This window comes from Lithobates pipiens, unplaced genomic scaffold (genome assembly GCF_037356315.1).
Source record: "Lithobates pipiens isolate NorthernLeopardFrog02 unplaced genomic scaffold, aLitPip1_a1.2 Scaffold_8, whole genome shotgun sequence".
NCBI lineage: Eukaryota > Metazoa > Chordata > Amphibia > Anura > Ranidae > Lithobates > Lithobates pipiens.
In genome coordinates, this window is record NW_027507903.1 from 71,912,418 (window position 1) to 72,200,775 (window position 288,358).

At 43.4% G+C, this 288,358-nt stretch overlaps 2 protein-coding genes across 2 annotated transcripts; one reads left to right on the forward strand and one right to left on the reverse strand.

Annotated features, from left to right (window-relative positions):
- The first annotated feature begins 56,000 nt into the window (after positions 1–56,000).
- On the forward strand, positions 56,001–192,041 carry CYP19A1 (cytochrome P450 family 19 subfamily A member 1). The gene is made up of 10 exons (XM_077468397.1): positions 56,001–56,097; positions 73,689–73,863; positions 81,645–81,795; positions 114,596–114,750; positions 151,825–152,001; positions 158,750–158,864; positions 158,968–159,082; positions 167,188–167,350; positions 177,924–178,165; positions 188,313–192,041. The coding sequence occupies exons 2-10, from the start codon at positions 73,743–73,745 to the stop codon at positions 188,556–188,558; spliced, it is 1,485 nt and encodes a 494-aa protein (XP_077324523.1). The 5' UTR covers positions 56,001–56,097; positions 73,689–73,742; the 3' UTR covers positions 188,559–192,041.
- LOC143960108 (uncharacterized) lies at positions 140,945–149,004 on the reverse strand. Its single transcript, XM_077468396.1, has 2 exons — positions 148,351–149,004; positions 140,945–143,400 (listed from the first exon to the last, which is right to left on the reverse strand). The coding sequence occupies exons 1-2, from the start codon at positions 148,479–148,481 to the stop codon at positions 141,477–141,479; spliced, it is 2,055 nt and encodes a 684-aa protein (XP_077324522.1). The 5' UTR covers positions 148,482–149,004; the 3' UTR covers positions 140,945–141,476.
- Positions 192,042–288,358: the final 96,317 nt, after the last annotated feature.

The following is a 288,358-nucleotide window of genomic DNA, read 5'->3' on the forward strand; positions in this document are numbered from 1 at the left end:
TACAAACTGTACCCTGAGCACCTTTAAATATTGGCTAATGCATGTAGATGGTTAATCTTACTTTTTGACATGGTTTTCCCTGCAGGTGTGTCACTTCCCGGTTTCTAGGGCAAATATACAGGGTAACCAACCTTGTGGAATGGTGTGCGGTGCTGAAGTTGCATAGTGAAAAACAATGTACCATGTGACCTGCAATATCCCTCCAATGGGGCTTGTTTTTTAGGGCATCCACATGATAGAACTTCATTGCATGGACTTCTTTGTGCTAAAGGTATGGGCTGTGTGACAGACTCAACTGGGACAGGGGCTTTTGGAGGAGTCTGCAGGGTAGCCTCTTGTCTACTGACTATGGGCCCTGGTATTTGAGGGCACTATGAGCATTCAGGAAGATGACCTGTTATATAATACAAAAATGACGTGTTATCACCACATTTAACAGTCAAGGAAGCTACGATGGTCTCTGCCAACTTGAAATTCAGTAAGAAAATGGAAGTGAAAAGAAAGCTGGTTAATGGATTTTGGACAGACTTGGGACTTCTTGAAGGGTGGAGAACTGTTGCCGGACAGTTTGGAGTGGGGACCCCTGACTAATCAAAGCTGTCTGGGTGCCTGGCTGTTGATTAGCATACTGTTAACTAGATCATTGTTTAGGTAGGTTACTGTTAGCTGCTAGCTGTTCATTAAATGTACTATTAGATGTACTGATGATAATACTGTTTACAGTTTGCATTGTTTAGGATAATGTGATCAACCTCTTATGTGATTGTGTGTGGTATAAATTCTGTGTGAATTTTCAATTCAAGAGATTTCCAGTTTGCACCTAAGCTAGTGTTCTAGTGTGCTAGTGTATAGTACTTGGGCACAATTCTCAGCTATAATACCTGATTTCTGGTTCCAGAGTGGTGGAAGCTATATCTTGGTGGAGACACCCAAGTGGGGTGCCAGGAGGTGCATCGCAGGTAGCACCACTAGGGACAGCACAGCTGATCTATGGGTCATTAAGTTTATGCACAGCCAATTAAATGAATTATACAGCCATAAATGTAAAAATGATGTTATGCACTACAATGTTCTATTTTGAGAATAAATTGCATTTCATTCTGAAGAGAAGTTGTTTTTGTCCTTCACTGAGGAAGTGAAGAACTATGGTTTAATAAGGTCTATTACCCTTAACTATGAACTATGGTGTACAACCAAGAACTAGGAATGAAACTACTTTCGATACTTCAGATTATGAAGAAGAATGGATCTTTCAGTAACCAGTGTATACTAAACAACTAAAAGGTTATGTAAAAATGTGTGCGAAGAATATCAGAGGGAGAACAGTCAGCTGACAGAGGAAGCGGTAATGATGACAGGTGATGTGGGTCCTGGTAGTGAGGGAGCAGCTTAGTACTTCATATTCCCCACTTAGTGGCAGGGCATCCATATTGGAGCCTGTTTGGTACAGGCCCTGCCTAGGATTGCAAGGATTTGCAAAGTGAAGTATGGTGGCTTCCCTGTGTGCCCAAGGGCAGAAAATAATTACAGGTGCAGACTTAAAATGTGAGACAAGCTGGTGGAGTTAAGGATTAGCTCAGTAATACTTTCTCAAAATGCTTTGGAGTCAATTGGTGGAGCAGACCATGTCACCGACTGGGAAGATTGAGAAGAAGACATGGTTCTTTTGTAAGGATGTGCTACTATAACCGAATTATGGCTTTCGGTCTGAAAGTGTTAATGCCACCTAAAGTAAGTGTCCACTAGGAACTGTTATAGAGTGAAGTGTTTCTCAGGTGTCCCTGTGAGGGGTTGTTCCCATTGTACATACAGTACATTCACTCAATTTAGCCTCCACATATACTCCATATAGATGTTAGGTGGTTTGCCCCATAATTTCTTGCACATGAGAGGGGTGTATGTCACTGGGCACTATAGAAAAGCATAGCTAATGACATTAATCACCATTTTCTTAATTCTGTGCAGTCAGCATAAATGTCACAGAGTTGAATATTGCTGCACTGAACAACATTTACCGAGCTTATCAGGTGTTTGACAACATGATCCTCAGCAGAGTGTTTACAACTTGGCAGCTTTCATTTTTTTCTAATTTGTTAGTACTTGCACAGGCTTGCTGAACTGATTGATGCTACACTGAGGGTTAACATTGTGGTATGTCTGTGTAAAATAAAATAAAAATATGGACATCTCTGCAATACATGCATGTTGCATGTCTACCATTGTTTTGCCTTTTAAAATGCTTTAAGTACAGAAAGATAACTGCTGATCCTGCCAGAATTCCATGAGCTTTTATATTTTCTTCTGTTTGAGCTGACAAATCTGCCTGCACTGCATCTAAGCCCAAGCTGTGTTATTATCCCGTATTTCAAAAACTACACTTCTACATTAAGGAACAGATTTAGATGGTAATGTAAAAATGATAACGGACCCAGTTTTGCCCAGTGCCGTGCAAAGCAGTTCAGTAATAGGTGGTCCTATCGAAATGCCTTCTGCTATGCACATCCCTGTTATTTATTTTTCAGCAGTTTTATTTTATGCTTAGAAAATGTTAACAGAAATATGATTTATTAAAATCCTCAAAATCAAGAAAGAAGAGTTTTAGTGGAAAGTTGCAATTTTAAATCCAGCGTGAAGTTCAGAGACCATTAATTTGCCTCATATGGTTAGTCAGTCGCACTGCCACCAAATACAAGAATTTTCCTTACCTTCTCTTTCTTCCTCTTTGCAAAATAATAATGTAAAGTGTGTACACTTTCTAATGCCGGGTACACACTATTCGTTTTTTGTTCGTTCAACCCAGTGGGCTAAACGAAAAAAAAAACTGCAGCGCTCAGGAGGAGCCACCGTTCTAACAATTCGATGTTAGTACAGCGATCGCTGAGAAAGCTGACTGGGTGGCAATTGGCGCTCTGATCGGGTGCCGATCGGCAGACCGTTTTCAGTTATGTCCCTTAGACAGAAACCGGCTGGATGACTGGCTTCTGTCAATCCAGTTGCCATATACAGGGGCCAAATGTCTGCTGGTTTCTATTGAACCAGCCAATGCCACCCAATATTCAGCTTTGCAAGACTTCATTGACAACTACTAAGCAACTATAACTATTTGTTTGCATTTTTAACAAAGTGATAGCCATCGATGATTACTAAACATCTGCAGGTCTTCTTAGAAATATTATCAAATCTATGTGTGTGCTATGATAAGAGACAGATGGGCACACAGATGTTTGACTTTAGTGCACTATTCTGTGAACAGCTGGGAAGAAGCTTTTCTCTTCCATCCTTGACGAGATAATAGAAGATTGTTCTCTAGCTGGTCTTTAAGGCGTCTTTCTGCTGAAGAGGATGGTGTAGGGGTAAATAGTCAAAATGTCAAAATACTTCAGCTGAGGAACAATAACTATGGCAATAGATCATCTAAAAGATGCGTTTGTCCCCCTCAATGTGACGTTAGCCGAGTTGAGGGAAGACATGACTTAGCATTTACTGGAATAAAGATAAACGAGGTCTTTGCAACCATTTATCTCATGACTATTAACATAGAGAGAAAACGCAAGGAAATGTATCTACTTTATGTAATAAAAAAACATCATACACTGGGGGTTATTTACTAAAGGCAAATCCACTTTGCACTACAAGAGCAAACTACAGGTGCAAAGTACACTTGAAATTACACTTAAAATGCACTTGGAAGTAAAGTCGCTGTAAATCTGAGGGGGACATGCAAGGAAAAAAAACAACAACATTTTAGTTTGCACATGATTGGATAATAAAATCAGCAGAGCTTCCCTTAATTTCAGAACTACCCCTCAGATTTACAGCGACTGCACTTCCAAGTGCACTTTCAATAGGCCCAGAGATGTAATATGTAGGTTACATCACTATGTGCATAAGGACAGCATCATAAGGAAATCTTGGGAGACAGGAGATCTGGAATTATACGGTGTGACTACCTGATCTTTCATGCGCCACCTTGCAGAGACGGGCAATATTGAAGCCACTTCTTGATCTGGCCCATTGCAATGGTGCTACATACCGCTGGGGTTATCCATTATCCCTTACATTTCGGAAAGATCAATGATCCTTCATCTTCCGAAAGCCAGATTCCCTTCCGGGCCTCTTCTCCTTTTTAGGAGTGGAACCCATTGATGTGCCAAATTGGCCAGCGCTCCTCCCCCAAGCTCAGAGTTGTGGCGATCTGCAGGAGCAAAGAAGGGACTTACCACCCAGGCAGCAGAGGAATCGCCGGTGCCCTAGGGCACCTTCGCAAGAAGACGCACGTCCTGAGGTGTATCATACAGATATATATATCCTCCACTTTAACTACTACTGTTAGATATGCTACATATATACCTGATTCGTCTGCTAAATTGGTTACCTGTCCTCCCCTTCTCGCCTCCCAGGTAACAATGTTTGAGATCACTGACTGCCTCCTTTGGTAAATGCTTAGGCGCAGGCTGTTGTTACTGAAAGCGCTTTTATTCCCCGTACAAGGAGTCATCAGTGTTGAATAGGGAGGATGAGTTGCTATCCACTCCAGAGCCTGCAGCCTACTCGGATCCAGATTGTCTTAAGCAATGGGTTTCGATCACCTACCCTGACCAGTGAGTCAGGATATGTTTACATGGAATGTGTACCTATGCCCTGAAGATCAATTCTGTAGTCTTTGGATGCTCTGTCAAGTTAAGGTTGAACCCTTGCGACGAGGAATGACATTTTTGCCCGGAAGAGACATAGTCACCACTGACACTCTCGTGTACATTGAGACAGCATGGATTCCAGCTGCTCTGGGGAGTCTGCTAACCAGACTTTAGAGAGTATCACACCTACAGGTGGTCACACCACAAGCTGCGGTAAAGTGAAAGTATCTGCACAGCGACCATTCAGTGGGCAAGGTTATCTACACTCCTTAAATGAAGTCGGAGGAACCAGATGCCAGGTCATGGAAAAGACATTAGAGGTATCTCTGGGCTGTAAGGTTGGAGTTTGACTAATGACTACCTCAGGAAACATGGCACATATAGTAGGTAACTAAACAAAAATAAAAGAGGAACTGTACCGTTGAACCCTAATAGTGTATCAAACTACCGGCCACACTTCAAGGACACCAGAAAACCCCACATTTAGCTGGGCAGTGGCTGGTCAGTTAGAAAGCAGAGACTTAAACGAAAGGGGATGGGGGGTGAACGGGGGACCCTGTGATGGAGGTCGGCAGATATAGGTATATATGAGTTACTTTTGTTTTCTTTTTGGTTATGTCCTTCACTTTCTCATTGAACAAACTAAGAGGTGTATAGTGCTACAGAAACTTATTAAGGTGGGGGGAAAAGATTAGGAGCTCAACCTCTTCTGCCTTGTCCTACCCGTTTCCTACATAGGGTTGCATATCCTGCTGAAGGTCCTGTTTTCTGCATTTATTTTCTTACTCAATAGTTTCTTTCTTACTTCTTTTGCTCACTGACTGTCTCCCCTCTGTACCTTCCCCCTTCCCATCCTCGTTAACTCTATCCCGTCCTCCCTCCCCAACCCCCTCCCCTTCCCCCCTTTTTACCCTTACAAAATGGCGTTAAAAAACATCAAAGTGATGTCGCTAAACGCGAAAGGCCTCAATAAGCCAGAAAAAAGACGCATCTTGCTAAATGACCTTAAAAGGACACACATGAGGGGTATGGCTTGACGATGAAGCTGTGAGGCCGCACATCCTCAGAGCTCCGTGACTCGGTTGGGCAGGGTGAGCTATACAGTGCACGGACCGACATTCCGATCTATGTCCGCAACAGGCCAGCATCCCAGCACACTGCCCGCACAAAAACCGCGGACATTTCGGCATAATTCCTGCGCAGTCTCCCTTCACAGCCAAGGGCCGCTGGATCCAATATGGCGCCACCGTGCACACACGCGGCAGCCACAGCTCAGGCCAGGAAAACATTGAAGGGCCTTCTTCCTGCGCTACAGGAACCGCGTTCCTCGGAACACAAAGCGGACTCACCGATCCCTTCCCCAGACATCCCACCAGCGGAGGACATTCAGAGGACCCTGGACCCTGACCCACCTGGCTGCCCGCCTATGGAGTCATGGCGGGAGATACTGGTACTGCTCCCTACCAAGCAGGACATCGCCGAATCCACCGCCACTATTGTGAGTACTCTCTCCAAGGAGATTAACCAACTTAACAATCGCATAGACTCAGTGGACTCCCGGGTGACAGCAGTGGAGGCGGTGACGGACACCTTAGAAACCAGGGTGTTAGCATTAGAGGGTGCCCAACAAGGTTACAGATGCCATCTTAGCATGCTGCAGCTCTCCGTCGATGACGGAGAAAACCGTAGCCGCAGAAACAATGTACGGTTACATGGTCTCCCCGAAGCCACATCTGGGGGAGACCTTAGAGCTACCGTCACAGCTATCTTTAACAAAATGCTGGACAAACCTCCAACAGCGGAGCTTGAACTGGACCGGGTTCACAGGGTGCAGGGCCCCAGGGGTAGAGACGCCTCCGCACCTAGAGACGTCTTGGCCAGGGTCCATTTTTACTCCATTAAAGAGAAAATCATGCAGCGTGCTTGGTCTGCGGGCCCGATAGACTTTGACGGGGCCACGGTGCAGGTGTTCCCGGACGTTTCCCGCCTCACGCTATGAATGAGGGGTATGTTGCGTACCCTGTTGGAAGTGGTAAGAGACGCTGGGGCCACTTATCGCTGGGGTCACCCATTCCACCTTATTGTCCTCAAGGGTGGCGACACCTTCACCTTACAATGGCCGGACCAGCTGCCGGACCTGTTTGCTTTCCTCAGGGTGCCGGAGATCCCCACGACGGACTTCACAAGACCCCCTCCGCCCAGACCCCAGGAAAACACACCCGGCCGGGGCCGGGGGACTCAGAGACAGGGTACTGGTCTCGGGGATATGGGGGTTTGCTGACCAGATTGGGTTTGCATCTCACTTGCAATCAAGGGCACAGTTAGCTGGTTTGCAGACAGTGACATAGGTTATGCACAGTTGTGGTTTTTTCTTTTTTCTTTTTTTTTTGTTGATGTACAACTGTCAGTGGGGATGGGGACAGGTATTAGCCTCACATAAGTTTTTCGGTCATAGTTTAAAGTGCTTTACTGGTTTAATGGGCTCCCTTGTTCGACCACACGGCTCCTATTGCTCTGACTACATTAGTCTTCCACGTACCATCCATAGGCTGCACTAGTGTGCGCGTTGTTTAATTCGTAGTTTAGGGCACCCTCGCAGTTGCCCCTGCAACTGTACTTCCTTTGGTGCCACCTTTTCTCTCCTCTATACCTCCGTTTCCTTCTACCCTGCTCCTTTCTTTCTCTCTCCACTCTACACCTCTGTAACCCCTGACCCGATTCTCTCTCTACTCCTTTACTGATATCGTGGCGGGGTCTCTCCTATTCCTCTCTCCCATCCACCCCCCCTTTTTTTTGTCCCCTCCCACAAGACCATGCCACCCACGGGAGACAGTGTATCCGACCTTCCCTCGGGGGAAATTAAATTTACGTCCCTCAACACCAGGGGCCTCTCCACTCCAGAAAAGCGGTCCAGGCTCCTCTCCGACCTTAAAAAATCCCGCACTCAAATAGCGTTCCTACAGGAAACACATTTTAAACAGCTGGCAGTGCCCAAGCTGAGTAACAGGTATTTTCCCACGGTGTATCATGCTCCCTCTACTATTTCGAAATCCAAAGGGGTCAGTATACTGATCGCGAAATAGCTCCCATGGACCTTAATAGAGTAAAGGGCTGACCCTTTGGGCCGGTTCCTTCTACTGAAGGGCAAAATTGGAAATACCATTGTGACCTTACTGAATGTATACTTCCCCAACTCAGGACATCTCCATTTCCTTAGGACACTAGACCCCATCATCCTTGAAGCTAGGGAGGGGGTGTTCCTCATGGGTGGGGACTTTAACTATGCTCAGGAGCCACTGATGGATGTGTCAAGGGGGGCTTCGCACCTCTCTTTTTCCCTCCTCAAGAATTTGAAAGCGTAACTGCTGGGTTTGAATTTGGTCGATCCCTGGCGGGTTGCACACCCGGACAGTAGAGACTACACATACTTTTCCATGGTACACCATACATACTCCAAGATTGATTACTTCCAAATCCAGCATAAGGATCTTCCTTTGGTCACCTCCACACTGATTGATCATATCTCCTTCTCAGACCATGCTCCGATACATATCAGTTTGAACTGGGATCTGGACGCCCGTGCACCATCCACCTGGAAATCTAATTAGTCCCTTTTGCAACCCCCCCGCGATCCGCAAGGAAGTGGGGGAAGCGATTGTACAATATTATAGGGACAATGTTACTCCGTCTATGAAGCCATTGTGTATTTGGGAGGCTCACAAGTATGTGGTGCGGGGCGTACTGATCTGGATCGGGGCACAGAAAAAACGGGAAAAGAATAAGTTGATTGAGTCTCTGATCTGTAAGGTGTGCTCTCTTGAACTCCGTCATAAACGGTCCTTAGCGGCAGCCCTCCTGGACGACCTTACCCAGGCCAGAAAAGAGCTGAGAGATCTTCTATTTCAGAAGACAATCCAAAGTCTGACATGGGCGAGACATTCTTTGAGTACTCCAACAAGCCAAGTGCTATGCTTGCGAGGTCCCTGAGGGGTCAGAGACAGCGCACATTCATTCCGCACGTCACTACCGCACTGGGAACCAGAGTCCATACCTCTAGGGACATTGCCCACGTATTCCATGACTACTACCAGAAACTTTACAATCTTCGGGAGTGAGAATCGGGGGCGGGGACCAGTGCCAAACTGACTGCAGCAGGTGAATACATCCGTGCATCCGGCATGCCTACTCTTCCCACTGATATCCATACCTCATTGGAGTCGGATATCACTGCCGACGAATTTCGGGCGGCAGTGGCTCAAACAAAACCTCATATGGCGCCGGGGCTGGATGGCTTCACCCTGACCTATTACACAACCTAAATGGCCTCTTTGATCCAGCATTTTGTGAAGGCCTACAACCACCTGAAAGGGACCATGGCCATTCCGACAGACTCCCTGCAGACATTTATATCATTGATCCCCAAGGAGGGGAAGGATCTGTCCCAATGCAGAAATTACCGCCCCATAACGCTTCTCAATGTCAACTTAAAGCTCTTTGTGAAAATACTCTCAAACAGGTTGATACCATATATACCAAATTTAATCCATTTTGACCAGGTGGAGTCCGTTCCACAATGGGAAGCTAGAGACAATACGGTCCGAGCTCAATTTAATCCATGCGGCGCGTGTACAGGGAGGGCCCTTGCTTATGTTGTCAATGGACGCGGAGAAGGCCTTTGACGGGTGAACGAGGTACGGGTGAACGAGTGGTGCTCGGACTCTTTCCCCATCACTAATTGCCCACTGTCTCCCCTAATTTTTATTCTGACATTGGAACCACTCATGTGTCACGTTCGGAATGACCCAAATATTACTGGCATATCCAAACCTTCGTGCATTACAAAATTGCTGCGTATGCTGACGATCTAATTTTTTTCGTTTCCAATCCACACATTTCGCTTCCCAATATACTATACTATCCAAATATACTAGCAGTATATATAATTTTTGTCCCTCTCTTGAATAGACTGAAATCTGATTTGGGAAACTGGCATGCTTTAACCCTGACCTGGTTCGGGCACTGTAATGCATTCAAAACGACGGCCCTGCCGCGGATCTTATACTTGTTCCAGACATTACCGATCCGGATACCCCCAATTTTTTTCAGACAACTGCAGCTGCTCCGGGACTTCATGTGGGCGCGCAAACTGCCCAGAGCCCGTTTGCAATTGCTTGCCAGACCGAAGGACAGGGGGGGTCTGGGTCTCCCCGATCTGTGACAATACTACAGAGCGACTCTGCTAACAAGAGTCATTGATTGGCACTGTAATGGCCCACACAAACAGTGGGTGGAGATGGAGATTGAGGATGAATCCATTCCCTTATTGACCTCCCCGTGGCTCCTGTCCTCCCCACCAAAAGACCTCAGAGATCACCCCGTGGTGGGAGCTACGTTGGCTGTTGTGCGGAGGTTGTTCCGCTGCACATGCATTGCTTCCCTGCCTTCACCAATGACTCCGGTTATAGGTAATCCAGACTTCCCACCAGGATTTACCAATAAGAAACTACGACAGTTGACTGTGTTGGGGAAACAGCGCCTGGGAGAGGTGTGGCCCTCGGGAGGGCTCCCAACCACGTAAACTGTCACCAAGCTTTCTGACCCTCCGCTTGACTTGTTCAGTGCTTATCAACTTCATCACTTTCTTCTGGCCATACAAAGGGGCCCTTACACTCCTAGAGACCTGACGCCCTATGAATCCATCTGTCACAAAAGGGAACCTGTGCGACACACCCTCTCCCTCCTGTACAACCTATTGAGTGGTCAGGAGGAGGAATCAACCCCACCATTTATCCACCAATGGGAGAGGGACTTAGGCACTGCATTTACCCCACAACAGATAGGGAAGATCCTGACCTTAGTACATAAAGCTTCCATCGCAAACCAATATCAAGAATCGGGATACAAAATAGTCTCACACTGGTATAGAGTCCCATACATTCTGAATAAAATAAATAGATCGATCCCGGATATTTGTTGGAGGTGCAATTCGCATACGGCGACCATGGGCCACATCTTCTGGGCATGCCCTGCATTGAGGAACTTTTGGGTGGAGGTAACTGGGACGATAAAGGCCCTCACAAATGATGATACCGCAGATAACCCAGCGGCGTGCCTTCTACACTTGACCAAACGGCCTGTTCGAAAATACAAAAAAACCCTTACGATGCAACTCTTAAATGCCGCCCGGGCCTGCATTCCCGCACTGTGGAGGCAGCCCCCATCCAAGGTGCTGTGGTATTCCAAAGTCAATCATATTCTCCGGATGGAAGAATTGACCGCCACCCTTCACAACACTGAAGAGGCATTTAGTGATAAGTGGAGGCCCTGGAGGTATTTTACTGGTACTCGAGACTACATTCGGGAGGTGAGCAGTGCCCCTGTCCCAGAAAACAATTGAACATCTAATGTTTACCTACGTAGGCCATGTCTGCCCTGGGTGGCATTCCCCCCCCCCCCCCTCCCTTTTTGTCTTTATTTTTCTTTCTTCTCCGCCTGCCATTCCCCCCCCCCCCCCCCTGTCTCTGTCCTTTCACTCTCTTTTCTCCCTATCCTCCCTCTTGACTATGCCTCGTCTCCCTGCTAGCCTTCGGGACCCAGAAAAACCCTAGGGTTCTGTACACGACTGGCTCATATTTTACTCTGGTTCACATAGGTCATGATAAGCTGGCTCGCTGGGGTCCCAGTTGTTCTCCATGATTACACTTGTTCGATCAGAGCTGCACTAGTTATACCTTTCTACATGTCGGAGGTGAGGTTTCTCTCTTTTCTGCATAAAACTGTAGGGCTCCCCCCTGGGAACCCAGAGTTACTTGGTTGTCTGTTTTTGTTACCATGTAATTGTGACCCTGGGTCATGCTGTGCAGTTGACTGTTATATTTATGTTGTTCTACTTATACTTAAAGTGGGAGTCCGCCGGGAGTCCGCGTTTTTTTTTTTTTAAAAGCCAGCAGCTACAAATACTGCAGCTGCTGACTTTTAAAATAGTGACACTTACCTGTCCAGCGTGCCCGCGATGTCGGGACCCGAAACAGATCTCTCGATCGTCTCTCGGGTGCTGCCGCCGCCATCTTGGGTATGGGAATCAGGAAGTGGAGCCTTTCGGCTTCATTTCCCGGTTCCCTACTGCGCATGCGCGAGTCGCGCTGCGCAATAAGGATGGACCCGCTGCCTCTGGGATCTGTGTGTTTCCCAGCAGGCAGCGGGGGACTTTTGGAAAGGGGCGTAATCTACGCCCCTTTCTGCAGAGAGCTATCCCGGAAGTGGGTGCAGATACCTGTACTGTACAGGTACCTGCACCCCCCTCCCCCCTGAAAGGTGCCAATTGTGGCGCCGGAGGGGGGGGAGGAATCCAATGAGCGGAAGGTCCACTTTAGGGTGGACCTCCGCTTTAACCACTTGCTTACTGGGCACTTAAACCCCCCTCCTGCCCAGACCAATTTTCAGCTTTCAGCGCTGATGCACTTTGAATGACAATTGCACAATACAACACTGTACCCAAATGAAATTTTTATCCTTTTTTCCCACAAATAGAGCTTTCTTTTGGTGGTATTTAATTACAACTGGGAGTTTTATTTTTTGCTAAACAAACAAAAAAAGATGCAAAAAAAAAAAAAAAAAATCATGTTTAATAGTTTGTTATAAAATTTTGCAAACAGGTCATTTTTCTCCTTCATTGAAATGCGCTGATGAGGCGGCACTGGTGGGCACTGATAGGCTGCACTGGTGGGCACTGATAGGCATGGATAAGGTGGCACCGATAGGCACAGATAAGGCGGTACTGATAGGCACAGATAAGGCAGCACTGATGGGCACAGATAAGGTGGCACTGATGGGCAAAGATGGGCACAGAAAAGATGGCACGGATGGGTGGCACGGATGGGCACGGATAGGTACCACTGATAGATGGGACTGATGGGCACTGATAGGTGGCACTGATAGGTGGCTCTGATAGGTGGCACTGCTGGGCACTGATGGGTGGCACTGATGGGCACTGATGGGCACTGGTAGATGACACTGATGGGCACGGATATGTGGCATATGAGGTGCAGCACTGTTGTTGAGGCAGATTGTGGGCACTGATAGGTGGCACTGTGGGCACTGATAGGTGGCACTGTGGGCACTGATGGGTGGCACTATGGGCACTGATGGGTGGCACTATGGGCACTAATGGGTGGCACTATGGGCACTAAGGGGTGGTACTGATGGGTGTCACTTTTACTTTATTTAGGTGGCACTGGTGGGGGCAGGTGGGCACTAATGACTTGGCTGTGATGGGGACTGAAGTCCCTCTCACAGCCGCCGGTGATCGGCTTTCTTTTTTTCCTCGCGCTGTCAGCGCGAGGAGGAAAAATAGCCGATTACCGGCTGTTGTGATCACATGATCAGCTGTCATTGGCTGACAGCTGATCACGTGGTAAGGGGTCGGGATCGACCCCTTGCTCGGATCCGTGATCAGGCGAGTCTCATAGACTCGCTGATCACAGAGCGCGCTGCGCGTGTCCCTCAGGGGGCGCGCAGGCCGCTCGTGCACGGGACGACGTCAATAGACGTAGTCCCGGCAAAGGAGGTCCGCGCTGTAGCCGTCATTCGGCTATAGCGCGGATCTCAAGCGGTTAATAAAATAATAAAAAAAAAAAAGGACACACATAGATATTGCTTTTATCCAAGAAATACATATTAAAAATAATAAACTACCTTATCTGAAAAATAAGCACTGCCCCTTGGCTTACCAATACACTAACCCACTAGCTAAATCCAAGGGAGCCTCTATACTGATATCTAATAAGATCCCATGGCAGCAGCCAGCACCAGAGTGCACTGATAGACCCTTCAGGATGTTACGTCTTCATAAAAGGACTGATAGGAGAGGTACAGATAATGTTAGCCACAATGTATGTGCCAAACGAGCTACATGCCGTCTTTCTAGAGGATGCGATGGAGAAACAGTTTAGGAGTGGTCAACTGATCATGGGAGGAAGATTTCAACGAACCAATGAACCGATCAATAGATACCACGACGGGTAAAACATCAATCAAAACAAACTAACTCAAGCGAATGACAAAGACGCAACACAAAGCACAACTAATTGACATTTGGCGCCTGCAGCATTCGGGAGAACGTGATTACACGTTGTATTCACATATGCACCGAATGTACACCAGAATAGACTACTTCCTGATCACACATGCCCAACTACACGCAGTAGAGACTACATCAATAAGGACTAGGATGTGGTCAGACCATATATTTGACCTACAACCTTTCCAACGGGTCCACGCACAGACAGGTTTTGGCGACTTAATGAAGGCCTATTGCAGACCCCTGAGGTTCTGACAGAGGTATCCAGGGCAGTGACTCTTTATTTTCAGGAAAACGCTCAACCAGATTGTGATCCCAGGATCCTGTGGGAAGCCCACAAATCGGTTATTAGGGGATCCTCATCAAACATGGAGCCTGTATTAAGCGGAAACGCAATGAACAGCTAGACCAATTATTACAAAAACGAACCGCTACCGAAGCTAGACATAAACATGCCCCGTCACAACCTTTAGAAGCGGACCTCGTGTTACTTAGGAAAACAGATCACTGATCTTTTACACTAGAGAGCGAAAGCGGCCCTGCTGTTTTGTCGAAAGACGTTTGAGTCAGGAGACAAATGTGGTAAACTACTAGTGAGAACGGTTATAGAACACAAACTTCCCATACATCCCCCACATTAATGCACCAGGAGGTCACAAAGTAGCCTTACTCACACAAATAACCCAAGAATTTAAAGACTTTTACTCCTGCTTATACAACTTACCACCAATGGCATCACCCCCATAAGACATAGAAGAATATATTACATCTACCCAATTACCATCACTACCCTCAGAGGCCTAAACAGAGTTAGACTCCCCCATAACCTTACCAGAGCTACAACAAGCAATGAAGACAATGAAACCAGGGAAAGCTCTGGGTCCCGATGGATTAACGATACAATATTATAAAACACTACTCCCGATCCTAGGACCACACATGATCACACTATTTAACGTGATAGGAGAGGGTGGTGGGTTTGCCAGAGACACTCTAGGAGCCCATATCTCAGTGATACACAAGGAGGGTAAGGACCCGGCGGCCTGCGGTAGTTACAGACCCATATCACTACTGATTGTCGACCTCAAGTTATACACCAAGATCCTGGCTGCCTAGCTGGCGCAGCACCTCCAGCAACTCGTGCACCTTGACCAGGTGAGCTTCATCCCCTCTAGGGAAGCTGAGGAAAGCACCACTAAAGTGCTAAACCTGCTACATGTTGCACAGTCCACAAATACCCCATGCGTGTTTTTAAACACTGATGCTGAGAAAGCATTCGACCATGTAAACTGGTCATTCATGTTTGCAGTACTCAGACATGTAGGTCTGGGGGAGGTGATGCTCCGCCCTATAGCCGGTATATACGCGAACCCGAGTGCCCGAGTGAAGGCAAACGGGGTCTTGTCAGATCCTTTTCCAATAACAAATGGGACACGACAGGGCTGCCCTCTATCCCCCCTATTGTATGCCCTCTCCCTAGAACCTTTTTTATGCAAGATTAGATTGAACCCTAACATACAAGGTGTTACAATTGGACAACACACAACACAAGATATCAGCTTATGTGGATGACCTACTTTTCTCACTGACCAACCCGGGAATATCCCTACCGAGAATTTGAGATATACAGGAGGTTATCTAACTTAAAGATACATTTCTCTGAATCAGAGGCCATGGGAATTTCGATTCCACATCATGGACTTCACTCTATACAATCAAACTTCCAGTTTAAGTGGACGTCTTCTGCCCTGACGTACCTTGGTACAAAAATTCCACACACATTTACGAGTAATTTCCTAACTAAAATAAAGACATTACTGGACACTTGGCACAAAGGTCTCCATTCCTGGTTTGGGAGATGTAACTTATTGAGTATATTACCAAAATTTTTATACCTCTTCCAGGCACTACCGATTAGGATTCCCCCCAACATACTTCAAACAAGTTCAGGCTATCTTCCCCCGCTTTATCTGGGCACATAAAAAAACACGCACCCCCAGATCACAACTCTCTTTACCAAAGCAGTGTGGAGGCCTTGCGTTGCCTAATATTAGGAAATATTACCAAGCAACACATCTGGGTAGGGTAATAGATTGGATTCGTCATCAATATTGTATTTTAAACTATAGGTACAAATTGAACAACAACAGACTATTTTTCCCCTAAGGAATGCATTATGGTGCAGCGACTCCCTACCCCAGTAGACTCCCTACCCCAGGAGACAAAATCTCACCCTCTGGTAGGAAATACGGTAAGACAAGCTTATCAAGCTGCATTAAGGACATCCCTGATGACTAAAACGTTGCCCTTAACCCAGAACGGGTTAATCCCAGATTCCCTCCCAGGATCTCATCAATGCAATTTCAAACGCTCATAAATTCTAATTGCACAACGGCCTCGCAATTTGTATTACAGGATAGGTGGCCGTCCATTTTGGAGCTGATGGACCCTATGGGCTTATTCCGCCTTTTATTTTGGAATGCAGCACAGATCCATAATTTCTTTCATACTATATCAAACCACCAAAACTACTGTAGACCCCTGACTATGCTTGAGGAGTACTGCTCAGAGGCCGAACCACTCCACTTCCACGAGCCCTTTCCAAAATGTATACACTCTTAAATACACCCCTCCAGCAACCCACCCTGTCATGTATTGCAAAGTGGGAGAAGGACCTTTGCCGCACTTTCACTATAACACAGAAGCAGAGCATGGTTAACTTCTCCCTTAAATCCTAGATATGTACTAAAATCCAGGAAACCAATTATAAAATATTGACGAGGTGGTATTTAACACCCAGTCGCTTACACATCATCTTTCCAGACACACCAGAGCATTGCTGGCGTTGTGGGGAGGATAGGGGGACTATGTTGCATATGTAGAAAATTGGAATCTTTCTGGACAATCCGCACCATTTCTCAAAAGTTTACGGACTTCCAGATTCCAAATGACCCGGCCTTCTTTCTACTTTACATATCATCTATATCTCTCAGAATCTATAAAAAGTCCATACTTCCAAAACTTTGACCCTTTGGTACATGTTCATACACTCAGAAGAGGATAAATCCCTTCTGCGGGGAGACATATCGTGACAAATTACACTATCCTTCCTTGGTACATAGAAGAACATAATTAAACGCCGCTCACCCCATCCCTCACTCCCCTTTCCCTCATTCTACCACCCCCCACCCCCCTACTCCCTTCCTTTTTCTCTCTTTCTTCCAACCTTCCTTCTATTCATATCTATCCCTCTTTTTTCTTGTCGTGTAGGTCGTTGCCCCTGACTCATCCACCCAACTCCCAAAGTGAATGCGCATGGGGAGACCGGAGATGTAAATTACCTGCTGCCTTAGACAACTAGAAGGGTGCAACAGCACTTGAATATGACAGCAGGGGGATATCTGTATATGTTATATATGAAACTCCCAAACAAGTATGATTTGGTTAGATAGATGTTACCTCTTGTTATGTTTTGTTGTTGGGAGGCTGCGACCTTCACTTTTCTTTGTTACTACTGTACCTTTTAGGGGCTTGCCCCATGTTAAAAATCCAATAAATAATATATTTGAAAAAAAAAAAAAGTGAGGAAGTGCATTTTGGTTTTATTATTATTATTATTATTATACAGGATTTATATAGTGCCAGCTTGCACGGTGCTTTACAACATGGGGACAGACAGTACAGTTACAATACATTTCAATACAGGGGGAATCTGGAGGCCCTGCTCATTAGAGCTTACAATCAAAGAGTTTTATGAACTAATTTTTCCATTGCTGATGTATGCTGAAATTATAGTGTATTCTGAGAGAACCAGAGGATCCAGCATAGTAAAACAAGATCTAGTTCCCCCTAGAACAATAGACCACATGACATATTTAATGAGGATCATAACAAAAAGTGGGCCATCTGCTTTTGCATATATTAACATAAAGCCACAATAGCAAATACTAAAAAATAAACTAAAACCCAACCCTTAACCAAAAACAAAACAAAACAAAACTCAAACTCAACCCAAAACCACCCTAATCTATCTCTATTCTAACCGTAGTCCTAACTCTACCCAAAAAATAACCACAACTAAGGCTACCCACAGACCTGAGACAGACTTGTGAAATATCTCCTCATAACCTGGTATGTACAGGACCAGTCACCAGGACAGAATCATAAGCTAAATCAACCATATAGGGATACAAAAAGCAATCAGTACCTGGTACACTCAGGTATCCAAAAATCTGACTATCCAAAATATAAACAAAAAGCTTTGGTTGGGACTTAAAGAAGTACAGCCAAAGATCGTTTGGCTGTATTTATCCTGTGGACCAGTTTTCAGCAGACAGTGGTCTGAAGTTCGTGGTCTGTTGATGTCACAGAGCTGGTCCAGGCTGGAGAAGGATAGCGGGCATATAGTCAGGATCTGCTCAGATTCCTGAAACGGCATCTGGCTCACAAACAGATGGAGAGTATTGTACGGAGACATTGGCCCTTGCTGCTTCAGGATGAGTATCTCCTTCCCGTTGTTCCTAATAGGCCAAAGTTTGTGTACGGAAAAGCACCTAATATTAACAGCAAGGTGGTACCAAGTAAACTTAAAGTGGTTGTAAACCCTTACAAACCACTTTGACCTACAGGTAAGCCTAGATTAAGGCTTACCTGTAGGTCCAAGTAATATAGATATTTGCCGAAAGACAGGCACCGCTGTCTACGGCGCATTCGCCGTAGACAGCGGCGTGCAGGCGCACTGAGCGCGCCGCTGTCAACGGCGATATGCCATGAGTGGCGGCTCCCATGCGCATGCGCGGGAGTGATGTCATCGCAGCTTCGCCAAATGACAGTGGCGGAGCAGCGAGACCCACCGAGAAGATGGATGTTGCGGACTACAGGGGACAGCGGTGACTTCGCTGGCTCCTGTGTCAGGTAAGTGACACATAATGGACTACTATGCGATGCATAGTAGTCCATTATGCTTTACCTTTGCAGGGAATCAAAGAGGAAGTAAACCCATCAGGGTTTACTTCCTCTTTAAAGAGAAACCTCCTCCCCCTGGTTGCTCTATTCCCACTTTTCTAGCTATCTCGGGTATGTACCAATGCCGCAAACCATTATGCAAAACCTGTCAGTTTGTGAGACATGGCCAGAAGGATTTTGTTGTAAAAGGAAAAGCATACCCTATCAAGGGTTTTCACACATGCTCCACTGACCATGTGGTATACTGTCTAACATGTCACTGCGGCCTGTTTTATGTAGGGAGAACCATTAGGCCACTTCTCAAGCGTTTCGGCGAGCATCGCCATTTCATCTGCGGTGGATTAGATAATCACAGTATTCCTTTGTCATTTCCTCAAGTACCATCAAAAATCTACAGATGGTTTAAGGGTCTGGGTCATCGAGACAATGCCAAAGAACCTCCCATCAGCCAAACGTTTCAGAAAACTCTGTCATAGAGAAATGTTTTGGATTTTTACTTTAAATGTTCTTGCCCTTGGAGGGTTGAACGAGGACTATGAAACTAGTGCCATTCTCTAGACTCCTCCTTTCCTAATATATTTGTGCAGGATTTTTTTGTTAGTATATAATTTTCTATTAGTATATTATTTTAAATATGGTAAATATTTTTAAATAATTTTAACCATTTTGTTATATATATATATATATATATATATATATATATATATATATATATATAAAATATATTTAGCCAATATATTTATACATATTTTTTTGCCTTAGATATATATTTTTTTAAATATTTTTTCCCTAGATATTTTTCTAAATATTTTCTCTTTGCCCCTTTATTCCCTTTCTTCTTTCCCCCTCCCTTTTTTCCCCCACCCCGTCCCCTTCAGTCTTATACATATGCCTAGTCTTAAGAATTATTGAAGACTGTGTAAAAATATTGATTCTCATTTTCATTTTATATTTATTTTTATTTTTAAATGTCGCTCATTGATTGTTGTTCTGTAAGAAATCTTATAATTTTTTTGTTTGGATAGGGATTTTGTTTCTGTTTCTCCTCCTGTCCTATACCTTTATATTGTGATAACACTCTATTTACATATTCCCCACCCTTAAGGTCTGCCCTGGTAGTATAAATTAGTCCCATACACATATAGTCATCAGGTTGATAAAGGAACCAATGAGATGTTCCGAAACACGGCCCTCTTTGATGACTGCTTCCTGTTTTGCTTCCTGTTTGTGGTCCACGCTGGTTGCTGGCTATTGTCTCCTGCCGCTGACGTCACTTCCGGGATCCTAGTGTTTTGAGACTGTGATTGCGGGCTGGCCTGTCAGTTCTCTTGGAGCTCCCTGCTGGTTTTCCCGTTGGCATCCCTTGGACCCAACCGCTACTGGACACACACAGCCTAAAGAACTTGTATATGCCAGTGACCACTGCCTTCATGCCGGACCACCTACATGATTATTAATGATATGCTCTGCCAGTCTACATATTTGTAAGTGTTTTTATCCCTTTTTGGGGAAATTAAACAGCTTTTAATTCTACACTTAAAGGTGCCTTTTCTTTGTTTTTCTATTTAAACTGTGTAAAAGGGGTCTACACACTATGGTATATATGAAATGTATCAATCCTGATGTTCTGACTGCCTCTCATATCTTGAGGCCCTAAAATGCCAGGACAGTACAAACCCCCAAGATGCCCCTTTTTTAGAAAACAGACACTCTAATGCCGCATAAAGATGATTGGACATTCCGACAACCAAACCGTGGCTCAAACTTGTCTTGCATACACTCAGTCGCACAAATGTTGTCGGAAATTCTGATTGCCAAGAATGCAGTGATGTACAACACGTATGATGAGCCGAGAAAAATGAAGTTCAATAGCCAATGTGGCTCTTCTGCTTGATTCCGAGCATGTGTGGGATTTTGTGCGTCGGAATTGTCTACACAAGCTCTGAATTTACGGATTTTGTTGTCGGAAAATTTGAGATCCAGCTCTCAAACATCTGTTGTCGGGAATTCCGACAGCAAATGTCTGATGGAGCATACACATGGTTGGAATTTCCGACAAAAAGCTCACATCGAACATTAGTTGTTCGAAATTACGATCTTGTGTACGTGGCATTAGGCATTTAGAAAGAGGCATAGTGAGTTTTTATTTTATTTTCATTTTGTAACACTTTTTTTGGAAAATGAAGAAGTATAGTGAGGAAATATAGTGAGGAAAGTTTGCCCAAAAGGGATTCACCGTGTTGGACGTGTTTTCTACTTGCAAGTTTTTGCAGCACTTACCTAGGAGTGATATATATCACAAGTTTTATGGGACTGCCACATTCACAATTATATGGACTATATGGAGATGATTCAATAATAGTTTTTTCATTTTTTTCTGATTATTTGATGATTGCTGAAAACACATAGAACATCAGTTCAGACAGTGTTTATTATTTACAGGCAAACTATTAGTGAAAGCATAGCATTCATTTTTTTTATACACATTCACATACATTTTTTCACTTCAATGCTTGCTGTTTTATTTATTCACATGCTTGTGCGTAGATAATCACATACACAATAATTCAAATTATATATTTTTTTCTTCACAAAGTTGCCAATTATAAAAGGCTAATTCACATTATGTGTGGCGACACATGTTTTACTGCATTGTAAATTGTCTATCACCACAAGGACACACAGGATACAATTGTTTCCTAGGTGTCTTATTCACACTGCAATGCATTCTAGAACTGCACTACAGCCTGCTGCAATAAAATGCAAAGACATGCTACATTTTAACACAGTTCACCGTACTGACTTGCATGGAACTGTACAGCAGCACAAGGCATCCTGCTGCCATACAGCACCATGAATGTAATGCACATTTTGTACACTTCAATAAAGTTTGTTTGAAACAAAAAGAAAAAGAAGATGTGTGTGGGGCGCTGAATTGTGCACCACACTGCCCCCTACTGCAGTGCTACAGCAGCTGTCCATTGCAGTGTACACTTAAGCTAAAGATATTTTTAATGCAGAGTATAGGCATACTTAGAATTACATCCCAAAAACACATTCTTCTACTCCTCCCGAATATGGGAAGCCATATTTGTGAGATTTTTTGCTGCCTAGAGTGTCCTAGAGTTTATGAAACTGTAAACAGCAGTGATGCCTGGGATCGCCGCTGATCTCAGGCCATTAACGGTTTATGAAAGAGAGATTATCGGGGGTGAGCATGTTCTCCGCTGATAATCTTCGCACCCAGAGAAGCAGTGATTGACTGACACAGAAAAGGCCAGTTTATGAAGCTGCCATCTCAGCACTTCACTGGCGATCTGTGTCAGAATTCACACTCCCCGATTCACCATCTCAGAGGTGGAGAATCGGGCAGAGAAGAGAGAATCCCGGGGGAAGGAGGAAGATTTTTGACTTCCTTCTTCCTCGATCAAACCCCCCAAGACAGTAGCCATGTCCCCCTGCCATGTCTATTGTGTATACAAATATATATAATGAGAACAAGGAGAGAGGCGCCTCGGGGTGCAGACATTTTAATAAACTTTAATAAATATACAAGTGTCACACCTGTATGTTTATTAAAGTTTATTAAAACGTCTGCACCCGAGGCGCCTCTCTCCTTGTTCTCTCTGCAGCTTTCTAGAACTTGGTTTCTGTTCCAATATGATGGCAGCCCTGTTTGCTTTGGACTTTTAACCCCTTCCCATCACCTTGGACATGGACTTACATAGACTGTGCTTTTAATACAGATTTATTGCCATTGGGTATATATAGTGGGATATATAGTGTGTGTGTTTGTGTGTATATATATATATACAGTATCTCACAAAAGTGAGTAAACCCCTCACATTTTTGTAAATGTTTTATTCTATCTTTTCATGTGACAACACTGAAGAAATAACACTTTGCTAGAATGTAAAGTAGTGAGTGTACAGCTTGTATAACCGTTTACATTTTCTGTCCCCTCAAAATAATTCACCACACAGCCATTAATGTCTAAACCACTGGCAACAAAAGTGAGTACACCCCTAAGTGAAAATGTCCAAATTGGGCCCAAAGTGTCAATATTTTGTGTGGCCACTATTATTTTCCAGCGCTGCCTTAACCTTCTTGGACATGCAGTTCACCAGAGCTTCACAGGTTGCCACTGGAGTCCTCTTTCACTCCTCCATGATGACATCACGGAGCTGGTGAATGTTAGAGGCCTTGCGCTCCCCTGCCTTCTGTTTGAGGATGCCCCACAGATGCTCAATAGGGTTTAGATCTGGAGGCATGCTCGGCCAGTCCATCGCCTTTACCCTCAGCTTCTTTAGCAAGGCAGTGGTCATCTTACAGGTGAAACTGGGGTTGTTATCATGTTGGAATACTGCCGTGTGGCCTTGTCTCCAAAGGAAGGGGATCATGCTCTGCTTCAATATGTCACAGTACATGTTGGCATTCATGGTTCCCTCAATGAACTGTAGCTCCCCAGTGCCGGCAGCACTCATGCAGCCCCAGACCATGACACTCCCACCACCCAGCTTGACTGTAGACAAGACCCACTTGTCTTTGTACTCCTCACCTGTTTACTGCGACACATGCTTGACACCATCTGAACCACATAAATTTGTCTTGGTCTCATCAGACCACAGGACATGGTTCTAGTAATCCATGCCCTTAGTCTTCTTTTCTTCAGCAAACTGTTTGCAGGCTTTATTGTGCATCATCTTTAGAAGAGGCTTCCTTCTGGGACGAGAGCCATGCAGACCAATTTGATGCAGTGTGCGGCATATGGTCTGATCACTGACAGGCTGACACCCCTACCCATTCAACCTCTGCAGCAATGCTGGCAGCACTCATACATCTATTTCCCAAAGACAACCTCTGGATAGGACGCCGAGCACGTGTACTCAACTTCTTTGGTCAACCATGGCGAGGCTGTCAGTACTAGAATCCCTTTAGGACCCAGCACAACTCACCTGACACAGCCTGTGTCTGGGAAACAACAGTGATTGGCCAGCTCACGTTTAAATCACCTGTATCAGCATTCAGTCAGCGCTCGTGTTAGAGTTCACTTGTGTTTGATCCAGCTGATATTTGCTCTGTGACTTTCTTGTTTGACCCGGCTTGTTTGACCTTCCTTGCTTGCTTCTGATTCTGTACCGTTTGGATTCTGATCTACCTGTGTATGACCCAGCTTGCCTAGACTACGCTTTGCCTGATTCTACTAGTACCCACATCTGCAGCAGTGAACCACAAGGTCCAGCAATCATCTATCCTCATCTACAACAGTGAACTACAAGGTCCAGTACTCATCTACCCTCATCTACAGCAGTGAACTACAAGGTCCAGCAATCACCTACCTTCGTCTGCAGCGGTGTACTACAAGTCCCAGCTGACCTGCTCTGCTTAGACCTGCTCATGGTATGTGCTTTGAACTCTTTGTATAATCAGCACACCTGAACTGTTACTTGTTATCTGCACCTAGCCTGACATTAACACGAGCCAATACATAAAGGGAAACCTATCATGAATCCTGAACAGGCTCAGTTGTTTACACAAGAACTTTGCCGTTTATCGCATCAAGTTCAGGAAATGGCCACAGAGCTCACCAAGGTGCAATCTCCTTCTACTACCACCATTACTAAAACTCCATCTGAACCAAAAATTCCTTTGCCCGACCGGTTTTCTGGTGACCGTAAAGCGTTTTGCAACTTTAAAAACAGCTGCAAATTATATTTCAAGTTGAGGCCATCCTCGTCTGGCCCTGAAACTCAGAGGGTTCAAATCATTATCTCTCTACTACAGGGTGACCCCCAGGCTTGGGCCTTTAACCTGGAACCTAACCATCCAGCCTTACTAACAGTAGATGCCTTCTTTGAAGCCCTTGGGTTGCTATATGATGATCCAGATCGTGCTGCTACTGCAGAATCGACCCTGCGTAACTTAAAACAAGGAACTACCACAGCTGAAATGTATTGCTCAGAGTTTCGCAGGTGGGCCCCGGAATCTGGCTGGAATGATGCAGCTCTCCGCAGCCAGTTTAGAATTGGCCTTTCAGATGCGATTAAAGACGCTCTGGTCAACTTCTCCTATCCAGCCTCACTGGAGGAGGCTATGTGTCTAGCTATTAGAATTGACCGCCGCCAGCGAGAGAGGAGGCGAGAACAAACGATGGCTGTGGCAAACTGTATACCTTCCTTACCACCTGATTATTCCATCTCCAGTGCCAAATCTGAGGAAGAACCTATGCAGTTAGGCTCCACCCGGTTATCGGCCCAGGAACACAAACGCAGGCGTAATATGGGACTCTGCTTATACTGTGGCCTCAAGGGTCATATGCTCCGTTCGTGCCCTACACGTCCGGGAAACGCCAGGACCTAGGTGATTGCGGGGAGGTCACCTTAGGTCTACTCTCATCTCCCCAGGGGGACAATCGTATACTTTTACCCGCTGTCATTCACTTTGGGACAGGGGCTCATGAACTGCTGGCCTTGGTGGATTCTGGAGCAGCTGAGAATTTTATTGATAAAACTCTGATCACCTCTTTGTCCCTGGAAACTCATGCTCTAGATTGTCCAGTCCGCCTGATCTCTGTGGATAATCGGCCTCTCTCACAAGACCTAGTGCTCCAATCCACCAACCCTTTCCAGTTACAATTAGGGGCTTTGCATTGGGAGAAGATTTCTTGTCTTGTCATTGACTCTCCATCCACTCCTTTGATCCTAGGCCTTCCTTGGCTTCAGAAGCACAATCCTGTAATTGACTGGCCAACAAGAGATATTCTGGCTTGGTCCAATCAGTGTAAAAAGAGCTGCATCCAGCACCCTGTTCGACTTGATACCTGTCAAGTGGGAATAGAACAGATTCCACTTTGTTATAAGGACTTTCGGGATGTGTTTTCTAAAGGAATTGCTGACACTTTACCTCCTCATCGCAGTTATGATTGTCCCATTGACCTCTTGCCTGACACTACACCTCCTCGAGGGAGAGTCTTTCCACTGTCTGAACCAGAGAATCTTGCTTTGCAAGAATACATCCAGGAAAACCTAGCTAAGGGTTTCATCCGTCCCTCCACTTCTCCCGCAGGAGCAGGATGCTTCTTTGTCCCGAAGAAGGATGGAGGACTGCGACTTTGTGTTGATTACAGAGGCCTAAATAAAATAACCATTCCCAATCGGTATCCTCTCCCTCTCATCACAGAGTTGTTCTCTCAAATCCAGGGAGCCAAAATCTTCTCCAAACTGGATTTAAGGGGAGCCTATAATCTGGTGCGAATCCGTGCAGGCGATGAATGGAAGACGGCCTTTAACACCAAGGATGGTCATTATGAATGTCTTGTCATGCCTTTCGGCCTCAGGAATGCACCAGCCGTCTTTCAGAACTTCATGAATGACATTTTCCGTGACATGATGGGTCGCTTCATGCTTGTTTATTTAGACGATATTTTGATTTACTCTCCCAATCTTGAAACACATCAGAAGCATGTCTGCTCGGTATTAGCCCGACTAAAGACTCACTCCCTTTTTGTAAAGCCTGAAAAATGTCTTTTCCATGTTAAACAAGTACCTTTCCTGGGTTATCTAATTTCTGACACAGGCCTCACCATGGACCCAGCCAAGGTTCAAGCCATTCTAGACTGGGCACCACCTTCAGACCTGAAGGCAGTTCAACGCTTCCTGGGCTTTGCAAATTTCTATCGAAAATTCATTAAGAACTTTGCCACCATTGCACATCCCATCACCTCTCTCACCAGGAAGACTCCTAGTACATTTAAATGGACTACTGAAGCCCAGGCAGCCTTCACCCAGTTAAAGAAAGCCTTTACCTCTGCACCAATTCTACGCCATCCTGTTCCTGAGCTACCTTTTATTGTAGAGGTAGATGCATCTGAAGTAGGAGTGGGGGCGCTTTTGTCACAAAAATATCCTGTAAGTGCTGCCATCCACCCTTGTGCCTTCTTGTCCCGTAAATATTCCCCAGCAGAACGCAATTACGATATAGGCAACAGAGAACTTTTAGCCATAAAGCTAGCTTTAGAGGAATGGAGACATTGGCTGGAGGGAGCTCGCTATCCATTCATAGTTCTGACTGACCACAAAAACCTTGAATATATCCGTTCTGCTAAAAGACTGAACTCGCGTCAAGCCAGGTGGTCATTGTTCTTCTCCAGATTTGACTTTACAATTTCTTATTTACCAGGTCCAAAAAACATTAAGGCCGATGCCTTGTCTCGCAGTTTTTTATCAGAGTCTCCTCCTCCGCTTCCTCCTCAACCCATTATCTCTGAGGATAGGATTTTGGCTTTTACCCAGACTGACATCTCTGAGGCCTTGTTACCAGCACAGGCTGAAGCCCCTCCCTCCACTCCCCCTGGTATGCTCTTTGTGCCCCTGGCTCTTCGTTTGCAGGTATTGCAACAAGTACATGCATCAAAACCTGCAGCACATCCAGGGTTTAGACAAACTTTTGAGATTGTCTCTCGCAACCTCTGGTGGCCATCGCTTAGGCAGGATGTGTTAGCCTTCGTCCAGGCCTGTGAAGTTTGCGCCAGAAGCAAGAGCAGTACCTCTAAGCCCCCCGGTCTCCTTCGTCCTCTACCAATACCTACCTGTCCCTGGACCCATTTATCTATGGACTTTATCACAGACTTGCCTCTGTCCCAGGGATGTTCCACGATCTGGGTGGTGGTAGACAGGTTCAGTAAAATGGCCCACTTTGTTCCGCTTCCGAAGCTTCCATCTGCTAAAGAACTGGCATCTTTATTCATTAAGCACATTTTCAGGCTCCATGGGGCACCAGTTAACATTGTCTCTGACCGTGGCTCTCAGTTTATAGCTCAGTTTTGGAAGGCCCTTTGCTCTCAGCTGGGGATTAAATTATCATATTCTTCAGCATATCATCCTGAGACTAATGGCCAAACAGAAAGGACTAATCAGACTCTAGAGAAGATGGTACGTTGTCTGATGGCCAAAGATGAGGTGGAGTGGGTCAACATCCTTCCATGGGCAGAGTTTGCCTTTAATAATTGTGCCAGCACATCTACAGGGACCTCTCCTTTCTTTTGTGTTTACGGGTTGCATCCTCGTGTGTGCTCCTTTGATCTTCCGCCCTCTGATGTTCCAGATGCCAACACCACGATTGAACATTTCTCCAAAATCTGGTCCGATGTAAATCATGCTATTTCCCGCTCTGTGCAGGCTTTTAAGAAAACTGCTGACAAGAAGCGCTCAAAGGCACCAGAATATAAAGTTGGTGACAAAGTGTGGTTATCATCTCGGAATCTGTCCCTGCATGTTCCATCTAAAAAGCTTGGCCCAAAATTCATCGGGCCTTATGAAATCTCGGAGATTGTTAATCCTGTGTCCTACAGATTAAAACTGCCCCCATCCATGCGCATTCCAAATGTCTTTCATGTTTCATTGTTGAAACCTGTTCATTCCAGCCTCCTAGTAAATGAACCAGAACCTGTGGATGTGTTGGACAGTCAAGAATATGAAGTGGCATTTATTCTTGATTCCAGACGAGTGCGCAATTCCTTACAATATCTTGTTCATTGGAAAGGGTTCGGCCCAGAGGATCGATCTTGGGTACCAGCTCGTGATCTTCATGCTGATCGACTTAAGAAGAAGTTCCATCTCCGTTATCCAAGTAAGCCTGGGGGTGCAGGAGCAACCCCTCGAGAAAGGGGGGGTACTGTCAGTACTAGAATCCCTTTAGGACCCAGCACAACTCACCTGACACAGCCTGTGTCTGGGAAACAACAGTGATTGGCCAGCTCACGTTTAAATCACCTGTATCAGCATTCAGTCAGCGCTCGTGTTAGAGTTCACTTGTGTTTGATCCAGCTGATATTTGCTCTGTGACTTTCTTGTTTGACCCGGCTTGTTTGACCTTCCTTGCTTGCTTCTGATTCTGTACCGTTTGGATTCTGATCTACCTGTGTATGACCCAGCTTGCCTAGACTACGCTTTGCCTGATTCTACTAGTACCCACATCTGCAGCAGTGAACCACAAGGTCCAGCAATCATCTATCCTCATCTACAACAGTGAACTACAAGGTCCAGTACTCATCTACCCTCATCTACAGCAGTGAACTACAAGGTCCAGCAATCACCTACCTTCGTCTGCAGCGGTGTACTACAAGTCCCAGCTGACCTGCTCTGCTTAGACCTGCTCATGGTATGTGCTTTGAACTCTTTGTATAATCAGCACACCTGAACTGTTACTTGTTATCTGCACCTAGCCTGACAGAGGCCTGTTCTGAACGTGACCCATCCTGTTAAACTGCTGTATTGTCTTGGCCACCATGCTGCAGCTAAGTTTCAGGGTCTTGGCAATCATCTTATAGCCTAGGCCATCTTTATGTAGAGCAACAATTCTTTTTTTGAGATCCTCAGAGAGCTTTTAGCCATGAGGTGTCATGTTGAACTTCCATTGACTAGTATGAGAGAGTGAGAGCGATAACACCAAATTTAACACAACTGCTCCCCATTCACACCTGAGACCTTGTAACACTAACAAGTCGCATGACACCGGGGATGGAAAATGGCTAATTGGGCTCAATTTGGACATTTTCACTTAGGAGTGTACTCATTTTTGTTGCCAGCGGTTTAGACATTAATGACTGTGTGTTAAGTTATTTTGAGAGAACAGCAAATTTACACTGTTATACAAGCTGTACACTCACTACTTTACATTGTAGCAAAGTGTAAATTCTTCAGTGTTGTCACATGAAAAGATATAATAAAATATTTACAAAAATGTGAGGGGTGTACTCAATTTTGTGAGATACTGTATATAGAGTAGGGGGACAGATATTTTATTAACTAGGTGAGCAGCCTTGTCCAGGAATGTCTGTGTACTGAGCAGTGATAATATATCACTGCTTATATAAATGGACACCTCAAGTGTTTCAGAGAATTTCTGGTACTGTAATCTTGTTAAGTCTCACAAGATTCCAGAACCAGGGGGTGGCATTCTCTACTGTTTGAAGCATTTGTAGATCACTTCACTCCTCCAAAGGAGAAGCGATCTACACTGCTTCATAAACAGGCACTCAGAGGAGAACGATCTCCTCTATGAATGCCGGAGAATGAAGCAGTGAATATTTTCCCTGCTTCATAAACGGACACCTAGATGAATCTAAAATCCAAGTAACAGCTTCAGGCTTTCAAGGGGCATAAAATTCACATTTGATTTCCTTACTACCTATCATATTTCACAAAGCCCTAAAGTACCAGAACAGGAGAAATACCCACCATATTTGGCAAAGATGACCCATCAAAGTATTTACTAAGAGGAATAGTGAGTCTTTTGAAGATCACATTTTTGGCCACAAGTTTTTAGAAAAAGATAAAAGAAAAAAAATGTTTTTGTTTGCACAAAATTTTTATTTATAAACATACTTCCAATGCACTGCATGGACATACTTAGAATTACAGCCCAAAACACATTCTGCTACTTCTTTTGAGTATGAGGCTATCACATATTTGAGACTTTTTCACAACCTAGCTGCATAGAAGGGCCCAAAATCTAAGGAGTGCCTTCAGTAATCCAAGGAGCACCTTCAGTATCATTTGGAGTATTGGGAATGACACCTGTAAAACTTGGATTTCTGGGAGTAATACCTGAAGTCACTTTGGTGTACTGGAAGTAATACCTGAAATAACTTTGGAGTATTGTGAGTAATATCTAAAGTAGCTTTGAAGTACTGGGGGTAATACCTGAAGTAACTTCTGAATACTGGGAATAATACCTGAAGTAACTTCTGAATACTGTCTGGGAGTAATGCCTGAAGTCATGTCTGAGTATTAGGGTTAATATCTAAAGTAACTTTGGAGTACTAGGAGCAATACCTGTAGTAACCTTGGAGTAATGGGAGTAATATCTGAAGTTTGTGGCTGATTAGGAACACAGTTACTGGCTGCACTCATCTGGTCACACTGGAACTGGTAAGACAAGCAATCAGGAATATTGTTGATGACTTACACTGGTCTGGTGACACCGGGACAGGTGGGGCTAGCAATCAGAGTCTCTGTCATTGGCTTACATTGGCCTTGTGACACTGTGACTAATGAGGCTAGGAATCAGGGACTCTGTGGCTGGCTCCTCAAACTGTATAAAAAAACTGCAACTGATCACTGTGGGAAACCCTCTGTTTTCCCTCACAGCCAATCATGTGTGAGAGGAAACAAAGTGGTGGCTGCAAAAAAACAGCGTATGTTAAGATATGTGATTACTGTGATTGGCCACAGCGATCATGTGGTATATGGCCAATTACATTGTGTCTGTATCCTGTATGTTATATGCTCTGTACAATGGACACAGCAATCACAAAGCAAGCTTGTGTGCACGTTAGAGAGTACACAGGAGCACCACAAAGGGGAAGCCATTTTAAAATGGCCTCCACACTCAGAAGACAGTCATTCAGCCGTTTATGTACATCAGCTGAACAGCAAGTGGTTAAAGTGTATGTGTAGCCCAAGTTTTTTTTAGTTTATGATAGAGAAAAGAAAGGTTAAAACTCCTATCAATTAATTTTTTGCTGTCTGTATCCCATTAGAATGATTTATTCTAACTTCCTGCCTCGAGGAGATAATATGATGTAAGAGAATCATTTTCCAGAGTGAGGGGCATTTCCTTCTAATACAGTTGTCACTGGAACATTTTTCCCTTTGGGTTTATTACCCTCACCTTTTAATCTAACGACAAATCTAAAAGGTAGGATTTCCCCACAATCTTTGTATCAGTGAAAATGGTGAATCTCACCAAGGGGAAGCAGGTAGCAATTAAAACGTGACAGAGGTCTAACCCTTACTAATTTATCCAACATTAAAAAAAAAAAAGTTTTGCCTTTACGTACACTTTAATTAACCAGGCACATAAATTGGAGATACAAAGAAATATATCACGGTTTGTGGTGGTTGTTCTCTATGAAGCCACCTCCTTGTCATAGCAAAAATATGAAATGTGTGAAAAAAGAAACCCATTTTCTGGATTACTCCCTCTAGATGAAAAGCTCTTAATGTCAGCCCTTTCCCATGTAAGCAATTGGCCTCTTCTAAATTACATAAAACAACTGCAACAAAGAAGAATAATGTTGGTTATTGTCTGCTAGAGTCCTCTTGTTCATCTGACATAAATTATTCTAAACATCAGCACACTGGACAAGCCTGCCTTTGACTCATGCCTTTGGTGCTAGGACAAAAGTGGTTAATTATTGAGACACCCTTGTTTTAATAACATTACTTTTTATGCCAGTAGTTCAATGTGTGGGAAATCTCTTCAAATCAAATATTGTCAAGACATGCCACAAGACCAGTCCTCAAGCCTCTTTATGCAAAGAATTTTTGGAACTTTACATACAACAATGAAGATAATTAGTCTTCTTGTTCAGTAGACACAAAATGTAATCTGAAAAATGTTTAACGCCCAAGTAAAAGCACTGTAGTGTAACAAAGTTTCTCTTCATCACTACAAATCAGATAATGCAGAGATGAGTTTAGATTACGTGTATGAATTGTGCTTGAACAATATTTTTTTCATTTATGTAATAACTTTTATGCAAAGCACTACTGTAATGTGACATTGCTTAAAGTCCTTGGAAAAAACTCTGTTGCATTGTTCAGAGTAAGGTCACTATGTGGCAGCATAGAGAGAATACTTCAACTTACTAGTGCTGCAAGCATTGGTAAATTTAACTACAGTATTATTTTTATTTTTAGACAGGATTTATATAGCGCCAGCAGCACTTTACAATATAAAGGGGGAAAGTACTATAACAACACAGATCAATACAGAAGGAATAGGAGAGCCCTGCTCATGGAGCTTAAAGGGAGGGGGAGTTGGAACAAAAGATAACAGCTGCAGGGGATGATATGATGGAGGTGACTCAAGTAGAGTCTTTAGGTGGAGGTGGGTAGGTTTCCCTGAGTAAAGGAGATTTCAAGGATCACCTAAGAGCGGATAAGGTTGTGGTTGAACAGACATACTGGGGTAGGGAGTTCCAGAGGATGGAGGAGGTTTTGGAAAAGTCCTGGAGTCTAGCATGGGAGGAGGTAACAAGGAAGCTAAAGAGCAAGATGTCTTGGGAAGAACGGAGACAACGATTTGGGCAATATCTGCAGAGGAGGTTGGTGATGTACCTGGGGACAGTGTTGTGGATGGCTTTGTACGTTGTGCTTAGTATTTAGAATTTTATATGTTGGGCTAGTGCAAGTCAGTGAAGGGATTAGCAGAAAGGGGCAACAGTCACAGATCAGTTAGTAAGGTGTATCTAAATCTAGCAGCAGCTTTCATAACAGACTGAAAGGAGGATAGCCTGTGTAACGGTAGGCCAGTGAGGAGGGAGTTTCAGTAGTCAAGGCGGAATATAACTAAGGAGTGAATATATTTTTTGTGGTGTCATTTGTCAGGAAGGGGTGAATTCTGCAAATGCTGTGGAGGTTAAGGAGGCGCCTTATGCAATCACAAAAAATTCCATCCTATATGGGACAGCCATAGGTTGAATTTTCGCAGAGCCCGGAGTGCAGGGAGTGGCTTCTCGTAGACCTCTGACTCGAGAGACCCTGGTAGTGATGACAGGGGCTCGGGAGCACAGAGGGGCACAAGTGCCTGACTGGATGGTAGATGTAAGAAGCAGCAGACCGTTGATGGTGGAGGTGTATTGTAGTCCAGTAGCGGAATGCAGGCAAAGGTAAGGTTCAGCAGACAGCAGAGGGATTCCTGTAGTCCGGCAACGGGATGCAAGTGATCGCAGGGTACAGCGAACAACGGGAAGGGTTCTGTAATCCGACAGCGGATGCAGGTGCAAACGGGATACTGCGGGAAGTGGGAAGAGTCCAGTAGTCTGCAGCAAGAGGTAGAAGGCAACAAGCGCATAGGGAGTAACAGCCGGGTATGGTGGAAGACTGGGAGGTGTCCTGTAGTACAGCAGCGGTGAACAGGCAACTTACAGATGACGGATGGTGTAACAGTCCAGGTCAGGCACAGGCGAGCAGATCAGGTACAGAAACGGAATCCAGAAGAGTAGTCGGGTACAAGCCAAAGTCGGAGGGCAGCCAGCAAACAGCAGAGTCGGGAACAGGCCGGGTTCAATACGGATCAGGATACGGATGCAGGTTCAGGTTCAGATACAGGTTACCAGGAAACACGGGAACGCTGTTGATCAGGCAGCAAGGCAGTGAAGCAAGGATTTAGTTTAAATAGCGCTATTGGCGCCAATTGCGTCAAACGGCACGCGCACGCCGCTGATCGCGGTAACGCTCTTGAAACTGCACAGAAGATCTCCTGCGACTTACGCCGCTCGGACGCCTGTGAGAAGGATCTTCCTGACATTGCCCCCCTCCAATGGGCAGCCTCCGGATGCCCAACTGGGACATCTTACCTGGGTGAGATCTTTTGAATGCCAGAACCAACCTCTTGGCGTGGATACCAGTCTCTGGTTCCCAGGAGTTTTCTTCTGGCCCATACCCCTTCCACTTCACCAGATATTGGACCTGGTTGCGTCTCTTTCTGCAATCTAAAATCGCTTCAACTTCAAATTCCTCCTCACCATTAATAAGCACAGGTTCAGGAGGACCCACGTTCCGATCAGTGAAGGGATCCTGGATTGAAGGTTTTAAAAGGGACACATGAAACACTGGCGATTCCGGTAATTTCAGTTCATAAGCCACATTATTAATTTTCCTGGTTACTGGGAAGGGACCCACAAATCTTGGGCCCAGTTTTCTAGATGGACATGTTAATTTCAAATTCAGGGTAGACAGCCAAACTAAATCCCCGGGTTTTAGATCGAGCTCCCCTCTCCTCTTTTTGTCAAAAACCGCCTTGCTGCGTTCTTGGGTCATTGCCATCGTCTCTTGAAGCAACTTGTTATTGGTGCAGAAAAAGTTCAAAGTTTCTTGAGCCGCCGGAACCGTACATTCTGGGATGTTGGCTGATAAGAACTGAGGGTGAAAACCATAGTTCGCGAAAAAGGGAGACTGATTCGTTGCAGAATGGACAGAGTTATTGTACTCGGCAAGTGGTAAAAGGGATACCCAATCGTCTTGCGAAAAAGAAGAATAACAACGCAAATATTGCTCAAGGGTCTGGTTTGTTCGTTCGGTCTGGCCATTGGTCTGGGGATGGTAGGCAGAAGAGAACGAAAGGTAAATTTTCAGGGACTTACACAAAGCTCTCCAAAATTTCGATGTAAATTGCACCCCACGATCGGAAACAATGTTTGCAGGTATACCGTGGAGCCTTACTATCTCCTTAATGAAGATCCTTGCGGTCTCAGGGGCAGAAGGTGTACCCTTCATGGGCAGAAAGTGAGCCATTTTGGAGAATCTGTCAACCACCACAAGGATAGTGGTATAGCCTTCTGACGGTGGTAATTCTACAATAAAGTCTATGGAAATCATTCTCCAAGGTCTTTCCGGAATGGGAAGTGGTTTCAGCAACCCCCAGGCTTTGGTCTTGCTACCCTTGTTCTGGGTACAGGTGATGCATGATTCTACATAAAGCTTACAGTCTCTTAGCAGCTGAGGCCACCAGAAGGTGCGTTGGAGAAGTTCGGCGGTCTTGTGTACCCCAAAGTGGCCGGCCAGTTTGTGGTCGTGGCAAGATTTGAGAACAGCAACCCGTAGTTGTTGGGGCACGTAGATTTTATTTTCATGCCATAACAAATCATTGCTGGAGCGTAGGGTGGTGTTTGATGGGTGCGAAGCCGAAGATGAAGCTTGCTTGAGTTGGGATAAAAGATCTTCCTGGAGCATAAGGAAATTTCTGGGTGCAAGGATGGTATCTGTAGATTGAAGAACTTCGGGTTCGCTGAACATCCGAGACAGCGCGTCGGGTTTGGTGTTTTTCGATCCGGGCCTATAGGTAATGTGGAAGGAAAATCTTGTAAAGAAAAGTGCCCATCTGGCCTGATGCAGCTTCAGCCTCTTAGCAGTCTTCAAATACTCTAAGTTTTTGTGGTCAGTGTATACCAGAATGGGATGAGCTGCTCCCTCCAGGAGATAGCGCCATTCCTCAAGTGCAGCTTTGATAGCGAGTAGCTCCCTGTCCCCGACATCATAATTCCTCTCCGCTTCAGACAACTTACGTGAGAAGAACACCACCGGATGCAATAAGGCCTTGGGGCCCTGTCTCTGAGAGAGGACTGCCCCCACTGTAATTTCGAATGCATCCACCTCAAGGATGTAGGGTAGCGCAGAATTAGGGTGCTTCAGGACAGATGCTGACACAAACTGCTCTTTAAGGGAGGAGAATGCAGCCTGAGCCTCCGGAGTCCACTGGAACTTGATACCCTGTCTGGTTAATCTTGTGATCGGGGCGATGATCGTAGAAAAACCCTTGATGAACTTACGATAAAAATTCGCAAACCCCACAAAACGTTGAATTCCTCTCTTATCAGTAGGGGCTGGCCAGTCCAGGATGGCCGAAACTTTTTGCGGATCCATCTTGATTCCATCCACCGAAATAATCAGCCCCAGGAACTGAATGCTGCGACGTTCGAACTCGCACTTCTCAGGTTTCACGTACAAGCCGTGTTGATGAAGCCGAGTAAGAACGTGTTCCCTGTGAGCGGGCAGAGAGGGGGAGAAAATCAAAATGTCGTCCAGGTACACTATGACAAACAGGTCGAGATAGTCTCTAAAAATATCATTCACAAAATGCTGGAAAGTCGCAGGAGCGTTGCATAGCCCAAAGGGCATTGCGAGATATTCAAAGTGTCCGAAGCGGGTGCGGAAGGCAGTCTTCCATTCATTCCCGCTTCGGATACGGACCAAATTATAGGCTCCGCGAAGATCCAGTTTTGTGAAGATAACGGCTGATCCAAACAGCTGAAATAATTTGGGCACCAAAGGCAATGGGTACCGGTTTTTGACTGTAACCTTATTTAAGTCCCGATAGTCGACACAAGGGTGGAGAGAATGGTCCTTCTTTTCTACAAAAAAGATTCCTGCCCCTGCTGGGGAAGTAGAAGGACGTATGAACCCCTTTTTCAGATTGTCATCAATGTAAGTCCTGAGAGTCTCCAGTTCCACTTCCGTTAAGGGGAATATCCTCCCGAAAGGGATTTCGGCTCCGGGGAGGATCTCAATCGGGCAATCATAGGGTCTATGAGGGGGAAGTGTTTCTGCCCCTTTCTTGCTGAACACGTCCAAGAAGCTATGGTAGGCCTCAGGAACACACTGGCGAGTCTCAACATCGGTCTCCATACACAATAAATGGGGTGAGACCTTAATTGCTTCTTGGAGGCAGTGCTGTCGACAATAGGGAGAGAAAAAGTAAATGTTTCCGGTGGACCAGTCAATTTGCAGGTTGTGTGCCCGAAGCCAGGGCATACCCAGTATGATAGGGAAAAGGGGAGATTCAATAATGTCCAGGCAGAGTTGTTCCTGATGGTTACCGGAAATAGTGGCAGTCAAAGGAAGCGTCTCTTGTGTCACCGGCCCAGATTTGATAGCTGATCCATCGGCAAGGTGTACAGTCAATCCCTTCGCCCTGGGCCGTAAGGGCACTTGGAATTTTCGGGCAAACGACAAGTCCATAAACCCACTGCACGCTCCGGAATCAATTATCACGGCGACTTGAATGTTCCCTCCGGGAAGCTGAAGAGAAACGGGAACAGCCAGGTGAGTAGCATTACTAGGCACAGCAGGTAAAACAGGAGTAGACAAGGAAGAGTGCTTACGGAATTTGGCAGGACAGGATCTCACGTAGTGTCTGGGCTCCCCACAGTAAAGACACAGATTGTTGAGTTGCCGGCGTTGTCGTTCTTCGGTAGTGAGAGTTGGTCTAAGTAAGCCCAGTTGCATGGGTTCAGGAGTGTCAGCAGCGGGATGTGCAGGGGGGTTTGGAACACGGGGTAACATCCAGACTGGTCGGGACGGCCCGGCAGTGCGTTCTGCTCTCCGTTCTCTCAGGCGTCTGTCAATCTGGATGGAGAGATTAATAAGGGCTTCAAGTGTTGCTGGAATACCCACCCGGGCCAGTTCATCTTTTAAAGGTTCATAGAGTCCCATGCGAAACTGGTAAGGTAGAGCGGCATTGTTCCAGGTAGTATCGGAACTCCAGCGCCGGAATTCGGACGCATAGTCCTCTGCTGCTCTACGGCCTTGCTGAAGAGAATATAAGGCTGCTTCCGCAGTGGCCGCTTGTTGAGGATCCTCATAGAGCAAACCCATTGCTTGGAAAAAGGTGTTCAGGTTGTTAAGGCATGTATCCTTTTGCTCCAAAAGGCGGTGGGCCCATGCCTGGGGCTCACCCAGTAGGAGGGAAATTACAAAACCTACCTTAGTGGATTCAAGAGAGAAAGTTCTGGGTTGAAGTGCAAAAAATAGTTCACAGGCATTGCGAAAAGCTCTATACTTGCTGCGATTTCCCGAAAACCTCTCCGGAGTTGGGACCTTGGGCTCAGGGGGCATCATAACCACTGATGGCGCAGAAGAAGTTCCCGGCACGGTAGGGCCCCTGGTAGATAAGACCTGGACATGCTCTTCCAACCGGGAATAGCCTTCTTGTAGAGATTTAACAGCCTGGGTAAGTCCAGCAAGATGACGGCATAAATCATCCATAGCAGAATCTCCCTGCGTGGGCTCAGACATGGCTGCCTGATACTGTCACGTACCTTAAGGCAGAGCCCGGAGTGCAGGGAGTGGCTTCTCGTAGACCTCTGACTCGAGAGACCCTGGTAGTGATGACAGGGGCTCGGGAGCACAGAGGGGCACAAGTGCCTGACTGGATGGTAGATGTAAGAAGCAGCAGACCGTTGATGGTGGAGGTGTATTGTAGTCCAGTAGCGGAATGCAGGCAAAGGTAAGGTTCAGCAGACAGCAGAGGGATTCCTGTAGTCCGGCAACGGGATGCAAGTGATCGCAGGGTACAGCGAACAACGGGAGGGGTTCTGTAGTCCGACAGCGGATGCAGGTGCAAACGGGATACTGCGGGAAGTGGGAAGAGTCCAGTAGTCTGCAGCAAGAGGTAGAAGGCAACAAGCGCAGAGGGAGTAACAGCCGGGTATGGTGGAAGACTGGGAGGTGTCCTGTAGTACAGCAGCGGTGAACAGGCAACTTACAGATGACGGATGGTGTAACAGTCCAGGTCAGGCACAGGCGAGCAGATCAGGTACAGAAACGGAATCCAGAAGAGTAGTCGGGTACTAGTACGGATCAGGACACGGATGCAGGTTCAGGTTCAGATACAGGTTACCAGGAAACACGGGAACGCTGTTGATCAGGCAGCAAGGCAGTGAAGCAAGGATCCAGTTTAAATAGCGTTATTGGCGCCAATTGCGTCAAGCGCACGCGCACGCCGCTGATCGCAGTAACGCTCTTGAAACTGCACAGAAGATCTCCTGCGACTTACGCCGCTCGGACGCCTGTGAGAAGGATCTTCCTGACACTTTGAAACAATCATAACTACACAAATGTTCAGTCAGCAGATGAGAAGCCAAAAAACCGACGGTCTCTCGGCTGCTCACTGCTGCCCAGAACAGCAGCGCTAAAAAGAAAAACAAACAATACACTCCTTATTGAGTAAACATTCGCTGACTCTCAATTACAAGATGCAATTTGATGTGCAAAAATATTACATACACACTCATTTAAAATTAATTCATTAACTCTACATCAAAGGAATTCTCCAGAGTGAATTCTTTCTGTTGGAATTTCTTCACCACCACCGTGTTTGCCACACCACCTTCACACGTGAATTCCACACATAGGAGGCTTGTGCTCAGTGGAGGCCCCCTTTGGTAATATTCTTACCGAAATGCACCGATGAAATCAGCATATCACATATACATTATCCCCATCGGCAGGCACTGTTTTTTTTGCTATTTATCTCCTCCTGTTTAATCTTGTTGTCGCTATTGCTTCAGTACTTCCCAATGTTTGTTTGCATGAAAAGATGGAACCATACATAGCGCAATTCCGTCAAAACACAGTTAATTTTATTGCAATAAACAACAGAATAAAAACTCACAAACACAATCCTTCAATAGGCATAAAATAACAAGACTCAGCGGGTTCATCAAGTTTGTTGCGATTCACCACATTGCTCACCCGTCCCTTGAAATCTGCGCAGTCCACACAAATTACAATCCTCTGGTCTTGTCCACTATCATTCACCATATGTCATACACCGTTACCCTGACGCGTTTCGTCTTTAAAAGACATCATCTGAGGGTCTCGGTGTATGCGTTTCCTTTCCTTATATATGTACCGTTGTATTATTCTAATTAATTAATTTAATACCTGATTGTTGTTATCCGACGGTGATCTGGCTTAGCTAACGCCGTCATTCGTCTGCGACGTAAGATCACCTGACCCGTATCGGGGTCACATGTGCGCTCACACGTCACCAGGTGGAAGCCACAACTCCTTCCGCCCTTTATTGTTAGCTGCTCAACATCCCCATTGGGGATGCGCATAGGCTCCACTCCGCCGCGTCATCACGCACGCATATAGGTAAACACAACTGAAGATCGCTTCAGTATATCCCGGCGCCTGCGTGTGATAGCAAGGGACATCAGCCCTTTTGTATCAACTGCGCATGCGGTCCTTCCCGGCTCTCCGCCGTCTATGCTCATTTATTAAAAGATCAGCTCCGAATCTAACCCTCGGCCATTCACTATGAGAAAAAAATTGTATATATATAATAACCTATTTAAAATCAATTACTCGCGTTACATTCTATATTATTATCAGGGTGGACTAATCCATCAACTATTCATACATTCTACATTCTTATTAAGGTGAATTGCTCTAAAAAAATTTTATTAAAAAAAATGAATCAATTTAAAAAAATTAATTAATTTAAAAAAAGAGAGGGACTGATTATTGCTCTATACATCCCTCCCGTTACCGTATTTATCTCACTCTCTATGCTTCAATAAATATCTCAAAATATATGATGATACACTAAATACCTCTAGGGGTCAAATTATTATGGGCCACATGCCTCTATCTCATCTCCATCCTATTAATCCTCATTGATTTCCCCATATAAAAATATATATTTCATACCCCCTTATGATCTCGGACGGATTAGAAATACATTAAAATTGTATATTAACCCCCATTCGTAGAGTCTATGCATAAAATATGCTTAAATACAAACTTACGCATATATCAAAAATAAAATCTAATATAAAATATAAAAATATGTATACATACATCATCTGAACTTATATAAACCAACAGTGTAAAAAGCAAACTGTTCCACATGCCACTTCTACCATCTACTATCAGCCACCACCTCAAAAGTATGAAATTGGAAAAACAGTACAGCAAGATCAGGGGACTTCATACATATCAATAATCACTAATAAAACAATTAACGTCCAATTCCACATTTAACCCATTCGGTACTAACATATTCATAGAGTATATCCATTGAGATTCTTTTTTTGAAATGTCTCTCACCATATTTGAACCCCTCCAATTGGGTAATACTTTATCAAAACCCCAACATTTCAATAGGGAGGGGTCCTGATTATGGAATTTTTTGAAATGCAAAGAGACACTGTGTTCTTTATACCCTCTCTCTATGTTATACTGATGTTCAGATACCCGCTTTCTTAAGGTACGTTTTGTTCTTCCCACATACATAAGGTTACATGGACATTGCAGAACATATACTACGTGTAAATAAGCGCTTGCGTTTATACATAGTGAGGACAGAGGGCGTTTACGTATAAACTATCTTGTAAATAATCATAACTAATTTTGTCATACACATGAAGCCTTTTTCTAATAACCCCCCACCACCCCTTTATCATCTACTCATCCTCCCTGCTTTGTGAAATTGCCTTGCCACTTTTGAAGCTGGCACTGTGTATAATTAGATAATTTAAAGTGTATTCAGCAGTTGGGAGGTCAGAGAGGAGTTGTATGTCTCACGTCATTTTTTTTATATCAATTTCCCTGGCTTCAGTTTGCATCAGAGCAAGCAGGGATGTTTTTGTCACTTATATGGTGCAATCCAAAAACTTTGCATTGAGTGCCATATTATACCAAAGGGCAATCCTAGGTGCAAGTTGGAATGCCTGGAGTCTAGCATGGGAGGAGGTAACAAGGAAGCTAAAGAGCAAGATGTCTTGGGAAGAACGGGGACAACTATTTGGGCGATATCTGCTGAGGAGGTTGGTGATGTACCTAGGGACAGTGTTGTGGATGGCTTTGTACGTTGTGGTTAGTATTTAGAATTTTATATGTTGGGCTAGTGTAAGTCAGTGAAGGGATTGGCAGAAAGGGGCAACAGTCACAGATCAGTTATTAAGGTGTATCTAAATCTAGCAACAGCTTTCATAACAGCATGAAAGGAGGATAGACTGTGTAACGGTAGGCCAGTGAGGAGGGAGTGGCAGAAGCTGGCACTGTGTATAATTAGATAATTTAAAGTGTATTCAGCAGTTGGGAGGTCAGAGAGGAGTTGTATGTCTCAGGTCATTTTTTTATATCAATTTCCCTGGCATCAGTTTGCATCAGAGCAAGCAGGGATGTTTTTGTCACTTATATGGTGCTATCCAAAAACTTTGCATTGAGTGCCATATTATACCGAAGGGCAATCCTAGGTGCAAGTTGTAATGCCTCTCTATTAAACACTGTAGCTTTGGTCATCCTATAGATTGAGAAGGTTGGTGTCAGGAGGGACTGACCATAATTTAGGACTACAATCACACTGTAACGAATGGCTTCCAGAGTGATGAGAAGCTGAGAACTACCTAGGCTGCTGGAAAACTAGAGACAAATGTGTACATACATGATTTTCCAGAAAAATATACTCCAAAGTGTGCTTGAAACTTTTTGACTTGCACATGTAGTCAGATGAAAGGAAAGTTCAAACAAGCTTAATGGCTCTGGCAAGGCAGGTTCTACTAAGCAAGGCTTCCCCTTGATAGGCAGTTTAAGCCATAAAAATGCAGAAAGGAATGACAGACCAAAACCAGATGAAAGTGTCCAAGATAAGTTTAATTGTTAATAGATAAGTCATAAAATAACAGCCAATGCATTTCAGGGGAACATCACTCTCTCTTCATTAGGGCTCATCAAAAGATAAAACTTGGATGGACTCAGAAAACAGTGACTTCACAGATCTCTATTAGAACCAATATTCTACTTTATACATGGAGTAATAACTTGGCAGCAGTCGGTGAAAGGTATTTTATGTGTGTCCGACCCAGTCTAGAAGCTCCCACTTTGCAGTGCTGTATATTTATTTGAGCCACAAGTAATCAGGACTGTATATTCCCAACCTTTTTTATTCAATAATTTTTTAATAATTTCTCTTTTGAGATTTAGATTTAAGGTTGGACCTTATGGGAATTTGTAATCTTTTTTAGACAGGTTGATACATCCACTCCCGAGGAAGTGTCAGAAACCATCACTCAGACTGAGACAGAAGCACAGTTAAATCACACTTGTTTATTAATAATAATAATAATAATAATAATAATAATAATAATAATAATAATAAAAAAAGGTAAACAGAGTAAACGTAGTAAAATATAGCCAGAGTTCAGGAATCGGAATGGATCGTCAGACAAGCCAAAACGTCGGGGAGCCAGAGAGGAGCATAGTAGAACAGCAAGCAGGATCTGGAGCCAGAAGGAATGTCAGCCAAGCAAGTCTTTAACAGGAACACAGGAGAGATTCTCTAGAGATGTGACCAAGGTGAAGGTAGAGATCACCTGGACTGGATGGCTTAAGTAGGCAGGACTGATGAGCAGGCTATCATCAGCAGGTGAGTCACTGTGGACAGCTGAGCGGCCAGCTTTGAGAAGGAAGGGCTGAGTCCAGCCCTGACAGCAAGTGGTTTTTACCATGAAACACATCAAGCAATGAAGGATGCAACAATGTTTTTTATTTACGCTATGCCCATAACATATACTGGACCCTTGGTTCCAACAATTGATATATTTATAATGGCCTTTTGGTTTTAGCCACAGGGTGTGTATCTAACGGCCCCATTTATAATGAGGCCATCTATGTTCAATCTTTGTTTAAGTTTTACTGGGAGCATGGATTATCTGTTTCATTACCCATGTGTTGACGCTGTGGCGCTACCTCGCTTCCGTTTTAGAGGTGGGAGTGCGTGTACCACGGGGGTGTCCATGCTATGAACAGTAATAGGGGTTTGGTGTAGCAGACATCACATGATTTGCCCGAGTTCCGGAGGTGATGCTGACGCTCGCAGTGTTTTCACAGCAAGGCTTGGAGCACTATTAGCTTCATTTCCTTCAAGGGCCGGAAATGACGTGGTTGTTCCGCTTTCACAGGCTTTCAATAGCAAGGCTTGGAACATTGTGGCTCTGCCCCCCCTCTTCCCCTACCATGCCCCGTCTGACTTCCATGCATGTATTTTTGGTATGGATGGAGATAGATGATACTAGGAGTGGAACTTTGGTTATGTTTTGTTTTTTTAGATGTTCTACAGAATATGGGCATAGATTTTGGGATTTATGCTGAGTGGCCCGTTTCCGGTCCCGTCAGGATGGGGGCAGTCCTATGTTCCATTAAAGATTATTAATACTTCAGCAATGTGGGGGGAAAAGTTGATGCCCCTGTTGAAGACTTCTGTAGTCGAAACGTGTTGGGCTTGCTCAGCTTTTGCCCTCCACATTGCTTTTATCCATTTTATTAAATTTTTGTGATCACTTTTATCAGATCTTTCCTATCAGTGTAAGGCCTCTTTGTATTGCCCAATAAACCAATGTTTGGTTGATCTGCACCATATGGTGCATCGTTTTCTGTATTTTATACTCTGATACTGCGATCATCTTTCCATCTACCCCCTTGGACGGGTTCTGGACTCATCTGGCTGTTGGTTGCTGCCTTTGTTTGGCCCTGGGATGATCGATCGATACCTTGAGAAAGATTACAAGTTTGTTTGACACACTGCCATATGGTAGGTGGGTCCATCATAGCTGGTAAGAGTACCTCACCTCTTTCATGTGTTTGCTCTGCAGTATCTATGGGTACATTTATCAGCCCATCGGGACTCTACACCAATGATTTTATCCTGCAACGGAGTTTAGAACTATTTTTTCTTCTATACACTCCATACATGGACTTGGTCCTATATCATCGAGTTTGATTTGCATTTTTCAGTGTTTACACTTGTGTCATATCACCATCACATTTCACTGTTGTTCACGCAGTGTTATATATTTAGTAATATTTTCTGTTACTTCAATTTTGTCCTCATTTATATGGGCATAACTTTGAGCGCTACACTTATTTTTTTCCACATATTGTTTGGACTTTATGTGTCGGATGCTCACATTTGACTGTTGTTTTATATTTGAGTTTAGCGCAGTATTTTCCCCCTTTATTCTCAAGCATCTGATCAAACCAATCTCAGTTTGATCAGATGCTTTTGAGGGCAGAGGAGAGATCTGGGGTCTATTAGACTCAGTAAAAAGTATCTGTTATTGCTCATTCTGTCACACGGGATGCTGTACATTTCTTGTAATAGCAATAAAGTTTTTTAAAAAAATAAAAAAATTGGAGGTGATGCAAAAAATATAAATGCGAATAAGATAATGACATCAAGTTTAAAGCCCCCCTAATGCTTATGTGCAAATGCAAACAAATACATCAGTCCCGCACAAATATGTAAACGGTGATGGCACCACACGTGTGATTTATGCAACCATGAGTGAGAACAGTAATTCTAGAGCCAGACCTCCTGTTGAACTCTAAATTGATCAAAAAGAAAAATAAATACCGCGCTAAACCTAAATCTACACTAGTACAACTAAAAATCGCTGCAGCTCAGTTTTACAAGATACGTGTAAACACAATAAGATAACAAAAGGAAAAAGCCGCGCACATACATAAATACTATAAATAAAATTAAATATAAACACCTATGAGTGATTCATTAATTGATTGCAAGTGTTAATAATGAAATTCGAAAAATCCCAGTGAAGTGATAAAAAGTCCAATAAATGAAAAATAGTCCAGTGAGAACTTAATAAATACCTACATTTCATAAGAATTCATAAAAAAATAAAAAATATTAGGTTAATAGTAGCAATAAAAATAAAATAAAAATAAAATATATATATATTAGTGATAATAATAAAAAAATGGTGATAATAATGAGTGTAATAATAATGTAAAAATTGTGAAAAAAGTGTTCAATCTTCTGTGCAACCAAAAAACACCAAGGATCGTGACCACCTCCACACAAAATATGCGCTTACCAAAAGGCAAGCGATTTCATGCCCATAGTCAATCTCCACAGCACCTCCTCAGACCATGATCACAGTAAGCTCCCTTATTGAATAAAACAGGCCGGGACCGGCAACAGCAGCACGTGAAGCAGAAAGGCAGTACTCAGGATCCCAGGGAAATGGAAAGAAGACTCGCCATAGCATAATTCAGTATAACAAATTTAATAAAAGTAAAGAAATACACTTACATAGAAAGCAGTAAAAATTCCCATAAAAAATGACGGCCGGCATGCAATCGCCCGTCCAACCTATGCTGTATCGCGATGACGTCAGCACGTCTGCCACCCAACGTACGCTTCGTCGTAAAAAGACTTATTGGTGGGGAACTCTAAATTTTTTAACCTGTAAAGGCTTTTAAAATGTTGCCTATGAATAATTTTAATGTGCAGTAGTTTGTAGCTATTCCATGGGTTTGCGCAATTTGAAAGCCTTAGTAAAGCCTGCTTTGTGAATTTTACCTACAGGTAAGGCTTATCTGTAGGTAAAATGAATATCTCCTAAACATGCACAGTTTCCGAGATATTGACCCTGGATTCAGCTGGTTACGTCACCGGCGTATGCGCTCTGAAGGTCTGGTACACCTTGTCGGAAACCGAGGGTTCCCACATGCATGCGCAGGAGGGCAGTCATCCTGGGTCAAGCACACCGCTCACACGGACTAACCTGGAAGAAATGCCGGGGGAAGATGTCAGCCCTCTCAGCAGTGACAGCGTGCTACTGGAGGGTTTTTTTTTTTAAGGTAAAAATTTCATAATGTGCTAGCATGTGATGCACATTAGCATATTTTGCAATTGCCATTAAGTTTTTTTTTTAACCAGCTGTGGTTTATAACCACTTTAAAGCATGACATGTTTGGTATCTATTTACTCAACATAACATCATGTTTTATATTTTAGCAAGAAATTACTATATTGTGTTTTTTGGGCATTAAAATTCATTTTAAAAAATGGCTGCGCAAATATTGTGCATCCAAAAATTGCAACAAACCCCATTTAATTCTCTGGGGCCTCTACTTTCAAACAATATGTAATGTTTGGGGGTTCTAAGTAATTTTCTAGCAAAAAAATAATAATAAAAGAATGTAATATATGATGTTTTGCACATGATAATTTTATTTAGCGCTGCACTTTTAGGACATACATATTTGATTAGCCTGGTATTTAGGTTTTAGTGCACAGCTTCTGCATTTACTTTTGATAACACACTAGCACGGATTTTCTTCTATATAGTACATGTATATACATGAAATGCTATTTTAATCAAATGTGCTGCTACACTACCTATATTTGAATTATAACATATCCATATCATGTATATATATATATATATATATATATATATATATATATATATATGAAATTGTCCATATGCATCTATTGCTATGTGTTATATTCATTTTATATGTTAATAAACATGTCATGTTATATATTTTTTTCAATTTATTTGTCACTGGCCTCATTTAACCACTTACGGACTGCCCGCCGCAGTTTTACGGCGGCTGTTTGAAGACGAATATCGTTGTTATGGCAGCAGCTAGCTGCCATAACCCCGGTATACCCTTATTCAGCGGGCGGTCCGCTACAAGATAAAAGTGGTCCCTGCGGCGGATTCCTCACGAGATCACTTTTATCGGTGGCGGGAGAGGGCCCCCCTCCCGCCATGATCTGGTGCCTTCTGCCACGAAGCTGAGGCGATCGTGTCCTGCTGCTGTGTTCAAACCACACATGTGAGGTATCGCCATGATCGGTAGACTGAGAGCAATAATTCTAGCCCTAGAACTCCTCTGTAACGCAAAACATGCAACCTGTAGAATTTTTTAAACGTCGCCTATGGAGATTTTTAAGGGTAAACGTTTGTCGCTATGTTGGGTATTAATTTACTTGGCGTAACATTATCTTTCACTATATAAAAAAAATTGGGCTAATTTTACTGCTGTCTTATTTTTTTATTCAAAAAAGTAAATTTTTTTGCAAAAAAAGTGCGCTTGTAAGACCGCTGCGCAAATACGTTGTGAAAAAACGTATTGCAATGACCGCCATTTTATTCTCTAGGGTGTTAGAAAAAAAAAACAATTATGATGTTTGGGGGTTCTAAGTAATTTTCTAGCAAATAAAATGTTTTAAACACATAAACACCTAAATCTCAAAACAAGGCTGATCCTTAACCACTTGCCGCCCGCCCTATAACAAATTGACGGTGGCAAAGTGGTTTCATAATCCTGACCGGACGTCATATGACGTCCTCAGGATTATGAGCCGCTGCGCGCCCCCGGGGGCGCGCATCGCGGCGATCGTTGTTGCGGGGTGTCAGTCTGACACCCGGCAACTACGATCTCGGTAAAGACGGAGACAGAGACTCTTTACCACGTGATCAGCCGTGTCCAATCACGGCTGATCACAGTGTAAATGGGAAGAGCCGGTGATCGGCTTTTCCTCACTCGCGAGTAGAGGAGAGCCGATCGGCTGCTCCTCTGACAGGGGGGGTCTGTGCTGATCGATTATCAGCACAGCCCCCCCGAGGATGCCCACACTGGACCACCAGGGTAATCCTCCCTAGACCACCAGGGATGCCAGTCAGCACAATGGATGCCAATCAGTGCCCATAATGGATACCAATCAGTGCCCACAATGGGCATCACTGATTGGCATGCATTATTGTTTGGCACTGATTGGCATCCATTAGTACAGTATAACACCAATGCCGCCTATGAGTGCCCACCTGTGCCGCCTATGAGTGCCCACCTGTGCCGCCTATGAGTGCCCACCTGTGCCGCCTCTCAGTGCACATCCATGCCCATCTGTGCCGCCTATACATGCCCATCTGTGCCGCCTATCCATGCCAATCCGTGCCACCTATCAGTGCCAATTTGTGCCACCTATCAGTGTCCATCCGTGTCGCCCATCCGTGTCGCCCATCCGTGTTGCCTATCAGTGCCGCCTATCAGTGACGCCTATCAGTGTCCATCAATGTCACCTCATCAGTGCCACTTCATTGGTGCCCATCAGTGCCACCTTATCAGTGCCCATCAGTGTAGCCCCATCAGTGCCCATCAGTGCAGGAGAAAACGTACTTATTTACAAAGTTTTGAAACTGAAACAAAAAAAAAAAACATTTTTTTTTTTCAAAATTTTCGGTATTTTTTTATTTGTAGCGCAAAAAATAAAAACCGTAGAGGTGATTAAATGCCACCAAAAGAAAGCTCTATTTGTGGGAAAAAAATTATAAAAATTTAATTTGGGTACAGTGTAGCATGATCGCGCAATTGTCATTCAAAGTGCGACAGCGCTGAAAGCTCAAAATTGATCTGGGCAGGAAGGTGTTTAAGTGCCCTGTATTGAAGTGGTTAAGTGGTTAAAGTCCTTTAACAACATTAGAATGCTAGCCAGTATTAGTGTGCAAAGATGTATTTGCTTTGGAAAAATAAATCGCCTCTAATAATGGGTGTCTTATGAACTATTAGTTCAGTTTTTACATATTAGAATGGGGTGCCTCAAGACTTTTAACCACTGCAATACAGGGCACTTTCACCCTCTTCCTGCCTAGGCCAATTTTCAGCACTGTCACATTTTGAATGACAATTACGCAGTCATGTAGCACTGTATCCAAACAACATTTGTATCATTTGTTTCCCGCAAATAGAGCTTTATTATGGTATTTGATCACCACTGGGTTTTTTTTTTGCTAAACAAATAAAAAAAGACCGCAAATTTTGGAAAAAACGTTTTTTCTTTGTTTCTGTTATAAAGGTTTGTAAATAAGGAAGTTTTATCTTTCACTTATGGGCACTGATGAGGCTGCACTGATGGGCACTGATAAGGTGGCACTGATTGACACTGATGATGAGGCACTAATATGCAGCACTGATGGGCACTGGTAGGTGGACCGATATGCAGCACTGATGGGCACTGATAGGTGGCACTGATATGCGGCACTGATGAGCAATGATATTGGGCACTGATGGGCACTGATAGGCCACACTGATGGGCACTCATAGGTGGCACTGATAAGCCACACTGATGGGTAATGATGGGCACGGATTGGCATCTCTAATGAACACTGATTGCCATTCTTGATGGGCACTGATTTGCATCCCTGGTGGGTCTACACTGATAATTAATGTGCTGATTATCAGCGTAGACCCCCCTCCATCAAGAGAGCAACTATCAGCTGTCCGCTACCCACTTTCCCCCAACTATAGCTGGTTATCACCATAGGCAGCATTGGAAGGCTACCTAGGGTAAAAAACAAGGCCAGGGATAAATTCATGGGAAAAAACAAAAGCTAAACTTACCAACCAGCTCTCAGACAACTGATTAAACTTGGCCAACAGTATGCATTGAAAACAGGAGTTTAGTCTGCACACATTTGCAAATGCATGCATAAGCCACAGAGCCTCCTCAAGGCACCCTGATATCTGTGGTACCTAACACTAACTTCTGAATGTCCCCACAGTAGAGACACATGCATTCTAATGGATAGGTGAGGGCAGGTGGACTGAAGGGGAGCCCACCCCTTAAAGGTACAGGGTCACACTGAACACCCAGCAAATAGCACAACAGAACGAGCCAGCTTGCCTACACACAATCACACCAAAGTCTGTTCATTTGGAATGCGATGACATACGACGGGACTAGAAAAGGAAGTTCAATAGCCAGTAGCCAATAGCTGCCCTTTCGTTGTATTTCGTCTATCGGACCAGCATACAGACGAACGGTTTTCCAGACAAGATTTGATTCCGTCTGAAAGATTTAAAACATGTTCTATTTCTAGGTCCGTCAGACTTTTTGAAAATAAAAGTCAGCTGAAGCCCACACACAATCGGAATATCCGATGAAATTATTCCGTCTGACCTTTTCCATCTGACCTTGACAGAAAGTTCGGTATCGTGTACGCAGCATAAGTGCTCCCAGTATTCCCACCTTAGTAAGTAACCAAATACACTTTTGATTATATAAAGAAATCATCCTCCATCAATGTTAGTCCAGTTGTAGTCCTTTTCAGTTGATTTGGATAGCCTGTGGTGGTGGTCCCTCAAATGCCGCATACACACGTAGCGGACTATCCGGCCGGATTGTCTGCCGGACTTTCCGAACGAGCTACTTGCCCACACACGGCACTTTTTCAGCGGACTAATATGGCGTACTAAGTCCGCCGAACTATCCGCCGTACTTTTGAAATGAACGGACTCGCCCACACGCGCGGAGGAAAGTCCGCTCATTTTGAGTGCGTCTCCAGGTAGCCGGGGCCAGCGAAGGAGGCGTCGCTGGCCCCGTCACCTGGTATGGACTTAAAGGGGAACCCCAATGCTGAAAAAAATCGACATGGGGGTCCCCCCCAGGTCCACATCAGACCCTTGTCCGAGCATGCTACCCGGCCGGCCAGGAAAGGGGGGGACGAGTGAGCGCCCCCCCTCCTGAGCCGTACCAGGCTGCGTGCCCTCAACATGGGGGGTGCCTTGGGGAAGGGGGGGGCGCGTGGCCCCCATCCCAAAGCATCTTGTCCCCATGTTGATGAGGACAAGGGCCTCTTCCCCGACAACCCTGGCCGTTGGTTGTCGGGGTCTGCGGGCGGGGGGCTTATCAGAATCCGGGAGCCCCCTTTAATAAGGGGGCCCCCGGATACCGGCCCCCCACCCTATGTGAATGAGTATGGGGTACAATGTACCCCTACCCATTCACCTGTAAAAAAAAGTAAAAAAAAAAACAACAAACAAAGGTTAAAATAGTTTATTGCACAGCTCCGGTGGTCTTCCGTCTTCGGGGGTCTTCTCGCCGGACTCCTCCGCTATCTTCTTCTAGCTCTTTTGCTAGCGGAGGAGCCCGGCTTTCTTCTTTGCCGCAGCCCTCTTCTTCTGACTTTGGGGGTCTTGTCCCCCTCTTCGGTTCTTCTTGCCTGGCCACCGCGCCTTCTTCTAGCTCTTTTACAGGCGGTGGCCCGGTAAGAGTACAACCTTCTTCTGAAGCTGGGCCACTTTTTCCACCTTCAAAAATATTATATATATATATTCAAAATTACAAAAACACTGCGCTATCTCTAGCAAGCCAGCCGCTGACACACTAAAAGTGGAAATCTTAGTAAGATCAATTGTAAAAGAAAGTGCCACGCTAAATAAAATAATATAATGAAAAATCTCTACACAAAATTTACAAACTAGTATACAAATATTAGGTGACCCCTATATCAATTGAATATGTGTATATACGTTATACGTGCAAAAACAACACAAAAAAATGAGTTTGACAGAGTCCTTCTAATAAAGATTAGTGCAATGTCTATACAATGGATGAACAGCAGTCCCCCACTTTCACGTGAAAAGTAAATGCCGAAAGTCTTTCGGAAAATCCAAAAAGTGCACAGTACACCCTTGTGTGAATGCCATCACCTAGAACAAATTCAAGGCTTACCAGATGCCTTTGACCCAAACGGACATATGCCCGAAGGATCAAACAGCTTTGATATAAATCGATTAGATGGTCTCTGAGGAACCGTGAGGTATGGAACTAGTTGGTATAGAAACTCCTCCAAAGCCAAACTCGATGCAAAATATCCTCCAATTAGAGAAACAGATCGTACTCCACCAAAACGATAATACAGGAAAGAAGAATGGAACTGACATAGCGCAATTCCGTAAAATTTAGAAGTTTATTAAAACAGTATCACACTTACATTTCTGTAGTTGACATAGCGCTTTTTCAAAATAGTCACAGCAGTGAGGTTCTTCAGACGCGTTTCGTCTCCTCAGACGTCGTCGTCGTCTTTTTCCACCTTCCACCAAGTACCAATTCTAATTTAGGGTGCAGGTCTCATTCACATGAGGCCAGTAGATGTGAGTGGAAGGCCCCAGTATACTATAAAAAATTATCTGTTTTCAGAAAGTAAACTCAGAATTTCTTGCCTGATGTGTGCTCAGGTTATCATCAGGCATGGTTACACCTCCCAACAATCCTGTGACCTGCTTGCAGGCTACCTGTTGCTTGCACAAGCCTGAGGGCATCAATCTACCAAAACACTCTTCTCAGCCACAATTTGAGAGACTTTGCCTGCGCTCAGCACTCCTGGGCTCTTTCTCTCTTCTCCTTCACTCTCTTCTTTCCTCCCTCTCTTTAACAGATCTTCACCCTCAGAATAAAAGAAACAAACACTGCTCTAAGCCATCGACATAAATGCACAAGAGATGCTGCTTGGCAATAATGAACTTGCATGCAAGAAATGTATCTGATATGAGATCAACAACAGTAAGTATATAGCTTCACATTTCTATTCTGCTCTATGTTAAATGTATCGTTGGATCATTCAATATGTTTGCGAATGACCTGGTTAATATACAGGTAGGAAACATTTATTTTTTAATATACAGAGTTTATTTAAAATGCATTCAGAGCTGCATGTATTACATTCTGCTATCAAAAATTGTAACCCTAGCAGTAACAATAATATCCAAAGTGCCTCAGGGCCCAGAAGCATATGAGTGCAGAACTGTTTGGTCAAGTATCATTTTAGCACTATGTAGGAGTTCATTATTGCTTCAGAATGTCACAGGTATCAGAAGGGAGACCGACTTTTTGATGGAGGTGGGAGAACCAGGAGGCATTCTAATTATTATGCTATGGGGCCCTAAACATTTGGGGCCAGGCTAGGCTGAGACCAATACTATCTATTGCCCAAAACTACATGGAGGATTGGGAGTCCCCAATCCCTCTCTTTACTATAGAGTGGCAAACATATTGCCCCTAGCTCTCCTACAAGTTACCGTGTCTCCCCAAAAATAAGACCAACCCCGATTTTCTGGGACGACTGCAATATATGCTCTACCCCGAAAATAAGCCCTAATTAAATTCCTTAACTGCTTTCCGTCTGCCTCACGCACATTTACATTGGCAGAATGGCACGGGCAGGCAAAGCAACTTATATATATTTTGTTTTGATCCTGCCCCCTAGCGGGCACGTGCGCACCCACCGCGGTCTCCGTGGACCCTGCCCGCGGGACCCGCGGACTTGATGTCCCGGGGTCCCGCGATCAGGTCTCAGAACGGCAGAACAGGGGGATGCCTTTGTAAACAAGGCATCTCCCTGTTCTGCCTAGTGACACAACACTGATCGTCTGCTCCCTCTCAAAATAAGGTATTTTCTCCAATTTTACATATAGATACACACTGGACTTTATACAAGTCATTTAAAGAGCGGACTAAATGATTTTACAAGGACTTTAACTAGGGTTTATTTTGGGGATTACAGAGATGCTGACTCCTGAGGTGACGGGATGGGGGCAGGGGATAGATAAGACATCCTCTGAAAATAAGCCCTAAAGCATTTTTTGTAGCCAAAATTTATATAAGACCCGGTCTTATTTTTTAGATAAAAAAAATACCCTTAAAGGCAAGAGAATGTACATTCGATCATGTGTGCTCGATCAGCTGAATAAAGAGAGAGTGGGTAATTAGAAGTCTCTTTCACATTGAATTCATGTAGAGGTGTACATTTGTGGCACAAGGACAGTTGAAGTGTTCTTTTATAAGCTGACTGTGGATGGCTGCCAGCTCCTGACAGGCTACAATTAACTTTGTGGAAGGCAAAGACAGAAGGAGAGCAGCGCCATCTAAGCATTAAGACACTTTATTCCATAAAAGACAATTGGTAACTCACAAGATGTATGAGATGTCTGTATGGGATTAATAATGTGGTTCATCCGCTCGTGGGGAAGACGATCTTATCACTGGTGAAGAGGCAGATAAAGGAGCATGCATGCAAAAAAATAAAAATGTGTGTTTTTTTAAAAGGTTCACACACCATAGCAGTAGATGCAAGGCGTCATGACAACTCCACCTCGGGGGGTTGGGTTTAGATGACAATGGTTACAACACCTATAAATATAGTTAGACATTATTTGTCTTGGTCAACAAACATCTATTCAGCAGGGAGTAAAAAAGCTTAATAACGCAGTGTAGACTGCTGGAACTGGTAAAGGGCTATATCTGGATGGTCCAGTAAAAAGAGCTATGTGGAAGAGAAATGGTCATGGTGAAATCCCTAACATTTTGAAGGCTAGTAGTTAACCTACACATATATCTCAAAATACCTTAAGACTTTACCTGCGGGTCCACATACCTGGTCACGTCACGGGTAAGATCGCCAAATATTATACTGTTTTTCTACATGTGTGAATATTATAATTGTCTTATTTCTTCTTCTTGTTTATAGAAATAAAGCTGATGCTTGCTCTGTAATATACAATAAGCTCCCGAAAAAGCGGAAGTTCATCCGCAAAACATGTGGAGCGATAGATATACAAGTGGCAACTTGAAAGTGCTAGCCCTTTAGTGTCACTGCATCTGTTTTGACTTTATAGAGGAATTAAGTATCCCATAGTGCCCCACTGTCTTCTATCTGTATGTCTTTTTAAACAAATTATTTTTGTAATAACTTCAATAGTGAAAAATATATTTGTAAAAACTACCTCTAAAAAAAATGCATACACTTGGACTTATTTGCAACCTTTCCAAGCCAGATGATTTGTTCTTTGCTAAAATGAGCTACGTGTCTTTTTTTTTGCAGACATTTTATTCAGCCCACTGGCTACTAAACGCACCAAGAAAGCTGGTGTCCTTGCCTAGAGCTTCTTACCTGCTTGTTGCAGGTGGCAACAAAAAAAAAAAAAATTCAATATTTCATGTAGACCTAATTAAAAATACATTTTACAAAAACGAACATTTTAGTTTTAGTGCTGACTATAACAAATAAAAAAAAATATATAAATATATAATAATTACATGTGGGGCATGACACTTTGATCTTCTTCTTATTTGTTCCTTACTATTCCATTTTAGTATTAATTTCATAGATATATATTTACTCCAATCCAATGCAGCCATGCTTTTTTTTTACAAAACAAACAAAGGAAACCAAGAGAAAACAAATATATTTTTATATACATGTATGTGTTTTGCAGATATATAGGTCTTGAATGAAATTTAGGAAGGGATTCAGGAACACGGTCAGGTTACAAAGTTCTGCTGGTTGTAGTAATGGCACTTATGAAATAAGTCATCTGTATCCAAGCAACTGATCTCATAGCAACTTGAAGCACCTTTTTCACAATCAGTACTGGTCAGAAATGTTTTTTCCCCATTCACGGTTCTTGTATTAAAGGGTTAGAACTTCAAAGGTTCCTCAGAGGATGCAGATGTGCACAGAAGACACAGGTATGAGTTGGATTCTTGTTGTTCATAACTGGAATATGAAACAGTAGTGTATTAAGGAATTAATGTTTAATGAAATGACATTAGGTTAGGTTAGCTAAATGGGGCATTTACATAGGTATTAAGCTGATGCTAATTAAGAGCATTTTCCAATATATGGACTTAATGAAATTTTCGTTTCTACTTGGTTATGTTTTCTTTGGGTTGTTACTTCACATTGTTGCTTGAAGTTAGAAAAATTGTAAGTTACTGGAAAATTCTGTTTTGAAATCCACAAAACTAAGTGGTAGCTTGTCACAAAAGGAATTGTGTTCTTATAAGATACTGTCAAAGCTCCATCGAGAAACAGACCAGTATATGACAACTGACACATTTGGTTTGTAAAGCTTTTACCAAATTCATTAAACTCTACTGAGATAGGCAAGAACACCAATTACATTATTTATTCATATGTCATTTTGTATTGTAAAACCTTGCAGCTGAAAAATAAAAAAAAAGTGAACATGCCCCTGATATCAGAATAAAAATGGGATGGGTGGATGGATAATGATTCATATTGTCTGCTATAATTGCATTATTCCCATAGCTACAAAATGTAATGAAAGTCATTGCAGATTGTGTACGACCTTCCTACTTTATTAGAATTTATATTATCTTGTTCGTTTTAAAGCTAAATACAACCAGGGTGAGGCATATCTTTCATTTCACAAATTATATAATTTACCTTTCTCTTCCAAATTCCTGCTTTTATTAGGTTAAACCAAGTAATTGAGCTTGACGCACTCACTCACACTTATTATTTTATAAGGATAGTGATGACAGTTTCATAAAAAAAATTTTTTTCACGGAATTCAACATGAGAGAAATTTCTAAGCATCAGATTATGTTACAAAAAGTGCTTTTATGCAATTTATTTTACTTTTATGCATTTCATTTAAATAATTTTTTTTCCTTTGGACAATATACTAATTAGTGAGTTTGTGAAAAAAAAAATTGCACCAAATTTCCTATGACAGTGCCACAGTGATGGAGGGAGTAAATAGGGAGTACACCAAAGGCTTGCAGAAAGCTGATATTGTTTTTCACTTGATTGTGTATTTTGTAAATACATAAGTCCAGGTGCAGGAGAGGCTTCCCAAAATTCCCAAACGCTCTCTATAGAACACGAAAATAAAAAAACAAAAACAAAAAAACATAGCTTCTAAAACCTAATATAAGATGATAAACAATCATTATAGAAAGTAAAAACACTTGATATTTCTACTTTTTTCCAGGATAAATGTTTACAGTTTGGGTAACCACGCACTGCTATATCATTGTTGTGGATGACTTTGAATTGGCCTCCCCCCCTAATTTCTACCCCCTTCTCCCTGCCAAGTATAGAATGATCATGCAGTTTGAGGAGTGAGACATTCTTTTCTGACACAATACTTGTCTTTTGTTTGTCACTCATTTCTTAAACACAAATCACAGCAGGCAGGCTTATGACCCGTACACAGGAGCGGACTTTCCGAAAAACAAATGTTGGATGTGAGCTTGTTGGCAGAAAGTCCGACCGTGTGTATGCTCCATCGAACATTCGTTGTCAGACTTTCCGCCAACAAATGTTGGCTAGCAGGTTCTCAAATTTTCCACCAACAAATGTTTGTTGTCGGACTTTCCGATTGTGGGTACGCAAGTCCATTGGACAAAAACCCACGCATGCTCGGAATCAAGTAAGTTGCGGAAGCACTCAGTCTTGTAAAACTAGTGTTCGCAATGGAGATATCACATACGTCTTGTATGTCACTACGTTTGTAATTGTTGGGCAACATTTGTGTGACTGTGTGTATGCAAGGCAAGTTGGAGTCAACATCCTTCGAAACAAAAATCCACGATTTTGTTGTCGGTTGTTGGTTTTGTTGTCGGAAAGTCCGATCTTGTGTACAGGTCATAAGGCTTCTTCCCCATGCTAGATGAAAAAAAAGTAGTTAAGGCCATGTAAATTATTTGAGATACTAATAAAAAACCCAGCTTACACGTAGCAATCTACTTGATAATATTTTCATGTTCTGGCAAAAAAAAAATCTGGTTTATCAAAGGCTTCATTTTTAAATGAAAACTCCAGCTGGATTTTCTGCACATCTTCTGGCATTGCTCACCCATTCAGCAGTTTTGGGCACAGGTTGTGGACTGTGTTAAGTTGGTCACGATGATTACCATCAGACCGTCTATTTTTTGGGCTTGGTAGACCCATTGGCATCTAAAAAGGTGATCCATACTCTCCTTACCCTGCTCCTGTATTATGCATGCAAAGTAATCATTTTGTCATAGAAGAAACCGGTGGCCCCTACCATTATGGCCTGGAAGGCATTAATAAATAATACCTTATCACTGTATAAAGCTACGTATCCTAATAGAGGGGTACCAGCTAAATTTAAAAAGGTGTGGGGAGGTTGGATGAGCATTAATTCTACCGCTTCGTACTCTCTGTTGGTTAAAGCTTCAGATAGTGGGCAGGATGCCAAATATATGTCTTGATGAGCACCTGGCTCAATAACTGTGGTCATCCTTGGGGTGATGCGATTCGACTCTGTAAATGTATATTTGGTTTTCCTTTCCTTCTTTTTACAAGAAACTGGTCACGGGTATGGGCTGGAGCTGCATTGTTCACTGGTGCTAGTATATTGTAGTGCTGACTGTTGTTTTTTTTTTTTATGTTTGTAACTTTATTATGAAAAATTCAATAAAAATGATTTTCAAACATAAATAAAAAATAATTAAAACTCCAGCTAAAGCATTTTGTTACTTTTAAATGGCGAAGGATTAAACAGAAACTCTTGTATGTTTTTTTTTTCTATTGTCATCTATGTTACCTCCAAGGAGATTAACCCTAAAGTTCTATCCTTGTGGAAGTGAGAAAATGTCATCATCTGGGACACATACATAGCACAAAGTTACACTGATCATTACTGCAACAGGGGAGCCCTCCCCTCAACTATTTAATCTTTTTTTGTGCATTTTCGGGCTTCTTTGAGCTTTTTTGTGTGTTTTCAGGCACTTAGGTGTCTTTTCTGCTCGAAAGCGCCTCTGAAAAACTCCTGAAAAAGACATAGGGGGTTATTTACTAAAGGCAAATCCACTTTGCACTACAAGTGAATGAGAGCTCAAAAAAGATCAATGAGCCCTAAGGATCCATGCACTCCAACTTAACCACTTGCTGAGCAGCCGTTGTCATTATACTGTGGCAGGTCGGCACGTTCCCGCAAATCACGATGTGCGTGACCGGAGGCCACAAAGTCTTCTGGCCACTCGCGATTTCGGGCACGAGAGCAAAAACGGGGATGTGTGTGTGTAAACACACACAAATCCCCATTGCGTCAGGAGAGGAGAGACAGATAGTCTGTTCCTACTAAGTAGGAACAGCGATCTGGCTCCTCCTCTAGTGAGTTACATCCCCATACTGTTAGAACACATTTAACCCCTTGATTGCCCCCTAGTGTTAACCCCTTCCCTACCAGTGACATTTACACGGTAATCAGTGCATTTTTGGCATCTGGTCATTAAGGGGGAAATTCTTCCGGTCCTCAAGTGGTTAAAGAACATTGCTTCTACAGGAGTTGTGTATTCCTGTAGAAGTAGCTTAATGCTATCCTATGTGTCCATGCACATTAGGACGTTTAGAGGCATATTTTAAGCTCAGCTTTTAGTCATCAGTGTCATGATTATAAAATGTTGCCTTGAGGTGCTTTTCCAGGATAAATGTTTACAGTTTGGGTAACCACGCACTGCTATATCAATGTTGTGGATAACTTTGAATTGGCCTCCCCCCCCTAATTGCTACCCCCTTCTCAAAATCATGCATTTGCCTTAGCTGTATTATATCATTCTGCTCTATAGTACTGCCAAGTATAGAATGATCATGCAGTTTGAGGAGTGAGACATTCTTTTCTGGCACAATACTTGTCTTTTTTTTGTCACTCATTTCTTAACCACTTTCAGACCGGACCAATTTGCTGGTCAAAGACCAGACCACTTTTTGCGATTCGGCACTGCGTCGCTTTAACTGACAATTGCGCGGTCGTGCGACGTGGCTCCCAAACAAAATTGACGTCCTTTTTTTCCCACAAATAGAGCTTTCTTTTGGTGGTATTTGATCACCCCTGCGGTTTTTATTTTTTGCGCTATAAACAAAAATAGAGCGACAATTTTGAAAAAAACGCATTATTTTTTACTTTTTGTTATAATAAATATCCCCCAAAAATATATAAAAAAAATATTTTTCCCTCAGTTTAGGCCGATACGTATTCTTCTATATATTTTTGGTAAAAAAAAAAATCGCAATAAGCGATTATTGATTGGTTTCCGCAAAAGTTATAGCGTTTACAAAATAGGGATAGTTTTATAGCATTTTTATTAATAATTTTTTATTCTTTTTTTTTTACTAGTAATGGCGGCGATCAGCGATTTTTATTGTGACTGCGGCATTGTGGGGGACCCATCGGACATTTTTGACACATTTTTGGGACCATTGTCATTTATACAGTAATCACTGCTATATAAATGCAGTGATTCCTGTGTAAATGACACTGGCAGTGAAAGGGTTAACCAGTGGGTGGCAGTGTAGGGGTTAAGTGTTCCTAGGGGAGTGTTACTAACTGTGGGGGGGTTGGGCTTTCATTTAGTGTACACTGATCTCTGCTCCAATCACATGGAGCAGAGATCAGCGTCACTAGTTGCTAGGCAGAATAGACAAATGTTTACACAGCATTTGCTCTATTCGGCCGCTCCGTGAGACGATCGCGGGGATGCCCGCGGCGATCGAGTCCGTGGGTCCCGCGACCGGACTCACGGGGGTCCCGACCAGCGCGGGAGCATGCCGCCGGCGGCGCACTCCCGATGGCAGGGCGGCATCGAATATTGGACGTACCTGCACGCCAATATGCCTGCCCGTGCCATTCTGTCGACGTACATCGTCGTGCGCTGGTCGGGAAGTGGTTAAACACAAATCACAGCAGGCAGGCTTATGCCCCGTACACACGAGCAGACTTTCTGACAACAAATGTTGGATGTGAGCTTGTTGGCAGAAAGTTACCAACAGTTACCATATGTAACTGTGTAAAAACAGTAATTAATATATTCCAATGAAAAAAGATCCATATGAACTGTGATCACAGTGTGTGCAGTTGTGCTATAAAGCAAAATAATTCTTATCCGTGATGATATAAAAATATAACTGTTTAAAAACAATAATTAATATATTCACATAAACAGAAAAAATAAAAAAAATGCAACCCAAATCGTCCGCTGTGAATAATGATCACACCATGGAACCTGTGATCAATTGTACTATAAAGCAAAAGGCCATATACGTGATGATGTGAGTATAAACAGACTTCTCAATATTTGTAAGACATGAAATATCTTTGCAGCCAAAAAACCTATGACATTAATGCCGCTTACCGGATAAGTTGGACCTCAAGTTATAGAGATCATAAGAGCCTGATGCATCACCCTGCCAGCAACAGTAGCCTTCACCTGTCCTTCAATCCAGGGAATGTGCTCTCATCCGATCCCAACAACCAAAGGTAAGTGCTCTCTCCTTTCAGACTTGAATCCCAAGATCCAGGAATAAACCACCCTGGGCGGAATCTTTTTTCACAAAAATAGTCCTGGAGGTTTATCACTCAGGAAATAAAAAAGGAAGGCTTCATAGTGCAGATAAACTTAAAAAAAGGGTTTATTTCACTAAAAAGTCACAGCAAACATCCACAGCAAGCATTAGAATCATAAAAAACAGGAACAAAAAAAAAACTGATTAAAAAATGCAAAGACAGCCAAGGATCAAACCAATTAGCATAAAAAATGTGATGACGTCAGAATCAGTTACTCCATCCGACGCGTTTCTCCATAGAAGGCATCAACTGGGAATGGAGGCATGATTCGATACTAGCACATCACACTTAAATACTCAGGAGGTAGGAGAGACACCGTAAGTTATTTTTTCATCTTTCTTCTGTTGTCATCCAATATATTGGGCATCTCTTTGGTTAAATTACCACAAAAATAGCCCGAAAAATTATCCACTACCTCAAAAAGTCTTCAAGTAAATGAAGTACAAATTTAAACTTATAATAGTTATGTTAAAGGGGAAGTTAAAATATTTTTCCACTAATTTAAGAAAAACTCTTATTTTTATATTTGCCAAAAAAAAAATATATATATATATATATATATATATATATATATATATATATATATATATATATATATATATATATATATATATATATATATAGACTGTGCAGCATCCCCATCAAAAATCCATACATAGAAAAATCTATTTCATTCACATATATAAAAATTCCCTTCTGTCTAGTATATATAAAAATCTAAATATAATAGAAGGGATAAATATAACTAAACAGACAGAGAATATAACTCTAAAATAAGGATGTGGGGTTCATTGCTATCACCTTAAGGCTGGGTTCACACTATTGCGATGCGGGAACGCCGCGAATCCGCGGCGTTTTCCCGCATCGCATACCTCCCGCCGGCAGTTCACACTGCCCTATGCGGACGGCTGGGGGTGTCAATGTTATGTTAATGACACCCCCAGATCCGTCGGCATATCGCAGTGCGATCTGCCGACTCGCACAGGAATCGGATCGCATGGTGTGAACCCCCATGCGATCCGATTCCGTTGCGGACCCAAAAAAGGGTCCTGTGCGAGTTTGCTGCGGGACAGCTGCGAGTTCAGCCATACTATCTGTATACTATCTGTATAGCTGAACTCGCAGTGCTACGGAGATCGGATGTGATTTGCTGTGCGAATCACATCCGGATCTCCCCCCGCAGCAGTGTGAACCCAGCCTAAGGAGAGTAGTATTCCTATTGTGATGCAATCAAAAGTGTTTGGACACGCTATGTCCAATAAAACCTCTCCTAATATTACCTAAATGCTCCCCTATCCTAATATTTAGAGCACGTGTTGTCCTCCCAACGTACTGTAACCCGCAGGGTCAAATAAGCAAGTAAACAACCCCTACAGTTCCACGGGCAATAAAATCTTTGATGTTATATGACTTTGATGTAACCTGGGAAGTGAAGGAAGAAGTTCTAATAGTTTGAGATGTCATACTTACCTTACATTTCTTACAGGGAATAAAACTTTTAAACCCCCAAACATACTAATTTTGGGAGGCAAGTCTATTGCACTTGGTGCCAATTTATCCTTCAAAGTTTGATTCCTTCTGTACACAATGTTGGGTTTACTAGGAAGCAGAGGACCCAAATCCCATCCCCTTTCAGAATCTTTCAATGTTTCTTCATTATCCTATTCACCCACCAATGTTGTGAAGAAAACGTAGTGATAAATGCCGATTCAAAACCTTTCTTATTGTGACCATTCACATTTTTAACCTTATATTTTAGGAATTGTTCTCTCTCTGTATTAGCAATCTTCAAAAGATCTCCTTCCAACAATCTAGGGTTATACCCCTTATCCAAAAAACTGTTTTGAGAACATTAGCTTGAATTTGGAAGTCCTCCAACCGTGAGCAATTCCTTTGAATGCACTGATAATATTTATCATCATAATAAAAGTCTTTATTTATAAATCTTTAGCTGCTTGAAAACCCAATTCATGGGGGATATTAGTGTAGAAGGAGGAAACGTCCACTGTCACCAGTAGTACATCGTCCTCAATATGTAATTCTGATATTTCATTTATAATCTGCATAGAATCCTTGAGGAAGGCAGGGGTCTTAGTTACTGCCGGTTGCAGAAAAAAATCTACATATTTGCCCACCTTTCAAGTGAGTGAGTCGCAGTGGGTTCTTATGTATGTTTGGTAGGTAGTAAATAATCAGCATTTTTGGTGCCAAAGTAATCAAATATTCCATTTTCTTTTTATTAAAAATTCCTCTTCTAAAGCCATCTTGGACTAATTCATTAAGTTGTTTTTTTATATCTGTGAGTGGGGTCACTGTTGAGACTGGTGTAGGCATCCCTATCTGCCAATAGGCAATTAATTTCTTCCAAATAGTCCTGTTTTCTTAGGAGAACAATGCCTCCTCCTTTGTCCGTGGGACGTATTATCAATTCCTTCTTTTCACACAGGGTTTCCACCCCCTTTTCAATACCTGTTTGGTTTTTGTTTTTAAAAACAGTGATACTGGGAGTGGGTTTCCCCGGGGGATTAAATAGGGAAGCATTTCTTAACCCTGTCCCTTTATATGTCCTAATAGTATTATCTATCTGGGACTCAGAATTTCTAACAATAGGGTTAGATAGAACATTTTCTCATATATTTCTGTAGGTCTATAAACATTTGAAATGTATTTAGTCCTTGTTTAGGTGAAAATTTTAGACATTGACTTAAAGTAGTTTGTTCTGTTTCTGTTAAAGGTATCCCACTTAAATTAAAAATCCCTTCATTCTTTATCTCTTTCTTTTTTGGGGGGTTGTTCCTTTTCCCTCCCCTACATCCTCTTTTAATCTTCCTTTTTTGCTTTGACCTTTCCCTAAAAAAAAACTGTCAGACTTATTTCTAAGTGGAGCTGCACTAGGTGGTCCTTCATATGGCCTGGAAACATAATCCCGCTGGGGTTCATAATTATTAACAGAATACTCCCCCTCATAATCAGTATCATAATATTCTTGAAGGGAATTAAAGCAATTTTCCACGAGAACATCATATCTCCAGGGAGGAATAGGGGAATTTTGGGGGCCCTCATGCCACTCATTCCAATATGGTCTCCTTTGAAAAGGCTCATCATATCTCCCTGTGTAATCCATTTGGGATGGTTTTCCCTGGGGGTATGCATGTTGATTACCATAATTATGCAGGGTATATGGTGGTCTGTTTCCTCTATTTTCTTTATTCTGGCCTGAATATTGTGACCTAACCAGATTTCTAGGGTAATTATTGGTTGTGAAGTATTGATTTTTTGGGGGGATAGAAACTATTTTTATTATTATATGGGACATTGGTAACTTTTTTCTTCACCTGATGTGAAGGACGTCCCCATCCTCCCTTCGGTGGTCCCAGATCCCAATGTTGTGGGATCTGCAAATCCATTTCCCTTTTATTAATTTCAAGGGGAGAATGTAATTGAGTTCCCCCACTTGCTTCCATACTTTCAACACCCCCATTGTCCACATTAGGTACTTGAGTGTCTCTATATAGTTCCTGTCATTTTAAAGACATTATTAGTCTTGTAATCTTCAATGTCCCTGAGATATTTTCTTCTTTTTTTAATCCGCTGTTCCTCTTCTCCCTCTATCATAATCTCTCTGATTTCTTTAGTATAAACTTGGTACAAACCTTCTTTATTAAATGGTATAAGTTTATCCTTAATTTCATGAATTTCTTGTTGTAATTTGGCAACCTTATTTTGTTTGTTTGGATACCAGAAAATCCTAAAAAGGCAAGACCTACACCATTGAAATATAGGAACCATTCTTGGGGTTCCAGGCCCCCCTTATCTGGATATACATGCCACACAGGCTCCTGGGAATCATCTTCTCCTTTAACCATTTAAGGACCGCCACGTGGCAATGTACGTCGGCGCAATGGCACCGATAGGCACAAGCACGTACATGATGAGGGGATGGCCGTTGGTTTCTGGCTATCCCCTCTTGATCGCTCCTGGTGAATGAGAAGCTTCCCCCACTGTGTATTGTAAACACAGGCAGGGAGGAAGTGATGTCATTCTCCTCGGGGCGGTCTTTTTGACCGGACTGCGAGGAGAACAGAAAAAGTAAGTGCACCAAACACTACACTGACATGTAGGTACACATAGGCACACAAATCCCCCCCGATCACTCCCCCGATCACCCCCCGCCCCCCCCTCCCAGTCACAGTGTCACTGATTGCAGTGGTCATTTATTTACTGATCACTGCATTTAGTGTCAGTTGTGACAGTAAAAACTGTCAGGGCAGTTAGTGTTGGGTCCAGGGTAGCCCCTACCCCCCAATAAAGGTTTAACCCCCTGATTGCCCCTAGAGTTAACCCTTTCACCCCATTTTGCCAGTGTCACTAAGCGCTAATTTTTCTGATTGCTGCATTAGTGTCACTAGTGCCGCTAGGTAGCTAGTTATTTTTTTAGGTTCACTGTCCGGTTTTTGTAGCGCGAGGTACCCCGATATACTAGCCATTAATGGTTTTAACACCCTGATTGCCCCTAGTTAACACTTTCACCCCCTTTTGCCAGTGTCACTAAGCGATCGTTTTTCTGATCGCTGCATTAGTGTCACTGGTGCCGCTAGGTAGCTAGTTATTTTTTTAGGTTCACCGCCAGGTTTTTATAGCGCTAGGTACCCCCATATACTACCCAATAATGGTTTTAACCCCCTGATTGCCCCTAGTTAACCCTTTCATCCCCTTTTGCCAGTGTCACTAAGCGATAATTTTTCTGATCGCTGCATTAGTGTCACTGGTGCCGCTAGGTAGCTAGTTATTTTTCTAGGTTCACCGCCAGGTTTTCTATAGCGCTAAATACCCCCATATACTACCCAATAATGGTTTTAACCCCCTGATTGCCCCTAGTTAACCCTTTCACCAGCGATCACCGTATAAGTGCCACTGGTGACGCTGGTTAGCCAGTTAGTTATTTAGGTTCCCCATCAGGTTTTTATATAGCGCCAGGGACCCCCATATACTACCTAATAAAGATTTTAACCCCCTGATTGCCCCTAGTTAACCCTTTCACCAGTGATCACTGTATAAGTGTTACGGGTGACTCTGGTTAGTTAGTTTGCTTTTTATAGCATCAGGGCACCCACCATTTATTACCCAATAAAGGTTTAACCCCCTGATCACCCGGCGGGTGATATCAATTAGGTTTTAGGGTCAGGGTCTGCGTCACCCCAGGCAGCGCTAGGTTAGTGCCAGTACCGCTAACACCCACGCGCAAAGCATAAACCTCCCGTAGTGGTATAGAATCTGAACAGATCAATATCTGATCTGATCAGATCTATACTAGCGTCCCCAGCAGTTTAGGGTTCCAAAAAAATGCATTGTTAGCGGGATCAGCCCAGATACCTGCTGGCACCTGCGTTTTGCCCCTCCGCCCAGCCCACCCAAGTGCAGTATCGATCGATCACTGTCACTTACAAAACACTAAACACATAACTGCAGCGTTCGCAGAGTCAGGCCTGATCCCTGCAATCGCTAACAGTTTTTTTTGGTAGTGTTTTATATTTAAATCCTGAAGGCAGTTCTTGGATTTCGGGGGCCCGTACGTGGCTAGGCTCCCAAAGAGTCCCCCACATGTGGTATCCCCGTACTCGGGAAAAGCAGCAGAATTTATTTTGGCATGTAATTTCACTTATGCCCATAGCATGTGTGAGCAATATATCATTTACTGACAACTTTGTACAAAAAAAAAAAATTGTAATATTCCTGCAACTTGTGGCAAAATATAAAATATTTCATGGACTCAACATGCCTCTCAGTAAATAGCTTGGGGTGTCTACTTTCCAAAATTGGGTCATTTGGGGGGTTTTGTGCTATTTTTGCATTTTATGGCCTTCAAAACTGATAGGTAGTGAGGAGTAAAATGAAAAATTTGCACCCTTAGAAATCCTAAAGGCACTGATTAGTTTTCGGGGTCCCGTACGTGGCTAGACTCCCAAAAAGTCCCACATATGTGGTACCCCCGTACTCAGGAGAAGCAGCAGAATATATTTTGGGGTGCAATTCCACATATAACTATGGCATGTGTGAGCAATATATCATTTAGTGACAACTTTTTGTAAACTTTTTTTTTTGTGTGTCATTATTCAATCACTTGGGACAAAAAAAAAATATTCAATGGGCTCAACATGCCCCTCAGCAATTTCCTTGGGGTGTCTACTTTCCAAAATGGGGTAATTTGGGGGGGTTTTGTGTTATTTTGGCATTTTATGGCCTTCGAAACTGTGATAGGTAGTGAGGAGTGAAATCAAAAATTTGCACCCTTAGAAATCCTGAAGGCAGTAATTGGTTTTCGGGGTGCCGTACGCGGCTAGACTCCCAAAAAGTCCCACATATGTGGTATCCCCGTACTCAGGAGAAGCAGCAGAATATATTTTGGGGTGCAATTCCACATATAACTATGGCGTGTGTGAGCAATATATCATTTAGTGACAACTTTTTGTAAACTTTTTTTTGTGTGTCATTATTTAATCACTTGGGACAAAAAAAAAAATATTCAATGGGCTCAATATGCCCCTCAGCAATTTCCTTGGGGTGTCTACTTTCCAAAATGGGGTCATTTGGGGGGGGGGTTTGTACTGCCCTGCCATTTTAGCACCTCAAGAAATGAGATAGGCAGTCATAAATTAAAAGCTGTGTAAATTCCAGAAAATGTACTCTAGTTTGTAGACGCTATAACTTTTGCGCAAACCAATAAATATACGCTTATTGACATTTTTTTTACTAAAGACATGTGGCTGAATACATTTTGCCCTAAATGTATGACTAAAATTGAGTCTATTCGATTTTTCTTATAACAAAAATTAGAAAATATATTTTTTTCTCGAAATTTTCGGTCTTTTTCCATTTGTATCGCAAAAAATTAAAATCGCAGAGGCAATCAAATACCATCAAAAGAAAGCTCTATTTGTGGGAAGAAAAGGACGCAAATTTTGTTTGGGTATAACATTGCATGACTGCGCAATTACCAGTTAAAGCAGTGCAGTGCGAAATTGTAAAAAGACCTCTGGTCCTTAGGCTGACAATTGGTCCGGGGATGAAGTGGTTAAATATCTTTCTAAGAAGACTATGTCCCAGGTGGCATGTAATTTATTTCCTACCAAGTGGTAAATCTCCAGGACTATTTTTGTAAAAAAGATTCCGCCCAGGGTGGTTTATTCCAGGATCTTGGGATTCAAGTTTGAAAGGAGAGAGGGCTTGCCTTTGGTCATTGGGACCAGATGAGAGCACATTCCCTGTATTGAAGGACAGGTGAAGGCTAGTGTTGGCGGCAGGCTGATGCATCAGGCTCTTATGATCTCTGTAGCTTGAGGTCCAACTTATCCGGTAAGTGGCATTCATGTCATACATTTTTTAGCTGCAAAGATATTTCATGTCTTCCAAGTATTGAGAAGTCTGTTCATACATCATCATGTATATGGACTTTTTCTTTATAGTACAATTGATCACAGGTGACATGGTGTGATCATTGTTCACATGGACAATTTGGGCTGCAGGTTTTTTTATTTTTTCTGTTTATGTGAATATATTAATTATTGTTTTTAGACAGTTATATTTTTATATCATCACGGATAAGAATTATTTTGCTTTATAGCACAATTGAACACAGACCCCCATGATGTGATCACAGTTCATATGGATGTTTTTTCATTTGCAGGTTTTTTCACTGGAATATATTAATTACTGTTTTTTACACAGTTACATATGGTAACACATAGATACTTAGGTGGTTTATGGTTACATTTGTTAAAATATATGTTCACTGTTTGAGAATCAGTGAATATTAGTGGATGAGCGCTTGTTTCTTTAGGATTAGTTATTATATTATAATTTATGATTTTGTGTTTCAAACTTTATCATAAACCAGGATGTCTACTGGACTCTTTTTTGGACAGATTTAAGTGTGTTATTCCTAATGCCCTGTACACACGTTCAGATTTTCTGACAGCAAATGTTGGATGTGAGCTTATTGGCGGAAAGTCTGACCATGTGTATGCTCCATCGAACATTTGCTGTCTGACTTTCTGCCAACAAATGTTGGCTAGCGTGTTCTCAAATTTTCCGCCAAGAAATTTATGTTGTCGCGCATTGCTCAGAATCAAGCAAGTAATGTACAAGCCGGAAGTGCTCAATCTTGTAAAACGAGTGTTCATAATAGAGATGTCACATGACTACTGAACTTCCTTTTTATCGGTTTGCCGTACGTCTTGTACATCACTACATTCCTAATTGTTGGCCAACATTTGTGTGACCATGTGTATGCAAGGCAAGTAGGAGCCAACAACCTTTGAACAAAATTCCACGGTTTTGTTGTGAGAAAGTCCGATCATGTGTACGGGGCATAAGAATTACAGGCCTACAATATAAAACTCCAAATTTCCATGCAAAACATTGTAGCACTTTGAGCATCAAAAATCTGACATAATCATACCGCCAGGGAGGTTCGGCTCAGGGTGTAATTTCAGAACCAAAAGCGGTAACCCCAAGACTCGGGATCGCATCGCAGGATCCAGGAAGAGTGTGCTTAACTTATCCCCTGGATCCAGCGATGTCTCCCCACAGTGTGAGCGGCTCGTCCTCCGCTCGATTCATCACAGAGCCGAACTCCGTTCCCTGCGAGCGCTGCAACGCATGGGGACGGAGTACGGCACCAAATTCAAAAAGTGAAACACACACATTACATACAGTATAATGTAATCTTACAGAATACATTCCTGTATGTAATTATTTCACATCCCTTTTGTCCCTAGTGGTCTGCCTAGTGCCCTGCATGTAGTTTTATATTATAAAAAACTGTTCTTTCTGCCTGGAAACTGGAGATTGTCCATAGCAACCAAAACCGTCCCTTTACATCAGAAGTGGTTTTAGACCAGCTAGAAAACAGCGATAATAAATTAGAATCACTCACAGAAATGAGCGATAGCGATTTGTGGGGAGATCTGTCATCAAACACTAAAAAGTAATGATAGTGACAATTCTGCAACTGAGCAAATGTCAGTGCTTTCGATTTGATTACATTATTGAATATTTTTTATTATTATATTATTATTTGGTATAATTATTTATAGTTATTTGTTATATTTTAATTTATGATTTTGTTTTTCAAATTTTATCATACCCGGGATGTCTACTAGACTCTGGTTTGGACAGATTTAAGTGAGTTATTCCTAAAGCCCCGTACACACGGGCGGACTGTATGGCCTACTTAGTCCGTCATACAATCCGACGGACAGTCCGTCATACTTTCGAATGAACGGACTTGACCACACACGGCACTTTGAGCGGACTAATACGGCGTACTAAGTCCGCCGTACTATCCGCCCTACTTTTGAAATGAACGGACTCGCCCACACACGCGGAGGAAAGTCCGCTCATTTCAAGCGCGTCTCCAGGTAGGCGGGGCCCGCGAAGGAGACATCGCTTGCCCCGCCGCCTGGTATGGACTTAAAGGGGAACCCCAACACCGAAAAAAATCAGCGTGGGGGTCCCCCCAAGTCCACAACAGACCCTTGTCCGAGCACGCTACCCGGCCGGCCAGGAAAGGGGGGCGAGCGAGCGCCCCCCCTCCTGAGCCGTACCAGGCCGCGTGCCCTCAACATGGGGGGTGCCTTGGGGAAGGGGGGGTCGCACGCCCCCCCCCACCCCAAAGCACCTTGTCCCCATGTTGAAGAGGACAAGGGCCTCTTCCCGACAACCCTGGCCGTTGGTTGTTGGGGTCTGCGGGCTTATCGGAATCCGGGAGCCCCCTTTAATAAGGGGGCCCCCGGATACCGGCCCCCCGCCCTATGTGAATGAGTATGGGGTACAATGTACCCCTACCCATTCACCTGTAAAATAAAAGTACAAAAAAAAACACAACACACGAGATAAAATACTTTATTGCACAGCTCCGGGGGTCTTCCGGGGTCTTCTCGCCGGACTCCTCCGCTATCTTCTTGTAGCTCTTTTGCTAGCGGAGGAGTCCGGCTTTCTTCCTCGCCGCCGGCCTCTTCTCCCGACTTCGGGGGTCTTGTCCCCCTCTTCGGTTCTTCTGCCGGGCCACCGCGCCTTCTTATAGCTCTTTTACAGGCGGTGGCCCGGTCTTCTTTCGCCGCCGCCGCCGCCTTCCGTTCTTCTTCTTCTTCTTCTCCTTCTTCTCCAGGAGATGTTGACTCAACGCTCTCTCCGGCCACAATGCCAGGACCCCGCCCCCTTACGATGTTATAGTCCCCATGTGACATCAACCCATGTGACCAACCCATGTGACATAAAGCCATGTGACACCGCCCCTTGTCCCTATATAAGTGGCCGCGCAGCGTGGCCCTGGCATTGTGGCCGGAGAGATCGTCGAGTCAACATCTCCTGGAGAAGAAGGAGAAGAAGAAGAAGAAGAAGAACGGAAGGCGGCGGCGGCGACAGAAGACCGGGCCACCGCCTGTAAAAGAGCTATAAGAAGGCGCGGTGGCCCGGCAGAAGAACCGAAGAGGGGGACAAGACCCCCGAAGTCGGGAGAAGAGGCCGGCGGCGAGGAAGAAAGCCGGACTCCTCCGCTAGCAAAAGAGCTACAAGAAGATAGCGGAGGAGTCCGGCGAGAAGACCCCCGAAGACGGAAGACCCCCGGAGCTGTGCAATAAAGTATTTTATCTCGTGTGTTGTGTTTTTTTTTTTTTTGTACTTTTATTTTACAGGTGAATGTACTCATTCACATAGGGTGGGGGGCCGGTATCCGGGGGCCCCCTTATTAAAGGGGGCTCCCGGATTCCGATAAGCCCCCCGCCCGCAGACCCCGACAACCAACGGCCAGGGTTGTCGGGAAGAGGCCCTTGTCCTCATCAACATGGGGACAAGGTGCTTTGGGGTGGGGGGGCCGCGCGGCCCCCCCTTCCCCAAGGCACCCCCCATGTTGAGGGCACGCGGCCTGGTACGGCTCAGGAGGGGGGGCGCTCACTCGCCCCTCTTTCCTGGCCGGCCGGGTAGCGTGCTCGGACAAGGGTCTGTTGTGGACTTGGGGGGGACCCCCACGCCGATTTTTTTCGGCGTTGGGGTTCCCCTTTAAGTCCATACCAGGCGGCGGGGCCAGCGACGTCTCCTTCGCGGGCCCCGCCTACCTGGATACCCGCTCGAAATGAGCGGACTTTTCTCCGGGCGGGAAAAGTCCGCTCATTTTAAAAGTACGGCGGACTGGCATACACACGGGTGGATTGTCCGCCGAAATGCGAGTACGACGGACAGCATTTCGAAAAATCCGAAATACTTAGTACGCCGGACTGCACGCTGAAAAAGTCCGCTGAAGCCCACACACGAGCGGACTGTCCGCTGAAGTGTGTTTCGGCGGACTAAGTAGGCCATACAGTCCGCCCCTGTGTACGCGGCTTAAGAATTACAGGCCTACAATATAAAACGCCAAATTTCCATGCAAAATAATTATACCGCTTTCAGCCCCTAAAATCCAACATAATCATACCGCCAGGGAGGTTAAAGAAGCCATGCAGTATATTACAGCTCAGAAAAGGCAGAAAATAAAAGCAAATGAATTTAAATGAATATAAAAAGCCACCAATCAATACAGTTAATGTAGTTGGTCAAAAAGCATTTAAATGAATCATCAATCGAACTCTGTCAACATTATACAGTGTGTATATTACATAGAAATTATAGCAATAAAATGCTAAATATCGTAATAAGTAAATGTCAAGCTACATAAGCTGCCCTGTCAAGGGCATTCCTTCTAAACAGCTGGCATTTGCTCTATCAAAGCGAAGTGAGCAGCACAAAGTTGATGAATTACTGTTATCTTTCTGTTTTGACTAATTGTTTACCCTATCTAACTGATTCCCAAAACATGAAATGGATAAATGCCAACAAAGTGGCCCTTGATGTCGCATATGCATGTCTAATATCACCTGGGTTTTAAAGGTCTTCCTTTCTGCACAGATACCTAGAAGAGGAGACCGCTGAGCAGAGTTGATTCGGGGAGCTCTGAACACCATGCAGTACAACATCACTGAGGTTATGCCCAGCCTGGCCCCAGCTACAGCTGCTTCTGTAGTGGCCTTCGTATTTCTGCTTATCATCATCTGGAGTTATGAAGAGACATCTTCAATACCCGGTAAGTCAATAATAATTACAAGTCCTTTTTTCGTGTTTAGTAAATTGAAATACAATTCAATATCTAATATTCAAAAACATTTTACCATCTGACAATTAGTTATGTAAAACTTGAAATATAAATACTGTTTAATGTCAAACTGAATACAGTTTGTTGATAATTCTCTCTCTTAACTTTGTGTTTGATGGAGAAAGAATATATAGGACTGAGAGCTTGCTATTAATTATAAAATATGTAATGAGACACTTAATAAAAGGCACTATGTTAAATAAAAATGAAATCAGCTTTTCACATAATATTTATTGTGACGTGTAATGGGCTGATTTAGCCCCTGGATTTTTACAAGTCTCGGATACTCTAAACAAGAGAGCTCATGCTACATTATACAGTAAAACCTTGAGAGTAACTTGGTTTGAGAGCGTTTTGCAAGACAAGCTACATTTTTTAATACATTTTAACTTGATATACAAGCGATGTCTTGATATACAAGTAGCGTCATGTCACAACTGAGTATAAAAGAGAAGAGAGGCGCCTCTAAGTGTAGCAATATGGTTGCATTTAATGAAAGTACAACATTTAGCAGCATATTGCTACACTTAGAGGCACCTCTCTTCTCTTTTATACTGAATTTTGCTTCTAATCCCCTTGTGGAGGCTTCCGTTTGTGGATGGACATTTTAAGGTTACACAACCTATCATATTGCTATAAATAATATTTTTATATGGACTATAAACTGAAGGACTTATGAATAAATGGTTGTGGAACAAATCATCTGAGTTTCCATTATTTCTTATGGGAAAATTTGCTTTGATATACAAGTGCTTTGGATTACAAGCATGTTTCAGGAACGAATTATGCTCGCAATCCAAGGTTTTACTGTACATTATTTTGCACCCATGATAAAGGTGGTCCTACACTACTGAACAATGCTGATTTACTGAAAGATTGTAAATATTTGCTCAATACTTCAGTTATCACTTCAGTACTTGCTTTGATTATCCAATCATGTTAAAAGCAAATTTCTCTTTCCTTTTTTAAAATGTATTAACCCCTGACTTGATTGGGTATTTAAATTGAACATAGGTATATTCTTCAAGTAAAGATTTTTAATACCTTTAGTAAATCAACCTGATTGATCGGATAAAGAAACAGGAATAATATTTCTAAATGTCCTCTCCGACTTCCATGGAAACAACCACAAGTAGTGATAAAATTCTCAGTTATTGTTACACAACTGGTCAGTTTGAGTTTTCAGTATCGGACTAAGTTTTCAATTATGAATTTTTTTATTATTTGAAAGTTTTAGAGGCACATTATACCTGTGCGTGTGTCGACACTTGCAGTAATAAAGTCCACATTTAGTAGACTGGCAGAGCATCTCAATGCACATTGTGGTACAGTTTAGAATGGACGCATTGAAAGCTAGCGTAGGTATACATTGGGGTTCAATTCTTAATGCATTACTGTGAATTGCGGAAGCATGCAGGAAAAGTGTGTCACCAGCCTTATTGTATTTGTGAATACCTACAATAAGATGAGGCCAGACAAAAGCTTTTTGTTTTTTATGTGATCCAAATTAATAAATTAAACCACAACCATAATAATGATCGAAGTTACAATGCTTTAAACTAATTATCAGTCAATCTTTTTTTCTTTTTTTTTCTACATTTGAAAGAACTATATAAAAAAATGATTTATTCCATATGCTATGACTGCATTGAAAACAACTAAGCAATTTATCTCTTGTCCAATCACTTTGTTTCTGATTAAAATAAACCTTGCAATATTTAAACGTCTAGATCCAAATGTGTAGGCACCACGTTTTTTGGAGAAGATTAATGTTTTGAACTGGGTGTTGATTTATTAAGTTACATTTTTACTTCAGTGCCACAGACCTGTATTCTCTTAAAATACCAAATCATATGCAGGAGAATTAAAAAAAAAAATTATTGCATGTGATTGGATGACTGACATTAACATGTCTTTACTGGTAAGTAAACCTTCTTCTCAACCTTTCAGTAGGTTGATCAATGGTTGCAACACACATAGGTTTTGTTTCAAGGGGGTTATAATGTTTGACGCTCATTACCTTTTGCACCATGCTTCAGAAAAATATCTATGCAAGATTGTTTGAGAAACTCCACAATATCAATAATAACTATGATTGTTAAGCTTGCCACATGCATTACAACCTAAATTATATAATCTCGTTTAGATTTAAAAATAGCTATGTGTTTAATATATCTGATCAGGTAAGCATTCACACGTCTAAGTTGTCTGTATATCCAAAGTAGAATGTAGAGTATGTACAGTCTTGCACAGTAGTTTAGTAGTTAGCGCTCCTGCTTTGCAGAACTGGGGTTTTTGGTTTGAATCCCAACCAATACACCACCAGCATGGAGTTTGCATATATTTTCTGTGTGGGTTTCTTCCAGTTTCCGCCCACACTCCAAAGACATCCTAATTGGCTCCTGTCTAAGGCTGGATTCACACCTATGCAGTTTTAGTGCTTTTTGCGATTTGCACTACAGAATGTGTTCCATAGGAAACCATGTTAAATGGACTGTAGTGCAAATCTGCAAAATGCAAAAAGCACTAAAACTGCATAGGTGTGAATCCAGCCTAACTTGGTGTTATTGTACACACTTTGAGAGCAGTAAACCTAGAGTATGTAAAGTTGGTGCTATATAAGGCCGTATTCACACCTATGCAGGTTGCAGTTTGCATATTGCAGGTGCATTTTGCGTTTTTCAATACACATTTTTGATCTATTTAAGTCTATGGAGCTAAAAAAACGAAAAAAGTCCCTGGACCTTTCCATAAAATGCACAGATGTGAACTAAATTCATAGGAAACCATGTTAAATGGACTGTAGTGTGTTTCTCAAAAACTAGAAATGCTCTAAAAGATGCATAGGAGTGAACCTGGCCTAAATACCTGTAGTAAATGAATATTATGTGTAAAAGATTAAAGTGTAACTAAACTTTTTTTTTTCCTTTTGAATGGAGTGGAGAGGAATTAGAAGACCTGCCAGTTTTTATTGCTGCATGTGCCACCATTAGGGGATTCACCCTCTCTACTCAATCTGTTTATTATTCCTGCCGAGAGTGAAAGTGAAAAATCCCACATTTTGGGTTGTCCCCAGAGCAGACATTGAGGGGAAATCATCCAATTGAGACACTAGTTTAGGAAACTGGTGAAAACCAGGGATTCTCTCACTTTGAGAGATTTCTTTCTTTCTACTTCCATACTTTTGCTATAGGACAGGAAGTTAAGGGAAATGTTCCCAAATGGGACAATGGCAAAAAAAAAAGCGTTATTTGTTCTCTACGATAGACCAAATGTGAAAACAAAACAGCAACCATGGGGAAAATGAAAGCAAATTCTTGATATTCCAATCTAAAATAAATTATGTAGATCTGGGGTCTCAAACTACATGTCCCATCATGCCTCTGCCTGTGAGAGTCATGCTTGTAACTGTCAACCTTGCAATGCCTCATGGGACTTGTAGTTTTGCACCAGCTAGAGGGCCACCAGTTTGAGACCCCTGATGTAGATGTATGTGTAGCTGGGTCTAGAAGAATATTTTTAAATCACTAAAGGATTTTTTAAGCTACCAAAATAAAACAGGAGAGCAAAAGCATAATAATAAAGATCCAAAGCCAATAACAACTGATCTCCATACATCTTAACTGCCATATGAACACATTTGAATGTACTAATAGGAAAAACGGGACTTAAACCCCAGCTCCATGTCTTACATAATACTGAATAGTTTTCCTGATATCACAGAAAGCTACAGCTGGATCATGTCCAGCCTTTGTTAGCAGTGCTTGTGCTCTGGGTAACCACAAACCCAAACAGATAGCTGTGGTTTGAAAATGTTATTCACCCAAACTTCATTGGTAAAGGCAAACTACTGCCAACATTTTTTTTTCTTTACTTTTGGGAAAGTGAGGGAAAGTAAGAGCCTTGTTTCGTTTTTTAATACTGTCTAGGGGACTTTCTGTCTGTTCAAAGGGGACAGCAAATAATAATTTTTAGTAGAAGATTTTGATTGCCATCAAGATAGTTGTTAAGTGATTGGAAATTATAGCAATGGAGGTCCTAACTCTTCCCAATTGTATATAAAACAAATAAAGTTTTGCACTTTAACCTCTTTCTGTCACCTCACTGTAAATCCAAGCCCCCTTGACGCAATTCCCCATTTACTATTAGCATGCCAGCGCATGGGAGGCCGCGATCTGGGCCGCTATAGACCTAGCGCACGGCATCTTCAACTCAGAATTAAAAGAAGCTGGAAGTGCCAATATTATGGGGGTGATGTGGGGTGATGTGAGGAAGTATAGATATGACTGTCCAAGTAAAACTATGTCCGAAATAGAACGGAAAATTAACTTTAAGCTTGCTGCGCCTGCAAATACACTCGGAACTGCGTTAGGTCAATTTAATTTATGCACTGCACATGTACAAGCGGCATTTGTGCCCGTTCAAGTGCTCTGGATAACTGTAAATGTCAAAGCCACGTAGGTTAATTTGCATAAATTGAACAGGAGCACCTCTCAACTTGACTTTTTTTTTGCGCTGGTTCACTTCTATGGGTTTTTTTTAATGCTATTTGCACACAGGTCATGTTAACATTAAGAAAAAAAAAATGAAGAAAAAAAAAAAATGTGCGGGGGTCCCCCGAAATTCCATACCAGGCCCTTCAGGTCTGGTATGGATATTAAGGGGAACCCCGCGGCAAAAAAAAAAGGGGTGGGGGACCAGACCCCTATCCGAGCACGCAACCTGGCAGGCCGGAGGAAAAGAACTGTACCAGGCCACATGCCCTCAACATTGGGATAAGGGTTGTGGGGATGAGGCCCTTGTCCTCATCAACATGGGGACAAGGTGCTTTGGGGGGACCCCAAAGCATCCTCCCAATGTTGAGGGCATGTGGCCTGGTACAGTTCAGGAGGGGGGTGCTCTCTTGTCCCCCTTCTTTTCCTGCAGCCTGCCAGGTTGCGTGCTTGGATAAGGGTCTGGTATGGATTTTGAGGGGGACCCCCACCCCATTTTTTTGGCGCGGTGTTCCCCTTAATATCCATACCAGACCTGAAGGGCCTGGTATGCTCTTGGAGGGGAACACATGCCTTTTTTCTTTAATTAAAGTCGCCTGGCCTGGGGGCAACTTGAAGTCGTGTTGTAAGTCGCCCCAAGTCACGCTGTGATTCACACTCAAGTCGTGTCTAAGTTGCCTCCCAAAGTAGTGCTGGAAGTCGTGTTGCCCCTGTGTGAATGGACTGTTAATGATACGCCGTGTGCTATTATGAATTGTGCCGGCATATCATGTGTTGCACTTATGCATGCGCCAGTTCACTTGATAACTTATCTGGCGCACAAATGGAGGTATGAACCGGCGCAGTGCATTCATTTTAGTAAATCAGCCCCAATAGCTCCATTTTCCTCCCTCACAGAATGGAGGTCTGCCATTCTGTCTCTCCAGAGAATGATCGCAGGTGGCCAGCGGCCATCACGGCTGCCGGACCCACTGATTGGCTCCTGCTGTGTCCAATCACAGTAGAAGCGGACCACCAGCGGCACGTGTGTGCACCCAAGACCTTGTGCACGAAATCACCTACAGGTACGTGATTTCACACAGCAGAGCCACCCTGCCACAGTATGGTAGGCAGTCCAGAAGTGGTTAAAGTGGTTGTAAACATGCTCATATGCCCAGTGAAGTGAATAGCCTCAGGCGATACAAAGATGAAAAAAATTCTCCTACATAGGTATTACTCATTTAACTTCCCTACACCCCTTCAAAAGGGCAGAATCATGTTAAAAATCCTTCTTCATCTGTTAGTATCATGGGGGGCAGGGCCGTCTTTTCGCATGGGCACACTGGGAAGTTGCCCGGGGGCCCCACTTGCCTGGGGGGCACCACCTGCCCAGTGACCTCAGCCAGGGCCGGACTGGTCTACCGAGATACTGGGAAATTTCCCAGTAGGCTGCCTGCCCTGGGGCTGCTTTGAGCTGCAGCAGCAACACTCGGCTCTTTCCCTCTCTCCTCCTCCTGTGTATCACGGAGCTGGTTGGGTCTGTGTTCGGCAGCCGCAATGTAACAAGGTCCAGCCCCCTGTGTAATAGTAGATTGCATCAGTGTTCCGCCTATCACACGAGCCAGTCTAGGGGGGTGGGACCTTGTTACAATGCGGCCGTCGAACACAGACACAGCCAGCTCCGTGATACACAGGAGGAGATGCCTGCTGTGTGTGTTACCAGGCAATGGTATTAATTAGCACAGTGATGCTGCATTCATGGGTACAGTGAGGGCACAATTGTGGGCACAGTGAGACTGCATTCATGGGCACAGTGAGGCTGTAATGGTGGGCACAGTGAGGGTGCAATGGTGGGCACAGTGAAGTTGCAATGGTGGGCACAGTGAGGCTGCATTTACGGACACAGAGAGGCTGCAATGGTGGGCACAGTGAGGCTGCATTCATGGGCACAGTGAGGCTGCAATGGTGGGCACAGTAAGGCTGCATTTATGGGCACAGGGAGGCTGCAATGTTGGGCACAGTGAGGCTGCATTCATGAGCACAGTGATGCTGCATTTGTGGGTACAGTGAGGCTGCATTCAAGGGCACAGTGAGGCTGCAATGGTGGGCACAGTGAGGCTGCCTTCATGGGCACAGTGAGGCTGCATTTGATGGGCACAGTGAGGCTGCATTCAGGGGCACAGTAAAACTGCAGTTGATGGGAAATCGTGCGTGAATGTGTAGACAGGGCCCCAGTTCACTATATTGCCTGGGGCCTATAATGCTCTTAAGATGACACTGGGGGGGGGGGGGCGGAGAGCTGCAGTTTCAATGTGTGAGAGCTGATTGGAGGTAAGGCACATACACCCCCCCCCCCTTCCCACAGCACACATGGGCAAAGTAAGGATACAGAGCTGTGTTCTGAGCTCCCTCCTGGTCACAAATGTATCTTATGTGTCAGGAAAACTTCTCAAAAGTAACACTTATGATTAACAGAGGAATGAAGCAGCAGAGAGAAATGACACTTTGAGCTTTGGAGAGAGATAAGTAAACACTACAGATATACTGTATGTGCTTAGTTCAGATTTCATGACTGAGGTTTACAACCACTTTAAGTCCCTATATTTCCATCTGCAGTACCCCCTTGAAATCATTCTAATCTGATCTCCAGGGGGATACTTCAGAATTGTTGTGGGGGAAGGGGGTGGAATATTTGACTAGTAACAATTATGAGTGGTTATCGAGCAAATGAAGGGCATAGTTAACTTTCACTGTCTGTGACTGTTTTAGGGCTCGTTTACAGTCGCGGTTGGGGTGGGTGAGTTAAACACGTGGTTGAACCACACTTTTACGTCTCCCCAACCACTTCCCCTTAAAGGAAGAGGACAGGGGCATACAAATGCCACAGATGCAAGGTTATGCATCACAAAGCAGCAAAAATGATCCCTCCTGTTGCGCTCTCCAGGACCTGTTCACTTGAATAAGCCTGAGCTGTAATCCTCCTACTACTGCATGCAATGGACATAGATGTGGTACAGGTTTTTAGGAGTAAAACAGGCAGCGGGGAGGTGACATAACAGATATAACAGCTCCTCAATGCAAATAACCCCCAAAGAGTGATCTACCGCAGATTAATTTTAAGAGGGCAATTGCTTATTTAAAGTGAGGGCATTGAAAGGATAAAAATTATAGGTGAAAACAAATCTACAGTTGATATTGTTGTCATGAGGATTTATGTAAACATTGTCTGTATATTTCCAGGTCCTTCCTACTGTCTTGGGTTGGGACCTCTGATTACCTATGGAAGATTCCTATGGACAGGAATTGGAAGTGCCTCAAATTACTACAATAGCATGTATGGGGAATTTGTAAGAGTCTGGATTAATGGCAAGGAAACACTAATAATCAGCAGGTAAGGGGATTCTCTCAATAATTTTACAAGCAATCACTGTTAAAGATATGCGTAGTTAAAATTAAAAATGAAGCCTTGAAAATGATGCGCAGATAACACAGCCACACTGTTCATTATTTTACATTTTTCACAGAGGCTTTGTTGTAGTCCATCCATCCACCGCCTTCCCTTTTGTCCATAATCTGAAGGTCTGAGAACCCCTGCTTGGAATGCAGGAAATCTATTCCCAGACACACCCACTATAGCCTCCATGTCATCCATCACATCAGCAAACCCGATTCAGTATTCAGTACACAGAATCTGCTCAGACTCATTATTGAGATTAAAACCTGTATTGAATATGATTAGTGAAGGATAATACAGCGTACTTGATAAAGCATGTGCTATGGGATTGAACATAGCAATCCCACTTCTTGTGTTCCAGTGAAGTTCCCTCTGGATTCTATGCAGCTAATTATAGAGGTGTAAAGCTTGCGTTCTTGGCGCTCGGAATTTGGTGTGACCGTGTGAACAAGACAGCTTGGGCGCAATTTCATCGGAATTCCGTCTGGAAAACCATCAGACCTTTTTCCGACCATAATTCCGATCGTGCGTAAGCGGCATAATGGTGGTTTATCGCTTAACCCAAATATAATGACAAAAAGGTGTGATTCTTATATGTTGTGCTTTTCACCACGAGAGACGGATCACTATATCTTTTGATTACATAGCCACTTTTCATGGTAGCTATATACGTCTGGGGGGGGGGGGCATTCCATGGTTGGCAGACCTGCTGACAGCCATGGTTAGGTACATTAGTTGGTTTGGGGTGATCATGGTAAGGAGGGTGGTGGGATGTGTCCCTGTTTGGGGAATTCACTCTCTCTATTTGTTCTGATGACCTTTATTGCCAAGAGAAAAATGACAATGAAAGAAAATTACAAGTTATAAGAAGTCACCAGAACAAGAATAGAGCAGAAGTCCTTCTAGTGGAAACTGGGGGTTTCCTTCACTTTTGAAGGATTTCCTCTTACTACTTGCTGTGGCTATGGGACTAAAAGGGGTTATAAAAATTCCTTACACTACCCAAAAAAAAGTTTTGGCTTAAGTTCTACGTTAAATTTCCAATCACTTTCTGTCCTAGTGGTAATGGGGACTTAGACAAAGAGAGAGGCTGAATATTTACAGTGGGGCACAAACTGCAAAAATCCTCGAAAGTTTATGGTATACACATTAACATAAAAAATCGATGCATTTAACTTCCTAGCAATTTGAACTTAGACATCAGCACAATAGCTATGGGTAAAGCCTGTCATACAGTAATGAAAACGTAACCGCCTCATCCCTTAACCCCTTGGCGCTGAGTGTAAGCAAATATGCAGCCCCACTGGACTGGGATTTTTTCCTTGGTACCACATACTGTATTTGCTTATCTGTTTTTTGTGCTAGGAGCACACTGCATTGTGCACTTCGAGCACAGAGACTGGTGTCTCACCGAGAGCCCCGGCCCCGTACTAACGATTAGGACCCAGAACTCCCGATTCTGGGTCACCTAAGCACTGTGATTTCTGATTGGCTATCATAGTGAAGCCCATCCCTCTGAATCACTGTAAAGCCCACCCCCGTGTTTTCTCTCTGCATGGAGGAGAGAGATACATTGTATCTCTCTCTCTCTCCATGCAGAGAGAAAAAAAACTGTGTAAAAATAAAATAAAAAATACAAAAAAATACCTGGATCAAGCTTTGATCTAGGTCAGTGGCAGGCTAAGCATTTGGGTCAAGGTCAGGGTCAGTATTGTTTTGGGGTAGGATTTTTTTTTAATTATCAGTGTCAGTTAGTGTTAGTGTCGGTGTGTTTTATGTATGATCTAAAAAAAAGCAAAATGCGCACTATTGTTTCTGGGCTGTACTATGGACACAAACAACTAACATACACCTATGTGGTATCACTACGATCATCAGGAGCAGCCCAATTTATTTTGGGTTATTTTTGGCTGAAGGTTATAGTAGTAGCAAGAAATAGACAGCTACATTTTAAAAATATATATTTTTTATACTATTTTGGGCCAGTTTCCTTTGATAATAATAATAATAATAATAACAAAAAACTGCAGATAATCCATTACCATTTACCACCAAATGAAAAGCCAGTTTGTCCTGAAAAAAATGCGATATAATCCAACAGTTTTACTAACACATGTCAAAGTTTCAAAATTGTGCTTAGCCATTAACATTTATTTTACCCTTAGGTACAAAGTGGTTAAAGCCCAACAAGCCCAAGTATACCTAAAATATCACGAGGTGAGGTGACAACACTTGCTGCAGAAGTCATAAAAGGGACTTTCTGGTCAGAGAAGAACTTCAGATTCAGAGCACGCTAGAATTCGGTCAGAATTCTGCCAAAATTTATTGGCAGTCTCAAATTGGTGAACTTAATGGGGTGTTCGCTGGCCCATGGAGTTGAACCTCCAGATACAGTTTGTATTACTTCAATCTGGTTGTTAGAAAGCCAGCAGTGGTGGCCTCCAAGCAACCAGTGATGCATTTCCACCCAGTCCATTTAGCTGTCAGATGATATTCCTGGCTAACAGGTGAATGTAGACAAAGAAGCGGAGATGGTGGCTGACATCACTGATCAAATATAGCAATGGCCCTATTTGGTCAAATACATAATCCACCATTCCTGCCCCTTTCTTCTGTCATTTACTGGATAACATGACAATGGATTTATATATATATATATATATATATATATATATATATATATATATATATATATATATATATATATATATATATATATATATATATATATATATATATATATATATATATATAAAGAATGTCACTAGTAAATTACGTAGAACCCCCAAACATAAGCCCTAGAAAAGAAAATCATGAGAATGAAAATCTTTTTGTTACACGGTATTTGTGCAGCAGTTTTTCAAACACAATTTTTTTGAAAAAATACACTTTAATAAGTTTTATTGCACACAAACACAATATAATACTAAATTTTTGGCAAAATAGAAAAGATGATATTATGTTGAGTAAATAGATATCCAAGATGTCATGTCTAAAATTGAGTAGGCCTGTGGAACGGCGTCAAACTACAGTACCTAAAAATCTCCACAAAAGCCTTTACAGGTTACCAATTTAGAGTTACACAGGTGGTCTGGAGCTAAAATTATTGCTCTCGCTCTGATGTTCATGACGATACCTCACACATGTGGTGCGATCACTGCACTGTCTCTTTATTTTTCTCCTTTTTATCAACTTTATTACTATCGCAAGAGATGAACAACATCCCTTGTTGTCACAAGGGAACAACAACCCTTGTGACAGCATGTGCCATGACAGGTCCCCTTCATAGAGAAATCTAGGGTCTACTAGACCCCAAATCTCTCCACTGGCTTCTAGTGCAGTTGATCGGACACAGATTGGTCTGATCAGCTGCGTTCTGGCCCGGAAGTAATGAAATCCTTGTTGCTTCTTTTTCCTGGGGTCACAGAGAAGGAGGAACAATGACAGTTCTCCTCTCTCTGTGTAGTGCAACTGTTGTCATGGGTCACAGCAGTCCTGGGCTCTCCAATTGGACAGGAGAGTCCAAGAAAGGTGACAGTGGTGGTGCGGGGGAACCTCCTTCCACCACCCGCAAAAACGATGAAGTGGCTGTTTAGCCACTGAAATTAGTTCTGGCTAAAAGAGAATAGCTGGCTGTAAATGTTGATACCAGGATGTCCAGGAATGACCAGGCATCATCCCAGTATAGCCATTTCCCTCCCAGATTGTCATATGACGTTAATAAAGGACTTATGGAGTGTGTTGTGTTTATTTGCAGTTTTGTAGATGACCTGATATGGTTTGAGGGGAAGGGGGCACATTTTTCTCCACCTTTCCCGGCCAGCCAAAACTGAATGCTCAACTTAGGTTTCAGTATTTCATTTGCTTGTTTGAGTGGAGTACCCATTAAAAACTGTAACAAACCCTCATCAAAGAAAAAGGTATGGTATGCATTTTTAGAGGGAAACCCCACACATTTTATTATTTGGTAATTCTTGCTGTAGGATGTACCACAGCAAAAGTGACATTTTAGAAGGAAAAAAAAAGATTGGCTAGTTATTTACATTTTTCTGCTGGCTTCTTTTTTTTGTCATAGGGACCACCAAAGATCCCCCAAAATCCTCATGTATTTTTACAAAGAAATCAAAGCTGCCAGTGAAATGCCATTTGCTCGCAATTTTAAATAGAAGGAAAGATTAAAATAAACAAAGTTTTTAAGCTTTCCCTTTTTGCTCTCTCCCTCCTCACAGGGTAGATTGATAGCAGTGGGAACCATTGGCTCCTGCTACTGCCAATCCAATTTTCTAATGAGGGAGTGGGGCGGAGCCCGCTCTCTGTGTCTATAGACACAGGCAGCAGGGCTTGGGATCAAGCCCGCATTAGTATCCCCATATGAAGTAGCTTTCTATAATAGTCACTCTCAGAAGAGGAGGAGCGGGAGCACTGGAGGGGGACCCCAAAAGAGGAAGATTGGGGGTTCTCTGTGCAAAACAATTGAACAGAGCAGGTGATTATAACATGTTTATTATTATTTTTTTTTAAATAATTTATAGTTTTAGTTTTGGAATCACTTTAATAAAATTGCTACTCCCTGCCAAACAATTTTTACAAAAAATGATTTAGCACATGCCCCCCCCCCCCCCCCCCCAGTGCAGTGCCCATCCCTTCATTCCATTTTGTGACAATCCCTTGACTATTATGCCATGTACACACGACCAGACTTTGATAGCAAAGGTCCGACGGACGAATCCGCCGGACAATTTGATCGTATGTGGGCTTCATTGGACCTTTGCTGTCTAAAAATCAGACGGACTTTAGATTTAGAACATGTTTCAAATCTTTCCGACGGACTCGAGTCCGGTCGAAAAAAACATTCCTCTGTATGCTAGTCCGACGGACGAAAAGCTATTGGCTACTGGCTATGAACTTCCTTATTCTAGTCCAGTCGTACGTCATCACGTTCATGTTCAAATCCATCTGATTTTGGTGTGATTGTGTATGGCCAAGTCCGTTCATTCGGAAAGTCCGTCAGAACTCAGCTGAAAAGTCAGTCGGGAAGACCGTCGGACCTAGTCTTCTGGAAAGTCTGGTCATCTTTACACGGCATTAGACATAGAAACAGCCAGAACTGATTTTAAAGATTTGGCACTAATTGACTTCAAAAGATTCAGCACAGTTTGACGAACCTCCTACTAACTGAACTCAGACATGATCAGCTCATCCCTACTCCTAGGCATTAGCTGAGAAAAGGTTCTCATGTCCTACAAGAATGTCCCACATAGGCTCTGGAGAGATCACAGAGGACTATGGAGCCTCAAAAGATGAAGAAATCCGTTACAATATTTTATGTTAGGCTGTGGATTTAGTGATTCTTCCCTGCTGTGCCAGACCTCCTTCCCATTAATAACAAAAAAAGATAGGTGTGATACTGCACAGCAACATGAAAACCCTGTTAAGTATGCAATGTCATAGAAATTCTCATCATCCACTGAGTACAGGAAAGCTGTCAGGGCAATCTGAGGCTCTGCTATGCAAGTTGGCCTGCAGCAAGGGTGAAATGGGTAGTAGAGCAATGAGCCTGTCACATGTTAGAGTGTTTGCTGGTAAGATGTTGTTTTGTAGTCCTCTTCTGGGGGGTTATGACAAATAACTCTTCCCAAACAGGATATTGTAGGATATTATGAGATACCAGAACCTTTGTTAAGTGGAAGCATGGGCTTATTAATAACCTTGGCAGTGCCTCTGCAAAGGACAGGACCTCGGTGAACAGAGGAGATACCCTACGTTGAAAATGAACCAGTAATCTAACCAAAGTAAGTGCAACCAGCATATAAACTAACCATATACATTGCTGGGACAAAGTCATATAGAACCCAGGGCAAACCTGCGCTCCAATCCCCCCCCGAAATGTGTGTGAATAAAACTTCTACACTTAACATGTCTCCTCCTAGGACACATCTTCTCCCCAACTTCAAATCCCCCCTCCTAGCACAAATCTTCTTTCACCCATCATCCATCCCAACACAAATCTCCCCCAAATCAGCACTCTTAGCACCCCCCCAAATTTCCTTTCCTAGAACAAGCCTTCCCCCCCTGTCGCCAATAAATTCTCCCTCTCAACACAACCCCCCCAATCTCCTTGTGGCGCCCCCCCCATATGATAATACAGTGCCCAGGGCAGCTGCCCCTCAAGAAAAAATCCTAAATTTTAGAGTTGTCATGAGACTAAAAGGTGAGGAGAAATCTTCCGATGGGGAAAAATGTTCTGGTGACAACTGTCTAACATGGTCTAACATGGGAATTTCCCTCCATTTAATAATATTTCCACTTGCTTCTTGTTGCATTTCCAACAGGGCATTCCAGAGCAGGACACATAACTAGATTTTTTTTATCTTTTTCCTAAAGAAACAAAAATGTGTATATATATATATATATATATATATATATATATATATATATATATATATATATATATATATATATATATATATATATATATATATATATATATATATATATATATATATATATATATACACACATACATACACACACACCTGTATATAGATGCACACCAGTGTGGAAATAATACAAGCTTTGTATACAAACAGGTATCATCAACAAGGAGGCAATAGGAGTCCTGGTGGAAATGTGCACCTATACCCTACTGTATATAATTAATAATAGAGATACCTCCATCCCCTGAGGATGATCATTATACACTGTTCATCTTGGTGAGATCTGAAGACAAGATCTGCAGTGATGGGAAGACTCTCCAGCTGTTGTTCAAGTAGCCTAGAAAGCAGAATTTCACACCAGGGTATGGCACTGGAATTTAAAGTCATCTACTCTGCGTTTAGTCCCTATTAGTTTATAATCTGCCATGCAACTGAACTTCTAAATATCAGAAGTGCCCATTTATTTGCCTAACTTGGCTTTAGCCTTAGCTGGTTATTGAGCTCTGAGCTAAAACTAGCTATAGAAAACCAAATAACAGGGTTAACTAGAATAGCAGGAGCTGCATATAAATTATATTGCAATAAACAGGTTGACCTACTAATATACTGGAATGTGACCACCATACACATACAGTAGCACAGACCTAGGTATCTCGCAACAATATAACACAGAGATACATCTGTCACAAGTAGGGATGAGCCGAACACCCCCGGTTCGGTTCGCACCAGAACTTTCGAACGGACCCCAAATTCGTACGAACGTTAGAACCCCATTGAAGTCTATGGGACTCGAACGTTCGAAATGAAAAGTGCTAATTTTAACGGCTAATATGCAAGATACTGTCCTAAAAAGGGTTTGGGGACCTGCCCCAGGGGACATGGGTCAATGCCTAAAATGTTTTTAAAAATGGCCGTTTTGGCGGGAGCACTGATTTTAATGACGATTAAAGTGAAAAAAAAAGTGAAATATTCCTTTAAATATGGTGCCTGGGGGGTGTCTGTAGTATGCCTGTGAAGTGCCACGTGTTTCCCGTGTTTAGAACAGTCCCTGCACAAAATGACATTAAACGGAAATAACACCATTTAAAACTGCTTGCGGATTTAATGTTATATCTGGTTCCTGCAATATGGTTGAAAATCATTGAGAAAAATGGCATGGGTAGCCCTCCCTGCCCATTACCAGCCCCTTTAGGTCTTGTACGCATATTAAGGGAAACCCTGTACCCATATTAAAAAAAGGAAATGCGTGTGGCCCCCAGGCCCTATATACTCAGAACAGCAGCATACAGGCGGTGCAAACAAGACAGGGACTGTGTAGGTTTGTTGTGTTAAGTTGAATCTGTTTGTAATTTTCAACTGGTACATTTTTAAAGTGTAGCTTAAAAACTATTTTTAAGCTTTTTGGAAAACATAGGGAAGGGTTATCACCCCTGTATAATTTGTTTTGTCGTCCATCTTTTTTCATCTCACTTGCTGTTGTCTCCTTCCGTTTGCAAGTAGGAGATGTTTGTAAATTGGATGTTTGAAAGTAGGGGCCTGCCCTATATGCTCTGCAGAAATGGCGGAACAAGGTGTTGGTTTTGCCACAACATTGTAAGCCCTCAAAGTGACTCTTGGTGGGCACTGGAGCGCCCTGCTGTGAACGATTATATCAAGAATTGTAATTACATGCCATTGTTCAACAGTGGTAGAAAAATTGACCTTTGGTGGTTGTGGTGCTGGTGCCACAACACTATAAGTCCTCACCGTTACTCTGGGAGGGCACAGGAAGGGGCCCTCCTGTGAAATATTATATCAAGAATTGTAATTACATGTCCCTGTTAAACAGGGGCAGAAAAATTGGGCCTTAGGCACTGGTGCTGGTGCCACCACACTGCAACCTCTGCCATATACTCTAGTTTTATTGCAGGAATTAGCCCTGCTGCAAAGCATTGCATCAAAAATTGTACTTAAATGCCCCTGTTAAACAGGGGCAGAAAAATTGGGCTGATGGCATCAACCAGAACCAGAAATGTTCTTCCAACATATCAGCGGAGGAGGAAGAGGATAGACAATCAACATAACAGGACAGTCACTCAGCATCAGCATAGGCAGTCTTGAAGGGATGTGATAGTTCAAAAAAAATTATTCTGTTACATCAGCTTCAGGTGCTTGGTAGCTGTGGGTGATCCAAGACTGATTCATCTTGATGAAGGTCAGTCGATCAACTGATTCGGTGGACAGGCGCACCCTGTGATCGGTAACAAAGCCACCAGCAGCACTGAAGGTGCGTTCCGAAAGAACGCTGGATGCAGGACAGGCCAGTAGCTCAATTGCATACTGTGCAAGCTCTGGCCAGTGATCCATCCTCAAGACCCAGTAAGCCAGAGGATTTTCGGTGGGAAAGGTGTCCAAGTCTGACCTTGCCCCTAGGTATTCCTGCACCATGTAAATCAGACGCTGGCGATGGGTGCTGGAACCGATCATACCTTGGGGCTGCGGACTAAAAAATTGTCTGAAAGCATCAGTCAGACGGCCACCTTCTCCACCGCTCCTTCTGACCGATGCCTCAGCAACACGTTGTCCAGGACCAGGAGTTTGTTACCTCCCAGTCTCTGGGAACGCGTTGCACAGACCTTTCTGCAAGGCCTCCCGGAGATGTCTCATCCTCTGCTCCCTCTGCGATGGCAAGATAAGGTCGGCAACCTTACCCTTGTACCGTGGATCAAGGAGAGTGGCCAGCCAGTAATGGTCCCTCTCCTTGATCCGAAGAATACGAGGATCCTTCCGCAGGCTTTGCAGGATCAGGGAGGCCATGCAGCGTAGGTTAGCTGAGGCATTCGGTCCGGAGTCCTCTGGGTCACTAAGGACAACATGATCCGCAGCTACCTCCTCCCAGCCACGTACAAGTCCACGTGTTTCTTGGGACTGTAAATCATCCCTACAAGACTGCTGCTGCTGATGCTGATGCTGAGTGCCAGCCTCCACCTCCATGCTGACACAATCATCCTCCTCCTCCTCTTCCTCCTCCTCATCCTCTTCCTGTGTGATGGGTGGCACAGCAGGAACACTGTCTGGATAAAGGGGGCCTTGAGAGGCAAGGAAGTCCTCCTCTTCCTGCCTCTGTTCTGCCTCAAGTGCCCTGTCCATTATTCCACGCAGCGTATGCTCCAAGAGGTGGACAAGAGGTACAGTGTCACTGATGCATGCACTGTCACTGCTCACCATCCTTGTGGCCTCCTCAAACGGTGACAGGACAGTGCATGCATCCCTGATCATGCCCCACTGGCGTGGTGAGAAAAAACCAAGCTCCCCTGACCCTGTCCTGGTGCCGTAGTCGCACAGGTACTCATTGATGGCCCTCTGCTGCATGTGCAGCCGCTGCAGCATGGCCAATGTTGAGTTCCATCTGGTGGGCATGTCACATATAAGGCGGTTCTTGGGCAGGTTCAACTCCTTTTGGAGCTCAGCCAGCCGAGCACAGGCATTAAATGATCGGCGGAAATGCACACAGACTTTCCTGGCCTGCTTCAGGACATCCTGTAAGCCGGGGTACCTGCCCAAGAACCGCTGCACCACCAGGTTAAGGACGTGAGCTACACAGGGCACATGGGTCAGTTGTCCCTGTCGGAGGGCGGAGAGGAGGTTGGTGCCATTGTCGCAAACCACCATTCCTGGCTTAAGCTGGCGTGGCGTCAACCACCTCTCGGCCTGCCCCTGCAGAGCTGACAAAACATCCGCCCCAGTGTGGCTCCTGTCCCCCAAACAAACCAGCGCAAGCACGGCATGGCATCGTTTTGCCTGCGTACTTGCATAGCCCCTGGAACGCCTACGGAGCACCGCTGGTTCTGAGGACAGAGCACTGGAAGAGGCCATGGAGGAAGAAGAAGAGGAGGGGGTGGAGGAGAGAGGTGTGTCACAACCAATAGTAGCATTTTGGAGGCGTGGTGGCGGAACAACCTCCAACACTACTGCACCTTGTCCTGCATCCTTCCCAGCTGCCAGAAGAGTGACCCAATGGGCCGTGAAAGACAGGTAACGTCCCTGTCCATGTCTGCTGGACCATGAGTCAGCGGTAATATGCACCTTACCGCTGACCGCCATGTCCAGCGAGGCAAGGACATTGCCTTCCACATGCCGGTAGAGAGCCGGAATCGCCTTCCGTGAGAAAAAGTGGCGTTTGGGGACCTGCCACTGAGGAACCGCACATTGTACAAACTCACGGAAGGGGGCCGAGTCTACCAACTGAAAAGGCAGCAGTTGAAGTGCTAGCAATTTAGCCAAGCTAGCATTCAACCGCTGGGCATGTGGATGGCTGGGAGTGAACTTCTTCCGCCGGTCCAGCAGCTGGGGCAGGGACATTTGCCTGCTATAATCGGACGTGGGTGTACCGCTTAGCAGAGTTCCCGGAAGCACTTGGCTGTGACACACCTAATTCTACACCTTCATTCCTCTCAGAGCAGGTTTCAGAGAGGACTGAAGGTCTAGTGGGGTTGGAGATGCCAGCTGATGAGGAGCAAGGAGAGGTCCGCTTTGTTCTTTGGTGTGGGTCTTTGAGGTACGCTTGCCAACGAGCTGCATGGCAGGTCAACATATGTCTGGTCAAGCATGTGGTACCCAAGCGGCTGATGTTTTGGCCACGTGAGATACGCTTGAGACATATGTTGCAAATAGCAGCGGTGCGATCTGATGCACTCGTCTCAAAAAAGGCCCACACCAAAGAACTTTTAGAATAACGCGCAGAGGCAGCGCTCTGCACAGGCGGAGCTCTGCGGTGTGATTCAGTCGGTGTGCTGCCCCTAAGCTGGCCCCCGGAGGGCACCCTGCCTCGTTGGACATGTGCCTCCTCCTCCTCCTCCTCCTCTCTCCTACCAGGCACCCACGTGGAGTCAGTGCCCTCATCATCCCCTCCCTCTTCATCGCTGTAGCAAACCTGGCAGTATGCTGCAGCTTGTGGAACATGACTGCCAGATTGCTGTCCTTCTTGAGCATCCCCTCTCTCTGCGCTCACGCTACTGCCTTCCTCTAGCTGAGTGTCATCATCAGAGCCCACAAAACACTGGGCATCCTCCTGGACCATGTACCCAACACTGTGCTCAAAGAGTTCAGGAGACTCCTCAGGAGGACGTGGTGGGTCTAGGGAAGGAGTCACTGATGATGACATTGAGAGGAGGGAAAACGATGCGTTGGCAGCTGCTTTGCTACTACCCTGAGACTGGGTGAGAGAGGATGAGGAGGATGAAGAGGGCTTGGTCATCCACTCTACCAAGTCGTTGGCATGTTGTGGTTCAACATGTCCAGCTGCCGAAAAGAAGGACAAGCATGTCCCATGGCCACGTGCTGATGACAATGCACCGCGTCCACGACCAGCACTGTTGTCTCTAGACACAGAGCCTGCTTGCCCTCTTTTATCGGCTCGCGCCTGTCTGCCTCTCCTTGCTGGCCTTCCAGACATGGTAATGGCCTGAAGGGAGTTGGGTAAAACAGCAGTTGGGTAGTGTATATTGTGCTGGAGGCACACAACACCCACTAACTCCTGCAGATGCCTTTATTATAGAACACCAGAGATAAAGGGGTATATACAGATGTATACTGTGCTGTGCTGGAGGCACACACAACTTCCAATAACTCCTGCAGATGGCAAGTGGGCTCAAATAGAGAACAGCTATGTAGGTGGATATAGCGGTATGTACTGGGTACAGAGCACGCAGACAGCACGCACTATCTCCTAACACTACTGACTGCAAGCTCTATTATTAAAGATAGATCACTAGCTATATAGGTGAGGTGAATATAGCGGTGTATACTGCGGTCAGGGCACGCAGACAATAACCACTACACAACAGCAAGATAGAAAATCGGCCGAAAACGATCGGTGTGTACTGTGTTGAAGGTACACAGAACACCCACTGCTTCAGACGCCAACACACTACATGAGGCCGCCGCGATGGCGGCCTTATATAGTGTGGGGCGTGCACTACACAGCCTGAGCTATGATTGGCCACAGGCATCCTGCCTGTGGCCAATCATGGCTCTCCTCGCTGCTGGCGCTGCGATTGGCCAAGCATGCGGGGTCACAGTGCATGCTTGGCCAATCATGAGCCAGCAATGCACTGCGCCATCGCAGTGCATTGTGGGCCGTGAGCGCCACGCGAATTTGACGCGAACGGACCAAAATGTTCGGATTTCGCCGAACGGACGAACAGCCAATGTTCGAGTCGAACGTACGTTCGACTCGAACACGAAGCTCATCCCTAGTCACAAGGACTCAGATAAACACTCAAGAAGCTATGGGCATCTGCAGTAATACTATTAGAACAGAGAAATACTTGCCTACTTGTCTCTGGTTCTGGTCTAGGTAAAAATACAGCATCAGCAGCCGCTGTGTGTATAAGGTCATGTGGCTCAGTCCTCTGTCTCTCTCTCCATATCCTTCATCTGTGGTTTTTGACCCAGACACCCAGACAGGAAGAAAGGAAGTGATGTACATAATCTCTGTGAACATTAAACAGCAGAGTCACTAAGGCCGCGTACACACGCGGAGACTGTTCGCCCAACTTTGTCCGCTGAACAGTGTTTCGGCAAACAGTCCGCTCGTGTGTGGGCTTTCAGCGGACAGTTTCAGCGAACAGTCCGCTGAACAAGGTTTTTCGGAATTTCCGAAAAACTGTCCGCTGAAACCTTGTTTCAGCGAACAGTTCCCTCGTGTGTAGGCTTGTTCGACAAACTAAGTTCCGCGCATGCTCAGAAAGGCTTTACACGCCGAAAGTTATAATGCAGTGTATAGGACGTCGTATTTTTCGTCCCGTCGTACGTGCCGTTCACGTCATCGCGCACGGTTTCAGCAAACTGTTCGTACGTCGTGTGTGGCCATGTCCGTCCATGCTAATTTTGAGCGGACTGTTTGCCGAAACTGTTTGACGGACAAAGTTGGGCGAACAGTCCCCGCGTGTGTACGCGGCCTTACAGAGGGCAGCAGATCCTCTCTCTCTCTCTCTCTCTCTCTATCTATATCTATATATCTATATATCTATATATCTATATATATATTTATAAAACTGAGTGCGTATTAGATAAATCATTTTTTAACATATTCTATACTCCTATTCTTTCTCTTTCTTCATTCCAGTCAACTTTGAACTTATAACTTGAATGTTTTCATCTAGTTGATGCAGCTATTGCTGATCCATAATTGTCAGTAAACCTTATTGTATTAAAGAGTTTGTAAACCCCCCCTAAAAAAAATTAAAATAAAAACTGTAAGAAAAGGGCATAATGGGTTAGTATGCATAGCATGCTAGCTCATTGTGAAATACTTACCTTGGAACGAAGCCTCCGCAGCGGTGTCCGCACAACCCTGAGGCGGCTGACATCTTCCCTGGTGTTTCTTCTGGGTTTGCGGCTCTGGCTCTGTGAGTGCCTGGAGCCACAATATTAAAGTGGTTGTAAATGTCAGAGATGATATATGAACAAAACATATCCCTCTGTAGTGTGTGCTTGTCTCAATCCAGAACAGAGTGTCACTTGTGTCCACTGCCTCGTTTCCCTGCTATAAGTCTACTATGAGTCACTTCTGACAAGTTTTTCTGACACCAAGAGAAAAACGGTGACGGGGAGGGACCTCCAGCTGATTGACAGCCTCAGCTCTGTTAATGTGTCCTGTGTGAAGGGGGGGTTGTCTCTTCCCTCCAATCAGCTCTCAGTGATGTAACTTCAGCTCTCTCCCCCCCCCCCTTGCTTTTGAGAGCTGAGAAATCCTGTGTACATTCTACACTTCGAATGGATGTAGGTAGGGGAAAGATGTCTATAGATAAGCAGGTACCATTAATGTTGGAGGATTTGTTTCATCTCTGTGTATCACCTGAAGCCAGTCACTTCACTGGCTATTTGTAAGGGTTTACAACCACTTTAACTCCCAAAATTTTTGTTAGTGACTAGAGTAATAAACCCCACATAGGTGGTCATTGGCAGTAATAATCAACCCCTTCTCCCTTGCATTGGTTGTCGTTGGCACTGCTGTAAAGCTCCTCCCCCAATACATACACAAGCATTGATGGTCAGTGACAGTTTTAATGAACCAATTTCCCCTGTGTTAATGGTTAGTGACAGTGCTGTTAAGCACACACACATGCACACATACTGGTGGTAAGTGGCAGTGTTAATTAGCCCCCCCTTTCCAAACATTGGTGGACAGTGCAGTACCCCCCACGTGTTAATCTATCTGCTCATCTGCTCCACCTCCATTCTCTATCCCTGGGGATGTCAAACTGGGATTTACTTCTACTCTCGGGTGCAGTTTATTCTAGTTGACAACAGCATCTTCATTCTAGTGTTGGGTGTTTAAATGCAGAAAGCATTCCAGCACTCTGCAAGGTGCCTCATTGTGGGAGGGGGCACATCGCTATCACTCAGATAAGGACTTAAAGCAGAACCAAAGCAAATATTGCATGGAGACAGGGTGGATATAAATCAATGATTTTAAAAAAATAAATAAAATGATTTTTTTTATTTAAATCAGATTTTTTTTATTTTTATCAAATTTATTTGAATAAAACACTTTAGGAGTAAACATCTATCTAAAGATAGTTTCCTATTTAATATATATTAATACTTTAATTTATTCAGCACTAAATGGAGCATAGTTATGTAGCATAAGACTGTATATTCTGCAATATTTACATTTTTGGTAAACTAATTAAATGAATCCAAGTTCTGCAAGCTGAGATAACATGCACTGCATTGATGCATTCATACAATGTCACAGTAACCATGAGATAAAACAAAGTTCAGGAATACTTCTTTATCCCATTGTTTGGCAAATCTAAGTACACTACAATACAATTGAATCAGTTCTGATATCGCTGTTTTACTAACTTGGCAGCTTATTATTCTAAATAGGAAACCTTCATTTTGTCAAGCACCCATGAAGCCACTGACCGCACCGTATATATGCATATACATTCCAAAACTGGTACTGCTGATCATAGGTGTGTGCAGCCCATGCATTAGGGTGTGCACCCCAAAGTTCAAACGCACACGCCTTTCTCTGCAGCCTCAGCTAAACGGGGGCTAGTAAATGAATGGGAAGTGCTCTGTGCTGAGCGGCTTCCTGTTCATTCACAAACTGATGCACAGAAGCATAGTAAACACAGTTTACTATTCTTCAGTTATAAATGGACAAAGTGAGCGAGGGTGGTCCCTGTTTTCATTTAGAAAAGGAATGGACTGATAGATTACATATTTAGTAGCCTCTTCCCCTGCTCTCCATCCTGAAACATCCCCCGCAGCAGCACTGCGGGCCCGTGGGGCCCACATGGGGGGGAAGCCCGGGCAGTAGGGGAAATCTGCACTGCACATAGAGATTAAGGTGTGCCCAGGCACACCCCATGCGCACGCCTATGCTGCTGATTTAAAGAGGTAGAGTAAAGGGCAGCTGCATTGTGCAAATGTGATTATAGTAAAGTTAAACCTCATCGGCTACGATAGAATATTTCACAATATTTACCCTTTTTTTTTTTTTTTTTTTGCATTTTTGGCTTAAAGTAAATCTAAATCCTAACTGGATGATATTTAAAGTGGAAGAAAATGCATCCCCACTAAAAAGCATCAATTCAACATAATCACTATTATTAATAGATCTGCATTCTTCAAATGTTTAAAAAAAATGTCCCTTTGTACCTTATTTCACTGAAAACCTCCGTCTGTCGCATAGACCATTCTTGAATTTGCTTTCACCGTTGTCCCCTGGTAAGTATCTATGTAATTTCCGGAAGTGACGTAGATACCCGGCGGGACGTCACTTCCGGAATATAGGACTTTATGTAGCTAGTAATTTGAGGAAATGGCGCTGCACGCCTGATGTTCGGCGGTGTTATTTTCCATAGCAACAAGATGCCTTTGGCTTCTGTCCCATCCTGACTCTTCTCCAGCGATTGTTGCACCGGCCTCATCTGTGGGCATAGTGAGCTCTTTCATGTGTTTACAAACACATACTGTTTACATATGTGTGTGTGACAGAGCGTGTGTGTTTTTTAGACCCCAGATCTCTCCATAAAGAGTACCTGTCACAAAGGATGTTTACAATCCTTGTGACAGCAATAAAGGTGATTAAATTTTTTTTTTTTTAAAAGGACAGTGTTAAAAATAAAAAAAACATTAAATAAGTGCCCCATCCCTCTGCAGAAGTGAACGAATATGTAAGTTGCACCCGCAAATGTAAACAGTGTTAAAACCACACACAAAGCATTGTCCGCAATCGTTCAAAGCGAGAGCACTAATTCTAGCACTAGAGCTCCTCTAAACTGGTAACCTGTAGAAATTTTTTAATCATCGCTTATGGAGATTTTCAAGTATCGTAGTCTGTCGCCATTCAACAAGTGTGCACAATTTTAAAGCGTGACATGTTTTTTTTTTCTTATTCATGAAAGTGTATTTCTTCCCAAAAAAAAAAATTGCATATCGCTGCGCAAATACAGTGTGACATAAAATATATATATATATATATATATATATATATATATATATATATATATATATATATATATATATATATATAGTGACATTGGGGTGTTTAACTCAAGTGGTTAGAGCATTTTTCAGTCCACATCAGGCAGGCGTTTATGGTTAAGGGCCTGGTAGCCCACGTTTATTAGAAGAAAACAAAATATTAGTCCATCCAGTAATCCCACGCAGGGGTCCAAGCTTAAATTAAATACAGAAAATCCAAATGAAAATGCTAGCCCACCTGGCTACTCTTCAGCAGTAGTGCTGCTATATGTACTTGCCCTTCCAACGAACTGCTTGGACGAACACAGCTTTAAACCCTTCAACACACAGCATTGGGCTTCTTGGACGCACACGGCTTCAACCCTTCCCCCGCACACAGCTTTGGGCTCTTTGGACGCACACAGCTTCAACCCTTCCACGCACACAGCTTTGGGCTCTTTGGACATGCACAGCAGCAAGATACTCCACTCCACCATCCTTCACAAATCCCCTCGTTATATGGGCTGTGTGCAGCTGGGCACACACCCTGCTCGCTAGCCTCAAGACCCGGACACAGGGTTGGAGATCCCGTCCCACCCATAACTCTCAGGGATCTCCAAACTACAGAATCCCATCTGGAGCTAGCAAAACCTGGAGAAAACTGACAGAGCAGTTTTCTCCATTTAAACTCTACACTCTGTAGTCCTGCAGTCCGCAGATATGCAAACTCTGTGTCTCCTTTACCTCTAATTTCATAGGGACAGAGCCTCGCTCTGTCACATATTCCCCCCCCCCCCTTTGTTTCGATCCGGAGGGAGGAACACCAGCACCCATCATGATGGTTGGGACACCTCTGTGCTGGCTGTCAGCCACGTAGGCCCAACCCTTTTTCCGGGTGCGCTTCCAGGAACATTCCCCCCTGGATCTTAACAGGTTCCTATATTGTCCTATACTCAGCCTTCCTCTTCTTTTGGGGTCCCTGGGCTTATTCACTTTTCTTGGGGGAACTCTGCCTTCCTTGAGCCTTCCTTTCAACTTACAAATACCCATTTTACCCTTCACCATCGGTATTTCAGGTTCAAAACAGTTTTTCTTGGTACCCACTGCAACCAAATCATTGTTTACAGAATGAACTCTTAACAGATCACAGCTTTCCATATCATCAGTGCTTTCCAATTCAGTGTTTGTTAGAAGAAGACCTGAGGAGGGACTACGTCCGACGGGACCATAGCACAGCTCCACCTCGCCCGTTGTCAAACACTCCATGGGTACCTGTTCTAACAAACTACCCTGACCTAAGCATAAACCATTTTTTCCAGGTGTACACATTACATTGTTATGGCAACCAATATTAACATTTTCTCCCACAGTGTCTCCGGGCACCTTAACTTGTACCTCTGGGCCAGTGACAGAAAGCATCTCTGCTACTGCTGAGTCCATTCTGGGCCGTTCCTTCTCATGAGGCCTAGTGGGTAAGGCAGTATCTGCGCCCTCTACTGACAACTGCTCCACCGCACCTCGGACCACACCAGCAGAGATTTTTCTAGTCACTGCCCCAGACGGAGAGACCTCTGATATCTCAAGCAGTTCTCTCGCGTGCCTTCCATACCAATCAATAACTAGAAGTACGCTCACAGAGAATCTGGAGATCCTGTGCCAAATGGTTAACCATTGGTCCCACCAATTCCACTGTTGGTCATGGTTTCCCAGCACTGCCTGTACCACCTGGCTCCACCCATTGGTGCTACGCAGCACCACCTGGTCCAACTGCGGTGGAGATACCCAAGTATACAGCAAGTTCATTTTTACCAACTCTAGCATTTCCAGTAAGGTTTCGGTCATCTCTAAACATCCCATGTCTAAACAACAGAACTTTCTAGGGTCTTTTACCCTGTCCAAGACATGGAGGGGCTCAGCAACTGCAGGTTGAGTGGGTGAGACATTTGAAGAGACCTCATCCTCCTTGGAGGTACCCATCATCACAGCTTGTTGCTCCCCTGGAGAGCTGTCAGACACATGTCTCACACTTATCCCTTCTGCACCAGTATTGGTGAGCCTCTGCAGGTCATTACAAGTCACACTATCACTTTGATACTCAATATCATTTAGCTGTGGGGCTGTGGACAACAGATCTGCGATGCCAGTGCCCTGAACTGTTTCTTCAGAGTGGAGGGCAGCAACCTTTGCAGGGACCAGGACGCCCTCAACCACCGACGGCTCTGCGATCCCCCTGTCTGGCATAGCAGTTGTGTCCACACCCTTGTTACTTAAGCTAGCCTTAGCCAGCATGGCTAGCAATTGTTTGGCCCAGCTGTCCCAGTCCATTGTGGTTCCATCATGGGCATTCCACAGTGTTGCATCACCTGCTGTAGAAAGCCGCACAGAAACCTGGGAATCATTAGCTTTAACTGCACATTCCTCACTTCTATATACATCATTTTGTAACACCATACTTTTATCAACGTTGCATTGGGGTGATGCTTCGTCACCTAAAGCTTGGTGCAGCACACCATTCTGAACACCTTTTTCTGGTGGCACTACAGACACATCCAGCTTTGTACACTCAGCTTTTGCAGGCTGAATTAACCCCTTGCCCACTGGGCTACACGTAGGGTTGTGGGGCTGCGCCCACACTCTCTCACTGTGTGGCTCAGTCATAACATTACAGGAAACACATTTTTCAGCATTATAATCACCAATCACATCACATTGGCCAACACTATTGTCAGCAAGACCATCAACATTCTCATTATGTGTAGACATAACTACTGCTTTTGTGGGTTGTCTATGAGTCACCATAACCTCTGAGCAACTCTTCACAGCACCCGCTCTCTGTAAAGGGGCACTTTTGCCTATTTGGGCAGCTCCATAGCTGACCTGGGAAACTCTCTGCTCCAACATTGCAAGCTCCTTGGAAGTTTCCCTGGGCAACCCTGCAGCAGCTGTCACTAGGGAACATGGTACTAGCACTGTTTTGGTCACCCCTAGCTCGTTTTTTCCAGCCATCTGCTGGATCATAGCAGGCATATGCAGAGTCCCCATGTTCTTTTCAGTCTTTAGCCCTGCGTCTAGTTGGGCTTTACGCTGCGCCTCCCCACTGCTCTGGGTAGCACAATGCAGAAAGTCTATGTCCATTTGTACTGCGGATCTCCCCACTGGACATACTCCCACTTCACTGGGTTCAGCATCATAAACTGAAACAGTCTTACCAGTTCCTGCAGCTGATGTCATAGCCTTCACTTGAGTGCGTTGTCTCACTGGTGTGGTGTCTCCATAGGCTGACTCCCCCATGTGGCCATGGAGCAAAACTGCAGCCTTTCTGGACCCACTGACGCCCCCTGTAGGTAACACAAGATCCTTGTTGATAGGGGTAACTGCAGACTTGCGCTCCAAAGCTGGTTGGCTATAACTCATGCCAGATTCAGGCTGATGTACTCTCCTTTCGGGACTGACCCCTTTGCCTAAGCGGCCATGACAGAAAACTTTACGTTTCTCTGGATTTCCAAATCCTAGGTCTTCCAGCGACACTTCTCCCATCCTGGAGCATTGCTGGCGGCCCGTGATACGATGGAACTCTCCTCTAAGAAGGATTTCCTCTTTAAACTTGCTGTAGTCATCCTGGTCCCCATCCATCAAATGGTAAACCGACCGGAACTCTATCCGCAATAAGGTTTGCAGCAGTTTTGGCCACCGGTCCCTAGGCCATTTTCAAATCTTACAAGGATGTCTCCCACCTCCTCTGTAGGCAGCATGGGTCGCACATAGTCAGAGGCCAAGATCTCAGCCCCTTGCAGTGCACCCCACTCTTTGCGATTCGGCTTGAACCATTCATTCACTGTCTCACAAATCACTGGCCCCTTTTGACTGGCCCTACAAGGTGGAGACATCTTCTCAGGCCATGCTGAGCTCACGTCCTCTTTAACTTGATTAAACATGAACTTCTTGCTTTTTGACTGCCTCATCCTTGCAATCACATGCACACAGCAGCTTGTAACAGTTCTCAGCAGAGAAAGAAAAAAAAAAAAAATCTGCTGTTTGATTCTTCCTTCACAGGTACACAACCCGCATGCAACACAGTCCATCAAATAAACGTATACGCAATGCTGTTCGCCTGGCTGCCACACACAGCTAGCAGTAGTTCCTGATGCGACTCACCATGGAGCAAGGACCCGGATTCCACCGTCTCGAGCACCACTTGTGACATTGGGGTGTTTAACTCAAGTGGTTAGAGCATTTTTCAGTCCACATCAGGCAGGCGTTTATGGTTAAGGGCCTGGTAGCCCACGTTTATTAGAAGAAAACAAAATATTAGTCCATCCAGTAATCCCACGCAGGGGTCCAAGCTTAAATTAAATACAGAAAATCCAAATGAAAATGCTAGCCCACCTGGCTACTCTTCAGCAGTAGTGCTGCTATATGTACTTGCCCTTCCAACGAACTGCTTGGACGAACACAGCTTTAAACCCTTCAACACACAGCATTGGGCTTCTTGGACGCACACGGCTTCAACCCTTCCCCCGCACACAGCTTTGGGCTCTTTGGACGCACACAGCTTCAACCCTTCCACGCACACAGCTTTGGGCTCTTTGGACATGCACAGCAGCAAGATACTCCACTCCACCATCCTTCACAAATCCCCTCGTTATATGGGCTGTGTGCAGCTGGGCACACACCCTGCTCGCTAGCCTCAAGACCCGGACACAGGGTTGGAGATCCCGTCCCACCCATAACTCTCAGGGATCTCCAAACTACAGAATCCCATCTGGAGCTAGCAAAACCTGGAGAAAACTGACAGAGCAGTTTTCTCCATTTAAACTCTACACTCTGTAGTCCTGCAGTCCGCAGATATGCAAACTCTGTGTCTCCTTTACCTCTAATTTCATAGGGACAGAGCCTCGCTCTGTCACAATATATATATATATATATATATATATATAATGTTTGGCGGTTCTAAGTAATTTTCTAGCAAAAAATACTGATTTTAACTTGTAAGCAACAAGTGTCAGAAAATAAAGTTACAAGTTACCGAGATAACAAACTTAGAAGCAGAGCTTAGAGCCAGCGCTGGGAGGGGGATTAGTGAGGGACGACTGTCTCTTTCTCAGCAGATAAAAGCTTGCAGGGGGATAGACCAGCTTTCAGCTGTCGTCCATCACTAATCCTCCTCCCTGTGTGGGCCCCCCTGTGTGCTTGGGCCCCCTACAAGAGGACCGGTGGTCCCCGCCTATCTGCGGCCCTGCTTGTCTACAAACACTTTGCTATAATAAAGGCTGCATATTGTTGCTCAGGGTGTGTTTTCTGATGGTGATAGTGGCAGAATATATTAGAACAATACATGTAGGCATTTACTCTCCACTATAATTGTATAAGAAAGAGTTACAATGCAGGAGAGCAAGTCACCCCATATTTGCAGAAATCTCCCGCATAACTGTGGCGGCTGCCGAACACCCACAAGCGCTTCCCGATCTCCCAGGAATGATCAGTGTGTCCGGGAACAGCGTGGTTGGCGGCTTGGGGGGTAGTAGTTGCAGGCGCGAATTTGGAAGTGCCTGAACAAGGATCTTCTAGACAAGGTTGCCAGGGATTGTTTAAATAAAATATGAAGATTTAAACATACTGCAAAATACTTTAGCAATTATATTACCATGTTAAATATTATGTGAAAGTTTTAACTTATCCTGTAAATGTGTTTGTAAAAATAAAACAAAACGCTAGCCACAAAGGCAGGAAAAAATGGAATAGATCTGATGATTCAATAAATACAATATAATAGCTCCCCCTGCAGACAAATATAGGCAGTTACATGTGCAAATAAACCATATCTGATTAATGCCTATATTGGTTGCTTGATTTGCATTGGATCATTTCTTTTTTCACCTTTTTTATTTAATGTCTGCTAAAAAATTCCTTTAGAACTGTTCAGATAGAATTGCAAAAAAGCAGGCAGGAGGATCAAACAAGGGTAACCCCGTGGTCTTCCCTATCAAGTATAAAATATGTTATTCGGGCCTACCAGCAGGTATATTCATAACATAGGTGCAGTATCCATTAGACAAAATGCCTGAAGCCTTCCTTTGTTTAAAATAATAAGAGCTTCCTTCTTGTGAAGCAAAGCATGACAAAGATATATTAAATTAAGAGATTTACATGAGACGATAAGCAGGAACATTGATAATGACAGCTTTGGCCATTTCTGCCCTTCTTCAAGTTCAATCATGATAAGTTCTCCAATCATCCCCCCCCCCCCCCCCCCGCCCCCCACAATGCAGACCTGTGCAAAATGACTACAGTGAATTAATTGACCTTGAAGAAAGGAACACCCTTTAAGAAAAATAAACTTCTCTATTTGCATCTCACTCCCGCCCCTCATTCAGTTTGTCAGACAATTACTGAAGACCGCCAGACCGCTTGATGCGATCCTTATTCGATGCAGCATGCAGCTCCTTGTCTGGACAATATCAAATGATTTACAGTAATATGTTCTGTTTTTGTTGCACTGGAAGGCAACATTGTTGGCAACACAAACCGTTCTAATACAATATGGGAAAGGCCAAACAAATGTTTATGAACGTTCATAAACTCACTGAATCAAGGTTATTATAGTGACCCTTTTCACTTGTATCAAAAATCTCACCCATAAAAGAGGCATTTATGTACTTGCATATGTAATGAAAAACTGCCAATTCTCCAATTCCCAGCTGCTGCAAGCTCTCAACCATCACGAATTCAGCTATCTGATTAGTTGTATGCTTACTGCCCCCTGCTGGTCACTATGGTTCCTCCAATTGGCTTGTACATTCTGAACTAAGGCTCGGTTCACACTGCAGCAATGTGGGAACCTTGCGAATCCACCCGCATTTCCCCCGTCTGCAGTTCACACTGCCCTATGCAAACAGCTGGGAGTGTCAATTAAAAGGCAATAACACCCCCAAATATCGCAGTGCAAACTGCAAATTCGGACATGAATCAGATCGCATGGGTGTTCACACCCATGCAATCCGATTCTGCTGCAGACCAAAAAGAGGGTCCTGTACGAGTAAGGATCTGAATGCGATGCAAATTCAGCCATACTATCACATCGCATGGAGATCGCATGAGATTTGCACTGCAGTGCGGTGCGAATCACATGAGAAGCCAGACATCACACCAGTGGGAACCAGCCCTAAAAGGTAAGTACCACAGGTGGGCTGTGCCTAGGTTCACATTGATGTGTTTTGGCATGCAATTTGACATGTCACGTCTGAATCGGTGCGACGCCAACTTTGCAGCACCACACCGATTCCCAAAAGTAGTTGAACTGAGTAGCTGAACTTGCAAAATTTCAATCCCGCTATCAATGCAAACCTAAGGTGTTCTCTTAGCTAACCCAAACAGATACCTTTGCAGTAAGGTACTGCTGCACTGCAATAATGCTTGTTATTCTTGGGGTAGAGGAAGAGGCTCTAATACTTACCATAGCCTCTGCTCCAACTGGCTCCAGTGCTCTCTTCTTCTTCTCTTGTCAAATTTGTTTATTGAATTCTAACAATTAGTATACATAAGTACATATGGTGGCAGCAAAAGAAAATATCACATATATGGTAATAATTTGTGTTGTAGTTTAAACATAAACTAAAAGTAGTTTAACTAAAACAATTTTAGCATGGATCTAACTACTCAAACGATTGTGTCATGCATTGTATAAGAGAGGATAAAGCCAACTTAGACCAGGTTAATACAAGATGACCTTAGAGTAATCTTAGGTAGGAGAAAAAATAGATAGGGAAGAAAGAAATGAGAGGTAGTAGGGGTCCCCGGGGTGGTACATCGTAATAAACACATACCATGAATGCAGAGAATTAAAGTATAAATGGGGATTACCAAGGTCTTAGTAGGGAAGCGTCAAAATTGTAAGGCAAAAAGTCTCTTCTTCTCAAAGCTCCATCCATTAACCCTGCAATGTGACTGCAGCCATAAGCAGCTTAGATAGGAGGCTGCAGTGACCTGGTCACACAGATAAAGGGAGCTTGCTGGAGTATGGAATAAGGTAAGTATTTCTCCTTATTTCGGCACTCCTGAAGATAAGGAGAATTTAAATCCTAAAGTGTAGGGAAAGTTCACTGCATGGGTATCTGAGTTCAATTTTAAAGAGAATTTCCAGTAAAACAGATGACAGCAATCAAAAAGCTACAATTGTCATAAACACTGCAACTATGCTAAAACCACTTCCCCCCGGGCAGTAGCAACCCCCGACCCCGTCGCTTGATCGTCAGCCCACCAGCCCAGCGCTTCCTCCTCGTCGGCTTCACCTTGCATCGCCTCCTCCTCAGCTTCACTGTGGCTTCCCCTGCATCTTCACCTCCTCCTCGGTAGCCAATACGATCGCTTCTCCTTTTGGCCATTCAGGTCTCAGGACCCGCTTCCTGATAGGAAGACAATAGCCTCTGGCTCTAATCACGTGCTTTTAAAAAAAAGAAAAACCCAGTTGGAATCCATGCGCCTGGCGCCCTGCATGTAGATTAGGGGTCGGAAGCATGGATTGGGGGGGGGGCCGTGCCCCTATGCCCCCATATGGATGGGCCGCCACTAGTAGGAGTCATTCCTCAATAACTTCCACTCTCTCTACTTTCTGTGCCACCAGTCATCATCAGTCTGAGTGTTGGCTGTGGGGGCAAAAAAACACTTGTGATGTGTAACTCTGTGCAGTTCTATAACCATGTAGCCTCTCTTACCTTGTACTGCAGCCTGCTCTGACCCCCAGGACTGGAAGGTATCTCTAAAACATGCACTACTCACCCCCATACCTAAAAAGCCGTTCTTGGACCCTACCAGTCTTAACAACCTACACCCTATCTCCTTGCTCCCTTTTTCCTCTAAACTCCTTGAACGCCTGGTTTACAACCGAGTGACCAACTCATTAAGAATAACCTTCTTGATTCCTTTCAATCTGGATTTCGCCCTCAACACTCCACAGAAACTGCTGTTTTAAAACTCACAAATGACCTATTAATTGGAAAAACCAACAGACACTATTCTGTATTCCTTCTTCTGGACCTTTCAGCTGCCTTTGACATGGTTGACCACCCCCTCCTCCTCGAAAAACTTTACTCCCTTGGTCTCCGTGACTGCTCTTCAGTGGTTCTCATCCTACCCATCCCAACGCACCTTCAGTGGCACTTACAATTCTACTTCCTCCACTCCGATTCCCTTCTCCGTCGGGGTCCCCCAAGGTTCTGTTCTTGGACTTCTTTTATTTTCAATCTACACCTCTTCCCTGGGTCAGCTAATAGCCTCTCACAGCTTTCAATATCATTTCTATGCTGACGACACACAAATCTATCTCTCCACCCCTCAACTCACTTCATCAGTCTTCTTACACATCACTAACTTACTAACACACATATCTGTATGGATGTCACACCACTTCCTCAAACTCAACTTGTCCAAAACCGAACTTATAATATTTCCTCCCCCACGTGCCTCTTCTCCTGACTTCTCTATCAAGAGCAATGGCACAACCATCCACCAATCCCCACATGCCAGGGTGCTAGGTGTTATCCTGGGCTCTGAATTCTCCTTTCGGCCCCACATCCAATCACTTTCCAAAGCTTGCCACCTCAACCTCCGCAACATCTCTAACACCAAACGCTTTATCAGCGCTGCAACACGGGCGCTTTTAATTCTTTCCTCGACTGCTAGCAGGGATCAAAAGCTCCCTGCTAGTGGCATAAAAGCACTGCCATAACAGTGGTAAAGCGCTGCTAAAACTAGCGGCGCTTTACCACTGACCCCGGCACCACTCCAGTGTGAAAGGGATCTTAATGTGGAACTCTACTCTCTCCATCAACATTTAATCTAGATGGTGCTAGCATTAGTAAACACGATAGGAAGCTAAAGGTAAAGATAGGGCATAAACCACTTGCCAACCAGCTGCTGTCATTATACGGCGGCCGGTCGGCATGATTAGGCGAACCACCGTAGCTGTATGTCGACCCCTTTAAGTGGGATAACAGGCTGAACTGCTGGGGTGTCGATGCTCGTGACCGGTGGTTGCGATGACTGCCGGCCATGAGCGATCACGGGAATGAGAGGCAGAACCCCTAGGGACGTGTGTGTGTGTAAACACACAAAATCCCTGTTCTGTGAGCTGAGGAGAGAGAGATTGTGAGTTTCTAATAGCTAGGAACTACAATCTGTCATCTCCTCTAGTCAGTCCCATCCCCCCACAGTTAGAACACACACATAGGGAACACAGTTAACCCCTTGATCTTCCCCTAGTGTTAACCCCTACCCTGCCAGTGACATTTACATAGTCAGAGTATACAGAGCATATTTATAGCACTGATCGCTGTATAAATGCCAATGTTCCCAAAAATGTGTCAAAATCGTCCGATGTGTCCACCATAATGTCGCAGCCCTGATAAAAATCGCAGATCGCCGCCATTACTAGTAATAAATAAATAAATAAATAAAATGCCATAAATCTATCTTATATAATAATAATAAGATAATAATCTATACCTATTTTGTAGATGATATAACTTTTGAGCAAACCAATCAATACACGCTTATTGTAATTTATTTTACCAAAAATATGTAGGAGAATACATATCGGCCTAAACTGAGGAAAAAATGTAAAAAAAAAAAACATTTGGGATATTTATTATACCAAAAAGTAAAAGATTTTTTTTTTCAAAATTTCGCTCTTCTGTTGTTTATAGCGCAAAAAATAAAAACCACAGAGATGATCAAATACCACCAAAAGAAAGCTCTATTTGTGGGAAAAAAAATAAGCCAATTTTGTTTGTGTACAGCGTTGCACGACCAATTTTCAGTTAACCACTTGCCGACCGCCGCACGACGATGTACGTCGACAGAATGGCACGGGCAGGCATAAGGGCTTACATGTACGTTCGGGAGCGATCCCGGACGAGGGGACGGCCATTCATTCATGGCCACCCCCTCGCGATCGCTCCCGACGAATGAAAATGTCCCGTGACATCACTTCCTCTCCTGTAATGTAAACACAGGAGAGGAAGTGATGTATTCTCTCCTCCGTGTCGGTATTTTTCGTTCCGGCACCGAGGAGAGAGCATCGGTGAGTTGCACAAGCACTACACTACACAGTAGAACATGCCAGGCACACTCACACCCCCCCTTTACCCCCCGATCACCCCCCAATTACCCCTGCCCCCCCAGTCACAGTGACACCAATTGCTTTTTTTTTTTTTTGCATTGGTGTCATTTGTGACTGTAATAACTGTTAGGGCAGTTAGGGTTAGCCCCCTTTAGTTCTAATGTGCCCCCCTAACCCCCCCAATAAAGGTTTAACCCCGTGATCACCCCCCCTCGCCAGTGTCACTAAGGCTGGGTTCACATTGCAGCGGTTTATGAGAACGAATGTGATTCGCACCGCACTGCAGTGCAAATCACATCCGATCTCTGTGCGATTCGAGTTCAGCCATACAGATAGTATGGCTGAATTCGTGTCGCACCCGCCGCACCCGCCGCAAATTCGCACGGGACCCTTTTTTTGGCCCGCAGCAGAATCGGATCGCATGGGTGTTCACACCATGCGATCCGAGTTTGCAGATCGCACTGCGATATGCGAACTGATCTGGGGGTGTCATTAACATTTCACTGACACTCCCAGCAGTTCGCATAGGGCAGTGTGAACTGCCGCCGGGAGGCATGCGATGCGGGAACCCGCCGCGGATTCATGGCGTTCCCGCATCGCTCCAGTGTGAACCCAGCCTAATAAGCGATCATTTTTCTGATCGCTGTATTAGTGTCACAGGTGACGCTAGTTAGGCAGGTAGGTATTTAGGTTCGCCGCAGGTTTTTATAGCGTCAGGGACCCCCATATACTACCGCATAAAGCCCCCTGATTTCCCCCTAGTTAACCCTTTCACCAGTGATCACCATATAACTGTTACAGGTGATGCTGGTTGGTTAGTTATTTTTTTATAGTTTCAGGGCACCCGCCATTTATTACCTAATAAAGGTTTAACCCCCTGATCACCCGGCGGGTGTCATTTGTGACTGTAATAACTGTTAGGGCAGTTAGGGTTAGCCCCCTTTAGTTCTAAAGTACCCCCCTAACCCCCCCAATAAAGGTTTAACCCCGTGATCACCCCCCGTCGCCAGTGTCACTAAGGCTGGGTTCACATTGCAGCGGTTTATGAGAACGGATGTGATTCGCACCGCACTGCAGTGCAAATCACATCCGATCTCTGTGCGATTCGAGTTCAGCCATACAGATAGTATGGCTGAATTCGTGTCGCACCCGCCGCACCCGCCACAAACTCGCACGGGACCCTTTTTTGGGTCCGCAGCAGAATCGGATCGCATGGGTGTTCACACCATGCGATCCGAGTTTGCAGATCGCACTGCGATATGCGAACTGATCTGGGGGTGTCATTAACATTTCACTGACACTCCCAGCAGTTCGCATAGGGCAGTGTGAACTGCCGCCGGGAGGCATGTGATGCGGGAACCCGCCGCGCATTCGTGGCGTTCCCACATCGCTCCAGTGTGAACCCAGCCTAATAAGCGATCGTTTTTCTGATCACTGTATTAGTGTCACAGGTGACGCTAGTTAGGCAGGTAGGTATTTAGGTTCGCCGCAGCTTTTTATAGCGCCAGGGACCCCCATATACTACCGCATAAAGCCCCCTGATTGCCCCCTAGTTAACCCTTTCACCAGTGATCACCATATAACTGTTACAGGTGACGCTGGTTGGTTAGTTATTTTTTTTATAGTTTCAGGGCACCCGCCATTTATTACCTAGTCTCACTAGTGTACCCCTAAATTTAGGGGTGTCTACTTTCCAAAATGGGGTCATTTGGGGGGGGTTTGTGCCATCTTGCCATTTTATGGCCTTCAAAACTGTAACGCCCTTAGAAAGCCTGAAGGCGGTGCTTGGTTTTCGGGGCCCCGTACGCGGCTAGGCTCCCAAAAAGTCCCACATATGTGGTATCCCCGTACTCAGGAGAAGCAGCAGAATTTATTTTGGGGTGTCATTTCACATATGCCCATGGCATGCGTGAGCAATATATCATTTAGTGACAACTTTGTGAAAAAAAAAAAAAAAAAAAAGTTTGTAATTTTCCCGCAACTTGTGGCAAAATATAAAATATTCCATGGACTCAACATGCCTCTCAGCAAATAGCTTGGGGTGTCTACTTTCTAAAATGGGGTCATTTGTGGGGGTTTTGTGCCATCTTGGCATTTTATGGCCTTCAAAACTGTAATAGGTAGTGAGGAGTGAAGTCAAATATTTACGCCCTTAGAAAACCTGAAGGCGGTTCTTGGTTTTCGGGGCCCCGTACGCGGCTAGGCTCCCAAAAAGTCCCACATATGTGGTATCCCCGTACTCAGGAGAAGCAGCAGAATTTATTTTGGGGTGTCATTTCACATATGCCCGCAATATATCATTTAGTGACAACTTTGTGAAAAAAAAAAAAAAAAAATTAAAGTTTGTAATTTTCCCGCAACTTGTGGCAAAATATAAAATATTCCATGGACTCAAAATGCCTCTCAGCAAATAGCTTGGGGTGTCTACTTTCTAAAATGGGGTCATTTGTGGGGGTTTTGTGCCATCTTGGCATTTTATGGCCTTCAAAACTGTAATAGGTAGTGAGAAGTGAAATCAAAAATTTACGCCCTTAGAAAGCCTGAAGGCGGTGCTTGGTTTTCGGGGCCCCGTACGCGGCTAGGCTCCCAAAAAGTCCCACATATGTGGTATCCCCGTACTCAGGAGAAGCAGCAGAATTTATTTTGGGGTGTCATTTCACATACGCCCATAGCATGTGTGAGCAATATATCATTTAGTGACAACTTTGTGTAAAAAAAAAAAATTTTTATTTTTTGTCATTATTCAATCGCTTGAGGCAAAAAAATAAAATATTCAATGGGCTCAACATGCCACTTATCAATTTCCTTAGGGTGTCTACTTTCCAAAATGGCGTCATTTGGGGGGGTTTTGTACTGCCCTGCCATTTTAGCACCTCAAGAAATGAGATAGGCAGTCGTAAACTAAAAGCTGCGTAAATTCCAGAAAACGTACCTTAGTTTGTAGATGTGACAACTTTTGCGCAAACCAATAAATATACAATTATTGACTTTTTTTTTACCAAAGACATGTGGCTGAATACATTTTGGCCTAAATGTATGACTAAAATTGAGTTTATTGGATTTTTCTAATAACAAAAAGTAGAAAATATCATTTTTTTTCAAAATTTGCGGTCTTTTTACGTTTATATCGCAAAAAATAAAAATCGCAGAGGCAATCAAATACCATCAAAAGAAAGCTCTATTTGTGGGAAGAAAAGGACGCAAATTTTGTTTGGGTACAACATTGCATGACCGCGCAATTACCAGTTAAAGCAGCACAGTGCCAAATTGTAAAAAGACCTCTGGTCATTTACCAGCAAAATGGTCCGGTCTGAAGGTGGTTAAAGCGCGCAGTGCCGAATCGCTAAAAATGGCCTGGTCATTGAGCAGCCAAATCTTCCGGGGCTGAAGTGGTTAATCAGGTGTGTTTTTTTTTAATTCTTCAGTTACTTCGTGGTTTCCAGGTCTAGGCAAATGATGTCATACATCCCAGGACTCTTCATGAGCAGATGAGGGGTTTCTCCGCTAAGCAAACCCTCCTGCCTGCATGCCTGAGCTAATGGCACATGGATTCCAGGAAGTACATGAATCACTTGCCCTTATTCAAGATGCTTATGGCTAGGGCTAGAAATGCTAGGGGGTGTTTTTCAAAATGATGTTTCAACAAAATAATGCATGGAGACATGGACGAATGGGGGAGTTTGCGTTAAATCTAAAAAAAAAATGAAATAGCTGTTTCGGTTTGTGATGCTTAAATGCAGTGTAGTTCTTCTTTAAGTAAATCAGGTGTTTAAATAGATGTGTAGCTGCCTGCACAACATATGGAATTTGTATGCTTAGATTGCAGGAACTGATAAAGGTGCTTGTCTTTGTTGCAATAACTGCAATCCATGTGTATGGCCATACTTATATTTAGAGAAAATGTGCCCTTACCTACTATGAATGCATATACTATCCTGAAGGGCAGTCACAGAACATAGATATTAAATATCATTTTTTTCAACTATTCGTGATCTTAAGGCCCCTTTCACACTGGGGCGGTGCGGCCGTCGGCGGTAAAACGGCGCTATTTTTAGAGGCGCTTTACCGTCGTTTTAGCGGAAAAGGGTTAAAACCGCCCGCAAAGCGCTGCTGCAGCGGCGCTTTGCCTGCGGTAGTGCCGCGTTGTACCATTGATTTCAATACACCGCTCCTTCACCGCTCCAGAGATGCGGCTAGCAGGACTTTTTTCACTGTCCTGCTAGCGCACCGCTCCAGTGTGAAAGCCCTCTGGCTTTCACACTGGAGTGAAAGGGGCCGGTTTTTTCAGGCGCTACACAGGCGCTATTTTTAGCGCTGTAACGCCTGAAAACCGCCCCAGTGTGAAAGGGGCGTGTGCTACATGTCCTGCGACTTGGGACTGCAAAGTCGCATAACAAGTCCTACCCCATGATTTCCAATGAGTACCATTCATATCTGTGTGACTTCAAGTCGCAACAACTTCAAAGTAGCCCCTGCACTACTTTAGTCCAACTTTGATGCGACTTGGGGTCCATTGACCTCAAGATTACACAGACATTGCTTCAAGTCGCATCAAAATCTCTGCAAAATCATTGGAATTTCCGGTTGCACAAGTGTAAAGGGGACCTAAAATGTTTTTCAATGGAAAATCAGACACCCTATTTTAGGCTAGTATATATGGCTGAATGAAATCACTATAACACCACCAATATTTACATAGATTTTATATCCTTGTCCATAGCTCTTCAGGAACATATCATGTGATGAAGCACAGTCATTATATCTCAAGATTTGGCAGTAAACTGGGATTGCAGTGTATCGGGATGAATGAAAATGGGGTTATATTTAACAGCAATCCATCATTGTGGAAGGTGATTCGGCCCTTCTTTAATAGAGGTATGTTTCTGTTCTGGTTTTAAAAGATTCCTTTTTTTTTTACGTATTTCTCCTTCTATTAAAGCAGAACTCCAGGCAAAGATAACAAGCTAAAAATGAATAGCCCATTAGATAACATAACTAATCCCACTTTTTCTGCAATATTATGCTTGAATCTAGAAATTTCCCAAGCATTATGCCGCATACACACGATTGGAAATTCGGCCAGCAAAAGACTGATGAGAGCTTTTGGTCGGAAAATGCGAGTGTGTGTATGCTCCATCAGACTTTTGCTGGCTGAATTTCGGCCAGCAAAAGATTGAGAGCAGGTTCTCAATTTTTCGGTCGGAAAAAAATTCCTATCCGAAAATGCGTTTGTGTGTATGCAGTTCCGACAAGCAAAAACTCACACATGCTCAGATTCAACTACGAGACGAAAGCTATTGGCTTCTAGCTATTGAACTCTTTCTAGTCCCGTCGTACACGTTGTATGTCACCGCGTTCTAGACGGCCGTAATTTGGTGTGACCATGTGTAGGCAAGGCAGCTTGAGCGAAATCCTGTCGGAAGTCCGTTGGGAAAACCATCAGAGGTTTTTCCGACCAAAATTCTGATCATGTGTACGCACCATTAGTCTCTTTCTGCCAGTAGATGTCCTCAGTCTGATGGCTAGTGCCATTAACCCCACTTTCTCTTAGCCCAGGTCATCCTGGACCAACCCTAAGCCTGTGCCTGGACAGTGAAAGGAGAAGCAGCACAGTGATGAGCTCCACTCTCTCTCTGCTTTCCTCTTCTGTCAGCACATGAACTGATTGGCTTCTTGTACTGTTTTCTCGCTAATACTCCAGCCCTGCTGTACAGGGGCCGCGAGGGGCTGTTATCAGGTCAGATTACGGCACATACTGCTTTAGAAAACACATCTATGATGTTTTAATAATTACAGAGCTTTTTTTTTTCTTTTTATCTTCCTAAAGTTCAGATTTAAATACTGTGTAGCCATGCTTATTTTTGTTTTCGGCTTTTTTAGCTCTCTTTCATGTGGCTTTTTGTTTAGGACAAATTTATTAATAGGTACCTACTAAAGGTACATAGACATTAGAAGACATCTGAACTTTCCTGTTTAGTCACTACCATGCAAAGATCTTCATAACTGTGGTCATTCTCAGGAAACTAAACACCCCCTGGCTGTCAGATCTCAGGAAAAGCAACAAAGGTTTTGTTTTGCTGGCTGGTAGAAATTGGTTGTCAGATTGTTTTGTTAAAGGGATGTTAAAGACTTGTTTTTTTTTTCTTTAAAATAACAAACATGTTCTGCTTACCTTCTCTGTGCAGTGGTTTTGCAGCCCAGATCCTCCTCTTTTAGGGTCCCACTCAGGAGCTCCTGGCCCCTCCCTTCTGCCCGGTGCCCCCACAGCAAGCAGCTTGCTGTGGGGGCACTCAAGCAGGCGTGCTCCCGACCTTTAGCTCTATGTCCAGTCACACATGGGGCTGTGGCTCGGCCCTGCCCCTCTGTCTCCTGATTGGCTCACTGGCTGTGATTGACAGCAGGGGGAGCAAATGGCTGCTGCTAAAAGCCAATCAGGAGTGTGAATTCCCAGAGAGACAAGGCTCTCGTGGACATCACTGGATCAAGAGGGGGCTCAGGTAAGTATTGGGGGGGGAGAGGGGGGAGGCTGCTACACACAGAAGTTTATTTTTTACATTCATACATAGAATGCATGAAAGTAGAAAAAAAAAACTTGTGCCTTTACAACCACTTTAAGCACAATAAGCACACTGTGGGACTTACACTATAAGGCTGGATTCACACCTATGCATTTTTAGTGCTTTTTGCATTTTGCAGATTTGCTCTACAGAACATGTGCCATAGGAAATCATGTTAAATAGACTGTAATGCAAATCTGCAAAATGCAAAAAGCACAAAAAAAAAAAAATGCATAGGTGTGAATCCAGCCTAAAATGATGTAATATTATACTATAGTTAATTGCAAAACAATAAAAATATAAATATAAATATAAATTTTAGGCAGGTGTGAAAAAATTGAATGGAAAGTAAATGAACAGAAGAGAAAACCATATCCAATCAATATTTGGTGTATCCACCCTTCAAATAAGCATTAATTATTTTAGGTACACTTGCACGCAGTTTTTAAAGGAACTCGACGGGTAGGTTGTTATAACATCTTGGAGAATCATTTACAGATCTTCTGTGGATGTCAGCTGCCTCAAATCCTGTTTTCAGAAATGGAAGTGTTAATAGTTTATTTTTTTATCAATTAACAACATTGAAAGTAAATGAACAGAAGAGAAATCCAAATCAAATCAGGAATAAACTCGGGAGGTAAGTTGTTCCAAATATCTTAAAATACCAACCACAGATGTTCTGTGGATGTAGGCTGACTCAAATCCTTCTGTCTCTTCATGTAATCTTGGACAGACTCCATGATAGTTACATAGTTACATAGTCAGGTTGAAAAAAGACACAAGTCCATCCAGTTCAACCACAAAAAAAAAAAAAAAAATATCATACAATCCCATATACCCAATTCTATACCCGCAGTTGATCCAGAGGAAGGCGAAAAACCCCAGCAGAGCATGATCCAATTTGCTTAAGCAGGGGGAAAAAGTTTCTTCCTGATCCCCCCGAGAGGCAATTTTCCCCGGATCAACTTTACCTATAAATGTTAGTACCCAGTTATATTATGTATATTTGGGAAATAATCCAGGCCTTTCTTAAAGCAATCTACTGAGCTGGCCAGAACCACCTCTGCAGGGAGTCTATTCCACATTTTCACAGCTATTACTGTGAAGAATCCTTTCCGTATTTGGAGATGAAATCTATTTTCCTCTAGACGTAAAGAGTGCCCCCTTGTCCTCTTTGCTGACTGTAAAGTGAATAAATCAACACCAAGTTCACTATATGGACCCCTTATATATTTGAACATGTTGATCATATCCCCCCTTAATCTCCTCTTCTCAAGAGTGAATAAATTCAGTTCCTCTAATATTTCCTCATAGCGGAGTTCCTCCATGCCTCTTATCAGTTTGGTTGCCCTTCTCTGCACTTTCTCCAGTTCCCCGATATCCTTTTTGAGAACTGGTGCCTAAAACTGAACTGCATATTCCAGATGAGGTCTTACTGATGATTAGAACACTTTCAAAATGATATCTCTCTCTGGAGTCCATACCTCTCTTAAAAGAAGAAAGGACTTTGCTCGCCTTGAAAACCGCAGCTTTGCATTGCATGCTATTATTGAACTTATGATCTACCAAAACCCCCAGATCCTTCTCCACTATGGATCAGTTGTACTCCCCCTAGCATGTATGATGTATGCATATTCTTAGCCCCCAAGTGCATAACTTTACATTTATCAACATTAAACCTCATCTGCCACATAGTCGCCCAATTAGACAGAGCATTGAGGTCGGCTTGTTACTTGGAGACATCCTGTAAGGACGTTATTCCACTGCATAGCTTGGTGTCATCTGCAAAGACAGAAATGTTACTTTTGATCCCAGACCCAATATCATTTATAAAGATATTAAAAAGTTAAGGGTCCCAGCACTGAACCTTGGGGTACACCACTCATAACCTTAGACCATTCAGAGTAAGAATCATTAACCACTATTCTCTGAATTCTGTCTTTTAGCCAGTTTCCTATCCATTTACAAACTGATATTTCCAAACCTGTAGACTTTACCTTACACATGAGCCATGTGTGCGGAACTGTATCGAATGATGTTGAGATCAGGGCTCTGTGGGGGCCAAGCCACCACTTCCAGAACTGCTTCTGGTTCTTTACACTGAAGATAGTTCTTAATGACATTGGCTGAATGTTTGGGGTTATTGTCATGCTGAAGAATAAATTTAGGGCCAATCACACGCCTCCCTGATGGCATGATGAACAAGTATCTGCCTGTGTTTCTCAGTATTGAGGACAGCATTGACCCTGACTAAATCTCTAACTCAACTTGCATAAATGCAGCCCCAAACTTTCCAGGAACCTCCACCATGTTTCACTGTTGCCTGCAGATACTCATTATTGTACTACTCTCCAGAGCAACAAACTGCGTCCTGCTACACCCAAATATTTCACATTTTGACTCATCAGTCCAGAGCACCAGCTGCCATTTTCTGCACCCCAGTTCCTATGTTTTTGTGCATAGTTGAGTTGCTTAGCCTTGTTTCCATGTCCTATGCTATGAGTTGCACATCATCATTGGTATTAGAACTGCTTTACTGAATAAACCCATCAATAAAACACAGACAGCATTGACAGGGGAATCAGCAATTGTCTTCTCCCGGCAGGAAGGCGGGGAAGCCGTCCCCGACGGGAGAAGACGGTGATTTTTTTCTAGCGGCAATAGCAAGATAATCCAGCAGGCTGGCTGTACACAAGTTGATCGATCAATCAACTTGGTACATTCGGCCTGCCCATTAACGGTTCAAATCTCGAGCGGTTCCTGCTGACAAACCAATATTTGAACCATGTATAACCTGCCCAACAGCCTCTCTTTTTATTCTTGCATCTGACTAAAGTTGGATGCCTCTAGAGCATCCAAAGGTCTTATTAGTTCTAAAATGAGCTGCCACAAAAATAAGTATTTACATTTTAAAAGTGATAAAGTTGTGCAATGCTGGGGCAATGCAATTGTCATCAATAGAACTATATCCTAGTCATTTACAATAATTTATATAGGCCATAATTAAGCTCTTCACTGAAATAGAACTAATGACAGGTCATAGTGAATGCACATTGACTGTAGAGCACATTTTAAAGCAAATAGGAATACTTGAGATGTTTAAAGTCACACAGCTGTTTTTAGATATTCAGATGTCATAGTTGAACAATTCTTTTGTTTCACATGCATGCTAAACAAGAGCTAATTGAAAGGGTCATAGATTGCCATCTGCTGGTAAGTGTTTGTATGGCATCTTTCAATATTTTTGTTAAAGTCTATGCCTGGACAAACAAGCATATGCAGTACATTTCAGCAATACACAGGGAATCCCTTGTGTTTTATCCATATAAAGACCCTACAACTACAGAAAACAAGAAAACACTTGCAGGAAATGCTCTCAGTTCTGTGGGGATTGTCCAGTTTTCTATTACCTTACTACTAAGACTCAACCACTCTCCCATCTCCACAAAATAAAGGGTAATCATTCTGTAGTCCAAAAATAAGTACAGGGAATTCTAATCACAAAACACTAGTAATTAACAAACCAAAGGGGTATTATATATGATTATGTATGTATATATATATACATCTATATATCTATCTATCTATCTATCTATAGATAGATAGATAGATAGATAGATAGATAGATAGACAGCGCCATCAGCATGGAACTGGTGGAAACCAGTAGGACCCAGGGGCATCCATCTACAGTACTGTCCAGAGAAGTCTGGCCAGAAGTGGTCTTTGTGGAAGAATTGCAGCCAAAAAGCCAAACCTCCAACGTGGAAACAAGGCTAAACAATTCAACTATGCACACAAACATAGAAACTGGGGTGCAGAAAAATGGCAGCAGGTGCTCTGTTTGCTGGAGGGCAGGAGAGCAGTACAATAATGAATGTCTGTAGGCAACAGTGAAGCATGGTGGAGGTTCTTGGAAGTTTGGAGCTACATTTCTGCAGAGTTGGAGATTTGGTCAGGATGAATGGTGTTCCCAATGCTGAGAAATACAGGCAGATATATCCATCATTCCATACCATCAGAGAGGCATGTGATTGGCCCCAAATGTATTCTGCAGCAGGACAATGAACCCAAACATATGGCCAATGTCATTAAGAATTATCTTCAGCATAAAGAAAAACAAGGAGTCCTGGAGGTGATGGTTTGGACCCCGCAGAGCCCCGATGTCACAATCATCGAGTCTGTCTGGGATTACATGAAGAGACAGAATATCCGTGGTTAGTACTTTAAGATATTTGGAACAACTTACCTGCCAAGTGTTCCCTGATCTGATTTGGATTTCTCTGCTGTTCATTTATTTTTCATATTGTTAATTGATAAAAAATAAACTATTAACACTTCTAGTTCTGAATACATTTGTAATTCACAGCATCTTTTCACACCTGCCCAAAACAAAAAACTTTTACACATATATATATATATATATATATATCTTATTGTGTGTGTGTGTGTGTATTATATATATATATATATATATATATATATATATATATATATATATATATAGAAAGGCCAGTATGGTGGCCTGGAATTATGGGAGGAGCCGGTGGGGTATATAACTAGCCCGTTCGCCTGCCTTCCTCGTCGGTTCCGGTGCGCGATATCTGATACGTCAGAAATCAAGGGCCGACTGTTTGAGACCAAACGTAGCGAGTTGTGTTCGTGAGTCCCCGTGTTTGTCTTGATCGTGTCCGTGTTGTCAGTCGTCTTGTCGTCGTTGGCGTTTGTGTGTTTTCCGTCCGAGTGTCGCAATACTCAACGAAATTGCCGTTGTCGTACAACGCGTCTGGGCCGGCTGTCGCAGGTAGGGCTTCGGCACCCATTTTCATTTCATGTGTTACAATGTCACTTAAACACGATATCCTGAACTCACGAACCTCTCACCTTTCATTTCACGGACGTTTTAAACCGTGTCACTCGTACTCGTTACCTCATGTCACTACTCCTTTTTCTTGCGAAGGAAAGTTGTTATTTCCTTTCGAGACGCGTCGGTCGTGCCACATCGGGCACTTCATTTCGTAGGCACGTCAGGTCGAGCCGAACGACTCCCCAATCATTTCTTAAATATTCGAATCGGTCGAATCACTTTGATACCACAGCCGACTGCTCGTTACGTTAATGCTAGCAGTCCGGATCATTTCGAATGTCGTGTCCTTTCAAACGGTAAACCGGTCCGACCGTTCCAAATACGATTCATTTCATATATTTGAGTCATTTCGATCATTTCATTCCGTTCGAATTATTTCGATCATTTCATGTCACTTCGCATCATTTCAATCTTTTTATATCAGATCGAATCATTTCATTTCTGTCACTCACCGCGCTCCGGTGCGAATCCTGTCGCATCCCCCATGCACCGATTCGCTTCGGAGTGTCCTAGTTCTTCGGCCTCATTTCTGTACATGCTCCAGAGACTGAGTCACTCGCAGGTTCAGGCACAATCCCTGATTCTAGTCTTTGTCATGGCATACCATTTCTGTCACTTATTACGCTCCGATTCGAATCCCGTCGCATGCATTAATGCACCGATTCGTTCCAGTGTGCCCAGCTGTTACGCCTCATTTCAGTACATGCTCCAGAGAAGGATTCTTTGTGGTAACCATCTGTCCAGTCGTTGATTCTTGTCTCTGTCATGGCATATCATTTTCTGTCACTTATCACGCTCCGATTCGAATCCTGTTGCATTTATTGATGCACCGATTTGTTCCGGTGTGCCCAGCTGTCACGCCTCATTTCAGTACATGCTCCAAAGACAGGATTCGTTTGTTTCATTCATGGGCACATCCTCTGATTCTTGTCTTTGTCATGGGTATCATTTCATCTCACCTATCACGCTCCGGTACGAGTAGTCACATCCGTGCACCAAATTCGTCTCGGCGTGCCCTAGGACAGGCCTCATTTTCAGTACATGCTCCAGAATCCGTTTCGTGCTCGGTCGCAAGATGGTGGCATGGCGATCCGGACATCTGTCATGGCGGATTCACTCATTTCACTGTCATATCGCTTCCCGGTTCAAGTCTAGTTGATTTTTCAAACTTTGGATTCCTACCGGGGGCTTGGCTCATCGACCACATTTCACTATAAGTTGCTTCTAAGTTTCATACCTGCTAAAAAAAAAAAAGAAAAAAAAAAAAAAGGAAGCTACATTTCATTTTGTTGTTTGTTTTATTTCTTTTATTTTGTTTCATTTCATTTCTAAAATCTCACCTCCATGAAGTCACTATTTTGGCTAGCATTTCTGTTCAGGTATAGAACTCTCAAACTTCACCTTCATCTCCTCAGATCAGTCGAGTTTTCAGTAGGTCCACCCTGCACCTGGTGGGACGGTGCCTCCTTAGGTTCCGCGTAGGAGAAAACCCGAACCCAAGGACTAATAGGCTCGCCTGGTCTGGATTACGCCACCATGTCTCGGGCTGGCAGCGAGGACCTCACTGCCCCATTATCTCTAGTCTCAGAGAGTGGCAGCCAACGGTCTCCCAGAGCATGGACTATTCCTAAGCTGACAGCTGAGCTTAGGCGCAGAGGCGTACCCTTTCCGGCAACAGCCAGAAAGGCCGAGCTTTTCAGGCTCCTCTTTCCTCCCCCAGCAGCGGCTGAGGCTAGTACCCAGCAGGCCTCACTGGGCTCTATCGCTTCTTCTATTTCACAGCTCCATACCTTGGTGTCTTCCCTGTCGACCTCAATGTCAGAGGTCCAGTATCGGGTGGCCCTCCTCGAGACCCGCCCACCCGTGTCTCCTCCAGTACCAGCATCCCAGGCAGTGACTAACCCTCTCGCAGGTACCACCGGGTGTACATCGGTGGTGTACCCTTCTCATCTGGTATCAGCTAGCATCAGGAAGGACATCCTAGAGGGCAAGGACGTCAATCTGGCTTCGCTTCTCATCTCCATTCATGAACTGGCAGAAAACAAGGCTTATACATGGGGGGACGTGTCGGAGGTCCTCAAGACCAAAGACCCCAGGCTGGACAGGAAGCTTTCTGTCACCGAATTTACATTGGCCTTCGGCATGATGAGGGACATCATCTGCTCAGTCTCCCCTGGCAGGAGGGAGGAGCTGGATCGCTACCTCCATGTGGTAGTAGATCTAGGTTATAAATACGGCGGTTTTTCATTTTACGACTTCCACCGCTCCTTCTCCGCTAAGGCGGCCGCCAGGCTCGTCCAGTTCCAGACGCCTACTGATTGGAGCGTCATGGATACAGAGCTATTCTGCCGCCACTTCGCGGGGCTATGGTCTCCTCTTTGTGCGATTTGCCAATCGGCTACTCACACCACGACTTGGTGCGCTAGCTCAGTGGCAGCCCCGCCCTCAGACGGCCCTTCTACCTCAGGTACCGCTCAGGGCCCACAGGCGCCGGCACGCCTGCCGCAGACGGATAAATTTGGGCGCCCGGTCAAGACCATGGGGGGTGCAGCAATCTGCAACAATTATAATAGCGGCTCATGCAATTTCAGTCAGTGCAGGCTGCTCCACGTATGCACGCAGTGTCATAGGGCTCATCCCAGGATTATGTGTGAGGTCAAACAGATTAAGAATCTTGACTAAGCCGGGTCAACGTCTCGTGGCTCAGCATCTACCTTACCAATCATCCTACCCCCTCACTATCCGTCTACCTTGTCCAGGGCTTCACTCAGGGCTTTCACACTGGACTTATTTCTCTCCCTCACCTCACGCATGAATGCCAGAACCTGCGGTCAGCAGCTATGGATGAACGAGCCATTGACCAACTACTACAGTCAGATCTGTCCCCAGTCTTAATTCCCTTATCCCCTCAGAGGAGTTCTCCCTCAAGTATACATCTGTAGACACGGCCATCCAGGCCATTCTCAAAACAGGCACAGGAACCTGGCTCTCCAAGGCCGACATCTCGGACGCCTTCAAGCTCCTTCCCATCCACCCATCTCTCTGGTGCTGGCATGGCATCAAGTGGAAGGAGCGGTACTATTTTGCCACCAAACTAACATTCGGGTCCAAGAGCAGCCCCTGGCTCTTCGATACTTTCGCACAGACTCTCACGTGGATCCTGCTGCACGTAGCCCAGTGTCGGGGAGTCATACATTATCTGGATGACTTCCTGCTGATCGAGCCACCCGGCTCACCTCCAGGAGATCTGGATAAGTTAAGGGCGGTCTTCAGTAACCTCAACGTCCCCATTGCCGAGCACAAGGTGGATGGTCCAACGCAGACCATCACCTTTCTCGGGGTCAACCTAGACACCAACACCATGCAGGCTAGCCTCCCCCTGGACAAACTGGCCCGCATCAGGACGGTCCTGAGGGACTTCACCCGTGCCAGAACTTACACCAAGAGACAGCTACAGTCCCTACTCGGCATGCTGAATTTCGCCATGCGCATCATCCCTCAGGGTCGCGCATTCGTGTCACGCCTATTAGTCTTACTGTCCCTCTCACAGGACCCGGAGCAAGTCCTCAGCCTGGATCCCACGGCGATAGCAGACCTTGCTATGTGGGAGGAGTTCCTATCCTCTTGGAATGGCGTGTCCCTGTTCATTCCCTCTGTGTCTTCCCTTTCACCCCAGGTGGTGACCGACGCAGCGGCCTCCACAGGCTTTGCGGCTATTTTTGGCCATCTGTGGCTCGCAGCTCCCTGGCCTCCCCAGATACTGGCTATTCCTGGCTTCGCCGAGACGTCCTCCCTCTTTGAGTTGTACCCTATCGTAGCTGCAGCTCACACATGGGGCCGCAGTTGGTCGGGGCAAACGGTGACCTTTTCTACAGATAATTTAGCCACTGCGGAGATCATTAATAAAGGCAGATCCAACTCTCTAGCAATTATGTCCTTCCTTCGTCGACTGGTCCAGCTTTCTTTATCATTTCAGTTCAATATCCATTGTTCCTTCATCCCCGGTAAATTCAATCAGGCAGCGGACGCCCTCTCCCGCTTTAACTTTGTCTCTTTTTTGATCAGGTACCCGGAGCTGGACCAACATCAGCAGCTATCCCGGACTGGTCTCAGCTGACCCTGGATTAGCACCACACCTCCTAGCGGCGACCCAACTCATCGAGCACTCCCTCTAACGCAATACCCTCAAGGCCTATCAATCGGCCTGGAGGGCCTTTAACCGCTTCATGACGTGTCACAGCACAGAGACGTCCCGTGTCAAGCAAGTCCTAGGCTTCATTTCCCACTGCCACTCGGAGTTGGCGTTGTCCTTTAATACAATCCGGCTATATCTGGCCGGTGTACAACATTTCTCGTCCCTCCAGGACCCTACCGAACCTTCCTTATTTTCTTATCACGCCGTACGGGCTCTTATGCGCGGCATCCAGAAGCGCCAGCCAGTGGCCCGCACCAAACGGCTGCCTATTACAGGAGACGTTTTTTAGAGTTATGTCAGATATTCTGGCCACTTCACCTTTTGGTCTCCGCATAAGTATCGTCTTGCAAGCAGCCATACACCTGGCCTTCTACGGCTTCTTACGGCCAGGCGAGTTTACTTGTAATGGCCCCTCAGCACGCATGCTGTGCAAGCACCACCTGGTCCGATACGAAGATCATTATATTCTACACTTAGCAGTCTCCAAGACGCAGCAGCTTGGCTCGGGTACTGACATACATTTCTATAAAGACCAACAACCGCTGGTGCCCGGTCGCCATTCTCACCCGCTTGTTAAACCTTCTGGCCGGTCAACCAGGGTCTGGCCCGCTTCTGCCATTTCACACTAAACCACTGAACGCCGCCCAGTTTATGGAACATGTCAGGATACTTCTGGGCATCCTTCACCTCAATCCTACTCACTACTCCGGACATTCTTTCCGTATCGGAGCAGCTTCAACCGACTCCCGCCAAGGGGTCCCGGACCATGTTATCAAGAAGTTGGGCAGATGGAAGTCCACCTGTTTCGCCCGTTACATACCCAACCCGCAAGTGGAGATGGCCCAGGCCTTTGTTAAACTCACCCAGTCTCAAACTGGAAACAATAAAATACAACCCCTACCTGAATGTTTTTGCCCCCTTATTTTGGTATACCGTACGTTGGACCAGGGCACACTTTCAGGTCCATTTCTAGGGAGGGAGTTTATGTTAACCTTGTTTGTCATCCTTATACGTATCGGTCAGAGGGCTCTAGACCATAAATAGAAAGGCCAGTATGGTGGCCTGGAATTATGGGAGGAGCCCGGTGGGGTATATAACTAGCCCGTTCGCCTGCCTTCCTCGTCGGTTCCGGTGCGCGATACCCACCCACCCATCCCCTTTTTAGGGCATTTCTCAGGCATTATACTCCTCATGAGAGTACTCATTTCACTCCATTTCATATTCATCTCATTTATACCCATTTCTCTATCTAGGGTATGCCCCCTTATTTTGGTATACCGTACGTTGGACCAGGGCACACTTTCAGGTCCATTTCTAGGAAGGGAGTTTATGTTAACCTTGTTTGTCATCCTTATACGTATCGGTCAGAGGGCTCTAGACCATAAATATATATATATATATATATATATATATATATATATATATATATATATTACACACATATATATATATATATATATATATATATATATATATATATATATATATGTGTGTGTAGCGGTACCCCCGTGGAGGCTGCTGGGAAAATTGTTGAATGGCATCCAGAGAGGCTGAAAGCAGGCCGCGCCTGTCCTTTTATCACTCCTCCCAACAGGCAGTTCTGCACACTTTGCATTGTCTGCCGTGTAGTTCAGAGCTGATCCAGCTAACAGAACCACTTCCTCCCACTCCCACTTGGCTGGTTCTGAGAGAGAATAAACACTTAATGCACCTAACTGAACTGCATTCTATCACCTGCCAGAGATGACAGCGCCACCTATGGTCAGGCAGAACACCATGCAATCCAGCCAGACTGGTACTGAGGCCAAAATTTTGTGTAATTGGACCCAAAACTAAACTGCGGTTCCAGGATTATTAAATGACAAAAACACATAGCGCGTGCTCTTCAGGAAACGGCGCTACATACTTCCTCTTCCAATTTAGACAATGTCCTCATCGTCTGGGAAAGAAAGGAAAAAACCCAGAAAAAACTACTTCTAGTCCTAACAAAATTGAGTACCTGAACTTTAGTGTTGGAATGGGGAAAAAAGGGAAGGAAACAATAAAACGTTGAACATTTATATATAAAAAATTTAACAGCAATACAAGATCACTTTACACACAATGCAGCCCAAAACCTGACTACCTACACCACCCACTCTCCGGTAGCTTGATAGAGGTTCTCCTGCAAAGGAAACACATATAAAGACAACAACACCATCATCCCTTCAAGGCAGGTCCTCATCATAAAATGATGAGTCCCTTTCTTCCGACTTAAACTGTTTCTAAAGATCAAAAGATTCAGAATGTTCTCTTTCCTTTTTTGTATAAACTCACACTAACTAGTGGCGAGAGTCGTAAGTGCTAGTCCTTTTCTCTAACAAATGCTGTGTTGTGTAGAACTTGACACGTAGTCTCCCCAAAAGCCTACCATCTAACTGTCTACCAACAGTCCTTGATGTCAAGCAAAAGTAGGGGGAGCAAAGTTTTTTTTTTTCAAGAAAAGAAAAAGTTCTGGTAACTCACTTCACCAGTAAAACCTAGGGTCTGGTAGCATCACTGATTTCCCTTGAGCATCTATCGTTGTCACAAAGTAGACGACATTGTCCCTTCCCGGTCTGCAGATAACCACCTTGTCCGCATATATGTGCCTCCCATAACTCCATTGCTGGAGGTACCCAGTAAACCGTTCGTGCATGTCCAAAGAAAAGATCTTCTTCCTGAACGGTTTTGGAACCTTTAAGTAGTTCCAGACGTCCTCCGCATACCACTCCTCACGGTGCTGTTCAATAACATCCATTACTTCTTTAGGCACATAAGGGAATTCAAACCTGTATTAAGATGCTACCCGCTTATTGAGCAGTCTCTGAGACCTCGCAAGTTTCGACAAAGCTCTGGAATTCCCATCTCCGGGAGGTACACAGGAGTTAGGGGCTTTGCACACCAGGGTATCAGAGCTTGTCTTAGGCGTGGGCAAGTTTACGAGTTTTGGCAAAGTTAGGTCTATTATGGTCAGGGTTTCTGCCCGTGGCGTCACACTCCCCAAATTTAGGGCCAGCCATCAGGAGATGCTGCAAGTTGCAGCAACATCATCCGAGTTAGCCCAAAGCATATCCTGCGACATAGTCTCGAATAACTCATCATCTCCAGTGTCAGAGAGAGAGTCCAACTCCGAATATCTCAACTCCTCCCCTGGGAGATAATTCCTCACAGTCCCACCCAACACAATGGCCCAGACTTCTCACCATCAGTGTTGGCAGATCTCTCCGATACGACCTCTGAGCCCTGGGGGCTGGTCAGGATGACCAGGACTAAACAGACAGAAAGCTCTTCTGGACTGGAACCCCAAAGCACATGACGTCAGCACCTTAAGTACCCTCTCCCAGAATGCACAGCAAGAGGACACTCCCACTGGGCTGGTTCCCGAAAGAGAATAAACACTTAATGCACCTAACAGAACTACGTTCTATCACCTGCTAGAGAGGACAGAGCCACCTATGGTCAGGCAAAACATCATGCAATCCAGCCAGACTGGTACTGAGGCCAAAATTGTGTGTAAATGAACCCAAAACCAAACTGCGGTTCCAGAAATATTAAATGACAAAAACACATAGTGCGTGCTCTTCAGGAGCCGACGCTACATATAAAATGTGTGTTAATATTTCTGTGAGGTATTAGAGACACACTTACTGACTCTCTGACACCATACATAAAATAAGGGGCACAGTTTTCACCAGGACAGGAAAAGCACAGGCAGGAATAAACATGTGGTTAGAAGTACCAACTCTTACCCACTTTACTAAAAAACAAATTATGCTTTGTGTCTATGTCCTTGTTGAAGAGATTTCCTATCACTTCCTGGCAGGAAATGAAGACAGATTTCCTCATTAGGGGCACAGAACTGTTTTTAATTTGGCTGATGTGGATGAGGGTCATCATCTTCAGAGGCAATACTCTCTTAGGTTCAGCCATAATCAGGTTGTAGAGCAAAACGCAGAGAAGAGACAACTCTGCCTCATTATATAAAGACATAGGTAAAATAATTTAGCTATTTTTTTATTTTTATTTTTAACATCTGAGCATTAATATTCATGTTACACTCTATTTTGGATTCACTTTTTAGCAGTAGACTTGATGAATGTGCTGAGATCAATGCAGTGGCAGACATTAGCATAGAAGATGTGTTTTTTCTTGATAAATCCCCTTTCAGTATGTTTCACAATTGTAGGCAATGATGTACTCAGCTTCGTATTTCACATAATACAGCTTGAGTAAGAACTCTGCCGTTAACGCATTCATATATTTCAAATGATTTTTCTGACTCTCTTTAAGGCTTTCTTGGACAATAAGGGGATTAGCACAAATCACAGGTAAACACAAAATCATAATGCAATCAGCAGAGTCTATGGGTTGAAATGCCAAAAGCTGTGTAAAATCACTTCTAAGCATTTACTTTAAGGAATATATTCACAACAGAACATTTACCCATTTTCTTGATTACTAGCATTCAGTGATTGTTCGATACAAAGAGGTCCTGTCACCTTACCAGAGCTACACGCTAAAATTCCTATCAGAAAAATGACAGATGCTGCAAGTTGCCTTAGCCCCCGTGCACACGGTCGGATTTTCCGACTGAAAATGTCCGATCGGACCGCGTTGTCGGATAAACCAACCGTGTGTGGGCTCCATCGGACTTTTTCCGTCGGAATGTCCGACCAACAAAGTTTGAGAGCTGGATCTAAAATTTTCCAACAACATGATCCAATGCGCGTCAATTCCGATCGTCTGTAGCCTAGTCCGACGGACAAAGTGCCACGCATGCTCAGAATAAATTCTGAGACGGAAGCGCTCGGTCAGGTAAAACTAGCTTTCGTAATCGATATAGCACATTTGTCACGCTGCAATGTTAAAAATTGTTTAATGCAGCGCATTCTCTTTTTCTTTATAATGCTACAAGAATTAAGTTGTTTTGCTGCTCATATTCACATAGACTTCTCCAAAACATATTTCTTTATTCTTTTTCCTGATTTCATGAATACAATATTTTTATACGTCAGATCTCCCCAATCATTTTTTATTTATTTTTTTGTTTAAATTTTGTGGTTGGTATTTTATTCAAGATCTCCTTTTTTGACATTTTGCTCATCTTCGTAATTTTTTTGGTGTGTTTTGTGTGTCAACTTACAACACCATTATTATCTTTTTATTTTATTGTTTTATTTTTTAATCTCTAGGAGGTGGTTTGGTGTTGGTGCCCCTTGTTTTAATTTGACTTTGTATTTTTTGAAATTACCTGGCTACTCACAAACAAACTGTCCTTTTTGAAGTAAAATGCATAGGCAAGTATTTCTTGAACCAAAAAAAACGTTATTTAGGTGTAACAAATAAAGAGGAAGGCAGGGCTGGAGAAACTGGGGAAATTAGCGAAGCCTTTGGCCCCCAGGGCACACATTAACTATTTAAAGGCAAAAATTGGTGGCCTGAGGAGTACATATCTGAGGGAGAGCAGTCTGGTCCAGAAGTCCAAGAAACCCGGAACAGCAGCAGATGACATCTATGTCCCCAGGTTGTGGTCATACAAGAGCCTGCATCTTCTGTCAGACCAGACTGAACCCAGGTCATCACACTCTGGACTTCCTTTCACGCTTCCTTCCAGGCTGTGGCTTTGGTGCTGGAGGTGTGGCAGAAGGAGGAGGAGGAGGAGCATGGTCCAAATCACACAAGTTTGTTGTTTGTGTGATTCGGCCCTTCAACCCCTTATTTAGAGTTTGTATAATTACTTCCTCACACATGAGGCGTTGCCCCTCCTCCATTTGCTGCAGTTTGCATGCAGCCAAGGCAGCAAAGGCCTTGATATGTGGGGGTGGCTTTGAGGGCCACAGAAACCTCCCCAATTAGCTTGAGGGCTGACTCCTCCACAGTCCCCCCCTTTCTGGCCCTTCTGGGTGGAAGGCAGAGGGGAGGGACTTGTGATTGAGTCAGGCTCCTAGACCTTCCCACCTCTTGGCTGCCACTTACCCCTGCCTCTTACTGGCTGCCACATTCCACAGCCACATCCTGGCTGCCGCATTCTACCCCCTCCTCCTGAGGTCTTCCTGTGTATGAAAAAGGGACATAGTTTTAGTTTTTGGTTCATCAAACACACACAATTTTCAGCTCTTGACTGTTGCAAATTGTTAACAAATAGAAAAGGCTATCATTCTGAACCCAGCATTTTTCATTCTTGGCCCAAATATTTTGGCCACTACTGTCTATTGATATGTAAAACACTTTCTAAAATCAGCAATTAGTGACCAAAAATCAAGTTAACATCATTAATTTTTACTCCAAAAATATGTAGAGCAATACTATACCTGGCTCAAGCTGGGCTCCTCCACACCTTCCTGACTGGAAGGCCCAGGTTGGGCATTGGAAGACTCAGCAGGGGTGGAATGAAGCGTAGTAGGAAGCATGGAAGGAAAAGTAGAGAGGGATTCCATGACCTCAGCCTGGTCTGCCAAAAAATGCATCCTTTCAAAATTCATCTGTTGCTGCTCCAGTTTTCATGGACTTCAGCACATTCTTGCGCTCCCTCAGATATGTACTCCTCCGGCCACCAATTTTTGTTTTTAAATAGGTGATGTCTGCCCTGGGGACCACCGGCTTCACAAACTCCAGCAGTTTCTCCATCACTGCCTGCCTCTTTAATTTGTTGCTGTAGTGAGGATGTTTAGCTTGCCACAGACAGGGCAGCTCCCTGTACTTGTCGATGAACAGGGAGAGAAAGCTGTGGTCGTTAAACCCATCCATATTATCTGCAAGACACAACACAAGCCAAACCCTAATGTCAGGCTAAACTCTCCTAATCTTGTCCCAACATAGGCCTCAATCTAGAAGCAGTATAGGCTAGTGATGTACCAAGTTAACCACTTTCAGACCGGACCAATTTGCTGGTCAAAGACCAGACCACTTTTTGCGATTCGGCACTGCGTCGCTTTAACTGACAATTGCGTGGTCGTGCGACGTGGCTCCCAAACAAAATTGACGTCCTTTTTTCCCCACAAATAGAGCTTTCTTTTGGTGGTATTTGATCACCCCTGCGGTTTTTATTTTTTGCGCTATAAACAAAAATAGAGCGACAATTTTGAAAAAAACGCATAATTTTTTACTTTTTGTTATAATAAATATCCCCCAAAAATATATATAAAAACATTTTTTTCCCTCAGTTTAGGCCGATACGTAATCTTCTACATATTTTTGGTAAAAAAAATCGCAATAAGCGATTATTGATTGGTTTGCGCAAAAGTTATAGCGTTTACAAAATAGGGATAGTTTTATAGCATTTTTATTAATAATTTTTTATTATTTTTTTTTACTAGTAATGGCGGCGATCAGCGATTTTTATTGTGACTGCGACATTGTGGGGGACCCATCGGACATTTTTGACACATTTTTGGGACCATTGTCATTTATACAGTAATCACTGCTATATAAATGCAGTGATTCCTGTGTAAATGACACTGGCAGTGAAGGGGTTAACCAGTGGGTGGCAGTGTAGGGGTTAAGTGTTCCTAGGGGTGTGTTACTAACTGTGGGAAGGTTGGGCTTTCATTTAGTGAACACTGATCTCTGCTCCGTGAGACGATCGCGGGTCCCGCGACCGGACTCACGGGGGTCCCTACCAGCCGGCGGCGCGCTCCCGATGGCAGGGCGGCAAATTTAAAGGGACGTACATGTACGCCCATTTGCCTGCCCGTGCCATTCTGTCGACGTACATCGGCGTGCGCTGGTCGGCAAGTGGTTAAAATCGAACCTTTGTTTGAACGATCGGCACGTCAGCTCCTCCCTCTGCTCACAGATCGTACGTATGACACACATGTGTTATGGTTTATATACAGTGTGGAGAGATGATCATCCCTCGCTGGATAGCAAGAGTGGATTACTGGAATCTTTTTTTATTTTTATTTTTTTTAATAAAGGAATTTTTCAAAAGTGTGTTTGTCTTATTTAACCATTTTTTACACTTTCTTTGTGAAATGGTAGGTAGTACCCCCTTACCATTTCAAACAGGGGGGGCTGGGATCTGGGGGTCCCCTTGTTAAAGGGGGCTTCCAGATTCTGATAAGTCCCCTGCCCGCAGACTCCCACAACCACCGGCCAGGGTTGTGGGGATGAGGCCCTTGTCCCCATCAAATGGGGACATGGTGCTTTGAGGGGTCACTGACCCCCAAAGCATCCTCCCAATGTTGAGGGCATGTGGCCTGGTACGATTCAGGAGGGGGGTGCTCTCTCGTCCCCCCCTCTTTTCCTGTGGCCTGCCAGGTTGCGTGCTCAGATAAAGGGTCTGGTATGGATTTTAAGGGGGACCCCATGTCAATTTTTTTTTTTAATTTGACGCGGGGTTCCCCTTAATATCCATACCAGACCTGAAGGGCCTGGTAATTGAATTTGGGGGAACCCCACGCTTTTTTTTTTTTTATCAATGAATGAATTGTCGGCTCCCGTAATACAGAGAACACTCATTGAGTGTTCTCTGTATTACAAAGCCGACAATTCATTATAGCCGTGAGTGATTTTAAATGAATTTTTTTTCTGCAGAAATGACACTTTGTGCAGGGACAGTTCTAAGCACGGGAAACATGCGCCCCTTCACAGGCATACTATAGACACCCCCCAGGTATGAAATTTAAAGGAATATTACACTTTTATTGTTTCACTTTAATCATTATTAAAATCACTGCCCCTGAAAAAACTTCAGTTTTTAAAACTTTTTTTTGCATTGATCCATGTCCCCTGGGGCAGGACCCAGGTCCCCAAACACTTTTTAGGACAGTAACTTGCATATTAGCCTTTAAAATTAGCACTTTAGATTTCTCCCATAGACTTGTACAGGTTGTTCCTGGCTTTTCGAATTTGCTGCGAACAACCCAAATTGTTCACTGTTCTCTGAACAGGCGAACAGGCAATGTTCGAGTCGAACGTGAGTTCGACTCGAACTCGAAGCTCATCCCTATGCAAGAACTGGTCACGCTGGAGCAACCAATTCTTGCTCCATGAACTCCTCCTCGCCCTGTTCATGGACCGGGCTTGTGTCAAAGCTAAAAGCCCAACACCAAGCCCCTGCACAGCACGAACTCTACGACGAGTACGTACACAAAACATGGCTTCAAAACGATCGGCTGGTCAGAACGGACAACAGAAAGCACAGATAAACAGCAAGGCCTGAAAGAATGAACTGAAAACCAGAAATGCAATAAGCACTGAAAATCAAAGTGTACTATACCAAGATATAGTCCACAATGACAAACAAATGCGAACTGACTACACGCACTGATAAGCAGATACGCACTGACAAGCACAAACTGAAGAGCAGTAACGAACTGAAGCCCAAATCTGAAAAGCGTGAATCGTCTCTAACCAAACTTCTACTAACACACAATAAACACAAGATCAGCAGAAGGTGCCGAACTTCCCTTTTCTAGTCCCGTCGTACGCAGTTTACGTCACCGCTTTCTTGTCGACCTGGAAATTCCGACAACTTTGTCCGACCGTGTGTAGGCAACACCAGTTCCGGACTAAATCCGTCGGAAATTATCCGACGGATATGGTGATCGGAATGTCCGAACGTGTGTATGGGGGCTTACACATAAAAGTTTCTGACTTATTCAGTGCAAGGAACATTAAGTTCAGCAGTAGCTTATAAAAACCAATCAGAGTTTATATTACAGATTTCTGACTAGGGATGAGTTCCAGGTTCGATCAGTTTTTCATTGGCTGAAATTCAGCATTAACTTCATCTGCACACAAACCACCTGGGCTAAAATTAAGTACCTGTCATAAGGAAAGGCTTGGGGAGTTGTTTTTTTTCCCATGACAGCGACTCTTCATTCAGGACGCATGCATTGTATTGTTACTATTTGGGGAGGCAACCGGAATAGTGAGCAACAATGCAAGCATCATTGTGACTATTCCTGTGGTGTTTCTGCAGGAGCAGACACTATGGGGGTTATTTATGAAAGGTAAATCCAATTTGCACTGCAAGTGCACTTGGAAGTGCAGTCGCTATAAATCTAAGGGATAGATTTGAAATGAGTGGAGGCTCTGCTGATTTTATCATCCAATCATGTGCAAGCTAAAATGCTGTTTTTTATTCTCCTTCCATATCCCCCTCGGATGTACGGTGGTTTTACTTTCAAGTGCACTTGCAGTGCAAAGTGGATTTTCCTTTAGTAAATAACCCCCAATGTGAACTAATAGATAATGCACTTGATACAAAGTAGCAGGTGAAAGAGGACTTCCTGGTATCTCAGGGCCTGCTTTATGCCAATTACAACCTTGTGAGGCCACAGCAGGCACTGGAGGATCATGAAGGTGAGGGTTATAGTTGCTGTGGTGCCATTGAGGAAGAGGAGGAGAACATGGGGCAGGTTTCCTGGGATGGGTTTCATCCCTTACTGATCCTGAGGCATGTATACAATTGGTGAGAGATATCTAAGGGCAATGTTCTCCTCAGCAACCCTGAGGTTTCTCTGCTTCTGGTAATCTGTAGCAGATGGACTCCCTCGTGCTCCAGTACCTGCAACAAGACTACAGGATTCATGGCATTAAGGAAAGGGACAAGTGCTGGTTGGCCACCCACCTGAATTTATATTTTAAAGGGAAACTCACCGAACTCCTCGCTCTTGCAGAAGGAGCAAAAAACACTAGTAGGATGGGCTACAGAGGAACCTGTTAACCTCTTTCATGGGCAACGTGGCTTGGAGTCTCCTGTTGGTGAATAGCAGAGACTCAGCTCTGTGTGTCCATTCAGACATGGAGCCTAGGTTCGGGCCCCTCTCTCTCCTGATTGGATAACTGACTTTGATTGACAGCAGCAGGAGCCAATGGTGCAACTGCTGTGTCTCAGCCAATAAGGAGGGAGAGTTATGGACGTCCGAGGCACTCGTGGACATCGCTGGATTGAGATGGGGCTCAGGTAAGTATTAGGGGGTGCTAGAGTGGCGGCTGCACACAGAAGGCTTTTAGATAAAAAAAACCTTCTGCATTTACAACCACTTATAAAAAGCCAATCTCATCCTGTACCTCTAAGGCCCCTTTCACACGGGACGGATCAGTAATGATCCGCCCCGTGATGATCTGCTTTCTCAGCGGGGATCGCTGCGTTGTCCCCGCTGAGCCGGCAGATAACAGGGCGCTCCCAGCACACTGTGCAGGGACCACCCTGTCAGCTCTCTGCTCTCCTCTATGGGGGATTGGATGAACACGGACCGTCTGTCCGTCTTCATCCGATTCGCTCTGCAGACGGATATAAAAATAGTATTTTCCTCCGTCTGCAGAATCGGACAATAGCAGAGGCGGGGAGCGATAGCGGATGTCTGCGGATGTTTATCCGCAGACACCCGCTATCCCATAGGGATGCATGTATGTCCGTATTTCATCCGTAAACAAATGGATGAGATACGGACATAATGTCCGCATGTGTGAAAGGGGCCTAATATAAAACATTCTTAAAAGCTGATAATTTGTACGATATTTTATCTGTGCTTACAAAGAGCATAGAGTCTTTTTATAATTAAAGATACTCCCTCTAGAATTTGCCTGCTCTCTCTCGCTAGCAAAAGGTGGTTCTACAAAGTATTGACTCAGAGGGGCTGAATACAAATGCACGCCACACTTTTCACATGTTTATTTGTAAAAATTGTTGAAAAGCACTGTAACAGTCTAATTAAATATTGTTGGCTGAAATATGACTTCTCTCTGAAATAAAATCCTTTTTTAAATAAATAGAACTGGATTCTGAGAGTTTTAATTTGTATACCATTTCTGAAAAAAATAACAGTGTAATATAATTGTTCTGCCTGAAATATGCCTAAACTCTGCTTCTGAAATTGCCACCCATTAAGAAATATTCTGTGCAGCAAAGCAGTATCATTTTAATGTAGTGGCTAACGTTGCCTTCTTTATAAAAAATAAATGTACTGCTGTCCACCAAATCTGTTCAAATTTTATATAGTGTCTCAGTACAAATGTATTTAGTATTTTATGTATTATTTAATTTAATATTTGGGATTGATATACACCTACTCTGTGCCTCCAAAATGACCTCACATCTAAAGGAATGAAACTGTTTAAAATGGAATGCAAACTTTAGGTATATAGGTTTTTTTATGAGTGACACATGGCTTCTTTTCTCAGCTTCATAAAGATCATTCATATTGGTCTATGGTCTTCAGTCCCAGAAAAAAAAAAATTCTAATTGTTTATTCCAGATTAAATCTGCTCTCTGCCTCTGATTTTGCATTTTAGCACAAAAGCAGTACATACTGTCTAGCAAATCTGTTTTCTGACGTATGGCTCTGAAAAAGCACTCCAATTTTTATTTCATAAAAAAACCTAGCCTAATCTCTCTGTCTTCCATTGTGGCCTAATATGTGCAATGTGTCCGTGAAATATTTCTGGCTCTTAACTGTGATTGAACTTAAAAAAATGTCTTTACATTAAACCATGTGTAGCACTGACCCCCGAAGGGCTTACCGTTACCTTCTCCACCTCATGCTTGATGGCCCAATAAACTGTAGAGACTGACACTTGAATCCCTTTAGGAATTTTTATTTGCAAAAATACGTTGAACAGAACACAGTCTCTCAGTAGGAATAGAGGTTATGGGTAGTAAAGCTCAAGTACTCTTGGAACTGCTGACACTTGAAATGTCTCTCTCTAGATGATCCAGGGAATAGCCATTCGCAACTGGATATTTCAACTATTGGATAAATCCCTCTTTGTGAATTTAGCAACCGGCAGGTGATTTAAGAATAGCAAAGTCTCTGCCACAAACTTGGTTGTAGAACTTTAGAATAGAACAGAAAGTCTCTTACAGGAACTTAGTTGTAACTGAAGGATGAAATGAAGAACTCTCTTACGGTACCAGTATCTTGCAGCTGGTCCGGCGATACCGTAAGAAATGTGGATTCACTTGGTGTCCTTTCAGCTTAGCTTCCAGGCTCTTACCAAGCAGCCAGCCTCGTGCGTGGCCCTCTTCCGAAGAGTCCTCCCCTGGTTGCGTTTTGAGTTGCTGGGCCTCTCCAAACCCGAGACAGCACCGGACCACCTTGGAACCTTCCTTCCAGTTACTGTGCCTCGGACTAGCCAGTCCCGAGACTCGGAAACGGATGGATCCGCACACCCCAGGCCATGAGGGCCTCTGGGGGCTGGTCAGGAGGACCAGGACCAGGAAGTCAGAACATACTTCTGGACTGGAACCCAGAACCACCTGACCTCAGCCCCTTAATTACCCTCTCCCGGAATACACAGCGAGACAACACACCCACTGATTGGTACCCAATGTGTCCAACCAGACTGTGTTCCAATGCCTGCCATGGGTGACACCTACACCCATGATCAGGCAGAACAGTACAGTCCAGGTAAACTGATGCCGAGACCATAATTTACTGAAATTAACCCTAAAACCCAACTATGGTCTTAGGAAAAAACGAAATTTACAAAACATAGCGCACGCTCTTCAGGAGCACGGCGCTACACATGTCTTATTTCTTAAATAGAAATAAAAATGCCAATTATATACCAATAACAATATACCAATTCATGTAATTGTTATCATACAATAGAAGGTGTATCACCAGAAATAAATACGTGTAATATATTATAATCAATTCATAGAAATATGATCATATAATAAAAAATGTAGCAACATGAATAAATAAATGTGGTGTATTGCCGTAAATTAAACAATTAAAACAGTCCAATACAGTGTCACTTTGAGATAAACTCCTACAATTTAAAATAACACACAGAAGCTATTAAACACCCCATAAATTATATAGAGTGTCCTCAATGAACCCCCAGAACTGTTGGAGGTGTGGGAATTTTCCAGAAGATTTCATTCACATATTTTGGTCCTGCTCTGCGATTGTGGTATTTTGGAGGGAGGTTATGGGGGTAATTGCTACAGTGACATTAGTTGCTCTGGAACAAGATGCAGAGATCTGTCTTTTAGGACTGGTAGGGAATAATATTTCCACTACAGCAAAGAGAACGCAAGTAAGTCTGCTCCTCTTCTATGCGAGAAAGACAATAGTATTAAATCGGAAAAAAAAACAGAAGCCCTTTCATAAGCCTCTTGGAAACATTTAGTGAACGATAATTTGCCATTATATAGGAAAACATACTGTAACAGAGGATATGGGGAGAAATAAGAGACAGTATGGGCAAACTAGATAGCAGAACCTATAACGGTCTCTGGGCAACCTAAGGAGTGAATAGCTGGAACGGCAAGAAAGAAAGTAGTGAGAAGTTTGACAGAAAAGGCTAGGGATACAACAAACCACATCACCAATACAAGGGTTTAAGGGGAAGAATGAATGATTTTATTTTTGATGTAATAATTATCAAGGAAAATATTATCTGAAGGCTCCTACGAAAGTGGATAAATTGAAGGAAAAAAAAAAAAGTAAGTCGTAGAATGTTTTTCTATTGGAAAATTAATAGAGATTAATAAAAAAATAAAAATAAATCCAATACATTCAAACATACTGATGTGACCACAGTTCATACAAGAGTTAATAAATGTGACTTCCATCTTTCAATAATCTTCAAGCTTCTTCCCAATCACCTCAGTGCTCTCAGTACAATAACCCTAACTACCTCACGTGGGATCCTGTCTCGTTCTGGGGCGCCGTCATATGACGGGGCAACAGTCTCACCACCCTCACACACCTGCAGGGGCAACAGTGCGGCAACTCGCATCTCGATCCCAATCTGCGGCGACCCCGATCTCAATAAAGAGCCGATGACCCATGTGATGACCCATGTGATCGACTATGTCCAATCACAGCAGATCACATGTAAATCGGCTCTCCTCACTTCAAACTGGCAGAGCCGATCAGCAGCAACTCTTGAGTACCAATCAGTGCTGCCTTTTAGTGCCCATCAGTGCTTCCCATCAGTACTGTCCATTAGTGCTGCCTATCCATACTGCCTATCATTGCCCATTAGTGCCACCTATCAGTGCCCATCTGTGCTGCCTATCAGTGCTCATCAGTGCCGCAAATAAGTGCCACCTAACAGTGCCCATCAGTGTGACATATTAGTGCCTCCTCATCAGTGACACCTAATCAGTGCCACCTTCATCAGTGCCCATAAGTGCCGCCTCCTCAGTGCCCATCAGTGCAGTCTATGAGGGCCCATCAGTGCCACCTCATAAGTGCACATCAGTGAAGGAGAAAAAACATTTTTTTCCAAAATTTTCATGTAACAAAACTCAAAAGAAAGCTTTATTTGTGTGAAAAAATAATAAAAATGTAATTTGGATATGGTGTTGCATGACCGCATGGGACAGTGCTGAAAGCTGAAAATTGGTCTAGGCAGGAAGCGGGGAAAAGTGCTGTTAGGTAGCCCGACTTTTCCTTGTGGCCTAGGCTCTTGGAGATGGCTCAGTGGAAGTCCTCGCCGGCGAGATAACCAATGACTCATACACAATTGTGATGCTGAAATGGTTACAATCTTTTAATTCTGGTTTTGCCGTTTTTATATTATTTTTACAAGACTCTGCCCCAATTTTTGGGGACCAATCAAAATTATACACATTAGCTCACATTATTCATTTAGCTCATTATTCTGTAATGTCTTGTGACCTTAACCTCTGTATTTCAAAGCTTAAGTTCAATAGTTTCTTACTTTCTGTTATCGTCTGCTGACCATGACGTGCCAGCCACAACTTCCTAAAAACCAAGTCTAGCCTCAGTAACAGTGTACAGAGAGGAAAACCACAAACAGATGCGTCCTGAAACAAAGACATTTTTACAGAAATAGATAGACATGATCATGAGATAATTCAGTATTAAGCAATCTATCATGAGATAGATTTTCAAGTTAAAATTGTATCAAGTTAAAGTTTCTCTAAATTACTTAAACAGATTAGCAATCCTGTATTGGTATAAGCAATATATCTCCAGGGTAAAAGCAATAATCAGAATCAACAATCAATAACGCAATGTATTATGGAATCTCCTTACAATCCTCCCTTTGACCATTCGATATTATCGAAATGGTCATTCTCTACCTTTCTGTTTTTAGGCCTCATGAATTCATATCCTCCGGCCTCATGTTCCTGACTCTCGTACCATACAGTGGGATCTCTGGAAATGGAAGTCAGCTTCATGGTTTCGGAACGTGCTTCGCTACCCTTCCTGCAGAGGCATTTGAGTAACATGAAGCATGCATACAAGAACAATATAAAAAGCAGTATGGTGAAAATAGTCATTGCAGTGTTCTTCAACCATGAAGTGAGACCTCCTAAACTGAACCCTGTAGAGAAAGGGTCCCAGGTTTTCCCAATGTCCCTTGCATCCTGTTGTAGCTTGTTTACCTCTTTTCTGTGTTGTGCAATTATGTCATAGTAATCAGGGATCTCGATACTTGTGTTATGTATCCAGGTGCAGCATTCATAGTCCTCAGTAATTTCACAGAGGCCAGTGAGGGCTGCACTCATGCTTTCTATAGCCAGGTCATGTAACTCTAGTTGTTTCCTAATTGCTCTGGTTTCTAGGTTTAGTTTTGTGATGTCATCAGAGTCCTTTTCCAAGATCTCATCTATGATTGAAGTGTAGTTGTTTAGTTTCTTCATCAAATCTATTCCCCATCCTGTCCAGGAAGGAAACCAGGCCCAGGTCATGTCTTTTTCTAGGAACATTTCTCTTTTCACATGGTGCTTTAGAGGGTATCTTGGGTGGGCACTAGCTTTAAGTAGGTGTCCTTGTCCATTATCCCCCACTACTCCCATTATAGGGACTATTTTAGCAAGATAACACCACCCTTGGGGTTCCTCTGGAATCCATGGGTAACAGAGCTTGCCACAACAGATGTAGGTTGTGTTGCCTAGTGCTAAGGGTCGTTGACTAACAATAGTCCTTGCGCCTTTTGAATATCCAGATGTCGTCAGCAGAGCTAATAACTGTGTGACCGGGGAGTGGGAGCTAGAATTAAAAAGGTCATAGATGGTAGCATTAATCACAGGGTCTGTGGTGTGAAAAAATGAGTTATCGGTAAGGGAAGCCATGGAGACATTAAGTTTCGACCATTTGCACACTTCAGCTCCCCTGGAAATGTTTCCCATTATGAAACACCAATCTGGAGCATGGCTTCTACCCACGATTTGAAAACTGAGGGGCTTTTTGGGACTTTTCCTTATGACATTGGCAAGAACAATAGGGGGTGTTCCATTCAGGAAAGGAGTGATGTTTAAGGGAATGGCCATTAATGGGATTCTGGCTGTATTAGGGTGGAGTTTGCTGCATATCCAACATTTCTCAAAACCAGACTTTTGTGCATAACTGTACTTAAACTTTAACAACAACATTCTGTCGGTGAAACCTGAAGGGGGTTCAGTGGGGTGTATACTTCTTTTATATTTTAAACTAGGTGGTGCATTGGCTGTCTGCGCTTTCCCACATATGCCTTCTAGTAGCCCTGAATCTTCTGGATGGTACACACAATTTGCTATCAACCAAACAGGTATGAATACTATCAGAATCAGACATGTCCAGAGGCATAATGTTTTTCCTGACACGAAAGTGGAAATCATTTTTGTCAGGTTCTGTGTACAAAGTTCTGTTACTCGTTTCTTCCTGTAGGTGTGGGATTTGTCTCGTTCAGAGAGATTTGCTTTATGCCTTCTTGAACGTCCTTCAAGTTTGGTTGCTGTTCCTGGCCAGAGGAGTCCTGGGGTGCTGGAGGCGGGTCTGGGGTCTGGGGTTGCTGTGGACACTTCTTTAGCCGGCTGGCGTGGATCCAGGTGTTTCCTAGATCGGTCAGTACAGCAGTTCTGGAAACCTTCTCTATCTTCCAAGGTCCAGAGTAGATTGGTCCGATCCTCTTTTTGTGGGCCAGTTGCTTGACTAGCACTTGATCTCCTGGGATGAAGGGGTGTGTCGGCTCTGTGGAAAGAGGAGAAAAGGTGACAGAGACATGTTCGTTCATTTCCTGTAGCATACTTACCAGATTTTTCACGTACATTTCCTGTTGGGAATAGATGTTAATGTCAGTGTTTTGATCTAAGTTGTTTGTACAGAAAGACTTTGTGTATATGTTTGTTAGGGCGGTGGTACCTATATGTCCTGGACCATGGAGATAGGAAAGTATGAGAACACTGCTTGCTTCTGGTATGCCCAATATCTTCCCCTCTTTTGACCAAAGACCTTCTTGGTCCTTGGTCAAACCATCCTTGACCCAAAAAGAAACATCCTCCTTTGTAGCTAATCCCTGTATTTGTGCCACAATGGTTTTAAAGTTGGGTGATGTAAAATGTTCTTTGAAGAACATTGTTGTGGGGGCTGGCTGACCAATGTATAGGGCAGCGGCCTTTTTTGCTTCTCTGTCTGCCAGCGCGTTTCCTTTGGAAATTCTGCTGTTATTTGATGAATGTGCCTTTACCTTGATGACCGCTATCCGCTTTGGGAGAAGAATCGCTTTCAAGAGTGCTTTAATTTGCGTAGAGTTAGCAATTGGCTTGTTGTCAGCAGTTCTAAATCCTCTATTTGCCCATATTACGCCATAGTCATGTGTGACCCCAAAAGCGTACCTACTATCTGTGTAGATGTTTACCTCCTGATCTGAGAAAAGTATGCAAGCTCTTGTGAGCGCCTCCAATTCTGCTACCTGTGCCGAGGAGGGTGGTAAAGCTTTTGCTTCCAACACCACATCAGGGAGTTGGACAATGGCGTACCCTGTCAGGAATGTTGCATCAGAGGGGCGGGAGCAGCTGCCGTCTATGAAGACGTCCTGCACTCCTGGCAGGGGAATATCAGTGAGATCTGGGCGAGGGCTGGTTATTGCTGCAACCTGTTCAACACAATTGTGTTTCTGATCAGGGTCTCGTGGCAGTCTGAGCAAAGAATGCAAAAGGCGGACAGTGGGATTACTTGGTGGTGCGTGTTTGAGGGTGAGGTTATCAGTATTCAGAAGTGTGATCTCATACCCACTAAGCCTTTGTGCTGTCATATGCTGCGTGTTCATGTTTTGCAGGAGGTGAGTCACTGAATGAGTAGTGTAGAGAGTCAGCTCATGGCCTAATACTGATTTGTTAGCTTCTTGAACTGCCATTGCACAAGCAGCAAGGTTTTGTAAACAAGATGGCATCCCTTGTACTTGGGTAGGCAACTTTTTTGAGAGATAGGAGACTGGTCGGTACCCGGTTCCATGTTGCTGTGTCAAAACCGCAGCAAAAGAATTTCTCGACACCACACAGTATAATTGAAAAGGTTTGCCATATTCTACCAATCCCAGGGCGGGGGCCTGAGTCAGACTTTTTAACAAGGCCTGAAAAGCATGGAGCCTTTCTGTTGTCCAATCTATTGTCTTTGGGGCGGTGGATAAGGTAGCCTCCCTCAGAATGCCATCATAATATGAACAATCTGGGATCCATTGGCGGCAATATACGATTGCGCCCAAGAATGACAGCAAGGTTGCTTTGTCTCTCGGAGGACTGAGAGCCTGCAGGGCTGCGGCACGTTTGGGGGATACTAGCCTGGTTCCCTCCTTCAAAATGCATCCCAGGTATTCTACCTGACTTTGACACCATTGTATCTTCTTTCGTGATGCTAGGTGGCCTGACCTGGCCAGGTGATGTAACAGAGATGTGGAATCGACCGCACAATCTTCAGCAGATCGACTGCACAGGAGCAAGTCGTCCACATACTGTATTAGTACCGACCCGCGCTCAGCAGTCCATGACTTAACTGTCTCATTAAGGACCATGGAGAAGGCTGCCGGACTGTCCACATACCCCTGCGGTAATCTTGACCAGGTCAACTGCTGAGCCTTTTTTCCCCATTGCCATGAGAACGAGAACATGGGCAATACCCCTTCATCGATCGGGATGCTAAAAAATGCATTTGCCAGGTCCACTACTGTGTAGCAAAGGGAATCAGCAGGTATTTTCAAAAAAATGAAAGAAATATCTGCCACCAAAGGTGGCAGAGGTATAACCTGCTTGTTGACGGCCCTTAGGTCCTGTACAAGCCTCCACTCCCCATTCGCCTTTTTCACAGGGTAGATTGGTGTATTCCAGGGGCTTATAATGTGTTTCAGAATCCCTTTTGCTATGTAATCATCAATTAATGGTGTGATGCCTTCAATTTTTTCGAGTGGCAGGGGGTATTGCTTATGATATTGTACTTTGGCGTCTGGACGCATTTGTGGTGTGTAAGGTGTACAGTTAATAAAACCCACACTCCCTTTGTTTTCTGCCCATATGGCATGTGTTTCTAGAGTGGGTGGTAATGATGCAAAGAGTCCCCTGTAAGTGTGTCTCTTTGGAGCATGTAAATCGCAAAATGGTGAGCTGGCAGTGAGGGAGCCCCCTCTGTCAAATTTAATGGTGATATTCAGTTTTGAGAGTAGGTCCCTCCCCATTAAAGATACTGGACAATCCATAAGGACAGCAAAACTCTGGGTACATAGTTCCTGCCCTTCTGGAGTAGCCACGGGCAATGGTGGAGTGATGGGGTGGGTAATTGATGTCCCATTTATGCCAATAGAGTTTCCCTCAGTACAGTGCGGTGTGTCATATATGGTATCATTCAAACTACTGAATGTAGCCCCTGAATCTAATAATAGACATATCAGGTGTTTGTCTACCCGCAATAGTACCTGCGGAAGACTTTTCCACGATGGATTATAACACACAAGGCTGAGGGACGGGACATTCTCTTGGCATCCCTATTGTGGGGTCCGCCGAGCGGATGGCCACTGCATCGGGATGCGTGGGGGTGGTCTATGAGGCTGAGGCTGGTATTGGGGTTGTGGTGGGTGAGGATACCTGATATCCTGAAGGCGATGTGGGGTGGTGTTTAGATTCCTACCTCTTCCTCTCTGAGCGTTTGTTCTAATTCTGTAGGGACATTGGGACTTCCAGTGTCCCAGTTCCCCACAGTTAAAGCATCCCTGGTCTGGTGGGTAAGCCTGATCTGGGGGATAAGATTGCATTGGTGGATAAGGTTGCATTGTCATTATGTGGGTGGGCGGAGTCTGGGTTGGTGTCAGGGAGGGAAAAATGCCACCCTTCTGCTCAAATACCCCTGATGTTTCTCGTGATCTAGTATCCTTTCGTATGCCTCTAAATCTTCCCTTTTCCTCTGTATCCTTTCCTCCTCTTCCTGCTGTCTCTTATTAAATTCTTCCTGTTTCTCCTCCCATTCCTTTTCCCTGGGGCTCAACTTCCCGACTCCTTCCTCTTCCCCCTCTTTCAGGGTCTTTCCGTCCCTTTCTTCCTTAGTTATCGCAGAATATTCTCTCATCTCACCTTCCCTCTTATCCAGCTCTCTTTTGTACTCTTCCAGCTCTTCCTCCCTTCTAGACATTTTCTGCTCTAATTCCTCCTTTCTTTCTCTAAGCTCTTTTAACTTCTCTTCTAATTCCCTTTCCATTTTTCTAATCCTCTCTTCTTCCCTACTTTCTATACCTTCTGTCCGGACTTCCTCTTTCCTGCTTCTACTTTCGTTTTCCCATCGTGTAACTTGTGCCTGATCAGCTGCCCCATACACTATGGTGGCCAACACTGCTGGGTCTAAGGATGGATACAGCTGAAGACATGGACCCAATGTTCCATCTTCCTGTTTAACCATCACATAAGGGGGGGTGGTGGTGCCTCAGGTTGCTGAGATAGGGCGGGTGAGTTTACAGGCTTTACTGTGGGGACTTTAGTTACATACTTTGTTTTGTACTTAGCTAAGCATTTATTCCATGTTTTGTAACAATCTTTCATGTACTGGGTGTCTTCCCATTTCCCAGGTGGATAAGAGTGCTTGTGCACCTGACACACCTTGCCCACCTCTTTCCATTCATCCTCTGAACAGGGACCTAGTGGTCCTGGGTCATGTATTCCCAGCTGTTGGCACCGTTCTCTGACTTGTGTCCAAAAAGGTTCTACCTGTGGCCCCGGTAGTGTGTTTTTAACATACTCATAGGGGGATGGGTTGGCCGTGGTCTGGGTTGCTGCAGAATTCCCCATCCAATAACCTTGGTAGGGTGTGTCTAGTACAGGGACAGAGATGAAAGCAACCTGTTTGTGCTATAATCTGTTCCCTGACCTGTGAATATGTCCCCTCGTCTGTTATTGCTGTGGGGCTGATATAGCTATGAAGGTTAACCCTCAGTACTCGGTATAGGAAACCCCTCCTCGTGGTAGGATATACTCCCCTTGCACCAAGTCGGTATGAGAACCCAGTTGGTCTAGTAGTTAGCAGGATCCACGTCCTGTCAACACTAAGGAACAGTAAACCAAAGGTGCAACGTGGGCAGGCGGGCGCTATCTCACTACAATCGGGTTCCTGATTTATGTTGTTCATTTAGTGCATATATGTGTAATGCCTTAATAAAACCCTTCAAATCAATGCAATACTTTACATTCAGTTGTCATACATATATATACCATACACTTATCTCTAATTCTCTATACACCCTAAATACTTACGGTGGCACCTAAAAGAAAAACAAGCAAAATCTTATATATATATATACATACAATGGCCAAATAAAGTTCATTACATCAACATGTCATTATAAGTGCACAATATTTCCCCCCAAAAAAATTGGGCGTCCACTCAGCCACTCCTTATACTGCGGGCGTATCCTATACTTCCCGAGTTTTAAACACACTTATTATATATACCTCTACCTAACATACTCAATACAGTCAGACCAGCCTAGTCAGACTACTCAAAAAACCCAAAATACCTGCGAGCCCCTCTAACCTCCCAAGGGGCCAGCCTAGCCCGTTGCGAAGGCACAGTTATGTAAGTGGGTGGATATACAAGGTTATTTGAACAAGGTAAGCACCAACACCAGTTACCAAAAAAATAGGTAAAAAGGAGCAGAATGTGCCTTACCTGTTCAAACAAACGCAAGACCCCACTCTCCTGGTACCAAAACTGTTAGGTAGCCCGACTTTTCCTTGTGGCCTAGGCTCTTGGAGATGGCTCAGTGGAAGTCCTCGCCGGCGAGATAACCAATGACTCATACACAATTGTGATGCTGAAATGGTTACAATCTTTTAATTCTGGTTTTGCCGTTTTTATATTATTTTTACAAGACTCTGCCCCAATTTTTGGGGACCAATCAAAATTATACACATTAGCTCACATTATTCATTTAGCTCATTATTCTGTAATGTCTTGTGACCTTAACCTCTGTATTTCAAAGCTTAAGTTCAATAGTTTCTTACTTTCTGTTATCGTCTGCTGACCATGACGTGCCAGCCACAACTTCCTAAAAACCAAGTCTAGCCTCAGTAACAGTGTACAGAGAGGAAAACCACAAACAGATGCGTCCTGAAACAAAGACATTTTTACAGAAATAGATAGACATGATCATGAGATAATTCAGTATTAAGCAATCTATCATGAGATAGATTTTCAAGTTAAAATTGTATCAAGTTAAAGTTTCTCTAAATTACTTAAACAGATTAGCAATCCTGTATTGGTATAAGCAATATATCTCCAGGGTAAAAGCAATAATCAGAATCAACAATCAATAACGCAATGTATTATGGAATCTCCTTACAAGTGCCATGTATTGAAGCAGTTAATAGTGTAATATACACGCATGTGTAATAATATTCAGCTCACTTGTCTCTCATCAGTTTGGCATTCCGGGATTCCAATTGTCTCTGTATGGCCTTCCAACCACCAGGGTGCTCTTGACCACTATGAAGTTCCTCTTTAGTAATTGGGTTGTGGTCACTTTAAGAACATTTAGACCATGTACTATTAGGTACTCGTGTAACATGTTATGTCTCATCTCTTCCTCTAACATAATAGCAATGTACTAATGCAAGTCTATTCAATGTTGTTGGCTGTTGGCTTTGAACTCTCATATTCTAAATGTTAAAAGTAGACTTCTCTCCTCCTTTTGGCTCAGGTCTTTATCAAAATAATTACATCATTTTCAGTCACTGTGTCACTTGCATAATACAAACAATTGCTGTATTTCTGGAATATTTGTGGCTTGAGGTGTTTTAGGGCACTCTGGGTTGACATTTTGTTAAATGCCAAACCACACAATGTAAAATGTAGTCAGAGTACTTGCCCTGTAAACTGATGAGATCAATTACTAAGAGCAGGTGTCACCAGTATGCCCATGTCCACAGCCCACGGCAGTCCACAAGGCCACAGGAGGCAAGGCAATAGCAGGGAGTGTAAAAAACTGTAGGCTCAGTATACCTTTAATATCTTCCTTAGGCTTTAAAGTTATTTATTTTACTGTTTGGCTTGAATTGCTGTTCAAATTCATGTTTAGCTGGAGTTCTCAATTTTCAAAAGTGAAACGTTTGCATCTATAGAGAACTCCAAACTATAGTTATTTCACATATCACAGCCTGTGATTTAGGTTTGCTGTCCCTTCAATTAAGTTGAATTAAGTAGCAGTACAATTACATGTTTAGGGAAAAATATATAGCTGAGTTTTGCTACATGTTCATTCACATTGTATGGCTTGATAATTACTGATTAGGAAATGCTATACATTCTGAAAAATGTCAGTGTTTAAATTAGTGTGTCTGATGGACCTAATCAGTCTTGTGTAATAAAAGTATTCGGGGTGCATAGAGCATTAACCACTTCCCGACCATGCAATAGCCAAAAGACGGCTACAGCGCAGTAATCCAGTTCTGGGAGGGCATCCATGGACATCTTCCCAGAACTATGTACCCCCTTGGGCGTGCATCTGGTGTGCTCTGTTCTCGCTGTGTCCTTTGGACACAGCTGATCACAGAACGTGGCAAGGGTGCCAATCACAGTGGCCCATTACCATGTGATCATATGTGTCCAAATACAGCTGATCTTATGTAAACAAACTTGTCAGTTATTCCTTTCCTTGCACGCTGTCACATCGTGAGGAGAGGCGGGCCAGTAACCGGCAATTCCAATAGGGCACATTTACACTGATAATCAGGGCACTGATCAATCAGTGCCCCGATTATCAGTGCAGCCTCATCAATGCCAATTAGTGCTCATCAGTGCCACCAATCAGGGCCACCTTATCAGTGCCCATCAGTGCAGCCTATCAATGCCTATCAGTGCAGCCCCATCAGTGCCACCTCATCAGTACCCATCAGTGCCGCCTATCAGTGCTGCTTATCAGTGCCCATCAGTGCCGCCTATGAGTGCAGCCTCATCAGTACCCATCAGTGCTCCCTCATCAGTGCAGCCTATCAGTGCAGCCTCATCAGTGGACATCAGTGAAGGAGAAATATTACTTATTTACTAATAAGTAAAAAATTACTTATTTGCAAGATTTTTTAATATATTTTTTGTTTGTTTAGAAAAAAAAAATAGAAACCACAGTGGTGATTAAATACCACCAAAAGAAAGCTGTCTAAAAAAAATATATTAAAAATGAATTTGGGTACAGTTTTGCATGACCGCACAATTGTCTTTTAAAAGCCGCGTACACACGGGCGGACTGTATGGCCAACTTAGTCCGTCGAAACACATTTCAGCGGACAGTCCGCTCGTGTGTGGGCTTCAGCGGACTTTTTCAGCGTGCAGTCTGGCGTACTAAGTATTTCGGAATTTCCGTAATACTGTCCGTCATACTTTGGTTTCAGCGGACAATCCGCTCGTGAGTAGGCTAGTTCGACGGACTAAGAATGGCGCATGCTCAGAAAGGATTTACACGGCGGAAGGTTGCATTGCTGTGTATTCGACGTCCTATTTCTAGTCCCGTCGTACGTGCTGTACACGTCATCGCGCAAGCTTTCGACGGACTGTTTGTGCATCCGTGTGTGGTCAAGTCCGTTCATTCGAAAGTAGGACGGACTGTCCGTCGGATTGTATGATGGACTAAGTAGGCCATACAATCCGCCCGTGTGTACGCGGCCAAAGTGTGACAGTGCTGAAAGCTGAAAATTGGCCTGGGCAGGAAGGCAGTGAATGTGCCCAGCATTGAAGTGGTTAATAAACATAGTTATATTGATCTAACAGTCCTTACATTTCATGAGTGCCTTTCTGGTCATTGCATAGAACTAATAGGTGATGTGTAAACACAGCATGTTAACAATATAAAATGGGTAATTCGGACTGATATGAATAATTCTAGAAAACACACACAGCCATTAGAGCTACAGAAATAGTTTGTTATAAGCTGTTTATACCGTACTGTGTGTCACAAAACTCGTTACACGAAGCTGACAAAAAACTGCTAATGAACAAAATCTGCAGGGAAGACAGTTAATTATGGAAAATTGTACCGCTGTATATTGAATTAGTGCCTCATATCCACTAACTGGTTTGGAGCTATAGAGCAATTAGGCTTGCAGTAATTAAATAGAAGCGCTTCCTACTTCTCTGCTATTCTTCTTTCAGCTCTGTCTGGACCTGGACTTATCCAGACTACAGAACACTGTTTCAAGTCCACTGAACGATTCCTGGCAAAACTATCTGACGTCACGGATCAACTGGGAAATGTAAATGTGCTCAAGCTTATGAGACTCATCGTATTTGACACCTCCAACAACCTCTTCCTAAGAATTCCTACTGATGGTATGTAAGCCAGAACAGCTGTATTGAACTCCACTGCAATAATTATGTTCCTGTTTCACAGCTCAACTTTCGCCCTTTGCTGTCCTGGACATGCTTTATTATCTTTCCTAGAGAAAGATGGAGCATCTCCAGAGGGTCTCCAGAGTCTCTGGTACTGGCCATTACTCTCTATGGCAGGTGCCAGTCCAGGCACAGAATAGAAGAAGCGAAAAGCTAAGGTATGAGATTGAAGCAATGCCATGGCAATCAGCCCACTAGACGTCTAATTAATAAAAATAAACCTACTCTATAAAAATGTATGATCCAGGTTAATAAGGTGCCTACATTTTTTTTTTTTCGAATAGGGCGAATCTTTTTATGAAAGCAATTGTAAAGTACGCCAGGGATGTGTCCTACACTGGAGATGTTTCTCCACTATTTGGGTTGTGGTCCTTTTAAGGAAGAGTTCAAGAAACATTTCTGAGTACTCAGGGGTTTTCACCAGGGGTTCCTGGGTACTCCAGCTGAAAAAAAAAAGAGTTTACAGTTCTCTCAGGATAGGCAAGTCCTCATTTGGGACACAACATTTGAAAACTCAGAGAGACTTTGAGTGGGAGATAGTCTCCAAACCCTGATTACAGGGTCTGTGGTCCTGAAAGAGGTAACCCAACTGCATTAGAGTCCAAAAACGGAATAGGAAACGGCCAGCAGATATCTGTTGGGTAGAGTGGAGTAGTTCACAGCTATGTGCAAGTGTGGACTGTCTGCCAACTCAGACTGTTTGCTGAACTGCTGTGCCCTTTGTGGCACCCTGAGGCAGGCAGGAATCCTAAACCCTGGTATAGGCCATATTGGTCATGAGCCATCGTATTGTTTTTTTATGAGACCAGGGTTATGGAATGTTTGTTATTTTTTCTGAAGAAAGCTGTCTTGTTTGCTTGTTTTGAGAACTCCAATAAAAACTTTACAAGCGGCTGGATGGTGATCTCGAGCTCTCCATATTATAGAGTGTATATACACTACAAGCAGTGCCAACTCACTAAATCTGTTATAGACAAATTGATACAAGAAGAAATGTGGTACATATAGACTATCTTTCAATAAATTGCTCAAAAGTGGAAGCTCTACTTGTTATGTTCCTCCGACCCCCCCCCCCCCCCCCCCCCCCGGTTCCACATTTGGCACTTTTGCAGGGGGGAGGGGGCAACAGGTTCCTTTTTTTACAAGTACCCTCCCCCACTTCCGGGGGACCTGGCTGCAGCGAGGTACCCCCTAGAATTTCTGCTCCCTTCCTGGGCCAGGTAGAAAGCGCAGCACACTTTGCTCATGCGTAGTAGGGAACTCTGATTGAGATGCTGTGGCATGACCTCAAGAAAGCGATTCACACCAGACTTACCATGAATATTGCTGAATTGAAACAGTTCTGTAAAGAGGAACGATCAAGAATTACTCCTGACCGTTGTGCACGTCTGATCTGCAACTACAGGAAAAGTTTGGTTGAATTATTGCTGCCAAAGGAGGTTCAACCAGTTATTAAATCCAAGGGTTCACATACTTTTTCCACCGCACTGCAAATTTTTACATGGTGTGTTTACATGGTAACATTTAATTTTTTTGTGTGTTTGTGACTTGATCACATTTCATGACCAATTTGTGCAGAAATCCATATCATTCCAAAGGGTTCACATACTTTTTTTTGCAACTGTATATACAGTGCCTTGAAAAGGTATTCATGCCCCTTGAAATTTTCCGACCAAAAACGTAAATGTATTTTATTGGGATTTTATGTGATAGACCAGCACAAAGTGGCACATCATTTTGAAATGGAAGAAAAATGATAAATGGTTTCAACATTTTTTACAAATAAATATGTGAAAAGTGTGCCGTGCTTTTGTATTCAGCCCCCAGAGGTAATGCTTTGTAGAACCTCCTTTAATTGCAATTACAGCTGCGAGTGTTTTTGGGGATGCCTCTACCAGCTTTGCACATCTAGAGAGGGACATTTTTGCCCATTCTTCTTTACAAAATAGCTCAAGTTCTGTCAGATTGGAGGGAAAGCATCTGTGAACAGCAATTTTCAAGTCTTGCCAAAGATTCTCAATTGGATTTAGGTCTGGACTTTGACTGGGCCATTCTAACACATGAATATGATTTGATATAAACCATTCCATTGTAGCTTTGGCTGTATCTTTAGGGTTGTTGTTCTGCTGGCAGGTGAACCTCTGCCCCGGTCTCAAGTCTTTTGCAGACTCTAAAAAGTTTTCTTCTAATGTTGCATACACACGACCGGACTTTTCAACATCAAAGGTCTGACGGAACGATTCCGGCAGACCATTCGATCGTGTGTGGGCTGCAGCAGACTTTTGATTTGCAAACATCCGACAGACTTTAGAAATGGAACATGTTTCAAATTTTTCCGCCGGAACTCCGCCGGACCCAGTTCCTACTGAGAAATCCGCTCGTGTGTATGCTAGTCCGACGGACAAAAACCGACGCGAGGGCAGCTATTGGCTACTGGCTATGAACTTCCTTATTCGAGTCGAGTCGTACGTCATCACGTTAGATTCCATCGGACTTTGGTGTGATTGTGTGTGGCCAAGTCCGTTCATTCGGAAAGTCCATCAGAACTCTGTCAGAACTCCGTCAGAACTCCGTCGAAAGTCTGTCGGACCTAGTCCCTCAAAAAGTCCGGTCGCATGTATGCGGCATAAGAGTGCCCTCTATTCAGCTCCATCCATCTTCCCATCAACTCTGAACAGCTTCCCCATCCCTGCTAAAGAAAAGCATCCCCACAACATAATGCTGCCACCATCATGTTTCACGGTGGGGATGGTGTGTTCAGGGTGATGTGCAGTGTTAGTTGTCCACCACACATTGCGTTTTGTTTTTAGGCCAAAATGTAAAATTTTGGTCTCATCTGTCCCGAGCACCTTCTTCCACATGTTTGCTGTGTCCCCCACATGGATTCTCAGATACTTGAAATCAGGGCCGTCTTTAATATTGATTGGACCTTGGGCAAAAATTTTCTTGCCCCCCCCGCCCCCATGCAATTTCAATCTCCAGACATACATGAAACTGATTTTAAGTCTAAGGCCGCGTACACACGCGGGGACTGTTCGCTCAACTTTGTTCGTCAAACAGTTTCAGCGGACAGTCCGCTCAAAATTAGCATGGACGGACTTGCCCACACACGACGAACGAACAGTCCGCTGAAACCGTGCGCGATGACGTGAATGGCACGTACGACGGGACTAGAAAACGACGTCCTATACACTGCAATGCAACCTTCGGGCGTGTAAAGCCTTTCTGAGCATGCGCGAGACTTAGTTTGACGAACAAGCCTACACACGGGCGGACTGTCCGCTCAAACCAAGTTTCAGCGGACAGTTTTTCGGAATTTCCGAAAAACTTTGTTCGTCAGACTGTCCGCTGAAACTGTCCGCTGAAGCCCACACACGAGCGGACTGTCCGCCGAAACACTGTTCAGCGGACAAAGTTGAGCGAACAGTCCCCGCGTGCTTACGCGGCCTAACTGCTAATTATTGTATCAGATCAAGCAGCGTTTGTGATTGGTTGCCAGCGGTTACAGCATATCATTACTGTTTACTGACTAGTTGCTAGAGGTTATAGCACACATTACGGCTCACTGATTCGTTGCTAGAGGTTACATCAAATGATTTCTGCTTGTTATTTGGTTGCTAGAGATTACTGTACAGTAATACTGCTCACTGGTTGGTTGCTAGAGGTTACAGCACATCATCTCCTCACTGCAGGGGGGCATGATATACATATGAATGCTGCCTTTATTTACATATCAATGCCGCTGGCCTCAGCTATTTACTTATGAATGACGGTTATTTACATGTAAACACAGGGTCTGCAGGTAAGTCATTTGTACACAACAATAGGGCAGAGCTGGGCAGCATTAGTACCAGCACTTCACATTAAGATATTGGGACACAGCACATGAATAAAAATTCAAGGAACAAAGGAATTTAAACTGGGGTAGTTGGCAAATATGGTGCAGCTGCTTTGGGCCCCACAACAATGACAGGGCCCAGGACAGCTGCCCCTTTTGCCCTGCCTTAAAGACGGCCCTGCTTGAAATGGGACTTCTTATGGCTTTCTTCTTGCCACTCTTCCATAAAGGCCAGATTTGTGGAGTGCAGGACTAATAGTTATTCTGTGGACAGATTCTGACATCTGAGCTGTGGATCTCTTCAGCTCCTCCAGAGTTACCATGGACCTCTTGTCTGCTTCTCTGATCAATGCTATACTTACCTGGCCTGTCAGTTTAGGTGGACGGCCATGTCTTGGTAGGTTTGCAGTTGTGCCATACTCTTTTCATTTTCGAATGATGGATTAAACAGTGCTCCATAAGCCCTTGTACACACAGTCGGATATTCCGATGGACAATGTCCGATAGGACCGTGTTGTCAGATAATCCGACCGTGTGTGGGCTCCATCGGACTGTTTTCGTCAGAGTATCCGACGGACCAAGTTTTACAGCAGGGCTATAAAATTTTCCGACAACATGATCCGATCGGACTTTGTCCGATTGTGTGTAGAGAATTCCGATCGGACAAAGTGCCACGCATGCTCAGATCAAATTCCTACACCAAAGCTATTGGCTACTAGCCTGAACGTAGTCCCATCGTAACAAAATTACGTCATCACGTTCAGAACGATTGGATATTCCGACAACCGTGTGTATGCAACAGTTTTGGACAAAATCCGTCAGATAAAATCCAACGGATTTGGTTGTCAGAATGCCTGACCGTGTGTACAAGGGCTAAGATGTTCAAAGTTTGGGATTATTTTTTTATAACCTAACCCTGCTTTGAACTTATCCACAACTTTATCCCTGACCTGTGTTCCTTGGCCTTCATGATGCTGTTTGTTCACTAAGGTTCTCTAACAAACCCTTGAGGACTTCACAGAACAGCTGTATTTATACAGAGATTAAACTGCACACAAGTGGACTCTATTTACTAATTGGATGACTTCTGAAAGCAATTGGTTCCACTAGATTTTAATTAGGGGTATCAGAGTAAAGGGGGCTGAATACTAATGCACACCCCACTTTTCTCATTTATTTGTAAAAAATGTTGAAAACCATTTATCATTTTAGTTCCACTTCACAATTATGTGCCACTTTGTGTTGGTCTATCACATAAAATCCCAGTAAAATACATTTAAGTTTTTGGTTGTAACATGATAAAATGTGGAAAATTTCAAGGGGTATGAATACTTTTTCAAGGCACTGTAAACAGGGAAGGTGCACGTTGTCTGCTCACCATCCTTGCTATTTAACATCCAAACCTTATAGGCTAGATTTTGACTTAATTTTTAGTCATAATGACTTAAAGTAGACCATCTGTCATTTTTTTTAACTTTACATCTATTAAATCTTCTGCCCTTGTTGTTTTAGCTTTGGATAGTAAAACTTTTTTTTTCTGACAATAAATACCTTATACAGCCTACTTCCTGCTTCTTGTCTGGTAAAAAGCCTAGGCTTATGACATCATGCACAGCGCCCTCTCTTGCTCTTGTGAGAGTTTTCCAGGAAGGGGGGGGGAGTCATAAGAGGGCCAAAAAGAGCTTCAGAGCTGGAGGTGTGCCTCTGTTTAGAACCAGGAAGTGAACAGGCAGCAGCTTCAGCTGCCTACAGTTAAAATGGTTGCAGCCAGACTCAGTGGAGGGAGATTTCTGCAGCATATTTGGCAAATACAGAATCACAGTATATATAAAATAATATGCAAAGTGGTTGGAGGGAAGCTTCAGAATGGCAAAGATATTTTTATTACAAATTATGCGAGCAGACTGCAGTTCCTCATTAAAGAGGCGCTCCAGTCTACCCCCCAAAAATAAGTCAAGCTACAAATACTGGAGCTGCTGACTTTAATTTTAAGGACACTTACCTGCTCCTGGATCCAGCACTGTCCTAACCCAAGCCGATTCCTCAGTCAGCTGCAGATGCAGGCGATGACATCATCACCAAAGGATACCGCTTCCAACTGGGCATTCTCCAGCTGCACTGCACTTTGTGATTGGTCCTCCAGTCTTCTGGGACCTGTGATGTGTCCCAGAAGGCTGCAGGGTAAGGAGGGGGGGCGAACTTCTTCTCATATAGCTGCAGTAATCTGAATGCAAGTGGGAGAACGGGTACCCCAAATTCAGGTACCCACTCCCCTCCCCCAAAAAATAGTGCCAAATGTAAAGGGTGAAGTTTTGCTTTAAGCTGGCCATACACATTCACTAATGCCAACACAAGTTTGATGAATGATGTTTGAAAGTACTTCAAAATTGAATTTGCTTTTAATATTATATTTTGGAAAATGTGGAATTTCTAGAAAGAAAAACATATATTTTATAGAAATTTGTTGGTTTCAGAAAAAAAATTCTATCCTGCTCCTTCGCATTTTTATGTCACTACAGCTGAAAGCCAACATTGACGAGACCCCAGTAACAACTAAAACATAAACAAACAATCTAAAAAATAAAATGTGCAAACAAGTCTACTAATGTATGGTCAGCTTTAGATAGGATAATAACCTAGTAGTCACTGTCCATAGTAGAGATGATTGGTGGGGTCGACTACCAGATGTTTAAAACATAAAGTCCATTTTTTAAGAGAGGACGTAGTCTTTAATTTTATTTTTCTGAGCTTGTATTGCACAATATACATAAGAAATGTTATTGCATGTATGAATGTCTGGACATGGCTTACACACGTGTCAATTTTACCACAGATGTTGTGTTCTTTCAGAAAATGAAATTGTCCTGAAGATCCAGAAATACTTTGAGGCATGGGAAACCCTTATCTTGAAACCTGACATATTCTTTAAATTTTCCTGGCTCTACAAGAAGTATGAGAAATCAGCGTGAGTTATCAGTGTCTAAACAAAGGTCTTCCCGCAGTGAATGTACCAATTTTAAAAATAATTACACGAGTTCTGAAAGTAATCTTGTTTTTGTGTACCGTAGAAATGACTTGAAACAGGTTGTTGAAATTCTCATTGAACAAAAGCGGCAGGAGCTCTCGACTTCAGACAAACTGGAGGAGCATCTTGATTTTGCTTCTGAGCTAATCTTTGCACAGGTGTGTAGAGTTTAAATGTACGAAAAACATGATTTAATGGGCTTGAGTTACTAAAAGCAAACAGGCTCTTCTCTTTGCAAGTGAAATTTCACTTTGCACAGGGATTTTCCCCTAGTTTAGCAATGTTACATAGTAACATAGTTAGTAAGGTTGAATAAAGGCACCAGTCCAACCTGAGTGAGTGTCTACAATTGTCCCTATCCCTGTACATTACCTACCCTCAAGGAGCCCACAATCCAAGGTCCCCATTCATATGCTAGGGTCAATTTTGGACAGACTCTAATTAACCTACCTGCATGTCCTTGGAGTGTGGGAGGAAACCAGAGTACCCGGAGGAAACCCACACAGACACAGGGAGAACATGCAAACTCCAGGCAGGTAGTGTTGTGGTGTGGTTGAGATTTGAACCAGTGACCCTTTTTACTGCTATGTAAGAGTGCTAACCACTACACCACTAAAAATATTAACCCCAATGTATTGCAGCATAAATCCCATCCACCTAATCTGAGTAATGGGTGTGGAGTTCAAACCAGCATCACTTAACCGGTTCAAATAAATGATGGTGATAATTTTCAGTGTTATAGTAAATCAATATCTAATACTGCAGGCAATTGTCCTTATACCTGCCTAATGATAATAAGGTGCACCGTGCAAGACCAAGCTGGTGTATAAATATCATATAAAATAATATAATAAAAAGAGAGTATAAAATGTGCAAATCCCCTTCAGATAAAGTGCTAAATACTACTACATATATCTAAATGAGTGTTTACAAAGTACTCCTGTGCAAACTCTGTGCCAGTATATAAAAAAAAAACAAAAAAAAAACACACAAAGTATATATATATATATATATATATATATATATATATATATAAATCAAACAATGATGTGATGTGATATCTAGTCCATATATATCCACCAAATGATATGATAGTCCAATAACGCTATTTTAGGAAAGTGCGGGTGCTTTTCTGTGCAAAATTATTTGATGTGCCAAATATTCCACATGTGCAACCGTGTCCTTATCCTCTTCGTGCCAAACCACACCAATAAGCAATGGCACGAAGAGGATAAGGACGCGGTTGCACATGTGGAATATATGGCACATCAAATAATTTTGCACAGAAAGGAATCTGCACTTTCCTATGTTGCTTTGCACATACAGAAATGTGTTTCATATGAAGACTATTGGCAGATATATATATTGATCCCGCATCCTGCAAATTTTTTCTCTTAAACAGAAAAAAATTGCGTTATTGGACTATCATATCATTTGGTGGATATATATGGACTAGAAATCACTTCACATCATTGTTTGATTTATATATATATATATATATATATATATATATATATATATATATATATATATATATATATATTGGTTATATATACTTTGTGTGTTTTTTTATATATACTGGCACAGAGTTTGCACAGGAGCACTTTGTAAGCACTCATTTAGATATATGTAGTAGTATTTAGCACTTTATATGAAGGGGATTTGCACATTTTATACTCTCTTTTGTATTATATTATTTTATATGATATTTATACACCAGCTTAGTCTTACATGGTGCACCTTATTATCACTAGGCAGGTATAAGGACAATTTCCTGCAGTATTAGATATTGATTTACTATAACACTGAAAATTATCACCATTAGGGATGAGCCGAACACCCCCCGGTTCGGTTCGCACCAGAAATTTCGAACGGACCCCAAATTCGAACGAACTTTAGAACCCCATTGACGTCTATGGGACTCGAACGTTCGAAATTAAAAGTGCTAATTTTAACGGCTAATATGCGATACTGTCCTAAAAAGGGTTTGGGGACCTGGCTCCTGCCCCAGGGGACATGGGTCAATGCCTAAAATGTTTTTAAAAATGGTCGTTTTGGCGGGAGCACTGATTTTAATGATGATTAAAGTGAAAAAAAAAGTGAAATATTCCTTTACCTATGGTGCCTGGGGGGTGTCTGTAGTATGCCTGTGAAGTGCCACGTGTTTCCCGTGTTTAGAACAGTCTCTGCACAAAATGACATTAAACAGAAATAACATCATTGAAAACTGCTTGCGGTTTTAATGTTATATCTGGTTCCTGCAATATGGTTGAAAACCATTGAGAAAAATGGCATGGGTAGCCCTCTCTGCCCATTACCAGCCCCTTTGGGTCTTGTACACATATCAAGGGGAACCCTGTACCTATATTAAAAAAAGGAAATGCGTGTGGCCCCCAGGCCCTATATACTCAGAACAGCAGTATACAGGCGGGGCAAATAAGACAGGGACTGTGTAGGTTTGTTGTGTTAAGTTGAATCTGTTTGTAATTTTCAACTGGTACATTTTTAAAGTGTAGCTCCAGTCAAAAAAACTATTTTTAAGCTTTTTGGAAAACATAGGGAAGGGCTATCACCCCTGTATAATTTGTTTTGTCGTCCATCTTTTTTCATCTCACTTGCTGTCTCCTTCCGTTTGCAAGTAGGAGATGTTTGTAAGTTGGATGTTTGAAAGTAGGGGCCTGCCCGATATGCTCTGCAGAAATGGCGGAACAAGGTGTTGGTTTTGCTACAACATTGTAAGCCCTCAAAGTGACTCTTGCTGGGCGCTGGAGCACCCTGCTGTGAACGATTATATCAAGAATTGTAATTACATGCCATTGTTGAACAGTGGTAGAAAAATTGACCTTTGGTGGTTGTGGTGCTGGTGCCACAACACTATAAGTCCTCACAGTTACTCTGGGTGGGCACAGGAAGGGGCCCTCCTGTGAAATATTATATCAAGAATTGTAATTACATGTCCCTGTTAAACAAGGGCAGAAAAATTGGGCCTTAGGCACTGGTACTGGTGCCACGACACTGCAACCTCTCCCATATACTCTAGTTTTATTGCAGGAATTAGCCCTGCTGCAAAGCATTGCATCAAAAATTGTAATTAAACGCCCCTGTTAAACAGGGGCAGAAAAATTGGGCCTTGGGTGCTGGTGCCACGACACTGCAACCTCTCCCATATACTCTAGTTTTAGTGCAGGAATTAGCCCTGCTGCAAAGCATTGCATCAAAAATTGTACTTAAACGCCCCTGTTAAACAGGGGCAGAAAAATTGGGCCTTAGGCACTGGTGCTGGTGCCACGACACTGCAACCTCTCCCATATACTCTAGTTTTATTGCAGGAATTAGCCCTGCTGCAAAGCATTGCATCAAAAATTGTACTTAAACGCCCCTGTTAAACAGGGGCAGAAAAATTGGGCTGATGGCATCCCCCAGAACCAGAAATGTTCTTCCAACATATCAGCGGAGGAGGAAGAGGATAGACAATCAACATAACAGGACAGTCACTCAGCATCAGCATAGGCAGTCTTGAAGGGATGTGATATTTCAAAAAAAAATATTTCGGTTACATCAGCTTCAGGTGCTTGGTAGCTGTGGGTGATCCAAGACTGTTTCATCTTGATGAAGGTCAGTCGATCAACTGATTCGGTGGACAGGCGCACCCTGTGATCGGTAACAAAGCCACCAGCAGCACTGAAGGTGCGTTCCGAAAGAACGCTGGATGCAGGACAGGCCAGTAGCTCAATTGCATACTGTGCAAGCTCTAGCCAGTGATCCATCCTCAAGACCCAGTAAGCCAGAGGATTTTCGGTGGGAAAGGTGTCCAAGTCTGACCTTGCCCCTAGGTATTCCTGCACCATGTAAATCAGATGCTGGCGATGGTTGCTGGAACCGATCATACCTTGGGGCTGCAGACTAAAAAATTGTCTGAAAGCATCAGTCAGACGGCCACCTTCTCCACCGCTCCTTCTGACCGATGCCTCAGCAACACGTTGTCTAGGACCAGGAGTTTGTAACCTCCCAGTCTCTGGGAACGCGTTGCACAGAGCTTTCTGCAAGGCCTCCCGGAGATGTCTCATCCTCTGCTCCCTCTGCGATGGCAAGATAAGGTCAGCAACCTTACCCTTGTACCGTGGATCAAGGAGAGTGGCCAGCCAGTAATGGTCCCTCTCCTTGATCCAAAGAATACGAGGATCCTTCCGCAGGCTTTGCAGGATCAGGGAGGCCATGCAGCGTAGGTTAGCTGAGGCATTCGGTCCGGAGTCCTCTGGGTCACTAAGGGCAACATGATCCGCAGCTACCTCCTCCCAGCCACGTACAAGTCCACGTGTTTCTTGGGACTGTAAATCATCCCTACAAGACTGCTGCTGCTGCTGATGCTGAGTGCCAGCCTCCACCTCCATGCTGACACAATCATCCTTCTCCTCCTCTTCCTCCTCCTCATCCTCTTCCTGTGTGATGGGTGGCACAGCAGGAACACTGTCTGGATAAAGGGGGCCTTGAGAGGCAAGGAAGTCCTCCTCTTCCTGCCTCTGTTCTGCCTCAAGTGCCCTGTCCATTATTCCACGCAGCGTATGCTCCAAAAGGTGGACAAGAGGTACAGTGTCACTGATGCATGCACTGTCACTGCTCACCATCCTTGTGGCCTCCTCAAACGGTGACAGGACAGTGCATGCATCCCTGATCATGCCCCACTGGCGTGGTGAGAAAAAACCGAGCTCCCCTGACCCTGTCCTGGTGCCGTAGTCGCACAGGTACTCATTGATGACCCTCTGCTGCGTGTGCAGCCACTGCAGCATGGCCAACGTTGAGTTCCACCTGGTGGGCATGTCACATATAAGGCGGTTCTTGGGCAGGTTCAACTCCTTTTGGAGCTCAGCCAGCCGAGCACAGGCATTAAATGATCAGCGGAAATGCACACAGACTTTCCTGGCCTGCTTCAGTACATCCTGTAAGCCGGGGTACCTGCCCAAGAACCGCTGCACCACCAGGTTAAGGACGTGAGCTACACAGGGCACATGGGTCAGTTGTCCCTGTCGGAGGGCGGAGAGGAGGTTGGTGCCATTGTCACAAACTACCATTCCTGGCTTAAGCTGGCGTGGCGTCAACCACCTCTCGGCCTGCCCCTGCAGATCTGGCAAAACATCCGCCCCAGTGTGGCTCCTGTCCCCCAAACAAACCAGCGCAAGCACGGCATGGCATAGTTTTGCCTGCGTACTTGCGTAGCCCCTGGAACGCCTACGGAGCACCGCTGGTTCTGAGGATAGAGCACTGGAAGAGGCCATGGAGGAAGAAGAAGAGGAGGGGGTGGAGGAGAGAGGTGTGTCACAACCAATAGTAGCATTTTGGAGGCGTGGTGGCGAAACAACCTCCAACACTACTGCACCTTGTCCTGCATCCTTCCCAGCTGCCAGAAGAGTGGCCCAATGGGCCGTGAAAGACAGGTAACGTTCCTGTCCATGCCCTGCTGGACCATGAGTCAGCGGTAATATGCACCTTACCGCTGACCGCCCTGTCCAGCGAGGCAAGGACATTGCCTTCCATATGCCGGTAGAGAGCCGGAATCGCCTTCTGTGAGAAAAAGTGGCGTTTGGGGACCTGCCACTGAGGAACCGCACATTGTACAAACTCACGGAAGGGGGCCGAGTCTACCAACTGAAAAGGCAGAAGTTGAAGTGCTAGCAATTTAGCCAAGCTAGCATTCAACCCCTGGGCATGTGGATGGCTGGGAGTGAACTTCTTTCGCCGGTCCAGCAGCTGGGGCAGGGACATTTGCCTGCTATAATCGGACATGGGTGTACCGCTAGCAGAGTTCCCGGAAGCACTTGGCTGTGACGCACCTAATTCTACACCTTCATTCCTCTCAGAGCAGGTTTTAGAGAGGACTGAAGGTCTAGTGGGGTTGGAGAGGCCAGCTGATGAGGAGCAAAGAGAGGTCCGCTTTGTTCTTTGGTGTGGGTCTTTGAGGTACGCTTGCCAATGAGCTGCATGGCAGGTCAACATATGTCTGGTCAAGCATGTGGTGCCCAAGCGGCTGATGTTTTGGCCACGCGAGATACGCTTGAGACATATGTTGCAAATAGCAGCGGTGCGATCTGATGCACTCGTCTCAAAAAAGGCCCACAGCAAAGAACTTTTAGAATAACGCGCAGAGGCAGCGCCCTGCACAGGCGGAGCTCTGCGGTGTGATTCAGTCGGTGTGCTGCCCCTAAGCTGGCCCCGGAGGGCATCCTGCCTCGTTGGACATGTGCCTCCTCCTCCTCCTCTCTCCTACCAGGCACCCACGTGGAGTCAGTGCCCTCATCATCCCCTCCCTCTTCATCGCTGTAGCAAACCTGGCAGTATGCTGCAGCTTGTGGAACATGACTGCCAGATTGCTGTCCTTCTTGAGCATCCCCTCTCTCTGCGCTCACGCTACTGCCTTCCTCTAGCTGAGTGTCATCATCAGAGCCCACAAAACACTGGGCATCCTCCTGGAGCATGTACCCAACACTGTGCTCAAAGAGTTCAGGTGACTCCTCAGGAGGACGTGGTGGGTCTAGGGAAGGAGTCACTGATGATGACATTGAGAGGAGGGAAGACGATGCATTGGCAGCTGCTTTGCTAGTACCCTGAGACTGGGCGAGAGAGGATGAGGAGGATGAAGAGGGCTTGGTCTTCCACTCTACCAAGTCGTTGGCATGTTGCGGTTCAACATGTCCAGCTGCCGAAAAGAAGGACAAGCGTGTCCCATGGCCACGTGCTGATGACAATGCACCGCGTCCACGACCAGCACTGTTGTCTCTAGACACAGAGCCTGCTTGCCCTCTTTTATCGGCTCGTGCCTGTCTGCCTCTCCTTGCTGGCCTTCCAGACATGGTAATGGCCTGAAGGGAGTTGGGTAAAACAGCAGTGTAATGGAGTCACACAACACCCACTAAGCCCTGCAGATGGCTCTATTAGAGAACAGCAATAAACGGTAGATACAGGTGTATATTATGCTGGAGTCACACAACACCCACTAACTCCTGCAGATGCCTTTATTATAGAACACCAGAGATAAAGGGGTATATACAGATGTATACTGTGCTGTGCTGGAGGCACACACAACTTCCAATAACTCCTGCAGATGGCAAGTGGGCTCAAATAGAGAAGAGCTATGTAGGTGGATATAGCGGTGTGTACTGGGTACAGAGCACGCAGACAGCACGCACAAGCTCCTAACACTACTGACTGCAAGCTCTATTATAAAAGATAGATCACTAGCTATATAGGTGAGGTGAATATAGCGGTGTATACTGCGGTCAGGGCACACAGACAACAACCACTACAGAAGAGCAAGATCGAAAATCGGACGAAAACGTTCAGTGTGTACTGTGTTGAAGGTACACAGAACACCCACTAACTGCTTCAGACGCCAACACACTACACTAGGCCGCCGCGCTGGCGGCCTTATATAGTGTTGGGCGTGTACTACACAGCCTGAGCTATGATTGGCCACAGGCATCCTGCCTGTGGCCAATCATGGCTCTCCTCGCTGCTGGCGCTGTGATTGGCCAAGCATGCAGGGTCACAGTGCATGCTTGGCCAATCATGAGCCAGCAATGCACTGCGATGACGCAGTGCATTGTGGGCCGTGAGCGCCACACGAATTTGGCGCGAACGGTCCATAACGTTCGGAATTCGCCGAACGGGCGAACAGCCGATGTTCGAGTCGAACGTATGTTCGACTCGAACACGAAGCTCATCCCTAATCACCATCATTTATTTGAACCTGTTAAGTGATGCTGGTTTGTACACTTTGGGCCTTACATTACTGAATATTGTCACTATTCTTTATGGTTTATTTACCATAGAAAATTACACAGTTACTGTTTTTATGAAGACCTATCCACTCTGAGCAGCACAACATCATTCTCTCCTATATTACATATTTTGTGGACACGGTTTGACCCACTTAGGTGTTACGGCAGCTCTGTTTTTTCCTTCCTTTATCCTCTCTTTTTCCCTCTTTCCCTCCTAGTACCTCCCCCCCCCCCCCCCATCCCTGACACATATAGCTTTTCGTCATATGGTAGCGGGAGAATAATCTTTGGATTTATCGGGTGTGGAGTTCAGCTACCTCCTTGAATCAGTATGAGCACAGCTAAAGAGGACATGTCTCAGGCATCCTGGATTAGATTGCAAGCAAAATCCTACCCAAAAATACATTTCAAATATTATAACGTAATTTGTACATTTAATAAAAGGTGTCGGTGATAACATGTTATTGAACTTTGAAGATTTTCTGTTGCAGAATCATGGAGTCCTAACCGCTGAGAATGTGAACCAGAGCATTATAGAAATGTTGGTTGCGGCTCCGGACACAATGTCCATCACTCTCTACTTCATGCTAACTCTGATCGCACAGCATCCAAAGACTGAGGAGATGATCCTGGATGAAATTCATGCTGTTGTTGGTAAGAATCACTGTTGTTGCTAGGGTTGCCTCCGCATCCCTTTATACCCGAACACATATTAATTACACAGGTTCTGTGGCTGATTAAGGTGGTAATTAAACTCACCTAGTGCCTTACCTGCATTCAATTAGCCACAGAACCTGTGTAATATGTGTTCGGGTTTAAAAGGAGGAGGTGGCAACTCTGGTTTTTGCACAATAAAACATAACTTTGTATCATAAATTTGTGGATCCAACACAATGTTTGTGGATATGAACTCATTGGGGTTGAGTTTCTAAAGGTAAAAAGACTGGTAACTTTGCAAGGAAAGTTTCTCTATGCATGGGGATTTTCCTCAGAGATTTGTGAATGAAGTGAAGCTCTGCTGACTTCTTTAATCCAATCATGTGCAAGCAAAAATTATGTTTTTTATTTCCCTTGCACGTGATTGGGTATTCTTTGTCAAGTGAACTTTCACCACATCCACTAATCTCTGGGGAAAATTTCCATGCAAAGTGCAACTTCGCTTGAAAAGTGAACATCTTATGCTGCGTACACACGATCAAACAATCCGTTGGAAAAGTCCGGCAAACTCAAGTCCGCCAAACAATCACCCCGTGTGTAGCCTCCGGCATATTTTTTGACCCGACAGTACGGCGGACTTAGAATTTCGGTTTGCACAAAAATTTGCACGCCGCACTCGCATTTCGGCGGACAATCCGGCCGTGTGTATGCAAGTCCGCCGTACTTTTGAAATGAGCAGACTTTTCCCGCCCGGAGAAAAGTCCGCTCATTTCGAGCGGGTCTCCAGGTAGGCGGGGCCCGCGAAGGAGACGTCGCTGGCCCCGCCGCCTGGTATGGACTTAAAGGGGAACTCCAACGCCGAAAAAAATCGGTGTGGGGGTTCCCCCCAAGTCCACAACAGACCCTTGTCCGAGCACGCTACCCGGCCGGCCAGGAAAGGGGGGGATGAGCGAGCGCCCCCCCCCCCTCCTGAGCCGTACCAGGCCGCGTGCCCTCAACATGGGGGGTGCTTTGGGGAAGGGGGGCGCGCGGCCCCCCCACCCCAAAGCACCTTGTCCCCATGTTGATGAGGACAAGGGCCTCTTCCCGACAACCCTGGCCGTTGGTTGTCGGGGTCTGCGGGCGGGGGGCTTATCGGAATCCGGGAGCTGCGCGGCCACTTATATAGGGACAAGGGGCGGTGTCACATGGCTTTATGTCACATGGGTTGGTGTCACATGGTGACCCCGCCCCCTTACGATGTCACAGTCCCCATGTGACATCAACCCATGTGACCAACCCATGTGACATAAAGCCATGTGACACCGCCCCTTGTCCCTATATAAGTGGCCGTGCAGCGCGTCCCTGGCATTGTGGCCGGAGAGAGCGTCGAGTCAACATCTCCAGGAGAAGAAGGAGAAGAAGAAGAAGAAGAAGAACGGAAGGCGGCAGCGGCGACAGCGGCGACAGAAGACCGGGCCACCGCCTGTAAAAGAGCTATAAGAAGGCGCGGTGGCCCCGCAGAAGAACCGAAGAGGGGGACAAGACCCCCGAAGTCGGAAGAAGAGGCCGGCGGCGAGGAAGAAAGCCGGACTCCTCCGCTAGCAAAAGAGCTACAAGAAGATAGCGGAGGAGTCCGGCGAGAAGACCCCCAAAGATGGAAGACCCCCGGAGCTGTGCAATAAAGTATTTTATCTTGTGTGTTGTGTTTTTTTTTGTACTTTTATTTTACAGGTGAATGGGTAGGGGTACATTGTACCCCATACTCATTCACATAGGGTGGGGGGCCGGTATCCGGGGGCCCCCTTATTAAATGGGGCTCTCGAATTCCGATAAGCCTCCCGCCCGCAGACCCCGACAACCAACGGCCAGGGTTGTCGGGAAGAGGCCCTTGTCCTCTTTAACATGGGGACAAGGTGCTTTGGGGTGGGGGGGCCGCACGCCCCCCCTTCCCCAAGGCACCCCCCATGTTGAGGGCACGCAGCCTGGTACAGCTCAGGAGGGGGGGGGGCGCTCGCTCGTCCCCCCCTTTCCTGGCCGGCCGGGTAGCGTGCTCGGACAAGGGTCTGTTGTGGACTTGGGGGGACCCCCACGCCGATTCTTTTCGGCGTTGGGGTTCCCCTTTAAGTCCATACCAGGCGGCGGGGCCCGCGACATCTCCTTCGCGGGCCCCGCCTACCTGGAGACGCGCTCGAAATGAGCGGACTTTCCTCCGCGTGTGTGGGCGAGTACGTTCATTTCGAAAGTACGGCGGACTTAGTACGGCGGTCTTAGTACGCCGTATTAGTCCGCTGAAAAAGTGCCGTGTGTGGGCAAGTAGCCCGTTCGAAAATTCCGACGGACAGTTTGGCGGACGTCCGCCAGACTAAGTACGTCGGACAGACGGCTACGTGTGTACGCGGCTTTATTTGCCTTTAGTAAACCAACCCCGTGCTCTGTAAATGTTGTTTAGTTCATTATAGGTTATTTGTAATCTCAACCTTTAATATCAGCCTCATTATTGTCTGCTGGTTGTAATATTGGTTGGTGTGTATGTTAAATGTTATGTTATGTTATGTTATGTTGCATCTCCCTCAGCTGTGGTCCCAGGGAAGGTGAAAAAAACCCTTGGGCATCTTTTAACAGTTCTCATTGTCTTCTCAAAGGCAACTGGGTCAATTCCCTGTATCAAAATATTCATATCTTAGTCTCATTATTGTGTTTCCACACATTACTGTGCATTTCACCCTTCTTTCTTTCATGTACAGATGATGTTCTATTGTCCTTTGCCTAGTCCTAGATGTAAAAAGTTTGTTTTCTGAATCTACTGACTTTCAAAATATGTATACATTTAAATAATATTCCTCTATGGCATAATTTTTCCAAATTAAACATACTCCAATATTTCTAATCTTTGATTTCAATTACTTCATAATAGGGTTGCACCAATACCACTTAAGATCAAATACAAGTACCAATACTTTTTTCAAGTACTGGCCAATACCAATTACAAATACTTTTTTTTTTAATGTCATGTGACCGTCGCACTAATATGCAGCACTGATGGGGTGGTACTGATATGCAGCACTGATGGGCACTGATAGGTGGCACTGATGGGCACTGTTGAGGCGTGGACTGTGTCAGTATTTTTTTTTTCAATTCACAATACAATTCATATATATATATATATATATATATATATATATATATATATATATATATATACAATGCTTTTTTTTGAGGGAGGGTGGTGGTGCTAGTGTTTTTTTATTATTTTTTAACCTTTAAATAATTTTTTTTATCAGCCCTGTTGGGGGTCTTTGGTGAGATATCAGGGGTCTAAACAGACCCCTGACAACTCCCCTTTGAGAGAGAGAGAAAGGGACTGAGGACACTGATTTCCCAGTCCCTTTCTCTGTAGCCTCAGCTGCACTGAAGCTGAATGGACAAGAGACAGCGGCTCCTCTCCATTCATAAACTGAAGCATTGTAAACACAGTTTACCAATGACTCTGTGCATTTGGAAAAGGAAGGAGCTGGTAAATGACATATTTACCAGCTCCTTTCTCCGCTCTCCATCCTGACAGATCTGGGGCAGGGGGGACCGGATGAAGACCCGGAGAGAGTGAGAACCATATATGGGACCCGGAGAGAGCGAGGGCCATACGGGGGAGATGGAGGGAGAAACGGAGAGAGTGAGGACCATACGAGGGAGCTGGAGGGGTACCTGGACAGAGCGAGGACCATACGGGCCTGAGAGAGCGAGGAGCACAAAGGGGAGATGGAAGGGGACCCAGAGAGCCAGGGGAGGAGGACACAGGGGACGATCAGTGCAGTGGTAGGGGGGAGGTACAAGCATCGATCTCCCTGTGTGCCTTTCAATAAAGCATTTGACAGCTGCAGAGGGGAGAAGAGGAGAAGCGGCTGTCAGATGCTTTATTGAAAGCCACACAGGGAGAACTGTGCTTGTACCTCCCCCTACCACCATACCAATCACCTGTGAGGTTTCCCGTCCTCCCCGCTATGCTAAAGATGCCTGGCCCGATACAACAGGTATCGGATCAAGCAGCGGAGCATTTGTAGGAGTATCGATACTTGTGCAAATGCTTGGTATCGCAACCCTCCCTCCTCATTCTCAAACTGCTTCTGGGTACCAGACTGCCTTCAGATTTCAGGCTGCAGGACAAGATTCTAAATTTCTTTTTGGGTCCTTTCCTCTGAAAACACTAGCTTGATGCTGATTCATACATCAGAGGGTCACACACTTAGGGGTACTGGTCCGTAAATATGGTTTGTTGGGCTCACATCTCTGGAAGGAGTGTACACCTTTTTGTATAGAAAAACACAGGAAAGGAAAATATAAAAATGGTGTACTGGGATCAACAAATCATAAAATATAAATATACAAATATACAAAAATAAAAATATAACACTGGAGCACTGAGAGCAGTAAATCAATCAACATTTTCAGATATCTACTGTCCTTGAATTGTCCCACTGCATGATATTAGTTCACATGAACAGTTTGCTCATCTTTGCTCTACGTATAAAAAGCTACTTGGAAGTGAAAAATAAAAACAGTACATTTTTTAAATGTAAAATCTATGTAAAATTTTACCATAAAATCTGAAAAAGTGACTTTGTCCCAATTAATGACTATTATGTTCCTCAAGGTAGCCTTTATATCAGATTATATTTTTCTAATGTTTTGCATTGTCATAGACATTACTTTGTTTTATTGCAAATACAATTCAACAACAAAAGACCAGTATAAAATAAAAGCTGTTTGTTAAAGAGAGAGTCCCGCAATTTTGTTTTTTTAAAAGTCAGCAGCTACAAATACTGCAGCTGCTGACTTTTAAAATAAGGACACTCACCTGTCCCAGGGTCCAGCGGTGTCGGCACCCAAGGCTGCACCGTCCCTCGGTCCTCGGATGCTGCCGTCGCCATCTTTGGTATGGGAATCAGGAAATGAAGCCTTGCGGCTTCACTTCCCGGTTCCCTACTGCGCACGCGTGAGTGGTGCAGTGCAATGAGAATGGTCCGCGCTGTCTCTGGGACCCGTGTGTATCTCAGTATACAGCGAGGCGGGAGAGGAAGAGGCATAGACTCCCATCTGCACCCCCCTCCACCCTGAAAGGTGCCAACTGTGATACCGGAGGGAGGGAGGGTTCCGAAAAGCGGAGGTTAAATTTTTCTGTGATCTTCCTCTTTAATAACTGTGTGGCCAGTTAAGGAAAAATAGTAAAGGTTAACACTAGTTTGTTTGGACAGAATCCATTTGAACCAAACAGAAAATGTTCACTGATCCATAGTTCCGCTCAAGACTGGCCTCACCTGTGCCCCCTAACCTGGGTGCTGTCCATCGCAGTCTGTCTCCACACTTCATTACAAATAGGAAAAAATCAGACACACTCCAGTTATCTCTTCTTGCAGTATATATTATTAATAATCAGTGCGTTGACTGCATACAGTAAGGTCTCCAACTCAAAACCAGCCTTCCTTGATGCATTTCACCACTCCAAGCTTTCTCTCAATGATAGGATAATTCCCCCTATCCCCTATGGATTTCTCTTATAACTTATAAGCAAGCCTGGCGTGATGAAACGCATCAAGGAAAGCTGGTTTTGGGTTGGAGACATTACTGTATGCAGTCAAAGCACTGGTTATTAAAAATACTGCTAGATGTCTTTGGATTTTATCACCTCCTCACTGTCTGTTTTAACCCCCTAAATGCTGGACTGCCATGTTGTAGCCACGTGCATTGCGGGGCAGTTGCAGTACAGCCTCATGCAATTAAATTGGTTGCATTCGGCAGGTGGTAGTTCCCACTGAGAATTATAGGGGGTATAATTCCTGCCACAGCCACGAAGCAAAGCCCCCCTCCCCAGCTTCTGCCTTTCCAGCTAAAGGGGAGAGGTTGAGGAACAGTAAAAACCTGGCTCAACTGCAGGATTTTACCACAAGTGTAATGAGCCCTTAGGAAATTAGCCTCACTTTGTGAACCTGTTTCCTAAAAAGACAATACCACTTTACAATAGATGCAGTTGAATTCATTGAGCACGGTGTCAACAGAATGTTTTACCTTTTTCCACAGCAGTAAACCGTTGCCATGGTCCATATTTTAATACATTGCATCTAAAAGAGCTAAACACTAAAGCTTCTAAATGTCCTTAGAACAGTATCAAAGACTCACAAAAAGGTGTATATGTGGCATATAGTCACTCAAGGTACAGTGAGGGAAAAAAGTACGGTATTTGATCCCCCGCTGATTTTATACGTTTGTCCACTGTCAAAGAAATTATCTATGCACTTTAATTTTAATGGTAGGTTTATTTTAACAGTGAGAGATAGAATAACAACAAAAACATCCAGATAAATGCATTTCAAAAAGGTTATACATTGATTTGCATTTTAATGAGTGAAATAAGTATTTGACCTCTTCGCAAAACATGACTGGTGGAAAAACCCTTGTTGGCAATCACAGAGGTCAGGTGTTTCTTGTAGTTGGCCACCAGATTTGAACACATCTCAGTTTGGATTTTGGCCCACTCCACTTTGAAGATCCTCTTCAAGTCATTAAGGTTTCGAGGCTGGCGTATGGTAACGCAAACCTTCAGCTCCTTCCACATATTTTCTATGGGATTAAGGTCTGGAGACTGGCTAGGCCACTTCAGGACTTTCATGTGCTTCTTCTTGAGCCACTCTTTTGTTGCCTTGGCCATGTGTTTTGGATCATTGTCATGCTGTAATACCCATCCACGACCCATTTTCAATGCCCTGGCTGTGGGAAGGAGGTTCTCATCCATGATTTAATGATACATGGCCCTGTCCATCGTCCCTTTGATGCAGTGAACACCCCCACAGCACAATGTTTCCACTTCCATGTTTGACAGTGGGGATGGTGTTCCTGGGGTCATAGGCAGCATTTCTCCTCCTCCAAACACAGTGAGTTGAGTTGATGCCAAAGAACTCGATTTTAGTCTCATCCGACTACAAAGTACCCAGTTCTCCTCTGAATCATTCAGATGTTCATTAGCAAACTTCAGATGGGCCTGTACATGTGCTTTCTTGCGGGCACCTTGGGAACCTTGTGGTCGCTGCAGGATTTCAGTCCTTCACGGCATAGTGTGTTACCAATTGTTTTCTTGGTGACTATGGTCCCAGCTGCCTTGAGATCATTGACAAGATTCTCCCATGTAGTTCTGGGCTGTTTCCTCACCTTTCTCATGATCATTGAAACTCCACGAGGTGAGATCTTGCATGGAGCCCCAGACTGAGGGAGTTTGACAGTTATTTTGTGTTTCCTCCATATGCGAATAATTACACCAACTGTTGACCCCCTCTCACCAAGCTGCTTGGCGATGGTCTTGTAACCCATTCCAGCCTTGTGTAGGTCTACAATCTTGTCCCTGACATCCTTGGGCAGCTCTTTGGTCTTGGCCATGGTGGAGAGATTGGAATCTGATTGATTGCTTCTGTAGACAAGTGTCTTTTATACAGGTAACAAACTGAGATTAGGAGCACCCCCTTTAAGAGAGTGCTCCTAATCTCAGCTCATTACCTGTATAGAAGACACATGGGAGCCAGAAAAGTTGCTGATTGATAGGGGATCAAATACTTATTTCACTCATTAAAATGCAAATCAATTTATAACTTTGCATTTTTCTTGATATTTTTGTTGTTATTCTGTCTTTCACTGTTAAAATAAACCTACTATTAATTACTATTATATTTTTATTACTCTATATCACAACCATCTTTTTACTGCTACAATAAGGATATACGGTATGGGTTTAAAAATGTATTTAGCATTCCAATGCAGTGATAGACCTGGGCTTTAACCGCTTGCCGACAGTCCGCTGCAGAATGGCACAGGCAGGCGAATCGCCATCATGGTACGTCGGTACCATAGACGGGCGCCCCCTGCTTGCCCACGGAGCTGATGTGAGTGCCCGGCGGTCTCGATCACCGCCGAGCTCCCGCAATTGCTCGGGGCACACGGAGAACCGGGATCTGTGTGTGTAAACACACAGTTTCTGGTTCTCTGAGGGGAGAACTGACAGATCCTCTGTTCATACAGAGTATGAACAGGTGATCAGTTAGTTTCCTTGCACAGTCCCATCCCCCTTCAGTTAGAACACTTCCTAGGACACACATTAACCCCTTAACTGCCCCCTCGTGTTAACCCCTTCACTGCCAGTGACATTTTTACAGTAATCAATGCATTTTTAATCGCGCTGATCGTTGTATTAATGCCAATGGTCCCAAAAATGTGTCAAAATTGTCCAATGTGTCTGCTATAATGTCACAGTCATGATATAAATCACTGATCGCTGCCATTACTAGTAAACAAAAATATTAATAAAAATGCCATAAAACTATCTCCTATTTTGTAGATGGTATAACTTTTGTGCAAAGAAATCAATATACGCTTATTGCTAATTTTATTTTACCAAAAATATGTAGAAGAATACATATAGGCCTAAAGTGAGGAAAAAAATGTTTTTATATATATATTTTTTGGGGATATTTTTTATAGCAAAAAGTAAAAAATAATGCGTTTTTTTCAAAATTGTCGCTCTTTTTTCGTTTATAGCACAAAAAATTTAAACCGCAGGGGTGATCAAATACCACCAAAAGAAAGCTCTATTTGTGGGGAAAAAAGGACGTTGATTTGGTTTGGGAGCCATGTCAAACGACCGCACAATTGTCAGTTAAATTGACGCAGTGCCAAATCGCAAAAAGTGCTCTGGTCTTTGGCCAGCCAAATGGTCCGGGGCTGAAGCGGTTAAAGCAGCACTGGCAAATAAAGTAGAGAAACAAAAGCCCTTCTGGCAAATACCAGTATTGAAGGAGTGTGACATAGGGGTTGCTCAGTTTAAATTAGATTCAATATTTCCAACAAAGTAACAATTTTTTGTGAAGGAAAATAGTTAATTCCACGTGTTTTATTTCTTCACACGTTTTCAAGTTATGAAGTAAAGCAAAAAGAAGGTTTTATAAAGTGATTTCAAAGAAGCTGCTAAATGAATATACAATGACAGCAGCAGTTTCATTGTGTAGGAATTATCTATATTGGTAATGTTATTTTTATCTGTGTTTGAATCAAAAGACATGAGAGGAGTGACAGTAGAGTTTTTCCACTACCATTTATCCTAGCAGAGCACTGATGTCACTATAGTAGACAGGAGATAACAGTTACCAAAGGGTAATATTGTTTGTGTGTGTAGGGAGGCTTTCAATAATTCTAGCTTTAAGTTGGTTTCCTTTTAGCCCTTGTACACACGGTCGGACATTCCGACAACCAAATCTGTCGGATTTTGGCCGAAACTGGTGTTGCATACACACGGTCGGACAAAGTTGTCGGAAAATCCGATCGTTCAGAACGTGATGACGTTATTTCATTACGACGGGACTACGTTCAGACTAGTAGCCAATTGCTTTGGTCTAGGAATTTGAGCATGAGTGGCACTTTGTCCGATCGGAATTCTCTACAAACGATTGGACAAAGTCGGAGAATTTTATAGCCCAGCTCTAAAACTTTGTTGGTCGGATATTCCGACGGAAACAGTCCGATGGAGCCCACACACGGTCGGATTATCCGGCAACACGGTCCGATCGGACATTTTCCGTCGGAATGTCCAACCGTGTGTACAAGGGCTAACACTTCCACAGAAAGGATGTGGGGGATTAAAAAAAATTCTTATAACTATTTCTCTGGTGGTATGGCCCTTTAAAATCGTCTTTTCCAGATTCAGAAAGCCCTGACGCCAGCTTCGGTAGCTTTATTGACTTATGCAGTATATTCTTAATAGTGGCGCTATAAAAACAAAAGTTGGTATGGCTAAATCAGATTTAAAAAGAATTATCTCAAGTTCTTTCATAATAAAAATGGAAGTAATAACGTCTAAACTCGGTGTATGGAGACAGGCAAAGTGCTTGTTTCTATATGCTGCTGTGTATCGAAGCAGCATGTTTGTCACCACTAACCCTTCGATTCCCTACCTGTCACTGGTTGTTAAGGATGCCATTAGCTTCACAGCCAACAGGCTTCTAGCAACCAGTTATGTAGACAGTGAGTGGAGTTTGATTGGAAAGCTAAGGGATTAGTTCCTCATCAGCTTTGCTCACTCCTTTTGATTGACATCGGGCAGTGGCAAGATTCTATAGCCAACAGCAGACTGTCTATTGGCAATGGTTCTGCCCACTGCCTGCTGTCAATCATAATCTCTGATCTGATAGGGAACTAGTGTCTCTGTATCCCCATCAGGCTCCATCCACCCAACTACAAAACCAAAAAAGCAAGGAGATAACCTCTAATGCACTGTTACTGAGTGCCTGTATGAACACTCCAGTTTCAGTGTGCCACTTCAAGCAGTGCAGGCAGCACATTTTTGTACCTGTTTCTAACAGCTATATGAATTTGTCACCCGCATCAACATTTATCATGTGGAAGACTGATGAAATTCTAGAGCATTGTAGACACGCCTTATGAATTCCACTAAATGTGATAGGTTCTCAGACTGTCTTTATTAATGAGTTTGCTATAGTTTCCATAGGTGTTAAATAAGTTATTACATTATCAGTACTTTTTCTGTTTATATCACCAGGTGATCGGGAAGTACAGAGTAGTGACATACCAAACCTTAAAGTTCTGGAGAACTTCATCTATGAAAGCATGAGGTACCAGCCTGTGGTAGGCTTGGTCATGCGCAAGGCCCTGGAGGACGATGTAATCGATGGCTATTATGTGAAGAAAGGAACTAACATAATTCTGAACATTGGCCGCATGCATAAAGTCGAATTCTTCCCAAAGCCAAATGAATTCAGCTTGGAAAACTTTGAGAAAACGGTATACTATAAAAAAAAAATCTGGTATTATGGGTTTGATTTAAAAAAATCAAAGCAGTTATATTAATTTTCCTTGCACTGGATTGTATGTTTTTGCAAGGTGAAATGTTAGCACATTCCCTAAGCTCTGGTGAAAATTCCTTCACTTGCAAAGTGAACAACCTATTTGCCTTTGGTAAATCAACCCCAGGAAGTAGGAAGGGGCTGGTTTAATAAATCGCCACACTTGCATTTGAAAATACCACAACTACCATTCCTTAAGCCCTCCTTCACTGATGCAAGGTCCAAGGACCCTGTTGCTCCACTGCTGCCCCTGCCATCTTACTCTGGGCCTAGAAGTCTCCTTCTTCTCTACTGGCCAGCTATGAATGCTGTAAGGCCCGATTCCCACTTATGCAGGTTGCATTTTGCATTTTTTCAATTCACGTTTTTGATCCATTGAAGTCTATGGAACCAAAAAACAGAAAAAGTCCCCAGTCCTTTTCATAAAATGCATAGATGTGAATGTGACCCATAGGAAACCATGTTATATGACTGTAGTGTGTCTCTGTGTCTCTGGTGTAAACCAGCCCTAACTCCTGCACATGCATATGTGGAATTACTCAATCCTGGCAGCCAGATTCACTCCTGGCAGATACAGATGCCAGGATTATACACCGAGCTGAGCATCCAGGCAAATTTACAATTAGAAAAACTTTACAAGCAGGTAGGGATAACCCTATATTCACACCGATGCGTTTTTTTTTTCCATTTTGCAGTTTGTAGAAATGCACTACAGTCCATTGTTTCCTATGGTACTAGTTCACATCCATGCGTTTTGTGGCCAGTGCATTTTTGGAAAGGGTCGGGAACTTTTTTTCCCCGCGATTTGCGGCTAATAGATTTCAATGGAGCTGCACCAGAAACATTTGCGATGCGATTTTTGATGTGTTTTGCGGTTCTTATTTTACCACTGTATATAGCTGGTTGCTAAGTAGGGGGCCAGGAAGCTGCACGCTGTGTCCTTAGCAACCGATGAGTCACCAGCTGTCAGTGGGGTTCCCTGCTGAAACCTGAATGTAAAAAAAAAGATTTGCAGCAAAAAAACAGCATGGGGTTTCCCCCCAGGCCCATACCAGGCCCTTCGGGTCTAGTATGGATTCGGAAGGGACCCTACCACCAACATTTAAAAAAAAAAATGGCGTAGGGTCCCCCCAAAATCCATACCAGACCCTTATCTGAACATGCTGCCCGGCAGGTCAGGAAAGGGTGGGGACGAGCGAGCACCCCCCCCCGAACCATTTTTTGATTATATTTCTTGCACAATTCTCCCATCATTCATTAGAAAATTGTTTGTTTTTCAAAAAATTTCCAACATGCCTGATCACTCAAATTCGATTCCCACAGCCCACTAATGGTTGAAATTTGAATGAAAATTCTTAGATAAGATTTTCAAAAGAAAATTCTTACAAAATTCAGCTCGTGTATGGCTGGCCTCATCCACATTCACTGCTTGCTGACCAACCGCCGCAGTTTTACTGCGGCAGAATGGCACGGCTGGGCGAAACAACGTTGCCTTACGTTGCTTCACCTTCTGGCCACTAGGAGCACGCGCCGGGCACCTGCGATCGCTCGTGACAGAGCGAGAACTGGGATCAGTGTGTGTAAACACACAAATCCTGGTTCTTTCAGGGGAGTAAAGACAGATCGTGTGGTTATACTAAGTACTAAGTATGAGCACCGATCTCTCTCTCCTCCTAGACAGTCCCCCGTCCCCCCCCCCCCACAATTGTCAGTTGAAATGACGCAGTGCCGTATCGCAAAAAATGGCCTGGTCATTGAGCAGCCAAATCTTCCGGGGCTGAAGTGGTTAATGTGTACACACAGGTAAATATTCTTCTAGCTTTATTTTAAGCAAAGGAGTGTGGCCTACATGCGTATGTGTGTATATGAGTACATTTCTGTGTACATGTGTGTAAAAATAATGACCGGCAACACAGATTTCTTAATTTTTTTCCTGATTTAGACATAGTGCATAGTGAATTTTCCTGATCTAGGCGTGTACAGGATTAATGAAAACAATGGTGTACATTTATATCAGTAGAAAAATGCTGCGTTTTTAGGCAGTGTGCAAGAGGCCTAATGCCGCGTACACACGAGCGGACTAGGTCCGACGGTCTTCCCGACTCACTTTCTGTGGAGTTCCGAAGGACTTTCTGAATGAACGAACTTGGCCACACACAATCACAACGAAGTCCGACGGATTTGAACGTGATGACGTATGAGCGGACTAGAATAAGGAAGTTCATAGCCAGTAGCCAATAGCTGCCTTAGCGTCGGTTTTCATCCATCAGACTAGCATACACACAAGTGGATTTCTCGATAGGAACTGGTTCCGGCAGAGTTCCGGCGAAAAAATTTGAAACATGTTCTATTTCTAAAGACCTTCAGATTTTTGGACAGCAAAGGTCCAATGGAGCCCACACACGATTGAATTGTCGGACGGATTCGCTCTATTGGACCTTTGTTGTCGAAAAGTCCGGTCGTGTGTAAGTGGCATTAGGGGTGTATTTATAAAGTAGTGGCTGGGACATTCACCAAAAATGTACTACATAAATATCTTCCAGTTGCATGTGTAAGTAATGAGAGCAATTGATTTACCACCAGAAGGTTTTTTTTTTTCAAATCACATCCACGATTGTATAAATATGCCCTTAAATGAAACTTAACATACAGAAAAAATACAGATTTATTTTTTTGCAAATATTTTTACCTAGTGTTTTTTTTTTTTTCAGAGAATAGGTGCAGGAACTCCCCCTTTTTGGGTCACCCTTCATCTCTGCCCCCTACCCACCTCTGAGCACTGTCTCTTGGCTCCACCCCCTACCCACCTCCCAGTACCACCGCATTTAGAGAATACCTAACCAAGTATCATTATGTACTACTAAGTAATTTGTATGGAATTTGATAGACCCCACCTCAGCAACAATAGACTCCCCCAGCAACAACAGACCCCACCACAGCAACAATAAATCCCCCCCAGCAACAACGGACCCCCCACAACAAAATACCACCATGGCAACAATAGAACCCCAGTAGCAACAAAAGATCTCCCAGCAGCCAGCATCAATAGACCTTCCAGCAGCCAGCAACAGTAGACCACTCCCTCAACAGTAAATCCCTCCAAGCAACAATTTCCCCCCCCAGCAACATAAGACCCCTCAGCCAACAGTGTCAGTGTCACGTGCCATCTGTTGTCAGTGTCACGTGTCATCAATGCCACTTATCAGTGCCATCTGTCATCAGTGTCACGCGTCATCGGTGCCACGTATTAGTGCCATCTGTCATCGGTGGCACGTATTAGTGCCACGTATTAGTGCCACGTGTCATCAGTGCCACGTATTAGTGCCACGTGTCATCAGTGCCACGTATTAGTGCCACGTGTCATCAGTGCCACGTATTAGTGCCATCTGTCATCAGTGGCACATATTAGTGCCATCTGTCATCAGTGCCACGTGTCATCAGTGCCACGTATATGTGTCATCATTGCCACGTATCAGTGCCATCTGTCATCAGTGTCACGTGTCATTGTCTTGGTGCTTCAAAAGTGTAATAAGTAGTCAACAAGTTAGATGTGTAATTTATGTTCCTAGAACACATGATGGCGCTCCCTGCATGTTGGGCCTCTCTATGTGGCCAGGCTGTGAAAAAGTCCCACACATGTGGTATTGTAATACTCAGGAGGAGTAGCAGAATTGTTTTGGGGGTGTCATTTGTGGTATACGCATGCCATGTGAGAGAAATAACCTATTACAATGACAATTTTGTGGATAAAAATAAAAAAAAAATGAAAAATCTTAATTTTGCAAAGAATTGTGGGAAAAAAATGACAACATCAAAAAGCTCACTATGCCTCTTACTAAATACCTTGGAATGTCTACTTTCCAAAAAGGGGTCATTTGGGGGGTATTTGTACTTTCCTGACTTGTTCGGGTCACAAGAAGCGAGATAGGCCACCAGTACATCAGATGTGATCAATTTTGTGCGATTCGCACCACAGCTTGTAGACTCTCTAACTTTCACAAAGACCAAATAATATCCACTAATTTTGGTTATTTTTACCAAAGATATGTAGCAGTATAAATTGTGCTCAAAATTTATGAAGAAAAATTAATAATTTGCATAATTCTGTCACAGAAACAAAGAAATATGCGTTTTTTTTCAAATTTTTCTGTCTTTTTTCATTTATAGCGCAAAAAATAAAAACCCCAGAGGTGATCAAATACCCCCAAAAGAAAGCTCTATTTGTGGGAAAAAAAGGACAAAAAATTAATTTGGTTACAGTGTTGCATGACTGAGTAATTGTCATTCAAAGTGTGAGAGCACCGAAAGCTGAAAATTGGTCTGGGCAGGAAGGGTGTTTAAGTGCCCAGTAAGCAAGTGGTTAAAGAGGAAGTAAACCCTGAATAAACCCTGCAAAGGTAAAGCATAATGGACTACTATGCATCACATAGTAGTCCATTATGTGTCACTTACCTGACACAGGAGCCAGCGAAGTCACCGCTGTCCCCTTGTGTACGAAGCCTCCATCTTCTTGGTGGGTCTCACTGTTCCGACGCTGTCATTCGACGGAGCCGCGATGACGTCACTCCCGCACATGTGCATGGGAGCCGCCACTCGCGGCATATCGCCGTTAACAGAGGCGCACTCGGTGCTCCAGCGCGCCACTGTCTACGGCGCATGCGCCGTAGACAGCGATGCCTGTCTTTTGGCAAATATCTCCTAAACCTACACAGTTTAGGAGATATTTCTTGGACCTACAGGTAAGCCTTAATCTAGGCTTACCTGTAGGTCAAAGTGGTTTGTAAGGGTTTACAATAAACTTAAACATGCATGGGACAAAAAAAAAAAAATTAAAACAAAAAATCAAAAAGTGGCACACCCACTTGGTCTTTTTCCGCTGTCATTCTTCGATGTTCCTATGTTTGAACTGCTTGTGTGACCATTACATTGCTCATATGTCCAAATCTTCCATCCTGGCTATTGGACATCTTGTGGATTTTTGTCCACCTTGAAAATTAAGGGTTGCATGTTTATGAGCTTAGTAAGAAATTACCTTTTATGCCCTATGATTTCCAGTGTTCAGACACTGTAAAAAAAAATGCCTGTCAATGAAACAAGCTCTTACGTACATATTTGCTCTCAAATTATCTTTTGAAGTTGATTTTTATATTTACCTTCACATTAGGTAGCTCATGTTCCATTTATCTTAATGATAAACCCTTCATTAATATATAGCTACCTTATTATAAATATGTTGATGAATGCAGATTCCTATATAAGGCCATTTCATTTATCAGTTAATTGCTTTTTTAATTACCAGAGATAATAGACAAGTTACATTTAGAGTTTTATTTCACATGGAAGAAGAATTCCAATCACTTCATACTGTGTGTAATAGTCAAAGATATCATAATGCTGATCAGAAAATTGAGGTAATATCTTTGCTATTGCACCCTTCTTTCCTGTAGTACTTGAGACCAGAGGGGTTGTTAAGGATATTTACGTCAAACTCCGTACAATTTCTGCTTTTAAGGCAATATATTGTCGGCAATCTTGGCCCTGTACACCGCACCTTCGGCTCAGGTCCTCACGGATGGCATATTTTTGGAGAAATTCCATATCACGAATGGAACTAGGCAAGGGTGCCCCCTGTCACCTATTATATTCACCCTTTTAATGGAGTCCCTAGCACAAAAAATAAGAACCCACTCCTCTATCTCAGGTATATCCATCCTATATAAAGAGTATAAAATAACTCTATGTGCATATGATATCATATTGACCCCCACAGATCCGGCTTCTTCCATACCTATCTTGTATGATGTTCTGCAAAAATTCAATCGCTTATCCTACTACAAAATTAACAAGTCCAAATCCAACATTCTAGGTGTAAGTCTCAACAAAACAACTGCTACCTAAACTACTATATCTCTATCGAACCTTGCCTACCCCCCCGCCTTTTTCATGGATGTGAAACGCACCCTAAGCTCTTATGTATGGCAAGGTAAATGACCAAGATGTCCTTACAATACACTTATTAGACACAAAAGAGTAGGTAGGATGGGAATCCCAGATATGAAAGATTACCATGAGGCAGTTGTGCTGGACCAGCTAAGACACTGGTTTACCCCTTCAAGTGACAAACATTGGTTAGCTATAGAACAATACTTCAGCCCGCGAGGAATTCTAAAAACCTTTCTCCTGGCTCAACCCTTAACTGGAGTTTCACCCAGGATTTCCCATCCTACTATTCAAACAGCAATAAAAGCCTGGCGTTACTTCATTAAAACCTCTCCTACTTCCTCGCCTAAGTCTTCCATACCTATTCCCTTGGTATTTTTCAAATTTCTAATACACAATCTGCCCCTCAGAAAAGATCTCCCTCTAACCTATCTAGGATCTAGTGACCAATGACCAATTGCTTTCCCTCGACACTATTACAGAGACTTACAATGTCTCCTCCTTGGATCACTTTGCATTTCTGCAAATTTCAGCATACCTACATCACAATCCGACCCCTTCTGTTACGATACCCCATACAGTCTGGTCATACTGGGCCTCCACCTCCCCTAGAGCAAAGGGCATCTCCATTCTCTATAATCTCCTACAAACTAAAAATTCGTTTGTGAAACCCACCTCCATGACAAAATGGGAACAAGAGTTGGCTTATGTATTCTCAGACTCCCACTGGCTGAAAACTATACAGTACAACTCAACATTTACTAAATGTATTAATTATTGGGAAATATCCCAGGAAATACTACACCGGTGGTATCTAACCCCAGCACGTTTAGCAAAATTCACAAACAACATTGACAAATTTATGCTGGCAAGGATACCAAAGAGTGGGTACTCTGATCCATACACTGTGGGAATACCCACACCTGAAAAGCTTCTGGAACTGAATTTTGACACATATCTCCGTGGTCACAAGCTGTTTGACAAAACCCAATACTGCATTAGCCCTACTCAGCATAGGAATGGTTAACTTTCCTGGGGAAGTCAGGCCTATGGTAGCACATATACTGTTTACTGCCAGATTGATGATTCTTAGAAAGTGGAGAGGTCCTTTAGCTCCTAATATCTCTGATGTAACGACTCAGATAAAACACTCCAGCTCAGGAATCTAAGTCAGTTCCATAGAGCCTGGGATCAGTAGATTGTAACTCAGACACCATATCTGAACAAATGTTTTTTGACTTAGACAACTAAGGGTCCTTTCACAGTGCTGATCCTCCCCGTGGATATCCGCTTGCTCAGCGGGGATCGCCGGAGCGATCTCCGCTGAGCAGGAAAATGACAGGTCTGTCTCTGCACACTGCGCAGGGACGGACCTGTCACAGCACCGCTCTCCCCTATGGGAGATCGGGTGATGACGGACCACAGTGTCTGTCATCACCCGATCCGATCCGATGATGGATGGAAAAATAGCTTTTTCCTCCGTCACACTTTTTCGGATCGGAGCGAGTCGGCTGTCAGCTGACATCTGACGCTCCATAGACCTCTATGGAGCATCCCTTCAGGTCCGCCTGAAAAACTGACAGGTGGACCTGAACGGATCGTCAGTGTGAAAGGGGCCTAATTGTTATCATTATACTGCTGCTTAACTGAGGAGGCACTGTGTTCCTGCCTTAGGTCAGGACTTCTCTTCTTTGGCACTGGTGGACTAATAAACATCTGATTTATCTTCTCATTGTTTGTTTTACCCTGTTCAACATGAATCTTGAGTAATCCACATCAATGCTCTAATTCTAATTAATGTCTAGAGTCTCCAAGATAACGGCTTCAAAGCTGCTCACTGCTTTTCTGTATGTACTGTTTGACAAAATATCAATAAAAACTATATTCTGGAAAAAAAGGGGGTTGTTAAGGCAGTGCTCTGTAGACAGCGGTGCCTGTCTTTTGCAAATATCTCCTAAACCGTATAGGTTTAGGAGATGTTTCCAGCACTTACAGGTAAGCCTTAATCTAGGCTTACCTGTAGGTAAAAGTGGTCTGTAAGGCCGCGTACACACGCGGGGACTGTTCGCTGAAACTGTCCGCTGAAACCAAGTTTCAGCGGACAGTCCGCTCGTGTGTGGGCTTTCAGCGGACAGTTTCAGCGAACAGTCCGCTGAACAAGGTTTTTCGGAAATTCCCCACGTGTGTAGGCTTGTTCGTCAAACAAAGTTGCGCGCATGCTCAGAAAGGATTTTCACACCGAAAGTTATAATGCAGTGTATAGGACGTCGTATTTTTCGTCCCGTCGTACGTGCCGTTCACGTCATCGCGCACGGTTTCAGCAAACTGTTCGTCCGTCGTGTGTGGCCATGTCCGTCCATGCTAATTTTGAGCGGACTGTTTGCCGAAACTGTTTGACGGACAAAGTTGGGCGAACAGTCCCCGCGTGTGTACGCGGCCTAAGGGTTTACAACCACTTTAAGACAGTGGTCATCAACCCTGTCCTCAGGACCCACTAACAGGCCAGGTTTACAAAATAACTGAAATACATCACAGGTGATATCATTTGCTGCTCAGTGATTGCAGCATTCTAGTCTGCATCTCCCCAAGATAATACATAAAACTTGGCCTGTTAGTGGGCCGTGAGGACAGGATTGATGACCACTGTTTTAACCACTTGCCGACCAGCGCACGACGATGTACGTCGACAGAATGGCACGGGCAGGCAAATGGGCGTACATGTACGTCCCTTTAAATTTGCCGCCCTGCCATCGGGAGCGCGCCGCCGGCGGCACGCTCCCGCGCTGGTCGGGACCCCCGTGAGTCCGGTCGCGGGACCCGCGGACTCGATCGCCGCGGGCATACCCGCGATCGCCTCACGGAGCGGCCAAATGAAGAAATGCCGTTGTAAACAACATTTCTCCATTCTGCCTAGAAACTAGTGATGCTGATCTCTGCTCCATGTGATTGGAGTAGAGATCAGTGTTCACTAAATGAAAGCCCAACCCCCCCACAGTTAGTAACACACCCCTAGGAACACTTAACCTCTACACTGCCACCCACTGGTTAACCCCTTCACTGCCAGTGTCATTTACACAGGAATCACTGCATTTATATAGCAGTGATTACTGTATAAATGACAATGGTCCCAAAAATGTGTCAAAAATGTCCGATGGGTCCCCCACAATGTCGCAGTCACAATAAAAATCGCTGATCGCTGCCATTACTAGTAAAAAAATAAATAATAAAAAATTATTAATAAAAATGCTATAAAACTATCCCTATTTTGTAAACGCTATAACTTTTGCGCAAACCAATCAATAATCGTTTATTGCGATTTTTTTTACCAAAAATATGTAGAAGAACACGTATCGGCCTAAACTGAGGGAAAAAAATGTTTTTTTTATATATTTTTGGGGGATATTTCTTATAACAAAAAGTAAAAAATAATCAGTTTTTTTCAAAATTGTCGCTCTATTTTTGTTTATAGCGCAAAAAATAAAAACCGCAGGGGTGATCAAATACCACCAAAAGAAAGCTCTATTTGTGGGGAAAAAAGGACGTCAATTTTGTTTGGGAGCCACGTCGCACGACCACGCAATTGTCAGTTAAAGCGACGCAGTGCCGAATCGCAAAAAGTGGTCTGGTCTTTGACCAGCAAATTGGTCCGGTCTGAAAGTGGTTAAGAGACCATACAGGAGAGAGGGCTGCAGATAAACAGGTACAACTTATGTAGGAGGATTTGTTTAGTCTCTGTGTATCACCTGAGACTAGTCACTTTAGTTGGCATATGTAAGGGTTTACAACCACTTTAATACCTTCAGTAGTTTATTTCAAGACACTGACCTATAAAAGTAAGCTGGTAGTGAAACCAGATGGGAATCTGAACTCTCAGTCTATATACTTGTGTCATGTCATCATCTTAGAATTCTAAAAATAGAAACAGCCAAGGAACAAGCATTTTCAGAAGGGGATTAGCAAAGGTGACCCTTACTTTCTCTTAAGTTCCTACAAAACGCATTAATATTCAGAGCACTGTCTAGAGTTGCTGCTGAACTCATCATCATCTTTACACCAATTGTATTGTTTGATTTGATATGGGATTTGTACTGCACCGAATGCGCTCCGTGTTCTAGTTCTTAACATGTTTTTCCTCGTGTTTTTAGGTTCCACAACGTTACTTTCAGCCATTTGGTTTTGGTGCCCGTGCCTGTGCTGGGAAATACATAGCTATGGTGATGATGAAAGCAATACTGGTTTCTGTGCTGAAAAGATACAAGGTGCAAACCCTGCGAGGACGCTGTGTGGAGAACATTCACAATAGTAACAATCTGTCCACGCACCCTGATGAATCGCAGACCTCATTAGAGATGACCTTCATTTCTCTGCACACAGCCCCGCTCACACATTAGCGCTAACCACGTTCATTTGTGCCGGGGCTGCAGATCTGAAATGTGATTAACCTAGAATAAGTGACAGTGTTGGTCTGTGTTAAATCTAGATTGAATCACTGACATTGTATTGTAGTGTCTGATACAGTTATATATTTTATGCATATTTAATATTAATAAAGTATTCTGTTCATTTTCTCATTTTAAAAAATATATGTTGGCATCTGTACTTGTGTATTTTTAGTATAATTTATTACTTTTACCATGATCTATCAAAAATGGTGTGTGGCCTGTGTATATAGGTGCCTAATGTATTGTATAGTGGTAACTTAGAATCACTTAGGGGTATATTTATAATAAAAAATTGACATAGGTATTTCTCTGGCAAAACTGCAAGTACATTCGTTCTGTGTGAACAGTCTTAATTTTGGCAGCAAATTTCAATTTAGTTTTAGTCTTATGCCCCGTACACACGGTCGGAAATTCAGACGGAAAAGGATTATATTGTCGGAAAATCCGATCGAGTGTGGGCTCTATCGGACTTTTTCCGTCGGAAATTCAGATGGAAAAAATTTGAGAGCAGGATCTCAAATTTTCCAACAACAAAATACGATCTGACTTTTTCAGTTCGTTTGTAGAGGAATCCGATCGAACAAAGTGCCACGTATGCTCAGATCAAATTTAGAGACCAAAGCTATTGGCTACTAGCCTAAACGTAGTACCATAAAGAAAGGAACGTCATCGCCTTACGAACGATCGGATTTTCCGACAACTTTGTCCGACCTTGTGTATGCAACAAAATCCGTTGGAAAAAATCCGACGGATTTTGTGGTCGGAATGTCCGACCGTGTGTACAGGGGCTAAGTCTGAGGACTAAAATGGCATTTTAGTTTTAGTCCCATTTTAGTCTTCTGTAATTATTTTCGTTTTAGTCGTATTTAGTCCACTAAATCTCCAGTACATTTTAATCGACTAAAATGTCCTACGTTTTAGTCGACTAAAATCTCCAGTTTTATCTCTAGTAAATCTCCAGTACATTTTAGTCGACTAAAACTCATTTTAGTCGACTAAAACTCATTTTAGTCGTCTAAAATCTAATAGGTGTAATTAAATTGTAATGCGTTTTTCTACTTCTTCCAAACTCATTATATACTGCTGGAGAGAAAAAATCGAATGTGTTTTTTATTATGGCATTGAGGCATGAACATGCACTACTTTTCGATGTTAATTTTGAAGTCAAATTTCAATTTAGTTTTAGTCTAAAGCCCCGTACACACGATCGGAAATTCGGCCAGCAAAAGACAGATGAGAGATTTTGGTCGGAAAATGCGTCCGTGTGTAGGCCCCATCGGACTTTTGCTGGCCGAATTCCAGCCAGCAAAAGATTGAGAGCAGGTTCTCAATTTTTTGGTCAGAAAAAGTTCTGTTCGGAAATTCCAATCCTCTGTAGCAATTCCAGCGCGCAAAATTCCTACGCATGCTCGGAAACAATTTGACGCATGCTCAGAGGCATTGAATTTCATTTTCTCGGCTTGTCGTAGTGTTGTACCACGTTCTTGATGGTTGAAAGTTCAGCGAACTTTTGTGTATGCACACCAAGTCTGAGAGGAATTCCGTTGGAAAAAACATCCAAGATTTTTCCGATGGAAATTCTGCTCATGTGTACGGGGCATTAGTCTTTTGACTAAAATGCTATTTTTTTGTGGTATTTTAGGCATCTCAGTTGTTTTTGTCGTATTTTAGTCGACTAAAATAATATTCATTTAGTCCACTAAAATGTTTTAGTCGATTAAATTAACACTGTGTGAGAATGATGCACGACTGAATGTTCTCCTTCAATTTCCTCTACAGGTAGAATAATATGTTTTCATAAAAATACCGCAATATGGCCACTGGATGAAGTTCAGGATCATAGGAAATAGGTTTTGATTTTTGTGATACTCAGCACCATCTAGAGGCCATAATGTAGTATTTTCCAAAACCACTTGATTTTTTTTAATGAATTAATAACATTAGACCCTATACTTTTGTGCTATATTCAAATAACAAACATACCAGCAGTTTTAATGGCTGAATAGCTATGTATATTTTATTTTTTTATAAACACACCCCTTAAAGTAAAAAGGAGGTCCGTCTCCCCCACGGAAAAATTTAAAGTCGGCAGCTATAAATACTGTAGCTGCTGACTTTTAATATATGGACACTTAACTGTCCAGGGAGCCCATGATGCCGCAGCCATTCCTGTTAAGGGAACCTGGCAGCGAAGCCTTTTGGGGCTGCGATTTCTAATTGGTCCGCCAGCAGAGGAAGGAGGAGGGGGCCGCGGCCCCGTCTCCCAGAAGTGGGGACAGGTACCTGTCAAAAACAGGTATCTGTTTACCCCTCCCCCCAAAAGGTGCAAAATGCGGCACCAGAGGGGGAGAGGAGACAGATAAGCGGAAGTTACACTTTTGAGTGGCTCCATGGACAATATTTTTTTTTTTTAAGCTAAAAAAAATGGAAAAAGTGCTTGATAAAAAATGCTGGTAATAGCTTTTTGTAGTAGCGTTTTAGGAGCATTAGCATTTTATTAGCATTTTTGCAGTTCCTTTAAAAAAAAGCTCAAAAAACACTATTAGTAGCTTTTAGGAGTGTTTCTGCTGAAACAACGCGCCAAGAAACTCTACAAAAACATATTTTTTTCTGCCCCTTGACAGTGAAGCTCAAAAAAACTCGAAAGCCTCATACACATGATCGGATTTTCCGCAGACAAAACCTCAGACTTTTGTCCAAAGGCGTTTGCCTGGATTATGTCTTGCATACAAACAGCAAGGAATTGTCGGCCAACAAACATGAACGTAGTGAAGTGCTACATGGTTTTTCAGCTCTTCAGCACCATCCTTTGGGCTCCTTCTGCTAATTCAATGTTAGTAGAAGTTTGGTGAGTCTTGATTCCCGCTTTTCATTTTGCGCTTTTCATTTCGCAATTTTAATTTCGCGATTTTCATTTAGTGCTTTTCAGTTTGCGCTTTTCATTGCGTGCTTTTCAGTTAATTTCTGAATGGCCGTTCGTCAACCAGACATGTTGCAGAATCAGAGATAACATGTTATTTATTATTGGCCTTGGAGTTATTGCTTTGACCCAAGTCCAGTCCAGGAACAGGAGGAGGAGGAAATCTTGGACCAAAAATTGGTTGCTTTATTAATCGTGACCAATTATGTCATATGCCTTTGCTGCGGGAACTCCAGGAGAATAATCTGGATGATTTTCGGAATTATCTCTGGATGACGGACCCCTGTTTTCACCAACTCTTGGCATTGTTGACCCCCTATTTTAAGAAGCAGGACACATGCATGAGGCTTTTATTTTATTTTTTGGTTGAATAATGATTTGATTTGGTATATTTTCTATATTTTTGGATGGATAGAATGCACTTTTTGGTTAAGTTCTATTGGCAGATAGCATGTCTACTTTTATTTGTTTTCTTTTTTTTTAATGCACAATAAAAAAATTGTGGAGAATAATACTTGGTTATGTGTTTTACTTCAAATGACAGTTTGGGAGTAGGCAGTTACATTTAAAAAAATACAACATTGTAGCTTTGATTTTAAAAACTCTTCTTGATATCACTAGAAAAAAAAGCCTTTGAAAATGTGTTTGCAATAACTCCATCAGTATCACCAGCAAAGCAGCTTCATTATTTTCCCATTAAAGAAGAAGAGAATGTGCACTGCATTTCGAGATTTCATAATTTGCCACGTCACAATGTTAATTCTCTATTACGAACGCTAGTTTACCAGACCGACCGCTTCTGGTTTGTCCTTTCTTCCGAGCATGCATGTTTGTACTTTGGACTTTTGTCCGACGGACTTGTATACACCTGCTTGGAAAATCTGACAACAGACATTTGTCCACGGAAAATTGTAAAACATGCCACCCAACATTTGTCCGTGTAAAATCCGACAACAATTGTCCGATGGAGCGTACAAACTGTCAGATTTTCCGCCAATAGTCTGTCATCACACATTTCCTGTCGGAAATTTGATCGTGCGTATGCGGCTTAAAACTGCCTACACATGATTGGATTTTCGGCAGAGAATTGTGTGATGACAGACTGTTGGCCTAAAATCCAATCGTTAGTACGCACCATCAGACAATTGTTGTCCAACTTTCCGCCAACAAATGTTGGATGGCAGGCTAGTAAGTTTTCGGCGGACAACGGTCTGTTGTCAGATTTTCCGTCACACAAAAGTTGAAAGTACAAACACGCATGATCGGAAATTAATGCTCACCAAACACGAAATTAGCAGAAGGTGACCAAAGGGTGGCGCTCAAGAGCTGAAATTCCACGTAGTACGTTACTACGTTCGTGTTTGTTGGCCAACAAGTGTGTAATTGTCTACTGTTTGTATGCAAGACAAGTTCCTGTGACACACCTTTCGGAAAAAAGTCTGAGGCTTTGTTGGCCAACAATCTGATCATGTGTGCAAAATCTGAACAAAACTCTGGATAGCCGCACTTCGGATTGAGTAAAAAATAAAGTGCCTTTATTTCTTCAAATGCAAGTGCATTTTTCCCAGTCATTCTTATCAATTAACAACTGGGTGTGGGATGCATGTGTGGAGAATCTACGATGATAGCTTACCAGCTGTCATGGTTTTACCTCTGATTTCATTTTTGTGTGTCTATACTTGAATGGTATATATTTGTTTTTTATTCAGAACAAAAGTCAGCTATGAGTAAGCGCTGTTTGTAGCGTGAAACGCGTCAGAAACCTTGTTCTATTTTTTTGTTCTCCTTTGCTGTGATGTGTTGTTCAATGGAGTTTTGCACTTGCATTTGAAGAAATAAAGGCACTTTATTTTTTACTCAATCCGGAGTGCGGCTATCCAGAGTTTTGTTCAGATTTTGCACACTTGGCTTATGCAATCAGCCTGCACCTGGAACCCCTACCTACTTGGAGAGCCAGCAGCCTGTAAGTGGTTTGACCTGGAGCAGTGAAATTTCTGTTCAATCTGATCATGTGTACAGGGCTTAATAGCCTAAGTTAGTGTGTATGGACACATGGGGGTTATTTACTAAAGGAAAATACACTTTGCACTGCAAGTGCACTTGGAAGTAAGGTCGCAGTAGATCCGAGGGGGACATGCAAGGAAAATAAAAAACAGCATTATAGCTTGCACATGATTGGATGATAAAATCAGCAGAGCTTCCCCTCATTTCAGATCTACCCCTTAGATTTGGAGCGACTGCACTTCCAAGTGCACTTGCAGTGCAAAATAGATTTGCCTTTCGTAGATAACCCCCATAGAATAACTAAGAACATAAGAAAATGCTAATAACAGCTTCAGAACGTGATGACATTCGTTTGTTACGATGGGACTACATTCAGGCTAGTAGCCAATAGCTTTGGTTTCGTAATTTGATCTGAGCATGCGTGGCACTTTGTCCGATCGGAATTCTGTACAAACGATCGGACAAAGTCCAATGTTCATGTTGTCGGAAAAATGTATATCCAGCTCTCAAACTTTGTTGGTCACACATTCTGACGGAAAAAGTCTGATGGAGCCCACACACTGTCGGATTATCCGACAACACGGTCCGATCGGACATTTTCCGTCAGAATGTCCGACCGTGTGCACAAGGGCTAAGAGAGCAGCTGTGAGGTGGAGCCAGCTGTGCCTGCCCCCTCCCCTGCGCTCCAGTGTGAGCTTAAAGTGTAGAGCTCAGAGAGGTGACTGACAGTCACTGCTCTCTTCCCTCAAAAGACTGATGCCGTGTACACACAATCGGACTTTCCGGCACAAAAGGTCTGACGGAATCATTTCATCGGATATTCCGATCGTGTGTGGGCTTTTTTTTCCGAAAATTATAACGGACCTAGAAATAGAACATGTTTTAAATCTTTCCGACGGAATCAATTTCTGTCGGGAAAACCGGTCGTCTATGTGCTTTTCCTACAGACCAAAAACGACGCAAGGGCAGCTATTGGCTACTGGCTATTGAACTTCATTTTTCTAGTCCCGTCGTACGTGTTGTAGGTCACCGTGTTCTAAACAATCGGACTTTGGTGTGATCGTGTGTAGGCAAGTCCATTTCAGCGGAACTCCGTCGGAACTTCGTCGGGACTTCGTAGGGACCGGCAGGGTTCATTCTGATGGAAAAAACGGTTGTGTGTGCGCAGCATGAGAGTATTTGCTCAGTTCTCAGTCTTATGCCCCGTACACACGAGCGGACTTTTCAACATCCAAAGTCCGAAGGACCGAGTCCGTCAGACTATCCGATCGTGTGTGGGCTGCAACGGACTTTTGATTCGCCAAAGTCTGACGGACTTTAGAAATGAAGCATGCTTCAAATTTTCCCGAAGGAACTCCGCCGGACCCGGTCCCCTTCGAAAACTCCGTTTGTGTGTATGCTACTCCCACGGACTAAAACCGACGCTAGGGCAGCTATTGGCTACTGGCTATGAACTTCCTTATTCGAGTCAGGTCGTACGTCATCACGTTCGAATCCGTCGGAGTTTAGTGTGATCGTGTGTGGCCAAGTCCGTTCGGCCGAAAAGTCTGTCAGAACTCCGGCGGAACTCCGGCGGAACTCCGGCGGAACTCCGGCGGAACTCCTTTGGAAGTCTGTCGGACATAAGTCCTCTCGTGTGTACGGGGCATTAGAGACAACATCGGACAACTGCAGGATGGAGATGAGGATGTGTGTTTTGTTTTTTAAACTTCATATTTAAAAGAGGTTGTAAACATTTAAGGTTTTTCATCTTAATACAGTCTATGTATTAAGGTGAAAAACCTCCTGTGATGCAGCAGCCCCCCAGAACACCCCCTTTTACTTACCCGAACCCAGTCTTTCCAGTGAAGGGGACAAGCACACCAGCTCCAGCCAGTGTCTCCGGTCCTGATTGGATAGATTGATAGCAGGGCAGCCATTCTCTCCCGCTGATGTCAATCAAATCCAATGCCGTGGGAGCCGGGGGCGGGGCCGAGTCCTGTTGTCTGCGTCAATGAATGCAGCAGGACACGGGAGCGTGGCCGCATGAGTGCCCCGAGGGTGAGCAGCTCTTCAACGGGGCACTCGAGTAGAGGAGGAGCCAGGAGCGTCACTGAGGGACCCCAGAAGAGGAGGATTGGGGCCATTCTGTGAAAAATGAACTGCGTAGAGGACAGGGCCATCTTTAATATTGATGGGACCCTGGGCAAAAGTTTTCTTGGGGCCCCCCCCATGCAGTTTTGCTCTCCACCTGCTCTGAGACATACAATAAATAGCAGCTAGATATGACATCAGGGGGGCATTATATACATATCAATACTGCCAGTCACCCCTATTTACATATGAATGCCACTTCTATTTACATCCTGTTGTCTGTGTCAATGAATGCAGCAGGACACGGGAGCGTGGCCGCATGAGTGCCCCGAGGGTGAGCAGCTCTTCAACGGGGCACTCGAGAAGAGGAGGAGCCAGGAGCGCCACTGAGGGACCCCAGAAGAGGAGGATTGGGGCCATTCTGTGCAAAATGAACTGCGTAGAGGACAGGGCCGTCTTTAATATTGATTGGACCCTGGGCAAAAGTTTTCTTGGGCCCCCCCCCCCATGCAGTTTTGCTCTCCACCTGCTCTGAGACATACAATAAATAGCAGCTAGACTCAAAATCAGTTTACTGAATCAGATCAGGTGGCTATTGCAATTGGTTGCCAGAGGTTACAGTGTATCGTTACTACTCACTGACTGGTTGCTAGAGGTTACAGCACACATTACAGCTCACTGATTAGTTGCTAGAGGTTACAACACATGATTTCTGCTTGTTGATTGGTTGATAGAGATTACTGTGGATATGACATCAGGGGGGCATTATATACATATCAATGCTGCCAGTGACCCCTATTTACATATGAATGCCACTTCTATTTACATATGAATGCCGGTAATTTACATGAAAACACAGGTCTGCAGCGGAGCCATCTGTACACAACAATAGGGCAGAGCTGGGCAGCATTAGTAGCAACACTTCACACTGCGATATTGGGACACATCACAGGACTAAAATCTCAAGGGACGAGGGAATTTAAACCAGGATAGTTAGCAAGTATGAAGCAGCTGCTTTGGGCCCCATAACAATGACAGGGCCCAGGGCAGCTGCCCCTTTTGCCCTGCCTTAAAAATGGTCCTGGTAGAGGAGATGAGTATGACATGTTTTTTTTTTTTTTTTTAAACAAACCTTTACATATCCTTTAAATGATACATATATGATTAAAGAACTGTGTCATATCTGCCTGGAGTTCAGCTTTATTAAAAGCTATAGATTTTAAAATATTGAAAAGTACTTTTAAAGTGAAATGAATATGGTAAAGGTTATACAAGATTTTAGAGACTGGGTTTACGTTCACTTTAAGCTTTGCCACATAATATCGGTTTTCCATATGGTTGTATGATATTAGAAGTATTATGTTACAGATGAAATGCCCTGAGATCTTGATATTTATTTTGTGCATGTTAGTTATTTCATGGTGTTTATGTGCTTAGTACCCGTGTGCGTGTGTCTTTCAGTGCTTGGGTTCTGTTTGATTTCTACCAAGGACATTACCTGCATAGAGTTTTAGGCCTCATGAACACTGAGCCTGCTCAGCATGTCTGAACGACTTTTCTCTTGGCAGGAGAAAACTGCTTAACCTCCCTGGTGGTATGATTATTTCAGATTTTAGGTGCTGAAAGCGGTACCATTATTTTGCATAGAAATTTGGCGTTTTATATTGTAGGCCTGTAATTCTTAGAAATAATTCATGTAAATCTGTGCAAACAAGAGTCAAATAGACATCCCCGGTATGATGAAATGTGAAATATGAAATCATAAATTATTATATATATATATATATATATATATATATATATATATATATATATATATAATAAATAACTATAAATAATTATAAGAAATAATAATATAATAATAATAAAAATTATTCAATAATGCAATCAAATCAAAAACACTGAAATATGCTAAATTGCAGAATTGTCGCTGTCATTACTTTAATGCCCCGTACACACGAGCGGACTTTTCGACATCCAAACTCCGACGGACTGAGTCCGGCGGACTATCCGATCGTGTGTGGGCTGCAACGGACTTTAGCGAAGCTAAAGTCTGACGGACTTTAGAAATGAAGCATGCTTTAAATTTTCCCGACGGAACTCCGCCGGACCCGGTCCCCTTTGAAAAATCCGCTCGTGTGTGTGCTACTCCGACGGACTAAAACCGACGCTAGGGCAGCTATTGGCTACTGTCTAGGAACTTCCTACGTCGAATCCAGTCGTACGTCATCACGTTCGACTCCGTCGGAGTTTGGTGTGATGGTGTGTGGTCAAGTCCGTTCGGTCGAAAAGTCCGCCAGAACTCCGTCGGAACTCCGGCGGAACTCCGGCGGAACTCCTTTGGAGGTCTGTCAGACTTAATCCCTCTCGTGTGTACGGGGCATTAGTGTTTGATGATGAATTTCCCCACAAATTACTATCCCTCAATTCTGCAAGTGATTCTAATTTATTATCGCTGTTTTCTAGCTGGTCTATAACCACTTTTAATGTAAACTGACATTTTTTGGTTGGTATGGACAATCTCTAGTTTCCAGGCATAAAGAACAGTATTTATAATATCAAACTGCATGCAGGAAACTGGACAGACCACTAGGGACAAAGAGGGTGTGTAATTATTTGATACAGTACTGTAATCTGTAAGATTACAGTATACCGTATCTATACTGTGGTTTTTACTTTTTGAATTTGGAGCCGAACTCTGTCCCCATGCGTCGCAATGCTCGCAGGGAACAGAGCTTGGCACTGTCACAGATCGACCGAGACATGGCGGCTCGCTGATCACAGTGGGGAGACATCGCTGGATCCAGGGGACAAGGTAAGTAACCCCCTACATAGATCCTGCGACGGGATCCCGAGTCTGGCTCAGGAATACCGCTTATGGTAATGAAATCTTACCCCGAGTCGGACTCGGGAATACCGCCAGGGAGGCTAGAAACACAGTAACAGCTACATATTTCACACACGTTTAGGTGCGTTTGTTCTTATGTATATTAATGCATTCTCTTGGCCAGAGTATTAATATTAATTTATTCTGGCCATTAGAATTCATTAATGCGCATACATGCAAACGCACATTAATACTCCTATCGTTTATGCGTGTTCCACGTTTTTGGCCTTGGTATGTATGTGTTTAGGTATTTGGTAGGGGAAATAGACTGTAAGCTCTCCTGGGCAGGGGCAGACATGTATGGTTCAGTAAAAACTATTGAATGCTACTGATAGTAAAACTATGATAATGTATCATCGTCCTATAAATTCGAAAAAACAAATGGCAGAGGGTCTGAGGCAACCATGGACTCTCATGGTATGGTAAGAACTTACATATGCATTTGTATAAAAATATATAATTTATTGAAACAAAAACATGATTAAAAAAGTCCTAATGAGAGACAATATATAATATACATATAAATTCATTCTCTGAACAAGGACTGATCGGTTGGGCGTACATCCATCCAGGGAAGGAATCGGAACATCGTCCTAGGTCAGTTCAGACTCAACATCTCAACATGTCATTATATGCAATAATCTCTGTAAGGACAAATATATAAATAATCAAGCTTATATACAATCGAAAATACAAAGAATATTGATTGTAAAGATTGGAACATATATGGACACTACTCAAATCTGCCATAGGGGTGAACACGCTCAACAATATAAACAATACTAAAAATAATATGTCATATACATAATATCAACCCATAACTACATCATCATATAGAGTGAACAAAGGGAGCTTATCACAGCTGGATCGACCAACTCGAAGGACATCTACAGGCCCCCTAAGGGCAGATTCCCAGGCGAGTATAGGAACCAAGACAAGATACAGGGGATAAACAGACAAACTTGGCCAAGTTAACAAAAATCCACCTAATTCCAGAGTTTTTATGAACCCTTCCCTGAGTTTCTACAGTCTGGTAGCATGGTATCATTGCAATGTGTGTCTTTAGTAACATGACATGTATCTTTACAGAGTTTGAGGATTAGGACGGTTTGATGGTGTGAGTGAAGTTAAATAATGGATAAAACTTGAGGCGCCAGAGTTTTAAGTGGACCTGTCCCCCTTTTTCCTATATTTCACATCATGTATCTCTGAAAGCTGATATAAAATCATCTAACAATTTTTTTTTGGAATGTTTTTCTGGTTTACTCATTTTGTTTTTTTGTCCACTTCCTGCTTTCCCTGGAGGCATTGGTAACATAGCTCCAGACTCACAGATGCCCCCAGGAAGGCATCGCCACCATTAGGGATGAGCCGAACACCACCCAGTTTGGTTCGCAGCAGATCATGCAAACAGGCAAAAAATGTGTTCTAACATGCGAACACCGTTTAAGGCCACGTACACACGTGCGGACTGTTCGCCCAACCTTGTTCGTCAAACAGTTTGACAAACAGTCCGCTCAAAATTAGCATGAGCGGACTTGACCACACACGATGAACGAACAGTCCGCTGAAACCGTGCGCGATGACGTGAACGGCACGCACGACGGGACTAGAAAAACGACGTCCTATACACTGCAATGCAACCTTCGGCGTGTAAATTCTTTCTGAGCATGCGCGAGACTTAGTTTGACGAACAAGCCTACACACGAGCGGACTGTTCGCTGAAACAAGGTTTCAGCGGACAGTTTTTCGGAAATTCCGAAAAACCTTGTTCGTCAAACTGTCCGTTGAAACTGTCCGCTGAAAGCCCACACACGAGCGGACTGTCCGCCCAAACACTGTTCAGCGGACAAAGTTGGGCGAACAGTCCGCCCGTGTGTACGCGGCCTAAGTCTACGGGACACGAACATAAAAAATCAAAAGTGCTAATTTTAAAGACTTATATGTAAGTTATTGTCGTAAAAAGTGTTTAAGGAACCGGGTCCTGCCCCAGGGGACATGTATCAATGCAAAAAAAAGTTTTAAAAAAAGCAGTTTTTTCGGTAGCAGTAATTTTATTAATGCTTAAAGTGAAACAATAAAAGTTAAATATTCCTTTAACTTTCATACCTGGGGGGTGTCTATAGTCTGCCTGTAAAGTGGTGCATGTTTCCCGTGTTTAGAACAGTCCGAGAGAAAAATTACATTACTAAAGGAAAAAAAGCCATTTAAAAGTACTCACAGCTATAATGAATTGTCGGTCCCGGCAATACACATAAAAGTCATTGAAAAAAACGGCGTGGGATTCCCTCACAATCCATTACCAGACCCTTCAGGTCTGGTATGGATTTTAAGGGCAACCCCGCGCCAAAATAAAAAAAAAATGGCATGGGGGTCCCCCTCAAAATTCATACCAGACCCTTCAGGGGAGAGCACCCCCGCTCCTGAACCATATCAGGCTACATGCCCTCAACATGGGGAGGGTGTTTTGGGGTATCCCCCCAAAGCACCTTGTCCAATGTTGACGGGGACAAAGGTCTCGTCCCCACAACCCTTGCCCGGTGGTTGTGGGGGCTTTCAAATTTGCTGCTAATGTCCCAAATTGTTCGCTATTCGGCAAACACCTTACATTCAACTCGAACATCGGGCTCATCCCTAGTCACCATGGCCTTCAGGGAAATCCTCTACCTAAACAATGAGCTCTTGCAATATTATCATACTGCACATGCACAAGATCTAAGGAAAGGTTTTTTGCCCCAACAGATGCCTGCAGTGTCGTATGGTACATGCACAAGATGAAGTTATGCACTTCATCTTGTGCATTTGCAGTATCACGGATGTTTTTAAAATGGCAGTGCAGAGAGGGGGATCCAGGCAGCACAGCAGCAGGACAAAAATAGGAATGCATAAAGAAAATGTTACAAGGATGTTGGTAAGTATAATTGTTTTTTTTACCCCCTTATTGATTATTGGCATGTATTGGTAGGGACAAAGGGGGAGGGGTCCCCTTAAACTGGCTCTGCTTTCACTTTGTTCTTATCAACATTAACATAACAAAGTGCACCTTATATAAAAATATTTATAAAGAGATCACATGGTTATGTGCACCCCAATAATTAACTATTCTTTAGTAAAAACAAATGTATGATGTAGCGATGCTGCTCCAAGCGTGTTGGTGTCTCTAATAACTATACTGTTTGTTGCACATTTGGTTTCCGCTTTAGTCTGATTAGATATGTAAGCAGCTTCTGGGGATTGTCTATCCAATAATTGGTTTTATTTCACTATAAATATTTTTGTATGGGCATAGCATACTGGCTGATTATGAATAACTTACCTCAGATGGAAGCCCCCACATCGACCCTCGTTGTCCTCCTCTGATGCCGCCATCTATCCTAGAGTGACTTCGGGGTATCGCGGCTCCGGCGCTGTGACTGGTCGGAGCTGCGATGATGTCACTCCCGCTCATGCGCCAGGGAGCCGCCACTAACGACATGATCGCCGTTAGTGGCGGCATGCTCAGTGCGCCTGCGCGCCACTGTCTATGGCGCATGCACCATAGACAGTGGTGACTTTCTTTTGCAATGGTTTAGGAGATATTTCTTGTACCTACAGGTAAGCCTTAATCTAGGCTTACATGTAGGTAAAAGTGGTCTGTAAAGGTTTACAACCACTTTAATTGCTGCATTTTTCAAAATCCAAAAGCCAATATAAAGGAATAGTAGTGATTAAAAAAAGCATTTGTGGGTTTAACCAATCTTGTTTTTTTGTATAATTCTCCTTTAAGGGGGTGTGGCCAGAGGTGTGTCCTATGCCTGCATACTTTTGCTGATAGGTGTCCCTCACTCCCATCTCAAAAAGTTGGGAGGTATGGAAGCCTATGAGTCTCTAATGCATCTGCGAGACCAGGAGAGAGAGGACTAGAGGTGCTGAATGTAAATAAACACCGGAGGCCATGGCAGTCAGATCTCAGAAAAGCTGCCCATAAGTTAGAAGAATTTTGTTTGAAAACTTTCATATCAGAACTGTTTGCTCCTTTATCTGAACAAGGTCAGGAAGGGAGTAAAATCTTCCAGGGCTGAAGCGGTTAAAGCAGACCTTCAATGATTTTTTCAACTTTCCATCTATTAAATCTTCTGCCCTTGTTCTTTTAACTTTGGATAATAAAACATTTTTTTTTTCTGACAGTAAATAACTTATACAGCCCACTTCCTGTTTCTTGTCTGGTAAAAAGCCTAGGCTTATGACATCATGCACAGCTCTCTCACTCTCATAAGATTTTCCAATCCAGCATGCAATGGTTCTAGAGGAAGCACGCAATACCCTATTTTTTTCCATAAAAGTAAACAAATAGATGATCCGACTTTCTGAAAGGCGCTGTAGCTTCCAAGTAGTGTTTCAAGACTTCCCCGATGTCAAGAGGATGGACACTTGAAGAATCAATTGACTGAAACGCTGGAAGAACAATTTCCTGATTCTCGTGGAATACCAATGTCACCTTAGGATTCGATCCTAACATTGGAATCAAAACAACCCGATCAGGAAAGAAAGTAAGAAAAGGTTCCTTTAATCCTAGAGAACATATTTCGGAAACTCTTTTAGCCGATTGTTATGGCCACTAAAAAAGCCGTTTTGAGAGAAAAGGTATTTTTTATAGATAGCTTATTCATCTGTTGAAAATCTTCTCCTGAGAAGGAATCTAAGTCGAGGGGAAGATCCCATTTGGAGAATCTCGGTTTAAGGCCTAAGTCTCATTGCTCCTTTGAAAAATTGTCTGGTAAGAGGATGTCTTGCCCAAGAAACACCAGTAAAGGCAGAGATTGCAGAAACCTGGACTCACAGATAATGACAGATCCAAACCTGACAGGAGAAAACCCAAAACATCTTTTATTTTTGGGTCGTTATAGGAACCACCAGAAGAGGAGACATAGTCCATAAATCTTGACCAAATTCTCTGGTAAACTCAGTTAGTACCCTGTCTTCTGGCATTTAACAAGGTAGCAATTGCTGAACTTGGACACCCTAATGCTTTCAGCCTTTCCCTCTCAACCCCCAGACCATCAGATGGAGATGAGATGGGCACGGATGAAGAGATGTTCCTTGTAGTAGGAGATCTGTCCTGGAAGGGGAGGAACTGGGTCCCCGTAACTCAGCTGTAACAGGAGGGGAAACCATGGCCTATTGGGCCAATACGGAATTATTGCCACTACCTCAGCCACTTCCTGTCTGAGCCTTGAAAGAAACTGAAGGATAATCGGAACTGGAGGAAAGGCATAAGCCCTGAGGAATCTCCACTGATCCGTGAGAGCGTCCACTCCGACAGCCTGAGGACAACGACATCTCGTGTAATACTTTTTCAGCTTGGCATTGCAGGGTGATGCAAATAGATCCACCTCTGGTATCATTCCCAAGACGGGATCCAGTTGAAAAATTCCGTGTGGAGAGACCACTCATTGTTGTCCAGGGAGACTCTTAAGAGGAAGTCCGCCTGGACATTTTGAAGGATACACAGCCGTCAGGTCCGACAAGTTCGCCTGGGCCCAGGACATGATTGGATTCACTTCTTTCAGAAGGGAGAGACTTCTGAAGGGATGCCCCCCTGTCTTTTGATATATGACACTGTCGTTGTATTGTCTAATCTCATGAGGACTGAGGGTCCTGATTTCAAGTGGAGAAAGGCCCGAAGGGCCTGGAAGGCAGCTCGAAGTTCCGACACGTTTCGAGACCACACCTTGGGGTGGAAAATCCCATCTGCCTTGGGCTACTTCTGACAGACAGAGAGTGCCCTAACCTCTGCTGCTGGCATCTGTCGTCACTGTTACCCAGGAGACTGGAGCTATCGAATGGCAGTTGAGAAGATTCCTCCGCTGCAGCCACCAAGGGAGACTCTCCTGCATGGAAGGAGTTATCCGAACAAGATGATCTTGCAACTCCAGATTCCACCGAAGCCCCTCTGAAAGGGCCGCTATCAGGGAAGTAATTTGGATCAAGCTCACCATCTCCCTGAGAAAAGACGCACACAAATTCGCCAAAGATCCGCAATCCGGCGCACGCACATTTGCGGCCCTACTGAGCGGCATGCACGAGTGAGCATAAGCACACCCATAACATGAATTCCCTGACCAGCATATAAAAGGAGCCTTAGCACACAGACAAGTTGCTGGTTTGTCTCAGCTCACCTGTGTTCCTCTGCTTCCTGTTCCTGTTTACCACTTCCTGTTGTGACCCAGATTGCCTGAAGACTATGCTGATTCTCTCCTGACCTGACCCCTGGCTTGTTTAACGGACTTTCTGCTCTTAGCCTTGCTGGCTCCCGGACTGATACCTGTGTTTGACCCTCTGCCTGCCTCTGGATTAACCTCTGTCTGCTGCACTTAGCCTTGCTGTCTCTCGGACTGATACCTGTGTTTGAACCTCGGCCTGCATCTGGATCATCCTCTGCACTCAGCCTTGCTGGCTCCTGGACTGATTACTTGTGTTTGACCCTCGGCCTGTTTCTGCACTTTTCTTACCTGTTTTACAGACTTGCTTGCTACTTATCTTCTGGTCCGGTCCATCCTGCACGAGCCCTCTTCCAGACCTTCACACAAGTCAGGTATCCTGCTGGAGGCTTGTGCCTCTTAGTGCAACCCACTCCCTGTATCATCTCCAGGGATGGTGTGCGCTGAGTCGCAACAGCCACCGCTCTCTGCATCTTGGCCTCGGTGAGTACCTCTTTGCTGATAGCCGCATCCTCCATTGCGCCCACTTCAACATAGGTGCTGTGGCTACCATGGTGCAGACTATCCTGAGTAGGGATGAGCCGAACACCCCCCGGTTCGGTTCGCACCAGAACTTTCGAACGGACCCCACGTTCATTACGAACATTAGAACCCCATTGAAGTCTATGGGACTCGAACGTTCGAAAAGGAAAGTGCTAATTTTAACGGCTAATATGCAAGATATTGTCCTAAAAAGGGTTTGGGGACCTGACTCCTGCCTCAGGGGACATGGGTCAATGCAAAATAAAGTTTTAAAAACGGCCGTTTTGGCGGGAGCACTGATTTTAATGACGATTAAAGTGAAAAAAAAAAGTGAAATATTCCTTTAAATATGGTGCCTGGGGGTGTCTGTAGTATGCCTGTGAAGTGCCACGTGTTTCCCGTGTTTAGAACAGTCCCTGCACAAAATGACATTAAACGGAAATAACACCATTTAAAACTGCTTGCGGTTTTAATGTTATATCTGGTTCCTGCAATATGGTTGAAAATCATTCAGAAAAATGGCATGGGTAGCCCTCCCTGCCCATTACCAGCCTATTTGGGTCTTGTACGCATATTAAGGGGAACCCTGTACCCATATTAAAAAAAGGAAATGCGTGTGACCCCCAGGCCCTATATACTCAGAACAGCAGTATACAGGCGGTGCAAACAAGACAGGGACTGTGTAGGTTTGTTGTGTTAAGTTGAATCTGTTTGTAATTTTCAACTGGTACATTTTTAAAGTGTAGCTCCAGTCAAAAAAACTATTTTTAAGCTTTTTGGAAAACATAGGGAAGGGTTATCACCCTTGTATAATTTGTTTTGTCGTCCATCTTTTTTCATCTCACTTTCTGCTGTCTCCTTGCGTTTGCAAGTAGGAGATGTTTGTAAGTTGGATGTTTGAAAGTAGGGGCTATATGCTCTGCAGAAATGGCGGAACAAGGTGTTGGTTTTGCCACAACATTGTAAGCCCTCAAAGTGACTCTTGGTGGGCGCTGGAGCGCCCTGCTGTGAACGATTATATCAAGAATTGTAATTACATGCCATTGTTGAACAGTGGTAGAAAAATTGACCTTTGGTGGTTGTGGTGCTGGTGCCACAACACTATAAGTCCTCACGTTACTCTGGGTGGGCACAGGAAGGGGCCCTCCTGTGAAATATTATATCAAGAATTGTAATTACATGTCCCTGTTAAACAGGGGCAGAAAAATTGGGCCTTAGGCACTGGTGCCATCACACTGCAACCTCTGCCATATACTCTAGTTTTATTGCAGGAATTAGCCCTGCTGCAAAGCATTGCATCAAAAATTGTACTTAAACGCCCCTGTTAAACAGGGGCAGAAAAATTGGGCCTTAGGCACTGGTGCCATCACACTGCAACCTCTGCCATATACTCTAGTTTTATTGCAGGAATTAGCCCTGCTGCAAAGCATTGCATCAAAAATTGTACTTAAACGCCCCTGTTAAACAGGGGCAGAAAAATTGGGCCTTAGATACTGGTGCTGGTGCCATCACACTGCAACCTCTGCCATATACTCTAGTTTTATTGCAGGAATTAGCCCTGCTGCAAAGCATTGCATCAAAAATTGTACTTAAACGCCCCTGTTAAACAGGGGCAGAAAAATTGGGCCTTAGGCACTGGTGCTGGTGCCATCACACTGCAACCTCTGCCATATACTCTAGTTTTATTGCAGGAATTAGCCATGCTGCAAAGCATTGCATCAAAAATTGTACTTAAACGCCCCTGTTAAACAGGAGCAGAAAAATTGGGCCTTAGGCACTGGTGCTGGTGCCATCACACTGCAACCTCTGCCATATACTCTAGTTTTATTGCAGGAATTAGCCCTGCTGCAAAGCATTGCATCAAAAATTGTACTTAAACGCCCCTGTTAAAGAGGGGCAGAAAAATTGGGCTGCTGGCATCACCCAGAACCAAAAATGTTCTTCCAACATATCAGCGGAGGAGGAAGAGGATAGACAATCAACATAACAGGACAGTCACTCAGCATAGGCAGTCTTGAAGGGATGTGATATTTCAAAAAAAATTATTCGGTTACATCAGCTTCAGGTGCTTGGTAGCTGTGGGTGATCCAAGACTGATTCATCTTGATGAAGGTCAGTCGATCAACTGATTCGGTGGACAGGCGCACCCTGTGATCGGTAACAAAGCCACCAGCAGCACTGAAGGTGCGTTCCGAAAGAACGCTGGATGCAGGACAGGCCAGTAGCTCAATTGCATACTGTGCAAGCTCTGGCCAGTGATCCATCCTCAAGACCCAGTAAGCCAGAGGATTTTCGGTGGGAAAGGTGTCCAAGTCTGACCTTGCCCCTAGGTATTCCTGCACCATGTAAATTGGACGCTGGCGATGGGTGCTGGAACCAATCATACCTTGGGGCTGCGGACTAAAAAATTGTCTGAAAGCATCAGTCAGACGGCCACCTTCTCCACCGCTCCTTCTGACTGATGCCTCAGCAACATGTTGTCCAGGACCAGGAGTTTGTGACCTCCCAGTCTCTGGGAACGCGTTGCACAGAGCTTTCTGCAAGGCCTCCCGGAGATGTCTCATCCTCTGCTCCCTCTGCGATGGCAAGATAAGGTCGGCAACCTTACCCTTGTACCGTGGATCAAGGAGAGTGGCCAGCCAGTAATGGTCCCTCTCCTTGATCCAAAGAATACGAGGATCCTTCCGCAGGCTTTGCAGGATCAGGGAGGCCATGCAGCGTAGGTTAGCTGAGGCATTCGGTCCGGAGTCCTCTGGGTCACTAAGGACAACATGATCCGCAGCTACCTCCTCCCAGCCACGTACAAGTCCACGTGTTTCTTGGGACTGTAAATCATCCCTATAAAACTGCTGCTGCTGATGCTGAGTGCCAGCCTCCACCTCCATGCTGACACAATCATCCTCCTCCTCCTCTTCCTCCTCCTCACCCTCTTCCTGTGTGATGGGTGGCACAGCAGGAACACTGTCTGGATAAAGGGGGCCTTGAGAGGCAAGGAAGTCCTCCTCTTCCTGCCTCTGTTCTGCCTCAAGTGCCCTGTCCATTATTCCACGCAGCGTATGCTCCAAGAGGTGGACAAGAGGTACAGTGTCACTGATGCATGCACTGTCACTGCTCACCATCCTTGTGGCCTCCTCAAACGGTGACAGGACAGTGCATGCATCCCTGATCATGCCCCACTGGCGTGGTGAGAAAAAACCAAGCTCCCCTGACCCTGTCCTGGTGCCGTAGTCGCACAGGTACTCATTGATGGCCCTCTGCTGCGTGTGCAGCCGCTGCAGCATGGCCAATGTTGAGTTCCATCTGGTGGGCATGTCACATATAAGGCGGTTCTTGGGCAGGTTCAACTCCTTTTGGAGCTCAGCCAGCCGAGCACAGGCATTAAATGATCGGCGGAAATGCACACAGACTTTCCTGGCCTGCTTCAGGACATCATGTAAGCCGGGGTACCTGCCCAAGAACCGCTGCACCACCAGGTTAAGGACGTGAGCTACACAGGGCACATGGGTCAGTTGTCCCTGTCGGAGGGCGGAGAGGAGGTTGGTGCCATTGTCGCAAACCACCATTCCTGGCTTAAGCTGGCGTGGCGTCAACCACCTCTCGGCCTGCCCCTGCAGAGCTGACAAAACATCCGCCCCAGTGTGGCTCCTGTCCCCCAAACAAACCAGCGCAAGCACGGCATGGCATCGTTTTGCCTGCAACGCCTACGGAGCACCGCTGGTTCTGAGGACAGAGCACTGGAAGAGGCCATGGAGGAAGAAGAAGAGGAGGGGGTGGAGGAGAGAGGTGTGTCACAACCAATAGTAGCATTTTGGAGGCGTGGTGGCGGAACAACCTCCAACACTACTGCACCTTGTCCTGCATCCTTCCCAGCAGCCAGAAGAGTGACCCAATGGGCCGTGAAAGACAGGTAACGTCCCTGTCCATGCCTGCTGGACCATGAGTCAGCGGTAATATGCACCTTACCGCTGACCGCCCTGTCCAGCGAGGCAAGGACATTGCCTTCCACATGCCGGTAGAGAGCCGGAATCGCCTTCCGTGAGGCGTTTGGGGACCTGCCACTGAGGAACCGCACATTGTACAAACTCACGGAAGGGGGCCGAGTCTACCAACTGAAAAGGCAGCAGTTGAAGTGCTAGCAATTTAGCCAAGCTAGCATTCAACCGCTGGGCATGTGGATGGCTGGGAGTAAACTTCTTCTGCCGGTCCAGCAGCTGGGGCAGGGACATTTGCCTGCTATAATCGGATGTGGATGTACCACTAGCAGAGTTCCCGGAAGCACTTGGCTGTGACACACCTAATTCTACACCTTCATTCCTCTCAGAGCAGGTTTCAGAGAGGACTGAAGGTCTAGTGGGGTTGGAGATGCCAGCTGATGAGGGGCAAGGAGAGGTCCGCTTTGTTCTTTGGTGTGGGTCTTTGAGGTACGCTTGCCAACGAGCTGCATGGCAGGTCAACATATGTCTGGTCAAGCATGTGGTGCCCAAGCGGCTGATGTTTTGGCCACGTGAGATACGCTTGAGACATATGTTGCAAATAGCAGCGGTGCGATCTGATGCACTCGTCTCAAAAAAGGCCCACACCAAAGAACTTTTAGAATAACGCGCAGAGGAAGCGCTCTGCGCAGGCGGAGCTCTGCGGTGTGATTCAGTCGGTGTGCTGCCCCTAAGCTGGCCCCCGGAGGGCATCCTGCCTCGCTGGACATGTGCCTCCTCCTCCTCCTCCTCCCTCCTTCCAGGCACCCACGTGGAGTCAGTGCCCTCATCATCCCCTCCCTCTTCATCGCTGTAGCAAACCTGGCAGTATGCTGCAGCTTGTGGAACATGACTGCCAGATTGCTGTCCTTCTTGAGCATCCCCTCTCTCTGCGCTCACGCTACTGCCTTCCTCTAGCTGAGTGTCATCATCAGAGCCCACCAAACACTGGGCATCCTCCTGGAGCATGTACCCAACACTGTGCTCAAAGAGTTCAGGAGACTCCTCAGGAGGACGTGGTGGGTCTAGGGAAGGAGTCACTGATGATGACATTGAGAGGAGGGAAGACGATGTGTTGGCAGCTGCTTTGCTACTACCCTGAGACTGGGTGAGAGAGGATGAGGAGGATGAAGAGGGCTTGGTCATCCACTCTACCAAGTCGTTGGCATGTTCCGGTTCAACATGTCCAGCTGCAGAAAAGAAGGACAAGCATGTCCCATGGCCACGTGCTGATGACAATGCACCGCGTCCACGACCAGCACTGTTGTCTCTAGACACAGAGCCTGCTTGCCTTCTTTTATCGGCTCGTGCCTGTCTGCCTCTCCTTGCTGGCCTTCCAGACATGGTAATGGCCTGAAGGGAGTTGGGTAAAACAGTAGTTGGGTAGTTTATATTGTGGAGGCACACAACACCCACTAACTCCTGCAGATGCCTTTTTTATAGAACAGCAGAGTTAAAGGGGTATATACAGATGTATACTGTGCTGTGCTGGAAGCACACACAACTTCCAATAACTCCTGCAGATGGCAATTGGGCCCAAATAGAGAACAGCTATGTAGGTGGATTATAGCAGTATGTACTGGGTACAGAGCCCGCAGACAGCACACACTATCTCCTAACACTACTGACTGCAAGCTCTATTATTAAAGCTAGATCACTAGCTATATAGGTGAGGTGAATATAGTGGTGTATACTGCGGTCAGGACACAGACAATAACCACTACACAAGAGAAAGATAGGAAATCAGCCAAAAACGATTGGTGTGTAACTGTGTTGAAGGTACACAGAACACCCACTGCTTCAGATGCCAACACACTACACGAGGCCGCCTCAAAGGCGGCCTTATATAGTGTGGGGCGTGCACTACACAGCCTGAGCTATGATTGGCCACAGGCAGGATGCCTGTGGCCAATCATGGCTCTCCTCGCTGCTGGCGCTGCGATTGGCCAAGCATGCGGGGTCACAGTGCATGCTTGGCCAATCATGAGCCAGCAATGCACTGCGCCATCGCAGTGCATTGTGGTCCACGCGCGCCATACGAATTTTGACGCGAACGGACCAAGAGTTCGGATTTCGCCGAACGCCCGAACAGCCAATGTTCGAGTCGAACGTACGTTCGACTCGAACATGAAGCTCATCCCTAATCCTGAGACATTGAGAAGCCCTGAGAAGGGGAGCCGACACTGCAGGGTGAATTCTGTGCCCTATTACCGGGATCTTCTCCAGAGGAAGAGAGATGGTGCTCTTCACTGTGTCGAACTGTGCCTCCAGAAACACTAGTGACTGTGTCGGATCCAAATGACTTTTCTCCTTGTTCAACAGCCAGCTGAACTCTATCAGGACAGAGATGACTTGATCCCACTGCAACAACAATTGCTCCTTGTCCTGTGACAGCAGAAGTAAATCGCTCACATAATGATGTAACCGGATACCTCTGACTCTGATCAAGGCGACTACCGCCAGTAAGAGCTTCGAAAATACTTGAGGCGATGTTGTAAGCCCGAACAGGAGACATATGAACTGGAGATGTTTTTGGTCTACTGCAAACCTGAGATATTTTTGAAAATCCTTCACAATTGGTACATGAAAGTAAACTTTTTTTAGACCAACCAATTGCCCGGTTGTATTGTCTGGCGTATAGTTAATAAGGTTTCCATCTTGAACTTTTCCTTTTTTATAAAGGACTTCAGATATGTCAAGTCGATGACTGGCCTCCATGAACCATTCTTTTTGAGGAGCATAAAAAGGGGGGACTAAATCCCTTGAAATTTTTCCTCGGTTGGAACCAGGATGGTAGCACAAGGGAGCGATAAGGGAGTCTGTGTAAGCCAAAAGATAAGGGAGTCCGTGTAAGCCAAAAGAACCTCTTTCTTTTCTTCTGATTATGGAAGACTCGTGGGAACATGTGTGGGTGGACTGCTGAATATCCAGGCATGTCCTTAGGAAACTGTTTTGATGGCCCAATAATCCTAAATCGAGGCTGCCCAGACGTGGAAAAAACGGAGTAGACAAGCTCCTACTTGCTCCGCCTGGACAGGCTCTGTATCAAAATTCTCGTCCTCCAGATGTTGAATTTGAAGGTTTCTGACCAGAAGGCTTGTTTCTCCTCCAGTTCTTCCTAAATTCACGACCCGGCTTATAGCGACGTGCATCCCAAGCACACTCCGGATCCTGTGATAGCTGAATCAAGTTTATTCCCAAAGAGAGAAGCACCCTCAAAAGGAATCGTACACCGTGCCTGTTTAGAGGCACGATCCGCCACCCAAGGGCGTAGCCATAAGGCCCATTTAGCGGTAACAGAAGAAAGCATGACACACACTACCAGGCAAATAATATCCAGGGAGGCTTCACCCAGAAACTCCGACGTCATCTTCAGCTCAACAAAATTCCATCCTACCTGCGGCGAAAGGGCTGGCCACAAAAGGGCGATGAAACATCAATGGCAACAGATTCAGACAGGCTGCAACAACACATCAGCAAATATAAATAAATAAATGAAATCCATAGATTAAAGTGGTTGTAAACCCTTACAACACACTTTGACCTGCAGGTAAGCCTAGATTAAGGCTTACCTGTAGGTCCAAGAAATATCTCCTCAACCTACACAGTTTAGGAGTCATTTGCCGAAAGACAGGCACCACTGTCTACGGCGCATGCGCCGTAGACAGCGGCGTGCAGGCGCACTGAGCGCGCCGCAGTCAACGGCGATATGCCGCGAGTGGCAGGTCCCATGCGCATGCGAGACCCACCGAGAAGATGGATGCTGCTGACTACAGGGGATAGCGGTGACTTCGCTGGCTCCTGTGTCAGGTAAGTGACACATAATGGGCTACTATGCATAGTAGTCCATTATGCTTTACCTTTGCAGGGAATGAAAGAGGAAGTAAACTCATCAGGGTTTACTTCCTCTTTAATAAATTAATAAATCAATAAACTAACCAATTTAGTGCCAATAACTGCAAGCCATACAGTGCCAAAATACAGCAAGGACCGATAGACATCAAGCCCCTTACCTTCGTAATCCAGAACAGCAGATACTGCAATCACTGAATGAAGCAGCCAAGCAATCTGAATCTGACAGGCATTTAAACCTGCTGCCAGATTACATAATTGCGTGCATGCAAAATCGCCGTCATCTCTTCCACACTGCGCAGGCGCAAACCAAGCCTCGATTTCAATCGAGACTAGACATGTACAAAAGGAAAAAATTAGTTTAGTTTAGTTTTGTTTTAATTTGTTTTAATTAATTTTGTTTAGTTATATTCGTTAAATTTGTTAAATTCGTTTTCGTATTTCGTTTAGTTTTCTGCCGAATTCGAAAAATCGGTCACATTCGAAAATATTTCAACCAAATTCGAAAATATTTCTACCGAATTCGAAATTATTTCAACATGATTCGAAATTATTTCTACCGCATTCAAAACTATTTCAACTGGATTCAAAAATATTTTGCGACCCGAATTTAGGGCCATGTATCTCGGGGTCACTTTGTGCTAGAAACCCCACATTTGGATATGTTGTAGTGCTAGTTCTATTGTGTTTGCATGCCAAATTTGGTGTTTCTAGCTATAAGTGTCTCTGCTGCAGAAAAGTACTTTCATATTGCCCATATCTGGGGTCGCTTGGTGGCAGGTGATATGGCACGTGGACAATCCACAACTTGGTCACGTGGCACTCGTGGCCGGTCACATGGCACTCGTGTCAGGCCACGTGGCACTCGTGGCCGGCCACGTGGCACTCGTGTCAGGCCACGTGGCACTCGTGGCCGGCCACGTGGCACTCGTGGCAGGTGTCATGGCAAGTGGACAATACACAACTTGTGGCAGGTGACGTGGCAAGTGGACAATACACAACTTGTGGCAGGTGACGTGGCAAGTGGACAAATACAATACACAACTTTTGGCAAGTGGACAATGACAAACAGCATATGCACTTGCCTTGCGATCGACATCCGTGACTTCTTCAATCAGGCATGCTGACAACTTCATTGATACCATAAATATAAATGAAATAAGATGTGTGTGTTTTTTTTTGCACTGGTACACTGCAAGTATGAAAAGTTGATGTGACAGATATATATATAAGTAAGTATAAGTAACTAACCATCTTCCAAAATTTCTAATTCAAATCGAAATGATTAGAACAGAATAGAAACAAAATAATTTAATAGAATAAAATAGAAAGAATATACAACCATCTTCTGAAATTCAAATTTGAATAGAATAAATTTGAATTTCGAATAGTATGAATTCAAATTTTTAAATGAATTCATTTTAAATTTGGATAGAAAAGATTATAATAAAATAGAAAATAGACTAGAAAAATGATAGAACAGAACAGAATAGAATATATTACCGTATTTATCGGCGTATAACACGCACTTTTTCCCCCTTAAAATCGGGGGAAAGTCGTGGGGTGCGTGTTATACGCTGATCCCCACTGTCTGTGAGCCTAAAATACTGAGCGCCGCCTAAAAATACCAAGCGCCGCCGAACAAGACCGAGCCGACTGCTCGGCTCCGCTCGTAGTCCCGCCTCCCTGCTGTTTCTGGAGCGAGCGCTGCCGAAAAAGACCGAGCCGACTGTACTGTGTATTCGGCTTGGCTCCGCTCGCAGTCCCGCCCACTATGGGCGGGACTGCAAGCGGAGCCGAGCCGAGTACACAGTACAGTCGGCTCGGTCTTTTTCGGCAGCGCTCGCTCCAGAAACAGCAGGGAGGCGGGACTACGAGCGGAGCCGAGCAGTCGGCTTGGTCTTTTTCGTCTGCGCTCGGTCTTTTTCAGCGGCGCTCGCTCGGTCTGTCTCGGCGGCGGGAAATTTAAACATGGGCAAGGCTGCAAACGGCGCTGGGCAAGCTGCAAATGACACTGGCAAGCTGCAAATGACTCTCTGCAAGGCTGCAAACAGCACTGGGCAAGCTGCAAATGACACTGATCATTCTGCAATGATGGACAAGGCTGCAGATGCACACTGATAAGGCTGCATTCATGGGCATTTAAATGTAAGTTTTTTTTTCCTTAAACTTCCCTCCTAAAACTTTTTTCCTTAAAATGCCCTCCTAAAACTTGGGGTGCGTGTTATACGCCGGTGCGTGTTATACCCCGATAAATACGGTATATTTTATTCTGTTCTGTTCTATTGTTTTTCTAGTCTATTCTTTTATATTCTATTAAAATCTTTTCTATTAAAATCAAAATCATTATATACTAAATTCGAATTTGGGAAGATGGTTTTATATATATATATATATATATATATATATATATATATATATATATTTCCGACATTTGCATTTCGTATAGAATGAATTCGAATTTGAATAGAAAAGATTAGAATAGAAATAGAGAATAGACTAGAACAATAGAACAGAATAGAATATAGATACTATCTATTTCATTTTAAAATTTTTTGCAGATTACCATTTGTTTTAATAAGATCTCCTGCAGACTATTAGCATCTATTTCCTTTTTTGCAGATCTCCTGCAGACTATTAGTATCTATTTTGTTTTTTCACCAGATCTCCTGCAGACTATTAGCATCTATTTCATTTTTTTTTTTTGCAGTATATATAGTATTTAATGATTTTGATTTTAATAGAAAAGATTATAATAGAATATAAAAGAATAGACTAGAAAAACAATAGAACAGAACAGAATAAAATATAATATATTCTATTCTGTTCTATAATTTTTCTAGTCTATTTTCTATTTTATTACAATCTTTTCTATCCAAATTTAAAATTAATTAATTAAAAATTTTGAATTCATCCTATTCGAAATTCAAATTTATTCTATTTGAAATTTGAATTTCAGAAGATGGTTGTATATTCTTTCTATTTTATTCTATTCAATTATATTTTTTTCTAATCTTTTCTATTTGAATTAGAAATTTTGGAAGATGGTTAGTTAATTACTTATATACATCTGTCACATCAACTTCTCATACTTGCAGTGTACCAGTGCAAAAAAAAACACACACATCTTATTTCATTTATATTACTTTTCTGCAGAAGAGAATGACATTTTGCGACCTGACTTTGGGGCCACGTATCTCAGGGCCACTTATAGCTAGGAACCCCAAATTTGGTATGCAAACACAGTAGAACTAGCACTACAACATATCATATTGGGGTTTCTAACTCCAAGTGACCCCGAGTTATGGGGCCCCAAAGTCGGGTCGCAAAATGTCAAGCACTTTTCTGCAGCAGAGAATGACATTTTGCGATCCGACTTTGGGGCCCCGTAACTCGGGGGCACTTAGTGCTAGAAACCCCAAATTTGGATTCAGGCTCTTAGGCTCTTTTCAGGTGTTTTGCAGGCGCTTCCCTTTGATTTCAATGGGAAGGAGTGATTTAGGAGCGGTATATTCACTGCTCCAAAAGCGCTGCAAAGAAGCTGCTTGCAGGACTTTTTTTGACGCCCTGCCAGTGCAGCGCCTCAGTGTGAAAGCACTCGGGCTTCCACATTGGGATTGCAGTTGCGGCTTCTTTCAGGCACTTTACAGGCGCTTTTTTTTTTAAGCTAAAGCACCTGAAAAACACCCCAGTGTGAAAGGTATCTCAGTATGAAAGGACTCCGGCTTTCACATTGGGATTGCAGATGAGGCTTCTTTCAAACGCTTTACAGGCGCTTTTTTTAATGCTAAAGCGCCTGAAAAACGCCTGGAAAACGCCCCAGTGTGAAAGGGGTCTAAATGATATATTTCTCACACATGCCAGGGTTATATGTGGAATTGCACCCCAAAATACATTTTACTGCTTCTCCTGAGTACGGGGATACCACATGTGTGGGACTTTTTGGGAGCCCAGCTGTTTGCGGGGCCCTCGAATATAAAGCACCATCTTCAGGATTTCTAAGGGCGTACATTTTTGATTTCACTCCACACTACTATCACAGTTTTGAAGGCCATAAAATACCAAGATGGCACAACCCCCCCCCCCCCCCCCCAATGACCCCATTTTGTAAAGTAGACACCCCAAGCTATTTGCTGAGAGGCATGGTGAGTATTTTGCAGATCTCATTTGTTTTTGAAAATTAAGAAAGAAAAGAAAGGTCTGCAAAATAGTCACCATACCTCTCAGCAAATAGCTTGGGGTGTCTACTTTCCAAAATGGGGTAATTTGGTTGAGGGTTTTGTGCCATCTGGGCATTCCATGGCCTTCCGGAACTGTGATAGGCAGTGAGGAGTGATATCAAAAATTTACACCCTTAGAAAGCCTGAAGGCGGTGCTTGGTTTTCGGGGTCCTGTACGTGGCCAGGCTCCCAAAAAGTCTCACACATGTGGTATCCCCATACTCAGGAGAAACAACAGAATGTATTTTGGGGTGTAATTTCACATATGCCCATGGCATGTTTGAGCAATATATCATTTAGTGACAACTTTGCGCAAAAAAAAAAAAATGTATTTTTCCCGCAACTTGTGTCACAATATAAGATATTCCATGGACTCGACATGCCTCTCAACAAATAGCTTGGGGTGTCTACTTTCCAAAATGGGGGGGGGGGGGGTTTACTGTCCTGGCATTTTATGCACAACATTTAAAAGCTTATGTCACACATCACCCACTCTTCTAACCAGTTGGAGACAAAGCCCTTTCTGACGCTTTTTGTTTACATGAAAAACATTTTTTTTAACCCCCAAACATTATATATTTGTTTAAAGCAAAGGCCCTACAGATTAAAATGGTGGCTGTTTAAAAAAAAAATTCACACAGTATTTGCGCAGCGATTTTTCAAACGCATTTTTTGGGTAAAAGCACTTTTTTTAATTTGAATGCCCAAAAACACACTATATTGCCCAAATGTTTGATGAAATAAAAAAAGATGATCTTAGGCCGAGTACATGGATACCAAACACTACATGCTTTAAAAATGTGCACAATCGTGCAGTGACAGCAAACTGCATACATTTTTAAAAGCCTTTAAAAGCCTTTACAGGTTACTACTTTAGATTTACAGAGGAGGTCTACTTCTAAAATGAATGCCCTTGATCTGACCTTCGCGGTGATACCTCACATGCATGGTGCAATTGTTGTTGATGCCAGATCGATGCTTGCGCTCGCCTTTGCGCAAGAGCGGGGGGGGGGGGGGGCAGGGGGGCTTTTTTTTGTTCTTTCTTTTTTTCTTATTTTTAAACTTTTTTTAATCATTTTTATTGTTATCTCAGGGAATGTAAATATCCCCTATGATAGCAATAGGTAGTGACAGGTACTCTTTTTTGAAAAAATTGGGGTCTATTAGACCCTAGATCTCTCCCCTGCCCTCAAAGCATCTGACCACACCAAGATTGGTGTGATAAAAATGCTTTCCCATTTCCCTAAATGCTTTACATCCGGTGAAATCTAAGTCATGGAATTCTCGTAGCTTCCAGTTTCTTAGGCCATAGAGATGATTGGAGACATTCTGGTCGCTGATCAGCTCTATGGTCAGCTGGCTGAATCACCGGCTGCATTCTCAGGTTCCCTGTTGGGACAGGAGAGCCAGAGAAAAACATGGAAGACAATGGGGGGGGGGGGGACATTCTCTCCCACTGCTTGTAAAAGCAGTCTAATTGGCTGCTAGGATTGCTTTTACATGAAAGTCAACTGCTGGCTGAAAAGAATGATACCATGATGATACCTAAACCTGCAGGCATCATTCTGGTCTAACCACTCAAAGTCCAGCAACATACCAGTACGTTGCTGGTCCTTGTTGGGCATATTTTGTAATCTTTTTTCATGCAGCCTGTGGGCTGAATGAAAAAAAGAGATTGATCGGTGGGTATGCCCACCATTAGAATACCTCCCTTCATCCACCCACTTCTAATGATAGCATGCATGCACCATTTATCCCAAAGGGTAGGAGCAAATCGCTCCTCCACCCCTGCTGCCCCCATGCATTGGCATATATGCTATTTTTTTTAACTGTGGTGGTGAAATCACCTCCGACAGCGTTGGAGTCACGGCTTTATGTAATGTGAGAGCAAACGCTGTTGCTGTCAAGATAAATAAATCCGCGCTGCAACTGAATGGTGTACCTGCTAAGCAAAGGATGGTTAACAATAAAACAAAGTAACATTACAGTATAACAGTAAGACATACCATATCTGCAAAGCAAATACAAAAAAAAAATAGTAAAAAAAAACATTTTTTAACACAATCTGTGGCTAAAATATATATATATGCCAAAGCATGGGGACATCTGCCCCAAAAGGTAGGAGCAAATCGCTCCTCCACCCCTGCTGCCCCCATGCTTCGGCATATATGCTCTTTTTTTTAACTGTGGTGGTGAATAATGCATGGTATTGTCATAAAAAGTGTTTGGGGACCTGGGTCCTGCCCCAGGGGACATGTATCAATGAAAAAAAAAGTTTTAAAAACTGTGTTATTTTTCAGGAGCAGTGATTTTAATAATGCTTAAAGTGAAACAATAAAAGTGCAATATTCCTTTAAATATTGTACCTGGGGGTGTCTATAGTATGCCTGTAAAGGGGCGCATGTTTCCCGTGTTTAGAACAGTCTAATAGCAAACTGAGATTTCTAAAGGAAAAAAAAATGCCATTTAAAACTACTCCAGAAGAAACAAGATGGAAGAAGAAGTGGAAAGAAGAAGAAATTAATAAAGGACTTGTCAAAAACCGTCTCTTGTGTTTTTTAACCCTTTTGACACTTTTTTGTGAAATGGTAGGGGTACATTTGTACCCCATTACCAATTCACACAGGGTGGGGGCAAGATCTGGGGGTCCCCTTCTTAAAGGGGGCTTCCAGTTTCTGATATGCCCCCTGCCCGCAGACCCCCACAACCACCGGGCAAGGGTTGTGGGGATGAGTTCTCTCTCCCCATTAACATGGGGACAAGGTGCATTGGGGAGGGGCACTACCCCAAAGTACCCTCCCAATGTTGAGGGCATTTAATCTGGTACGGTTCAGGAGGGGGGGGGGCGCTTTCTCGTCCCCCCTCCTTTTCTGCAGCCTGCCAGGTGCGGGTGCTCGGATAAGGGTCTGGTATGGATTTTTAGGGGGACCCCCACACCATTTAAAAAAAAAATTGATGCGAGGTTCCTCTTAATATCCATACCAGACCTGAAGGGCCTGGTATGGAATTTAGGAGGACCCCAACGCATCTTTTTTAAAAATTTTGGTTCGGGGTTTCCATGTGGGGAAATTCCATTCCGTTTTTATCAATTAACTTTTATGTGTATTGTCGGACCAACAATTCATTATAGCCGCGAGTGGTTTTAAATGACCTTTTCCCTGACAGACTCCATGGCAGCCTAGGTGTGGGTTGACCCCGCCTCCTCTCCAATGCTATAGGACCCCATTCATATAAATGAACACACACCACTCCACACGGCGTTCCTTTTTTGTCCTCCTCCATATGGACCTTCACATACTGTTTGTTTGGATTTCGGATTTGCTAAGAGTGGTTTCAGGGAGTCTATTCCCCTCTTTTCTTGGTTCAAAAGAAAAGCGGCTCTTGGCGCCCAGTGATAGATCTCACTTATCTAAACAAATTCATAGAGTATGGGAAATTCAAGATGGAAACTCTTTCGACTATTCAACAAGCCATACAGCCAGGGGACTGGATGATTTCGATCGACCTGAAGGACGCCTATTTCCACGTCCCGGTAGAAAAAGATTTTCAAAAATTCCTAAGATTCTACGTTGGTCGAGACCATCTCCAATTTATTTGCCTCCCCTTCGGGTTTGACGCCCCCCCGAGTTTTCTCAAAGGTTCTCCTGGCCGTAGTGGCTCTTATCAGATTAAAGGGTATTTGACTGTACCATTACCTGGTCGACCTACTGGTTCTGTCCCAAGACAGAGAACAGTTGCTGGAACATTGGGAGCAGGTGATTTCTATTCTGTCCAGTTTCGGGTGGTTTCTAAACCTGGCAAAAAGTCATCTAGAGCCAGTCCAGCGGCTAATATCTCTAGGAGCCCAATTCGACACTCTGCAGAGTACTATCTCTCTCCCGGATGAAAAAATTCCAACAATGCGAGAAAGAGTCTCTCTGGTTCTACACACTCAGCACCTAAAAGCTTCTCAGTGTCTCAAGATCATAGGTATGATGGTCTCAACGGCTCCGATGGTAAAGTGGGTTTTGTGGAGACTTCGCCCCTTCCAGGCAGGTTTTCTCAAGCAGTGGAAGTCAGGAGACAAAAATCAAAGTATTCATAAGTGGGATGCTTGTCTCCCTGTACCGGGTTTGAATGTCCTGGAACTCCGAGCAGCCTGGTGTGCTCTCCAGCACTTCTCTCACCTTCTGAAGGGGAAATCGGTGTTATTAAGAATGGACAACACCACGGCAGTTTCCTATTTGAAAAGGCAGGGGGGAACTCGGAGCTCCACTCTTCTAAGCCCCTGTACACACGGTCGGAGATTCTGCCAACCAAATCCGTCGGATTTTGTCTGTCAGATTTAGTCTGATGGATTGTGTCCGAAACTGTTGCATACACACGGTCGGACTAAATTGGCGAAAAATCAGATCTTTCAGAACGTGATGACGTAATTTCGTTACGATGGGACTAGATTCAGGCTAGTAGCCAATAGCTTTGATGTAGGAATTTGATCTGAGCATGCGTGGCACTTGGTCCGATTAAAATTCTCTACACATGATCGGATTATGTCCGACCGGCCCAGTTGGTCGGGAAATATTTCCAACATGTTGGAAAATTGGGTCCGACGGAGATTCGGACGGAATCAGTCCGATGCATACCACACACAGTCGGATTATCTGACGACACGGTCCGATAAGACGCATTCCGACGGATTCTCCGACCGTGTGTACGCGGCATTAGGGAGGTCGAACCCATCCTATCATGGGCACAGAAAAACCTGATGAACATCTCAGCGGTCTTTGTGCCAGGAGTTCAGAACTCTCAAGCGGATTTTCTGTCCCGGTCTCAGCTGGACAACAACGAATGGTCTCTTCATGCTCAAACCTTCAAGTGCATCCTGTCGTTGGGGGTCAGTCCAACTGCTGGCTGAAAAGAATGATTCCAAGATGATACCTAAACCTGCAGGCATCATTCTGGTATAACCACTCAAAGTCCAGCAACATACCAGTATGTTGCTGGTCCTTGTTGGGCATATATTGCATCTTTTTTTCATGCAGCCTGTGGGCTGAATGAAAAAAAGAGATTGATCGGTGGGTATGCCCACCATTAGAATACCTCCCTTCATCCACCCACTTCTAATGATGGGCATACATGCACCATTTATATATGCCGAAGCATGGAGGCATCCTCCCGCAAAAGTTAGGAGCAAATCGCTCCTCCACCCCTGCTGCCCCCATGCTTCAGCATATATGCTCTTTGTTTTTAACTGTGGTGGTGAAATCACCTCCGAAAGCGCTGCAAAGAAGCTGCTTACAGGACTTTTTTGGACGCCCTGCCAGCGCAGCGCCTCAGTGTGAAAGCACTCGGGCTTTCACATTGGGATTGCAGTTGCGGCTTCTTTCAGGCACTTTACAGGCGCTTTTTTTTAAGCTAAAGTGCCTGAAAAACGCCCCAGTGTGAAAGGGATCTCAGTGTGAAAGCACTCGGGCTTTCACATTGGGATTGCAGATGAGGCTTCTTTCAAACGCTTTACAGGCGCTTTTTTTAACGCTGAAGCGCCTGAAAAACGCCTCAGTGTGAAAGGGGTCTAAAGGATATATTGCTCACACATGCCACGGTAATATGTGGAATTGCACCCCAAAATACATTTTGCTGCTTCTCCTGAGTACGGGGATACCACATGCGTGGGACTTTTTGGGAGCCCAGCCGTTGGGAGCCCCTGAATATCAAGCACCACCTTCAGGATTTCTAAGGGCGTACATTTTTGATTTCACTCCACACTACTATCACAGTTTTGAACCCCCAAACATTATATGTTTGTTTAAAGCAAAGGCCCTACAGATTAAAAGGGTGGCTGTTTCATTTTTTTTTCCACACAGTATTTGCGCAGCGATTTTTCAAACGCATTTTTGGGGGAAAAACACTTTTTTTTATTTGAATGCCCAAAAACACACTATATTGCCCAAATGTTTGATGAAATAAAAAAGATGATCTTAGGCCGAGTACATGGATACCAAACACGACATGCTTTAAAAATGTGCACAATCGTGCAGTGACAGCAAACTGCATACATTTTTAAAAGCCTTTAAAAGCCTTTACAGGTTACTACTTTAGATTTACAGAGGAGGTCTACTTCTAAAATTAATGCCCTTGATCTGACCTTCGCGGTGAGACCTCACATGCATGGTGCAATTGCTGTTTACATTTGACGCCAGATCGATGCTTGCGCTCGCCTTTGCGCAAGAGCGGGGGGGGGGGGGCAGGGGTGCTTTTTTTTGTTCTTTCTTTTTTTCTTATTTTTAAACTTTTTTTAATCATTTTTATTGTTATCTCAGGGAATGTAAATATCCCCTTTGATAGCAATAGGTAGTGACAGGTACTCTTTTTTGAAAAAAATGGGGTCTATTAGACCCTAGAACTCTCCCCTGCCCTCAAAGCATCTGACCACACCAAGATTGGTGTGATAAAAATGCTTTCCCAATGGCGCTGTTTACATCCGGTGAAATCTAAGTTATGGAATTCTCGTAGCTTCCAGTTTCTTAGGCCATAGAGATGATTGGAGACATTCTGGTCGCTGATCAGCTCTATGGTCAGCTGGCTGAATCACCGGCTGCATTCTCAGGTTCCCTGTTGGGACAGGAGAGCCAGAGAAAAACATGGAAGACAATGGGGGGGGGGACATTCCCTCCCACTGCTTGTAAAAGCAGTTTAGAGGCTAATTGGCTGCTAGGATTGCTTTTGCATGAAAGCCAACTGCTGGCTGAAAAGAATGATACCATGATGATACCTAAACCTGCAGGCATCATTCTGGTCTAACCACTCAAAGTCCAGCAACATACCAGTACGTTGCTGGTCCTTGTTGGGCATATATTGTAATCTTTTTTCATGCAGCCTGTGGGCTGAATGAAAAAGAGATTGATTGGTGGGTATGCCCACCATTAGAATACCTCCCTTCATCCACCCACTTCTAATGATGGGCATACATGCACCATTTATATATGCCGAAGCATGGGGGCGTCCGCCCCAAAAGGTAGGAGCAAATCGCTCCTCCACCCCTGCTGCCCCCATGCTTCAGCATATATGCTCTTTTTTTTTTAACTGTAGTGGTGAAATCACCTCCGACAGCGGCAGTTGGCAAGTGGTTAAACTATCTTAGAAGTATATCTATATACGTACATACTTACCAACATACTTAGCTGCAAAACGCTACACAGCAGATTACCTACCTTATCTTAATTTTTTTTCTTTAGCTATCTTATCAGTATATGATCTATAAACATACATACTTACCAACATACTTGCCTGCATAACTCTGTACACTTACTTATCTATCTTATCTATATAACTTTTTTTTTTAATGTTTTTTTTTTTTGTTTTTTGTTTTTTTCGTGTTTTTTTAACTATCTTATCAGTATATAAGATACATGCATACATACATGCATACTTAGCAACATACTTACCTAAGCACTTACCTTTGGGATGAATGGGGGTGTCACTTTTATCTTAATTTTTTTTTTTTAGCTATCTTATCAGTATATCATCTATAAACATACATACTTACCAACATACTTACCTGCATAACTCTACACACTTACAATTTTGGCCTCCAACCAACCCTTCATAGCCGGCCATCACACACCTTTATTGCTAGATGGTAAAAAAAAGTAAATCTATATGCATACAAACTTACCAACATACTTACCTGTAAAACTCTGCACACTCACTTATCTATCTTATCTATATAACTTTTTTTTGTTTTCTTTTTGTTTGTTTTTTGTATTTTTTGTGTTTTTTTTAACTATCTTATCAGTATATAAGATACATGCATACATACATGCATACTTAGCAACATACTTACCTAAGCACTTACCTTTGGGATGAATGGGGGTGTCACTTTTATCTTAATTTTTTTTTCTTTAGCTATCTTATCAGTATATCATCTATAAACATACATACTTACCAACATACTTACCTGCATAACTCTACACACTTACAATTCTGGCCTCCAACCAACCCTTCATAGCCGGCCATCACACACCTTTATTGCTAGATGGTAAAAAAAGTATATCTATATACATACAAACTTACCAACATACTTACCTGTAAAACTCTACACACTTACTTATCTATCTTATCTATATAACTTTTTTTTGTTTTTTTTTTGTTTTTGTTTTTTTTGGTGTTTTTTTAACTATCTTATCAGTATATAAGATCCATGCATACATACATGCATACTTAGCAACATACTTACCTAAACACTTACCTTTGAGATGAATGGGGGTGTCACTTTTAGTTGCTTGAGGTCATCCCAGTTGATATCCCTGAAGAAAGGGTGACCTCTAATATCTCCATTCATCCCCAGACGGTGATCGGCTATTTTAATGAGGAGCTGAAAAGGTAGAAAAAAAGGTATAAACTTTCTGCTCAGTCATTTGTAACTCTGATTCTCCTCTATAAAAGACATACACCATCCAACTGATAGCAAATAACTATTAGGAATTACACTGACCCCTTACAACACATTTGCACTCACTTCCTGTCCTGGTGATGTCTATACAAGAATTAGGATTTGTTTTCACTGGGACAGGAAGTCACAGACAACAATATGAGCATTGTCAGAAGTTTTATTGTTTTTACATGTTACTAAATATAAAATATTTTTTTTTCTGTGTTTTTGTTGCAGAGATTTCTCTTACTTCCTGTCCTGCCAATGAAATGACACTCAGACTTTCTATGAATCACATATACCTAACACTTATTATGACCCAAACACTTAACCTGCTCTTAGCACTTAGATTAACCTTTACACTGAAGCCTAATGCCTTGTACACATGGTCGGAAATCCTGACAACAAAATCCGTCAGATTTTTTCTAACGGATATTGTCCTAAACTGGTGTTACATACACATGGTCGGACAAAGCTGTCGGGAAATCAGATCATTTGGAACGTGATGACGTTTGTTCATTACGACGGGACTACATTGAGGCTAGTAGCAAATAGCTTTGGTCTTGTAATTATATCTGCGCATGCGTGGCACTTTGCCCAATCGGAATGCTCTGCAAACGATCGGAATAAGTCAGAACGGGTTTTTTTGTCTGAAAATTTGAGATCCTGCTCTCAAATTGTTTCCATCGGAATTTCCTGCAGATCTTCTCCTATTTAAGGTCAAGACGGCGTTGCAGGTCTGCAGGAAGTTTTTTTTATGAATCTGGGGATAAGTGTGGGATACTATTAGTGGGAACACTGCGAGGGCAGAAAGTGGCGACCTACATCCCACATATAGTCCTGCCCAACAGACCCAAAGTCACGAAACCCCACGACGTAGCACATGAATTCCAGGAATTCTACAACTCCCTGTACAATCTGATGACCAAATCCCCCACCCAAGAACAGATGGACTTTCATCGTCACTTATGCCCCAATTAGCATATGCAGACAGAGACATTCTTGAGGACCCCATTACTATCGAGGAACTTCAAGCAGTGGTCGGTGCCATCAAGCAGGGCAAAGCACCAGGCCCAGATGGTCTGACGGGCCAATATTATAGGACCTTACTCGCTTCTCTCGCCCCATATATGGTCAAGCTGTTTAATGCACTCGGCTCGTCTGCAACGTTCGCGGCTGAGACCTTATTAGCTCACATCTCAGTGATCCCTAAAGCCCCATACACACTATCAGATTTTCTGCTGATTTTTTCCTTCAGATTTACCAAAACCATGTAGTGCAAGGGCCTGCCTGATTGCATACAAATTGAAACTTCTAAGGTTTGACCTCATATTATATGGTTTTGGCAAATCTGCAGGAAAAAATCAGCAGAAAATCTTAAAATGTGTATGGGGCTTAAGGGAGGGAAAGACCTAGCCTCCTGTGGAAGTTACTGGCCAATCTCATTGCTCAATTTGGACCTGAAACTTTTTACAAAAATGCTGGCCAACAGGATTCAACACCTTATTCCGAAATTGATCCACATAGATCAAATGGGCTTTGTTCCTACACGGGAGGCTAGGGACAACACCACGAAAGTGTTTCTTCAGACAGTCAACAAATCCCATACACAATGCGTATTTCTTAGTACCGGTACGGAGAAAGCTTTTGACAGGGGGAATTGGAACTTTATGTTAGCAGTTTTACAGTTTGCCGGCTTTGGCAATAGAATGCTGCAGTGGATTTCTACTATCTACTCCTGACCAGCAGCTCGAGTTCGAGCTAATGGGATACTATCGAACTTTAAAATTACAAATGGGACATGTCAGGGATGCCCATTCTCGCCCCTCCTCTTTGCCCTGTCACTGGAACCCTTTCTCTTCTCAAACAGACTCAATCAGGACATTACTGGAATCAAAATAAGAGACAACCAACACAAAATCTCTGCCTATGCCAATGACATGCTATTTCCCCTCACGAACCCTCTGACCTCACTCCCCAACTTGATGAGGGAGCTTGAGAAGTATGGAGCTCTCTCCAATCTCCAAATTAATTTCACCAAGTCGGAAGCAATGGGGGTCAACTTCCCACAATTATCGATCGCTCGGCTTTAGGAAACTTTTAAATTTAAATGGACGGACAAATTGCTGACTTATTTAGGCACATTTATTCCACCCAACATAGCCAAAATCTTTGCGCTAAACTTCCCCCTACTGTTGCAAAAAGTTACACTACTTCTAGATAAATGGAAAGCAGGCATCCATTCTTGGATCGGTTTGTGCAACATTATAAAAATGAGCATCTTCCACAAATTCCTCTACCTCCTCCAGGTGTTACCATTCCACATACCACCCACATATTTTAAGCAGGTCCAAAAGACTTTCATCTGGGCACAGAAACGCCCACAGGTAAAACGTGAACAGCTGATGCTCCCTAAGCTTTTACGGGGGATTGGCAGTTCCAGACATGCATAAACATTACCAAGCTATACCATACAGAGTAAGCTGATTGATTGGAACTGACATGCAGACTTTAAACTATGGGTTCGTATTGAACAGGGTCAATCGGCAGTCCCTCTTGGTAGGGCCCCCTGGTGCTTTTCCTCCCTGCCAAAGGAGGTGACGGACCACCCTTTAATAGGCAACATGGCCAAACTCTGCTCAGTCCTGCTCTCATCTACCTCTCTATCCTCACGGACTTCTCCCCTGTATTCGATTGTGGGAAACCCGCTCTTCCCTCCGGGAATGGGCGACGTGGAATTCCGAAGCCTGCTGAGAGCGAGCTGCATGCATTGTGGATTATGGATTATTCACTTTTTTAGAACTCTCCCGGCTTCCATTTTTAAATGGAAGCCGCCACTCGTTCTTCTCAGCCGTTCAGCATAGGGAGCGTAGTGGTGCAGAGAAGAGCCACGTGATGGCCCTGGGCCACAGGAGGACATTACTGGGGGGGGGGGGTGAAACCTGCCCAGTAGAGGAGGACACTGTGACTGGAGAGAGGGACACAGTCAGAGTGAGTGACAGAAGGTGGTCACTGACTGTCTGATGTGGAGACAGGACAGGCATAGTAATATGAAGGGGACAGTGGAGGAAACTACCATGTCCACAGTCTTTAATCACCTCCTGCCCACAGCCTCTGACTGACCATCTCCTGCCCGCAGCCTCTGACCATCTCCTGCCCGCAACCTCTGACCATTTCCTGCCTGCAGCCTCTGACGGTGACCATCTTCTGCCCGTAGCCTCTGACCATCTCCTGTTCCTGTCCGCAGCCTCTGACCATCTCTTGTACCATGTCCACAGCCTCTGACCATCTCCTGTACCATGTCCGCAGCCTCTGACCATCTCCTGCCCGCAGCCTCTGACCATCTCCTGCCCACAGACTCTGACCATCTCCTGCCCGCAGCCTCTGACGGTGACCATCTTCTGCCCGCAGCCTCTGACCATCTCCTGTTCCTGTCCGCAGCCTCTGACCATCTCCTGTTCCTGTCCGCAGCCTCTGACCATCTCATGTACCATGTCCACAGCCTCTGACCATCTCCTGTACCATGTCCGCAGCCTCTGACCATCTCCTGTAGCATGTCCGCAGCCTCTGACCATCTACTGTACCATGTCCGCAGCCTCTGACCATCTCCTGTATCATGTCCGCAGGCTCTGACCATCTCCTGTAGCATGTTCGCAGCCTCTCACCATCTCCTGTACCATGTCCGCAGCCTCTCACCATCTCCTGTACCATCTCTGCAGGCTCTGAGCATCTCCTGTACCATATCTGCAGCCTCTGACCATCTCCTGTTCCTGTCTGCAGCCTCTGACCATCTCTTGTTCCTGTCTGCAGCCTCTGAACATCGCCTGTTCCTGTCTTCAGCCTCTGACCTTCCCCTGTTCCTTTCTGCAGCCTCTGACCATGCTTCTTTACCATGTCCGCAGCCTCTGACCAGCTCCTGTACCATGTCCGCAGCCGCTGACCAGCTCCTGTACCATGTCTGCATCCTCCGACCAGTTCCTGTCTGCAGCCTCTGACCATCTCCTGTACCATGTCCGCAGCCTCTGACCATCTCCTGTTTCTGTCTGCAGCCTCTAACCATCTCCTGTTCCTGTCCGCAGCTTCTGAATATTTCTTGTACCATGTCCACAGCCTCTGACTATTTCCTACATCATATTTGCAGTCTCTTAGGGGGAGTCTGGAGAGGAGTCATGAGTGGGAGTGCCGCCGGGATAATGGGGGTCACGGGAGAAGTCAGACGTGTGTGGACTGTGGAGAGGAGACCATAGGAAACCAGAGCCACCAAGCTGGAGACATCTGACTGAGCACCCGAGGGGACGTCAGTGACAGCGCCGCCGGACCAGTCTGGGGGGGGGGGGCGCCTTGCTGATGTAACGGGAGTGAATATAATATAATAATGTAAGGGGCACTGATATAAAGGTTCCCCTCTATATTAGTAACTCCCCTTACCTTAGTGTATTCACTCTGCTGAAGGTGGTCTCTAGTCACCAGAGTGCCCCCCACATCAGAGTTTCTGGCATTCCCCTTTACATCAGAGCCTGCAGGATTGTCCTTTACAGTGAAAGGGTAATGCTGCAGACTCTGATGTAAGTGGGAAATCTGATGTAAAGGGAATGCAGTGGACTCTGATATAAGGTGGTCTCTGGTCACCAGAGCCCCCCTCTACATCAGAGTTCCCCCTTAGATCATGATTTGCAGCATTCCCCTTTACATAAGAGTTTTGTTTCACTGTAAGGGGGAATCCTGCAGACTCTGATGTAAGGGGGAACTCTGTGCTAACTGGGTTATAGTAGCCTGACCTTCATGTCACTGCAGAAATACGTTTTTATACTTTTGTTAAACTTAAGCCCACACAGTGCTAATAGCACTAGATATATGTTTATAGTTTAAATATAGATATTTGCACTGTTTAGCGCTGAAAACTGTAATTTTAGGTACTTTTTTGCAGTGCCAGTAAAAAATTGGTGCCATTTGTACATTTTTGGTATCCTGCCAGTAAATTTTGCTTCGGTGGGTTGGCAACTCTGGCTATTCCGCCAATAGCCCGAGTTTCCGTAACTTGTAATCCGCCAATTATGAGTTACTAGTCACCCCATGTCTTGAACTGCATAAAGAAATGGGAACGAGACCTGGATAAAACTTTCAATACATCACAGAGACAACACATACTCAGGTTTACATACAAACCATCTATTTGTACAAAAACACAGTAAACCAAATTCAAGATCCTTACTAGATGGTACAGAACACCAGTGAGATTGAAATATTTTTCCCTGACACCTCTGATCAGGGTTGGAGATGCCAGGGAGAAAGGGGCACCATATTACACATTTTCTGGTCCTGCCCCAAATTGGAACATTTTTGGAAGGTGGTCTAGCGCATCCTCCAAAAATTCACGGAGCATTCTACCTCTTCCATGCTTCTAACATACCAGGGAAGATATACAAAAAATCTATTATTCGCCACCTCCGACAATAGGGATGTGGATACGCAAAGTGAGGGAAATCAGTAAAATGGAAGACTTGGTTCTTTCCACAAGACACAAACAGGAACAGTACTCGCATGGTTGAGCACCTAAGGCTGTCATCTATTTATGAACAAATGTACATTCTAAGATGACAAACTTATTTTCCAATAATTTTATTTATTCAAAGAATGTGTTCGGGTACAAGTATCTGGATACATACAGTACAGTCAGTTGCATGTTGCATAATACAAACATCTGGATACATACAGTCAGTTGCATGTTGCATAATACAAACATCTGGATACATACAGTCAGTTGCATAATACAGCATCGAGGACCTGGTCGCTATGGAATGTATTCCTTTTCTAGGACGAGGGGAAGATCCTCCTTGACAGCGACGTGACGGTGACTTGAATGATTATAATTACCTTTTTAATTATTGGCTCCTCTGGCTATGGTGCACCTACGGTGCTCCACCTGACACTCCCCCGCGTTTGACAAGTTCACACTAGATACATCCCCACACACCCACTCCCCCTCCCCCTTCTTTTCCCCTCTCTCCCCCCTCATATCCTTCCCCCCTAGTCTTTCTTTTTCTTGTCTTTTCTTTTCCTTTTGTTTTACAGGACCCGGGCTCCCAGGGCTCCAGATATTTATCTAATATACAAAGTTATAAAATAGTTCCAGGACGCTAACTGGAGCAGCATGAATAGATAGCCAGCTCTTGTGTTTAGGAACACTGGAGACATCACAGAAGGCAGATTATCAGTTTGTCCTTCAGATGTTGTAAATTGTCTCCAAACATAGTATATACTTGCAATGGTGTATTATGCAACTGACTGTATGTATCCAGATACTTGTACCCGACCACGTTCTTGGAATAAAAAAAATAATTGGAAAATAAGTTTGTCATCTTAGAATGTACATTTGTTCATAAATAGATGACAGCCTTAGGTGCTCAACCATGCGAATTCTACTATAGTGGCTTTTTAGAGATCAAATCTGTCTAGATTCATGTGGTGTAGTGTTATATGTTCAATAAAATTAACAGATGTAAATGACATACCTTTTCAATGAGATCCTTCAAATGAGGGTCCAAGTTGTAGGTTGATATAATGGAGGCCTTGCACCAGATGGGGGATAGGCCAGATGCGATGGAAAACAACGTCTTTCCAAAAGAGTACCAATCCACGGCAGCATTGTAGGGCTCTTCACCAAAGATCTATCAAAAAGAGAGAAATAAATCCTGTAAGTTTTGCCATATTACACAAATTATCATAGCAGGTAACAACTACATTATTGTAATGATCTTTAGATGTGATCAGACCTATTATAAAGTCTGCTCTTTAAGAATGTTAGTTAGGGCTCGTTTATACTTTCGGTCAGGGGGTGTCGCAAAAACAGAAGATTAAGGTGCGTTTTTACCACTCCCTTAAGCTAAAGGCAGCTGCATGGGGGGTGTATACAAGCTGCGAACATGGCACAAATAATACCTTTTGACCTATTTACTAGTACCACCACCAATCACCATCATCATCAATATGATTCAAGTGAATGAACTCACAACGCAACTGTCTTGCAACGACATGTAATGCACACGGTTGCAGAGGAGTGCTGCAGCGTTACAGATATGAAATACAAGATTGAAACAGGCAGTGAGAAGGCGACATATCACCTCTTCACCACCCGTCAAGCGAAAAGGGATCCTCCTCAGATTGCCTTTCAATGATGCGGCATCTTAGCCCCTTGTCTAAATGTTGCCTTAGGAAAAGTTCCATAAAGAGTAAGTTCACCTTTACAGAAAAATCTGTAAGGTGATCTTACACAGGACCCCCTTCTCATCCCCCCATTTTGACACCTCAGATGCCACCTCACTGGTCCGGGTTTAGAAATCCCCTAGGCTTAATCTTCAAATTGTACCTTGTCAGGAGGTACGTTTAAGAGCTTTCTAATTGGTGGGTGACATGGGCGGCACTGACCGATCAGAACCTTCAAACCCCAGCCTGTCAACGCAGGTGAAGAGGAGAGAAAGCCGCAAGGATTTCAAAACCCTGGACTAGTAAAGCAGCGATACGATGTGTCAGAACGGACGATTGTCGCTCTTCAGGTCAGCAGGACCGTGTGCAATGCGGACAGGGTCCAGTGTAAGTTCCCCTTACAGATTTGCTGTGAAGGTGAATTTACACTTTAAGGACTTCACCACTCACACATGCTCTCCGCCTATGGACTAGAGCAATTTTTACATTTCTACTATGGACCTGTTTACCGATGTTGGCACTCGAAGCTGATCTGTCTCTCGGCTCTTGGGTGCTGCCGACCACCATCTTGCGGTTTCACTTCCTGGTTCCCTTCTGCGCATGTGGGACTCCCCTGGGACCCATGTGAACAAGGGGGGAAGTGGCATAGGTACCCGCAGGTGGCGCAGGTATTTATGCCCGGAAGTGGGAGCAAGATACCTGTATCAGACAGGTATCTGCTCCACCCTTCCCCCTGAAAGGTGCCAAATGTGACACCGGGGGGAGGATTCCGAAAAGCGGAAGTTCCATTGTTGTGTGGAACTCCACTTTAAGATAAGAAGGTAATACAAACAAGGATTTTGTTTCATTATATTGTCTTGCAACAATGGTTTTGAAACTAAACAAAACACACTTTTTTTTTTCAGCAGTGATAGTTTAAATATAAAAAGGGTTACTGCACATAAAATGTTATTCTATAATTTGTCATTTAACTGCTTTAAGATCAGCTGCCAAAGTTTGATGACGGCACAAGGACTCTCCTGCTTGAATCAGCTTGCACAGGCTCAGTTGTGGGTGGGTGCGTGCCGCCGTCAGCGTGCGATCGCTCCTGCTGCATGTTCCAGGAGCGTACCAGTGGCTTGGGATGACTCAATGCCGTCTGGCGGCCGCGATTGCCTTGTACACAGGCAGAACGGGGAAATGTAAACCAGGCATTTCCTCGTTCTGACACTTGACATGACAGGGTGGTGAACAGTGATCTCTGTCTTATCCCAGTAAGCCAACTCCCCCCCCCCCCCCCCACACACACACACACACACACAGTTAAAAACACTTATAGGGAACACAGTTAACCCCTTGATCACCCCCTAGTGTTAACCCCTTCCCTGCCAGTGACATTTAGACATTTACCCGTGGCTATTTTTAGCTCTGATCGCTGTACAAATGTCAATGGTCCCAAAAAAGGGTCAAAAGTGTCTGATATGTCTGTTGCCGTCCTGATAAAAATCGCAGATCACCTCCATTACTAGTAAAAAAAAAATAATAGTAATAAAAATGACATGAATCTATTCCCTATTTTTTAGACTTTTAAACCAATCAATATATGCTTATTGCGTTTTTTTTTTACAAAAAATATGTAGAAGAATAAATATCGGCTTAAACTGATGAAGAAATTTGTTTTAAAAAAAATAAATGTGGGATATTTATTATAGCAAAAAGTAAAAAATATTGTTTTGTTTTTTTCAAAATTGTAGCTCTCTTTTTGTTTATAGAACAAAAAATAAAAACCGAAGAAGTGATCAAATACCACCAACGAAAGCTCTATTTGTGGGGAAAAAATACATCAATTTTGTTTAAGTACAGCATTGCATGACCACGCAATTGTCAGTTAAAGCGACGCAGTGCCGAATCTCAAAAAATGCTCTAGTCATTAAGGGGGTAAAACCTTCCAGGGCTGAAGTGGTCAAAATCAAATCAAAATAAAGATTCTAGTTATTTACAAATGACATAAAGTGTATTTTTTCCTTTCAGTTTAGCATTTTTTTTAAAATGGGAAATGTACACATTTATGTTAACTGTGTAAACATATTAACAAAAAATTTAAAATAATATTAGTTAATAAAATAGAAACAAACATAAAATATAGGAGGAAAATAATAGTTGAAAGGAGAAGGAGAACAAAGAGTTAAAGTGGTTGTAAAGTCAGAAGTTTTTCTATCTTAATGCATTTTATAAGATAAAAAAAACCTTCTGTGTGCAGCAGCCCCCCTTAGCCCCCCTAATACTTATCTGAGCCCATCTCAATCCAGTAATGTTCAAGGAGTGTCTCGGTTGCCCGGAGCTCTTCCTCCTCATTGGCTGAGATGGCAGTGCAGCGCCATTGGCTACTGCTGCTGACAATCAAAGTCAGTGAGCCAATGAGGAGAGATAGGGGGTGGGGTAGAACCGCGGCTTCATTGAGTAAGTGTTATTTATAAGCATTGAGTATACATCGTGGATACAGTGATCCTGCCTTTGCTTAATCAAAACAATTATTGTATGCTGGGAGGTGGGGGAGGGGGGGGGGGGCAGAAGCAGGCCAGAGAGACTGGATGTGCTTCACATGTCCCGTGTATAATGATGTTTTTGCAGCACACTCAAAGTCTTCAACTAGTTAAGCTTTTTTGTTAAATATATAATTGATCAAGCATTAGATGGGAATAGGTAGTCGGGTTTTGGGGGTGGGCAGTATGACACCTGACAGAAAATTGCAGTTTCCTTCCTTGGCATCTCAGTTACCAGATTGCTAATCCTCATGATTAGAGAAGAAATCCCACTCCTACTAACATTAACAGTGCTGACATAGCAAGTAGGACAAACATGACTTACCTCTGGGGCACAATATCCGATTGTCCCTGCAAAGCCTTCTCCACACCTCTCTGACGCTTCACTGAAGTCCGCGATCCTCACGTGTCCATCTTCACCGATCAGGATGTTCTCCTTCTTTATATCCCTATAGATAGAAATGCATTATCTTTACTTTTTTTATTCACACCTAGGCAGTCCTTTAAGATTCATGAAAGCAAGTGTGTTGATACATATAAATTATGTCGCAGGTTACAGTACATTGCAAAATTGCAGTTCATATATTTTCAAAGGCTGCCAATTCACCACAACAGACCTTAAATTGGACTTGGACCATTTTTGTCAACAGGGCGCATACTACCCGGCATAGTGGTGCGCTGCAATGCATTGATGTTGTAGGAGCATTGCCTTGAACATGAACTGGTCATGCATTAATGTGTGTATGCTCCTTTATAATGAATTTCATGTCCAATACACAGATTTATTTTAGGCTAGGCTCATGCTGTTGTGAAATGTGCACAGTAACACACTTTATGCCTCAAGTTCCCATACATCGCATCGCTAGGCAGCCGATTTATTTCAATGGGCTGCCTAAAGATTTTGTTTCAGATGATGTTTTACAGTTATGACATTTACAAACCACTTTGTAGCTGGAGGACCTTCTGCATTTGATATAAATGTAATTCATTGTTTAGGTGGTCCTCGCACTAAAGTTGTTGGCAAATCTTGTTGATTAAAGCATAACTTCATGTTTAACCACTTCCCGCCTGCTGTATGCTGAATGATGGCCTGAAAGTGGTTCAGTTATCCTGGCTGGGGGCATCATATGACGTCAAGCAGGATAACAAGGCAGCGTGTGCCCGTGGGGGCATGCAGCATGGCGATCAGTGGTGTGGTGCGTCAGTCGGACACACTACATCTCCAATCTTGGTAAAGAGCCTCTGACAGAAGCTCTTTACCACGTGATCATCTGTGTCCAATCACAGCAGATCACAGTGTAAATAGGAAGAGCCGTTTATTGGCTTTTCCTCCACTCGCACTGATAGACGTGAATAGAGGAGAGCCGATCGGCTCCTCTCCTGTAAGTGGTGGTCTGCGTTGATTGATTATCAGTGCAGCCTCTCGAGGATGCCCACCCAGGATCACCAGGGATGCCCCCCGAGGACCACCAGGGATGCCTACCCAGGACAACCAGGTATGCCAATCAATGCCCACTGGGGATGGCACTCAGTGCCCATCAGTGATGCCTGCCAGTGCCTCCTGATCAGTGCTGCCTTACAGTGCCATCTATCAGTGCCCATCAGTGCCACCCATAAGTGTCCATCAGTGTCACCTATCAGTGTCAAGTGCCACCTATCAGTACCCATCAGTGCCACCTATCGGTGCCCGTCAGTGCTGCTTATAAATGCTGCCTACCAGTGCCTATTTGTGCCCAGCAAGGCTGCATATAATTGCCCCATCAGTGCCGCTTCAAAAGTGTCAATCAGTACTGCCTCATCAGTGCCTGTCAGTGCAGTCTTATCATTGCCCATAAGTGAAGTAGAAAACATACTTATTTACAAAGTTTTGGAACAGAAACAAAGAATAACTTATTTTTTTCCCAAATTTTCTGTATTTTCTATATTTTTTTTATTTGGAGTGGGAAAAAAAAAACCATTAGTGATCAAATACCAAGCTCTATTTGTGAAAAAATATATATAAAAATGTGTTTGGGTACAGTGTTTGCATGACCGCGCAATTGTCATTAAAAATGCAACAGCGCTGAAAGCTGAAAATTGGTCCGGGCAGGAAGGGGGGAAAGTGTCCGGTATTGAAGTGGTTAATGTCCCTTTTTGATAGATTTTTTCTGGGCCAAGGTGAATTTAATGGGCGCGCTGTATTAGCTGTTTGTATGCAGCCCCAGCTACATACAGTATACAGTGCTGTGTTCTGGAGTGGAATGAGAATTCCTAGAACAAAACAGAGCCGGGCTGAGCTCTGCTCAGCTATTAATGATAGAAGCTTTGTATTCTATGAATGAATACAAAGCTTTCTCTGATTGGCTGAGGTGAAGACTGTAACATCATCTGCCCATCTCTCTGCCTCAGCCTATAAGAGAAAGCTTTGTATTCATTTCTAGAATACAAAGCTTCCATTAATGACTGAGCAGCCCTCAGCCTGACTCTATGTTGTTCCAAGAGTGGAATGGGGAGTTCTCATTCCACTGCCAAAACACAGCACTGTATACTGTATGTAGCTGAGCCTATATACAGTTAATATTGTGCACCCAGCACTTGTTTGCGCAGTAAAGAGTTAAAGGAGAAGTTTGGGAATCCATATTTTTCCATACTTATACTTATCTAGTTGGATCCGGCATCGGTCCGATGCCGCGTCTGCCCCCTGGGGCCTCTTCACTGAGAACCGAGAGATAGAACATTGCCGATGGCTCGTTTCTCTCAGCTGACCAAGCAGAAACTGGCCGCCTGCTGCCTGTCAGCAGCTCACTTGCTCAGCTCCTCCGCGCTCACTAGAGTGCTGAGCTATGGAGGGGCAGGGAGCGGCTCACTGAGAGGCTGAGACGGGCATCAGTCAGGGCACCTGGCAGATCCAGACTTTCAAAGTCGGGATGATGCAGTGAGTGGACTGACTCCAGTGATGTCAGCAGAGGGCGGACTTCAGACCTATACGGAAAAAACTAATTGCACACCTGTGACCCATAGGAGAAGTACAGCCAAACGAGCTCAGGCTGGACTTCTCCTTTAATTTGGGCCAGTTTGTCCCAACGGGACATTAAACGTGGAGTTAGGCTATAAACAGATCAAAGAGCTATTTGTGGGCAACACTAGAATAAAAATCATTGACTTACCGATGGATGAAGCCTTTTTCATGGAGTTGCTGGAGCTCAACGATGATTTCCGCTGCGTAGAATCTATTGAAGGAGAACAAAAAAAACATTGTATTCTTTATATATATATATATATATATATATATATATATATATATATATATACTGTATATATATATATATATATATATATATATATATATATATATATATATATACATATACATTTATTTTCATGTGTATTTTCAGAAATACCATTAGTGTTCCTAGTTCAATCAGAACCATTTTCAAAGTTGCTCTATTCAAAAGTACACAATGTGCTGAAGGGGTATTTCATATTTTAGAAAATGGATCATGGGGCATCTGACTGAGAATTATTCCTAATTGTGACTACAGGGCTAGTTTGGTTGGTTTTGTGTTCTCAATTGTCTGTGTAGCCCTAAACTACCCCATGTCTGTTATAGGACTGTATGATCTTCTTTTGTATTGTGGGGTCCTACAGGTCAAGCATTTGTTACTATGGTATGATGTAGCTCAATGTGATTTAGAGTTGCTTTTGCTATTAAAGACAATGCCTACCGGATACTTTCGATGTCCATGCAATTTCGTTTTCCCAGATGGTGCTCAAGATCTCCTCCAGGGGCATACTCCATCGCAATGTAAAATGACCTCTAAAAGAGGAAAACATGGAGAATTTAGTCATCTGATATTCACTTATCAATATTATGTTGTACAATAACCTAAGTCCTAGATAATTTACAGAAGCTAAACAAATTATATATTTTCCTATAGACATAGTTCTGGGTACTATTGATGGTGTTAATGTATTTTACATTTTGCAGATAAATAGCTTCTGCAATATACTATATAAGGGGCATATTAGCTATACACTCATTTGGTCATTTAGAAATATTTTCTGTCCTTATTCAGCAGTCCATGAGGTCAGGGAACCAGTCATTACTGCTTGACCCTCTTGTTTACTATCAACCATTCTGTACTGAATGGAGGAAAGTTGTAGTTTTGTTTTTCTGCCCCTTTTGGCTTGTAATGATCTTGGTGATACATTAATTTAGGAAGACAAACTGGACCCCTGTTTTTATAATTTAAAGTGATATTAAACGCTATCCTGTGGTACTGCAGATGGTATATGGCTGGATCGGTGGAGGAGTCAGGTAAGTGTTTGGGGAGGGGCACAACAAAGTGGGATTATTTTACCTAGGGAATGCATTAGGGCAAAAAAAAGTTTTGACTTTACATCCACTTTAACAAAAGAGGAAGAGAACTGTCATAGCATTTGGCTTTCAATATGAGGGGGTACCTGGTCATTTATTGGGGTCCAGTAGTTTATAGAGGTGTGTCCTTATGTGAAATATAGCCACAAAAAGTATATACAGGGAAATAATTAAGCACATGAGAATTACAGTAATATAAAGTTGGAGAAGTATTTAACTTTCTGACAAAATATTCATTGGCGGCAATGGTCAGTTCTGCAATGGCCACCTTTCATCCCCTCTGACCACTTTCCAAGCAGCCCTTTTGTGGTACAGAAGTTAGTTGCTAAATGATAATCAGAGTGAGTGAAGTGTTGGTTGTCTTCATCACTAGGTATTGTCAACCAATTATATTTCTTTTTGACATTTTTACTAGTTAAAATGGTCAGTCCAGCCAATTCTGATATTTAGGATATTTCCTGTCTGGCATTTACCATGCAATTTAATAATCAGTTTTTGGCTTAAATGACCCATCAGGAATAAAGTTATACCTTTGTCCGCTGGGTTAGGTAGCTTTGAATGAGAAAAGGACACCCAACGACCTCCTCGAGAATCCTCCTCTCCATTTTCATTTGGTGTTTCTTACATCCAGCTTTCTTGATGTGTTTGAGGGCCACTCTCCTTCGGGTTGTTCGGTCCTTTGCCATATACACCTACATTTAACAAAGCGGAAAATAGATAATAAACAATCTGAAATATAAGTAGCTAGTTCCCTATACCATGGTTGAAGGTGAATTAAGATATTCCTATATTAGGGGTATGATTAGGGGTAGGTGTAAATGGTACTATGGTACTATAGTAGGAGTAGCATTGTTTCCTTGTAACAATACCAGTGATATATACAGTACAGTACAGCTGATATAGCTGAAAAGGGTAGGCTTACTCAATATTGAAATCCTACGAATTAAGACTGGGTTGCCATTAATGTTCACATGCGTGTAAAGGCAGGCATCCCAATTCTTTTGACAATATAGTGTATGTATATATATATATATATATATATATATATATATATATATATATATATATATATATACTGTATATAGCCACAAGATGGGCTAGAGGATAATGTCTTGTTGGGTGGTATTCTTGGCTAAATGCAGATTCCAACTATGATAACATTTTTACATGTACTTTATGCTATAGAACAGTAATCTCCAAACTGTGGTCCAGGGGCTAGATGTGGCCCTTTGCTAGGCTTACCTGACACCTATGATGGGGCACTATTCTTCCACTGACACCAATACTGGGGCATAATTTCAGCCTCTGACACCAACAATGGGGCATAATTTTTTCCGACTGACACCGATGCTGGTGCACTATTTCTCCCACTGACACGAATGATGGGGAACTATTCTTCCAGTAATACCAATGATAGGGTACAATTTCCCATTATACTGACTACAGGCACTTTATTTTTTTTACTCCCATTAACCACCAAACCTGAGGCATTGTTTACTTGTCACTGATGCCGGGACTTTTTCTATTCCCACCTAAAGCCTGAATAACAATACCTGGCCCGTTGTTTAGAAAGCTTGTAGATCCTTGCTATAGAAGATTGTGCTACAGGAAAGATGTTTCCTTCTACGAGCCTTTGAGGAATATTTATCCTCAGTACTGACAAGCATGATCCACCAACTGCTGGACCAGGGCCATTCTCTATTCTCTCTAACATTCTCTATTCAATTCCACCCATTCTTTACAGCTAATTGTTTGGACTGGCGTTCTCATGATAAACACCCTCACTCGAATGTCACTAGGCTTGGTGTTGATCTTTAGTAACGCAAATAAAGGAGCATCAATAATGTTGGAAGTGCAGTTACCCTAAGCAACCAAGTGTTAAAGTACTTCACATTAGGGCAATCTAGTTTTTTGAATGGGCTCACAAAGCATCAGAATACACTAAAACATGTGCCTACTCCATTAATTTCAAAGCAACATCCATGCATTATAAGGAATTACAATACATTGAAATGTGCTTCAATGCAGGTGTGTTGTGGTGTCATTCAATGTGGCACCACATCACACCAGCATGTATAACATGCATTGCTGCAATGCAATAGTGTGAATGTATTGAGTGCCCACAGGGGCACTGGAATAAATATACAACATTGGAACTCAATTCAATAAACTCTGATATGTCATAATTTTTGTCGAAATGATTAGAACTAAAATAGGCCTCCCTTTTTTCTGACTTTATTTCCTTAACTTATATATAATAAACTTTTTGCTGAGAAAAAAAAAATCTTTCAGGTTGCCAAAACAAGAATGTTTGATAGGAAAGTTCAGGGCAAGCATATCCCTCAATCAGGGGGATTGCCTAAACAAAATTTTGGGACAAGCTGGCAACAAGGTCGATAACACCTTGTCAATTTTTAAGAATGGCCAACGTGTCCTAATAATCCTTTTAATCTCTTTGTGCTGCATAGAGAGAGATGTAATCAGGGCCGTCTTTAAGGCAGGGCAAAAGGGGCAGTTGCCCTGGTCCCTGTCATTGTTGTGGGGCCCAAAGCAGCTGCCCCATACTTGCCAACTATCCCAGTTTAAATTCCCCTGTCCTTGAAGTTTTAGTCCCTTGCTGTGTCCTGATATCTCAGTGTGAAGTGCTGGTACGAATGCTGCCCAGCTTTGCCCTATTGTTGTGTACAGACGACTCACCCGCAGACCCTGTGTTTACATGTAAATAACCAGCATTCATATGTAAATAGCAGCATCATCCATATGTAAATAGCTGCATCCGGCAGCATAGATATGTAAATAAAGGCGGCATTCATATGTATATCATGCCCCCTGAAGTGAGGAGATGATGTGCTGTAACCTCTAGCAACCAATCAATGAGCAGTATTACTGTACAGTAATCTCTAGCAACCAATCAACAAGCAGAAATCATGTGCTGTAACATCTAGCAACTAATCAGTGAGCCTTAATGTGTGGTGTGACCTCTAGCAACCAGTCAGTAAGCGGTAATGATACACTGTAAACTCTGGCAACCAATCGCAATCGCTGCCTGATCTGGTACAGTAAACTGATATTTAGTCTAGTTTCTATTTATTGTATGTCTCAGAGCAGGTGGAGAGTGAAATTGTATGTGGGGGGAGCCCAAGAAAAGGTTTGCCCAGGGTTCAATCAATATTAAAGTGGGGTGCCCCTAAAAAAAGTTAAAATAAAAGTCAGCAGCTACAAATACTGCAGATGCTGACTTTTAATAATCGGACACTTACCTGTCCCAGGGTCCAGCGATGCGGTGGAACGAAGCCCACCCCCTCTTTCCTCGCTTGGCTCACGGCTGGGCACCTACTGCGCATGCGCGAGCAGTGCAGGGCGCCGTGATACGCCGCACAGTCATCTGGGACACGTGACAGGTCCCAGATGACTGTGCGGCGCAAGGGGAAGTGATGTCGTCAGCCCGGGCAAGGAAGAAGGCAGACTAAGAGGGACCCCCTAGCAACAGGTATTTAGAGGTAAGTAAAAACAAAATTTTTTCCAATTATTTATTTATTTATTTTTTAAAGAATTTTAAGCATTTTTTTATTTTTTGGTGGAAACACCACTTTAAAGATGGCCCTGGATGTAATAAAACTATAGCTTGATCCTGTGATCCTTATGATGCAATGGGGTTTATTTACGAAAGGCAAATCCACTTTGCACTGCAAGTGCACTTGGAAGTACAGTCGCTCTAAATCTATTGGGTAGATCTGAAATGAGTGGAAGCTCTGCTGATTTTATCATCCAATCATGTGCAACTAAAATGCTGTTTTTTTTATTTTCCTTCAATGTCCCCGTTGAATCTACAGCGACTTTACTTCCAAGTGCGCTTCCACTGCAAAATGGATTTTCCTTTAGTAAATAACCTCCAATGTTTCATCCATAAAATAAATATGCCTGATCATCATAACACAAACAATTCACATCCAAAAATCTGGGCCTATATGTGGGAATCACAACTGAAAAATCACAGAGAGAGCTGTGTGCTCTTCTATCTCTTGTGTCTCTGCGCACAGAATTCACCGGGCTCTAAAATATAGCTTTTTTATAACGCTATAAAATACATAAATAAAGATTGGCAAACAGAAAACAGCTAAATGTTTTTAGCTGTAGCCATAGAGGAGATAAGACTACTCAGGCTGAAGCTCTGAGCAAGAACATCTACAGAACTGTCCACATCATGTTATCATACTGGCAGAGCTTGTCTCTCCTCTACTCAAATATAATCCGTTCTCTGCAAGTCCTGATAAAATGTAACACAAAAACAAAATCACCCTTAGCCCCACACATCCCACATGTTTTTCCTTCAGAATGGGCTTCATCAGGAATGACGTTTTAGTAAATAAAATATATAAATGTGGCAAAACAAAAAAAATGCTATTTCTTTTTTTGTTTTTGTGTGGGCACGTTTATTGGTGTGGAATTGGTGGGGTTAAGGGTTCTTTTTTTCTTTTGTGTTACATTTTATCAGGACTTGCAGAGAACAGTTTATATTTGAGTAGAGGACAGATAAACACTGCCAATTTGATAACATAATGTGGACAGTTCTGTAGATGTTCTTGCTCGGAGCTTCAGCCTGAGTAGTCTTGTCTCCCCACAAATTTTTCAGCACCGACATGCACCTTTAGGAACTAAAAAGGTTTCTGTTTGCCAATCTTCATGTTTTTTATGGAGTTATAATAAAAGTGATGTTTTAGGGCCTGGTGGGTTCTGTGCACAGAAAGACAAGCACACAACTCTCTGTGTAATTTTTCAGTTGTTGTCCATAAGAAATGTTTCCCTATCCAAGCCTTTCACCACTGCAATATCTCTCTTCAAATCCTCCACGTTTAAGGCTGGGTTCACATTGATGCGAATTGGATGCGGTTTTCACTGCATCCAATTCGCATGCCAGGAGAGTGTGACTGGCTCTCAATGGAGTTGGTTCATACAGCTCCAGGGCGGCCTCAGTCAGCACCGGAAAATGGTCCCGTGCATCTTTGACTCAAGTTTAAAGTGCGAATTCAGGCAGAAAATGCGACCTGATTCACACCTTAATTGGTGTACAGGGACACACCGGACCCCCTGCTGTGAGCCGCAGCCACAGAAAGTGTGAACCCAGCCTAAGTCTTATCTATAACTCTCTTTAAACACCCCAACCGTTTCCAGAAAATCAGTGATCTTTGTAGGATTGCATCTAATGCACAGCACGGCTGTTGTGGACTATTTGAACTGTAATATGGCCACTAGATGGCACTTTGATTTTTGGTATTTGTTCTATAATTATGTCAAGTGACTATTATTTATACAGGATTTATATAGTGCCAACAGTTTGCACAGTGCTTTACAATATAAAGAGAGACAATACAGCAACAACACAATTCAATACAAGGGGGTTAGGCGGGCCCTATATATACGCAATCAGATTTTTGTACTTAATGTTTTGGTTTGGTTTGTTTCATATGTAACGGAACTGGCTACCTGTATCAATTGAAGTTTGGCAGTGATTATGTCTTTTAAATAGAATATATTTAACTATAATTTAATATAGTATACTTGATAAATTTTGGGCATGGTCTAGTAATCCTTACTGACCTATTGTTTCGTCCGTCCATTGGCATTCCTACAGAGCAATGTGAAAGCAGCATCCAGAGCCCCTGAGGAAGTCCTATCTGGACAAAACACCTATGGCCGAGATTCCAGATTCTGATGTCATCCCACTTGCCGCGGGTCACACAAGTAGCGGATTTTTTTGAATACTCTGCACACTCTGAAGTGTTTTATGTGTGGTTTTAACTGCAGCTTTAAGAAAAAAGAAAGCCTTGGGGAATCTGCACTGTTGGAGTTCTTGATTACCAAATGTGGCATTTGACGACGCATGGGATTGTTGATGTCCATTTGTTATTCCTGTAAGGGGATTGAACCATGCGTACCATACTTACTGTATTTACACTTGTACTGACCTCTAGGCTTCACAAAGTCCAACCTTCTGATAAGCCTTGGATTTAAATTTGGTGGCGATGTTCCATTTTGATGCTCATTGAAGTCTCACTTATGTCTCAGAAATTCGATTTGAAGTAGACATGACACAGTTGCACCTGAGGATCTCCATTGGAATACCATGGTGGAGAATTCTTTATGTTGTAGAGGAGTCCTATTATCATTGCTGCACTTTTTACACTTATTATTTTTAAATACTTTTTTTTTTATCAGTGTTGCAGTTTTCTTGTGTATTAAAGTGGTATTAAACCCAAAAGGCCAGATCACCATGTGAAAACAGAGTGAAAAAGCCTATAAAAAGAAAACAAATGCAGCCACCATATCTAATGATGGTTAGCTGCAATATATTATATTTTTGGTTTTTGGGTTTAATATTGCTTTAAGTTTAGATGTCTGGCAGAATTTACTGCCTCTTTGAACAAAGACATGTGATGTATTGTCTTTAAGAGGCAGTGAGGAGGTGATAAGTCATGTGAGTACACATTGCCGCATTTGCGATGTTTTGGATCACATTGCGGCAATGTTAACATGGCATGCCAAGTTTTACAGGCAGCACTGATCTCCCATGTAAGTGAACAGGTCCACTCTGCAACCCCGGGCCAAACGCATAGTTGCAGTGCGGTCCCGCAATGCAAAATCACCAATTGATGGTTTTTAAAAAAGCCAAAAGATAGCAGACATCAGGAGGTGACAGTAAAGGCTCCTAAATTTCTGAAAACCTCCTTCCTCTGTAAAGCAATGCACTGGAGATAGCTTTTCAGGAGGGGTGGTAAACACTGCTGCTATTGTGAAAGGAGCCTTTGAGTGTTAGGCCATGTTCACATGGACATTGATGCCCATATACAAAGAACAAGCTGTTTGTTAATGTGCCCCCTTTTAACTGGCAAGTGCCACATGCAGGCAGCCCATTCAAGTCTATACGGACACAGCCGCGTGTCCTAATGTGACAGGTATGTGGGTGCAGGTAAGTTGTCCTGTATGCAGACAGTATGTGCTCAGGACTGTACACCTGTAGGCCTGTTACATTAGGAAGAGCGGCTTTGTCCATGCAGCTGCTGCTTCCTAATAGATGTGAATGGACTGCCTGCATGCAGCACCTGCAGTTTAGGAATGTATGAAAAAACATTCCTCCTGTGAATGAGGACTGAGCGTTACAAACTTTTTTATTCATATTTTTTTTGTCTATATAAAGAATCTCTGTGAGTGCAAGCAAACGCTTTATATGTCTTTTGTGTGTTAAGTTGATATGGATAGAAATGAGTTTGTTCTGTGCCGTATCTAGGTATGGTGAGTTTGATTTACTAAAGGATTAGAGCATGTTCATTTTCCAAGTGTTGCTTGGCAAGAAACACCCAATCATGTGCAAGGAAAAGAAAAAAAATACAATGATTGGATGATTGAAGTCAACATACTTTCACCTCATTCACTAAGCTAAGTTAAATTTCACTTTGTAAAAGGGATTTTTACTTGCCTTAGTGAATGGGGTGAAGTTGTGCTGACGTTGGTTGTCCAATAACGTGCAAATAGAAATCTTGTTTGCCCCTTGCACATGATTGGGTATTCCTTGCAAAATGTATTTTATCTTCGTTTCATCTCATTTACTCAGAAAAGAAAAAATTCACTTTGCGAGTGAACATGGTCTAGTCTTTTAGTAAATGGGGATCTCTTCATCAGAATAATGTGTTACTACTTTATATCACCATCAGCGACAGCCACCCCTCCAGCAGAAGCCGTCCTCTGGTAAATCAGTCTTCTGCTGGAGGGGCGCACTGCTAAACTCTGCATTGCTGAGTGATCTATAGACTGTGCCTTACTGAGTGTACTATCACTGCAAATGTATGACTGCAACTCTATGGACACTCAGTAAGGATGATTTACTAAAACTGGAGCACTCCGAATCTGGTACAGCTGTGCATAGAAACCAATTAGCTTCTAACTTCACTTTCAGCAAATTACGTTTTGACAATAAGCCCTGGTTCCCACTGGAGCGTTTTGACATACGATTTGACGTGTCAAATCGCATATCAAATGGCAATTGCTGTCAATGGCACCATCCACATCTGCAGCGCTGCGCCAATTTCAAAAAGTAGTTTCTGTACTACTTTTTGCAATTTAGATTGACATCTATGCAGAAACCTGCAAAGATGTCTCTGGAATCGCATCCGAAATCGGGATTGACATGTGGGAGTGAAATTTTTGCAAACCCCCCCCCAATATGTGTTATTGAATACTAGTGTCTACACCACTAACTACAATTATATCTGTTCATTATAATAAAAGCACTTCAATAGGTTTATTAAGGTTTAAAAGTAATTTTTTTTATTAACTATGAAAAAAACATAAGTCATTAGATGATAAAACAGTGTATACATAGTTATGGGTACCATTATTTTAGACTTTACATATAAGATGTTGTATGCTATATAATGTTGTGTTGTGTTATCTGTCTGCCAATAAAATCTCTTATTTTAAAAAAGTGAACTCTATTTGTTTTTGGTGGTCAATATTGGCTAAAGGCTCTATATCCATTTCCTAATATGTGTCATTTATTCCTATCACTGGTAATGGGCAGAAAGAAACGCATAGGCTGTCATTGCTGACATTCTAGTTCCCTGGCTCTCTCTGGGTCCATGACACAGAACAAATGAGAAATCAGTGGGACTGTATTAAACCCAGCAGAGGAGCATGACAGGACACTAGATCAGCAATAACTAAATCCATATTCCCTTAAGTACAGATGTCCCCAATGTTCCCAATTTATTCAGAATCACAATTTCAGTTTTAGAGATAAATTACAGCTATATAATAAACAGTTTTCCTCCCTACTCTGTAAGCCAGGTGTTTACACTCTGGCTCCTCCCCCTTCAATAGTAATGGCGGCCATTTTTGTAACTGTCACTGAGGGAGTCTAGGCAGTAAACCCTGAGAATTGGCAGAAAAGGGACACATATTTGTAATAAATCTGATCAGCAAACATTTCTAACATTGGAAATGAGTGAATTACAGTTCAGTTATCTTCTCCCATCATTACATGTTGGGTAAAAGGTAAACATAACCTCCATGATTCCTGGCTGCCTAACATGCTGCTATGGCTACCTGACTGCACCTAGTGACCCCTAATTGGCACCTATTATAATGTAATCATCTTCCTAGTTTGAGGTTTGTGACTTACCAGTCTCCACTTTACTTGTCTTTGGGTGGATGGACACCTCTGTTGGTCCCAGGTCCTGATGTCTCCTCTTCCTCCTCTTGTCCTGGGTCTCTTCCTCTCCAATCCTCCTCCTCTTCACCTCCTCTGGGTCCAGATGACGAGCCTTCCTCGTCCTCTTCTTCCCTTCCATGTTCCTTTTACTTAAAAAACGAAATTTGCACAGAGCCACAGAGCCTCTCAGAGACACACAGCCTGTCTCTCCAGCTACCACTGAAGAGTGACGGTTGGGGGCATGCGCCAGCTATAGGTGCCCGCTGCAGTGCCTACTGCTATACCTGTTGCCATGACTACAGCACTGAGCCTTGGTCCCATGAAAAAGTCTGTCTTCTGCCTGATATTAAGGAAACATTGGGCTGTAAGTTTGAAGGGCGTAGGGATTTCTGGATGGGACTTTTTATATAAAGCAGATTTTGAGGTAGAGTGAACTTTTGATAAAGGTGTTCGCTGGACCACTATACCTATATTTCTATTGCTTTTCCTCTTCACGTGGTCAACATTTCTTCTGTTGAATAGGGGTTATTAGTAAATCTGCATCATATACGCCTCTTCTCTGGGTATTTTAATATTAAGTCTCAAATAAATAGAAATCAAACAATATGGGAAAAGACACCACTATAGCTACTGAGAAGCAAATATGCATAACATGATTTGTTTATTAAACCAAATCCATTGTAATGCCCACATTTGAACATGTTACCAGGTGGGTCTCCAAAGGGGAAGGATTCTATATATTTCAAGGAGAATATTCATTATGGACTAAAATATCAGCTATGGCGGGGGAACTTTTAGCAATTAGTGTAGGTGGACAGTCCAATATTTAGATGTGGACATTGCACAATGTGTAAATATGTGAACAAAACCAACTTTTTTGGAAAGCTGAGGGTACTAAATGCTCTATCATTTATTGGGAACCCTTTTATCCCATTTCTATGAATATTTATTAGACTGCCCTATGTTTTAACATTGATATAATGACATATTCATATATTGTTTGTAGGTTCCCACAACCTATCTCTTGCCTGGCAGGACGGCTTTGATGGCGAGGTATGTGTGTTTAGAACAACATTATTCTTTTTAATAGGTGGGAGGGTTTGTGTTCTGTTGATTTCATCCAGTGCCTTGTACAATCGATTTGGTTTAATAAACTAATATTTTTATTCATATATGTTTCTCAGTAGCAATAGTGGTGTCTTTTTTCACTTTATTTTCTTTCTGATTATTAGGGATTGATATTGTTGTTGGTGACACTTTTGGTTAAGTACTGATTGAAGCCCCTTGGGGCTCCCATGGCCTCGTTTTCTCTTTTTTTTTTCTAATATTAAGGCCTTGTTTACTCTTGCAGTGCCATTTAAATAGTGCTCTGCAGTTGATCACTTTATAGAGGGCATTTAACAGGGAGGTGAAAGGTCACTTGTCACCTCCTCGACACTTGTTTTTATCATTGAAAGCCTGTCACACCGTGCCACAATCACATGCATTAGGCACAGTTGCAGTGCAGTCCATTTCACTTGAATGGGTCACATTGGGCTACTAACCACCTGCTGAAAGCAATGTGTGGTATGCGTACCATCTCATGTTAGGTTAGGGTGGACAGAGACTTTAAAAGCACGGCTCAACCACCTATTTTTATTACCCCTAGGCCATCAATGTTATTGAGGCATAAAGTTGATCACATACAGTATTTTACAGTCTTAGTGGACAATTTAATTTAGATTTACCAGTAGTCATGTCATTTTTGTGCCCGTCTGATTAGATACAGAGTGAAAGGACTGTGTACATAAGCCCTTGCCTATTCACACTGTATCAGTCCCTAGCAATAATCGCATTTAAAATCTTCCAGGCTGGTTGTACCCACCTTGATCAATAGATCAAATTGGGCACATTCAGCCTGCCCATACATTGAATCCGGCCTGATCTCTGCTGAACCAGCCGAGATTCAAACTGTCTATGGCCGGCTTAATTGTGTTAAAAAAACTTGCAGTCAGAGATGATACCTCCTCCTGAGAGACATCAAAACATAAAAAATATTAAACACATAACAAACATATAATGGGGTTTTCTCAAATTTGATTGCAAAAGTCAAATTACGCTTGAAAATGTATTACAACTTTTGCAGCCAATGTTATATGTTTTTTGAGAACTCCAGCATTAAAAGAAAATTCTACTTAGCTCACTTTAGCAAGTCCTGTGTAAAAAAAACAAAAAGAAACCCAACAGATCTGCTGCTCTTAGGGCTCATTCACACTAGCGGTTGGAGGGTGGTAAAACCTTGCAATTGAGCCATCTCTTTGACCATCTCCCAGTCGCCAACAACCCCTTTTGCTGCAGAGGCAGCAGTGGGGGGGGGGGGGGTGTACACATGCCAGCACCATGATGGTTTGCTTTGCAGCCACAGGAGGAATAATACCCTATTGTTTTCAATAAATGAGGCCACCCTGCAAGTGTTCTGCAATCCTGTGCAATGCATGCAATTTCAGCACATTAGTGTGGTGATCAAGGGGTTAAAGTAACCTTTCAAATGTCCTCCAAAAAGCAATCCACATGTGGATTGCTCTGTGGAGACCAAAACTAGTGTTAAGCCTATGTTTCCCTGACAGCTGCAGACAGAAACCATGTATTAGAGGTTATCCAATGTCAAACATTTCACATGCCACTCCAAGCAAAGACCAGGCTCCACACCCCACAATCACATCTCAGGTGCTGATTCATCTTGTCTCCACCAAAGCAATCACATGTATCAGCAACAGGAATGCCGCACACCGAGATGCAAAATACCCTTCCTTTATTAAAATAGCCAGAAGGAACAAGTTCTATTCTGGCATGTTTCACGCCAGGTACAGCACATTCGAGATGTTTATGTGCTAGACATGGTGCCTTCTCGAATGTGCTGTACCTAGCGTGAAACATGCCAGAATAGAACTCGTTCCTTCTGGCTATTTTAATAAAGGAAGATTATTTTGCATCTTGATGTGCAGCATTTCTGTTGCTGATACAGTTGAATGTATCAGGCTTTGTGATTTTTGCTTTACAGCTATGATATATGGAGCAGAACTATGTGCCTGTTCTGTCTCACCCTGGCCTGAAGTGTGATGGATCATTATTTATTTACAAACTTTAGCCTTATAGTTGCCAACTTTTATCTCAACTTTCTGAAAGAGGAGGGACATCTTTTAGCCAAACCAACCTTTCTTAACAAGAGCTTGGTAGAGCCCTAGGCTTCCTTCAAAGGCTACTAGGTATTCCTTGAGGTTCCATCACCAATCTCTGGTTTAGAAATGCTCAACTAGGTGCATTCAGGGCTGGGCACCCTCATAGATGTCAGATTGGTCACAGCATTTGTATCTGTGCAGCGGCATCACAATTGACAGCTATGGGACTTCCTGAATGGGGGTGTATAGAAAACCTATACATCCCCACCCTGGTGAACATGACCTTGCATGAGCCATGGATCACAGTGCCCTGGGTGAATGAGACCTAATGGGATACGCACCATGACACAGATATAATATCTGGTGTTGTGTCCTTAAAGAATATAAACTTCAGCTTTACCTACCAAATGTAAGCAAAAACCCCCTGAAGATGCATTCAATTGCGAAACGTGTTGGATGGAGCGTGATGTCACACCGCCACCTGGACCTCCGCTGTTAGATGTGAGTGTTGGTGGTGTTTTTATCTTATCTGCAAAATAAAAATAAAATAAAAAACTGTAATTTAAAAAAATCATTTAAAAAAATGTCCCTTTAAGAGCTGTGGGCGGAAGTGACGTTTGACGTTGCTTCTGCCCAGCAACTGTATGGAGATGGGTGGCCATCTTCTCCTCACTCGTCTCCATACCTGACAGAAGACAGGACGCGATCGCCTCCATCGCTGCGGACAATTCCAGGGGGCCCTCTCCCGCCACCGATAAAAGTGATCTTGCTGCAAATCCTCCACAGAGACCACTTTTATCTTGTAGCGGACCACCCGCTGAAGAAGGGGATACCGGAGTTATGGCAGCTATCTGCTGCCATAACAACAATATCCTCCTTCAAATAGTAAAACTGCGGCGGGTTGTCTGTAAGTGGTTAATGCAGATAAGCAGACATCTCAAGTCTCCTGCATTTCTGCGACAGCTCCCGCACACCCGCAAGTGCCTCCCGATCTCCCAGGGATGTCTGCAGCTATGAAGGCCAACTCTGTCCCCACAGACGTCTCTGCAAACAGCTTCCGCTCCTAGCATCCCCATCAACACTAAACAATCTTTGTAATTAGGGCTCTGGCTGACAGCCATTTTGTGGTGGACCAAATTGCATTGATTTTAATGGGAGACTTCTCAAACGCTAGAGAGCAAACAAACAATCTTCTTGTGTTGAGCCTCCGGCAAGACGCCACCGTTTTCTTAAGAAAAGCACCTCCTTACAGCATAGGGAAAAAAAAAAAAAAATATATATATATATATATATATATATATATATATATATATATATATATACATACACACTGTTTATTTGTTATGTTCTTACTTTCAGAGCATATATATATCTGCTTTTAAGTAAAAAAATTAACAAGTGTATATGCTGACATCTCACCAAATCCCCCCAAAAAATATAAAAAAAATTCTAAAAAATGAAAAAGTGTAAAAAAATAAAATAAAAAATGACTGACACCACTCTCCCCTGCCCTACCAACACCGTCCACCGCCCCAACCGCTTCCCCCAAAAAGCATTGTGAAAAAAATGAAGAAACAAATTAAATTGTAAAAAAAAAAAAATTATTAAAAATAAAAAAACTACTGACACCGTCCACTGCAACACAGCCGGGGCAACAGGTGGGTGCACGTGCCTCCCCTACACAGAAGAGGCACATAGAGGCCGACTTGCGACCAGTGGTGGCCCGTCCATTAGGGGCGCACAGCTGCCCCATCCATGCGTCTGGCCCCCTAATCTACATGCAGAGCGCCAGACGCATGGATTCCAATGGAGGGGTTTAAGCACATGATTAGAGCCACAGGTTTTAATACATTTCAAAAAATGGTGGCCCATCCAGTTGTGTGACATTAGCGAATTAATATTTGCTATTCTTACACTGATCCTCCTCTCGGCCAATCAGAAAACGGGTTGTGTTATGATGACCGATCGTCCGCAGATCATACCATTAGTACGGTGTTTCCCACAGCTGATTTCACTTTTTCGTCAGACAAAAGCTGGATGTACAGACTATAACATTTTTGTTAGGTTGTGAAATCAACGTCTGATTTTCGTTTCATTAGTGCGGTTTTCATATGAAAAAAAACGTAAGAGGAAGACTATGCATGCTCAGAAACAAAAGAATACATACAAAACTATTCAACACATTACGTCACTTCTGACGTTGTATTCTGTCACATGAAAATTTTCGTATTGTTAGTAACCTCTTCACTTTCGACACGAGACTAGTATGCCACAAAAATCAGACTTTCCGTCGTCCGAAAATCTAAGCGTGTGTTTGAGACTTAAGGATGAGCTCAGGCGTGTTCGCAAGCCTCACATGCAGAGCCCACCAGGAGGTCGGCACTGCACATCGCTAATCACAGGCAGTGAGATATTTCTCTGCAGCCACGCATAGGGACAATATCTCACTGCTTGTGATTAGTGCTCCGCAGTGCCGACTTCCTGGCAGGCCCTGCACGTGCGGTTTGCGAACACACCTGAGCGCATCTTTAATTATAGCCATATTAGTGCATTTGAAATAAATACATTACGAAATACATTAGTGGGTACTTATACAAATAGACATTTCATAGGACTGACTACTCTTGTCTCGAGTCTAGGGGAACATATCTGTAAGATGGATGTTTTGACTTAATAACGAAAGTGGCATAACCACTTAGGAGGTTGCACACAGCTAACTAGAATTTGGTCTTCGATGTATTGATAGAACAGATATGTCCCGCTCCTTCTGTACAGAAAGCTCCCGTAAGGGGTGCAGAGGTCGAGTAGGGCATAGCTAGTAAAATATGTTACCATAGTTATTCTCGTAGAACACAGAAGGATTACTAATCATCCGTAGAATTGTTTTTTGACCTTTCACACATCACAAGGAGCATCTCCCATAGCCGATAGGAGGATTTAGTCACCATGGATTCAATACGGTGCAAAAGGACGATGTAATAGGAACAGCATTCTCTTCTTTTATTACCTCGTGCCGTTGAACTGTATAAAAGGACTTGCTGACTATATACAGATTGTTGTTGTACTATGTTCATTGTATAGAATATTGTATTCTCATACTGTATTCCTTGTTCTGGATTGTATTTTTGAAAATTAACCAATAAAATTATATTGGAAAAAAAGAATATTAGTGCATTTGCAACAAAAACAATTGAGCATGGTGTGTGATACTTTTTTTTAAATTTGTACTAACATCCTATTTTTCAGTACAAGTTTTTGGGGTAGGGTTGCCACCTCATCCCTTTAAAACGGAACACATATGAATTACACAGGTTCTGAGGCTAATTTAATGCAGATAGGGCACCAAGTGAGTTTAATTAACACCTTAATCAGCCACAGAACCTGTGTAATTCATATCTGTTCAAGTTTAAAGGGATGAGGTGGCAACCCTAGCTTGGACCTTGAATGAGGGGGTGTATGTATACCCATAGTTGTCAACATTGTAAAAAAAATGATAGGGTTTAAGTGTAATATTGGGCGTGGCTTAAAGGGGCGTAAAGGAGGTGTGGTTAGAGTCTGAGATAACAAGGGATGGAGGGAGAAACAAAGAAAGAGATAGAAAGACGGAAGGAAAAAAAGGGGACTGGAGGGACAGCAGGCTCAGATCCTACACTACAATAGAAATATGTGCATTCCAGAAAGTTTAACAATCAACAGACAAAGATACTCCAAACACCTGGTGTTAGCGCTTTAATCATCCCGGCACCATGGTTGTTATGGGGTCAGTGTGATTGAAGTGCATTATTTCTATTATTACATTGCAATATAAAATTAAATAGTTCAACTCACCATAATGCAGAATCAGTGGGACCCCTGAGCGTGTAACACTTGTCATGTCGCCTGCCACCAGATGCCATCAGGTGTCCCCAGTAGAGTTCCTCCTTACATCTCAGGTGTCCCCAGCAGAGTGCCTCCTTACATCTCAGGTGTCCCCAGCAGAGGGCTTCTTTACATCTCAGGTGTCCCCAGCGGAGTGCTTCTTTACATCTCAGGTGTACATCAGGTGTCCCCAGCAGAGTGCCTCTTATATCAGGTGTCCTCATTGGAGTGCCTCTTACATCAGGTGTCCCCAGTGGTCAGTGTCCCCAGCAGAGTGCCTCTTACATCAGATGACCCCAGCGAAGTGCCTCTTAAATCAGGTGTCTCCAGCGGAGTGCCTCTTAAATCAGTGCCCCCCAGCGGAGTGCCTCTTAAATTAGTGCCCCCAGCGGAGTGTTGGCTGCAGACGGCATGTTGGTTGCAGTCTAGCTACATCTCCTCTCATTCCTCGTGTTCAGCGGAGAGGGGAGGGGCCGATCTGTGCAGCTAACCCCAGCTGGAGAATTGTGAAGAGAGAAGCCGATTCATTGGCTGCAGGGATTGGCCCCTCCCCTCTCCACCGAACACGAGAAACGAGAGGAGATGTAACTTAACAAAGGGCAAAATCCCGAATGGGGACGGCCTCTGATCAGGACGAGGGTCCCAAAATTGGGATTGTGCCGGGAAAATCGGGACTGTTGGCAACTAAGCATCTGTCTCTCCTCTTCTCACAGAACAGGGATGTGTGTGTTTACACACACATCCCTGTTCTGGCTCTTGTGCCTGTGATCGCGCATAGCCATCAGTCATCACAACCATCGGCCACACGCATCGGCACCTCTGCAGTGCAGCGGGTGCATGCACGCCTGCTATCACTGCTTAAAGGGACATACAGCTATGACGATTCAGGGGATCGTGCTGAGCGGCCGCAGTATAATGACGGCGGCTGGTCGGCAAGTGGTTAAGTATATTTTTTGTTAACATACAAAGAAGAGTAATAGACAAAATTATTTGGAAAGGTTGATGTGTTCTCCACAATCCCTGTTTCTGAGTGGATATGATGATGATTAATGTGTAAATTAAATATATTTATTAGAATTATAAAGATGTTACTTTCCTTCATATTCGATATCCAGAAAATCTCAAAAAGAAGGACAGGAACAAATTAATTAGTAAGAGATGTTTTGTCATTCTGAATTTCTACAACAATAGACACTGAACAAGACTATTGAATGTAATCAGCAATCTACCTTCAAGTGGCTCATTCATGTCTTCTTGAAACACTGGAAATAATGAACAATAGTTGAACACAAATTGGTATGTTTCATAACCTACCAGTAATAATATTTTTAAGATAATTTCATTAACCAATAGTGTATGCAGTAAAGATATGGGTAAATTATTTAACTGTTTTATTTTCAATTATTATAATTGAGTTTAACATATAACAAAAAAAATGTAGCATGAGCATAATAGTTAATGAAGAAGAACCATGAGTAGAAAGATATCATGGTTAAACAGTTGTATATCATAGTGTATATATTTTCTAAATGCATTATTTAACTGTTTTCAATTTACATGTATCAACCACCCATGACAGATACAGAACAGCTATATTTGCCAGTCTGTAAAGGTAAATAGCTTGTTATAGGTTTTGATCATTGACACTTTCATATATATTTTTATTAAATACATTTTTTTCACAGGGTGGTTACGCTTGATATTTATTACATTCATATGTTGTTTATGAAATCATTTGCACTATTTGTGTGTGGTTCAGGCACTATTTTCCTTCATGAATGTCACCATTTGTTTGGTAACAGATTAGCGCACCTATCTTTTTAACATTTCTTTATTAGTCTTGTGTTCGGACTTTTTTGGTTGCATAGATATCCATAATGAAACTTTTCTCCATTGAGATCTTTAATTTTATTGAGCAGTGTGTATATATATATATATATATATATATATATATATATATATATATATATATAAAAGTATTCACCCCCCCCTTGGCTTTTTACCTATTTTGTTACATTACAGCCTTTAGTTCAATGTTTTATTTTAATCTGAATTATATGTGATGCATCAGAACACAATAGTCTAAGTTGGTGAAGTAAAATTAGAAAAATATATACATAAAACTATTTTTCAGAAATAAAAAACAATAATTGGCATGTGCGTATGTATGTAAATGATGTAAACGATGAACAATGTGCAGATATTCCCTTCACCACACATACTTGCCGCTTGTTATGGGGAAATGCGTCGGACGGAGCCACTATCTGTGATGTCATCCCACACAAGCAGGCTGGTGCCCACCGCCGCTGTGTTTGTTTCAAGTTGACCTATAGCTGCCTATTTGTAATTGAATACTATATTTCTAAATAAATGTTTTAAACATATTACACTACGAGGCTCTCCTCTTCTCTTCACACATATTGGGAGTACTGCTACCGGATATTAAACATTTGTTACTTTGGAGTCACCATCACCCTTTGCTGTGAATCAGATCTCTACTCCAACCTAATCACTGAGTTCCTTGGAATTTAATTAAGCGCATGTGATCTCTATTATCTGAGATCCATGATTTCTGGTGAGAGGCAAGTGTGTGTGGTGAAGGGAATATCTGCACATTGTTGATCGTTTTTTTGTTTGGATCACATCAGACAGAATAACCCCTTTTTTTATTAACCACCTTACATATTTGGGTTTGGATTTTGTCAACTCTTTCATGTAGAGTTTTTTGCGGACTCATTTATGGACACTTTCATTTATATTTTTTATTAATTTTTTTTTTTCACAGGGTGTTTATGCTTGATATTTATTACATTAATATGTTGTTTATGAAATCATTTGCACTATTTCTGTGTGGTTCAGGCACTATTTTCTTTCATGAATTTTACCATTTGTTTGGTAACAGATTAGCGCACCTATCTTTTTAACACCGCTAATGTCTTACCCAAAACTTCAAATAGCTTCTCTTTTAATTAATGCTTTTTCCAGAAGGCTTTCTCCTCCCTTCATATATTGGTTCAGGTTGTACTATGGTGAATAATCTCAAGTCTATTTCAGTTTTGCCCTAAGTAGTCAGTGAAAACTTAATGAAAGAAATTTCAGAAGGCAGAATTTCTGGCTCTATTGATTATCCTCCTTTTAAGCCCTTGTACACACGGTCGGAGATTCCGAAAACCAAATCCGTCAGAGTAATTCCGACGGATTAATTCCGGAAGAGGTCCGGAAGTGATGTTGCATACACACGGTCGGACTAAGTTGTCGGAATCTCCGACCATGTGTACAAGGGCTAAGAATTCTTGTATATATCTCCTTTAGGAGTAGTACCAAAAAAGGAACCCATTTCTTACAGATTGATACATCATTTATCTTTCCTTCATGGGTCATCCCTTAATGATCAGATCGAAGAGAGCCTTTCCTCTGTTTCTTATACTTCTTTTGATTGCCATTCCAAAGATTAGGTTGCTAGTTAATAATGCTTTGCTTGCCAAAGCAGATATCAAATCTGCATTCAGACTTCCTCCTGTCCACCCTAATTGTTTCAACTCTTTAGGTTTTGAGTTTGATGCAACATTTTATTTTGACAGGTGTCTTCTGATGGGATCCTGACTTTCAAATAGTTTTTTTCTTACATACTCTCTAATTTCCTTGAATGGGTTGTTTGCATTAAGTCAGGTTCCTCTCTTTTGATCCACTATCTGGATGACCTTTTATTTATGGCTGCTGCAGACTCTCCACAATGCCTTCCACTTCTAAACTTTTTTTTCGAAACTTGTAAGGATTTTGGGGTGCCCTTAATTAATGACAGTTCGCCCGTCCACCTGTGTTGATTTCCTAGGAATCATCATAGGCACTGTGGAAAGGGAGTTTAGGCTTCCGTTAGAAGATTAAACATCTTGTTGTCTCTTTTGTTAGGAGAAAGAAAATCTTATTAAAAGAGATCCAGTTGTTACTTGGTCTTTTGGCATTTGCTTATAGAATTTTACCAGTAGGGGGAATATTTTTGACAGGAGACTTTATTCGCCCATTTCCAGGCTAAAAAAAACCCTTCTCACATATTAGATTGACCACGGGGAATAAAGAAGATATCCTGGTTTGGGTGAATTTTCTGGACCATTTTAGTGGCAGAGCATCTTGGCAGGATGAGTTTATTTTAGAGAGAGACTTTTGCTTGTTTACAGATGCAGTGGGCTTGGTTGACTTTGCATCTGTTTGGGGTACACATTGGTATGCTGCCTCCTGGCCTTTATAAGAATATTGTATTACTGGAGTTATTTCCTATTATTGTGTTTGCAAACAGGAGAATCTTTTTTTTTAGCACAGATAATATGTGTGTTCTGTTTACCATGAATTGTTTGTGCTCTAAATCACAGACCTGGTGTATAAGTGCCTTTGTTTGAACATTTGGATCAAGGAAAAATATATCCTGGTAAAGTAAATTAAGTTTTATTTTGACAGTTGTCTTCCGATGGGATGCTCACTTTCATATTTTAGTTTTAGACATTCTCAAATTTCCTTGAATGAGTTGTTTCTGTTAAGACAGGTTCCTCTTTTTTGATCCACTACCTGGATTAAATTTTATTTCTGGGTGCTGCAGACTCCCCACAATGCCCTCCACTTTTAAACATTGTATTTGATACTTAAGTCTCTTCTTAGTGCATCAAGCATTTAAGGGATACAGGAAGGTACATTTTATATCCAATAACAGAAGCCCTCTAACCCCTGAAATTTTCACTTTGCTCTGTAAGGTTACTAGTGCTATATGTTCTTCCTATTATGAGGCTATTCTTTTTAATTCTGTCTTTTCCTTAGCATTCTTCACAGCATTGTGTATTTCTCAAATTGTGTCTTCTAGCAAGGTGAATTGATCTGGATTAAAGAGCCACCGCATGATTTTGGATGACAAAAAAAATGTAACATTTTAATTTGCAAAAGTAAAACAGAAAAATTTGGTAAAGGATTTTGGCTTCAATTATTTTCATGTCCTAGTTCTACATTTTGCCCTGTTATGTTGATGCATAGTTATTTATCAGATCGTCCACCCTGCAGTGAACTTCTTTTTATTCATGATGATGGTTCTCCACTCACCAAATTTCAATTCAACAAGGTTTTTTCCTAATGCTGTAATTTTTTGCAATGGGTAATATTCATCTTTCTTCACAACCTTTCAGAATTGGAGCTGCCACAGAAGCTGCTAGGATTGGTATTGACTCTAGTGGGATTAAAAACCTGAGCAGATAGAAATACAAAGCTTATAAACTATACATTCACCCTAAGAGTATATAAGGAGGATTCTTATGCACTGCCAGAAAAGCATGAAGTAAAAAACGAATGTGGCTGCAGACACCCACACTAAGGCCGCGTACACACGCGCGGACTGTTCGCCCAACCTTGTCCGCTGAACAGTGTTTGGGCGGACAGTCCGCTCGTGTGTGGGGCTTCAGCGGACAGTTTCAGCGGACAGTTGGCCGAACAAGGTCTTACGGAAATTCCGAAAAACTGTCCGCTGAAACAAGGTTTCAGCGGACTGTTCGCTCGTGTGTAGGCTTGTTCGGCCAACTAAGTCTTGCGCATGCTCAGAAAGGATTTCCACGTCGGAAGGTTGCATTGCAGTGTATTGGACGTCGTATTTTTCGTCCCGTCGTACGTGCCGTTCACGTCATCGCGCACGGTTTCAGCAAACTGTTCGTCCGTCGTGTGTGGCCATGTCCGTCCATGCTAAGTTTGAGCGGACTGTTTGCCGAAACTGTTGGACGGACAAAGTTGGCGAACAGTCCGCGCGTGTGTACGCGGCCTTAGGCCGCGTACACACGCGCGGACTGTTGGCCCAACTTTGTCCGTCCAACAGCCTAAGGCCGCGTACACACGCGCGGACTGTTCGCCAACTTTGTCCGTCCAACAGTTTCGGCAAACAGTCCGCTCAAACTTAGCATGGACGGACATGGCCACACACGACGGACGAACAGTTTGCTGAAACCGTGCGCGATGACGTGAACGGCACGTACGACGGGACGAAAAATACGACGTCCAATACACTGCAATGCAACCTTCCGACGTGGAAATCCTTTCTGAGCATGCGCGAGACTTAGTTGGCCGAACAAGCCTACACACGAGCGAACAGTCCGCTGAAACCTTGTTTCAGCGGACAGTTTTTCGGAATTTCCGTAAGACCTTGTTCGTCCAACTGTCCGCTGAAACTGTCCGCTGAAGCCCCACACACAAGCGGACTGTCCGCCCAAACACTGTTCAGCGGACAAGGTTGGGCGAACAGTCCGCCCGTGTGTACGCGGCCTTAGAAATAAAATAATAAATAGAACAAAAACTCGCCGTTGCTCAATCCTTAAGTAACAATGTGAAATAAACAAATAAACGCCCCTTTCTAGAGCCTCTGGAGAGTTTTTTTTTGTGTAATTCACATTGTTACTTAGGAATTGAACAGTGCAGCACTTGTTCTATTTATTATATATTCACCCTAACTCTTTTGTCTAATCATTATAGGTTGCCCCAGAGTGGTCTGGATCACTGGGCACTCTTTTGCATTTTGGGCACATAAGTGTGCTGCTTTATGTTCTTATACTCCCACCCTAGGTCTGCACTCATCTTCGTTTCAAATTTTCTGGAGTGGTAGAAGGAGCATGTTAAGGGGTGAGTTGTTGTTTGAATTTAGTAGGTTATGTTTGGGCTGGCCTGCTTCTAATATTTCAATTCTTCACCTTGGAGGCAATGACATTGGCCAGCAAAGAACAATAGATTTGATCTTTCATATCAAAAATGCAATTCATCACATTAAAATGTCTTCTCTAAATTCAGTGATTGTATTTTCTGAAATTGTCCCTCAGTTATATTGGCTTGAGTTGGCTGTTTTGAAGCCTTTTGAGAAGGTTAGAAAACTGATTACCAGGGCAATTGAGAAAATACAGTACATGTCACTTGAGTCTGTAATGGAGGCCTCCCGGGTTTCTACAGGGATAACGGAGTCCACCTTTCTGAAATTGGCCTGGACATATTAAACTTGGATTTTCAAACATGCATCGAGTTGGTCGCATGCTGGGGAAGGTGTGACAGGTGGGGTTTTATACATCCCATCTGTCTTTTGGGGGACAGATGTGTTAAAGTATTATAAGACTAGTTATTTATTTTTCAGCTCGAAACTTAGTGGCTGAGCTGTTAAAATGAATGGTTTATGGATTTAATACATATTGACATGTATGCTATCAGCTGGTATTTAAATGTTCAGTTGTTTGTAAACCAATAATAAAGGCCGCGGAAAAATTTTATCCAATAAAGATTTTACTGGTGAGAAGAATTTTGTTGTTCGTTGTTTTTTTATGTCCAGGCCATGCTCTCTACAATCCCATGAGAGAAAAAGGAGGGAAAGACTATTTTAAGGTTCCCCCTTTTCATCATGGGATTGTGACAGTAACTTCAGTTTCAAGGTCCCCCGCTGTATTAGAAGCAGCGGGGGTCTGTGATAGTACCATACAGGTGACCTGGAAGCTAAAGAGGGTCCCACAGGCTAGGTCATTTGAGGACAGTTGACATTTGACAGTTGGGGACTATAAAAAGAGTCAGCTCACCAGGTCCGGGGCCAGTCGTCTAGGTAGGATCCACCAGTGGAGCACCCCATCCCCCCACCCTTGTTATGACCTTATTATGTGTTTTTTTTATTATTTATTTTTCAAGTGCCTGCTTTTTTTTTTCAAGTCTTAGTGGCTCAGCTGTTTAAATGGTTGGTTTATGGATTTAATACAGATTGACATTTATCATATCAGTTCGTATTTTAAAGTTCAGTTGTTTTTTAACCAATAATAATAATAATAATAATAAAGCTTTATCCAATAAAGATTTTATTCATGAGAATAATTTTGATGTTTGTGTTTTTTTTTAAGTCCAGGGCATGCTGTCTACGATCCCATTGTTTTTCCTACAAATGTGTGTACACCGTTTTTGTTTAACAAAGCACATTAATACACTAAAGAGATTTTTATGTTTTCTTGCTTTTACAAAAAAGTGACCTTAAAAGACCAACCAAAACATGCACATAGTTGGTACCGTATTTATTGGCGTATAACACACACTTTTTCCCCCTTAAAATAGGGGGACAATCATGTGTGCGTACTTATATGCCGATATAGGCTGCCACTGAGGGGAAGGAGTGGACGAGCACTGCCAAAATAGAGCCAAATCTCCTGCGTGCTCGGGTCGGCATCACGCCTAGTCCCGCCCCCTGGATGGCTCCTAGCATGGACGTCCGGCATCATGTCAATCATAGGATCCGGGACAAGGGGCAGGACTGGGCGTGACGCCGAGCTGAGTACACAGGATATCCAGCTCTATTTCGTCAGCGCTCGGTCCCTTCTTCCCCCCTATGGCAGTATCTACAATACTACAGAGACTAGTGATTCCCGTAGTGTGCAAGTAAGTTGTACCATAGTATATACTACATCCATGTGCGCACTATCCATCCTCTGCTGCCACCAACTTCTGAGTCACTGAGGAACACATAGCTATGAGCTGTACAATATAGCTGTACTCACATACACAGATCAATCCCACTGGCCTCGATTACACTCAGCTAATGTGCTGAATGTGCATGCATCCACATGCTGATAACAGTGCAATATATGGGCTGTGTCCTCTACTATAGCATGGAGATTCATCATGATGAAATGGGCACTGATTAGACTGCATATGGGCACAGATCAGGCTGCAATGATGCTCACTGACCATTTTGCTTCAAAGTGGTTTATTTAAAAAAAAAAAAAATTTCCTGAAACTTCCCTCTAAAATTGCGGTGAGTGTTATACGCCGGCACATGTTATATGCCAATATATACGGTAATCTTGATGAGTGCCTTATTTATTGTGTATTTCTTGTTAGCATACAAATAGGAGTAACAGACAAAACACATTTTAAATGGTTCGTGGGTTCGCCACAATCTCTGTTTCTTAATGGATAGGATGATGATCAATGTGTAAATTAATTAAATTAATTAGCATTATGAAGATGTTACTTCATTTTCAATAGCCAAAAAATCTCCAAAAAGTAGGACAGAAACAAATCAATTAATAAGAGATGTTTTGTCATTCTGCATTTCTACAACAATAGATCCTGAACAGGATTATTGAATATTATCAGCAATGTACCTTCAAGTGGCTCATCCATGCTCCTTTGAAAACACTGACATTACAGTTGCACACAAAATTGGTATGTTTTATAACCTACTAGTAATAATATTTTATGAGATAATTCCACTAACCAATAGAGTATGCAGTAAAGGCATGGGTAAATTATTTAAGTGTTTTCAATTAACATGTAGCAACCACCCATGGTAGATACCGAACAGCCATATCTGCCAGTCTGTCTGTAAAGGTAAATAGACTAATATCTGCTTTGATCATTAAAGTGTAACATTAACCAAAAAACAACCTTACCTTCTGGCCCCTCCTCCTTCTTCACTCACTATTGGATAAAAAGTCTAAAAAATTTAAGATATTTTTGATCTTTTTTAGTGCTGTACTGCAGCACTTTTTAGTTTCTTGCCTAGGCAAGAATGACATTGCGTCCCACCAATACCTCCTGGTATGTCCACAGAAAAAACATGCACTAATGGAAGGAGCGCCAGACCAATGGATAAAACAGTCCAAACTAATTTATTAGTTTATACTACAAAAACAGCCAATGTGTTCTGGGGGTTAGCAAGAACTCCTCATTGATCAGAGCTTCAGCTAAAAAAATAACCTGGAATTGAGTTAAAATGGAGCTTTCCTGTGTGAATCAATGTAGGGAAGCTAATTGCTGGATCAGAACAGTTACTAGCAGTGTCTGCATGAGCAATCAAGATAAGTTTGTCTGTTTTTTAGTATAAATAAATACATTTATTTGAACTCTTTTATGATTTGGTCTGGTGCTCCTTCCATTAGTGCATGTCTGGTAATCTGCTGAGGTACCCACTAGAGGTGCCCACTTGTCTGTTGTGAGCAGCTTAACCTGAACCGGTGAGTTTTCTGAATGTTTTTGTCATTTCACTACGTTGTATGAACTCACATTCCAGGGAATTTGAGAACATTTTGGATGCTTTTTTCTTCATTGGAGTCCGTCGATGTCCGCATAAGTCATGCCAAAAGGCAGTTCTACTGTTGTACGCATGTGTGTTGTGGGTTTCTAAATGTGCAGAAGGTTTTTGGGACCTGGTGCAGACCTTCTTCGCATATGTGCACACATAGGGTTTCCAACATACACAAAAATAATGCTGGAATCTGTGATTCCAGGGCCTTCAGCCAAAGATACTAACAGATATTTGCACATGCTTGGGAAACTGTGCTACAGGTTTTTGCCAACGCCTGAGGACTTGGCAAAGTCTTTTGACACATCTAGGCATGAGCCAGACACTCAAAAATGGTGGAGTGTTTGTGTGTGTGTGGGGGGGGGCAACAATCTCAGGGGAGTGAAACTCTTATTTAAGTTGTCTTGAGTAGACTGTGCTATTCACATCACCCCCTAAAAAATCTTAAAAAATGATCCAGAGACAGCAGAAATACACAACTCTATCATTTAATTCTAAAATGTCTGTCTTTTGATTTTGGTCATATGACCATTTGAAGTGTATGACGTGATGTTAACAACATAGATTTATTTGGAGACTATGGACTTTTGTATGAAAGGTGTGTTATTCAATAAGAACATTTCTTGCTGCTGATAGGGTAAATGGAGTAGCCGTTTTATTTATCAAGCATTTATTTATGATTATTAAACATTTATTTCTGATTAAACAGATGTATTGGATGTATATTTTGTCAGAAGTCATATTGTGTAACAGCTGTATTTTGTGTTAAATGCTATTTATACCTCCAGCTGTGATGACGTCTGTGTGAACAACTATTCTGCATTTCAATCAAGATTTGACTTAAAATAAACTTTAGATAGCTAGGTCCCACCCTTTGTAAAACATATACATTGTATTAAAAGTGCTTAGCCAGTTCTTTTTTAAATCAACAACTTTGTATTGTGATTGTGGTACTCTCCAAGCATGTATTTCTGCCTACATGCTTGTACATGACTTTTAGGGTTTCAATGAGTGGCTAGGTATGATCTCTGCAGCTCCTGTGACCAGGAGACTGGCCAGGTCAGGGATTGGGTCTTCGGACTCAAGGTATCATTCATAGGTGTGACTGATAAGGTAATATGTGTGGTGAGGCCCTGGTTTATTGCCAAGGGTGATGCTTAAAAAACAGCACTGCTTGAAACCTTAGTACCAGTTTTGAATGAAAACCTGTCTTCTTTTTCTCTACCGCGTGGCTCTCCATAAAGTCACACCATAAGTAGAACTGTCTACTTTATTCTGCAGAAGTATCTATAAACTGGGAGACTTTTTAGGGAAACAGAACTGTCAGATTCTGTACGCTCTCTAATAGATTCTATAATCTTCTCCTATTGATATTTTTTGGTTACTGTACTGCGCTGCATTGATTTTTTTATGTACTACCATGTATCTTGCATATAAGTGAACTGTGTCTATTTAGAAAAGAGTGTTTTTTTTTTTAATTTACATTTTAAATCCTGAATTTCCTTCTTTAATCTGTGTGACTGAACCTCTGAACTGCCTTATTAGCAGTCTGTGTGACTGAAAACCCCTCCCTTTCCTTGTTCTGTGTGACAGAGGTGTCCCCGTTCAGTTTGTTCATCTGGATCGGTCTGTGTGGCTAAGTTGTCAGTTCCTGCTATTAGCTTATTTGTAATAGCTGTGAGACTGTGGGGGCTTAATAATAGATTAATTATATTGGAAGTCTCACCACCCTGTGAGATGGGGGATTGCACCACCATGTATCACCGTGTACACCCCAGATGGGGATCTGTGTGATCCCACCAAGAGCTCCTCCTGTATTGCCAAAGATTATATGATATATAACTTTGGGAACAGGAGTGGCCAAGTCCCTCAAGGAATGAAAGCAAGACAAACAGGGGTTTTGTACACCTAGAAGGGAAATATGGCCTTATTCTCTGGAAAGAATGTAAAAAAAAAAATACTACCAAGATACTTTCATATCTAAGACAAATTAACAAATGTGAGTGAAATAAGTGAACAAAAATATTTAAAAAGGAAATTAAAAAAACGTATTGTCTTGTATATGAATATGAACCTAATAATAAGATTTCTGAGATAACTGTAAGTACATTATACCCTAAACTACCACCCAGTCTACTTATAATGACCTAAGCATAGGCTTGGATTAGACCCTATTGTAGCCTATATTAACCTGCTTCCACTTATTTTTTTCTGTAATGAAAATTTCAAAAATGATTGCTTTGGATGGCACAATAAAGTAAGTAAGTATTACCTTACTCCTCATCCCCAAGAGTTAATGAGCATTCACCCCTTGAAGTGCAGGGGGACTTCACTATAAGGGCAGATTTTTGTAGTTCCTGGTGTTGGGCTTTAAGTTATTTGAATGGCTTTATTTTGGCCCCAGTACTGTATTGGGGTTTAAACAATAATAAATAACATAGTTTTATTAATAAACCACTTAGAATAGGCTAAGCTATAAAAACTCAACCATCTAGGCCCAATCTTTATCCAACACAGGAAGAAATACTGTCCTGAAAATACCCATCCATCTTACGAACAACATTCTCCCAAGTAGATTTCATTCATGGGGAGTGGCTAGGCTGAGCATGTGAGAGGAGGACGCTGTAGCACTGTGCTACTGCCGACCATCAGCTGGCAATTAGTGAGGTATAGGGGAAGTATTCACCTGGCTTTCCACTGCTCCACAAGCTGGTTACTGGAGATTTATGTGTCTCTCCGTTTTTTTCACTGATAAGTTGCTGAACTGCTGATAACCCTGCTGATAACCCTGACCTAATTATCTTCCTCCTTCAATCCTTACTGGCCACGCTGTTAGAGGAAAAGTTTGTTTTGTCTGAAGTTTGCTGTGTTTGGCTTTTGCTAAGCTAATCTACTGACTACATTTCCCAGTGTGCATCTTGCATCCTGCAGCCTTATCTGGTTACAAGAGCAATGGGGAAGCGTCTGAAGGAGACTGGAACAAGTGGAACAGCAGGAGAGAAAAGTATACAAGAAAGTGCTGTTCAGCCCTCACTCCAGGCAGGGAAAAAGGATAGAGGAAAAGATGCAGCTGCAAGGCTGGAAGGGTTTGCTTGGAGTGTGAACCGGGACGCAAACAGAGTGCCTAATATGCCTGGTATGTCTAATCCATATAATATTTCTGATATAATAAAAGGCAAAGTGAGAGATGAAGTGGAGATGGAGGAGGTGATGAGGATGGAGAGAAATGAAAAGGGGAAGGCTGACTCATGTGAGATAATGGAGGGGGCGATACAAACAGAGCAGAGTGGAGCTGCTGGACGGATGGAAAGAGTAGAGAAAGAAGGGGGTAATGTTTCAGGTGTTGTTGCTCTGCCTGTCCAAGATGAGTTGGGGAGAGAACCAACAATTAAGGATGTGTTCCTGGCAGTACAAAATTGTAACTGTACCTTGACTTCACTATCTACTCAGTTTAACCATCTCAGGGAAGATGTGTCTATTATGCGCCAGGATATGCAGAAAGTACGTGAGCGAACATCTGCAGTGGAGGGGCGGGTGGCTACTTTGGAGGAAGAGATGAGCCTAATGCAGAGGGACTTTAAGGAAATGGGTATGCAGTCGGGTCGCATTGCAAATCGCATGGATGACCTTGAGAACAGACTCAGAAGAAATAACGTGCGAATCCTTGGTATACCTGAATGCCTAGAAGGGGGGAAGCCAACGGAATTCATAGAGCAGTGGTTACTGGAAGTGTTTGACAAAAAAAACTTTACCCCTTTCTTCGCTGTGGAGAGAGCACACCGTATTCCTGCTAGACCCCCACCTCCGGGTAAATATCCAAGGCAGTTTATCCTAAAAATGCTTCATTACAGAGACAGAGACAAAATATTATCACTGGCTCGTATTAAGGGCACCATCGAAGTCAATGGGTCTAGAATTTCTTTTTTTCCGGACTATTCTGCTGAGGTTCAATAGCAAAGGGCTCAATTTAAAGATGTTAAAAGGCGACTTCGTGATATTCAAGTTCAATATTCCATGCTTTATCCTGCCAAATTAAGGATTATAGCTAGAGGAGAAACTTTTTTTTTTGATAATTCTAAGGCAGCGACATCTTGGCTTGACAAAAATGAGCAACATATTTCATCGCTTGTTGACAGCACTGATGTTGTGCAAGGAAACTGAACTTTTTATGAATAAATTCAAAGGATAATGATTAAAAATATGATGAAAAACTAAAAATTAAAAATGTGTTAAAAATGCGATAGAAGGTGAAGAAATGCGACTGGGATTTGGAAAAGAACTTTTCTCTGTACTATATGGGGGAGGGGACAGTGACAAAAATGTTTTGTTTTCTAACCTTTAATCTCTTTTTTTTTTTTTTTTTTTTCTCTTCCTTGTCCCCAACCCTGCCCCTTCCTTTCCTTGTCCTTTCCTTGCGCCCACCTAAAACATTTTTTTTTCTTTTTCTCTTCCTTCCCTTATCCCTCCCCTTTTATATGTATGTGTATGTGTATGTATATATATATATATATATATATATATATATATATATATATATATATATATATATATATATATATATATATGTGTATATGTATGTATGTGTATATTTTTTTTTAGGCAGGAGCCCCTGCTTTTGCTTTTGTACTTGCAATAGTACAAGAACTCCTCCTCATTAGGGCTCAAGCCTGGATGGATTTTTTTCTTCTCCCCTGTATACACCTTCCTGCGGGAAACAATGTTTTTTTTTTTTTTTTCTTTTTTGTTTTTTTGTGTGTGTATGGGTGTATGTGTGTGTGTATGGGCGACACTTTACATGTTACTGCTTGATGCTGTTGTATTATTTTGTTTATGTCTATTACAGTACGATACGCTTAAGAGATCAACTGAATGTTGGGCTGGTCAGGTCTGTAACTCTTCAAATGGAGGAAGACCGTATAATGACTTACTGTTGTATGGTTTACCGTATTTTGGGGATCATGTGGACAATATGGGCACCATGTCATGTGTGTGTATATATAATTATTAATGGATAATAAGATCAGAATATGGTCATGGAATATTAGAGGGATTAAGAACCCTATTAAAAAGCGTGCTATGTTCAATAAACTGGTCCAGCATGACCCGTTGATTGTTTGCTTGCAGGAAACACATTTAACTAAAGATACTGTTAGCTTATTACAGAATAAAAAGTACACCACTCAATACCATTCAGTATATTCAGCTTACGCAAGAGGAACAAGTATATTAATTTCCTCAAAGGTCCAGTTTTCCTGCAAGCAAGCAAGGATAGATCCACAGGGTAGGTTTGTTTTGCTGGTATGTACACTGTTTTCTACGCAATGTATTTTGGGGTCTATTTATATCCCTCCTCCATATAACAGTGAAGTAATGCGACAGATAGGGATGATATTGGCTGATAATCCAGGGACCCCCATGTTTATTATGGGGGATTTCAATAATGTATGTAATCCCAGCATGGACAGATATCCAGCAGGCCCTAATGTGAATACTACATTCTACAATTATATTCAGGAGCTTGGACTGTATGACATATGGCGGCTTAGGAATCCATCTTCTAAAGAATATTCTTGTCGCTCTGGTACTTTTCAGACCCTATCAAGGTTAGATATGTTCTTGGGAACAGACTCAGCTATTGTTTGGGTTTCTGATGTTTATTATTTAACGAGAGATTTATCAGATCATTCACCGTTAGTAGTAACAGTAGATAAAATAAAGCCTAAAATTAGGTATAACTGGAGAGTTCCTGCTTTCCGTTTTAAAGTTCCCCATCAGGGGGATGAAATGAGGTTGGCCTTAGTTGAATTTTTTCAAATTAATAATAACTCAACATCACCTCAGGTAGTATGGGACACCATGAAGGCATTTTTGAGAGGATTATTGGTTAAGGCCATAAGCGTCTACAAAAAAGCATGTAGAGAACGGGAATCGCTGTTAGCAGCAGAGGCGCAGCAGAAAGAAGTTCAGTATATTCAGAGTCCTACTACCTATAATCGTAGGGTGTGGAAGGATGCACAATTATTATATAAACAAACTTCTATGAAAAAGGCTGCGCGGTCTGACTTTTTGTCTAGATGTCGCAAATTTGAAGAAGGGGAAAAATCAGGCAGAATGCTATCAGTAATAGCTAAATCCCAAGAAGATAGTAAAATTATTTCTGCTATTCGTACAGTGGAGGGAGATATTACTTATGACCAGAAGGAAATAATGCGATCCTTTGTTCATTTTTATAGTAATTTATATCAAAATAAAGTTAATTGTTCCGAGACAAGACTTAGAGAATTTTTAGAACCTTTAAAACTCCCCTCTCTTTCTGAAAATGATAAACAAGAACTGGGTGCTCCTCTGACATTGGAGGAATTGATTAAGGCAGTGGAAGAAAGTCCAAATGATAAAGCCCCGGGTATTGATGGGTTACCCTCAGAAGTATATAAACAATATGGTGAGGTTTTGCTTCCAGAATTATTGAAGGTCCTTAACCAGGCTTTGGAATCATTCAGGCTTCCTGAATCTATGAGGGATGCTTGTATTATTGTATTAGCAAAGCCGGGAAAGGACCCTTTGGCTCCGGAATCCTACCGCCCAATATCATTGTTGAACTCGGACGCTAAGATTTTAGCCAGGGTCCTGGCTAAAAGACTAAGTAGACATATGCAGGGATTGATTCATCGTGACCAATGTGGCTTTATCCCAACAAGGTCTACAGCTATTAATATAAGGAGGCTTTATTTGAATATGCAAATACCAACTGATAATATTGGGACAAGGGCGATTTTGTCACTCGACGCTGCGAAAGCTTTCGACAGTGTCGAGTGGACATATCTGTGGGAGGTGTTGGGTTTGTTTGGCCTGGGGGACAAGTTTATAAGGTGGATCAGGATGCTGTATGCCACTCCGAGGGCATGTATGCAAATAAATGGCACGGTTTCAGAATTTTTCCCATTATATAGAGGAACAAGACAGGGGTGTCCCCTGTCTCCTTTACTATTCGCACTGGCCCTTGAACCACTGGCCGAGGCCGTCCGACAGGCAGAATCTATTTGCGGATTTATTAGAGGAACGAGGATTGAAAAAATCTCCTTGTATGCTGATGATGCATTACTGTTTCTTGGGGATACAGAAGGTTCTTTAAGCTCCTTAATGTCACTAATAAAACAATTTGGATCGTTTTCTGGTTACATTATTAATTGGGATAAATCCGTACTACTTCCCTTAGACAATCCTAGTCTGTCCAGGTTAAAAGAGGCCCCTCAAGTTAAAATAGTGTCCTCATTTAAATACTTGGGAATAATTATAAACTCTAGAATAGAAAACTATTTAATGGATAACTTGTCACCTATTCTTAACAAATTTCAACTTAAGAGCATGGCGTGGACCAAATTGCCATTATCGGTGGTAGGCCGTGCAAATCTCATAAAAATGATCTGGACCCCTCAATTGTTATATATACTCCATAATTCACCGATATGGATAACTTTAAAATGGTTAAAAAAAAACAGAATCAATATTTCGTAGGCTATTGTGGAAAGGAAAAACCCCGAGAATTAAGTTATCAATTCTCCAGAGGGCAAGGGATTGGGGTGGATTAGCGGTACCACAGCCAAGACTCTACTTCATAGCCTCCCAGCTTCAGCATTTTGCAGGCTGGGGGGAAAGTAATTGGGAAGACCCCATACAGGTTTTACTGTTAAATAACAGTTTTCGATATAATCTTGTGGCTCAGTTGGAATCCGGAGCCCTGGGTAACACCGGTAGGGGTCTAACAACGACACTTATGAATAGAGTCTGGAAGGAAATGAAGAGTATAATGAAATTTGAAGGAGTCTCAAAATACTCCCCGCTTTGGGGGAAAAAGCAATACAAAGAACTATATAAATTGGAGGGATTCGAAAGCTGGCACTCTAAGGGGCTTCAATATACAGAACAGATGTTTACACATAACGTTCTGCGCTCCTTTCAGGACCTGCAAGAATCCTTTCAACTGCCTTCTAGTCACTTCTATAAATATTTACAATTACGGCATGCGATTCAAACTCAGTTTAGAAGGGAAAAGATAGTGATAAAACCTACCCCACTTATAACATCATTAGCAACGGGGGAGGAAAAAAAGGGCTTGATCTCGTCTTTATATGGTCAATTGATGAGACTATATCAGGATAAAGTTGTCAGCCCGGGTAGAACAGGCTGGGAGAGAGACATAGGGGACATCTCAGATGAAAACTGGCAAATTATTTTGAGAAGGGTACCCCTAGTATCATTATCACCGGCTCATTGCCTGACGCAACTATTTATAATATATAGGGTATATAGAACACCAGTTAAATTATTTAAGTGGGGCAGACGCGATTCTCCAGAGTGTCCTAGATGTCAAAAGTCTCCAGCGGATTTAATACACATGATATGGAATTGTTCAAAAGTGGCTAGATATTGGCGAGAGGTGGTTAATACAATCAATGCTACATGTAATACGCATATCGACAGGACCCCTATGACATGTCTACTGGGATATTTGGACGAGGAAGGTTTCTTTCCCAGGGAGGTGATGATATTAGTTACCAGACTATTGTTTATTGCACGTAAGTTAATTGCTCTAAGGTGGATATCTTCGAATGCACCTTTACTTGAGGACTGGCGTCTTCAGGTAAATGAAAACATCTTGAAAGAACAACAAATTGGTTGCAATAGGGGAGAATCCAATAACTGGATTAAAATATGGAAACGATGGATATCGGATCCACGGGTAGCTCCACCCTCATTGGTAATGGGGGAGTCTGTATTGAGTGGTTAGTATCGTTTTTCTTTTTCTGTTTGAGTGGGACAGTAAAAGCAGTATTCAAAGGAAGATGTGGGTATAAACATTCTCCTCCTTTGTTAGCTTGTGATATATAACTCACTATGGAAACTACGCTATGGATTTTTCGCCCGGAGAGTGCGTGTGTTTTTTATATTTTTTTATTTATTTATTTTTTTTGTTTTTTTTGTGTTTATGTCTGTGTGTATGTTTGTAAATACTTGTGTCTAAAGGATGGTTAGGTAGTATATATGATAGTGGCAAGTAAGAATAAGAGAAAAATATAAAAAGTTGTTTTGCACGGATCAATTGAAATAAATAGGAAAACGAGAATATGATGTATTAGCGGTATAAGGAAACAAAACTGTAAAATATATACTGATATTGTAACTTGGTCTGTTATAACTTGTAATATGTCAAATAAAGAAATAAACAATAAAAAAAAAAGATTTCATTCATGCCCAAAATGGCATAACACCAAAATATAGTTAGACCTTTTGACCAGAAAAATAAAACACAGAACCAGCACTACTGTTCTCCACAAAAAAGTTCACAAACCTGATAATATTGAAAATTGTTATAATAAAAGGGGACCCAGCAGCCACAGTGGGGCCATAGTCTACCCAGCTAGACCCTTACGTTAGAGTTGCAGCAAATCACATTTGAAATGCTTTGGTAGGGGACATGTCAGCATTACAACAATACAATAAAAGGTGCAATGCAAGGCACTGATTACTTTGTTTCTCTTTTCTGTTGTAACTTTAGTGAAATTTACATTTCATTCATTTTATGCACTGTAGCAGAGAAGGAAATGGATGGATGGAGACTTTAGGAGAGCGCTGCTGCGGAAAAATGCTGACATGTTCCATTTTTCCATACCTCTGCACACTGCTCTGCTCAGTTGTAGTGATAACAGGGCTCCTATTGAGACCTGCATATTTTTCAAGTGCAGAAAAATGGAGGTCTTCACTCAAAATCCTAAAACAAGTCATAGATGATTCAGTTTTTGTCATTCAATCACCATGTTGAATGAAAAAACTGACCCAATTTCCCCATCCACAAATTAAAGGTGGATGGAAGATTCACTCCTACTGAGCTATTGTATTCCGACAGTGGGGAGATTTCCCCACTGTCAAAATATGCTGATGAGTAGGCACACAGCATTTTCTCTCTTTCGCTCTAGCTCATTAAATAGACTGGGAATATATTTGTATGCTTTCTTTATTTCTTGTAGGAACTTGGATGGGTTTAAGGAAAGCACTGGATACCCTGAGAACAGCCTCTATGCATCAGAGCATTGGAACTGGAATTAAGTTTTCATAAGGGCCATTAAACAATTACTAGAGCCCTCTGAAAAAATTAGAACCAACACACAGGATTTTAGAAATTAGGTCAGTACTCACAATGCCACAGGATCATTGGTTGCCTTCTTTCCTATATCTACCACTCTTCAGTGAGAAAGAAACAAAGCCCATAATTACACAGGACAGCTGGAACCTTCCTCCAACTTCCACTGGTTAATCTTTGGCAAGCTCTCCAGGCCAAATTCCTAGATTAAAATCTTTGAAGTAGGCCCCTCAGCTATGCCACAGCTGGGACCATGAACATCTAGCAGTATTCCAGTGAACTGCCCTAGGGGCGGGGGCCCCCTAGGCCGGGGCTCTTCCTGCAGGACTGGATCGAGGAGCAACTCAACTTCTGCTCCAGGGGTCAGGTTATTTATGGGCTCTCCACCTACTAGGCACACCTCTCCAGGGATTGGCTGGGTCCCTATTAATATTCAGACTGCCCTTCTGCCTTTCCTCCCACTGTGAATCCAAGACTCTCTAGAATGCAGGTAGAAATAATCAGACCAGTAAGCTTTGTAGCACCGTACCATTGTGCAGCGGCTCAAGTTGAGTCTTAGGCTGGCCACGCACTGGTAGAATTTTATTTGAACATTCTTATGGAAATTTACTAAAATCATTTGTCAGGGCATTCAGAAGTACCATTATGGACTCAACAAACGTATAAAAACCCTGAAAATTTTCAGACAATTACTTGCCAATTTCAAAGCACAGCGCTCAACAATACTATCCCTAAACTATTAACCTATATTATAGTGCAGCAAGTATGCTATCCACAAAATAACTGTGTAAAATGTAAATTATGAATAACTGCAGTCATATAAAGTGCTCCTGTGCATAAATGTCCTTAAACCATCAAAAAGTACAAAAGTCCCTTGCTTATATTTTCATTAATGAATTCTAGCATAACAGTTCCTCTGCAAAGTGTCAAATGCTTTCCAATGCTGTACGTGTACCAATCAATAGGTGATATGGCTTTATAAAGTGCTCTGTGCATAAATGATCTCTTCCGTGCTTCTAGTCCTCCACTGTGCATCACCACCACATTTGAAAACTCACCAGATGACCATGGCCTCTATGTGAAGAGTATGGTCTTAATGTGCTTTTTTCCCCAAGGGGTTAATACCTCCAGAGTGAAGCAGCTTCATCACTCTAAGATTACTGTTATAAAATAAAGGAAAGAGAACTCTGACAGTGTAAAACCATTTATTACTTTCATTTATCTCACAAAACCATCAATAAATGCACTCACATGTTATAGTGCATTCCCCTTGCACTCAGGATAAAATGCTCTACTGTGTTGCCGGCCGGCTCCACTATCTATCAGTATGAGCGCGGTCCATCTCCAGTGTCTCACTTGTTGTACCTCCACAGAACAAGAACTGTTATGCTAGAATAAAAAAAAAGCAGTGGAATTTTGTACTTTTTGATGATTTAAGGACATTTATGCATAGGAGCACTTTATATGAATGCAGTAATTCATAATTTACATTTTACACAGTTATTTTGTGGATAGCATACATGTTATACTACAATATATGTTAATAGTTTAGGACAGAGTATCGTTGATCGCTTGTTTTGAGGCCTAAAAAGAACATTGATTGGGTTTTACAAAGCAGCTGTCATTATAGAAGAGTTATAGCGAGGGTACCCTCAGTTTACATAATTACTTACCAGTGCTTCAAATTCAACGCTTGATTTTGGGATGCACATACGCATTACATTACGTACTGTTTTTCCAAATGAAAAGCACACTCACAGCTAAAATCAAGTTAATTTGAAAAGAAATAAAATTCTTCTCCTTCAAATTTCTCATCACTATATTCAAAAATGATTGTTACTTTGATCTCGTTAACTTTTGGAAAATCAAACATGACAGAAACACAATTTTTCTACTGCTGTATGGCCAGCTACTCCAGCAAAGCACATAAAATATTCGTTTAAAATAACATTTCAAATAAAATTGACTCATAGAGAAGACCTTATGTGTAAGCGCTGGTAGTGCAAAACCCATCAAGGTTTTTATGTGATGCTGCATATGTACTGCACTCTTTGAATAATAAACACTCACCAATGCTTCAAGACTTCTGCAAGGATTCCCCCTATTTATTTTTTATTTCTAGAGATGGTACCTGGCAAGGTCAGTGGCAGAGCTCGTATTGGGTTTGCATGAAGCAGGACTGACAGCCAGATCTCCCTTGCAGCAGCAGAAATGTATTACCATGGCTCCCATTATGTAGTGTCATCAGTAGCACCATTACAAAAAACATTTGCTATTGGCCAGAACTTGTCTGTACACACCTCTGGGCTGACAGTGCACACAATTCAGGTTTATTTCAGGTTTCATTAAAATATGTAGTCCTACTTGAAGACCAATTCCAGCCACAGCTTTTTAGTTTTGGAAATAGTTGGAAAGGGTTGGAACTTGTCTGAGCCCCTATTTTTGGAACTTTTGTACCATGTGTGAGCTCACCAGAAAGCTTGGCCAATCATCTGCGGCCAAAACATTCCCTGTCCCACACAATTCTTGAGGGAATGCCCAAGCCCCATATGATTGGTCCAGTGCAGGTGACTGCTTCCTGGTGGGCTTGCACATGTAGCACCCTCCTAGGTAGGTGCTAGAAGAGAGTATAGTTTTTGGTCTTTCTGCTTACCAGGGATATGGTTAGGTAAAACTTAGAGTGCTCTCTGCCTACCAGGTAGCAGAATCTATTGGTTATGTTTGCTCATTATACTCAGGTGCAGCTCAGCCTGTTCCGACTCTCCCCCACTGGTCCAATAGGGAGGCATATTGGACAGTGGGAGGGAACCTGACAAGTGAATGCACAGGTTTTGTTACAGCCCTGGCAATTAGCAGAGAGAAAGCGCTGCATTGCATTTTGAGATACTGTATATAAAGCCAGAGTACATGTGCTCAGAGTTCGTTGAGCTGGGGAACAGAGTTCAAGAGGGAGGGGGCAGCTGCCCTCTCCTCTGCAGATGAGACCGTGAGGCCCTGGGTGGTCGACCCAGGGGCCTAGAGAGAGAGAGAAACTTAGCCCAGAGGTCCTGCAGAGCAGACTGGAAGGGAGACACCAGGAAGGATCTGATTCTGCCTGCTTTGAGTACAGATCTGTGTCTTTGGGGCCTGTCGAGTGTCCCTTTCAGCTAGAAGAGTCAGTGGATGGGTTTTAGTAAAGAGAATGCTAGGGAGTGTCCTGAAGATAATGTAGTGCATCAAGTCTGCTGCTAGTGAGAGCAAGAAGACTTAACCCCTCCATGCATGTGGCTGTATCGTGAAAGAAGTGTACTGCTTCTGCTAATAATCCGGAGAGGTTAAGTTAGAGTCCTTATCCTTTTTGAATAGTTCCAATTGAAGTATCTCACTCATTCCGTCTCCTATCCAAGTTCCAAAATAAAATACAAAAAAGCAAATACCCTGGACTGATCATTGAGTAACAAGCAAGCGGGAGAAGGGAGAGAGCAGTGGGGACCCCTAGCAACCAAACAAGAACCTCTAGCAACAGGGTGTGAAATACTGAGCAACTAAGTGGGAACCCTCAGCAACTAAGTGGGAACTATTAGCAACCAGCTACAGGTAGCCAGACAGAGGCCTATGAAGTCAACATTCAGCAAGCCCTACGGGGACAGTGCTACACACACATGGGTTCAGATCATAGTCTGAATATGCCCAAGGTTATCACTACCCACTGCTTCTCTTTTAGGTGTGTTTCAGATAGATCAGGAAGTTACATAGTTAGTCTGGCTAAAAAAAAAAGACCATCCAGTTCAACTAATTAAAAGAAAAAAAAATACAATCCTATATACACAATCCTATACCCACAGTTAATGCAGAGGAAGAAAAAAAGAGAACCCCAGCAAAGCATACTCCTATTTTTTTCCAGCAGAGTAAAAAAATCCTCCCTGAAAGGATTTTGCTCAGTTTGGAAACTGCAGTTTGGCATTGCATGCTATTATTAAGCTTATGATCTACAAAAAAAAACAGATCCTTCTAAACCATTGAAACCCCCCAGTAGTACACTTCCCAAGTGCATAACTTTATATTTATCCCGATGAAGCAGTGGCGAAAACGCATTGGCACGTGAGGACCCTCTTACCAGTGCTCATTATTGGAGCAACTATCCATGTGGCTGTCTTCATTGTTGGAGTTGGTCTTCTGGTTGGAAGTCGTGTCCTCTGTGACAGTTTTCCCTGGGTGTGTGGCCCTACAAGCCTGATTGACCCATTAGATATACACTCATTTGGGTCTCTGGTGGTGGATCACTTATCATCAAGTTTGGGCACGTTTTCCTTTGTCATATCGTTATCCAGTTTAAGTGTCAGTTATTTTTAATCACGTTTTGGATATCTACAATTTATTGTTTGGTTTACCTGTCCAAACACTAAGGACTATAATTTATTTTTAAAATAATTTTTTCCTTCGCTTTATTGGACATCATTCACTCACATTTTGAGTACATTAATTTTTTGGTCTATCATACACGTATATACAGTGTTTATACACATTGTCCTATATATCAGTGGTCATCAACCCTGTCCTCAGGGCCCACTAACAGGCCAGGTTTGCAAGATAACTGAAATACAGTACAGGTGATATGATTTTCTGCTTAGTGATTGCAGTATTCTAGTCTGCATCTCCCCAAGGTAATACATAAAACCTGGCCTGTTAGTGGGCCCTGAGGACAGGGTTGATGACGACTGCTATATATGTTGTTTGAGTTTCTTCTTAGATCATTTATGTGCACTTTATATATATATATATATATATATATATATATATATATATATATATATATATATATATATATATATACAATTTTTCAGTTTATTCTGGAATCTATTCTGAGCACTGCACTTACTGTTCATATGTGTGTGAGAAATAACCTGTTAATATGAAAATTTTGTGTAAAAAAAAGAAAAAATCTTAATTTTGCAAAAAAACTCACTATGGCTCTTACTAAATACCTTGGAATATCTACTTTCCAAAAAGGAGTCATTTGGGGGGTATTTGTACTTTCCTGGCTTGTTAGGGTCTCAAGAAATGAAATAGGTCGTCAGTACACACATAGCTTGTAGACTCTATAGCTTTCACAAACACCAAATAATATATACTTATTTGGGTTGTTTTTACCAAAGATATGTAGCAGCATAACTTTTGGAATTTTTTTTTAAAGAAACATTACTAATTTGCTAAATGTTCTAACCGAAACAAAGAAAAATGCATTTGTTTACAAAATTTTTAGTTTTTTTTCATTTATAAGGCAAAAAATAAAAAACCCAGTGGTAATTAAATACCACCAAAAGATCGGGAAGGAATTTTTTTTACCCTGCTGGTTTTGGTAAATCTGAAGGAAAAACTCAGCAGACAATCTGATAGTGTGTACGGGGCTTTACTCTCCATCTCACAAACATATTTTTTTTATTTTATCAAATGTTTTTTTTATTGAAATTTTTTTTTCCGTCTTATACAACAGTACAAGAATGCATTTCCCCCTGTCCCACCCCCCCATGCTGTGCTGTAGGACACCTGGAGCAAAAAGAGTTCGCCTCAACTGTCTCTACTACTGTATTATGACTAGTATCTGCCAATGCCAATCCCCCTCCTAACTCCTACTGGCAGGTTACTTCCCCTCAAATGCTGCATTTGTGCTGCCAAGAAATAATTTCTCGGGTGTGGTAATGCTAACTCTCCTTCCTCTCTTGGTAGCTGCAACATTTACCCGTGGATTCTGGCCGTACCATTTTTTTCAAATCAGCTCCCTAAAGATCAGTTTTATTGAACCAATGCCTTGGGACCCAAACTGGGGAATTATGCAGCAGGTACAAAATCTGTGGCATCCAAACCATTTTAATTAAATGACAGTGACTGGCCACCGAGAGAGGGAGTCGGCTCCAAACTTGGCATTTCTATATTAATTCTGTTATAAGTAGGACTATATTGCTAGCTATATATTGTCTCGAGTCTCTTATAATATTAATTCCTAAGTACTTCATTTGGTTTGCTACCCTTACTTGAGGTATCTGTTGGGGCAAGGGTTCTCTAAGATGCTAAGATGGTTGTCTATTGGCAAAAGTACAGATTTTTCCCAGCTGATTACCAGTCCGGAGAGTTGCCCAAAATGTCTAACTATATTTATTGCTGCTCCCAGGGAGGTCTGCGTACCCCCCAGAAACAGCAACACATCGTCCGCATATAATGCAACCTTCTCTTCTCCCGTTGCCCTTCTACATACCTTTATGTTTGAGGAGGATCTTAAAGCAATGGCCAATGGCTCCATTGGACACCCCTGTCTCCAATGGACATCCCTGTCTCATCCTCCTCGCCAACTGGAAACACTCGGAGCACTCTCCATTTATTCTCACTTTGGCCCTAGGTGCCTCATATAGTATTCTGATCCATTTAACAAAATTGGGGCCAAATAAAAATTCTGCTAATACTTGCCAGAGATGGCACCATTCAAGGCTGTCAAAGACCTTAACCGCATCCAGTGACAAGATGTCCCCTAATTTTTCATTGGTAACTGGAGGTTTAAATATGTCCACCTTATATTCACGCTTGTAGCTCTATCCGGTATAAATCCGGATCGGTCCGGATTTATACATTTTGAAATTATTCTATTTAACCTTGCCGCTAACACCTTTGCCAAAAATTTTATGTCTGAGCATAATAGGGATATTGGCCTATAAGGTGCTACTTCAATTTAATTTCCCCCCTCCTTTGGCAGTACAATAATTGTTGCTTCTGTCATGGATGGAGGTCACTTACCCTCCATGGCCGCCAAATTGATTACTTCCAATAATTTTGGGAGCAATATGCTTCCATACTGCTTGCATATTTCTATTGGCAAGCCTGGGGCCTTCTGGATTGCAATGGCTGCTGTTGCGTTCTGTAGCTCTTCAATTGTTATTGTGGCCTCCAGTCCCTCCCTTCTTTTGAGAGTGATGGGATCCTCAACTTTCTAAAAAAAAATACCACATCTCACCCTGCATTCACTATTTCTGGCACAGACCTAGTAATTCTGCCCCCTCGACCGAAATGGTCGGTACGATAGATGAGGGTGTGTTAGCCTTAACTATTAGGGCCAGAATGTGTCCCACTCGTTCTCCCTCCCCCAAAAAAAGCTTTGATTTTTAAGTAGCCTCTTATTTTCTGCTTTTGTCAAGACCTGTTTCTTATATTCTTCCTGTTTCTCCGACCATTCCCTATACCTTTCTAGCGTCGGGTCCTCCACAAACCTTGCTTCCGCTACTCTCACTCTCTCCCCAGCGATGATCTCTTTTGCCCTTGTTTGTTTCTTAATATATGAGATTTGCTGTATCAGTACACCCCAAAGGAATGCCTTCAGGGTGTCCCGGATCACTCCCAGTGGGGCTAACTCCATGTTTACTTCTATAAATTCTTTTAGGCTCGGTTCACACAGGGGGCGATGCGAGGCGACACGACTTGCCTCGCTGCGACCTGCCGCGACCTCAGCGGCGACTTGCAAATGACTTCTGTATAGAAGTCAATGCAAGTCGCCCCGAGGTCGCCCAAAAGTAGTACAGGAACCTTTTTTCTGAGTCGGAGCGACTCGAGTCGCTCCTCTTAGAACGGTTCCATTGTACAGAACGGGGGCGACTTGTCAGGTCGCGGCACGGCAAGTCGTGTCGCCTCGTGTCGCCCCCTGTGTGAACCGTCCCTTAGGCTGGCTGTTATTCTTTCTGAATCCTCCATTAGCTCCAGCCAAAAGGGATTTATTTTCCAGTCACTCCATCTATAACTATTCCCCCTTTTTATTGAAAAAAAACACAGGTGAGTGGTCTGATAGACCTCTCGATTCATATTTTACCTCCTCTATCTTATACAGAGACTCTTCAGTGCATAACACAAGGCCAATTCTGAATAATGTGGAACATCTCAGAGAGTAACAGCAGTATTGTCTTACCTCTGGATTCCACTTCCCCCAAATATCTACCAGCCCTGTCTCCCCACAAAAATGGAGGAGCAGGCTGTTAGGTATAATGCCCAGTGGTGCTCCAGGTAGAAACCTATCCAGCCTTTTGTCCATGTTCATATTAAAATCTCCTGCCACTATAACAGGTACCACTGGTTTGTCTGTGATAAATTTCATTAGTTTGTTCAGAATCTCTATACCAAATAGCAGAGGAATATACACATTGGCCAGTACACACACCCTATTCTCTACTGAGCAAAAAGAAAAACATATTGCCCATACCCATCTATCTTACTCTGCCTACAGGAGAAAGCCACCCCCAAATCTACTAAAATACTCACCCACCCTTGAGTAGGAGGTGTGACCAGAATGGTATTGTACCTGGTAGTTCCTACACTTCAAAGTGCAAATTGTATCTTTTTCGATATGTGTCTCCTGCAAGCAGAGTATTCCAGCATTACTCACAGCGGCCATAGAAAAACATTCTAATCTTTTAGACGGATCCCTCATCCCCTGAACATTCCAGGAACATATCTTAAGTGTAGCGGGGTCTCTTTAAGGACTATAAAACTACTGTTCCCAGAACCCCTCTGGTTCCCAGGATGTTTGGAGTTATGCCTCAGAGACTCATGGGGGAGGATATATAAGGAGGGGGAGAGGCCTAGTTCTTCCTCTTTGGACACCCCCCTTTCTCCTAGCAAGAGGAGGTCTGTGCTGGACTGCTGGAGGCACAAGGTCTGAAGCCTGGGCCTTGTGCTCTTTTCCAAAGAGCCCTCTGCCAGCCTAGCTGTACCTGAGAGACATCTTCTCATCTTTGCTGCAGTACACCAGAAGGATTGAAGACTCGGAGGTCGGTGGATTCCTGTTCCTAGACGAATCGGACTTGGACTTGTCCGGGTGGTGAGAGCTGTTTAAAGACAGACACTTTATCTTTATTATTCGTTTGGATTACAAAGTTGTTCTTCAAGTGCACCACTGAAAGATTGCTAGCGAATATTGTTTCACTGGACTTCCATCTAGATCAGTCAGGCCTGACTGCATAGGTAGATAGTGCTGGGTGTTAGTTTACCCATGCGGGGAAGTAGCTGAAAAAGGGCAGCGTTAGAGTTACATAGCAATACTTTCTTATGCTGATTACTCTGTTTATCTTTATTACTGGTTACTGCAGGGACCTGCTTATGTGTTGCAATCCAAATGTTTGATTCATGGTATTCCTTTTATAAAAACAACAAGTAAAGTCAGTTATATACTTTCAAAGATTGTCTATGAGCTTGAGTTATCCACCCACGCACACACACATATTTAGAGTATAAGTGATTTAATGTGTATTGCTAGATACTAACTGTGCCAGAGTGGGTAGTGCAGATTGCCGGGGGGTTGGCGGAGCTGTGCTCAGGACCCAAACCAAACTTGTGGCCCTCTTAAGTGAGGGTATCGCTATACGTGGGGGCTCGTAAATCCGGGATTTCTGAGACAGCGGTGAACACGCCAGAGGTACCGGCATGGACCCACAGGGAGTCAGAGCGTGGTGTGAAGCGGCTAAGGCCGACCCAAGTCAGTCAGTGGTCATTAGCCTCCCAGGGGAGAAATGATCGACTGAGACCGTAGAGGAGTTAATGAAGTCAGTGTCCCCAGACCATGAACCATGGGTGATGGAGATAAAATCAGACCCAGACATCTCATATCAGTACGCGCTAGTGGAATACTGGGATGGGATGCCGGAGGCTTGCAAGCGCAACCGTGTACGGACACAAGACAACAGATCCTTTAGGTTGGCGCACGCAATAAAGGAGGAGCCATCGCCAACGGGATCACCGCCCGTACCTCACCCGAGAGTCTCAGACCAGCACCGGCCACCCTTAGCGCAGAACTGTGTGCTGTCCTGGGGGAGATTGTGGCCCAGTGCAAGAAGGATCCCACAGATTACCCGATGTCGGGGTACAGAAAACTCCGGATGTTTTCAGGGAGGAAACCTGTACCTTCGGAAGAAGAGGGATTTGAAGAGTGGTTAGATAGCGCAACACAGGCACTAGAGGAATGGGAAGTTCCAGAGTGCAGAAAGAAGCAGAGGATTGTGGAAAGTCTAAAGGGGCCTGCTCTAGAGGCCGTACGCAACCTGAAGATGAGCAGGACAGACTGTAATGCGCAGGAGTACCTAGATGTATTACAGAATGTGTTTGGTGGGACAGAGAAAATCTCTGAGCTTGCTTATCAGTTAGAGCATTGCTACCAGAAGAGAAAAACTATCAGACTACATGGGACGTTTAGATAAAATCCTGCATAGGATGATCCTAAAGAAGGGGATCAGCCCAGGAAAAGTAGATGAGGCCCGTGCTCAACAGGTACTGAGGGGGTATTCCTCCTTTGGCGCTCGTCAGTGCATTCCTGGCAATGGTGCTGTGTTCCTGGCAATGATCTGCCCATACATCCTCCAATCAGATTGTTTGTACTTCCTGACATTGAAGAGACCTGAAGATAGTTCTAGAAAGGTGAAGAGTCCAATCACAGAAGATTCTGGAAGATAAAACCCGGAACCACGGCACCAAGAGAGTCCAACTTCTTCTACGACCTCTGGGAGTTATACTGAAGCCAAAGATCTATATGGAAACTATCTGAGAGGAAAAAAAAAACCTACCTGAGGGGGCCAATATCCACCTGCTAGGAATTGGGATAGAATCCCTGGACCCTTGTTTTGGCTGCTTGATTTGCTGTTTACCTTACAGCAGTAAGGTAAGGGGCCATTTTACCTAGTGTGCCGTGTATACTGGAGACACAGAAATTACAACACGATTGCTGGCACCTGTTTTCTTGAGAAGCACTGAACAAGTCACTGAGCACCTATTCCAGTTCACATATAGACTGTTTTATATACATATTTAAATTATTTTGTATTAAGAAGATTACGGAACTAATAATCACTGGCACTTCATTTAATTTCACTAAAGACTGTATTTTACCAACTCTTTGTAATCATGCACTATGAATTGCACGTTTTAATATAAGACAGTTGCACTTTATGGAATATTTTCCCCTTTTACTTAGAGTTACTTATGTTGATATATAAACACATGATTTCTGGAATTTAAGTTTTATAATACACTGGATACTCTCTGTTTTTTTGGACTAACTTGGTGGAGCAAGTTTAAACCATTTTTTTTTTTTTTTTTTATCAACATAGCACAAGGCACCTTAATTTTTATTTAAGATAGGCTAGTCGATTTATAGCTAGATTTTATTTCTTCCAGTATTAGGCTCTTTATTTATATCTAGTTCAGGTAGCGCAACACCATCTGTTTGATTTTCATTTTATTATCTGGGGGTTAGGGTTCATACCCCTGTCGGTAGTTTGCTGCAACCTATCCTTTTAAATAGTTTAGGCCCTTGACGACAGCGCGGGGATACCTTAACCCAGGTACTGAGGGGAGCTCAACCCATGGATCCTATTGCATGGACACTGCGTGCCCGACTGGATGGGAAGAATCTGGAGTACACTGACCTCATCCGAATGATCAGAGAGGAAGAGGCTCTACTGGAAGAAAAAAGGGAAGAACATCTCACCGAGCCCGTCAAACAACCGGTAGCAATAGTTACACCGGCCATGACTCCCGCTAGAGATAAGGAGGTGGACACTTTGAAGTTACAGATGTCCCAGGTGATGGAGATGTTGACTGCTATGATGGCGAAAGGTCAAGGGGGAGCCGAGAAATCAAGTCCTAGGAGGGAGTTGTTTCCAGATACACCAACACCAAGCCCCACTCGAGACCGAGAAGAGATGCTATGCTACAACTGCGGGGGCAGTGGCCACTTCGCCAGTAGATGTTCCAGTCCCAAGAAGAAGATAGATAACCACCAGCCGGCGGGAAACTTCAGAGGGCCCCGGTAAGGGAGTCAACCGGGTGCCCATGCCTTTCAGTGAACTCCAAACTGAATAGGAGGAAGAGAGAGAGAGAAAACCAGACCCCTCAGAAGGAATGTCTACAAATAAGAGACAATAACATCCCTCAGCGGGTTTGTACTCCCATTACTGTGGGGAGGGTCAATGCATACCAGGCTCGAAAAAGAATAAAGTCTAAAACCAACTGGATGAAGACGGGTCCCCAGAAGAGGGTGGCCTCAACCCGGCCCTACCCAGAAGAATTGGTCGGCCCATCCCCCACTGTCTCCATCCAGGTGGAAGTAGTCTACACGAAGGCCCTCCTGGACACTGGAGCTCAAGTGACTTTGTTGTACAGAGACTTCTATGATAGGTACTTGAG

Bases quoted from the DNA above. Each gene is read 5' to 3' on its own strand.
- LOC143960108 (XM_077468396.1), bottom strand. From the start codon at position 148,481: ATGAGTCATTGGTTATCTCGCCGGCGAGGACTTCCACTGAGCCATCTC. The intron at 143,401-148,350 runs GTAAGGCACATT...CTCTTTCCACAG, and splicing joins TCTTGCGTTTGTTTGAACAG to AGCCGACACACCCCTTCATC.
- CYP19A1 (XM_077468397.1), top strand. From the start codon at position 73,743: ATGCAGTACAACATCACTGAGGTTATGCCCAGCCTGGCCCCAGCTACA. The intron at 158,865-158,967 runs GTGAGTTATCAG...TGTGTACCGTAG, and splicing joins AAGAAGTATGAGAAATCAGC to AAATGACTTGAAACAGGTTG. The intron at 159,083-167,187 runs GTGTGTAGAGTT...TTTCTGTTGCAG, and splicing joins CTGAGCTAATCTTTGCACAG to AATCATGGAGTCCTAACCGC.